Consider the following 288,358-nt stretch of genomic DNA (forward strand, 5'->3'; position numbering starts at 1 on the left):
ACTTAACCAATGCGCATCACAGTATCTTACTATATTTTATGATCTAAGTGATCCACATTTTAACAGCAAAGGGTTTAACGCAAACAAATAAACAAAAACAAAAAAAACATCCTGTGAATGTTTTTTCCCCAGTGCAAAGGGCTGTCTTGCGTAAAAATTACCATTCAAAGAGGGCACATAACTGCTGAACAGCAAACCAACATTAAGTGCAAGAACTAATTTTGTGCAAAAAAAAAATCAACTCACTCAAAATGTTCATATTATACTATGTTTGTGCTACATGTCATTAAATCCCCAAATTATTAGGCCTACTCACTTTGCAGGATAGGGCAGTTAAGTCTGCTTTGTTGAAGGAGCCCTAGTGAGTCTCTCCTGTCCTGCCGCTTGTCCAAGCCACCATATGTGTTTGCAACACTATTAACGGCAAAAAATATGTCCATTTTCGTAACTCCTCATGCATTTTAAACACTTAACGGTTCTTGTGAAAAATAAATAAAATGCTGTTTGCCTACTTTTTAATTGAGCTCTGCCCTCGGCAGCTTCAGTATACTTTGCGCATTTTAATTTGATTCCCAGCATGCATTGCGCCATGCAATGCTAAACGTTTGCCATAATAAGGATGTTAATGATTATTCTTTTTGTGTGTTTATGTTACTCGTAGTTCATTGAATGTGTGTTTCATTTAACTGTTGATTTACATATAGGTTTCACTTTGTTTTCATGGAACACTAACTGTGAGTTGTGTGCAATACAGTAAACTCCAGGACAGTTCTGTTGTATGCCAAACTTTACCTGGCATCTTGCCCGCTATATAACATGCCAGCATGCTCTTCCGGTTAATTATGCGTAACAGCATGCTTCTCTGAGTTAAAAGAGCCTCAGTTCGCTTTGTGCGACTCATCAGCGCCACAAAATCTTCTATGGCTGACAGCATCTTTGAAGCAAACCTGGTACATAGGCTTGCCATTAAATTTGTAGAACATATGTATTGCTTCCTTTCTTTTCTGTTGCCCATCAATGACATAGATAGATAGATAGATAGATAGATAGATAGATAGATAGATAGATAGATAGATAGATAGATAGATAGATAGATAGATAGATAGATAGATAGATAGATAGATAGATAACACATTATGTTGGTATGCACATTATCAGTTGCACAAAAGCTCAATACTAGGAAATATTAAAATAAAAAATATTAATATTCAGTTTGGATTGGCAGACGAAGAGGTGTTAAACCTAAACTCTTCCATCACAGTCTGGTTTGGTGCTGCTACAAAAAAGGACAAACTCCGACTGCAATGGACAATCAAAACTGCTGACAGGATTGTCGGTACCCCCCTACCCACCCTTGAGGACTTGCACGCTGCCAGAACTAAGACAAGAGCGTGCAAAATCATCTCGGACCCTCCACATCCCGGCCACAAGCTCTTCCAGCTCCTTCCCTCAGGTAGGCGCTACCGATCAATGCAAACTAGAACTAGCAGATATTCCAACAGCTTCTTCCCTCTTGCGATCAACTTCTTAAACACCTAACCTACAATTCCATTACAACATGCTGGCAATTTTTTGACTTGAGTTTGTTGTCACATTTCTGTGGGGCCAATTATATATGACTCGTGCACTCACTGTAGTAGTCTCGCCATGCTGCGCTATTTGCATATCTGTTGTTGACCAATACTGGCCACTCATGCCAGAGTAGCATCTGCTCCATTTGCACACTGATTGAGGAGTATCTGCAACATTTGCACAATCAACATTGTCCCAGATTATTGCGCTACTCGTCACTTTAAACTGCATACACTCCTTGAAGTCTCGGCGCCCTTTGCACAATAGTCATTGCACCGGACGATTGCAATATTAGTCATTTGAACTGCTCAAACTGCAAGAGGAATCTGCATCTTTTGCACAATTGTAAAAAAAAAAAATAATGTACCGACATTACCAGATAACTATTATCCCTTTATTGCTCATTGACTGTTTTTTGTCAATGTCTTTATGTCACAAAAGTGTTCTCTGTCATTTGACTGTCTGTTGTCGTACTAGAACGGCTCCAACTACCGGAGACAAATTCCTTGTGTGTTTTTTGGACATACTTGGCAAATAAAGATGATTCTGATTCTGATGTAATCTATGTTCAATTTTTAATAGTTCAGTGCAGAAATAAAACAAATATATATAGCACTGTAAGTCAGAGGTACATAATGTTTAATTATGAAAGTACATCATGCAAATCAGTTGTTGACATGCCATCTGGTTGCTTTATATGATTACACAGCAAACATGGTTTCTTTTCCTGAAATGCAATGCTTCTTTCTGTGAATTATGTGTTGTACATGTGGAGACCTTTGCTATTCCAATCTGCTTCCAGCAAACATTTCCTTCCTCAGCTGACAGCCTCGGGGTCTTATTCTTGGTATTTTCTGAAGGAGTATTCTTCTATTTAACCGGAAAGTAGGCCAAGAAGTTACATTAAAAAAAAGAAAAAAAAGAAAGAAAAAAGAAACACACTCAGATCCACCGCAGCACCAGCAGCAGCAGCACAGGCGTTTTTGTCCGGATCGTGTTGAAGCTTGATACGGACCACTGTTGTCATTGGAAGAAGTGCTGTTTTTGACCGGCCCCTCCTCCTCGTCGTCCTCCTCCCTGGCCGGGCCCCCCGGTCTCTAGAGCCGCCTCGCACACTTCAGTCCGGCCCGGGAGAGGAATGCGTGGGGATGCCGAGCGTCGCCGACTGTAGGACACCTACGAAACATCGACTATAGCACCGTAATGGACAGCCATGATCCGTATGTCCATTTAAGTAAGTACGCATTCTCGTATTCGACTTTTAAAGGCGTTTCAGCGAGCAAGAGGGAGACAGCTAGCGGGGGCAGTGCTGGAGGACTGTTCCCCGGCTACGGCGTCCTCTCTCTGGGATTTCACCACACGCAGCCTCGGTCCTATTGCCCCGGTGCTCCCCGCGTCGCGATTCTTTTTTTTTTTTTTTTTTTTGCGCTGTAAATAAAGTCAGGCTGGTCGTGGCGGTCAGGCAAGGTCAGAGGTTGGCATTTTAATTGCGCTTATGTAATTTATGGCTCCGCTAAAGCGTTTTGAGACTTAGACTTAGATGACTGCACGGAGCACAGAGAGGCGTCGCGTGAAAACAGACAGCAGGAACGGCCGAGGGGTTGTTGTCACAAACAAACTTGTGGCAGAAAGTGCCACCCGCCCCCTCCTCCCCACAACTTGGAGGGCATCCATCCCACGGACAGCGTGATGTCATTTTGCTAAGTAAAGCTTCCCTCCTGCTCTGACTCGACGACTTTGCCCTTGAACCAGCTGATGGCGCTCCCCCCCCCACCCCCCCCTTTGCCCTTTTATTCGTAGAATTGTTTATGTGACAGCTTTACAGCCCCGTGGAGTTGGGCAACACGTGGACCACAGTGAGCCAAAGGAGAGAGAGTGGTTTTGTGTGCTCACTACACTAAATTAATAAGTTGACTTAGACAATGTATATTTTTTGCTATCATCGTGATGTTTTCTTCTCTTGGTTCTTGTACTGCTGAATCAGAACGTGTGCTTTTGTGTGTGTGTTTGTGTGTGTGTGTGTGTGTGTGCAGGAGCATCTTATATATCTTATATCTTTTGCATGATTGTAGCTAAGTTAAATGCTAATAACTGATTTACTGCATTGTCTTGGCAAATGGATTTTTGGGTAAGAGACAATTGAGATATAATGTGCACACAAAATGCTAATTTGTGTGCACGAAATACTCATTTGTGACCACTTACTGTAATTATAAATTGTTGTCACAATATATACATTTGTGGTCACGAATGTCCACACTAAATAAATATTTTTGTAATGTGTGTAAAAAATATATAGTAAGAACATAATCAAATAGAATGAGAATAATTAAATTGTGTTTGTGTTCAAATTCTAATTCTGATTAGCCCACCAGTGGCAGTTTAGTGTTAGCATTAGCGGAGGCATTCTTGAGGCAAAGTTGCTTGGTAGTTTTAAATACAAAATGTGTAATTGTCTTTGTTTTATGTTACGTTTGACAGTAAACTTCAACTGGGTGTGACATTGAACAACTTAAAACCTCTTTTTTGAAGAACTCTTCATGTTGCTTAGTCTGAAGTGAGTTGAGTTCTCTGCCACCGTTCAGTTTCAGTCAAAGCAAAAAAATTGGCTGAATGCGGCTCTTATCTCGAAAAACGCAGAGGTCGGGTCACTTGTATCTCAAGGCACCACTATAATGTAATTTCTGCACACTTGGGTAAGCATTGAGCGCACCTTCTCTAAAACTGGTAAGGCAGAGCAGTAGTTCTCTAACTTTATACACTAAAAATACTTAACATAGCCCTCAAAGTACCACCATCATCCATCCATCCATCCATTTTCCATACTGGTTATCCTCACTAGGGTCACAGGTGGGCTGGAACCTATCACAGCTGACTGGGTGAGAGGCAGGGTACACCCTGGACTGGTCGCCAGCCAATCGCAGGATACATATAAACAAACAACCATTAACACTCACATTCACACCTACGGACAATTTAGAGTCTCCAATTAACCGACCATGCATGATTTTGGGATGTGGGAGGAAACACCTACGCAGGTAAGGGGAGAACATGCAAACTCCACATAGGTGAGGCCGGATTTGAACCCTCAGAACTGTGAGGCAGATGTGCTAACCAGTCGTCCACCGTGCCGCCATCATGTAGTCGCACTAGAACTGGTTTGCACAGCGTCTTTAAAATATGTTGAGCCATGGCACCCCAGAAGGCAGTCTCAATTCCTGCCATATACAGTATTTGCTGTTTTTCATGTGAATGTTTTATATTTATAGCCTGGAAGACATTTACTCAACACTGATGGTGGTACGTTGTACATTCAGCAGACTATCCTTATGAACTATTGTTTTGCAAGACTTTAACAGAGTGAAATGCTGTATAATTTATTTTATTGCACACGTTTTCTTGGCACAGGGCTTTTCGAGTCACATTTTTGTCCTCAGTCCATGTCCATGTGCTCTTTAGCTCTTGGGCCAAGGCACATATTACACTTAAAAAAAAAAACTCAAAGCACACCACCAAAGAAAACTTTCCCCAAAAGTATTAACAGTGTACTGAAATAATGATATTCTCATCTCAATTTACTCGCAAATGTAAGTTTATTTACGTACCTTCTGCCATCAAGTGGAAGATTATTAAATTGCTCTTCCTGTCACAATACGTTGTTGGCATAGATACAGGAGATACAATTAGGAGGATACACCGTTCTCTTTAGCTATAGTGCATCTTGTTTTATTGTTTAACTATGCAATGTTTTGCTGTCATCCAGTAGATACACCAATGAGCAATCCCCTGCTGCAGTGCCTTTTTGTCTCGGGAAGTAGAGAGAGTGTAACGAAAGATAATCGCGTGGCATTAAATAATAACACAAAATGGGTCTTTGAGCATAAAAAGCTTCATTATATATCACAGAAATCTCACCACCATCCAGAGGCTGATAATTGTTTCCATAACCAATGTGCCCCCCAGGGGTATGAAAAAGACATCTGGATGGGACAACATGTAAGGGAAGCTCAGGAGTGGTCGTTGATTGGATATGGAATATTTAGTGGTATCCCATATGGTCTGATTATTTTTAGTTTCAGAATTTCTGTCATCTTAAGGACAATAGCAGACGGTCAAATGCCATTGTCTGGATTTCAGTTGCACTTTCACCGTTCTTACGCGTTGTAGTAAATACAGTTGTACAATACGCTGAAAGTTCGGTTGTCCCAGGATGGTCTCCCTGCCAAGTTGGATTTTAGAAGCTTCTCCAGTCCGCAAACACACGGGTTTGATTCAATTCTTATTTTTCGCATGAGAATAATCTAAAATGAATGATCAGCAATCTGTAACAGCATCTTCCAAGCCCCCAGGTGGAATATTTCCCTTTTATGTAATTAAACAGAATATAATCCCTTAGAAAATATGTTTCTCGGATCTTCCACAATAAACAAATCATTCCTTACCGGGGCCATAAACAGGATTTATTTCTTGAATAGATGATTAAAATGATAAATTAATCTCAAATTTACCACAATGCGTGGTTTAGATGAAACAAAACCGTCTTGTGATCTGATTGCTTGGAGGTCCACTCATCTTTTCCCAGACATACTGTATGTTTCAGCAAACTTGATGCAGGCCCGCCCTAGGATTTGCAGTAGAATCAGATTTTTTTCTCTCTCAGCACTTTCATTTTTTTTCTCAAAATTTCCCATCCGCCGAAGTGATCCTGGACGAATACCCCCTGGCTGCCTTTGATGCTGAGAACTTATTTAAGAAGTCGTGACAGCGACGGCGAGTGAAAAGAGAGAACTATAAAAGAGGAAGAATCAAGGGCTAGGGTGTAGAAAGAAGTCGTCTGTTTGATGTGAACACCCGTGACTTTTGCCGGGGTTCACGCTCTGACTCAACACTTACAACCGGCCACACGTCCATACTGTATATAAAATCCGACTTGTAAACATTGCCAACATATAGCTCATTGTCTGGGGCCCGACCGCGACCATGCCGTCATGTGACTGCAAGAATGTGGTCGTTGCTGTGAGCCGGGAAGCCAGTGGAGCTTTAAAAACCTGCTTGCTGACTGCCTAGCCCTGCACACAGAGCTCCCCACCCACTCCCAAAGAGATAAATAAACCACACAGGTAGTGGGTGTGGCTCCTGGCAGGTTTACTCAAGGATTCTCGCTACTTGAGACCTAATGCATTAGCACACAATACATGCAGTAGTATGTAGAGTGTGTGTAGTTCTGTGTCAGTGGAAAAGGCTGCCTGACTGGATTGTGTGTGTGTGTGTGTGTGGGCGCATGTGCTTATTGTGGGAACAGAGTTAAGGGAAAGGAAGGGGGCACAGGGAGGTCATTCTCAGGGCTAATTGTCAGTAATTAGTCATTAGTGAAGAAGGTCAAACCCTTGATTTAATTCCAGATTTAATCAAGCAGAGGACCTTGGAAAGGCTGCAACGGTGTTTGTTTTTGAGGTGCATTAAGTCTTGTCTTCATTAATTGTGCAATAACTGCATGCAATCCACACAAACTCGCACTAGCACCATCCTTCTCAGTGTTATCTTGTTTTGAGTGCACTATTGACTGCCTCAGAGTTGTTTATGTATTTGAAAATATTTTTTTTCCCCATAGGAAATAAAGGAAGTATAAACATTTTCAGGTTCAAACTGTCCCCAGCACGGAACTCTTATTTACTCTACAGGCAGTGTTGTAACTCACATTTTAACATTCTTAACTGTCAGAAAAGTGGAGAAAATTAATTCACCACTTGAAAAAAAATAGCACACAGTATTCAATTATGAAGGTGTAATGCAAATTTAATTTTTCACGTCTTTTTTCCCCAATAACTGATACAGCAAAGCCAAAGAAAAAGACAAACACGTCCTAAATTAATCTGGCGTACCATGAATAAAAAAATGTTTTGGTGCAGGAATTTGTTCCAAACTGTACAGCCTCAGACCTTGTTGCTTGTTGGTATGTTGCAACATTTTCCATATGTCTTGACATAACTGAAAATTATCAAATACAGGGTGGCCCAAAAGTCACTATGCACTTCCCTTTTTCTATTTTGTTTCAGGTATCATTCGGACAGACGTGAAGCTATCAACATTTGACAGATAAGCATATTTAATGAGCCATTCTCAGTCTGAAGTCAGTACAGTTAAAGTTTTATCACGCACCGAAGCATCCACTGAATCGAGTTTTGTTGATGCTGAGTTCCAGTGCAGCCATCTGGATAGACTTTCTCTGGTTTTGCATGAATGCCTGCTCTATGAGTTCAGCGTTTTCATCAGTGGTGGTAGTAGCAGTCGTTTTGCTGCATGATTTTTCAAGAACAGATCCTGTTTTGAGGAACCGGCCATGGATAGCGTAAACCGGGTTACGCATTGGCGCAGTGTAACGACTACAAAGCTCAAACTGGCGCTGAACTGCATTCGGGGGCAGAAAAACGTCTTCTTTTGCAACGCTGCTCCAATGTCAATTGGCGAAGCATGGGCAAGGGAATGTCATGCTGACAAAAACTGTGAAATCTATGATATCAAATGCTAATGGACTCACGTTTGTTTGAACAATTAAAATGAAATTTTAAAAAAAAGTATATAGTGACTTTTGGGATAATCATAATAAAAACGTATATAGTGACCTTGTGAATAATATTAGAAATAACTGAGAGCAAATTAATTTCTTTCAAGGGTTTACCCACAAATCCCTTTTAAAACATTTGTTCAAAGTGTTCAGAGTATGCGCCAAATGTAGTGCTTGGGGTTAATTCACTGTGTTTTATGTGGGCCACGCCATTCTATTATAAAACAGAATGCATTTAAGGATTAATTTGACTTCCCCCGCTGGGATTTGTTAAATCTTGGAATGGTAGCATGCACGTCTCCTCCTTTTCTTGTCTTGCGTCGGGCAAATAGGGCCTCTTTTGCCAGGCTGCCGTCTGCGAGTGGATCTGATTACTGCTGATGGCCCTCATCCAAGCGCCGTATGGACATTTGATGCAGCCACACACAGGTGCACAGCACACAAGACAGTCTGTTGAGGTATGTGTGCTTTAAGTAGTGCACGTACAGGGCTTTGCTGCTAGCACCCCTCCGATGCTAATGTTTATTTATAAGGCTGGAAGGGCATCAGGTGAATTTTTGATATGATGGCAGGAGGCATTAAACAAGCAGCTGCACACGTCAGTCAAGGAGAGTTTGTATTCTCAGGTGATTAGAATTAATAAGTGTCTTGCAAACTTTACAAACTACTTTTTGCATCCAAAATTGAGCATCATTCATTCCATTTAAGCCAATTTAGAAATACAGTGTAGTGAACTGACTTGCGGGTTTTTCAAAATACAAGCCGTTGCTCAGCTGATTTTTTTTTTCTTTGACTTGCGAGCAAAATTTGAGATACGAGTGCTGTATGGTGGCAGTAAATCCAACTCACTTTACATCAAGTAGCAGTTTGGCAGATAGTGAAGAATTCTTCAAAAAAGAGGCTTCAAGTTGTTTATTGCGACCCCTAGTTAAAGTTTACTTTCAAACTAAACATAAAACAAAGAGAGTTCCACGTTGTGTATTTAAAACAACCACGTAACTTTTCCTAAAAGGCAGCTAGCTTAATGGTAACACGTAATAGCTTAATGCTAACACATAATGGGAAACACCATGGACAGGCTAACAAATAGCATTGGTGTCACGGTGTTATAGCCCTTTAAGAAACAGATATTTGAACACAAAAGGTGGGACAATGCATGTGGGGGAGGGACTGAAACGGATTAATGGCATTTTCGTTCATTTTCAATAGGGAAAATATGATTTGAGAAATCATTAAACTTGTATCTCAAGGCAGCACTGTATTTTTTGAAGTCCTGCTCTGTGTCCTTGGCCTCTTGTACCAAGGTTCAAATTAAATTTACATTCCACTCTTGGGTTTTGCGATTTATTTAAGTTCCCTTAGGCTTTAATGTGTATTGTTCACCATTGCCTTTAAGGTATATTTTGGGCACGTTTGCATCTGGCTTTTCGCTTTGCTGTCTGTTTACTTGACCATCGTCCAGCATTCTAACAAGACAATTCCTGACTTCCTGGAACGCTATGCATGAGAAAAGCTTGTGCCACAGCTAAGGACATATTAATAACCACAAGCACACGAGCAGGCGACCATCTTACAACTGGCCCATTTTTCTTCATGACATCAAAGAGAATTACAGATGCTTTGAGGGAGCTAGAACACTGAAGTGAAAATTCTTTAGCCTAGGGCTCTTCTTGTGACTTTCTTTTTTAACATCCTCAAGCCATTTGCCATACACTTCCAGCATGTAAAGAAGCCATAAGGCAGTGGTTCTCAAACGTATTACATCAAGTACCACATAAAAAAAAGTGCATCAATTAAAGTCTAAAAACAAGCAAATCTTAAAAATTACCAAACAAATTACAAATAAAACAAAAATTAATAACAAAAAAATTGCTAAATTACTGTAGCTACTCATAACAACTGAAAACATACACCTTACCTTTATGTGTTTTTCATTTGAGATGGAGCATTTTTGAATGCCATTAGCTTGTGGTTTTATGCTGACAAAAGACAATGCGCTCACCACAAATCGTACTTGAAGCTGTTGACATCAAACAATTCTCTTAAAGACCCTGTAATGTTAAATCAAAGCTTTGTTGCTAATTGATGAAAAAGCATGCAAAAACCGAGGACTATGTAGTATTGAATTGTGGAGATATAGCATTAAACTTTTTTTCACTATTTCAGTTTTCCCAATATTTTGGGCTATGGCTAAAACAGCGCCCAGTGATGCACTTGGGCCTCAGGCATGAACCCCCCCCGATCATAGCGGAACTTTTTGAGCGCCTTCGTCCGCATCAGCGGTTATCTGGAGCAACTGCGAGATTATTAGTTATTATTACTAGGCCCATTTCTACCTCACAGCGTGCAGTTAGCTAGCTAGCAATATCTACACCCTGAAATTGAGTCTTCATTGGATGCCACAATTTACAGAACAGTTTGGGGTTGCTATTTAAATTCCCAAGCAAGGAGGTTACACCGACGACGATCCTGCCAGCCGTTTTCTGGCCGAGAGGAGCCCCGGAAGCCTTTTAGCTCGTGGGCTAGCTGGTCATTTGCGCCTCTCGTTGCGGGGATTTCCATGCCGCCCGGTAGGATATATTCCAGCCACCGAAGGCTTTAATTTTCATGGCTCAAACATGTAGGAATGTGTAGGCATGAGAATGTCAATAGCTTGATTTTTTTTTCTCACAATTTTGAAGCCTCGGTTTGTATAGTTGGGGACTCTTTTAAACATCCAAATTTGGCAGGGTTGTTAACAACACTATTCTCTCTGATATGGGGTACTTAGATATACTTTATAGGGACTTGAAGTAAGGCTATAGATGGGGAATCAATTATTTCTCCAAATTTGTTAAGTCTTCATTAATGTCCCCTTGTTTACGTTCCTTCATGTTTCTGCTGCCCGTTTTTCTGACCAAGGTCTTTATCACACAAGAACTCGACCGCTGTGGACTTTACTTCTATTTACGTTTTTGTAGGGGTCAGACATTTTGCCACCATTTACAATGTAAACCCCAGAATATGCGTACCTCACTGAACCAAACATCACTGCTTGGTGGAAACGGCATATGAATATGTTTTTTTTCCCAGGTTTCCTTAACAACCTTTGGCTATGGAAACTGTCCTCGGTGCACTAACGTCTGATCCCTTTTAAGAAGCTGTAATTGGAAACTACCGGTTATACTGTAAGTGTGATCCCTCCCATCTCCACTCCTGACAGTTTTAATGCCCCCCATTTAATGCTACGCCAGACACCCTGTACTTTAACAGGTGTCCCTGCACAGTTTTAGACACAGTCTGAGGTATAGAGAGACATAAGTTGAGTGGGTGGCTGAAGAGCTGATTTGTGTCATCAGTTGGACAGCAAACAGTTCCTATGGGATTGATCACTTGGGAAGGATAATCTGGCTAATCTTGTAACCAGGGTTGATGGACTCCGCCTCTTTTTGCGCTCCACTGATACCCTCACTCCCCCTTCCGCCTCCTCCTCCTCCTTTTCACCATTCCTAAAAAGTAGCACGGATCCAGATTTTCCGCCTCAGAGTTTTCGTTTGTCAACGCACAGTCACTCAAGTACGACGCCGAGGACGGCGACTGGCGTCCTGCCAGTGCCACGCTCGCACCCGGAGGCATGTGGCAACCTGCGCCATCACCTGCAGCTGGAGGTGGCGCCGGGAGGGAGCTGGGTTATGGCCACTGTGAGTAGTTGAATTGGTGGATCCTTGTAGGAAATAATTAAGAGCAGATCAGGGTCAGTTGTGTGTTTTATTTATTTTTCTGCTCTGGGTTTTTCCCACGCATAGTTATACCAGCTAACGGATGCATTATGGTAATACCTCTAATCCCTGGACGCTCTTTATAAACTCATTTTCCCAGGGTACAAACTCTTGCAAATAATGTGAACTGCTTCTGTGCATTGGGTTTTCCATTGTGGATTAAACAGAAAACTAGAGGATGTTTCCTTTGATGGAGCACGGAACCATATTTGGTCATTTCAACATGATAATTGACAGTCGGGTCTCATGATTTTTACCGGCTAATCAGTGCGGGGGAAATTTTAAAATGCAAATGCTAATGAAATGCAAATTATAGTAATAATGAAAAACAAAAACATAGTTTTTAAATTGAAAAAAGAAATTAGATTAAAATGTGAAAAATAATAATATATTTGTAAAATTTGAATGACAATATATACAGTATATATTGCATATACAGTATATGTACAGATTTGTATTTTATTTTTTAATATTTCAAGGCCAAAGATTGAAGATGGAGGATGATATCAATAGGGAAATACAGCAGCTGCTGATTGATATTAGTAAATAAAAAATATATATTTGTAAAATTAAACTAAAAAATACTATGTATATGTTACACTTATACGTTCATTTATTTTTTTGTATTTCAAGGCAAAACGTTGTTTAATTAATTGCATTGGATTATACAGCATTTGCTCATTGATTTTACTTAAACCATAGATAACTCAGTCAGGCATGGTGAATAAGTGGTTTGCACATCTGCTTCACTGTTCTGAGGTTGGGGGATCAAATCCGGGCTCTGGCCTCCCCGTGTGCATGTTCTCCCCGTGCTTGCTTGGGTTTTTTTCCGTGTACTCTGGCTTCCTTCCAAAAACATAATTTCTGTTTATCCGTGAGTATGAATGTTTTTTATTTTTTGTTTTTTTGTTTTTTGTCATTATATGCCCTGTGATTAGCTGGTGACCAGTTAAGAGTTGGGGGTATTCCACGTCTCTCCAGCTCACCCGCGACCCTAGTCAGGACATCCGGCATAGAAAATAAATGGATGTCTCAGTCAAATGCTCACTTGTGTTCTCAACTGGGGGAAGCCTCCTTCCTAAAGGGACCCCCCCCCCCCCCCCCCCCTCTCCCGCACGTGTTGCCTCGTCCTTCACTATCTGTTTGTCTCTCAACACTCTTCTCTTCCTACTAACCCTCTCCATCCTGCTTTTCCTCGCTGTTCGCATCTGCTGTCCAGTCAGCCAGCATCCTTCCGTCAGCGCTTGTTCTGGTTTTGTTTTCCTCCTTCCTGTGTTTTAAAAGATGTGTTTAGAGGTGTTGACGTGAGCTCGCTTGCACACATACTGTACACGGCCAATTATCTGGCATCTGTGTTCGTCTATGCATTGTGCTCTTTTTTCTTAGTGTCCTTGAAAGAGCCATTGTGTTGATGTAAGTCATTGCTTTTCACATAGTACAGTATATATAAAAAGAAAATACTGTACTTACAAAAGCATTGGAGATATGTGCTTTACATTGTTAGCGACGATATGACCCCACTAATACCACCCATCCATCCATTTCTATACTCTTTATCCTCGTTTGGTTCACAGGTGAGCTAGAGCCTACCTATCCCAGCTGACTTTGGGCAAGAGCCAGGAAAGACCCTAGACTGGTTGCCAGCCAGTTGCAGGTCACATATAAACAAACAGTCAATCACAGCCACATTATTACCTATGGAAAATTTGGAATCGTCAATGAACCTATGTTTCTGGAATGTGGGAGGAAGCTGTAGTACCTGGAGAAAACCCACATAGGAAGGCCTGAGTAGAGATTCGATTCCTGCACCTTGGAACTGTGAGGCAGACATGTGAACCACTGGGACACCAAGCTGTCTTAAAGAACCATATGTGGTAATTTCAAAAATAAAAAATAAAATAAAAAATAAATAAAGAAATAAATACCATAGCTTCGGAACTTGTACATTGATTTGAATTTCCAGCCCGGAAACCTCTTGTTTTGTGTTCGTGCTTGTGTGTTATTAGTGTGTAGCGCATACTGTACATGTATTGACTTGGCTTCCTGAGCTTCTGCCCATTTCTCATTATCTGCTGTGAATTAGTTGTACAGCAGTGGCTTAAAAAAATAATTACACTTCACAATGGAAGAGCAAAAAAAGAAAAATAAGCTGTTATTTGTGGTTTGAAAGAAATACTGTCGCTGTCTGGCGGAAACCTATTATGTCCAAATATGGTTAATATGACATTTCTTTGTCTGTACCCACATTGTCTGTTATTTTTACCCATTGTTAACCAATTTAAAGTATTGGAAATAGCTGGAGAACAAATCGATTAAGTCTCTTAGACACTTGAACTGTCTGAGAAGTGTCACACACTCCCCATTTTCATCACTCTGCGGAAGCTGTGTACCATTATTCCGCCCAACTGCGACGATTGGGTAGATCAGTGGGTATCTTAGCGGATATCCACTAAAAGTAGAGCTGAACTATTACTACAGCATTAGAATAATATGACTAATTTGGCGAAATACTGTAGCTTTAAGTGCCAGTTAATTGGTTCTAACCCTGTTGAAATGAAAGTGCTAAGTAGGCTTTAAGTTTCACAGCAGCAAGCTGTCACAAGACGTGAATGAAACATCACATGCCAGTTTGCATGGTCTAATGTGGTTTGTGCCACAAGGATATAAGAAAGTACGGTCTGTGACAGAGCATTCTAGCTATTATTGTAAAATTGTGCATGTTGTTCCTACAATCTTAAAGGGTTTGCTGCCTAGAGGAAATGGCTGGGAGCCATTTCTAGCCATGACCTGCTCAGTGTATCTGAAGACTCGCCTTTATGATTTTAATATTAGCTGGCAAGCACATGCACATCATCTGTTCAAGAGACGCGTCATTAGCTTCCTCCAACAAATGACAATTTGACTCATTTCCAGTCTTGTACCACAATGTTATCACTGCGATTACAAGGAGTTGATGAGGTTCATGATTGTGATTGTATGGAGGAATTAATTTGTAATCTTCCCACAGGTTATTATATTTGTTCATTTAATTTTCAGCACCTTAGGCTTTATCTGTAGCAAGTTATTTTTAAATTGTACATGAGGAAGAAATTCAACATTTTCCTCTGAATGGGTGGTGTTGTAGTCACAAAGTCTTAGAGGTCAGGTCAGCCTGGGTGCGTGTGTTTGTTAATGTGTGCGTGTGTGTGTGTGTGTGTGTGTGTGTGTGTGTGCGTGCGTGTATGTTTGTCTCTCTGTATCATTATATTTGTTTGTACTGTGTTCTCCCAGTACATCACAGTTCACCTCTTGTGGATCCAGTGGATTGCAGATTTTTAAAAATATTCATATCGCGCAAAATTTTGAGTGTTTGCTGTAATTTTTTTCTAGTAAAATAAACACTTCTTAGCCTGAAAACAATAAAACAGTATAAAAAAAGAAACACACAAAATAAAAGAAAAAAAATCATTAAAACACAAAGTATTTCAAGGAATAAAATGTACATAGTGTACAGGACTACTGTGCATTACTGTATGTTTAAGAGTTTAAAGAAAGTAAGACAGTGTTTATAAGAGTATGCTAAAGGTTAACAGGAGTGTAGGGAAGATTAGCAGGAGTCTGGAGAGATTCATACAGATTTAAAATATGTATTCATAATTTTAAAAAAATGTGGACGCTACTTTTCACCTATTTTCACCTATTTCACCTGTTGCGGGCGTGGTCCAGAACCTAATCCAGGTGATAAACGAGGGATTACTGTACCTTCAATTACTTCCTAGCGTATATATGACAGTAAATCTTATTTCTGCATGTTTCATGACTGCACACATTCCCACATTTGGATTAAATGAACAGAAAGAGTCGTTTAAGCAATTTAAGATATGCTATAATGATGATGATATAATTTAAGATACACTTGTAAGGCCATTATTACAGTAATTAAGGATACATAGGCATATAGGTGGCATGGTGGGCAATATTTAGCACATCCACTTCACAGTTCTGAGGTCGAGGGTTTGAATCCAGGCTCAGACCTTCCAGGTCTAAAAAAAACAAAACATTAAAGTTAGGTTTATTGAAGACACTAAATTGTTCATATGTGTTAATAATGTGAGCGTGAATGGTTGTTTGTGACAGTTACACAAATATACACAAAAAAACTGAAATAGTCTTAAAAATCATCCCATGGCAAACCCTCACAGACTGGTCAGGAGATCAGTCTCGGAGTGAGTTGATTTGTGCTGTTTGTGTTTTAAACTTTTTATCAACCTTTATCTCGGCCCTGTTTCAGCCCTGGCCTCCACATCGATCCGCCACCTCGGTGTAAAAAGTTTCATTCTCGCGAGTCTGTCTATGAAGATTGAGAGGCCGTGTTTGGAACTTTGTGTATTCGGGGGACAGTGCTTATTTGTTGTTGTTGCATACGGTACTTGCGCTTCTACTGAATTTGTTCATTATTGCACTAAACAGAAATAGAAGGAAGGTTTGCTTTGGTAGAAAATAGAGCAGAGGTCGTTCATCTTCTTTTCAGGGAAAGTTTGTGTGTTCACTCGAGAGTTCACCACAGGGCAGAATTTTGGGGTCAAAGGAGTTCACTGGTGCAAGTTGTTTGTGTTATTGCAGCCGCATGGTTTGAGGAAAAACTATTTTCTTTTATAAAGTATATCAGAGAAATTAGAATCATTTCCAAAAGAATTATTCTATTGTGGCTTTTGAACATACTCAGAAAATGCATCAGTTGTGCACCCTCAGGGAAGATGTACCATACATTGTATTTGTGGTACAGGTCATTTATATATTTAACCTTTATTTATCCAGGTAAGGCAAATGAGAACAGATTCTCATTTCCAATGCCGACCTGGCAGCAGACAGCACACTAAAAGAAAGCAAATTCATTGAAAACAAATGGCACAGTGTCATATAGTTACTTAGTTACATTACATCGCATCATAGCACAAGGTAAATAAAAGGTGCAGTGATCATATTACATATTCCTCACTAACTTTTTAAGCAAACAAATAAGGTGAATTTTTGTGTTTGTCACAGACCGTTTCAATTATTTGGGGCAGAGAATTGAAAAGAAGGTCGACCAAAAGTAGTGCAGACTTTGGTAATGGAGAGGTTAATAAAACTGCTGGAAGGGAGAGTGCTGGTGGTGGTATGCATGGTGAGCAGGGGCTGAATATAGGGTGAGGTCTTGCAAAAAAGTGTTTCGTAGATACACATAGACCGGTGAATTTGTAGCGAGAAGAGAGAGCCAGTTAATTAAGTGATCTCATCGCTGCATTCATCTCACATTTTTAGAGTTCTTAATTACCTTTGATACATATCTTAAACACCGGCATAATCATCAGCTCGTTGACGTTAAGAATTCTGTTAGATAAGTAGACTAGATTGTTGATTCACGCCTTAAAGTTGTTGAAGATTCAGTGCTGTTGATTCAGTCGCAACTAGTCTATTGAATTGGTTAAGCTAGACCTCTTTTATGGCCCTCTCGTCTCTGTATGTTATTATTCTGCTCTATACACAACACTACCACAGACATTGGAGTTCGGAACATTGAAAGACAGATGTCTGCGTCCCCCAAAATACGATAAACAACAATTGATCAAGGAAATGCATTCAAACGTAATGGCTGAAGTTTTACGTAGGGATTTAATAAACTACATTTAGATATCCGTCCATCTGTCTTATAGCCTGTTTTTTCGATCTATCTAGACACAACAGGGGCTTCTCAATTGGTGATCGACCGTTCTTTGCCAGACTGAGAGATTATATGTGTGTGCTTGAAGGATCATGTTAGCTTTTGGGGGAAAAAAAGCAGATTCCGTGCAGGACATTGCCCCCGCCATCCATCAATCTGTCTTTCCCTCTCTTGCTGTCTGCCTCCATCCCCTGCTCCTCATCCTCCTCCTCCCACTACTCTTCGGCCTCCCACCTTCTTGACAGCTGGCCTGCTGAGCTGCACATACTTACCCGGGGATAAGAGGATTTAGTGGCACAATTGATCAGGCATCAACCTCATTTAGCAAAGAAATGAATGTTTATTGGGGCCGGTGGTTCTGCGCTCGTCTGCGTGGGTCAGGGATATCTTTGTATTTTCCTCTTTGATGTAGCGCAGGGCTCACGGTTAGGAGACTTAATCACATGTCCGCTCAAGGTAACGAGCTCTGCAGACTGTCTGCCTGATTACTTTAGAGGTTCGTTCTGCTCTCTGTCCTTTTGGTCAGTGACAAATATGCATACACGAGCCTGCAGTCGGGGTGTGCAAACACAGCCAGACACGCATAAAAAGAGTCACTCAGCCAACAGGTATTGAACAGATGGAATTTTAAGATCTGTCTTCGTAAGAGCTAATCTGGTATTTATTAGGGCATGTGTTGTTTTGGAGTCGATCTGTCGCCACCGTCCCCTTCGGTGCGCCCACTCCCACACTGTTCTCCGGAGAGGAGATATTATTAGTTAGTGGGCCGTGGGCTTATTGAATTACACCACAGTGGAACGCTCCATCTAGCTACTAGTGTAATTAACAGTGAGGGATTTAGAGGGTTTTTCAATTGGAGACGTTTCGTTAAACCTGTCGCTCACCACATCAGGTGTGTGCCTCTGCGGCTATTGTCAAATGTCACTTGGATTGGTTAAAAACAGTCATGTGACGGAAGTCTCTCTTTCAGACCAAAACAAATAGATCACTTCATTTTTTCATTTCTTCTTGACAAAAATACTCAAGTAAAAGTAAAAAGTATGTCACATTAAAGCTACTCTGACAAGTACAATTTACCCAAAAAGTACAATTTATCCAAAAAGTTAACTTAAGTAAATGTAGTGAATAAAATGTCGCTCATTACGACTCTGGCCCTGGCTAATAGGAAAGTAGTAATTGGTGTCAAGGAAGTATGCTGAAGTGATACATCTGGACTGAGAGACTAACAACTTGTGTATGTACACCCGCGCTTCCGGTGCATTTTTTATTTTTATTTTTTTAAATCTAATCATCCTCTAGACATTTTTTTAGAGTAATGTTATAAGATTAGTTTGAAACTAAATTAAAATGCTTGGGATTATTGGTAAATTTATGGTCTAAACTATTAATATAGGCAATTTTTTGTAACAATCTTTAAGGGGGGGGGGGGCATCAATTATCCATGATATTTTAATTATCCATGATATTTTGCTCTAAGCAGCAGAGCTCAGCCCCGAACCACCAGAAGACATGGGGGTTTATTTACCGTGTTCGTATTAAAATTTATGACAATGGTAAGTATATTCCAAAACACAATTGTGACTGTTACGGTGAAATAAACACTAAAGAAATGTGGCAAACTGGCCTAAATAAATAAGCCACGTAGCTAGTATTTTATCGTGTTATATTATTTCCACATTTTAAGCACATTTTTAGCGCAATCGGAATCGATTTTCCGAGTTCTCTTTCCCTTTAACGTTCAGTTGTTTTAAGTGTAAGTGCTATTCATTTGTATTGTTCAGTGAGTTGTACTTCCCCTGGTTGCAGGCGTTTTCGGGAATGATCCATGTTAGCGAGGCCTGCAAATAGGACCTCTTTTTTAACACAGTTCAGAAGTTTGGCAACGATTGACCTTTGGTTGGGTGTCCTTCACTGCTCTGGTCTGTTTGCTGTCAAATAGATGCTTGCGTCCTCACTGCTTGCACTGTATTGGTTTGGCCTGAGTCCACCAGACAAGAATCAATGGGAACAGATCTGGAACGGATGATTTCATAAGATGAGTGTATGTCCTCAATGTCTGATAATGATCTTTTGTGAGATGATGATTAGATGACGACTGTACAGTAAGATGCTTCTTTGTATAAAGGAGATGGAGTAGTGCCTTGAGCTGGTTCGTTTGAGGATATAATGTATATCTTTTAGCTCCTCTGGACGAAATTATGGTACTCTCACTGAACTTGAACTTTTGATGCCAAGCGGGTTCAACCACGGTTCGAATGGCCTGGTGTCAGTACTCCCTGAGACTTGTTTGAATCTTCTTTAGAAAATACTGGTAACCTCTGACCTTGAATAATGAAATCAGGTCTTTTCCCTGAAATGTCCTCACACATGTCCACCAATGATTTGATGTTTTGTGTTGTGTCACGTGTGCCTAGTTACAATGCACACAATTGGTCTGTGCATTTCCAGCATGCATATACATTTCAGAAGTAGCCCAGGTTAAATGACCTAATAATAGGTGTGGGTCCCTTATATAAAGGGGTCCAGGTCCAGATCTAAACCGGTATCTGCCTGTTTAGGACCTCTACTACGAAGAAACTTGAATCTGTCTTTTTCCCCGCTTTACTGATTCCCCATCACTTACCAAAGCTGCGCATTCAGTAATAGAAGACACTTTAAATCAATTACGATGATGGACTCATCTGTGGCTGGCGGTCGCTCTGCCTCCTCCTCAAGCCAAAAATTTGGGATTAGCCACTAACTGACATCACGCTCTAAAAATCATAACTAAAGTTGACCAGACGACAAGTCTGTAGAACTCCTAGAACTGTACAGTGGAGCATGAATAGCGAGAATCTGCATATAATTGACAGCCATTAGAAATACATTAGAATTTTTTATTTTTCTTTCTTTATTTTTTTTTTAAGACAAAAAAATATGGAATTAGCAGGAATAATCCACCTACAAGCATTTTCGGAATTGCCAACCCCCCACCCCAAAAAAGAACAAACTAATTGGGGAAAAAATGTGAAATAACAAAAATAAATATATAAATTCACAAATAAGTGAATGCGCGAATGCCGAACCGCGAATATACGGGGGTCTACCGTACATGCATCCACTTGGAGCTAAAGTTTTGAATGTCATTATGAAAACTGAACTGGCACGTTTCATCTCCACACAGCCCTCTCTCTTGTCACGGCGGCTCTAGGAGGACATCGATGCATGTGAGAGCGAGCGTGTTGCCAAATTGCTGGCTGAGCTCACGATAGCCCCATGCTATTTATCCGACTCAGCACTTCTAGAATAGACTACATCTTTACAAGGCCTGGCAAGAATTTGTGGTGCACATAAAGGAAAGTATCACAGCACAGAATGAAGACACAGGACAGGACACTGTCCATCCATTATATAGTCCTGTTGCATTAATGACTCTGCATTCCCGCTCTCATCGAATTACCTCCTGCTTTTTGTTGCATTGTTAAAACTTGTATCTCCATTAGAGGGATTCTGTTGTAGCCAGGCTTAGGGAGGCAAGTCCCGATACATATTTGCCTTCAGGGGATCACTTATGGCATACTTGGAGAATGTGGGAGCTGGTCAGTGAGGGGGTGGAGGCAGTAGTTTCTGTAGTAAACAGGAAGTTGCACAACATCTGTTCTTTAGCATACAGAGAAGGAGTGAATGGCCACTTGGATGATTTCATGCCTTTCTCTTTCACAATACTTTGACATATGCCATAAGCCAAATTAAGGAGGACAACCTTATCACTGATGGTTTACATTGTGTGATGTCTTAAGTGGCGAGGTGACCGCTCTGCATTACTACTAACCACCATGGGCTGGGACAGTGAAAGTGTGGAAGACGACATTTTCGAGGTGTCACACAGAAGTCAGCAGTCTTTTACGGAACTGATACATCATACGCATCATTCCGTGTGCATGATCAGAGTTTCTGTTGCAAATGATATGCCAAATATTGTTTACATCTTCATAAATTAGCAGGCTCTTGAAAACCTTTGCTCTTTTCGAATTATAGATGCCTTAATGCCTAATTTCTGAATTAATAAAGTGACTCGCCTGTTATTTTTAAAATATTTTCGTTGTTGTTTTTTTAGACCACAAACTAGTTGAGACTGAACCGACAACAACTGTTTAAATGACATAAACATTTAGTTTTCACCTTCTAATTTATAGTAATTTAAAATATATAGATTTTATTTAACCTTTATTTATCCAGTTAAGGCAATTGAGAACAAATTCTGATTTGCAATGCTGACCTGGGAGCAGACAGTGAGCGTAAAACAAAAGCAGAGTAAAAGAAAATACAAATACGTGTATATAGCCGTACTGTACAACAAACTACAATGTGATAGTTACATATTTACATGGTATAAGAGTTACATATTTACATGAGATAATCGTCACATATTTACATAACACATCATACCACATGGTGAACAAAAGGTTCATAACAGGCTAAAAAACAGGTGGAGCAATCATGTGCAGTATCCCTCACTAACCTTTTAAACGATGATCGAGATCGATCGGATCAATGAGATGATTATTGTATTTGTTGCAGAGTATTCATTTTTGACAGAATTCTTTTTTTTTTTTTTTTAAACAACCAATCCTTTATGGGGGGCTTGAGAACATTTTTAGGGGGGCTAACGCCCCCGCCTCACACACACGCAAATTGGCCCAACCATAAACAACCAAATAATTCTGGTGGGGGCTTAAAAGCATTTTCTTAAAGCATTTTTGCTTTTCACTGCAGGGCTCAGTCCCTATGCCTCACGATTAGTGCACTACTGTATCGTAAATTGATTTCTTTGGGTTTCATTACTCACTTAAGCACAGTAGCGACTACGCAAGTTTACCAAGTGTGCTTCAAATCACCTGTCAGAATAAAACAACTGTACTGTCATTTGACCAGGCTTGCATGCTGTCACACCCCCATGACATTTGTGTCACATGCTTCATCATTAGTAATATTTCACCCCGCTGCCACCCCCCCCCAAAAAAGTTTATTTATTTTAGTCACAGACATTAACCCGGAGATGTGGCACAAGACAACCTTTACGCACGACATTAATGCCGGGTGCTTACGTCGGCGGTCGCACGCACCCGTCGAACCCATGTGTCGGCATATGCTGCAACTGATGTTGGGGGCAAATGAGTGGCCTGACAGCTATGGAACGCGAAATTACACACAGTGCATCCCGTTACCCAGTTGACTGACAGATTTCTCAAGTAGGTCATCTATGCAAATGCCAGCCTGTCACTTCACATCACTGGATCCAAAGCAAGGTCAGCACTCTGACACCAAAATCAGGAAGGCCTCACTCTGTTTAGTGTTGATTAAAAATGTTGTTGAATGCAGTGTTTACGATCATTTTTGCTGTGACATAGCACAATGACAAACCCTCTGGGAATACTAGTAATTAATATACAGTATATGCACTATTACAATACTGTAGATGTCAAGTGAAAAAGGAACTATTATGGAGAAACTCTAAGAACCGAAGCAGACTATATAATAAGGTGCATAGCCTTGACTTTGATTCATATCTCTCTTTGCGGTGCAGTGCTGCTATTTTCTTAAGTTTAAAAGGGCTCTGAATAATTACAAGTAAATATTTTTCATGGTGGTAAAAAGGGAAATGTCTACCTGAGGGAGGCGTTTATTTGTCTTAAGGGGATGACTCACCCGGCTTCCATTGGGGGAGCAGCCAGAATTTTAGGATTTGTCTTTGTTATACTTTTATATTTATTATTTTCTTTCAATGAGTGGCACAGATTTCTATGACTTGTATTGCTATAGCTCATACAGTGGCGCCTTAAAACATGAGTTGAATTCTTTACATTATATTTAATTATGTTATCAGTACTATATATACATCCCTCCATCCATTTTCTGAGCCGCTTCTCCTCACTAGGGTTGCGGGTGTGCTGGAGCCTATCCCAGCTAACATCGGGCAGGAGGCAGGGTACACCCTGAAATGGTTTCCAGCCAATCGCAGGGTACATACAAACAAACAACCATTCGCACTCACATTCACACCTACGGGCAATTTAGAGTCTCCAATTAATGAATGTGTGCAATATTAGAGTGTTTTTTATTCCTTTTTTATTAAAACAAAACAAAACATTTGTGTGGTTTTTTTGGGAAGGTTGGAACTGATTAATGGTATTAGTATTCATTCCAGGAGGAAAAGATGATGTGGTACGAGTGTTAAGAGTTACGAAAGTGATCACAGAACAAATTAAAATCGTATCGTAAGGCACCAGTCTAGTTTTACAAGCGGAATGAGAATGTCATGTTAAATGCCTATCTATACATTTGTACCATTGAAATTATACTTATGCTCACTTTTGATTGCAGTGGTGTCAAAAACATTTCATCATCTTGAGATTTTATTCAGTTTATGGGATACTTTCTGTTCGATTTTTCATATTTGTTCTCCTTGCACAAGTTCACAATCTCTCACGTTTCTTCTGAATTAGCCATTTACTAGTGATATGTAATCCATTCACATATTCACGGCCATTCATGTTTTTTTTTTTTTTTTTTTTATTGCGCTTGACTTTGATTCACATTGTCTTTTTATACCACGCCATAATGAAACGCTCCTTCTTCTTTTAGACTCTTCTGGGCCAATGAGCACGGCCCATTCTCACCCCCACGCCCAGCCGATGGGCGGCATGGTGGGCCACCCCTCGGTCATCAGCAACTCCAGGCACTTGCCATCGCCCATGTCCACCATGGGCTCGCCTATGAACGGCCTGGCCTCCCCTTACTCCGTCATCACCTCGTCTCTGGGTTCGCCCGCCGTATCGCTGCCATCCACGCCCAACTTGAACTTCGGACCGCTCGGAAGTCCGCAGGTGAGGAAAAATCGCCTGTGATTAGATGCACGTGTTGTCTCAGGACATAGGATAGAATAGACTTTTATTTCATCGTTGCAGAAATATTGAAAAGTGGTTTAGCAGATCTCTGTCTCACCAAATATGAGTACAGGCATACCAATCTATAAACACCAGGAAAGTGGCATACACCAGTCAAAATAGCAAATCTATTTACAACAAGCTGCATGAAGTTGGCAATATGACAGACACCTGCTATTACATATTGTATCGCTCTTAGAATAGTGCTGGGATTTAATATGAATCACAGAATTATATCCATCCACCCATTGTCTATACCGCTTATCCTCACAAGGGTCGCAGGCGTGCTGGCTATCTTCGGGCAGGAGGCGGGGTACATCCTGAACTGGTCGCCAGCCAATCGCAGACAGAATTATATAAAATTACATTTGTGTTTATAGTATATGTATGACTATCATAGTGTATACTTGTTTATTTGTCTAAAAAGTTATTTTTTTAATATTCCCATTAGTGTTAAACATGTTAGCATTTGCTTTTGAATTCGGTAGTTCGAAGGTTGAATGTAAAAGCCATTGCCAATGTCTTGGACTTGCATACCTTGGCCTTCCTCAAGCTCGTTCTCACCGTTTTCTGACCTTTAAACTTGCCTTTTAGGTCGTCCCTGTGTCTGTTGTCATGTGAGCGGACTTATAGTGCAGTCTTAGTATGAGCCCTTTAATGAAGTACTGCATAAGAGAGAGAGAGAGAGAGAGTGGGGGGGCGCAGGAGAAAAGAGTAGCCTTTATGTTTGTGTATTTTCTTATGCTCTATTTACCTCTGTGTCTCCAGCCTTTGTGTCTTTCTATCGTCCAGTTTTGTAATGTTCATGCTCCATATTTGGTTCTTTTCAATGTCTTGCAGCACCGTCTTTTCAGTACATACAGTATATATCAGGTGTGTCAGAAAAGACCTAGGACTGTTGTCACAAAAGAGATAGAGTGGTGCCTTGAGATATGAGTGACCAGGCTTTAAGTTTTTAGAGAAACAAACTGTTGTTCGGACACTTTTTTGATGTTGTTGTTGTTGTTTTTTTTGCTTTGAGTAGCAAGCAAAAATTTAAGATACGAGTACTGTATGATGGCAGTGAACTCAATTCAGCTCACATCACAACAAGCAGCAGTTGGGCAAATAATGATTTTTCGTTTTAAAAAAGAGGCTTCAAGCTGTTTTTTGCCACTCCCAGTTGAAGGTTACTGTCAAACATAAAACAAATAGATTTACACATTGTATATTAAAAACAACCACGTACTGTAGCTTTACCTTAATAAAGTATGTTTAACTTTATGCTAACACACTGCAAAACACCATAGAGGGGCTAATGGCAAGCATTGGTGATGCGGTGTTATAAACCTTTAAGCAACAGTTTACTGAGTCACTTGTGAAACTCTTCTTCAAATGTGTCTGTCTTTATTATCCTGCCAGCAGGTGGACAAGGCACACACACCAGAAGGAGCAGCACAATGTCCATTGAATTGAAGCAAAAAATGTAACAAAAACTGATCAATTATTTACATTATATTTAATTATTCAATCGTAGAACGTTATTATAAAGTAAATAAAAAATTATAGTGATATTTTTTAATTCTAAATATTTTTTGGGGGGGGGGGTCTTGAATGGAGTAATGGCAATTCCATTCATTTCAATGGTGAAAGACCAGACTCCAGACTTCCTCTTTCATCTATAACCTCTTCATCCACAGAGCATTGATGTTTTTTATGTTTTATGATTTGTTTGTTTGTTTGTAATTGATTTTTGTGACAATGGCCTCTTGGGAAAGTAATTTCGGCCCTCTGTACGTTTCACATATATTGAGGACTGACAATAAAAGCTACCATACCATACCAATTGAGATACAAGCATCTGGCCCCCATTGAAAGGGAAAACTCAGTTTGTACTTGTAGTTATGGATTCAAGTAATCTTTTGTGACACCACTTCTAGAATTTTCTGACACACTTCGTATGTGAAAAAAATAATGGGAACATGCCCCAAGATTGCCCCGCCTTTTTCTGTCTGGCATATTGAACTACGACAGTGAGCTAATGGAGGATCAATGGAACTGTAGCCACAGAAAGTTGTTGAATGCCCCGCAGAAGCCAGCACCGCAGACATTACACTCTCCATACGTTCCGATGACTATATAGATCCATGCCTGAAGGGACACTCAGGGTTAATACCAAGTTATTAGGTCATTGTGTCATATGGAATACTGTACATCCTACTTTATTCTCCGGTCAACTGAAGTCCATGACCGCACACACCAAGTCCAGTATTGTTCCTAGTTCATTGTCGGGATGTTCAGCCCCCAGCTAGTGCACGTCTGATTATTACATTTTGACCAAATAAATAACAAATGTCAACTAATACCCAGCAGAGCCTCAGAACTGTAACGCAATCTGTTCCGGGAGATTGTTTGGACGCTCAATTTATTTAGTTTAAAACAAATAAATAAATAAAAAATGTTTTTGTAATAAATAATGGAAATGTGAACTAACTGGGGGTTGATAACATGATGGGTGACAGGAAGCTCGGGAGCATGCCGTGACAAAGCGAGAGATTGCGTGATTGCTAAAATTAGATAATACTGCGCTTCGATCAAACATGATGTCAACTTCAGCAGAACTACCAACTCTTAGACTGGAATATAAATTCATGAAAGAAACTACGTTGGACATTCAATCGAGATGCGTGACAACCTCATTTTCTCAGGCATTCCAGACAATGCTCCGGAAGACCTCGAGGTGCAGATTAAAAACTTGATGACGTCCGCGCTTAACATACAGCAAGATACAGTCGACAAGATCACTTTTCACAGTGTCCACCGATTGGGAGGCCCTCGTCCAGGAAACCGACCACGTCCCGTCATTGCAAAATTTGAACACTTTCAAAAAAAGTGTTTGTAAAATCCAAAGGTCGGGAGCTTAAAGGGACTTCGTTTGGAATGCACGACCAGTTCCCCGAGGAGATTAATGAGAGGCGTAGAGTTTTGTACCCGTAGATAAAGGGGTTCCGCGACAAAGGCAAACGAGCGTGGTTAGTTGTCGACAAGCTATATGTCGACGGCCAACTGTTTCGTGATGCCCACGTCACGCCCTGGCTCTTCTAGATAAGTACTATTTTTGATCTGTTGTCGTTATGAATTGTCAAAAATGTATTGTATTCTGTTTCATTCTTTCCACTTTTGCTTAGATAAACAAAAACGGAATCCCTCATGCCCCCAGCATGAATCATCACTCCTCTCTCTCTGCTTTCCTGCACTGCTTGCTTCCACACACACTAAACGCACAAGTCGCTAAAACTCTTTTTGCGTACCACAAACCACCACCACACAGCATATTATCCCCTTGTCACTGTTTGTTTCCTATGTTTAGTGTTTGCTCGTTACCCTTCTATGTACCCTGGCTTTGCAGTACTCAAATATAGCATCTCTATCACCCTCTCTAAATAACATTCATCAACACAATACCAAAAAATCTCCCGAAAACTGTCAAAAAAACCACAGCAAAGAATGCATCGTATCAAATCTATTTAAAATGATGATACACACACCCATTATATGTCACACTTAACATTCGTGTCTTGGAATGTCAATGGCATTCGATCACAGGCAAAGAGAATTAAGATTATGGATTATACCACTAAATTTAAAACAGACCTCCTCCTATTACAAGAAACGCACCCTACTAAATCCGAAGAAAAATGCCTCATTGACTCTAATTTCACTCAGGTTATCTCGGCCTTTTATAACTGTAGGACAAAGAGGAGTCTCAATACTAGTCCACAAAAGACTATCTTTTACAATAAATAGTACAGTAGCAGATCCAGAAGGCCGATATATAATTATACAGTCTACAATATGGGCCCGACCTGTGGGAGCGATGCCTCTTAATCACTCACTTAGCACACACGCACACCATTCACTGTATATATTTCTCACTAATCACATCTGGGCACATACACATATCAAAGGGTTCCTGGGGGACTGGTATGGGATCGGGAGAGTGTGGGTGCCGGATTGGGTTTCAGCACATCTGTGCTGTTTCTCGGTCCGTGCGCCCTGCCCCTCCGCCTTGCCTGCCCCCCTGGATTTTAAATGCATCACACACACTCCCCATGTTTTAATGCACCACATACACCTATCTCTGGGGGCGGTGGGTCGTGGTTGTGTGGGGTTTGGCTGTTAGGCAGTAGTGCCTGGCAGCCCTGCCCCCACCCCCTTGGCTCACTGACCTCTCCAGATTTTAATGCACCACACCACTCAGGCGGGCACTGATACACTGGGTAGGGCCAATGACTGCCAGTCGGGACCCTGGCACTTACTTGCATGGCTGTGCTCCCGAGGCCGGGCCCCGCAGGCTGGATGACTGCTTGGTGTTGCGGGTGACCTCTCATTGCCCGTGGCTGCTCCTTGGGTCCCCCCCTTATCATTCCCTTGTCGGGTGCCCCTATCCACCCTCCTTTCCAACTAACAAGGGACACTCTCCCGCCCTCGGTCTGGGCGGGGACTGGCTGCATCGCGGGCCCTGCGGGTTGGGGGGTGGGGTGGGGGTGGGGGGGTAGGTAGGGTGGTTGGCTGGGGGGGTGGCATTGGGTCCCTGCGGCCGGTTGTCGAGGCGCCTCGGTGGGGCCGGCGGACCGCCCTGGGTCCCTCGGTGTGGGACGTGTCCTGTCCGCCGGGCTGCTCTCTGGTGGACCCCTGGGCTTGTTCCCGCCCCTCGATTGATCGGGTGGGGTCCTCAGCTGCCGCGGTGCGGCCACAGCAATTACAGGACACTTCTGTCAGTCTTTGTGCATGTAAAACGGTGTCAATTCACTTGCATGTATCCGCAGGCACACAACCCTAGGACTCTTTCACAGGGCCTGGGGTCACGCACTTACTGCAACAAATAACTCATGAATATGCAAATCACTTTTGCTCTCGTCCTGTAGACTTTTATAATTCACATAATTAATGCCACCACACTTCAGTTGTACAGCCGAGTTCAAGACCCTTTTCCTGCATGCTTCTTCTCCTGTCCTTGTCCTGTTCTATCTTGTCCTGTCCTTGCCCTCACAGGGTGTAGCACTACAGCCCCATGCAACACTCGTATTAATGTTTCATTGTTGGAGTTTATGTAATGATTTACTTCTCTCATCCTGTTTTCAATTAGTGCTTTGTCTTTTGTCTTTGTTTCGCTCTCCCTTCTAGAAACTTTGTTCTGTTCGAATGATCAAGTCTGATTTTCAATAAACCTCAATTATAATACCACAGCGGAAGGTTGAAAACTCCACTGTGACACAGTAAAACTGTTCCGGCAAAAAAGGGATCCAGATTTTTCATTCTGCTTGACCTAACAGCCGACAGGACAAAAAAAAAAAAAAAAAAAAAGAAAAGAAAAATAAATAATGGAAATGGAATCAAGCTGGGCGGCACAGTGGACGACTGGTTAGCACATCTGCCTCACAGTTCTGAGGACCCGGGTTCAAATCCCAGCCCCGCCTGTGTGGAGTTTGTATGTTCTCCCCGTGCCTGCGTGAGTTTTCTCCAGGCACTCCGGTTTCCTCCCACATCCCAAAAACATGCATGGTAGGTTGATTGACAACTCTAAATTGCCCTTAGGTGTGAATGTGAGTGCGAATGGTTGTTTTTTTGTATGTGCCCTGCAATTGGCTGGCAACCAGTTTAGGGTGTACTCCGCCTCCTGCCCGATGATAGCTGGGATAGGCTCCGGCACGCCGTGACCCTAGTGAGGAGAAGCGGCTCAGAAAATGGATGGATGGATAGATAGTTGTCATGTAAGATTTAAGGACAAAATGCACCCTTTTTTTATTTTTATCATCATCATTTCCATTTTCTTCTTTGGATTATCATGCCTTGTATCCTTATAAGTGTATTAATTCTCAAAGAAGCTAAGGAAAAGGCACAGTTATCAAACAATGATTATGTACACTCGGCAGTCTGAAGCAGTAGTTAAAATTCAAGTACAGTATGCGGTAGTAATTATAAAATAAAAAGGTAATTTTAAAAACCAAAAAAAAAAAAAAAGCAAGTACAATTTAAATGTTGTTGTAAGAGGGACATTAGTGTAAAGATTTGCATAATGTGCAATATATTAAGTTAAGTGACCTTACTTCTCAGGAGTTGGCTCCTTCCAAATACCTGTAGGAGTTGCAGAGCTGTCTGGCTGTTGTCTCTGGAGGAGCGAAGTTGTCCTACGCAATAAGCTAAGACAAATTTATTGAATCTGAAATGACAAAATTACTCTGTTGGACAAAAATTACCTCTAACACAGTCATTGACATGCACAGCAATGCCGAATAGCCAGCTTTAAAGGTATATTATGCAAAATTTTGACTATTGAAAACAGCTCCCAGGTGTCTTATGAAGATGTCTGTCAATTTTCTATCAAAATACATTAGCATAGCATCCAATATATATATCCGTGTTTTAATCCTTTAAGTTATAGATATTTGAACACAAACGGTGGAGCAACACATGTAGAGAGATACTATAGCAATTCTCAGACATATATTCTTTATCCTCTGCAAAGAACGACTAAATTACTGCAGTTTTTTTAGGAGCTGTGACCATGTATGTCCGTATGCCTGTATTATACTGCTCCCAGGTGTGTTGTAGGAACAGCCAAATGTCCATTGTAAAGTAAAATATTATAGAGTGCTATTTTTCTTCTTTAAAAAAAATTGAAGCGGAAAGATGGTTTGAGATTCAAGTGTTTTGAGGTATGAGACACCACTGTAGCAAGAAATCTAGTATTGGAGACATCTGCAAATTGAATTTTTCACTCTTAGTTTATGAATCTAAGCAATTGGAAAAGTGCAGAAGCACATTTCACGCACATGCTGCTCTATGTTCTTCGTAGCTTGTATTGCATAAAGAATGTATGACGCATCAATAATCCAATAAAAGGCGTTTGTCTCCGTTAGAAGCATGTTTTTATGTCTGGAGCTGAATTAACATTTGAGCAGCAGTTTAGAGTTGTATTGTGTACACACGTGAAATTAATTATGAGTGAAATCTGTGGCTGAGTGCGCTGAAGAGCACTAGCTGGTAAAGGGGGCGGGGTGGATGCTCATTTAAGTACAAGTGTCTGCCTTGGGGGCATGTGCGGATGGCGACCATGCAGACGGAAAGCTGACAGGAAAGAATCCCACGCATGCTCGTCTCAGCCGGAAGGTCACCACCTAGAGGTCTGTGATGAGTCCACCATTAGGCAAGCGTCGGAGGAGAGTGCACATTGTAAATAAGTGATAGGAAAAGCCTGAGGTGACTGAGACGTGGGTCGGTTATGACACACCACATCAAATATAGACAGAGGGGCATTTGTCGGTCAGCGTTTCCAGCTGTGTTGCAGATGTTTGCACAAAAACATTGGAAAAAAAAATGCTGCTTGGCTCTTGTCAGCATAAGGGGATCAGAGGACCGAATTATGATAATGAAAACACCAAAAAAAACTGTATTGTTCCAACTTTATTCAAATTTCCCCCATGTGATAAAATACTGTGCAGTATGCAATAATAATAATAATAATAATAATAATAATAATAATGCATTACACCTACTCACTGCCTAACTATAAATAAACTATCAATTGTAGGGGATATTAATGAAAAATATCTAATTAATTAGCGGCTTTGTAATTATTTAAACTTGATTAATCGCATTTTTATAGTGTAAAAATATTTGCCCTACAAAGCAACTTGGGTTAATTTAAAAAGATTTTAGTCAACTACTGAATCAATAATTGACACAGACAGGAATATTGTTAACTCTGAAAAAATGCATTGAATTGCATTTCAACTTTTTTTTTAACTCACTTTAACTTTTTGTAATTAATTAATTGAGATTCATGTGTTAAGGTTACTCTCCTAATGAAGAGTTGCATAAAATAAAATGTCAAAATCACTGCTGTGTAAAGGATGAATTAAAAAATATCATATTGCAGTTGCATAATGTCTTTTCAATGGTGATGTGAAATTTTGCAACGATACTTTAAAGTGAGCTAATGTATGTGCAAAAGTCAAAGCTTTACTCAATAGCTGTCAAGAGACCTTCTCCAACCCTTCAAAATGCAATAATTCATGTTAGCGCCTCCTTCTGTCTGTGCTTAAGAACTACACATCCTGGCGACCATGTGACTGGCCTCATGTGCCTCTCCCAGACTTAGAAACATTTAGAAACCTGCATGACAAGCCTCAGCGAGAACAGTCAGCCCTCCCGCTGAGCAGGCATGTGACACACTTTCACAATAAAATTGTGGCTGTGCGGTTGGGTGGTGTTGGGGCGGGGGACACACAATGGTGAGCAGAGGACAAAATAAGTAAATAAGGGAAAAAAAAAACAGGAACATGTCACGAGACCACCTAACACCATTCACTCTTACTTCCCCTCCCCTTCCTGTCCTTCGCTAATTCACCTTAGCTGACTGGTCCCCTCGCCCTCAACTCTTGTTCGCTTCTCATTTGTGCTAGATGAACTCTATGAACAGTGTTAGCAGCTCTGAGGACATCAAGCCTCCGCCGGGCCTGCAGAACCTGGGGAGCATCAACTACCAGTGCCCGAGCCCGGGAGGGATGTCAAAGCACATCTGCGCCATCTGTGGAGACCGCTCCTCAGGTAACTCAAAGGGCAGACTCTCAACATAACAATTCCTTCAGCTAAAGATGACACGTATCCTTTCGTATGCGTGCAGGGAAACACTATGGCGTGTACAGCTGTGAGGGATGCAAAGGCTTCTTCAAGAGGACCGTGCGCAAAGATCTCACCTATACTTGTCGAGACAGCAAAGAGTGTCTGATCGACAAGCGCCAGCGCAACCGCTGCCAGTACTGTCGCTACCAGAAGTGCCTGGCCATGGGCATGAAGAGAGAAGGTACTTGGCACTGGGGTATATTTCTCATTCATATTTATTATCAACAACATACACTAAAAACTTGAGAGAACAGCATGTATTATATTTATTTTTAAAAAGTACCCAACGTTTAACAAATAAACAGAAAATAAAAATATTATATATATTTTTTATATCCTATATCATATAGATAAATAAATAATAAGTAATACAGTATTGTAATATAATTTCTATATTATATGCCTACACTCTGCAATATTAGGTACAGTGGATCTAAACATTCTACACACCCCTGCTCTATTGACAGGTTTTTGTGATCTAAAGAAAGAACCCAAGATAAAACCCACCAATTATGTGACCTATAACCTCCATCCATCCATTTTCTGAGCCGCTTCTCCTCACTAGGGTCGCAGGCGTGCTGGAGCCTATCCCAGCTGTCATCGGGCAGGAGGCGGGGTACACCCTGAACTGGTTGCCAGCCAATCACAGGGCACATAGAAACAAACAACCATTCGCACTCACGGTCATGCCTACGGGCAATTTAGAGTCTCCAATTAATGCATGTTTTCGGGATGTGGGAGGAAACCGGAGTGCCCGGAGAAAACCCACACAGGCACAGGGAGAACATGCAAACTCCACACAGGCGGGGACGGGGATTGAACCCCGCACCTCAGAACTGTGAGGCTGACGCTCTAACCAGTCGGCCACCGTGCCGCCGACCTATAACCTGTACAACCAAATTGGGAGAGAGGGGAAGTAAAAGTAAACAGCTTAGATAATGTACAAGTGTGTATACCTCTTATATACTGTAACTGGGATATGGCTGTGATCAGAATTAACCAATTACATTCAAACTCATGTTAAATGGAGTCAGCAGACACCTGCTACAATTTAAAGTGTGCCCAATTAACCTGAAAGTTTTTTGTGCTTATACTAGCTGCTATTTTGAATTGCTCATACTTCCCTCTCACCTGGACTAAGGCACCAGTTCCAGTTGAAGAACAGCATGAAGCTGCCAACTCCATGCTTCACTGTAGGTGTGGTGTTATTTTGGTGATGAGCAGTGTTGCGTTTGACATACCGTTTGGAATACTGGGCAAAAAGTTCGACCTTGGTTGGTCTCATTTTTACTGTATATCACCAAAAAAAAAGGCATTGCAAGAGGGGTGTGTAGACGTCTTATAGCCGTTGTGCACCCGCCCATTTCACATGCAGGTGCATCTCAATCGATTTGAATATGGTAGAAAAAGTTCATTTATTTCAATGACTTCAATTCAAAAAGTAAAACTTGTGCCATACAGATTCATTAAACACATGAAAATACTTTTCAGAAGGTCAAAGCCTTCCTAATTTCTATTTTAAAAAGTAATTTGATTCTTTCTGTTGTTTTATAGTACTTTTTAGGATGGTGAATTTAGTGTTAGCAGTAAGTTATAATCCTCAAAACTATATTAAGAAACTATGAAACACCTCTACTAACAGTCAATCAAACTTGGTCATTATTACATATATTTGTCAAGAATTGTTATATTTGATATCATGAGCTCCTGCAGGTCTACCATATAAAGTTACCACTGAGTGTACTGTGTAATGCATCTGTTGTGTAACACAAGTGATGACTGCAAAAATATGAGTTTGTGTGTGCCTGCATGTTGTAGCAGTACAGGAAGAGAGGCAGCGTGGGAAAGAGCGTGGGGAGAACGAGGTGGAGTCGACCAGCAGTTTCAATGAGGAGATGCCCGTGGACAAGATCCTGGACGCCGAGCTGGCGGTGGAGCCCAAAACGGAGACGTGCCCCGACGGCAGCCCCGGCAACTCAGTAAGGGTTCTTCGCAGTGAGCGACACATTAGCACCACATTGCCAGTCTACTGTAACGACCACGTCTCATTCGTGCCCCTTCAAATGTTATCATGTTGACCACTACAGTGAAACCCCGCCAATTTGAGCTTCGCTATTCAACCATTCACCGATAAACCTTTTTTTTTTTTTTTCCTGTGGAATTTATCGGCAGCAATTTTCTTTCTATAACACTCCAAGTTGCCACAAGATGGTGCCAAACCCCTGGCTAATAGGAAAGTAAGAAATTATGTTGAAGTGAGTGCATAAAGTAATCAACATTACACATGATAGCTAGCTAGTTAGCTAGTTCACGAGCTACCTATCTAGCTAGCTTGTTTGATAGATAGATAGATAGATAGATAGATAGATAGATAGATAGATAGATAGATAGATAGATAGATAGATAGATAGATAGATAGATAGATAGATAGATAGATAGATAGATAGATAGATAGTTTTCTTCAAATTTTAATGGTTATTGTCAGTTTAGAAAGAATCCTATTCACTCCAAGATGTTTGAGATAATTGAAGTCTATGACTACATTTTCCTGGTTAGTGATTGACCAGATTAATATTTTTTGATCTGCATTCCATTGATTGCCCATATCAAAGCAACATTATATTGATTTTGTATGTCCAGAGGAAGTTGGGGTCAAACAGTCCAATCGGTGCACCGGTTTCCTGGTCCAGTTTCTCTCGGTCTCAATTTACAAATGATCTCCTTTGAATTTGGAGGAATGATTGCTTCACGCTTGAGCAAGAACTCTTGTGATATTCCTATCAATGTGATCCAAGATACTTCGGGCTTGCCAAAAACTTGTTCACAAGTCTCGGGAGCATGTCACTGTTGTGCAAAGAACCCCAAAATAAGCCTTGCTGCACATATTTTCTGTTGTCTTGACTTTTGTTCTGGAATGCCAGCTCAACCTCCCTGTTTCTCTGCCTGTAGACCAACGACCCCGTCACCAACATCTGCCAGGCAGCAGACAAGCAGCTCTTCACTTTAGTGGAGTGGGCCAAGAGGATCCCCCACTTTTCAGAGCTCCCCCTTGATGACCAGGTCATCCTATTACGAGCAGGTAACCCCACCCTGGGTATATAAATATTTATTTAGATAATTAGTGCAAAATTGCATTGTTTTGTGTGAGACTAGAAAGGAGCCTGGTGGAAGTCAGTGGCGCTGAACATTGCCATGACATGGTGCACATTTACAGTTTACGTAACAAAAGCAGTGGCTTATAATCGTGTTGAAAACATTTAACCCTTTTGTCGAGATCACCCTGCTCCACCTGTATACCTCTACATGTGAAAAGGGTGTGAGAGGGCTAGAAATGCTGAGGGGCTTGCAGGGATGTCAGATTTATGTGACACGTCACAATCATATCAGAACATTTAATTGGCCCAAAGGTATGGAGGAGTTGTTGGTTAGTATGATTTTTTTTTTTTTTGGTGATTTGCTGGTCCACATGTGTAAGTGGTATGCGCTCCTTAAAATGAAATGACATAATATTGGAAATTATTTTGAGGACCCCGAAGTTATCGTCCAGTTTGAGGACCACTAATCTTTTGTATATTGCACTAAACACACACATCATAGCATTTTAACAGCCACAATGCCCATGGTGGTCATCGTTAGGCAGGCAGTCAATTAAAGTCTCTTAATATTCACTTGACATATTTACCATTTAAGCTAAATGGGGCAGTAAAACTAAAAATAACCCATAAGTCCCAGCAGTGCGTTTGCAAATGAGGCAGGAACGACCTCTGCTGGTAAGAGATTTGCCTGCATGAAGAAGTCCTTACATACTACAACCCCAATTCCAATGAAGTTGGGACGTTGTGTTAAACATAAATAAAAACAGAATACAATGATTTGCAAATCATGTTCAAAATATATTTAATGGAATACACTACAAAGACAAGATATTTAATGTTCAAACTGATAAACTTGATTGCTTTTAGCAAATAATCATTAACTTAGAATTTTATGGCTGCAACACGTTCCAAAAAAAGATACAGTTTGTCACTACATCTGTGAGTGCAACTTGAAACTCTAGTATCCAAAGCAAAATTAATTCATCAACAACACCCAGAAACACCGCCGGCTTCTCTGGGCCCGAGGTCATCTAAGATGGACTGATGCAAAGTGGAAAACTGTTCTGTGGTCCATTTCAAATTGTTTTTGGAAATTGTGGACATCGTGTCCTCCGGGCCAAAGAGGAAAAGAACCATCCAGACTGTTATGGATGCAAAGTTCAAAAGCCAGCATCTGTGATGTATGGGGCTGTGTTGGTGCCAATGGCATGGGTAACTTAGACATCTGTGAAGGCACCATTAATGCTGAAAGGTACATACAGGTTTTGGAGAAACATATGCTGCCATCCAAGGAACGTCTTTTTCATGGATGACCCTGCTTATTTCAGCAAGACAATGCCAAACCACATTCTGCACGTGTTACAACAGCGTGGCTTTGTAGTAAAAGAGTGCGGGTACTAGACTGGCCTGCCTGCAGTACAGACCTGTCTACCATTGAAAATGTGTGGCGCATTATGAAGCGTACAATACGACAACAGAGACCCCGGACTGTTGAACTGCTGAAGCTGTACATCAAGCAAGAATGGGAAAGAATTCCACCTTCAACAATTAGTGTCCTCAGTTCCCAAACGTTTATTGAATGTTGTTAAAAGAAAAGGCAATGTAACACAGTGGTAAACATGACCCTGTCCCAGCTTTTTTGGAATGTGTTGCAGCCATAAAACTCTAAGTTCATGATTATTTGCTAAAAAACTATCAAGTTTATCAGTTTGAACATTAAATATCTTGTCTTTGCAGTCTATTCAATTAAATATAGGTTGAACATGATTTGCAAATCATTGTATTCTGTTTTTAGTTATGTTTAACACAGCGTCCCAACTTCATTGGCATTGGGGTTGTAGTAATCTTACGAAAGTGCCGTTTTTTTGTTTTAGTTTTTGTTTTTTGCAAAAATACAAAATGTTTTGTTTTGTTTTTGAAAAAAAATAATCTTTTTTTTCGATAAAAAGTCAGTTTTAAAAGAGTAAAGTAATTTTTCAAGGAAAGAAGTAAAAATGTTTTGTTTGTTGCAAAGTCATTTTTCTTTATAGAAGTAATTGTATTTTTTAGTGATTGTTTTTCTCGAGGAAGTCATTATATAGCGAGTCTAACAAAGGCATATTTAGGCCACTCTGAAAAAAAAAATACCATGGGAATAAAGAGTAAAACAAAGCAATATTTTTACAAGAAAAGTTATATTTTTTCTGGAAAAATTTTGTTATATTACAACAAGTCATGTTTTTTCCCCAAAAATGTTGTAATATAACAGGAGAAAAAGTTTTAATTAAACTAAAATTTTTAATAGTAAAGTTTAAATTGAAACAAAAACCAAAAGACACAAGTTCGTCCCCATCTAGTTTTTCTTTTCAGCGTTCCCCAAACAAAGATATATCTGATTTCGTCCATGGAATTATGTCTTTTAGCTTTGTTCACTTTCTTCTTCTTCTTGCAGGTTGGAACGAGCTGCTCATTGCGTCCTTCTCTCATCGCTCGGTGACGGTGAAAGACGGAATCCTGCTGGCCACGGGCCTCCACGTGCACAGGAGCAGCGCACACAGCGCTGGAGTGGGCTCCATCTTTGACAGGTCGGAAGCAAAGAACAAAAATATATTGACCACTGAGGTTTGCACTCACACTCTCAGAGGAGGATAAGGGTTTCATTTTTAACCCGAAATACAGAATGTGACAATAAAAAATGTAGACTTGTGCCTTAACCAGGAATTTCAAATGGGTTTCTTTGCTTAATTTTTGTCCCACTTTCAGTTGATGAATTATTATGTATTTGATATCATTGCAGAGTCCTGACAGAGCTCGTCTCCAAAATGAAGGATATGCAGATGGATAAAACCGAGCTGGGCTGCTTGCGAGCCATTGTCCTCTTTAACCCAGGTCAGTGCTTCTTCATCCACTCACCTTATAACACCTCTATCTACTTCACGGTATGTATAATTATGGCTCCAGATAGCTCAGAAATTCGTCCATGTCGAGACCTTGCTCCGTTTTTTTGTATGCAACAGACAGATGTGTGACACGACGAGCAAACATGACTTGATGGTAATGAGCCACAAAAAAGATTTATTATTTTTTATGCATAGCAAACAAACTGTTACTATGTGACCCTAGTGGTCACATTTATTTTTTCTCTTTATTAATCTCACTTTTTTTCTACGGGTATGGTGGCCTTGAGGGGTCAAAAATGTTTCCGCCGTCACGGTATGTGTAATGTTAATTATTTTATGCAGTCTTCAGCAGAGGAGGCCAATATGTGGCTTGCAAGTGGCTCTTTGGCTCTGCCGAGGTCTTTCAAGAATCATGCAGAAGATGGCAGTATAGAACAGCCTTTATTTAAGGAATCGTGGTGTCATTTAATCAAAAAACATTTTTTAAAAACAGCAAGTCTGTTTATCCTCAAAACCTACAAAACTGTACTTAAATAAGCCTTCATAGACCATTCACTGAAACCATATTAATTTAAAATGTTATAATTTCATTCATAAAAATCATTATAGTAAGACTGAATTTTGTTATTAAAATTATAAAACTTTCCTATAATAAAATATATTTTGAATATTGTATTTTTGAATTTTAAATTGTTTGTAAACTGTAATTATTATTTTAAAAAGAATATTCTCAAAGAAACCGTATCCTTCATCTAGATTTGCCGTTTCAAAGTTACGTAGACAATGTTTTAACAGTAACATGCTAACATACACATAGTTTTAAGTTACATAGTTATAGTTATAATTTATGTAGTTAGGCATTTATTGGGCACTCCTTGAAATAAATAGAAATTGAGAATTTGACAATTTCATCCCAGAAACTCCCAAAGAGTTAAGAACTACTATGTCGTAAAACTAGATTTTGAAAGTTACGATAAAAAATTTATGTACTCCCTGATATAAATAGAAAACTAATCCCAGGTAATCTTTGTAGTAAGACATTTACGTATCTAAAATTCATAAAATTAAGTAATGAATACTTGTAATAGTACCATAATTTTATGATTTAAATGATACTTTATTTTATTTAAAACATTTATGTAAACTATTTTAATGTATGGTGCGGCACGTGGGCCGACTGGTTAGAGCGTCAGCCTCACAGTTCTGAGGACCGGGGTTCAATCCCTGGCCCCGCCTGTGTGGAGTTTGCATGTTCTCCCCGTGCCTGCGTGGATTTTCTCCGGGCACTCCGGTTTTCTCCCACATCCCAAAAACATGCATGGTAGGTTAATTGACAACTCTAAATTGCCCGTAGGTGTGAATGTGAGTGCGAATGGTTGTTTGTTTGTATGTGCCCTGCGATTGGCAGGCAACCAGTTCATGGTGAACCCCGCCTCCTGCCCGATGATAGCTGGGATAGGCTCCAGCACTCCGGCGACCCTTCTGAGGATAACCGGCTCAGAAAATGGATGGATGATTTAAAATTGTATCATTTAAAAATGTAGCCAAAGTGTTCCTTTAACATACCACAAGGTGGAGCCCCACACATTGAGACTCACTCTTCTGAAGATTTAAGAAAAAACCCAGAGGAGATATGCTGTTCAAATGTTTGTATTTATGTAGATAAGCTTTATATGTATAATAATAATACAAATGAAAAAAAAATGGAATCCGAGAAATATAATGTTTGAAACTCTCAAAGTCTCTAATGTCTCTGGCTGTTGCTGATGTTGTGTTTTCATGTGTCCGCCAATGTCTGTTTGATTCAGATGCGAAAGGCCTGTCCAACCCAACGGAGGTGGAGGCACTGAGAGAAAAGGTCTATGCATCACTGGAGTCCTACACCAAACACAAATACCCGGACCAGCCGGGCAGGTGGGAACCACTGTTTCAGATTTCCTGAATTACATTTTTCTTATATCAGCACATTTTCTAGTGACTTCATCAAACTTTGTAGAATTACTTGATAGTTATAAATAATTGTATATAAAGACCACATCTTAAACTTATTGACAGTCCAAAATTATTTAAAATAAGGTAGGTCAAATGTACATAGCAAGACAAGGAAAAGTAAAATGCACCTAGTATGGAGACATGGCGTAGCAACATGTGGCTCATTTGCCAACGTTATTTACGATCATTCTGTTCAAACCTAACGTGTGTCAATGCCAAATGCCATTGATTAGTGAATAGGATTTATGTACAATGTGTGAAGGTAGTTTGTTTGTGTTTAATAATGTTACTATGATGGCTCAGTGATCGTGTACATGCTCGATGCATGCAGTCTCTGTTTCAAGTGCTTTGTCGCCATCTTTTTTAATCTACAAACTGTGTATTTTTAGTAGCTGGTTTTTGCTATTCGCTGGCAGGGCTCGTTCTGCATCCCCGGAGAATAACAGGGTTTCACTGTATACATTTGCCTTACAGTATCATTATATGCGAAAACTTATTTATTATTTGAATCAACATCTTGTAAATTACTGGAAGAAAACTATATGTGCACATCTTTACCAAGCATTGCGAGTGAACTTCATGATAAAATATCGAAAGAAAGCAATTTTTTTAAAGGAATTCAAATATTTTAAATGTTTAAAAAATAAGTAAAATAAAAATAAATTAATTCATTGCAAATAAATTTTTAGATACATTGTATGTTGCATTAAAAAAAATTAAACCCCAAAAATCTTGAATAAATGGGCATTAACTGGCAATAATAATTTCTGAGCATGGTTTTCTCCCCAATAAAAAGTAAAAAGAAAAAGGAAAAAAATTGAAAAGAATTTTAAAAAATTATAAAATCTTCGAATAGGTGCCGAATCCCCGAAGTATACAGGGGTGACACAAATCTTTAGCAAGCATCAGGTGCCCATAATGGCGGCACGGTGTACGACTGGTTAGAGCGTCTGCCTCCCAGTTCTGAGGACCGGGGTTCAAATCCCGGCCCCGCCTGTGTGGAGTTTGCATGTTCTCCCCGTGCCTGCGTGGGTGAACCCCACCTCCTGCCTGAAGATAGCTGGGATAGGCTCCAGCGCTCCCATGATCCTTGTGTGGATAAGCGTCTCAGAAAATGGATGGATGGATGGATGGATGGGTGTCCATAATGAATTGTCTCAACGATCTTCTGTGTGTGCTGTTTTTGCTCAGGTTCGCCAAGCTGTTGCTCCGCCTGCCAGCGTTGCGCTCCATCGGCCTCAAGTGCTTGGAGCACCTTTTCTTTTTCAAGCTCATCGGGGACACGCCCATCGACACGTTTCTCATGGAGATGCTGGAGGCGCCGCATCAGATCACATGACCCCTGTCAAATACCCCCTCTTGTAAATAGCCCTTGTCAGCAACGTGGCGATGGTTTGGGAGGAGAAAAGGACACTGACATTGTAAAGTTGAATATTTTATAACAATTTAAAACAACAACAACATTGTAATTAAATCCGAAACGCTATTTCAAGGCTGCAGTGAGGACTGACTACAAGCGTCACAGTGAATTTCTTTGTAAATAGAACATTGCCGGTGTCTGTTTTGAAAGCAAACGCTGTGCATTTGAGAAGCAATCAGATTTTATTCATAGAGTAATTGTATAAAACAAAATTTCTTAAAACACATTTGAATATTCTTACAGAATAAAGTTATTAAGAAATACATGTGAAACTCTTTGTCTTTTTGTAATTGAATGTTCTCTATGTACAATTAATGTACAATTAATGCATTCCCCCCCCCCCCCCCCCCTCACTATTCCGACTTTCTCTACATGATGGGCACACATTCACGGCAGACAACGAGGCACTCTAAAGCGGCTACGCCAATGGACTATCTAAAGGCAAGATCATTTCCGGGGTGTAGGCATAGCTAGCGAGCTAACTGCACGTCGCAATTGCACTGGATAAGCACTGATACAAACGAAGGCACTCAAATTCTTACGTAATTGGGGAGGGGTATCTCAAGCATGATCCCTAGGTGGGTCACTGGGCCTTGTTTAAGCCACGCTCCAAAAAATCAGGAAACCTGAAATGGTGAAAAACAGTTGACCGCTGTACTGCCACAATTGAGTGTTACTATGCTATGATATGCTGCGATGAAATTACAAGTACTTCTCGGTAGTTTATATGATGCGTTTTAAGGGTAGTCTACCGAGCTATATTTACTCCATTACATTTACTTAAATAACTTTTGGGATAATTTGTACTTGTCAGATTACTTTTAATGCAACATACTTTTTACATATACGCATTTTTGTTAAGAAAAAAAATGCAACTTTGTTGCTGTTACACTGAGCTGCATTCAAGATGAGGGATGTTTTGTGGTGGCGTTGGTTAGGTGGGGGCAAAGCCAGAGTGTGTACGTGTGTGTGTGTGTGTGTGTGTGTGTGTGGCAAAAAGCGGTAACTGCACCTACACGTGGAGCAAGTCACTCTCTCTCTCTCTCTCTCTCTCTCTATTTATCTCTCTCGCTCTCTCGCTCTCTCTCGCTTGTCAGAATACTTGATAAAAAGTCCTAACAGTGTAGGGAGAAGTTGACAAGGAGAAGAAGAATCTCCAAGGAGGAGAAACTTTCAGGCCCTTGACTGTTAAACGCAACCACTTCCACACGCTTGGAGATGCTCTGAGAAGACCCTCACTACTTTTAGCAGCGTTTTTGCAAGCTCCTTTGAAGAAGGTACATCAGTTCCCATATTTAATAGCACTGAATTGTGTGATTGGTGAAAATGTTTACCTACAGATGGAGGTGGGAAGAAATTGGGTTAAATGTGTATTTAGTAGCAATTTGGTATATTTGATCAAATAGTTGTTGTTTTTTGCATGCATGTTTAATGATAAATGATATACAAATGAATAGAAATGTTTGATAAGATAAAATTTAAATACATACTGTATATGTAAAAGAAAAGTTATTTTTTCTTTATATATATATATATATATATATATATATATATATATATATATATATAATAAAATATGTAAAGAAAATTGTAGCCATTGTATGCTTTGTTTTATTTGTACATTAATATCTTTGTTAAAGTTTCTGTTTTTTGTCACTGTTACAAATAATGTTTATCAATAAATTAAATAAATTACATCAAATTAATACAAATAAATTTTTAGCATATTTTACGAGCCACAATGTAAAGTATAAACAGTACATAAAATAGAAATGTACTTTTTTTTAATTAATATTACTACCTGTCAAATATTTTACATTGATTCGACAAATGTTTTTGATTTGATGAAAATGTAATAAATAGAAATTAATGAGCAAAACTAAACATACATTAAATTATTGGAACTAAATGTAAATGCATGTTAGATAGTATATGATAAAAAGTCAACTAAAAATATGAAAACACTTATATTTAGCTTTGTAAGCCTATTTTCTTGAGATAAATTGACAATTTATTGCTCCAATTTGTTATAATGAGTGCCCCGCATTTATGCAGTTGTGTGTCATTTTATGGCAATATTGATTTTCGATTTGAAAAGTCTTAATTGTTCAATCTGCAGGCTGTGTCACGTGACGCCCACTGAGCTTGTACTGTAAGTGCGCGTGCACGTATATTGACTGCGCGTGTTGCAACTCGCAGACATGCAGCGCAGGCCGGTGTGCGCGGGCTGCCGCAGGCCGATCGCGGACAAGTTCTTGCTCCGGGTGGCGGACGGCCTCCGGCACGAGGCGTGTGCGCGCTGCTGGGCGTGCGGGGACGCGCTGCGGGACTCGTGCTTCGTGCGGGAGCAGCGACTCTACTGCAAACGGGACTATGCTGAGTGAGTGACCCAAACCCCCTTCCATTAACCAGTTTACCGAGTTTACTTACATGTAATAGAGACTCATAGCCAAAACATGAGGTATCACATCATGTGCGTGTCATGTAATTAATGTGATCGCTCCACTGCAGGGCATTTATTAATGATAACTGCAACCTTGCACAACAAAAATAAAACAAAGCAACTAGACGTACTATGATGCCTTGAGATATGAGTGACTCGGCTTCGAGATACAAGCCAGTGTTTTATGCTTTGACTTGGGAGCGCGATTTTGCAATAAAAACGCTGCATGGTGTTGGCGAACTCATTTCACAAGAGGCAGCAGTTTGGCAGAAAGGGAACAATTCTTCCCCCTCCCAAAAAAAGACGCTCCGAGCTGTTTATCGGCACTCCCATTTGAAGTTTACTATCAAACTAAATATACGTAAATCAAAGACAATTACACCTTGTGTATTGAAAACAACCAAATAGCTTAATGCTAACGCTAATTAGCATCTACGTTGTGGTGCTATAAGTGTTTCAGCAATGGACGTGCAGCAACACATGTAGACAGACAACAAAACAACACTCAGTCATATTTTCTTTATCCTCTGTGAAGAACGACTAATATTAGTGCCATACTGATGAGCCGAGAGGAGTTGGGACGTCATAAAACCGTATATCCGTCTGTCTGTCTTATACTGCCCCCAGGTGGCCAAGACGGGCACAACAGCAAGAGCAGCACAATGGACATTTAAATAATTGCAGCGGGAAAAAAACGTTCATTCTCTTTCGTTATTACATTACTGTATGTTTTTGTAAAGTACAACGTCATGGTTTGCCGTGTTTCCTCATTAAAAACAAATTGCAATAGAGAAGGACTAATATTACAGCATTTTCACTTAATCTAGCGGAAGAAGAAGCAGTACTGTTCTTGACTTTATTATACTCTACTGCCCCTGGTGGCCAAGGCGGGCACAACAGAAGGAGCGGCACAATTAATTGAATTGCAGCATTAAATCATGATGAACAAGCAGTTTAGTTCTTTTCATTGTATTCAATTACGTTAATAATTCATGTTTTTGAAAGTACAACATTATGAAGTTTTATTTTGTCTTTTTTAAAAACACAACCACAAAATCCCCAAAACATACGTGGTAGGTTGATTGAAGACTCAAAATTGCCCGTAGGTGTGAATGTGAGCGCGACTGTTTGTTTGTTTACATGTGCCCTGCGATTGGCTGGCGACCGGTTCAGGGTCTACCCCGCCTATCTGGGATAGGCCCCAGCAGCCCACGGCCCGAGTGAGGATAAGCGGTAAAGAAAATGGATGTATGGATGGATGTTTTGAGTTACTAGCGTGGTTATGTAACAGATTAAAGTCGTATCTCAAGGCAATAGTGGTATTGGACTGGATAAGTGTAATAGTGGTATTGGACTGGATAAGTGTTTGATAAGTGTTTCGGGTGGTATTTTCTTTTTATCTTATATCTTGTATCGGAACTCATTATTTATTATTATATGTACAGGTGACTGTAAGTACTCTATCGTAGCCAATCGTGTGTTCCTGCCTAATACCATTCAAGCTTCTTGGTACTTTTTGACTTGTATCTGTTTACATGTGCAAGTTTGCCGATGGCGATTTTTAAAATTTAATTTAATTTTATTTTTTTTTGCATGGAAAGTTGACTTCCAGGAAACTTGGCACAGTCGTCTCACTGAGAGAACAAGGTGACTGTGGGTGGGAGGTGTGATATACACACACACACACATACTTATACACGCACACACACACGCACACACACGCGCACACGAGCATGCAGGGGTGGAGCTTAAGTGACACATTGTCAAAATGTGTTAAAATCACGAGGGCCACTGGGCCGATAACTACAAGCTGGGGGCCAACATATGGTGAGGAGGTAACCTCTTTTGTGATTAAGGGTTATACAAATAAACTTGACTTGACTACTATAAAGAATGCAATGGCCTCGGTAGCCACTTATTCATGATAACCACTGCTATGCACAATAGAAATAAACAGAATGGCTAGAAATAATAATAATGTATTCATTTTGTCCCCTTAGGGTCACCATCTTTCAACGTTCTACACTGTAGTATCTGGGACTTAAAATGTGTGTGGCTTTCAAAGGCGGAGGCCTGGTCTGTTGAGTGACGTTGGATGAGCGTGTCGAGTTGGCTCAGGTTAGCGGCGGGCTATTGACTCGCTAACCTGTTAGCTTGTCTGCTTGTTGAGTGGCTGTGAGCCAGCGTCATTTTTTAAAAATTCGTTACCGTTTGTTCATAAAAGCGAGTGAAGGTGCTCTAACAGCTGGGTCTGCCCTTGCTCACTAATTCATTCTAACTAGCGGCGGTAGGCTATATTAAATTAGCTAATGACGTTTACTTTACCATAGATGTGCAGTTGTACAAGCCAGTGCTGCTGTGAAGTAGACATATTACACTTTGTCCTCTTTTCCAAAGTGTGAAATGATCCCGAACGTCAGATATTCTCTCTTTCACGCACTCTTTCTGACTGGCTTGTGCTTAATGCAGTGTAAATCCGTAGTAACATTAGTCCGCCTGAAAAAATGATCACCGCAAAATGGCGAAAAATCTGCGATATATAATTTCATACGTACGGTATAAAAAGCTGCGAAACGGTGAAACCGAAATAAAGGTCAACAGCGATAGCTCACCATTCACTTATGATAACCGCCACCTTACACAATAGAAATAAAACAGAATAACTTGTCCTTTATTTTTGCCCCCCCCCCCCCCCCCAAAAAAAAGGAGCAGGTTTTGTGAGGTGGCCATATGTCAGAAGCATCCCTTCAAAAGACACAATGGCGTGAACTTATTTTGGTGGACAGCGACCACCGCAAGCTCCTGGCATTCGAAGCGCCACGGCATCTGGAAAGCCGCTCTCGACGCGGACCCTGTGTGGCGCTATGGGACGACACTTATCCGACCGTGAAATATCTAACCTGACCAATTAGCAGGAGGCCTGGTGCCAGAGCTCCGCCTCTAAGAGTTCACACTCCAAATGTAACACACCCGCTTCGTACTAAGCCTCTGGCCCTCCCGCCTCACCCTCGTGTCCCGTGGCGTTCTTTAAGAAAGTGTTTCCCAACCTTTACTGAGCCAATGCACATATTGTACATTAGAAAAATCTTACGCCACACCGAGAATCAAAATCGTCACAAAAAGTATGCACAGTTGTACCTTGACTTACCAGTTCGATTCATTCCGATAACAGTCAAGGAACTCGATTTTGATGGACAGTAAAGCCTTGTCTATTGCAGGGGTTATGTTCCAGAAACCCCCTAATAAGTGAAATCCACAAAGTATCAATCAATTATTTATGATGTTATTGTGTACATCTATGATTCATATATGCAATCCAATGCCAATATGTGATACTTTATTGAGGTGCAGATATTTTATTTGTCAACTTGAGGTCCCCGTTCACACACTAGACACAAGCACATGCCTTTGTGCTCTGCTTCAGTGACGTGAACAAGAGCCCATGTGGACATGGTGTGAACGGGCGGTTTCCTGCAAAATCAAGCTAAACGTTGCTTTTTACTTGCATTTGTTCCTGCCGATTTAGTTATGAGTGTGTGCATTAGGCATTCGTCAGACTAAGGTTGGTATTTGTGACTTTATTTCATAAAACTCTGACTGTGGCTTATATTTTAAACAGTGACTTTCCGGTCATGTTCTTTGTATTCTCAAGCAATTTAGTGATTTACCAGATGTATGAGTCGAGAATACTCAGTAAGATGTCTTTTTCTGTGAAGAAAAATAGCCCATAAGTCTCCGTGTGAGTGTCTGGGCAAGAGTTGTGGCCTACAGCAGCTCCTGGCAAACGTTCTCATTTTGTATTTGCGTGTTTGGCTATGTCCCTTTGAATAAACTGATTAAAGTGACAATCAATCATAATTTACAGACCAATTCAGTGAAATTGGATTATTTCCCAGTAATGTGCCGTGGAACAGTGATTGGCTCAACCTGATCACTGTTTCATGGCATATTATACTTTTGTCTAAAATGTGGCTTTTTAAATGATGGACGTGTTTCATTGCAAGCGACTGTTGTATTTTAGCACACATCCGCTAAAACTGGGATTTAGTAGAGTATCATTCAAAAAGTTAAGACTTCTGTACAAAATTCGAATCGGGAACAGAACTTTGGCCAACATAGACTAAAATATTGATCCAATGAAAAACATCACACTTAATATGGCACGGTACTAAAGAACAACTTTGTAATTTTAATATCAAATTGACATCTGTATTATGTTGACCTTTTTATTCTATTTTTAGTCCAAATAAATTTCATTTCCATGCCTACATGCATCACATAAATGATGCAATATCCATAGTGATGTGCTTTTAATGCCGAAAATTAAACCTGCAAACCAACTGAGCAGCCTTAGAGGAAAAAAATATCGTTTACATTACAATACATTATTTCATAACATTAGATTAGTATTTATCGTTATACCTGTATGTGTCAAGAAAATATTTTTCCCTTCATTTATTTTTATTTTGAAAGTGAGCGAGTGTATAAAAAGCTTTATACTTGGAAAAAAAACATAAAAATGAAAATTAGGTTTCAGATAAAAATTGAAAATAATTTACAAAACATTCATGAATTTTTTGTAAAAATGTTATATTTTATACTTAAATACGCATTGTATTATGATTTATAAAATATATATATATATATAACATATAATATATATATATATATTTATTTATTTTTCGAAGTGACCAAATAATGAGCCTTATAGACTGCTGGAATTTATAATTATTAATTAAGGCTTTAGAAAGAGTTGATAAAGTTCTCATTGATGTTCCGGTACAAGGTCAACAGATTGAGTTTTTCCCCTCGCTCCACCGGACCTGGATGCCACGTCGGTCATATCGGTCACATGGCTGGCGGTGTCCTTGACCCTCGAGATCCATATCTGACACACGAGGGATCCCGCTTCACCTGATCCAGAAACTGGATCCGCCTCTGTGCGTGTCCACTAGACCGCACCAGGCTGGGCTCGTGTTTTTGGCATGGGGAACGTTACAGCTTGTGGTGAATGTTGTAGTGAGGTTTGACCCCACGTAACGCATACGTACGCACTTGGTCAGTGATTCCCAACCTTTATTGAGCTCATTACCAAAAGTTATTTTTGAAAGTCCTCTTTCAAGTAACTGTAAACAATTGCATGTTTGTGATCACGAGGCGGCTCGATATTTAGTACAAGTGTGAGAGCAGCTACCGTGTTAGTCGAAGGTCTTGGAAACTGCATTCCTTGCACTACTCGGTACAATTTACCCTCTTTTTTGTGTTTTGCTAGGAATAAACAACTTTAAAATCAATATCATCTACAAAGTAATAGGAAATACTTTTTCATTTGTATCTCAGCATTGATGTTGCGTTGTTGTGTCATAGAAACGTAGAAATATTCCAAATATGTCCTCGACTTCCCTCGGCCAACTTCACTGATTCACGCGTTCAGGAATGCACAACCGTGGCATGTCGGCCATATTAAACCGCATACCACCGAGGCCACGGGGCAGACGACCCACATGGGTCAAGCAGACCCCATCCGACCCCGAGTAGACTTTGCCGTTTCCCCCAGCAACCACACAGCAAGAGTCAGAGGAATGTAATAGGATGTGGACCTGTTGACAAGGATGTAGCAGCACCTTTACTTGTTAATCGTCAATATATGGACTCAGTGGCCTCGTCACCTCCACTGTCAGTGAAATGTTCATTGAACAATCAGATACCTTTAATATCGTGGTTGTTGTTTGCAGTAGTGTACAACTGCACTGCACTTAAATCAATATTAATCTATTGTAGTATCCAAAACAAGTTTTTACTTTATATGTATATACGGTATATTGTATGAATGGTTACAGGTTAATTGTAGCTTTTGTCACCTAGTGAAAAAGTATTTATTAGGTGAACAAAGACTAAAGAAATGATCATTTTCAGACCAATTAAGTGAAACTGGATCATTTCCAATGGTACAATGGTTGGTCATTACTTCACTACTGTGTGTTTTGCTACAGTTTAGCATTCCTTTACATAGGGTTATCATCTATCTGGTTAACATAATAATAGAAAAACTAAATGTTTTATATTTCATCTGTGGACAAGGTCAATCTGATTTTTGTTAGATGAAGACTTCTTTTTTAAGTTGAAGAAAAAAGGTAGAGAGGTCAAGTAGGTCAAATTTAAGAAACACAATTAGACAACTAAAGTATAAATACAGTATCCTAGTAGATAAATAATTTCCCTCAATATGCCAGCAAAGATTATGTATTCCAAACAGTCATGTATATGTATACTGTATGTATTTGTAAAAGTTATGCGCACATATTTAGTGTCACTTTCCAATACAAGTATACACCTATGGAGTATTTATAAGTGGTTTACATTAATCATATAAGTTATTATTATTATTATTAATTTTGTTTGATACCATGCTCTAAATCTTTTCTTACCCTACCAATCGTTACAATTATTAGCTATTTTGTACATCCATTATACACTACTGTTCACTAATTTTAAATGTTTTAAATGCAAACACGCCGTTATACACTACCATTCAAAAGTTTCGGGGACACTACAATTTTCTTATTTATTTTTATAAAGAAAAGTACTTTTTTTTTAACCACATTTAACAATGTCTAGACTTTTATTTCTGATTAATTTAACGTAATCTTCAATGGGGAAAAAAATGCTTTTCTTTCAAAAATAAGGACATTTCCAAGTGACCCCAAACTTTTGAATGGTTGTGTATTGTATGTCTTAAATACGATTTGTGAATACAGTTTAAATAAAATGTAAATAAAAGATAGAAATTAAAAAATACAAATGTGAAAAATAGTATTGTGTTTTTTTAAATCATTTCAAAAATGAATTACGTCAATACGTACAGTACAGGATACTCTGTAATTTAAGCTTTAAACGTAAGCAATATACAGTGAATTGTAAAGAGCTGTCACTTTCTCATGCCAGTGTGCCGAGTGGTCCGGTGACCCGCTAGTCAGGTCTGCAGTCCAGAATGATGACGCATCATCGGGCGTGACAGCCCCAAGATGGGTCGGTGCCAGCCGCTGGACAATAGTCCTGCTGCTTGAGGGTCGAGGGAGGGGGGGGGTCTTTCTTTGTTCCGCTCTGGCTGAGCAGACTTAAGGATAATTCCTCGGATAATTCCTAGGACCGGCGGCCCAGCCTCTCCCGCCGGGATATCTGATTCCCCCCCTCCGTCTGGAGCCACGGCCTGCCGTGAGCCTTTTCTGGACGCTCCCCGGGGGCTCGGCCGCGGGCACGGCAGCCGGAACCACGGCAACGGTGTCACGGTGCGGCTAAGCCCGCGCCGCTCCTGGTTGCCAGGCGCTAAGATGCGCACCCGCCATGCTGAGGGTATGCGTCTGAGCTGCTGGAGTGGGAGGATGAGGAGGAAGGGGGAGTCAAGTCAAGGAGAGGGTTAAGAGGCCTTGGGGCATTCAGAGTGACAGTCAAACGCAGTAACATTCCCTGGGAACCTTACCTAGCGTTATTATTTGCTGAAAAACTCACCTATTCACTGTTTTTGTGCTCAGGGCCAAACCATGTGTAGTAAAAACTCAAAGTAATAGTGGCGAAAACAACAAAATCCATACTTAATGGACAAAATCTGCAGAAAAGGGAGTGTCCGGCTGGAACGCCAAACGCCCACACGTAGCGAGCAAAGTCCGTTAGTTCTAGAATCGGTCGCTGCTTTTTGGTAGTAGCCTGGTAGTTCCGAGAATAGTCATGCGTAGTCTCTCCATTATGGTACAGTATTGTTGTTTGGCATCTTGTTGCTATGGCATCTAATCATGACAGAGGTGAGAAAAGTCAACGCATTAACCTTAGTATTGTTGACAAATCGGAACTTATTAAGAAGTTGAAGTCGAGCGTTACCATGGCCAGAGTATGTGAGGAATACGGGGGGTAGTGAACAGTAGTGAACAAACTGTAAGTGACATACATAGGAGTAAGATTAATGCCATTTCCATTCATTTCAATGGGAAAAGATGTTTTGAGTTATTTTAATGCAGCACTGTATAAAAAATATCGCTTTGTCACGTTTCTATCATATGTCTCGTTCCCTCTCACCAGGCTGTTTGCAGTGCGCTGCGGGGGCTGCGCCGCGGGCATCACTCCCACAGAGCTGGTGCTGCGTGCCGGGCCCGCCGTCTTCCACTTGCGCTGCTTCACCTGCAGCGTGTGCTCCGCCCCACTGAGGACCGGAGACCGCTGCGTGGTCAGGGAGGGCCGGCCACTGTGCGCCAGGGAGGACTACCACCAGCGTGTGGCCAGCCCGACTTCACCAGAGACAGGTGTGTTCCCCTAAATGCCAAAGAAATTAAAAAGTTGCATATTTTCAAGAAAAAAACTTACTATAATATAATTCATATCGTTTTCAGGGAAAAGAACTTGGATTGTTATGAAGTCTTCTTTTTCCAAGAAAAAAATGTAATCTGTGTGAGAACCGTGTTTATCTCTAAATGCCATAGGAATTAAAATGTCGCTTATTTTTGAGGAATAAATTGATAATGTTACAATAACAAATTAACATTTTTATATTAGAAGGAATTAAGTATTGTTTTGTTTTGTTTTCAAGAAAAAACATGTAATTATTAAAAGAATGAAGACATTTTTTTCAGCATAAAAAGTCTTAAAAGAAAAAAGTCATATTCACATAAAAAGGCAGAATCATAATATTTTTATATTGTTCAAGTCAAAGTGTATTGAGGAAGGTAAATCATATTTTTACTCTTATAATATTATGATTTTTATTTTGGAAAAAAATGTGTTTATTCTCTAAAAAAATAGGACTATATATATATATATATATATATATATATATATATATATATAGGGATATCAGATTTATGTGATCATATGAAAACTGAGATAGGGAGAAGTAATTGATGTATTATGGTTGTTCTATAGGTGTACCGGTCCCCATATGCAGGTATGCACTTTTTTTTTTTATTTTATTTTTTTTTTTGAATGATATGACAGAGTTTATTGCAAAACATTTTGCGGACATCCAATTCATGGCTAAGGGACCCCCGTTCTAAGAACCACTACAGTTTAGTGAGTACAGAAGCTCTGCAGCCATGTCCTTCCCAGATTCACGCTCTGTAGTCGTCATGGTAATGCAAAGTAGTACTCTGCGTTATGGAGGAAACTGTTTAAAAATATATATTTTAAACATAACCTAACACTTGACTGTCTCTCTCTTTGTTTAGGTAAAAGTGTCAATGCCGACGAAGATAACGAGGAGGAGGAAGAGGAGGACTCAGGGACTGTCACAAGTAGACGGATTAAATCGGATAAGCAGGAAAGTAAACGTCCCAAAAGACCTCGCACTATTTTGACCACCCAGCAAAGACGGATCTTCAAAGCCTCCTTTGAGGTTTCATCCAAGCCGTGTCGAAAGGTAAAGTTACTTCTTTTCTGTTTTTGGACACCTTATGAGGGTCAAGAGGCACTTTAAATTATGGCAGGTGTGTGCCGTCTCCTATTTAACATAAGTTTGAATGTGATTACTTCATTAGGAACACAGCGACATCCCCAGTTTAATTTAAGTTTTTAACATAGCTTTGCCATTAAGTCCGCCAGCTTAATGCTAGCACGTAATGGGAAACTCACATAACAATTTTGGTCTGGTTCTCTACTAGATAACTACTTATGGAAACAATTTAAATGGTTTGTTCAAATGTTGTTTTTTTAAAACAAATTTGGTATTCATTAGTACTCATTATTAAAAGGGAATAAAAATGCAATAATGGCACAGATTTTATCAAGAAACATGAAGTTGACGTATATGATTAGCTTTAGTGGACCACGTAAAATGACGTGGCGGACCAGGTCTGGCCCCCGGGCCTTGAGTTTGACACCCGTGAGTTAGCTGTTTCTGCTCATAATGTCAGCGCACTTTAAACATTTTGAAAAAATGATGGACTGTGTTGCCATATTTTTTTATTTTTTTTTGGGTGAATGTTGATTTAATAATGATGTAATGTTAACATGCGTGGATATCATTTTAATGGGACTGACGTCGACTCAAAAGATTTGTTCCTTTGAAAAAGTCGTTCTACCTCTCTGCCCAAAAAGAAATCCCCCCAAAAAAACAAACACAACACACAGTTGTTAGACACTGTATAACCTTGACTGGACCTCTGTTGTTTATATGTTTTTAAAATCTGCCCCTTTGTTTTTCCTGAATCTTAATCAAAGGTACGGGAGACTCTGGCAGCAGACACCGGCCTTACTGTCCGGGTCGTGCAGGTCTGGTTCCAGAACCAAAGAGCCAAGGTAACACACACACACACACACACACACACACGCACGCTCGTGCAGCATAAGAAAAACTCTTTCGGCACCGTGCCTGCGTGCCAGAGGTGAAATCAGCCTTTTTATCTCCTCATAGAGGAAACTGATGACATCTCAGCGCATGGTGACTCCACGTGAAACCTCATATTTCCTCACAAAGAGGACTCGTGTCGTTTCCTTCTAGCGTGCTGAAAGATGTCCTTCACCTAATAGTTCATTGTGGAATAAACACTCTCTTTTTATTTTATTTTTTTATTTTTTAGATGAAGAAACTGGCCAGGAGGCAACAGCAGCAGGAACAGGAGCAGCCGACTCAGGAGCAACAAGAACAGCAAGTGTGTCACAAAGGTATTACACTGCGGAGAATAAATTGCACTATAATGTAGTCTTTTCACTCTTTATCGCTCTTCTGTGGAATGTCGAAGATATAGTGTTGAAGAGTAACCAATTAAATGTAACAAGATTATGTAATTTAATCACAAAATTTCCATGATTACAATTTTAGTTACATTTGAAAAACTATTGCAAAATATCAGATTGTTTTTTTTTTCATATCACTTCCTCTTTCTAAGGCCGACAGTTGTGATTGGCTCTCTCTGGTCATGTGCCATCCTGCTAATATAGTTTCAAACATGACATATTTTTCCCAATATGATCTCGAAGCGCCACCTTGTGGTACAAAAAGGTTAGCGTAGACTCGTAGTTGCACTTTTAAACAAAAAAAGCATTGACTTTTGAAGAGTTTTATCATCTTAATTCGAGACTTATGGTTTTCCATATGTTTTATATGTAATGCAACAAACACGTTTTATTATGCATTTACATTTCATCATGTTTTGTTATTAGTTCATTATTTATGTAAAGAACAAACAAAATAATAATCTATGGTTCTAATCCACTTTTGAGGGGGGCAGCCAAGGTTCCTGTTAATGCATTCATTCAAAATTAAGAAAAATTATGAAAATGTGACCAAACGTAATTATATTAATTTGAGAACGTTATTGATATAGTTACACTAATTACATTTTCAAAGGAGTAAAATAATTTTCCCATCACTGTGTAGATACTCTACTTGTCTTGGAAATCAGCGGTTTATATTTCTTTCTTTCTTTCTTTCTTTCTTTCTTTCTTTCTTTCTTTCTTTCTTTCTTTCTTTCTTTCTTTCTTTCTTTCTTTCTTTCTTTCTGATACACAATGAAACCTAATAAAAAGAGAATGTAAATAAATCAACTGGTGTGAATACTCTCCATCCAAAAGTATTTGTCTGTTGACAGTGTGCTTTTAAGGGGCGTGGCCTAGTGAGCAAAATCAGGAGATCCTGTTGTGTGAGTTGTGGCCTACAGCAGCCCCATACAAGTGTTGTCATTTTGTATTTGTGTTTGACTGTTTTTTCCCGTTCAGTAAAACGGCTGAAAGTGCATTGATGATTGTGGCTCTCCTTGACTCGCAACACGCAGCAAAAAAATCTACCAATTGACAGCTCGTAACTCGAAAAACTGGTACGCTGGGGTAACAGTAAATCGAAGTTTAACTTTACAGTATTAAAAAACATATGCAGGGGTTTCAAACTAATTTTTGTTTGGGGCCACAGTCCTGTTATGGTTTACCTCAGAGGGCCATTATGACTGTGAAACCATATAATTTTTTAATTGCCTCACATAAAAACAACAAATTGATGGATAACTAGTTTTGAAATCAGAAGTCAAACATAATACTTGGTTCAAGTTACTGTAGAAAGGGGTTTGGTAGCAAAAATATTATCATTTATTTTTAATTTGTTAAATATGACAATTTGAAATCTCAGATTTTAGCAATAATCATAGAAGTTGATACACGATTTGCTTTCACGGGCCACTTAAAATGATGTGGCAGGCCGGATTTGGCCCCCTAGCTTTGAGTTTGACACCAGGGATTTAGAGCTTGATTAAAACGCAGTGAAAAGTCAATATGTTCTATAGATTTTATACCAACAGAATAATTGGCTTTGAAACATCATAACTCAGGCATCACTGTCAAATACATTTACAATGTCTTTAAAAATGTTGTGGGAAAGCAAAACTACTTTTAAAAAAAATATTGTTTTTGGGCTCACTCTATTGTGGATTTTGCCCTACTTTGTTTGGGTCTGGAACGTGTGAGCAAATGCCTTCCTTTTGTCATCCCCATTGGGCCACAGTGCCCCCCAATGGTGTGCCTACCTCTCAGCTGGAGCACCTGGGGTCTTCCTACTCGCACGTCCAGCAACAGCAGATGGGATTCACAACAGTGGAGCAGCAAGACTTTGACATGGACCCCTTCAGACAAGGCCTGACGCCCCCTCAGATGCCAGGGGATCACATGTACCCCTACGGTAAACACCACTACTTACTCAGTCAGTCGTGAAACGCTTCTTCATGTGTGTCTCGATGTCTGTATTATTTTTTCCCCCAAGTGGCCAAGGTGTGCACACAAGAAGGAGCAGCACAATGTACATTGAATTGAAGTAAAAAAAAACTGAATAATACATTTTATTTTATGATGACATGCCTATACGTTTTTATAAAGTACAATATTATAGAGTGCTATTTTTATTATTAAAAACACAATGCAAAGATTGTTTTGTTTTTGGGAGCGGGCTTCTGAAAGGGATTGAAGATTTTTTTTTATTTTAATGGGGAAAGATGATTTCAAATAGGAATGTTTTGAGGTACAAGCATGGTCACAGAATGAATTAAACTCATATATTAAGCCACCGCTGTATTGTATGTTATTTTTGGAATACACAGAAGAACATCAATATTTAATTGTTTTATAAAATAATTATTTTATTGATTAGTCTCGTTAGTGGCAAACGGGGAAATTTTATACAATACGCATATTTATTTTCCTGGAATTCAAAGTATTTTTGTACACATTGCAAAATGACTTCAACTTGAATTTAATTTAATGCGATTTCGTTTAATTTTGTATTGTATATATTTTTAGATCTTTTAATGATTTGTGTAACATGAGGGAAATTCTATCCTATTTATACCAAAATATCACCTTTTTATTATTTAATTTTGTATTTTATTTTTTTCATTATTTTGTATTCATTCATTTTAAAGTTTTTCTTTATATTTTACTGTTGCTTTATTTACATTAAATTTTTTTTTTTAAACTTGGTTGCATTTTAGATGTTATTGGGAAAATTCCACACACCGTAGGACATTGCAGAATGACTTCAATTGAATTGATTTCAAGTTCATTTTATTTAACAACTGATATTTGAATGAGTAATAACTTTGGAACACCTACACAAGTTCTTTCCAATACAAGAGCACTGCACGCTGTCAGAAAGGGGCTAATTTAATGTTTTAATGTGTGCGTAGTGTTAGTCAATATCAAAATAAAAATCAAAAAAACGTTTTGATTTGAAAAAAGTATTGTGCAGGTGTGCCTAATGATTGGACCAGTCTCATCAAATTCAAACAAAATTCAAATTTTCTTCAGGTTTGAAGGCCCTTTACGGCGATGTAGCAGACGCCGACTGCTTGTCACTGGGCGACACCTCCTCCCTCCTCACCCCCATCGACCGCCTCTACTCCATGCAGGACTCTTACTTCACCTCCTGAGAGAGGATCCTCATCACGGCCACTCTTTATTTATCCACGTGGACCGTGCACAATGGGTGGCAGAGGATAACCGGTTGCGCAAATGGATATACTGTGACACTCACACAATACTGCTGTTCATCTTGTAGCAAAATATGCTCACACTTATGTCTTTCATGCTTTGAAACACAGACTATTTTACTGTCTCTGGACTATGCTTGAACGCCACTTTACGAGATTACAACGGATGCGAATAACTGTTTGAATGTGTATTTATTCTTGTAGGGTGTGCTTATTTTGAATGGCTGAATCGACTATGACCAATAAAAAAAATTGGCTCTGAAATTGTTTGTCATTGTGTGTGAATGCTCAGAGATGAGCATTACAGTCAGACTCAGAAGCAGATTAAAGTGGAAGAGTGATTTACATGTTTTGGTGTTATGCAACCTTTATGATTATAATTCTGGATCATCCACTCGTATCGCAAACCAGTTAGCACAGCCTGGTTCACTGCTACTGTCTTTTCCCATCCCGTCCTACCCTGCGTCATTTAGCCTTGTCCGACCCTGTTCCTTCACAACCTGCCCCTGTCCTGTTTTGCCCATCTTATCCTCTTCCAATCTAGTGCTACTCTCCCAGTCTTTCCCACCCTGTCCCACCTCGTCCTCTTACACTGGCCTGCCCTGTGCCGCACCACAACCTTTCCCATACTACCTAGTCCTGTCCTGTGCCAACTCTCCTCACCCCATCCACTGTCCCGTCCTGTCTCAGCTAGGTCTATTGCGCCTTATCCTGTACTCTCGTGTGACATCCAACCATGCACCATCCCGTACCATCTAGTCCTGTCGTGCCCTGCCCTGTCTTTACCTGCCTTGTTCTGTCCTACCCTGTCCTGTCCTTTCCCATTTTGCCTCGCTTTGCCCTGTCCTGTCCACTTCTTGTCCCATGACATCCCTGCCTGCCCCACATTGTCCCGTTCTGTCCCACCATGTCCTATCTTGCCTTACCCTTTGCACTCCCACCCTGAGCTGCATTACCCTATACTGTCCTGTTCCTGTCCTGTGCAAGCCTGCCCTACCCCACCCTTTCCCATACCACCGAATCCTGTTCTATTCAATCCTGCTTTGCCCTGTCTGACCCCCACTTAGTACTGTCCGGTATTGTGCTGTGTCCTGACCCTTTCTTGTCCTGTCCTGTCCTGATGTCCTGTCCTATTGGCTACTCATCACATCCATTCCTCACAGGGTGTAGCATTGCCTTCCCAGTCCTCATATAGATAAAATCCAACTCCTATGTTATGTTTTCATATTCTGCTGTTATGGTGTCATTGTTTTTGGTTCATTTTCCCCCTCTCTCTCTGTCTGTCCCCACTCAAACATTGTTCTGTCTCAAAGAATTTCCATTAAATATCAATCATCATGATACGAAATACAACACAGTGAGTATACTACAAAAGCTTTCCCGTTGCACAGCAAAACTGTTTCGGTATAAAAATCCATAATACAGCATGACTAAGCTGCCAAGACAGATTAAAAAAGTATATTTTTTTTAATTATGGTGACAGTATGGCGGTAGAACAAATATTTCCTATGGGACAGTTTCCCACTATAACAATCATGGGGAATATACAGTATGCACATATACGATTTGCTATGATGCAACCGAGATGCAGATGAGGAGTTGCTGGTCCATCACAATTTCTCAGTCCGATCCATCTTGCTCCGGTTATCACGCTCGGCCATAACAGCTGTACGGGTCACTGGCAGGTAACCGTCACATCCACGCCGCCATCTTCAACACAAGGCATTTTCCAGGCACTTCGGTCAGCTGGAATGCACCGGTCCTGAGGAGAGGGGATTGAGGGTATGGCAGGAGTCGCGGCGAGGATACGAACGCTCCTCTACTTGCCCTCGACGTGAACCCTGTCCTGGAACCCGTCTCATGTTTCTCCCGCTATGAAACGAGACCTCGCCGTGCAGAGAGCGCAAGTCAATGGTCAGGAACAATCTAAGTGTCTGTCAGTGCACTGTGCTTCTGCCAAGGGAGCCAAACAAGTGTGCAGCAGAGTGTGCGGTGGGGCCCTTCTTTTGTGTCTGCCTGCACACCCGGTGTCTGCAACTCAAGTATAATGATGACTCTTTATCTTTTGAATTAGATCAGGCAGTTCTCTAACCTTATGGTCTAGGGACCCCTGAAAGGGGAAGCATTTTTTTCCAAGGACCACCTCAGAATGCAAACCACAATTAAATATAACTACAGTGGTACCTTGAGATAAGAGTTTAATTGGTTCTGTAACTGCACTCTAAAACCTAAATACTCTTATCTCAAATCATCTTTCCTATTTGAAATGAATGGAAATGCCATTACTCCTGAAAAAAAAATAATAAGAATAAGAATACCGTATATGCCCGTGAGTATCATCTCTCTATGTGTTGCTCCACTGTTTGTGTTCAAATATCCCTTGCTTAAAGTGTTATATGCCATGACAGCAATGCTATTCGTTAACCCGGTTATGCCGTTTTGAATTGTTTGTTAGCATTAAGCGAAGCGCACTTTCCCAAAGCCATGTGCTATGTGGTTTGGGTAAATACACGAGATGTAATTATCTTTGTTTTATGTTTAGTTTGACAATAAACTTCAACTGGGAGTGGTACTAAACTGCTTGAAGCCTCTTTTTTCTTTTGAAGAAGAAGAAGAACTGTTGAATCTCTGCCAAACTGCTACCGGTTGTGAATTGAGTTGAGTTGAATTCACTGCCATCGTACAGCACTCGCATCTTACATTTTAGCACACAAGTAAAAGCAAAAAAAAATGGCTGAATGACGGCACCTATCTCAAAAACACTCATAAATCAGATCACTCGAATCTCAAGGTGTCACTTTACTACTATATGTACCACTAAATGCCATAGAATGTAAAAAGTTGCCCATTTTCAAGAACAAAAATTGTATTGTTTCAACAAACTCACATATTTTGAGAAAAAATAATGTTGCGATGCTATGACAACAGTTGCTTCAAGAAAAAAGTAATCTTTCCAAGAACGAAGACATTTTGTTGGCATGAAAAATTGTAATCTTACGAGAATAAAGTTGTGAGATAGTGAGTTTAAAAAAATAAAACTTTATTCTAGTAAAATGATGCTTTTTATTCCAGAAAAAAAAGACACTTTAATTCTCTCTGAAAGAAAAAAACTTTCTCAAAAAATTGCACAGTCAGTGCTAAAAAAAAGGGACTTTATTCCTGTAATAATAAAGCTTTTGTGCTTAAAAAAGACTTTACATCATGAAATGTCAGATTTATTATTATTATTTACATTTAATTAGCCCAAAGCTAAGTCAGGGAGGAATAATTGATTTATTATCTTTCTTTTATTGGCGACACAGCATCTCTCCCCCATACACATAAATAGCGAAAATCTGCGAGTTATTGATGCCCAGTTATACAGTACCTGTATTTCCTAGAGATCCCACAAGAGGGTGACAAAGCAACTTTTTTTGATTAGACAAGGCTATGTCCTAACTAAATAAAGCTTCTCCCCTCAACATTTGCTTTGCACCAAGATGCCACCAGAAGGCGCCAAAACAATATTTCATATTGGACATGGCTTTTGCCTGAGCACACAAACAGCAAATTTGCGAGTTTTTTTTTTTTTTTTTTTTTCAAATACCAAAGTATAGGTTCCACAAAAGAAAATCCACAAATAATATTGAACTGCGAATATGCAGGGATTCACTGTGTGCCCTTTTAAAAATCCTACCACATAATGATTAATGTAAATTATATTGCGAACCCTCAAGCTACGGCTCGCGGACCCAAGGGGATCCCTCGACCTCACTTTGAGAACTAGATGACTGGAGAGGCGCCAAACTCAAAAATGAGGGAGGAGAGCCAAGGTGGTCACCTCCCTTCCTGTGTACACAGTTGGCACACACACACTCAGGCAGGCACGGTTGCCAGCAGCGATGGCGAGGGACTTAGGAACAACACTTGAGCCGCGATCATACGGTCACAGCGGGCGGTGATAACCTCATTATTATGCTCAAGGTAGCTGGACAGTTTCCTGTCAGCAGTCTGGTTATTTATTGCAGCGTCCGTGCCAAGAAGCAGGCCACACACACACACGCATACACAAATACACACACACACGCTTCTTCTGTCTTTTAAGTGCTATAATTGGCTTCATGCTGTTGTAGCGCCAACACAGATGAATACACTTTATTGAAGATCTGCTTTCAGCATTTGGTGGTATTTTCATGGGGAATTACTGGCATACATCATAGAGTGAACCCCCGCCTATTCGCAGTCCGCTCTTCACCAATTTTACCGATCTGCATTCTTTTCTGTAGAAGCTGTTCGCTGAAAAACTCACCTATTTGCGTTTTTTGTGCTCTTTTGTAAAACCCTAAAATGGTGCAAGACCTGGCTAATAGGAAAGTATTCATTGGTGTCAAGGAAGTATGTTGACACTTCTCAACTGAGAATAATGTTATATCTAAAGGAGGAGCTAAATTTTTTCCGAGTTGTTGCAGAGAATCTTCTCTTCTTCACTCTGCTACTTACAATCCTTTTTTTTGTTTGTTTGTTTTTGTTTATATCTAAGTGTTCTGGGATTATAGTTTGTGGTATATTTATGGTTTAAACTATTAATATAGGCAATTTTTAACCCAAATTCCAATGAAGTTGGGACGTTGTGTAAAACATAAATAAAAACTGAATACAATAAATTGCAAATCCTTGTCAACCTATATTCAATTAAATACACTACAAGGACAAGATATTTAATGGTCAATGTGATTAATATGATTAATATATTTTTTTGTTTTTGCAAATAAATTCTTATTTTGAATATGATGTTCCCAAAATGACCCGGGTTCAATCCCCGGCCCCGCCTGTGTGGAGTTTGCATGTTGGAGTTTGCATGTTCTCCCCGTGCCTGCGTGGGTTTTCTCCGGGCACTCCGGTTTTCCAACCGGTTCAGGGTGTACCCCGCCTCCTGCCCGATGACAGCTGGGATAGGCTCCAGCACGCCCGCGACCCTCGTGAGGAGAAGCGGCTCAGAAAATGGATGGATGGATGGATGGATGTTCCCAAAATGTTGGGCCAGGGGTAACAAATGACTAAGAAAGTTGAGAAAGGCTCCCGAAAAAAAAAAAGGTTGTAAAAATAGGACTACACTCTCAAAGAAATGTTCTTGAAAAAAATAGGACTTTTTATTCCTGTAATAATACATATTTTGTTCGAGGGGGAAAAAATACTTATTTACGTAGAGATGTCAGATTCATGTAATACAGTGTGTCATAATCATTTTTAATTGTCACAATCACTTTTAATTGTCCCAAAGCTAAGCTTGAGAGGAGTAATTAGTTTATTATGTAGGTATGAATTTTTATTATTTTTATTTTTTTTAAATGAAAATAGTTTCCAGCTGATTACTTTGTTGATCCTCAAGCTATGGCTTGCGGATCCTTCAGGGTCCCAGGACCCAAGTTTGAGAACACTGGTCCCCACTTAAACAAACAAACAAAAAAGACCTACAGAATGAGTGGGAAACGTTTTACAAGCTCTTATATTGGAGCTCATTAGATGGTGCAGATTGTCATAATTTTTCCAGGAAAATGTAAATAAATAAATCCTACAATAAACTGTACTTCTAATTCCAGCAGGCCCATGAAGCCCAAAACCTACCAGAAGAATTCTACAGTTCCATCGACTAGATGGGAAGGACCGCAGCAGAAAGTCATAGTAAGCGTTGTGTTATTGTCATTTGGCCTCAGCTACTGAATTTTGGAACGCTTGCCAGTAGAGGGCGTAAGTGTGCTTTCAATCGATCATGCTTTATGTAACCACCAGCTTCTGACCACATATTAATATCCATAATAACCACTTATAGAAATGTATGTATCAGGTAAGAAAATACCAGTTTTTCATGTAAGGTTGCTAATTTAATGCCAATTATGCCATTATGTTAGGCTCATATATGTATAAATCTGGCTCTGATGTTACCAGTCTTGAACATCACTGCACGTCCCAGACGCCAGAGTACACGGAGAAAACCCACCCAAGCATGGGGAGAACTTTCAAACTCCATACAGGAAGGATTGGGCCAAGATTTGAACACAGAACCTCTCGACTGTCAGGCAGACTTTCTAACAATTATGACCACAATGATCATGCTTCCCATGAAAGAAATGTATGATTCAATTCATGTTCCAAATACACATTCATGGTTCACTATTCACAAATTCGCCTGTTCATGTTTTTTTGGGAATACATTTTCCATAATATGCTAGAAAAACTCCCCTATTTTATTTTATGCTTATTTCTTTTTTTTAAAACGCCCTAAAATGCCACAAGATGGGACCAAAGGCCTGTCTGAAACGCGAAGTATGTGTTTAGCCTGGGTCGTTACGGGGAGTCTTTGCCTTAGCGTGCATTTTTTCTGTATCAAATCATCTGTAAGGCATTTATTTTAAAGGGTAAAGTTGCAAGATGAATTTGAAATGATAAACTGTTAGTTATAGGTATATTTATAGTTTAAACTATTCATGTAGACAATCCCAAACATTTTTAGCAGGGCCGTCGACTGTGTTTCTTTTTTTTTTGTTTGTTTGTTTGTTCCGTCCCTATCCCCCGCGAATAATGATGTTGCATTCGCTCACATTGTCACGCATGCCGATACACATCTTGCTGCTCTTCTGGCCCGAAACTGTGTGAGTCATGTGTACAGCCTGAACTTTCAGTGCTCTTCAACACTTGGGCATTCATGTGCATTTCCTGGCAGACAGGAAGTGTACGAATCCAGCAGAACAATTTGTTACTTTTGTGCCAATCATATCAAATTCTTCTCACTCAATGTCACTCCCCTGAGCCGCACATAAGCTTGCGCGCCCGGCAGTCTGGGCAAAGCATTATTATTAGAGTATTTTTGTAGGGTGTGTCTCTTGATTTCAGGTAGTCCTGGGGTAAGTATTTATTTTTATAATTATTATTGGTATTGCTAAATATGTATAGGTCTCGGAAAAGGTATATAAATATATGTACAATATACTAAACATAAAACAAAGAGAATTGCATGTTCTGTATTTAAAACAACCCTCAATGCTAACAAACAATGCAAAACACCAAAGACAGGCTAACAAATAGTATCGGCGTTGTAGTGTTATGACTGTCTAAGCAACAGATATTTGAACACAAATAGTTGAGCAACACATTTAAATGAACACTATAACAATACCCACAGGCATCCTTTATCCTCTGTGAAAAAAAAACTGCTACTGCGGTTCACAGAGGAGTTATGACCGTCTCCGCCATCTTCATGTGTCTGTATGTCTGTACTAGACTGTCCCCATGTGGCCAAGGTGCGCACACCAGAGGCAGCCACATAATCACAATGAATTAATCTACATTCCATTTAAGTATGTCATCACTAAGCTTTTTTTTTTGTTTTTTAAATAATGTATACTTTTATAGAGTGCTCTTTTAAACTTATATTTCAAGGGACTACTGTGCACGATTATTGCCGGTATATCCATTTGAAAAAAAAACAAGTGCTAACTAAAAATACTGTAGGTATATATGTATTTGAGTATGGGGAAAGGTAGGATATTAAATATGGTGTATTGGTACTGCAGTTGATAGTTTCTTTTTGCCATCACTGAAAAGGACTGCAGTCCTTGTGTTAATCAACAATGGAGAAAGTCCAAGAAAATTGTGTATTTACACAAGTTGGGAAAGTCTTTCGGAGTCATTTCGAAACAACTGCACATTCACAGAGTGGCTAATCACAACTGTAACATGTTGCTTTAAAGCACTTTCACTTCTGACAAACATAGCATTGTTTGTACAATATATGAGGTGTTGCTTTGAGTTACGGCGCTTACAAAGTCAAACGGAAACAGCAACAGGTCAAAGCGTGGTTTGTCCAGCACAGTCATAAATGTGTGTGAAATAAAGTGATAACAGTTGCGTGGCAGTCTGGACAGGATGTGACTGCACGCTGCCCGTCGAACAGGACGAAGTCACATCAAAGGTTTCACTGATAGGGGAAGACTGGTTGCCTGATACCATTCTGGTGGAAAATAACAATACTGTAGATGCGTAGCCTGATAACCACCCTCATCATTAATTGCGTGGAAATCCACCGTCACACCTTTTAAACTACTTGAGCCCAAAATACACATATATAATAGAATTCATTTTATAAGAAGAAGAAATATTATTCATATTTTGCAGATGTTATACTTTTATTATTGAATCAGTTTATATTCTGGTGTTTGGATTTATGAAGTAGGACATGAAAGACACACACACACACACACACACACACATGCACCCATGCACACACCATTATCCAACATATGATTGCAGTAGTGAGGAACTTTGCAGAAAATAGTAAAAGGTGTAAAAAAAAATTCTGCTGGCTTTGAATAAGAAGAAAGTAGCGCCAATTGGTGGACAAATGTAAAAAGTAAAACTTTCAGCAATTTGAAAAGGATCAATTGCACAGGGGGGGGAAAAATGCTAATAGATCGATTTGTGAATAACAAAAATGCAGAGAATCACTGTAGTCCAAATTGAAATCCTATCATCATTAGAGAATTTCTTGATTTTATGTTAAGATAAATGTGGGTTTTAAAAAAAAATGCATTTTCAATAGTGTTCAATGGGAAATGTTATTGTCGCTAGAAGCAAACGTGTTGGCTTTTGTGTTGGTGTTTCATTTTAGGCTAACGGAAAAATCAAAGATGATTACTGTAAAACATTTTACAGATGAATATCCATCCATTTATTTTTTTTAATGTATATATTTTTTGAACCGCTTATCTTTATTAAGGTCGCAGGTGAGCTGGATCCTAGCCAGGGCTGACTTTGGGCAGGAAACTGGGTACACCCTGGACTGGGGGCCAGCCAATTAAAACCTACTATATATTCTACTATATATTCAACAGAGCTAAAAGAGCGTGGAAAAAAAGCAACGGAAAAGCACACAATGTCCTCAGGAGTCCTAACATTTACTGCCTGCGCAGGATGAAACAGTGAGTGAACACTATCATGAGTCCAACTTCAATTAAGTAATACTGTACAAGCATATGACTAATTATAGACGCTTGACTATATAAACACAAGTTGATCTTCATTCCTTCAATTCACTGGACAGTATTGCCGCTTCCTCGGCCAACCTGTGCAGAAAAAAAACATTGAAAAAATTGCGTGCTTGTGTTTCCGCCCGACAGTGACGATAAAATTATTATTTTTTTTTTTCCAAAAATCAAGACTGACCTCACTTGAGCTGGCTTCTTTTCTGTCGGAACAAAGAGATTATGAAGCTCTGTAGTCATAACGTTCCATTGCGTCTCTACAGTATATGCATGGCAACACTTACTTTTCCTGCTCTTCATCCAGCTAATACACATGCAGCCGCTGCAGCAAAACGTGAAGGCGCCACAGCCCACTACAGCAACCAGGAATTTGTAGCCTGAGGAAATAAAGATAGTGGCCGTTACGCCAATAATAATATTAACGCACATTTGGAATAATAATAATATCGTAATGTGGAGATGCGGTAAATAAGACAAGAACCAGTCGTGTCACTTTACTCTCCACATAGTGTTTTCACATCAAACAGCCAACCACTCCCTTTGAAGCCAATAACTCTCTGCCCTTCCCTTGAAGATACAAGCCCCCCGGTGACTGTCTCCCTCTTTTGGGTCACCACAGTATCAACCATTTGCTTACTTGCACAAGCCGGCCTCGGGCCGCTCCAAACGGCCGTCGTCCCGCAGGTGACTTCTGCCGAGCCGATCCTCAGGAATCCAGGGTGACATGTGACCTGACACGTGGAGTTGAGCGTGTGGTTTCCTTCTGCGCAGCGGAGGTATCCGTTGGGGTGCAACAGAGGGGGGCATTCCACAGCTGGGGGCACGGGGGCAACTGAGGGGTACCGTTATATAGGAAAGGAAAACAAATGCTGATCGAAGTGTTTTAGAGGAAGAGGAGGAAACAGATGCTCGGCTAACGATTACCGTGTTATTTCAACAACATCGATTTGTGCATGGAGATGATATCATTTCAAAGAGGAAGGGGGAGCAAGATATCAATCCTATTTTTGAAGTCAGAGTCAATGGGAACGATCCAAATTGAACAGCTATCAGTTATTGAAACTGCACTGGAGATACTTCTCAATTCAATAGCATGAGAAAGACTGTCAAAACTTTTAACTCGTAGTTTATACTTAATAGCTATTGTAATGTTATGCACAGTTTGCATCAAATACAGGACAATAGAAATGGATTCAATTAAAATGTATTGCACATAAAGGCGTAATAAAAATGGCACTTAAATAAAAGCTAAAAGGAAACCATAAAAATTAAATGCAAAAGTTTTGTACTCAAAAGTTAAATACAACTAGAAACCACTAGAAAGCACCAACACACTGTACCTCAAGGGTACTAGTACCACACTTTGAGAATCACTGCTTTTGGGGTTAGGGAACTTCAGCACGTGAAAATTGAATAGGACTTTAAACAAAAAAGGAGTTACTTTTTTGTTCAGGTTCAAAAGTAGGGTTTTAAGACAGGGTTAGGGTTTCAATTTAGGGTTTAAAATAAGGGTTTCATATAAGGGTTTCAAGCCTGAATTAGGGTTTCAAACAAGGGTTAAAGTTTCTAGTTAGGGTTTTACAATAGGTTTAGGGTTCCAATTTAGAGTTTCAAACCCGGATTATAATTTCAGATAAAGAGTAGGGGTTTGAATTAGGGTTTTAAACCAAGGTTAGGATTTCTAGCCAACGTCAGGGTTTCAAGTTAGGGCTTCAGAAAAGACTCAAACTTGAGTTTCAAGCAAGGGTTAAGGTTTCAAATTAAGGTTCTGGTTTCAAGACATGATTATAGGACCAATAGTAACGTAGCGTTCTTACCTGTTTGAAAAGCGTCTCCCTCAAAGCCGGACTCGCACAGACAGGTGACGTTGTTGACGGCCTCCTGGCATCTTCCTCTTCCACATACGGTCGCATTACATTGAGCTGTCATGGAAACAACACAGTATCAGCAAACGCTCCCCTTCTACTTCTTCTTCCAGGCTCCATAAACTAACTATTGGCATTTAAATGAGGGGGTTCATAACCTTTCTGACCTCTGCGCCCCACTTTTCATGCACAAAATGATTCACTGAGGACTAGAGTGGGCTACCTCCATTCCAGGGATCACAATATACTGTACTTTACTGTCGCGTCACAAGCTTGGGCGCTGGCCCTATGGTTAAGAATCCCTGATTTAAATGACCTTGGTAGCACACTGGATATTTCTCGTATTGGCACTTCTCGTCGTTCCATTTCCCTCGGTTGGCTCGGGCGTTGACGTAGAGCTCCACGCAAACGGGCCAGCTCTCGTTGTTGTTGGGCTCGTTCTCCGCCCACGACTCCTCGCCGACCCACGTGCTGTTATTCCCGATCCAGATCCAGTTCCTGTCCTGGTGCGTTTTGGTGATCCCGAGCCAGTAGTACGGACTGTGGTTCTTGATAGGCAAGAACGAGACCAGCGCGGCGTTCTCGTCCTGGCTCTGGACGACCACCATGTCCGTGTAGTGCGTCTGGCACCACTCCCGGGCTTCGGACCAGGTCATGGTGACGTCGGAGTAGTGATACGTCCATCCAAAGCTGACCTCTGCCAGGGAGCCCCCTGATATGCATTTTGACAGCAAAAGAGTTACCATCATCTCATATTGTGATCATCGTATCTAGAAAAACATGAAAATTGGGTCACTCTTATTGTAACGATAACAAGCATTAGGGTTTCAAAACAATTTTTTAAGACAGGATTGAAGTTAGGGCTTGAGATCTGGGTTGGGTTTTCCAAGTTGAGTTTTAAGATAGGGTAATGGTTTCTTAGTTACGTTTTCAAAACATGATGAGGGCTTCAAATTAGGGTTTAGAGGTAGGGTTTGGGTTTCAATTTAATGTTTCAATTTAGGGTTTCAAACAAGCTTTTGGGTTCCATATTTGCAAAGAAATTTCAAGTTAGGATTTTAAAATCGCGTTTCAAACTAGTGTTAGAGTTTCAAGCTTGGCCTCGCGTTCCAAATAAGGGTTTTGAGTCAAGGGTAGGGTTCCAATATGAATTCTAATAGTTAGTGAATTAACCACTGATGAATTAGTTAAACACAGAATTACTGAATCTACATGTAAAATTGTTTATTTTATTTTATTATTTACAATGACTCGATTAACCAAATATTTAAAAAGATTTTTTTTTCCCCCCAGAAAGTTCAAATTAATAGATACAGTGAATTGATGAACCAATTTTAGGGGTGAAATGCTTAATTAATACGTCAAATATTACCGGACTCTTGATCATGTAAATTGTCTATGGGCCGGGTTAAAGAACAGGCCATATAACTGCTAACTAGCCTGCGATTGGCCGGTGACCAGTTCATGGTGTACCCCGCCGCTTGTCCAAAGTCAGCTGGGATCGGCTCCAACTAACCCGTGACCCTAATGAGGACAAGTGCTCCGCCATCAAATGGAACGTTACTATTTAAAGAGTAAGTTGTTCGTAGCGCTTTTTGCATTGGATCTCATTCAATTGTACGGTTGTAGCTAAGGAAGTGGCTGGCAAGTGTCATTTGGGTACCCACCAAGGAGCAGCACCAGTGTCCACTTCATTTTCAACAACCTACAAAGCAGAAACATGAACAACAATCATAACTCATCGTTGCTTAATGAGAGCGTGCTCCCTTACCTGCAATAGTCGCAGCTATACTGTATATACTGTATACAGGAACAAAATATTGGAACAAGTTGCTGTTATGCCAATGAAAACTACACAGCAGTAGTCTCGTCGAGCAATAGTCGAGTTGCGAGTTGTCGAGCTCTTATATGATCTCAGGACAATACCTGGATGTTTCCGCACGGAGCGAATCCATGTGATGATTGACTGTCACCAAATTAAAGTAAACTGATAAGAGGGTGGGAATGAGTCATAGCAGAAAAATGCTTTTTTTTTTTTTTTTTTTAAAGAATTAGAGCGCTGTATTCCTAAAAGGAAAATGAGACTTGTATTTATGTTGTGGCAATATTTTCTCTCTTAGTACAAACATTGGGAAGCACCAAAGAGTTGTCGTTTTATTTTTGCTATTTACATATTGAGCGGGCATGTGATCACAAGCGTACAATTGTTTAAAGTAACTTGGAACAGAGCGTCCAAAATCACCTTTGGTAATGAGCCACATGCTGCTTCACCAAGCAGCAACCACTTAGCCCAGTGGTTCTCAAACTTTTAACACAAAGTACCACCTCAAAGATTACTTAGTTCGCCAAGTACCACCATCATGGCCAACATTAAAGTACAGTAGTAAACGTGCTGTCTGGCCACACCCATTTTGTTTAGATGAAATCATTCAAATGCCATTAGCCCCCTGTTTCTTCTGGTGTCCCTCAGGGCTCTGTCGCTGGTCCCCTCCTCTTTATCACCTACATCCTACCCCTTGGCAATATTTTTCGTAAATTCAATTTACACTTTCACTGTTATGTGGATGACACCCAGCTTTTCTTTCCCCAAAACCCTCCACTGCACTCAAACTCTGAGAGGTTACAAAGCAGGTTATTGGATTTTCCGGAAAAATATTCCTCCACAGTTGTAAAAGTCCGTTTGACTTGCCATGCAATACCTCAGTGTACATCCTGAGCGAATGAGGTCAGTACCAAAGTATTTCAGTATTGTCACTTGTTTTTAAAGTTACGCTTTGAGTGTTATATTGTTTTTATGTTTTACATCAGTTAATTTCTTTTCTTAATATTGCAGTCAAGAATTAGAGTTGAAATGTTAGTGACATCATGGCCTGTGCGGCTAATAAAGGTTGAAGGATGGTCGGTAGCTACATAGGTTTGCAGATTAAGTACGGTGTCACCCTCAGTCGGATGTCATCTATTCTTCCTCCACAGTGCTAATGGAAGACAAATAAAAATGATGACATGCTCACATGAATTTCCCCCACCGTGAGGCTAATAATAATGCAATATCTAATCTGAAAACGACTTCCTCTGCTGCTGCCCAACTCTGACATGCCAGAGAGTTTGTGTGGTTCATATATAAGGTACTGTTGACTGTCCAATCGATTACTTTTCATCATTTGACAATAAGTAATAATTCAATTGACACATTATAGTACTCACTTGTACTGACAAGATGCTGACTCCATATGTTTTGTTCATATTTAGCTTTTATTATGCAATGCATTTAGTAAATACAGTACATACAACTTAGTGCCATGATATGGAAAAGAAAATAACTGTAAAAATTAATTAAAGCACGGTAATAGACAATATTTTGACAATGAACACAGATCAACAGGGTCTAAAAGAACATTTCAAATGCTACAATAAATAATATCACATATTACATAAATACACTAAATTACTCACAGCTTATTAAGGACATGGCAGTGCACTACGTTATGTAACATCACACTTCCTGCATGTTTCTAAAGGTGTCGAACAATGTGCTCAATACAAAACTCCCTTTGGGAGGAAATACATGTCAGCGACATTGACAGAAGCATCATATTTTTACTTTTTTATTTAATTTATTTATTTATTTTACTTCAGCTTGTCAGATGATTTCATGGTCGGTCTTGTTTATGTATCAAGGTGATGTACCACTCCTTATATGAGGCTGTCAATGCTGTTTTTGTAGACCTGAGGAGGATCTTCAATGTCAGAGTTGCTGGGGGGGGAAAGGCAAAAGACAACAGATAAGCTAAAATTAAAAAAGTCATTTTAAATATTTGTCATATTTTACATTCATTTTATTTTTAGAAATATCTCATGGAACACTACCCCAACATGTTTTATTATTTGTATTATTTGTGTTTTATTATTACCCCCCCCCCCCCCCCCAAAAAAAAGGAAATTGTAATTTTTGGACCAATTAAATAAAATTGGATAATCACTGCTGTATAGTGCATAAAGATGAATCTGATATGACGTCTTACCTGTTGAGCTCAAACTTGGTTGCCTTCCTTCTCATTCGCCTCAGGAGCCACATGACCAGAGACAGCGTAGACAAGGACACAGCGCCTCCTATCGTTGCACCAGCTGTAATGGCACTGAACTCAAACGTGGACTCTGCAGAAACAGTTCAAATAAACGTTAACGATTGGCTACCCTAACTAAACTATTAGAATATTTCCGCGCCGTCTGGTCCACTTTCATACCTGTGCACGTTGGAGGCACGACGTTCCACTCGCCTAAATGTGTGCACGCCATGCTGACTGCGCCTTGGAGCTCGTGGCCTTCATCGCAACTGAACGTGCAGACCGTATCGTGAGGATAAGGACTCCAGGATGGGAGAAGAGATGTTGTGCAGTTCATATGGCCTCTTTTGGGCACTTCGGGGGCGGAGCATGTAATTGCTGCAGATAAGGAGGTGAAGAAGAAGGTATTTAAGCATGGTAGTAGTAGCTGGTGCTACTCTAGTTGCAAAGTGTAAGTCATGGCATACTATTTCTAACAAAGCAGTACCGCTAAATGTGAGCTTACAAATTTGTTTGTTTTTTTGTAATGACGATTTCTAGTTTATCAAGTCATAAATAAATCTATATACTGTGTCCTCTCACCTTCGCAGCGCGGCATCATCTCGCTCCACCGCGCAGCCGACGTGCACGTCACAGTGCTCGGCCCCGCCATCCGATAGCCGAGGTCGCAGCTGAAAGTGCAGCTGCTCCCGTAGCTGAACCTGGCGTGTGGATCAGCTCCACAGCTGACTGTGCCATTGTCTAAGTGGAGGAGAGCAGGGCACTGGACGGCTGCGGAGAATTCAAAAAAAGAAGAGGAAATCAGCACTCTTGCATGCAGTAATGAAAGTTGGGTTGTTGTTTTTTTTCCATGTGAGGATTTTCCATTCACCTTGACATGTAGGAGGAAGTTGTGACCAGTTTTTGGTGGAGGTGCACCTCAAGGGTTCCGGCCTGCTGAGCTCGTATCCCTCCTCGCAGGAGTACTGACACAGGGAGTCAAAGGCCAAGTCGCCATACTTGCCAGCGCAGACGACGCTGCCCTTGTGAGGGAGGCTCAGCTCGCTTTTGTTGCACTGAACCACTGCCATGTAGCACATAAACACAATTAGTAATACTGTAATCGCCTGCAAAGATAATGTTCTAGGATGAGTTTCAATTATAATTAACAATTACAACACATTTTAGGGGAGCTGTCAATTACTTGTGAACAGCATTGCATGCTTGTAACAATAGTAGAACCTTACCATGCTCACACTTGTCTCCATAGAAGCCTTCAAAGCACTGGCACCTGTGGCTGTTTATGGTTTCCACACATTCTCCATGGACGCATGAGTCTTTTTGACAAGCAGCTGGGACAAGAAGAAGTACGTTACATGTTTGAACGTTCACCATTTCTGCACTTTTTTTTTTTTTTTTTGGTATTGCCATTCCTTCCGCTCACCTGTGTAGCACAAAGCTGTTTTCTTCTTCCTGCACCTCTCGTCGTTCCATTTCCCGGGCTGCGAATTCCTCTTAATGTACATCTCCACGCAGTCCTCGCTCTCGCCGAGGATCTTGCCGTTCATGCCGTTGTTGGGCTCCCCCTTAGCCCAGTTGGTGGCCTCGGCCGTGAGAGACTTGTTGGTGCCCACCCACGTCCAGGTGCCGTTGATTTTACGGATCCCGATCCAGTAGTAGGTGGCCTTTTTGGGCAGCCAGCTGTTGAGATGGCCGATCTCCTCCTGGTTTTGGATGGCCACCATGTCGGTGTAGTACTCCTGGCACCACGCTCGGGCGTGCGCCCAGTCCATGGTGTTGTTGGAGTAGAAGTAGGACCAACAATCGACTTGCATGGAAAAGACTGAGAATGGAGGCACACAACTATATATTAGAACAGTGTTTCCCCAAACTTTATTGAGCCAAGGCACATATTTTACATTCAAAACGTTTTTCAGAACAGTACCAAACAAAAAGGTTTAAAAAATATATACTTTATACTGACATAATTTCTCAATGTATTCATTTCGTCCCACCAAAGTCCACTAGTTTAATGCTAACATATAATACGAAACGTCATAGATGGGCCAATGGAAATTAACATCTAAGTTACAGTAATTATAAACCTTAAAACAACTGGCACTTTAACACACTGGGAACAGCAACACATACAAACAGAGCATACAACAATACTCAACCGCTTATATTCTCTTTGCTCTGTGGAAACAACTGACCAGAACAAGAGTTTAGTAGGGGACCTTCTCTACCTTTCTTGATCTTAATTACGCTGCATCTCAAATGTACTTGACAACAGGTAGATACACATTTTAATTGTACCTTCTGCAATCTGGTGGAAACGCATTTAATTATTCTGCCTGTCATGATACGTCACCGGCATTGATAGATGAACACAAATACAACATTTGTAGTCAATAAATAATCGTTTTCAGATAATTAAATGAAATTGGCATAATTGTGATTGAAAATCACCGAATTCGAACCCAACTGATAAATATAGAATAGGCAATGATAATGTAGTTTCGATTAGAGATTGCACATACTTGAGACGGTAAATGCCAAGCTGATCCACAAGCTGGACATCTTGGATGCACGGCTCTGAAGTAATCCACAGCAGAATTCCTAAAAACATAAAATAAAAGTCAAGGATGAAGTCAGTCAATATACCGCAGTCTACTATATTCTCATTGAAATGTCCACACTCACCATTTTACGTGATGGAGTCTTTCAGTCTTAAGTGTTAAGTCTTGTTGGTTCAATGAGTGTGTGAGATGATTGTGGCTTAAACCTGCGCGCCGCCTGCTTTTATAGCCCCTCGTCCGTGTGCTCCAGCTTTCCGGTAAGCAGGCGTTAGCCTTTTGGTGGAAATTCCCACCTCCTTCCAGCCACTACTGCCCGATCAACACCATATCCGAAAAAACAATTCCAAAGGGGGAGAAAAAAAAGTAAGTCTCATTGTCTTTGGCGGAAGCGCCTGTTGATACTATTATTTTGGTTATAATTATCAGAAATGTTTGATTGTTTTTTTGGCAGATTATTGCATTGCGTACTGTTTTCGTTTTAGAGAAAGCAGGCAATATTTTTAAAAAGGGGATATTATTTTAAACTGTTTTAAAATTCCTTGTGTGTTTTTGACATATTTGGCAAATCATTTTGATTCTGATCATAATAATGATAAAAATCTAACTATATCATAATAATATCTACATATGCAAATACATACAAATATATTTTATTCTGCGTATATATTTGGGAAACATATATGCTCCGCTTGATGAGAGGAACAAAATTTAAAAAATGAAAGGAATACAAAGTTATTTGGATATTATTCATGTATTGATACGTATTTTCCTTGTTGTACTGTCGTAAAATGTAAACATGTAATAAATGCTTGGCATACTGTACACCATAGCTTTCTCTCAATTTAAGCTTGTTTGTAAAACAATTTTGGCAAATCCTGCTAGTGTACAAATAGGGTATGGCTTGCTCATAACCATAAGTACAAAACAGAGAATCAATGCTGTGTTATCTTTGGAAGCGATACAAAACATGAATGTATAGAACACATTGCATAGCATATAGTCATCATGGTGATTTATTCCTGTAAGATGCACGGAAGGATGTAAGCGCTTCAAATGTCAGGGGAAATACACAGACTAGCACATTACCTCTTTAAGAAGAAAAAAGAAAAAAGAAAAGAGAAAAGTGACAACAGAGGAAAGGCAAAACAATGCAATGGCAGCCACTTAAAAGACTTGACTAGTATTTTAACGGGGATAGGGGAAATGTAGTGCGGGAGCCGAGGCGCCTGCTGGCTGACTGCGTGCCTTTCCAGAAGTGACAGTGCATTTCCTTCCTGGCTAACCTCAAACTTTGCATGTTGTTGACACCTCTTGACCTCCACCCCTGCCCCTGAAAAATAATACAGCAGCATTTTATTGGCCTCAGAGAGAAATTCACTTTTTTTTTACTTTGTTGGAACTTCCATGACAAATGATTTTTAGCCTTGTGCTGTTTGTTGTCGTCATATAAACTGGATGACCAAATATTGTAAATATGAGTTTAACTTGTTCTGTGACCATGCTTGTAACTGAAAATACACAAATAATCTTTTCCCTGTAAAATTAATGGAAATCCCCTTAATCCATTTCAGCCTACCCCCCCAAAAAATGTTTTTGTTTTTAATAAGAATAATTGCACTCTATAATATTGTAATTCATAAAAACATACAGTAATGACATAATTAAATAGAATGTAAATAATTAAACTGCTTCCCCACATTTTTTGTTGTTCTTTGCAGAGGATAAACACTATAGGCCGTGTGAGTATTGTTATATATTCAGTTTATATGTATTGCTTCGCCCTATGTGTTCAAATATCTGTTGCTTGAGCGGTTATAACAATGCAACGCCAATACTATTCGTTAGCCCGTCTATGCCGTTTCACAGCGTTTGATAGCATTAAGCTAATCGGACTTATCGAAAGCAAAACTATATGGTTGTTTGAAATACGCAACGGTGCAATTCTCTTTGTTTGATGTTTAGTTTGACAGTAAACTACAACAGTTGCAGTGTTATTTGAAGAGTTGTTTGTTCCCACCTGTCGAACTGATGCTTGTCGTGAAGTGAGTTGAGTTCACTGGCACCGTACAAGTGCTCGTATATTGAATTTTTGCTCAAAGTCAAAGCAAAACTAAACGAAACAAAAATGACCGAACGACGGCTCGTATCTCCAAAAACACTATTGTACAAATATTAATATAGTATAATTATACCACATCTATCTATCTATCTATCTATCTATCTATCTATCTATCTATCTATCTATCTATCGTGCGGTACTGTAGGCTACTGTACAGTATTGTAATATGGTGGCACTTCCACCTTGCGGCCAGTTGGGGTCACTAGTGTGAGCATTAAACTTGTTTTGCGGGGGAGGAAAGCGGCTCCTGTCTCTTTAAGACCGGAAGTAGATGTTGGACTCCTTATAAGGCGTTTGTATTTCCTGAGCACGCTCGTCTGTAGTCACAACGTCATAGAAATAAACAGTAAGAATGTCGGAGTCCCTGGCCGCAATCCCCGATGTGGAGATCGATCCAGAGGGAACCTTCAAGTACATTTTGGTCCGAGTGAAAGTGAAAGACGGCCATGTCAGCAAAGACATTGTCCGCGGTACAAAAAGTGCAGAGTATCACAGTAAGTCGACGGAAATATCACAGCTGCGCACCATTGCAGAGGTGTCCGACTCGTGCTGTAGGTCTACATTGGTTTTTACTGCACCGTATGCAAAATGCAAAACAAACTGCTTATCTTTTGTGTAAACAGTGACACGACCTAAAATGAAACTTTAACAGCTTTTCTTCTTAGGAAATAAACGATGCAGACGAGTGCAGTTTGACCAGTGTTAATCATGCTATTAAAACCACATTTGTTATTGTTTAGGAGAGTCTGTATGAAACCAGCTGCAAGTTTAAACATACGGCGGGTTAAACATGTTGTCTGCTAGTCATGTTCTGCGCTGATCGGAAAAGATGACCTTGATTAGTCCCACAACGGGGTAATGTGCAAAACTGTTCGCCCAACGTGGGGCTCGAACCCACGACCCTGAGATTAAGAGTCTCATGCTCTACCGACTGAGCTAGCCGGGCTTAGATGGTGATGGAAAACAACCACCTAAACGTGAGTGGTGGCTCAATTTACTGCCATTTCAAAATAAGCTATTAATGTCCAAATCCCTGGCAACAAACCTAGGAGTGAGTACACCCCTAGGTAAAAAATTGGGCCCAATGAGCTATTTTCCCTTCCAATTGTTTATGCATTTGGTTATTTTATGACCAGTTTTGAACAGCAGTCAAGGTGAAATTCTGGTAAGCTTTCAAGACTCCATAAAATGACATGGAGTTGGACACCTCTGCACTTGTGCAAATTATAGCGTGAACGAGCAAAGTGCACCCACTGGTGGAAATACATCAGCATTAGTATCCAGAGGGGGCTATTGCGAGCCGGTATCTTTTTACTCACACATGGCGTGCTATGAATTATTTGCAGATCATATTTTTGAGAAGGTTAAGCCAGCCGTGGAGGCCTTGGGGATGGAGTGTCAGTGCCTCGGTGGAGGGAAGATAGAACACAAGAGTCAAGAGAAAAAAATAAGGGTATTTGGAGAGTCCACTGTAAGCCATTTTTTTCAATCCAAATTAGACCAGAATTTCAATATTATGGATTAAATGTCACATTTATATGGTTGCGTTGCCGGAACACATTTGCATCTATTGCGATCTAATACAAGAGCTGTATCAAAATATACGCCTTTACAAATAGTCAATTTTCATACATTTCAGGTGACTCGCATGGCCAAACAGCACTCAGAATAATGCAATACAGGTATAAACTACAGTCTCATTTGAAGCTAAGCATTATGATCGCTGTAAAAGCATATTCCTGACGCAGCTGTTGTATTGGATTGCATTAGGATGTGAAGCTGTTCCTAACATTGTGGCTGGTAAGTGTACAGATAGTCTCGACACAGCTTCTTTTTGTGTTCTCAGGGTTTCGGTAAAGCAGACCATTCCGTGTCAGCGGACAAGTTGAAGAGCGTCTTCGGCGACTACGAGATCACCTGGAGTGACGACAAAAAATAAGCTAAATTCTTTACATTTGCGCTCATGAAAAAGCCAGGAGTCAAACTCTGTACTTGTTTATTTTATGTCATAAATGGATCAAATGCAATTGTAAGTCAGTGCAGGTTTTATTGTTTTTCAAGGGTTGGAGGGATGAGTAAGCCTTCCCCAAAAAATAGAATGACTCCTTCATACTTTTACTTTTAATTGACTGTAATCACAATCAGAGGCTGAGTGCCAAGCGTAAAGTCCATACAGGAAGGAGCGAGACATTTAGAATCACATCCTGTGATTCGGAGGAAACGTTTCAGTTTTTATTGAAAACCCTAAAGGGAAAGGGACGCTTTCTCTTATCGCGGTTAAATGTTTACATTTGTGAGCTGTGTGAGATTTAACTTAAAAGGTCTTGCTAGACTGCAGGCGCCAACAGAAAATACTGCCAAAATAAATCGAAGCCAGGAAAGTGGAACACTGTTTTCCAGAATGATGGAAAACAGTGCATTTAAGCACGCATAAAAATAGGCTGAGGAAAACATTGAATACTCTGTTTAATTAAAATATCAATTCTCAAAAATGTTTATTTTTCTTTGGTCAGGAGTGGTATGTGCAGTGACTGAATTCATCCTCAGAATTTTCTCTCAGAGCATCGTAATGAATGAGTCCACAAGCGTGTTGTGCTTTTTCTTTGTATTGTTTGGTTTTTGTTTATTTTATTTTACTGTGACGAGGTTTTCTACATTTTCCCGAAATGTGTTTGGTCGATTTTGGCATGGTCCAATGAAACAGAGGTTGAACTTTTTGACTATGATTCCACAAGATATTTTTGCCACAAACACAGCACAGAAAATCACCAAAAGAAGACCGGCATCATGTTTTGGGCCTGTTTTTTTTTTTTTTTAAACTGCGTCCTATAAGTCAAAGGTGAAGGAATTATGAAAAGTTCAAAATAGCAGTCGGTGTTAGGACAAAACTTTCATGCTTGTTCTAAAAAGCAAAAACAAAAATGTCAGTAAAAGCCTACTAGAACATCTGAACTTTATTTGGGGTTAATCATCGGCACTTTAAATGGTGGCTGGTGTGTCCTGACTCCCATTTCTCATGAGTTGGAATATGATTGGTCAATTCTGAAAAAAGCCACATCCTGGTTACAATAGAGTGTGCACACTTGTGCAACCCCATTATCTCAGTTGTTTCTTTTTATTTACCCTCTTGAAAATAATCATTTTTTTTTAATCAATTGAGTTGTACAGGTTATAGGTAACATCGAGGTGGAACATTTTGAAATGATTTATCTTGGTCTCATTTTTTTTATATCACAAAAAGCTGGCATTTGAACAAGGGTGTGTTGAACTTTTTATATCTATATTGTTTGCCATTTGATAGGGTCTAGCTCACCTGCTATAGAAAATAGATGAATATCAATGAATATACAGTATCGTTAACTTTCTTTGTGACAGTTCAGAATGTTAAAACGTTAATGTACTACTGGCGTCAGTTTGAGCCTGGAACAAATTAATTTGTTGGCAAAAGTGGCTAGTGAGTGTAATCCACTAAAGTAATACATTTTCTGAGTATAGGATCACCGCTACATCCTACTTCCTGGTGTTTTCCCACAATGAGTTGACAGAGTTCCCAAAGGTGCATGTTGGCGCTTCAGCACTGGAGCCATTTTTATCATCGCCTACATTGTTTTGCCGTGAATCTACCTTGAAGAGGAATTTGCGGCCTCCTCACCTTGAACAGAGGGCCCAACATAGCATGCTGGCAACACTGCCTATTAACCTGTGACCTTGAAAGAAGAAAAACAAAAGGCTGTCTTCCTTCCAGGTTGTATCCTTACACCGGAGCCAGTTTCCTGTGAACCGATAAACTTTCCGTTATCCTCAAACAGGCAGAAGCAGGGAAAGGACTTCGCCTGTAAAACTCGGCCCTCTTTTCTCGGAAAACGTATCTGCTCCGCTTTAGTGTCTGACAGGAGGAAATGTCATCCGGGCATGCCCATAACAGAAAATTGAGGTTTGCGCATTGTCAGAAACCTTATTCGGTTCCTTCAAATGGAAACCGGTGAGAATGAGGCAGTGATTTATCCCAGCCAATCAGTGAAGAAACATGACAGAAATTAAAAGGAAAAAAAACTGACTGCTAAAAATAATATTTTGTTTAACCTTTTAAAGGGGACATACTTTGCCAAAGCAACTTTTTCTTGTATTTGGGATGTAATATTGTCTCCATGGTGCCTTGGTAAACATGTGAAATATGAAATAAATTTGTTCACACATTCCTGAGTTCCAGACGTTTTTGTGCCAACAGGCCAGAAATCAGGTCATTCGAATTTCTCGAGCATACCTACGTCAGTAGCGAAGATCTCCGCCTTCCCTTTCTGCTCCTAAGCCAGCGCTGTCAGCATAACAAACACATGTGCTTTCACAAGTGGGTCTTCTACACGGAAGTAACCAATCAGAGAAAAGGGGGCAGTCTTAGCCAAATATGGGCAAAGCGGATACAAAACTGGGTCAAACAGAAGTAGCGATCAGAGGAGTCTTTTGTGGTCACTCATATAACAAAACCAAGGTGTGTTTTGAAATGAAATTGACACTTTTAGACTAAGTCCATGTTAGAGAGTCACTCAATTGAGGTCTAAATACCCAAAATCCATACGGGACCTTTAAATAAGGAAAAAATGCACTCAACAATAATGTACTGCATAAATACACATAGTAATGACATTTTCACACAGTAATAACACCTGCAAACAAAGAAAACGGACACAATAAAGGACTGTATCTTATGTATTGTCCTTACTTGTTCTTCTTCTTTGGAGTTTATTGATGGTAGGAAAAACAGCTTAAAGGTGCTTTATCGCCACCAACTGATATTGTCCTTCCATAACAAGGAAACAAATCCCTTTGCACAATGGTCATTGCACCGGACAATTGCTATATTAGTCATTCAAACGGCTCTAAGTGCTAGAGGACTCTGCATCATTTTGCACAATTGTCAAAAAAATAAAATAAAATAAATACATTTGTACCGGCATTACCAGATAACTAGCAACCCTTTATTGCAAAGTGTTCTCTGTCAATTGATTGTCTGTTGTCGTACTGGAGTGGCTCCAACTATCGGAGACAAATACCTTGAGTGTTTTTGGGACATATTTGGCAAAATAAAGATGATTCTGATTCTGATCATGGCCGGCTGCTGTTAAGCTTGCAGCCGTCATCTTGCGGCGAGGGTTCTGAAGCGCACTTGTATCTTAAAATTTTGCCCGTATCTCAATTGATCGGCCAAGGGATGGCACACATCTCAAAAACTTTTAAGTCAAGGTACACATATCTCAAAGCAGTACTGTACCTGTATTCTCATAGCCTAAGACGCCACAGCAGGGCAGGCAACCCAGGCGAGTTCCTAGTGTCCCGAGCTTAAACAAAAGATATCATGGTTATTTAAAACACTCAAGTGAAAATTGATCTGTCTTCTAAATTTGGCACACCTCAAAGAGTGTTGTTAACAACCCTGTCAATATTTTTACGATTAAAACAAATCACCTTGTGTGATAAAACGAGGCTTCAAAATCATGACAAAACACGTCGTCACAGATGTCACTGGAAAATGTCAAAAGGTGCTTGTGGATCTTATCATTTGGAGGCTCACTTTAAGTTTCCCAAAAGAGAAGTCAATTCCTTCCTTGGCCGACGGCAGCAGACACCTCCGGCGCTCTGCCGGGAAACACAGCGCTGTGAAGTTGTGATTACATTTAAATACATCTCTTGAGAAACAATAGCTTTCCCGCACACTGAGCCCATCAGCTCCCACACAGCAAACTCCACATGAAGCTTCCAAATTCCTCAACATGTTATTGTATGTCGTAGTGGGCCCGTGGACTATTACAATGTTTGATTTTTTCCCCCCCCCAATAGAAATATAGTGTGACTGTTGACCCGTTAAATTATGTGACCTAAAAATGTTTAATTTATTCAATTCCCTTTGCTATATGAAGGTTATTGATGTGTGTCTGAAGCTTCTTTTTTTTTTGACACACCTCATACTTTACAAATGTTGGATGGATATGAGAAAACACAATTCTAGGCAATTGTATGGACTAATGATCATTATACTAATCATTAAATTGCACACTGATTGAGGAGTATCTGTAACATTTGCACAACCAACATTGTCCCAGATGATCGCACTACTCGTCACTTTACACCGCATACACTCCTTGAAGTATCAGCGCCCTTTGCACAATGGTCATTGCACCGGACTATTGCAATATTAGTCATTCGAACTGCTCTAAGTGCTAGAGGACTCTGCATCGTTTTGCCCAATTGTTTTTTGTCAATGTCTTTATGTCTCCAAAGTGTTCTGTAAATTGACTGTCTGTTGTACTAGAGCGGCTCCAACTACCGGAGACAAATTCCTTGTGTGTTTTGGACATACTTGGCAAATAAAGATGATTCTGATTCTGATTATTAATTCAATTATAACTAATTGTAATATAATAATAATAATAATATGCCCAGAACCAGGTGAGTGATCAGAGTGAAGGCAAACAGTATTACTCATAGTATCTCTAACAGCTATTTGCTTTTAATCCGTTTTTTTTTTTTTTTTAGAGGAAACATCCAAGGCCCCTGTTGATGCATTTATTCAAAATTAAGAAAAGTAATCAAATGTCATTCGTTATATTTCGTTGAGAAAGTAATGGAAATCATTACACTACTATTACATTTTCAACAGGGTAACTTATAATTGCACCCAACAAGATTTCCAAAGTAAATAAAGACGATAAGAAAATAAACTGCGACCTGATCAAATTCCAGAGAAGGGGCGGGCGACGCGACGTCACATCCGTTTCGAACACTGCCGCGCGAGACATGAAAGTGGCTAACACGACTTGACAACTTTTACGTTTGGGAAAGGCATTAAACATGGAGTTGTCGACGCGAAGTGAATCCACTTCGCCGCATTAGTGACGCGACTCACGCTATACATGGAAGTGACGGCGGAAGTTCGCCAATAAAGCTGTAAGTAACTATAATAATGGTACCGATGCTATGCTAACATGCTACGTTAAAACAATTGGAAGTAGCGTTAGGAGCGTAACCACGTAATTCCCCATTGAATCTCTTCATTGAAAGTACAAATGTTTGTTGGGCGAACTTTACGAGCTGAGTCACTTTTAAAGTGACTCACATGTTGTTGACCGTGTTGTCGGACAGCTTGTGCAATCTGTTCAGGCAGACTGGCGTCATCATGTCCCAGACCAACACTTCTCTCCTGGACGAGGTGGTGCAGTGGAGCCAGGAAACCTGCCGCGAGGAGCTCAAGGCTGTCTTGCCCAAACTTACCATATCCCCCTTGATCCTCTCTTGTCATAAAAATTCACATTCACATTCGAAGATAGCAACCACATCCTTTATCTGACCACATGAGCATCATTGCCATTTAAACCTCTTTTACAAGAGCGATCCAAACAAGGCACCTTAAAGACAGTAAAAGCAGTGACACACGAAAAAGTTTGAAATGTTTTTTTCTGTGGAACCTAAGCTCAGCTGTTTGCTGAAAAACTTACCTAATCATGTGTTTTTGTGTTGTTTCTGCAATGCTTAAGAATCCACAATATGTCACCAAACCCTTGGCTAAAAGAAAAGTAGTAATTGGTGTCAGGGAAGTCTCTTTTTTTCTTTTTCTTTTTGAAGCGATACATCTCGTCAAATGTCGACTGATAGACTTAGAACTTTGTATGTCGGAGAGTTGCTAAATTTAACCAGGCTTGTTAGTGGAAATTACAGGGAGTCTTCACCATGTAGGCATGTGCACGTTATTGGTGGCACGAGACCTTTTTAAATCAGCATGAATGTGATGTAAATCGAGTCGATGTCGAGTAATTGCTCATGACATCAATGAAATGTTTTCATTACAGTACTATAATTGTAAAAAAAATGCACAGAATATACCTTAGAACACAAGTGCATTGACATAGGCTGCTTTAAGGCTTGGCCAATGTCATGTAATGGTATTTCCAGCCAACTGGCCAAACGGGGAAACCTGACCTCGTTCTGGCCCCACCACAGCAGCGAGTTCTGCATGATGGGAATTTGCGCAGTTTGCAAATAATCACTGACCTCTTTGGGTGCAGTGGAGTAATTCCCCACTCTCCTTACACTCAATAGTGCGGGCCAATAAATTTTGCAAAATCTTCCTCAAACCTGGCTTTTTTCCCCCTTTCGCGGTTCTCCCTCACTTACCAAACCTTCTGAAATAGAATATACTTTAAATGAATTAGGGTGAGGGACTAATTTCATTCAGTGCACTTGTCTATCGCTGCAAGCGGCTCTCCCGCCTCAAGCCCAAAACATATGATTAGCGACTGGATGATGTCGCGCGCTAAATGTCATTGAGGAGTCATAGTCGACTAGTCTGTGCAACCCCTAGTACTCGCGCACTTCCAATGCGTTTCATCAAAATGAAACCACCTGTGAGCAATTTATTACTAAGGCTTATGTTGTAAGATGAGATTCAAATGATATTAAAGCATTTTGGGATCATAGTTTGTGCTACATTTACAGTATTACTATAGACAATTGAACATTATTTAGGGGATGAGGGGAGTCAATTACTCATTATTTTACTGTTTTGACGTAGTCTTTCATACACCTACCAGAAAAAGTCAGATATTTGGGGGGACCTGACAAATGGCTTACTCATTCGTAATCAGTTTTGTGACTACTTCGAAGGGTCTATTGATGTGAGCCGATTCACATTTTAAAGCATCAATAGAGCACATGAGCAAATTAACACAAAGTTCATCATTACAGTACACCATTATGAAGTTTTACTGATTTTCGTTCAGAGTTGATGACTTGCGGTTTCTCTTCTGCGATTTTCTTTAACTGCACATACTCTTTACATCACAAGTCTGAGGGCTGGGATGACCATATACGTACGTACGTTCTATTTTTATCAATATTTAATTGTATTTGAGCAATTTTATCAATGTGGATTTTTTTTTTTTTCCTGCCAACTTTGCTACAGGTGTACTGAAGATAATCACAGACATGTTCCTCCCTCACGTTGCTCTTTCAGACCTGGAAAATGAATGCCTCTCCAAGATCTTACCAAAGGTAAGCGGCATACGTTTGTTGTCACTGTATAAAATATGTACTGTAAAGTTATAAATGTGGTTGCCTGTTCTTTACCATATCTCCAGGCGGTGACTATGTTTGACAGTATGATGAAAGAACTTTCGAACCAAGTTGGAGGCTTGTCCAGTCAAAACACAGAACTGTGTTCCCTACTGAGGAACATTTTGAAGGTAGATTTCTGCATCTTTTTTTAATAATATTTATTCAGTCACAGTGTTTATGCATTTGTAATAAAAAAAACAAACTATAAAAAGTCTATTTCGGTACTCCATATTGATATTGCTTCTTTTTTAGTCACTGATGCAGATAATTGATGCAATGTCTGCATGCGTGCGTCACGTCGGCACTTATGATGAGGTTCCGGATCTTGTGTCTATCCGCACCTTACCGACGTGCATCCTGAAGGTGCTGCGAGACACTTTTCAGCACTGTAAGGTTAGCATCTTCAATTGTACTACTTCACCTGAGCGGCAGCATACTGAAGCTCGCATGCAACAAAAGTTTTTGCTCGCTACACTAAGCAAAAAAACGTCAAACAAGCGGTGGATCATAGTTCAAAAGACTAAAGTTAAAAGTTAACTGACTTCAGTAGTTGTCACAGTAACGTAAAGCCATACTACTGTCAGTGGCACATTTGCATTAGACAGGATGTAACGAACAATTATGTTAATAATCCCAGTAATCTATCGATTACTTTTTCGATGAATCGGATTAAAAAAAATAAACATTTTTAAATTTCCGTCCGTTTAGTCAAAAACAGGACATTTCAAATTAACAGTGCAGAAAATTTACAAACATCAATTGATTATGGTTCAGTCAATGGTTTGGTCCATAACATCCATCAAGAAATAGGCAAACATTTTTATCATTGTTTTCTAAAGCAAAAGCTGATATTTTCAAATGTCTTATTTTTATTAAACACAAAGATGGCCGGTCTGCTTTCATGGAGGACTACAAAAATCTGAGAATATCTACTGTTGAGAGGCTGAAGTTCCAAGATTTTGGACAATTTTAAGTCACGCAAAGTTTCTAAACGATCGTCAAAATAGTTGTCGTTAAATTTGATCGTCGATTTCTTGTCGATAAATCGATGAAATTGCTGCTCCTGTACATTAGACCAATAGTCATTGTGTCCCCTAAAAGGAATAATATTGCATATTTCTTGGCGTATCGTCGACAGGAGAGTGAGGTGTTCTACTGTGGCCGTCTTTCCCTGGTGGCTGACCTGCTGCAGAGCCTCTTCAAGGAGGCCTATGCCCTCCACAAGGCCCTCTTGGAGCTGCTGGACAGGCTCTCCCTTGATGGCAGTTCTTCTGAAGAGGACGTCTCTGACGTTGTCATAGGTTGTAGCAACCTCCTCTGCACTATTCCCACCTATCTGTCTTATTTGCCTTTCAAATGAATGTAACTTGTTTTCCCCATAATCTGCCTCAGTAATTCATAGCCTCCTGGACATTTGCTCGGTCATCTCTAACCTGGACATGGCGCTGCATGCAAACACGTGGAAGTTCCTCATCAAGTCAGTGCCACACCCAGAAATACATAAATCACAAACAGAATTAACATTTGTAAATACAAAAAAGGGAATAAAAATATTAGAATATGCATATTACATATTTATTTTAGTATAAATATAGTAATTGTAAACGCCAAAATATAATTTAGAAATAACACGGTAATAATAAATTAAAAAAATAATACAAATAATAATAATAAAGTATTTGAGAATATACATTTTAATTAGTTTTTTAAATATTGTAATTGTAATTATGTAATACAATGTAAATTTTAAATATAACAAAACATATAAAATGAGTGCAAATAAGATCTTGATTAAATATACATTTTAAGTATTTTTTGTTGTAAATGATAAGACAAAACTATAATTTGACAGAAATGTTTACATAGAAAATAATTCATCAAGATAAAATACATTGTAGTGTTTTTATTTATAAATATAAACAGTAGAACATTTACATTTGCTGTAAACAAATTTAATTATTGTTGGATTATCTCACCCAACATTATAAAAAATAGACACAAAAGGAATGAAGACGCTGGTTTCTTTTTCTCATGAGGAGGGCACATTGGAGATTGTTCAGGTTACAGCCTCTCTACACGCTCTAAACAATCTCCCCCGTCGCTCCTACATTTATTTGAAAATAGGAGGGTTTTACAAGACATAATGTTGTAAGCACTAAGACGCAACACAAAACATGGGACCAGACCAACACCTGTCATGTCCTCGACCACATCCGATCAGGTCCTTGGTCAAGGCGCCCTTCCATCGGATGATGCTGAGTCATCTTCTTGAAGGCGAGACATCTTTCTTTCTAAAAATTGTCCATAATACTAATGCAAGCTAAGCAAATAAATGATAACTTCTAAAATATATTTAACAATTATGTAATAAAAATAACAATAAAAGCAGGAACATACTTTTTAGTGTAAATTGAAATAATGTTAAAATAAAATAACAGACACTAGTGTCATTTGAGGGCGGACTAGCTCAGGTAGTAGAGTGGTCGTCTCTCAACCCGAAGGTTGTGAGTTCAAACTTCGGCCCTTGTGACCATGTCTAAGTGTCCTTGAGCAAGATGCTGAATTCTCAGTTGCTCCTGATGCTGTGTCATCAGTAGGTGAACGAGAAAACTGTGACAGTGCTTTGAGTACCTTTAGGGTACAAAGTGCTTCAAAGCCCCTTTACTATTTGAAAAAAATAACTAATTTAAGCCGGGCATTAGAAATGCAATCTGGCATGTTCAAACCGCCATGCTCGGGCTACTTTTTAAATCTAAACTGGCTGCGTAGTGTCTTATTCTAAAGCTTCATTACCATGCTCAGGCAGAGTCTCAAGTACCAGTCGCTGGTGGAGGAGGATCTGCGTCATGGCGACATCAGCTCCAGCCTGTGTGACAACTTGTTGGCTTCCTTCCACAATGCCGTGGATCTGGCAGAGCAGATAAACCTCGCTGGTCTGCAGGTCTGTGGCTGCATGCTTGCACATCAGCACAACTGTATCCCACTTATAGAATAATGACCATCACTTCCTGTGGTAAACCCCTCGGTTGATGTATTTTGTATTGGATAAGATATTTTCAGGTCAAAGGTCTCAAGTAGCTCTATACCAGCTTTTTTGCCTTTGTGCACTTTTGACTGTTTTGCTAGGAGGCAACGCAGAGCCCAGAACACAAGCTGTTCCAGAAAACTGCAAAGATGTGTCGATTTTTTGCCAACACTTTGGTTCATTATGTAAAGGTCAGGAAAAACAGCATCTTTTATTGTAATCATCTTCAACTAGTTTTAAAATACAGTGCAACTTTTACACTCTAGCGCTTACACTTTTTAATAGGAATTCAAGGCTTTCTTAACAAGATCTTGCAGAAGCTTTCATCAAATGTACCTCCAGATTCTGAGGTACATGTGATCTGGTTTACATTATGACAACCATGTATTATTTGTCTTTAAATGTTTGTAGCAATGTGGAAATGTGTCACTGTCTTTCAGTAAATTCCCTCCCAGTTTGTTTGCGCCAGCGTTACCCCCGTCTCTTTCCGAGGATCTGAACGCGGCGGCCGTTGTTCCCATGGATGCGCTTCTTTTTCAGCTATTACCTCTCAGGCCTTTTGCTGAAGTTGTCCTGCAGGAGGACCTGCGTGAGTTTATTCTCCAAATTCACAAATTCAATTTGTGCTTTTTTTGTTTGTTTGTATGAGCAATGGACATGATGGGTTCTCTAAACCAGTGTTTCTCAACTGAGCCAAGGCAATCCATTTTTCATTAGAAATATCCCACAGGACATCACCAAACAAAAATGTCACAAAAAAATAAGACTCTAGAATTAGTTTACGCTCAGATTTACTCAGTGTGAAATCTGGCCCTGTTTAATTGAACACAAAGTTAGGAAGTCATGTCCTATTCTGTTAAATGAAGGGCAATAGGTGGGTACACAGGTTTATTAATTTCATTCCTTCATTCATTCATTTCATCTAATGGATAAGCATTTAATTGTTCTGTCATAGATAGATGAGCAAAGATATATTTGTAATTAATAAATCATTTTCGGACAAATTACATGTTATTGGATAATTTTTCCAAGGCACTCCTGATAATTTGCTTTGATACAGTTTCCAAAAGCATTTGTCTATTGTAGCCATTTTATTTTTCATTTGAAACACCCAACACCAAAATAGACATTTAAAAAAACCAATGTAAATTAATGAATATTTTTTTATTGCAAATATAGTACATTTTTAAAAAGTAAATTTACAGTGGTGTGAACTTAAACTTTAAACTTAAATTTTCATTTAAAAATTTCATTTTGTGTTGTCTTTGAGTAATATTTAAATTTGTTTGATTATGGGAAACATTTAAGTGTGACAATCAGGAAGCGGGCAAACAGTTTTTCACACCACTGTATTACAAATAAAATACACAATTTAAATATGTATTGTAAATACCAAGATTTTATTTAAATGCAAATATAATAATAAATTGAAATATAAAGGAAAAAATACATTTTAAAATACACTGACATTTTTATTATACATTTTTAAAGTGTGAGTAATACCCCAAAATTCATTTGAGTAATAGTTTTAAATATAAAATAATACATACTTTAAAATATATATACATTTTGATTATGATTGTATTCAAAATTTAAATATTTACATTATAAAATTCTAAAATATAGGTTGATAAATTATTATTATACATAATTCGAGCAGGAAATCAGAAGCGCATGCACCCTATTCATTGACTTAATCATGGTGTCCTGTGTCATGGATGCATTATGGTTATCTCCTGTCATGCCTTTTTAGGAGTAGTTTCTAGTTGTCTTGAATATTTTGGTTAACTAACTTAGCCAAAATGGTACAAATGTAACAAATTATAACCACAACAATAAAAATACAGTGCACCACAGCATATTTATAGTTTACATTTATGAACATTTTTGCTGTTATACACAGGGTTGAGTCCGCAGCATGAGCTTCCTCAGTGTCTTTTGCTGGCTAATGTGCTGGAGCAGTTGGCCTCCCAGCCTGAGGAGGTGCTGCAGCTTTGGCAATCTGGGAGTCAGTTTTCAGAGGAAACACCCAGGTAAAGTTGCTTCGTGCAGTTTATTTCTCTTTAACATAGGGCATAGCGGGCAGTTTTAAACTGGTGACGGGGCAATATGTTATATTACCTTTTGTAAAATGATGATTATTCAAGCTGTATATTGCACAGGGTGTTATGTTTAAAAAAATAAATAAAAAAAGTCTCATTAAACTATTAGAAGGACCTCTGTCTCCAGGCTTCCTCTCTACCGGGCAGTCCTCCGTAGCTTTCGGCGTTGTTATGCTGAGCGGAAGCTGCCGGTGTTGTTGCCGGGGGTGATGATCAAAGGACAGGCCCAAGGTCAGGTGTCTCTGCACCATCACGTGTGTGTGCACCTCTGCGCCAGCGTAGCTGTGCTTCCTCCACAATACTTCCCTGTTCTGGTGAGTTCTACACACAAATAACTCTACTGCTGTGAAATCTGGAGTTTATTTTATCCAGACTCTTAATCGCTTTTGGGCTCTCGCCCGTGTTTGCCGAGGGATTTCCTCTCATTCAATACAAGCGACACTTGCAATTTCATGTTTTAATGCTTTCGTTTCATTTCTTGATAACATTTTCTACTTCTGTTTTCACTCCAAAGCCAAAAAAAAAAAAAAAAAAGTTTTTTTTTTGAAAAAACATTGTTCTTTTTTTCTTTCTGGCAGGAGCTGTGCTTGGTGGAGGCCACGCTGCAGGCTGACACACAGACTGCACTGTTGGCGGCAGACGTGTGGTGCTTCACAGCGCGGTGAGGGAGACTTCTTGAGTTATAACCAGCAATACTCATTTAAGATTACATGTGAAGTGGTTCGAACGAAACCTCATAAGAGATCAGAGACAAAAATTATATTTGTTCTTTTTATTGTTAGCCTCATTGCATTATCGCCCAAGTCAGTTTCAATTTACTGTTACAATATCAATTTAAAAAAACAAAACAATGTGCAGTCAAAAGAGTGTTTTCTTTCTTGTTTTCCGAAAACATTCAAATATGACTTTGGCATGTATGCTATTAGGCAAATGATTTGTTACCATTCAGTCCCCATTACAAGAGTCCAGCTTAGCACCAACAATCATGTGACCACAGCAAATTTGTCCATAAAATTGGGCTTTTTTTCTTTTAGGTACAGTAATTTCTACATATTTGCGGTAAACTTTTCACAAATTCAAGGTTTCATGTTTTTTTCTGTGGAACCTCTCCCCAGCTACTTGCTCAAAAATGTACCTACGGTATTCACATTTTGTACTTTTTCTGAAATGCCACAACATGGCGCTAAAACCCTGTAAAATAGAAAATTGATGCCAAGAAAGTATGTTGAAGGGATGCGTCTCGACTGAGATACACATTTTGTACAGTATGTCTGGGAGGAGCTAAGTTTAGCCTGGGTTGTTGATGGAAGTTACGGAATGTCTTTATCGCATGTGCATGTATATAGGGGAATTTTTCAAAATCAAATAATCTGTAAACTTTGTTGTAAGATTAGCTTGAAATCATATTAAAGGATTTGGGGATCATAGTTTGTGGCATATTTACAGTTGAATTATTTTAATATAGCCTATTATAAACTTTATTAGGGGGGCTTCAATTGCGTGTTTTCTCTTTACCCTTTTCTCTTCCTTAGCTGCAGTAGTTTGTTTATATTGTTATTTATTTCTCTGCTTTTGTTAGGTACGGAACAGCAGAACTTTGTCTCCATCATGTCCTCCTCATCGCTCACTTGGTGAGTATTCTCTACGGCCCCCTCCCCCCTCCACCCAATGCAATTTGGGGGTTGTTCAAGAGTTCCTCAACAATCAGAGAAGCAAGCATCATTGCACACTTGTTTAAACCTTTGACACCTGAAAACATCATCTTGTTATAAACTTTATCATTTGTCGAGTAGCCTTACACTCTTGTGTAATGCTATGATGTCTGGAAAATCATATGGATGCTAAAATAACACTAAATCCATAATCTCTCGTTGGGATTATGGGTCAGCACGGGGTGGCACCCCGACCGAGGTGACAATTGATGCCGTTGAAACACCTTTTCCATAATCCGTCAAATTGAGGACACATCTCACACATTTCCATCCGATCTCGGCCTGGTGATTTGAACCCATGAGCGCCCTCCTCTCTATTTCTGCCTCCTCAGGTGAAAACCTGCTCGGCCGAGTGCTACCAGACGTACCACCTGGGCCTGCTGCTCAGACGCATGCTTTTCCTCATGACGCCCAGCCATCAGGTTAGCGGTATCCAATTGGGGTGGGACGGGACAGGTAACCTACAGTACGGTCCATACCTCTGTTTGTGGGGCAAAAACTGCATTTTCAATAGTGTGACTTACTTCAAGTGATTCTTTATTTAAACACAAGACACACTTTCAAATGGTAAAGTGCCTCTCACTCCTTGACTAATTGTATACACATGACAATAAAGTAGTATCAAATATGTACAATTAACCCTCGCTATTCACTGGGGATAGGGACCGGGGCCAGACCGCAAATAGCGAAAATCCTTGGATAAATGATGCCCATTAGAATTTAAATGGGGGGGATTTAAACCACCCAAATTCTTTAATAAGAAGGGATAAACTGAAAACAAGTGTTTTTGGGATTTGTTACCACTCCAAAAAGAAAAACACGGGAAATAAATTCTGCGAATAGGTGAAGCCATGGGTACCGAACCATCAGTATGCCGGGGTCTGCTGTTTAACAAATTAAAACTAACAAAATTGTTAACACAACACATTACTTGTGTAACAGTTGAATTAAGTGTATTTCGATTGGTCATGCCTGCACAGTGGGGTGCAAGTATGACAAATTGACCCACGCTTAATCCAACTGTTGCACTCAAATCGTGGGTTCTCTCAATAAAACTTTGCGAACAGGTTCATAAAATATTTCTGTGGACACTGAAAGCGTTTCCTCAGCAAAATGCATTCTCTGGTTTGCTTGCTTAACAATGTTGTCAGTGTTTTAACTTGATTTCAGATTGGAGTCAAACACTGTGCCCAAACACGTGATTGTACTGTTTGTACTTCTTCACAATGGATAGTGCTGGTTTTGGCGGCGACAGTGAATTATGAACTATGTCTGTGTACGTGATCATACCGTATCTAATATATTGTTTTTACCTAGATGGATTTACTGGCACGTTTCCCTCCATCCGAGGCTGAAAATCTCCCAATATGGCGTCACGTCCTCCTCAGAGCTCTTTCGAATGATGCCTCTCAACGCGTGGTGTCGGACGTCATCACCTTAGGTCAAACAGTTTTGACTGACTGGCAGAGTGGAGGCTACAAACTGGGCCAAGTGTGCAAAGTGGTGAGGACTCTAATATTTGACTCAAAGGAGGCACACGAAATGAGAGTCTAACATCTGGATACTACAACAGAAAACTCTTAGTCATTCCACAGTGATGTTGTACAATTATGGCAGTGATTTTCAACCCTTATTGGGCCAAGGCATATATTTTATAGTTGAAAAATCTCACGTCACACCTACAATGTAAAATGCTACAAAAAATGGATACACCTGCCAATTATGTACTTTTGCCATCTAATAGAAGAGCATTTATTTGTTCTGTCTGTCACTCTACATCGCTGGCATGGATAGATGAACATGGATCCACTATTTTTCGTAAATAATAATTTTCTGACCAATTAAGTGAATTTTGATAATTTCCCGCGGCACACCTGAAGAGTTCTCAAACCACACTGAATTATGGTACTCGTGTTGGTTTCCAGAATGCGGTGCTACAATGCCTCCTGGTGGCGGTTCAAGGGAAGTCACCTCTCGAAACACAGTGTGCATCATCTGCATCAAGGATAGTCACAGAACTGTGGCAGAGAATGGCACCACATCAGGTGAGACACACATACACTACTCACAAAATGTTATTGGCCTTTGCATGTCCAACTGTTCACCCCATTCATTTTAGAGAAGTTCGAAAGAAGTCTACGGTCTGTAAAGTTTAAAGTGCATTTTAGGTTTCATCCTGAAATTTCACCCGAAAACTCACCCGTAAACTATACAGTGGACACCCTCTTGTTGCCGGACAGTGAAAATCCATGGATAATAAATGCCCATTATAATCCCATTGAGAAAAAAATTCAATGAAAATTGAATAATTAATTGAAAATTTAATAAGCAGGGATGAAATGCCATTAAGCAATTTTAGGGTTGGTTCCCCCCCCCCCCCCAACAAATATGTGAATAGGTGAATCTGCAAGTATAGGTCGATCCACTGTATTTGGAACTATTTATATGTAGTGGATATGCAGCAGGGCGGCACGGTGGCCGACTGGTTAGAGCGTCAGCCTCACATTTCTGAGGACCCGGGTTCAATCCCCGGCCCTGCCTGTGTGGAGTTTGCATGTTCTCCCCGTGCCTGCGTGGGTTTTCTCCGGGCACTCCGGTTTCCTCCCACATCCCAAAAAACATGCATTAATTGGAGACTCTAAATTGCCCGTAGGTGTGCATGTGAGTGCGAATGGTTGTTTGTATGTGCCCTGCGATTGGCTGGCAACCAGTTCAGGGTGTACCCCGCCTCCTGCCCGATGACAGCTGGGATAGGCTCCAGCACGCCCGCGACCCTCGTGAGGAGAAGCGGCTCAGAAAATGGATGGATGGATGGATATGCAGCATGTGATTACATAACTTTTCTCTCTGTATTGCGCAGGTGCAGATCCATCATGTGCTGCACTCTACTCTGCAGCTCCTCTTGTCATTAACAGCAGTTTTAGTGAAAAACATGGAAATGCAAGTCATCATTCAGGTGTGTTTACTTTGAGCACATTGAGGCGATTGTCTGTGTTCCGTTGTTTGTGTGTGTGTGTCCCAGGCGCTGGTGTGTGTGGACGCTGTAATGTCTCAAAAGTGTGCAGATGAGCTGCTCCTGGCCGCTCTGGAGTTCCTTTCATCACTGGGGAAGGTCTTCATCCCTCCTGACAGCCAGGTACTGACGCCAACCAATCACAACACTGACACTGTGACAATAGCCAATTGAATCCCTGGATTTGACATGACCCAATCACAGCACTGATTTGACTCCAGGCAATTGAAACACTGAAGTGACACTAGTCGCTATACTAATCACTGCACTGGGTTTGACATGAGCCAATCACAACAATGGTTTTGATTTGACATGAACTTATTTGCAATGCTTAAATTTTACTCTAGCCAAACCTAGTGTTGTGATTGGCTCTTGTCAAACTCAGTGTAGCAATTGGCTAAAGTCAAATCCAGTGTTTGGTTAGTGTCTTGTGATTGGCTGGAGTCCCATCCAATATTGCAGTTGGCTAGTGCCAAATTCAGTTTACTGATTGGCTAGTATGCCAAGCAAAACACTAGATTTGGTTCTAGCCAATTGCTCCACTGGAATTGATCAATCTTAACACAGTAGGCAACCACCGCTCGATTTGACAGTAGCACTACACTGAATTTGGCTAGTATCGAATCAGTGCAGCGATTGGCTGGAGTCTAATCTAGTTTAGCGATTGGCTAGTGTGCCAAACCACTGTGCCGGATTTGATACTAGCCAATTGTTACACTGGACTTGACTCCACCTAACCGCTATACTGGATTTGACGCTAGTCAATCATAATACTGTGTTTGGCTATAGCCAGTCACAACCGATGACAACACTGCGTTTGACACTAGCCAATTGCTGCACTGGATTTGGCTTCAGCCAATCGTAGCACTGGATTAGACACCAGCCAATCAGAAAGTAATGTTAGTTGAAGTTGTCTTACTGAGTTCTACTTTTCTGTCGCCTCCAGAGTGATATTGTGCCCAGGCTGGGCAGCCTGTTTGGAACATTGTTAGCAGAAAGTTCCTCTTGGTTGCTCCATCAGCACGCTTTGGAGGCTTTTGCTCATTTTGCTGAGGTACAGCAAGAGGTCCATTAATACTAAAGCCCTGATGTTACGAGTCGCCCTATTTTAACATAACCAACATAACCTATTAACGTTGAAGGTGACGAACCACGAAGAAGTCATTTCCTACAGTTTGTGTGTGGAAGAAACCAAAAGCAAGGTGGTGAATTTTCTGAGCAAGGTAAGAAAATTCAACATTTGTCAGCGAATGTGTCAGATGGCTGGACGTGAACATTTCCGTGTTCTGTTATAGACAGTCAACACACCGGAAGGAGTCGAGGAGTCACGGCTAGAAAGAATTGAAGCAGAGAAAACTGTTTTAGAGCAACATTACCACAGGCTGGAGACCTCAAACCAGGTTTCCACGGAACTTTCTGCTCAATCTGTGACTCATTCAGAGGTTAGTAGCATGCTTGCTGTTATTAGATTAGAAATGTGATGGGTTTTACATTTTAGAAAAAAATAGTTTACCCTTAACAGATCCTAGGGACGTTTTGGGCCATTCAGTTTTTAGTTTTCGTTTGTCATTTTGGCTGTTGAAACTATCCATCCATCCATTTGCTGTACTGCTTTACCCCCACAAGGGTTCGCGGGCGTGCTGGGGCCTATCCCAGCTATTTTTGGGCGAGAGGCGGGGTACCCTCTGTACTGGTCGCCAGCCAATCGCAGGACACATATAAACAAACACCCATTTGCGCACACATTCACACCTAAGCGCAATTTAAAGTCTTCAGTCAACCCACCATGCGTTGTTTTGGGATGTGGGAGGAAACCCACGCAGGCACGGGGAGAACATGCAAACTCCACACGGGCGAGACCGGGATTTGAACGCCGGTTCTCAGAACTGGGAGGCAGATGTGCTAACCAGTCGGCCGCCCTGTTGAAACTAATCTATGATGATATACAATGAAATATGTGATATGCAATATAGCAGGGGGCTACTGTATATACATTTTTTACAGCCATATTTGAATGGGTGGCAATTTTTGTCAATATTTTTCTTTAAAATTAGGGATATTTGATAACACTTGTTTCCATACTGATCCCACTCGTACCATCCCACTCTTACAATTTCAATTAACACAATGACAGATAATTGTGAGCGCCTTTATTTCTGACGCACACGTTGATTCGTATTGTAGTGCCAACTACTGGCGAGGAGTACTTGTAATTTATTTCTGAAGTATAATTCTTACAAGAAATGAACATGGGAAGAAAGTGTATTGCATGGATTTTTATTTAAAATTAAATATGGGAGCCAGCATTAGCCACCAGTTTCTCACGCCGCCTGGGAACCGCATTAACTGATTTCACAAGGAACTCTCGTATTTGCCCATCAAGTTCTTCCAAAGTCGTTGGTTTGGTAGAATAGACTTGCTCCTTTAACCAACCCCGCAGAAAAAAGTCGCAGGGTGTTAAGTCAGGACTTCTGGCTGGCCACTTGTACACACAAATTTTTTGAAAAATATTAAAATTGCATATGAATAAATTATATGTTTTTTTTTTAAATGGGGAGTTACTTTTCAATCACCCTGTAGAAGAAAAAAACAATCTTTTTTTTTTTTTTTTTTTTTTTGTGTGCCTATAGTATGGGCGGCCTTTAAGAGTATCCGGTACCTTAAAATAAGGCCAGTATTGGTACTTGCGCATGCCTACTTAAAATTATGATAGAATGTTTTATTTTATTATAATTTTGTTTTAACCACTCCTTTTGTCACTCAGCCGCAAGCCAAACGAGCCCGGCAGGAGAGCGGTGCGGACGAGGAGTACAGCTGCTACATGCAGGCAGCCGAACGCGCACTTCGAGCCGTCCGTGCACTCGCTACAGCCAAAACCGACACACAGGAGCCACCGCCTGGCCCTCGTCCTCCTTCGTGGCTGGCGTCCAGACTACAAGAGCTGCAGGTGCTTCTGAGTGACCTAAGTTCAGCCGCATCCATCAACAAGCCCATGTGACCATATTTTGTACAGCAAGAACTATTTCTGTCTCATTTTTTTATTGTCTATCAGGCTTGACTGATATTGATTAAATATTTGAATGGAAGAAGAAGTAGTAGTAGTTCATTTGTAGTCACCAGACACTCGAGTTGTTGGGCGGAAACCTCGTATGTCTAAATATGGTCAATTTAATATTTTTTTCCACAAATCTTTACTATTGGTCTGTCCCCACGTCTTATCTCTCTCTATGCCTTATAACAAATTGAAAGTAGCTTGAAAACAAAACTTGAATTCGCTTCAACGATATAAGAAGGCTCATTTTAAGTGCATCACTCATGGCACTGAGACCTTTTGAAGAAATTTGAATTTCAAAGCAGGGTTAGGGTTTTAAACTATGGTTTCAACATTTGAAAGTTGGGTCTCAAGATGGTTTGGGTTTCAGATTAGGGTTTTAAAGTAGGGTTTCAAGATAGTGTTAGCATTTCAAAGTAGGGTTTCAAAATCAGGTTTGGGTTTCAGGACAGGGTTAGGGTTTCAAAACAGGGTTTGGGTTTCAAAGTAGGGTTTCAAAACGGTAAGGGTTCCAAAGTAGGGTTTCAAAATGGGGTTAGGGTTTTGAGACAGGGTTAGGGTTTCAGGACAGGGTTAGGGTTTCAAAACAGGGTTTGGGTTTCAAAGTAGGGTTTCCAAACAGGCTTTAGGTTTTAAACTAGCATTTCATGACTGTTAGGGTTTCAAAACGGGGATTGGGTTTCAAAGTAGGCTTTCAAAACAGGTTAAAGGTTTCAAAGTACAGTTTCAAAACAGGGTAAGGGTTTCAAAGTAGGATTTCAAAACAGGGTAAGGGTTTCAAAGTAAGGTTTCAAAGTAGGGTTTCAAAACAGGCTAAGGGTTTCAAAGTACAGTTTCAATACAGGTTTAGGGTTTCAAAGTAGGGTTTCAAAACTGGTTTTGGGTTTCCCAGTAGGGTTTCAAAATGGGGTTAGGGTTTCAAAGTAGGGTTTCAAAACTGGGTTTGGGTTTCCCAGTAGGGTTTCAAAATGGCATTAGGGTTTCAAAGTATGGTTTTAAAACGGGGTTAGGGTTTCAAAGTAGGGTTTCAAAACAGGGTAAGGGTTTCAAAGTCGGGTTTCAAAACAGGCTTAAGGTTTTAAAGTAGCATTTCACAACGGTTAGGGTTTCAAAACAGGGAAAGGGTTTTAAAGTAGGTTTTCCAAACAGGCTTAAGGTTTTAAAGTAGCATTTCATAACTGTTAGGGTTTCCAAGTAGGGTTTCAAAACAGGGCCAGGGTTTCAATGTAGGGTTTCAAAATGGGGATAGGGTTTCAAAGTAGGGTTTTAAAACGGGGTTAGGGTTTCAAAACAGGCTTAAGGTTTTAAAGTAGGGTTTCAAAACAGGACTTGGATTTCAAATTAGGGTTTCAAAACAAGGTTAGGGTTTCAAAACAGGGTTTGGGTTTCCAAGTAGGGTTTCAAAATGGGGGTAGGGTTTCAAAATAGGGATTTAAAACGGGGTTAGGGTTTCAAAACAGGTTTAGAATTTCAAAGTAGGGTTTCAAAACAGGCTTAAGATTTTAAAGTAGCATTTCACGTTTCAATGTAGGGTTTTAAAACGGGGTTAGAGTTTCAAAGTATGGTTTCAAAAAAGGCTTAAGGTTTTAAATTAGGGTTTCAAAACAGGACTTGGGTTTCAAATTAGGGTTTCAAAGTAGGGTTGGGGTTTTGAAGTAGTGTTTCAAAACAGGATCAGTGTTTCAAAGTAGGGTTTCAAGACAGGGTTAGGGTTTTAAAGTAGGGTTTCAAACAGGGTTAGGGTTTCAAAACAAGGTTTGGGTTTCCCAGTAGGGTTTCAAAACGGGGTTTGGGTTTCGAATTAGGGTTTAAAAACAGGGTAAGGGTTTCAAAGTAGGGTTTCCAAACAGGCTTATGGTTTTAAAGTAGCATTTCACGACGGTTAGGGTTTCGAAGTAGTGTTTCAAGACAGAACTAGGGTTTCAAAGTAGGGTTTCAAGACAGGACTAGGGTTTCAAAGTAGGGTTTGAAGACAGGACTAGGGTTTCAAAGTAGAGTTTCAAGACAGGGCAAGGGTTTCAAACTAGAGTTTCAAGACAGGGGTAGGGTTTCAAAGTAGGATTTCAAAACAGGGTAAGGGTTTCAAAGTAGGGTTTCAAAACAGGGTTTCAAAACGGGGATTGGGTTTAAAAGTAGGGTTTCAAAACAGGGTAAGGGTTTCAAAGTACTGTTTCAAAACAGGGTAAGGGTTTCAAAGTAGGGTTTCAAAATGGGGTTAGGGTTTCTAAGTAGGGTTTAAAAACAGGTAAGGGTTTCAAAGTAGAGTTTCCAAACAGGATTAAGGTTTTAAAGTAGCATTTCAAGACAGGGCTAGGGTTTCAAAGTAGGGTTTCAAGACAGGGCAAGGGTTTCAAAGTAGGGTTTCAAGACAGGGTTTCAAAACGGGGATAGGGTTTGAAAGTAGGGTTTTAAAACGGGGTTAGGGTTTCAAAACAGGGTAATGGTTTCAAAGTAGGGTTTCAAAACGGTTAGGGTTTCAAAAATGGGTTAGGGTTTCAAAACTGAGTTTGGGTTTCCCAGTAGGGTTTCAAAGTAGGGTTTTGAGACAGGGTTAGAGTTTCAAAGTAGGGTTTCAGGACAGGGTTAGGGTTTCAAAACAAGGTTTGGGTTTCAAATTAGTCTTTCAAAACAGGGTAAGGGTTTCAAAGTCGGGTTTCAAAACAGGCTTAAGGTTTTAAAGTAGCATTTCACGACGGTTAGGGTTTCGAAGTAGGGTTTCAAAACAGGGAAAGGCTTTTAAAGTAGGGTTTCAAGACGGTTTCAAAACGGGGATAGGGTTTCAAAGTAGGGTTTTAAAATGGGGTTAGGGTTTCAAAGTAGGGTTTCAAAATAGGCTTAAGGTTTTAAAGTAGGGTTTCAAAACAGGACTTGGGTTTCAAATTAGGGTTTCAGAACAGGGTTAGGGTTTCAAAGTAGGATTTCAAAACAGGGTAAGGGTTTCAAAGTAGGGTTTCAAAATGGGGATTGGGTTTCCAAGTAGGGTTTCAAAATGGGGATTGGGTTTCCAAGTAGGGTTTCAAAATGGGGGTACAGTTTCAAAATAGGGTTTTAAAACGGGGCTAGGGTTTCAAAACAGGGTTAGAATTTCAAAGAAGGGTTCAAAACAGGCTTAAGGTTTCAAAATAGCATTTCACGTTTCAAAGTAGGGTTTTAAAACGGGGTTAGGGTTTCAAAGTAGGGATTCAAAACAGGCTTAAGGTTTTAAGTTAGGGTTTCAAAACAGGGTTAGGGTTTTGAAGTAGGGTTTCCAGACAGGAACAGGGTTTCAAAGTAGGGTTTTAAGACAGGGGTAGGGTTTCAAAGTAGGATTTTAAAACAGGGTAAGGGTTTCAAAGTAGTGTTTCAAGATATGGTTTCAAAACGGAGATAGGGTTTCAAAGTAGGGTTTTAAAACAGGGTTAGGGTTTCAAAACAGGCTTATGGTTTTAAAGTAGGGTTTCAAAACAGGACTTGGGTTTCAAATTAGGGTTTCAAAACTGGGTTTGGGTTTGCCAGTATGGGTTCAAAATGGGGTTAGGGTTTCGAATTAGGGTTTAAAAACAGGCAAGGGTTTCAAAGTAGGGTTTCCAAACAGGCTTAACTGTTTTAAACTAGCATTTCATGACTGTTAGGGTTTCAAAACGGGGATTGGGTTTCAAAGTAGGGTTTCAAAACAGAGTAATGGTTTCAAAGTAGGGTTTCAAATTAGGGTTCCAAAACTGAGTTTGGGCTTCCCAGTAGGGTTTCAAAGTAGGGTTTTGAGACAGGGCTTAGGGTTTCAAAGTAGGGTTTCAGGACAGGGTTAGGGTTTCAAAACAAGGTTTGGGTTTCAAATTAGGCTTTCAAAACAGGGTAAGGGTTTCAAAGTAGGGTTTCCAAACAGGCGTAACGTTTTAAACTAGCATTTCACGACTGTTAGGGTTTCAAAACAGGGATTGGGTTTCAAAGTAGGGTTTCAAAACAGGGTAAGGGTTTCAAAGTACAGATTCAAAACAGGGTTAGGGTTTCAAAGTAGGGTTTCAAAACAGGCTACGTGTTTCAAAGCACAGTTTCAAAAAATGGTTAGTGTTTCAAAGTAGGGTTTCGAAACTGGATTTGTGTTTCCGAGTTGGGTTTTAAAACGGGTTAGGGTTTCAAAGTAGGGTATCAAAACAGGCTTAAGGTTTTAAACTAGCATTTCATGATGGTTAGGGTTTCGAAGGAAGGTTTCAAAACAGGGAAAAGGTTTTAAAGTAGGGTTTCCAAACAGGCTTTAGATTTTAAAGTAGCATTTCACGATTGTTGGGGTTTCCAAGTGCAGTTTCAAAACGGGGCCAGGGTTTCATTGTAGGGTTTCAAGACAGGGCTAGGGTTTCAAAGTAGGGTTTCAAAACGGAGATAGGGTTTCAAAACGGGGATAGGATTTCAAAGTAGGGTTTTAAAACGGGGTTAGGGTTTCAAAGTAGGATTTCAAAACAGGCTTAAGGTTTTAAAGTGGGGTTTCAAAACAGGACTTGGGTTTCAAATTAGGGTTTCAAAACAGGGTTAAAGTTTTAAAGTAGGGTTTCAAAACAGGGTTTGGGTTTCCAAGTAGGGTTTCAAAATGGGGGTATGGTTTCAAAATAGGGTTTTAAAACAGGATCAGGGTTTCAAAGTAGGGTTTCAAGACAGGGTTTGGGTTTCAAAACAGGGTTAGGGTTTTAAAGTAGGGTTTCAAAACAGCATTAGGGTTTGAAAGTAGGGTTTCAAAATGGGGTTTTGGTTTCTAATTAGGGTTTAAAAACAGGGTAAGGGTTTCAAAGTAGGGTTTCCAAACAGGCTTAAGGTTTTAAAGTAGCATTTCTCGACGGTTAGGGTTTCGAAGTAGGGTTTCAAGACAGGGCTACGGTTTCAAGGTAGGGTTTCAAGACCGGGCAAGGGTTTTATAGTAGGGTTTCAAGACAGGGTTTAAAAACGGGGATAGGGTTTCAAAGTAGGGTTTTAAAACAGGGTTAGGGTTTCAAAACTAGGTTTGGGTTTCCCAGTAGGGTTTCAAAACGGGGTTTGGGTTTCTAATTAGGGTTTAAAAACAGGGTAAGGGTTTCAAAGTAGGGTTTCCAAACAGGCTTAAGGTTTTAAAGTAGCATTTCTCGACGGTTAGGGTTTTGAAGTAGGGTTTCAAGACAGGGCTAGGGTTTCAAAGTACGGTTTCAAGACAGGGTTTAAAAACGGGGATAGGGTTTCAAAGTAGGGTTTTAAAACAGGGTAAGGGTTCAAAGTAGGGTTTCAAAACAGGGTAAGGGTTTCAAAGTACGGTTTCAAAACAGGTTTAAGGTTTCAATGTAGGGTTTGAAGACAGGGTTACAGTTTCAAAGTAGGGTTTCAAAACAGGGTTTGGGTTTCAAATTACGGTTTCAAAACGGTAACGGTTTCAAAACACTGATGGGTTTCAAAGTAGGGTTTCAAAATGGGGTTACGGTTTCAAAAAGTAGTGTTTCAAAACAGGGTTAGGGTTTCAAAGTAGGGTGTCACGAATGTTAGGGTTTCGAAGTAGTGTTTCAAAACAGGGTCAGGGTTTCAATGTATGGTTTCAAGTAGGGTTTAAAAGTAGGGTTTTAAGACAGGGTTTCAACATGGGGACAGGGTTTCAAAGTAGGGTTGTAAAACAGGGTTAGGGTTTCAAAGTAGGGTTTTGAAACAGGCTTAAGGTTTTAAAGTAGGGTTTCAAAACAGGACTTGGTTTTGAAAGTAGGATTTCAAAATGGAGTTTGGGTTTCAATGTAGGGTTTCCAAATAGGGTTTCAAAATGGGGTTAGGGTTTCAAAGTAGGTTTCTAAATACGGTTTGGGTTTCCTAGTTGGGTTTAAAAATTGGGTTAGGATTTCAAAACAGGATTTGGGTTTCCAAGTAGGGTTTTAAAATGGGGTTAGTGTTTCAAAGTAGGGTTTCAGGACAGGGTTAGGGTTTCAAATTACAGTTTCAAAATAGGGTAAGGTTTCAAAACAGGGTCAGGGTTTCAAAGTAGGATTTGAAGACCGGGTTACAGTTTCAAAGTCGCGTTTCTAAACTGGGTTTGGGCTTCCCAATAGGGTTTCAAAATTGGGTTAGGTTTTCAAGACAGGATTAGGTCTTCCAAGTAGGGTTTCAAGACAGGATTAGGGTTTCAGACAGGGTTAGGGTTCAAAGTAGGGTTTCAAAACAAGGTTTGGGTTTCAAATTAGGATTTCAAAACAGGGTAAGGGTTTCAAAACAGGGTTATTGTTTCAAAGTAGGGTTTCCAAACACGGTAAGGGTTTCAAAGTACAGTTTCAAAACAGGGGTAGGGTTTCAGTTTCAAAGTACGGTTTCAAAACAAGGTTTGGGTTTCAAATTAGGATTTCAAAACAGGGTAAGGGTTTCAAAACAGGGTAAGTGTTTCGAAGTAGGGTTTCCAAACACGGTAAGGGTTTCAAAGTACGGTTTTAAAACAGGGTTAGGGTTTCAAAGTAGGGTTTCAAAACAGGATTAGGGTTTCAAACAGGGTTAGAGTTTCAAAGTTGGGTTTCAAGACAGGGTTTGGGTTTCCAAGTAGGATTTCAAGACAGGGTTAGGGTTTCAAACTCGTGTTTCAAAACAAGGTTTGGGTTTTAAATTAGGGTTTCAAAACAGAGTAAGGGTTTAAAAGTAGGGTTTCAAGACAGGGTTTAAAAACGGGGATAGGGTTTCAAAGTAGGGTTTTAAAACAGGGTAAGGGTTCAAAGTAGGGTTTCAAAACAGGGTAAGGGTTTCAAAGTACGGTTTCAAAACAGGTTTAAGGTTTCAATGTAGGGTTTGAAGACAGGGTTACAGTTTCAAAGTAGGGTTTCAAAACAGGGTTTGGGTTTCAAATTACGGTTTCAAAACGGTAACGGTTTCAAAACACTGATGGGTTTCAAAGTAGGGTTTCAAAATGGGGTTACGGTTTCAAAAAGTAGTGTTTCAAAACAGGGTTAGGGTTTCAAAGTAGGGTGTCACGAATGTTAGGGTTTCGAAGTAGTGTTTCAAAACAGGGTCAGGGTTTCAATGTATGGTTTCAAGTAGGGTTTAAAAGTAGGGTTTTAAGACAGGGTTTCAACATGGGGACAGGGTTTCAAAGTAGGGTTGTAAAACAGGGTTAGGGTTTCAAAGTAGGGTTTTGAAACAGGCTTAAGGTTTTAAAGTAGGGTTTCAAAACAGGACTTGGTTTTGAAAGTAGGATTTCAAAATGGAGTTTGGGTTTCAATGTAGGGTTTCCAAACAGGGTTTCAAAATGGGGTTAGGGTTTCAAAGTAGGTTTCTAAATACGGTTTGGGTTTCCTAGTTGGGTTTAAAAATTGGGTTAGGATTTCAAAACAGGATTTGGGTTTCCAAGTAGGGTTTTAAAATGGGGTTAGTGTTTCAAAGTAGGGTTTCAGGACAGGGTTAGGGTTTCAAATTACAGTTTCAAAATAGGGTAAGGTTTCAAAACAGGGTCAGGGTTTCAAAGTAGGATTTGAAGACCGGGTTACAGTTTCAAAGTCGCGTTTCTAAACTGGGTTTGGGCTTCCCAATAGGGTTTCAAAATTGGGTTAGGTTTTCAAGACAGGATTAGGTCTTCCAAGTAGGGTTTCAAGACAGGATTAGGGTTTCAGACAGGGTTAGGGTTCAAAGTAGGGTTTCAAAACAAGGTTTGGGTTTCAAATTAGGATTTCAAAACAGGGTAAGGGTTTCAAAACAGGGTAATTATTTCAAAGTAGGGTTTCCAAACACGGTAAGGGTTTCAAAGTACAGTTTCAAAACAGGGGTAGGGTTTCAGTTTCAAAGTACGGTTTCAAAACAAGGTTTGGGTTTCAAATTAGGATTTCAAAACAGGGTAAGGGTTTCAAAACAGGGTAAGTGTTTCGAAGTAGGGTTTCCAAACACGGTAAGGGTTTCAAAGTACGGTTTTAAAACAGGGTTAGGGTTTCAAAGTAGGGTTTCAAAACAGGATTAGGGTTTCAAACAGGGTTAGAGTTTCAAAGTTGGGTTTCAAGACAGGGTTTGGGTTTCCAAGTAGGATTTCAAGACAGGGTTAGGGTTTCAAACTCGTGTTTCAAAACAAGGTTTGGGTTTTAAATTAGGGTTTCAAAACAGAGTAAGGGTTTAAAAGTAGGGTTTCAAAACAGGCTTATGGTTTTAAATTAGCAGTTGGGTTTCAAGACGGTTAGGGTTTTAAAACAGGGTTAGGGTTTCAAAAGGGTTAGCGTTTCAAAGTAGGATTTCTAAACAGGAATATAACAAATCAGAATGCTATGCATCTATTTAGTAAGGTCACAAATTATTATCAAGTCTACAGAGAAATTTGGAAATTAGGATTTGAAAAAAGTGGAATTTTAAAATCCCAAACGGGTAGGAACCCTGTACTATAGAGTGAAATATTGTTTAAATATTATATATATATATATATATATATATATATATAGCAATTGAAATATATTCCTGTATGTTTAATGAATTTGTACATTGTTTACTTTTTGATTGAACAACTGAAATAACTAATTATTCCAATTTATTGCGATGACTCTATTATTGAGTTTTTATAACTACTTTCATATGACCCCAAAATTAAAAAAAAGAATATTGACCAATTCATCGAACAGTTTAAAAAGGCCAAAAAGAGAAGGAAAATCAAGTTTCTGTACAGGTAACTCTTTATTTCACTAGCAACCCCTCCAAAAAGCCACTAATAAATTAATCTAATGCCCTTCACATTCATTCAAAGTGCAACAGGCCTTCTGGGCATCAAACCCTTTTACCCTTAGCAAAGTTGGCACATAACACCATTTTTTTTCACCTCGTATGTTCCGTCATCATCATTCTTGTCAGTTGGCAAGCAATTAAAAATGGCTTCATTTACATCCCCCACCTGCCTGATCAGCATTGATTCCTTCCAGCTGAATGAACAAGCAGGCAAGTCATTGTTCTTGAGTCAAAAAAATAATAATCTGAGTTGGTACATCATAAGTGTTTCTTTTTTGGGAGGGCAGGGAAGTGTGCCATCATTGGTTCCGGATAAATGTCATCCCCAGCCGTTGTCGTCCTCCCAGTTGAGGTCGTCCCCATCGTCCCAACCGTCTGCTTCAGCCTGTGAAACAGAAAGACACGTTTTCAGTGGTCGGGCCGATTTGTTTGTTTCTGTCCAATCGCGTTTCCTACAGCCTCTGTTTATATAATGTGTTAAATATGACATTTCTGTGTGTGCTTCATCCGGCCATCCATTATGATTATTTTTTTTAATAGCCTCATCAGGGTCGCGCAGCCAATTGCAGCGTACATGTAGACAAACAAGCATTCACATGCACAATTACACCTGGGGACAATATAGAGCCTTCACTTAACCTAACATGAATCTTTTTGGATTGTCGGAGGAAGCCGGAGCACATGGGGAGAACATTCTAACTCCACAAACACAGGAAGACTGGAATCCAGATTCAAAACTTGGACCTCTGGATTGTGGGGCAGAAACCACTACTTCACCATGTTCACCTTGTTATCCGTACATGGTTTTAATACCTAAAAGGAAGTCTTGTTTAATCCAAAAATCCTTAACAGATGATTTATGATCAGTGACTACCACTTTAATAGATGCCTAAATTAATCATCGGGTGCGTCGTGCTCTGAAAGAAATTTATGCCTCACCTAAATTTAACAATTCTTCCCTCTCGAGGGAAAAGTAACAGGCGGTTCAACGAATTAGATGTAATCTTTTACATACGATATGGACGGTATACATTATATGCTGAAATAATGCTAATCTTGTCTCAATTTACCCACAAATAAACAGTGTGAAATCTGGGCCTGTTTAGTTGAACATAAAGCTATTTTGGCAACAACTGGATCCACTGGTCAATTGGACCTTCTGCCATCTCATGGAAGAGCATTTGATATTGTTATGCCCGTCACTACACGTCGCTGGCATAGATGGATGAAGAAAGATACATTATTTGTAGCAAATAAATAATTTCCTTTCAAGATTAAATGGGGGGATAAAAAGGTAAAACCGGCTCATTTCCAGCAGCACAACGCATGACGTCTCACGGCTGAGTGGTTGGGAATCACCTGGTCTAACAAACACCGTGTTGTGCACTCACCTCAGTCACGCTGGCGGCAGCAAACTTGGCAGACAGCATTGTTGTCGTCGTGTCGACAGCAGAGTTGTTTGACGTCAGTCCCGCGTCGCCACCCGCGCTATTAAGTGTGAGCAGAGCCGGCGAGGACATCTTGATCTCCGGCACCATGTCCGCAAACAAATCCAGCTCTGGGTCTACTTCCTGTTGCTGCTGCTTCTTCTTTACCTTGATGGTGAACTCCTCCCCGAGATCTCCGAGCCCCCGCGGTTCTGCGTCCCAGCGGGCTTGGGGTCCATTGGCGGTCGATTGGCCGGTCGTGCCATTGAGATCAGTTTCAGGGGTTTGGAAAATCCCAGTCTTAGTGGCTCGGCGGTTTGTTTTCCAGCAGGCGTGGTGAATACAACTGCAGCTGCAGCTGCAGGGGAGGCATCGCTGGTGGCTTCAGTTTCCTCCTCAAAGTCATCCCAAGGCTCTTCTTCAGCTTCTCCTACAGCCTGGCACGTTCTGCTGGCCGGATCCGAGGCCTCGATGAGGATCCGGACCGGCTGGCTCTTTCGGTCCTCGCCGTCGTCTGGATCGCTCCAGTCGGGCCAGTCCTCCCCGCGGCCTTTGGGCGAGTGTGCTGCCTCTTCGGGGCTGGAAGTGTCCGTGTCACCGAGCTGACGGAAGCCATTTAAGGGCAGGGACGTCGGTTTACTGATGCCTGTAAAACAAAGACACCTGCCTGTTACACTTCAGAAAAACAGTATATTTCTTTACATTCTCTTTTATGTTTTTATACATTACAGTGTTATTTTTCATGATTATAAACAGCACGGCTGCAGCTAGCAAATATTTTTAGATTAGATTACAGATTATTTGACAGTTTAATCAGATAAAAATTCATTTTCCATTATTAAAACATTATTTCAGGATTGTAGAACTATTCTTGAATGTTCAGGTACTGCCTGTTTTGCTCCTTGTTTGTCGTCTCCATACTGTATTACTGTCACCTAGGTTACTGAATGTCTATGTACGAAGATGTGCAATGTACATGTGACCTGTGACGAAAACATTCGATAAGATCAGTTTTTTAAAAAATGTCCACAAAACGTTGCCACACCTGATGTCGGCTCCAGCCTGTAGTTTCTTGAACTCTCGCTTTTCCCCCAAAATCGCCTCGCATTGCCCTGAAGGAGGTCTTCCGGCGGTCTGGGGAACAAATTCAAAACCTTGGAAGGCTGCTCTATCTGAGGATAGGAGCCTCCAATGATGTGGACGGGTGACGCTACAATGAGAAAATAAACGGTCAGCTTCCAAACTGGAATCTTAAACTGGGTGCCCTTTGCAGTGTCGACCTACTTTCCGGCGTGGCCTCTGCCGACCTGGTGAACTTGGGAGTGGTGCGTTTAAAGACCTTGGTTCTCTCTCCTCCGACCACCACCTGAGCCCCTAGCAATGGCACCAACACGGCCAGACTCTGCAGCGTCATGGCAACCAGAGCGTCGTTGGTGTCTCTCATTCCAAGCAAAACCTACAGACGGAAAATGTTTGCGTTTGTCGCCATTTATCATGAAAAACTGGCAAGAGGAGTGATGACATTAATTATGTAACGTGGACTTTTTTGACTTTGTAGCTTACTTTGAATGGTCGTTTTGTTAAAACTATGCAAGAAGCCAGTTATCATGAAAGACAACATATATTCCATAAAATGGACCCCTGCTATTCGCGGGGGATAGGTCAGCGTATAGTGAAAAACAGTGTATAATTGACACCCATTAGAATCGCATTGAAAAAAAAAAAAAGAAAAAATAACTTGACGCCCATTAGAATTGCATTGAAAAAAAAAAAAAAAGAAAAAATAACTTGCTTCCCCCCCAAAAAAGAAAAGCAGAAAAAGAAAAAAAAAAAAGGAGTTTGGGGGTATCCACTGTGGATTCTTATTGTGTTATCTGTCCTCTCTTCTTCCAAAAGAAATCGACCTCATGAAAGTCACAGTGTACCTGAGGTAGGATCTGAATCTTCAGCTCCTCATGGGAGAAGAACTGAGCGTAGATGTGGATGTGCGTTAACAGCACCATCCGCACGTGTTCCTCGTTGACTTTGAAGAGCTTGAGCAGCTGTGGGATGACGTGCTTGCGGTAAAGGGCCACAGACAGCAGGCATTCATCGCCGCTACTGCAACCTGTCCCAGCAGACGAGAGGAGAGTAAATAATTTTGGTAAATGAATTCCTCATAGCGTCATGTCTTACCTTTCTTTGGCTTAAGGAGATGTGGCAAGAAGCTTTTGACGGCCGTCGGCTCGGCAAACACCAGGGAGTTGAGGAGTTTGGGGACGAGACGTGCAGCGGTCAGTTCCTCGGGGAGGCTCTGGACTCTGTCAAGAAGGAATCTGCACAAATGGGGAAAAAAAAAAAAAAACCAGATATATGTCCAAATAAACTTCAAATGACTATTAGGCCAGCATAGTCGACGGGTGGTTAACAAGTCTGCCTCACAAGTTTGGAGGTTCTCCGCCTTCCTCCTACCTGCCTAAAACATGCATGTTAACCGAAGACTGACTTGTCCATAGGTGCGAATGCTCGATTATTTATAGTTAAAGATTCAAACCTGGGATCTCACAGCTGTGAGGCAGACGTGCTAAGCACTAGCACATCGTGTTTCCCCCAAATGAATTTCAACCACGCAAAAAAAAATAAAAAATCTTTTGTGCCTCACTTGAAGAACTCATTTTTTTCTTCCTCCGTCTTGAGCGTGAGGCTGGTCAGAAAGTTCATCACTTCCAGAAAGTCGTTCCTGCGCAGAACAACAAGCGTGCTGCGTGTTTAAACAAATAGCAGCTCGGCAAGCGACAACAACGCGACCTCGAACGCACCTGAAAAAATCATGACTCAGCAGGGAGCTGAGGTAAGGCCGACGAGAGGGGTCAGAGTTCAGCGGGCCCGCCTGCAGCGTCTTTTTCAGACTGTCGGACAGCTCCTGCGACACTGCACAAAGAGGGATGAACGCGTTTATTGTGAAGACATATTTAGTTTATTAATGAGGTGTGCCGTCATTTTACTCACCGTAACCATTCAACAGAGGCAGGAGAGCCTCGAGCATGGAGCCAAAAGAGTAACAGTCTCGGGAGTGGGCGTGTTTATCTGGAAGCATTTTAAAGCCCTCTACCTGAAAACAACAAATATCTTTAGGACCCAAAAAAATATATAAAAGTCTTCTTCATTGTGATGACTGCGAAGGGGTGTGTTCGATATGCTGACCTGCTCCTCTGGAGGAACACAGCTGGCATCTCTCACGCTCTGAATGCTCACAAGAAACTGAGAAGAACATCACGCATCATACTTGACGTTAAAATTTGACGGCAACATGTTTATTTTCAAACACATATACACATACTGTACATACAATGCTTTTATTTCAAATCATCTGCCTCCATTGAAATAAATGGAAATCACAATTTGTTCCAGCTCCCCAATTTTTTAAACATTTTTCATAATAAAAAAAAGCCCTCTACAGTATTTATTATACTTAATAAAAACATTGTAATAACATCGGTAAAGAATTAAACAGTTTGTGCATCGTGATTTGCTACTCAAATGCTCATTGACATATTGCGCGTCCTGTCTTGGTCACCAGAGGGCAGTATAAGACAGAAATACATGATACATGAAGAAGAGCGTTCACAACTAAGTGACTCGGTAAACTGCAGTAATATTAGTAGTTTTTCACAGAAGCTAAAGAATACATGCCTGTAAGTAATGTTACTGTATATTGTCTGTCTTGTGTTGCTGCTCCGTTTCCTCAGTGTGAGGACTGTGTTAATTAAATTTACCCAGCTGAGACGTAACAATAAGACCAAAATCGGAACTGCTTGCTTAAAGACATATTTTCTGACAAAGGCAGTTCAAAAAGTAAAGTACAGTGGTACCTTGACTCAAAAGCGCACCCACTTAACGAGTCTGCAGAGTTATGAGCCGTCGCACGGTTTTGATTTTTTGCTTGTTATATGTCCGCTTCGAGGTGTGTCATCCTACCTCTGGAGTTGCTTCAGAGAACTTGCAGACTGTCTCCATCCCTCCTAATTTCCAATGTCCATCTTCACTGACAAATACAGACGAGATGCACACGTTGTTGTGGCTTGATTTACCCTGGCGGTTCAGGACGACAGGTAAGCAAACATCCAATGTATATATATATTTTTTCAATACTGTTTCTCTAGCGACAGCGGTAGCTGGCTCACTCTCTCGTGCAGAAAGACGATTGCCTGCAAGAGGTCGTAGATTCCCGCACAGATCTCTTCGGGGGACAGGCTGTCCAGCACCAACTCCAGAGGCTTGACGCGCTCCGTCACCAGGTGGACGCTGCCGTCCTGCACTGAGCAGGACAGGAAGCGCAACAGGCACGGGTGCCTCAGGGTCTTCAGGTGCTGTGGCAGATGTCAGTTTCATTGCATTAAGAACTGTAGACTTAGATGACTGAGTGACTTATTATAGGTTTATTATAAAACTGTTTGGACGTGTCTGTACTATTTCTTTTACTATTTGGATTTTGATGGAAAGGGACCTTAAAAAAAACTTCATGCCTGAGGAGCTGAGATTCCAGTGTTATCAGACTTGGCTGTTTAGCTTCAAGGTCAACGTCAAGTCTAGAAGTGTAGCAATAAAGCAGATTGAGTGGTTTTGCTGTGAAAGACATGAGCCAAGTACTGGAAGCCCCCTTAGCGCACACGTGTGCAGATGCGCATATTGAGACGGCTAGTTAAATACAATCTTAAATACAATCTTATCAGTACACACAGTGAGAACTTTAAGAAAAGCACAAGTTATCACACGTGAATGCTGTTCTCACATTTTAGCCAATGGCAGGTGTGAGGCTATATTAAATGTTATCAACACATGCAGTGGGAAACGCTAGCAAAGTACAAGGTCATACTTTGTATATAAGACCACGTTGGCTCACTGTATAGTCGCCTCTTCCGGGAGATGCTCGAAAATTAATTTGAATTTTTTAGAATACATTATTTGGGCTCAGAACCTCCTCGAGGTCCAGTTTCTGTCTCTTGTTGGACTTAATAATTCTCAAGAAAGATTTTAAGGACTTATCTAGATTTTTCTCAAAATAAAATTTTTTGGTTGATAATAAACATTACCGTAATTTCTCGTGTATAATGCCCACCCCTGTATAATACGCAAAGTTGAACTAAAAATTCTGGAAAACCCTTCTACCTATGTACAATGCATTTTTACAATGCATGATTTTGCTTCTACCCATATGATCAAAACGTAGTATTATGTTCATTTTGTATTTTTTTTGAACACGCAATACTTTCCATTTACTTGCCCTTATTTTAAAATTCACAGGCCGACTGTTATTTGATGTGTACAATTCTTTAAAGACAACATGAAGGACCAGGTGTAACATATTTTATTTAATTTTAATGGAATTCAAATTAAACTGAAAAAGCATTTCAGAAAAGCAATATCTTTAAACAAAACATAACCATAAAGCAATTAATGATGGTTGTATTTAAAAAAAACAAAAACAAAACAATATTTCACAAATTCTGCCTGGGTATGTAAACGTATGAGCACAACTGTACATATATGCAGTCATACGTACCCCTGGCATATTGGAATGAAAATGTAGGCTACACCGTTTTTATAACCTCTAGGTGGCAGTGGCATACAGGAATGAAAGTGTACAGCTTTTTCATAAACTCTAGATGGCAGCATACATTTAGAAAATGTAAAAGTTTGTTTTCATGTTCCCCTACACTTATGTATAATGCACACTATTGACTTTTGGCAATTTTTTGGGGAAAAAAAATTTGAATTATACAAGAGAAATTACGGTAATATTCAAAATCTTTGCAGTACACAGACACGAAGGGCCCCATGACAGGGTTTTCCTTGGGCCTCCAAAAGACTATATGCAATTCTGCGAATATGACCAAGTTAGTGATTCGGGCACTTTCCGCCTTGTGTACAAATTCAGGTTAGGTTACCGCCCTAGGAACAGAACTGCCTCGTAAACCAAGGACCCGCTGCACTGTGTTAATACCGTAACCGTGGGTTCAACAGCTGGAATGGGGTGGTGAACATTTTTTATTTTTTATTTTTTTAAATAAACATACCTTAGCCGCTTTATTGACCTTATCTTCATTGCCGCGCTTGTGAACAAACACGGAAGCAACCTTTCCGTCCTGGAGCACCGCCGAGAACATGGTGAGACCGAAGGGCAGGCTCAGGAGGGGTTCCTCCAGCGTGCAGCTGCGCACGGCGCTGCTCTCGGCGCCCATGGCCACTCACCTTCCACTGCACCACACCTGAGGGATTATTTTAATAATCAATTCATCTGTGAATAGGCAGCACGGTGGACGACTGGTTAGAGTGTCTGCCTCACAGTTCTGAGGACCGGGCTTCAATCCCCGGCCCCGCCTGTGTGGAATTTGCATGTGCTCCCCATGCCTGCGTGGGTTTTCTCCGGGCACTCCGGTTTCCTCCCACAACCCAAAAACATGCATGGTAGGTTCATTGAAGACTCTAAATTGCCCGTAGGCATGACTGTGAGTGCAAATGGTTGTTTGTTTCTATGTGCCCTGCGATTGGCTGGCAACCGGTTCAGGGTGTACCCCGCCTCCTGCCCGATGAGAGCTGGGATAGGCTCCAGCACGCCCGCGACCCTCGTGAGGAGAAGCGGCTCAGAAAATGGATGGATGGATGGATAATCTGCAAATAATGTTTTTTGATTAATCAAAGAATCCGTTTTTAAAAAAAACTTTCATTTTGAGCTCTTTATTAAAAAACAAGACATTATTTCAAAATTGACAGTTCAGTTAAATTAATTCCGATTCTGTTACTGGCTTGGCCCGTAACATCCATCAGAAAATCGGCAAACATGTTGCTCATTGTTTTCCAAAGTAAAAGCAGATGTTTGCAAATGTCTTGTTTTGATTTGACACAAAGATAATCAGTCTGCTTTCATGGAGGACTACAGAAATTGGAGAATATTTAATGTTAAGAGGATGAAATTCCCAGGATTTGGACAGATGTAAATTAAACTCGGTGCGAAACAATTAATCAATTATCAAAATAGTTGCCAATTAATTTGATAATCAGTTAGTTTTCGATTAATTGTTGGAACTCTACTAAATTTATTTGTTCTTTTTATTTTGGCAGAAAATCTGTTCCACAATGTAAACATTTAACAGATATTTAAAGCATTTGCTTTCACCAAATCCCTTGTTAACATAAACTGAACAATAGTTACATACTAACCCTATTTTCTATTTCTGATTTGTTTTTAAATACTGTATTTACAGTTTATACACTAATGCACAATGTAGAAACAGTTGTGTATATGTCATCATTCCATTTATGATTGTTCACATTCATGTGCATGGCCCTCTGAGCCAAATCCTAATTATGAAGTGGCCCGACGCCGAAAATGAATTTGACACCCCTGCCGTAGTGGATTGAAAACATTAAATTTAAATAACTAGATTTATTAAAAGTCACTGATGGTGTAGTGGTCTATTCGCCTGACTTCGGTGCAGGCACCACCATTTACCTGCTGGACTCCACTGGGAACGGGGAAGACGTTAGCCAAGCCTCGTTAGTTTCCTTGCTAGCTGGCCATTGCTCCGTCTCGCTCTGTAGCCCGGACCGCGTCCAAACCACCATACGGCGCTTTATAACACTTATTAATTCAAGCGAGTAGAATAAAAGGTCGAGTTGTTGTTTACAAAAACGAAAGCAAACGAATGAGGATCATCTCCACTATGCTAACTTGCTGTAAACACGGACACTTCCGGTATGGATGAACCCATCCCAGTAGGTTAATACATTCGTAACGTGTAGAAATTCCTATTTACGTCTAGTTGTTGGAGGTATTCCATATATAATGACAAGAAAAACTCTCACAATCAAAAAGACTTCCTAAAATATTTTTTCGCTGATAAAATAAATCGGGACGAAATAAGAACCACCCCTGTTTGCAGTGCTAATGGTCTTGACTACAGTGGTGCGAGGTAGTGACGCTTTGGCAATGTGACTTCTGCCATATTGTGGCCAAACAGTTTCTTAAAAGTTCTCCTTTTACTGAACTGATTAAAATATTATTAAAAGGAAAATATTTTATTTTATGCATGCACTGCAGGCTCTGGAATTATTCATGGTTGTTTTTTGCTTCAAGATGTTGATTCCAAGTGATAAAAGAACCTTTAAAGTGATATAATAAACTAATATAATATAAAATACCCCAAATATATTCGTAAATAAAACACTCTTTTTTTTTCAATTACGTTTTTAAATGTTAAAATATTTATCAAACATGAATGCAGCAAAGAAAGTCCTGTGATTCGAGATGACAATTTTGGTTGCGGCCTTTCTTGTGTGGTGTTTCTATATGGATCACACAGCAACATGGTGGTAAGGTTGACGTAAAAAGCATTATCCTTATAGCATTCTTGTACAAGTCATTTTTTGAAAGCACAAACTCAACAAACAAGAAGAGTCCAGTTGCCTTAAACCTTTGCAGATTACCACATCCATCCATCCATTTTCTGAGCCGCTTCTCCTCACTAGGGTCACGGGCGTGCTGGAGCCTATCCCAGCTGTCATCGGCCCAGATTACCACAGATGATGTGAATTACTGAGAATCTGCACAGACAAAGAAAAAAAATAAAAACAATTATTATTATTATTTTTTTTTTTAACTGATATTGTGACAGTAAGTTAAAACTGACTCAGGCAATTTTTCTATTAAACTGTCAAACTATTAAGTTAGGTCACTTTTTTTGTGTGATGGCTTTCACAATATGTGCATCTAAGAGATGAGTTTAAGTGGGGGAAAAAGAAATGTCTGAATTCAAAAATGTCAACAGAGGAAGTGAAGATATGACTTGTGGTCGGTTACTTTGGCAATAACGCAGTTGCAGGAAAACAACATTCATGCAGATTCATTCTGAGAGAAACATGGATGAGCTCGGTAAGGCAACTTTCTAATGTTATTTTCAGTGATTCTCAAATAACTCAGTTGACCCTGAGTTTAAAGCAAAACGATGTATACTCATGATTTAGAACATGTCTTATAGGCGATGTACATGCTACAGCGCATAAAAGTAGTTTCCCCCCACTCACTAATGTCAATGTTGTCTTTTTTACAATTGCTTGCAGTTTTCGAATGACTAACTTAATGGTGTACTTTCACAGCCTAATGAGATTCAATGGAAAAAAAAAAGATGGGTCCAAAATATGCATTAAAAAAGTTGATAATGCTCACATTTGATTGACATTCTCAGCGGTATTCAATAAACATGATTGTTTTCGTTGTTCTTTCTAATATGACATTACGTAATATTTAGCAAAATGAGTATGGCAAAAACATTTGCAAAAGCTGTCAGTATAATGCCGAGCAGTTCCACACCACTGACAACTGTATCGTACAATCATCATAACAAACATTGTTCGATTAATACCATCATTAATATCTGTACAGGTGCACCAAGCGTGAAATAAACAGGGTTACATAATTCCCACGAGATTCTTTTAGGAAATTTTACTTCTCTAAAAAGTTCTGACATCACTTCCTGAGGAAATGTTTGCACAAGGGAACCTCAAAAAGATGACAGAAACATCTCTTGCAATCCAAGATAGGCTTCACAGGAAACATAATCACACCAACCTGTTACACTGTTTACGCTGCAAAAAGTGCCATTGTTTTGGTGAAAGTGTAGACTATAGCGTTTAAATTAATCCTTGTGAGTGTCTGAACGTGCTGTATCGTGTTCCAGATTTGCTTTTGGAGGAGCTAGCCCTCAATCCGACTGCTTCAGAAGGCAGTCATGCAACCTCTGGAGAGGTAAACGTAAAGCAAGCACAATATCCCACTCACACTGAACACAGCTTTCTAATAATTCATTCATTTAATGATTAAAGATCGTGTAAAGTACATTTGTAAATTCACTCATTCATTCATTCATCCTCCGTTCCGCTCATCCTCATTAGGGTCGCGGGCGGGCTGTAGCCTATCCCAGCTATATCCGGGCGAGAGGCGGGGTATACCCTGAATTGGTCGCCAGCCAATCGCAGGGCAAATTTGTAGATTTGTTTCGAAATACATATTTACATTTTTAAAGATAGTAGCTAAAAATGTGCAAAGACTGAGAACTATGTAGTACTCAATTGTGATGATATGCACCTTCCCGTCGGATAGTCCGCTGGCCCTGGTGGCTTTAGAGCGCCTCGTTGTAGGCCGTGAGTGCACGCATTGTCAAGGGGCGAGGCGGAAGAGCTGTGACACTGGGGTAACTGATTAATGGCAGTACCTTAAATGGCAGCCCCTGCTAAAGAAAAACACATTTTAAAAACAGTTTTCGTTGCTGGTCTTGCTGGTGTCACCAGCATGCTGTTGTTGCCATGCTAGTAGCTGGTGACACCACCAAGACCAATACGAAAACACAACAAAAACAGCATATGCTGGTGAGCACCTTGCTAGTCTGCTGTTTTTTTTTTTTAGCAGGGTTAGAAGTGATATTTGATTGACAGTTGACAGTGGAGCAGGGCGTGGTTTCATCATATTCAGCGGACATGCCCACAGCATCTGAGAGAGGCGAGAACGATTTTTCATGATTATTGAAGCCTCATTTTATATATCAGGTGATTATCTTTTTTTTTTGAAATCATTCACATTTGTCAGGATTGTTAACAACACTCTTCTCCGTGGTGCCACATTTACAATTTACATTAATTTTCACTTTACAAAATGAATAACTACATTTGAATAAACACATTTTTAGAGAAAAAAATGGCTCGATTAATGCAACAAATATTACAGGACTCTTGATAATGTAAATGTTCGGGAGGCTTATGTACCCCGAGAGCCATACTTTGCTCATCCCTAAAAAAACATTGCTTCATCTCGACACTCTCTCAACCAACAAGTAAATAATTGCAGGACTGAATAGTGAAACATCCATCCATCCATCCATCCATTTTCTGAGCCGCTTCTCCTCACGAGGGTCGCGGGCGTGCTGGAGCCTAATCCCAGCTGTCATCGGGCTGGAGGCGGGGTACACCCTGAACTGGTTGCCAGCCAATCGCAGGGCACATACAAACAGACAACCATTCGCACTCACATGCACACCTACGGGCAATTTAGAGTCTCCAATTAACTGCATGCTTTTGGGATGTGGGAGGAAACCGGAGTGCCTGGAGAAAACCCACGCAGGCACGGGGAGAACATGCAAACTCCACACAGCCGGAGCCGGGGATTGAACCCGGGTCCTCAGAACTGTGAGGCTGACGCGCTAACCAGTCGGCCACCGTGCCGCCTGAAACATTATCGTTTAAAAGGAAAAACGGAATATTTTGTTGGTTTATTTTATTATTCCTTGTTTTTCTGCAGGTGTCAGCTGCAGCCAGCGCTGAGACTAAAAAGGGGTCTTACCTGGGAATTTTCAGGTGTGCACTCATCTAAATACAGACAAATATAACATCCACAGTTGAACACAATCCATTTGTTGACGCTGGTCTGGCTTGTTTGAACTTTATTTTTTTATTTATTTAATTTTTTTCTTTGCCCGTTGACATCAATCATATTTGAGCTCATCCATCATGAACCCTTTACCTGGGCAGGGATTTGTCAAGTAATATTCTTTATATAAATCAATTGTACAATGAACTTAGCCATGTAAAGACATTAAATACAACTAACAAAAACAAAAGTACGAGCATGACATTTTAGCTTGGCACAAACAACACTGCTCATCACCAAAAGAACCTTCAGTTATATTTCTTTTTTTTTGTATCACTCAAACCTGGCATTTGAACAGAGGTGTGTAGACTTTTTATATCAACTTTACTAGAGTATCTAATGTTTGTGGCTCTTATGATGTTTTAGTGAGTCACCCCCTCTCCAGGGAGCTTCCCAGGACTCACCCACCATAGAACTGGACTCAATTTTGCAAGATCTGATGAGCCTGGGATCAGAGGTGAGTCTTGTATTTTTTCACATCTACCTGACAGTCAAAGGTTCTGGGTTTGACCCTTAGCGCCGACCTTTCAGTGTGACTTGCAATCAGTCCAGGGTGTCCCCCTCCTCTCACCCAAAAGTCATCCTGAACAGTCTCCAGCTCACCTGATAAGCAGTTAATGAATGGACGGATGGCTGAACGTGTGAACTTTACCACTCTCATCAAAAGGGGGCAGCATTGTTCCAATAAGCACGCTAATGCGACACCATGTCGCCATCCCTCAGCTGACCTTTGAGCAAGCGCCTCATGTCCGTCCTCTTATGTCCTCACAGGATGCGGCGGCTTCACCGCTTTTACAGGAGCAGTCTGTTGAGAAGAGAACAAAAGATGGACATTGGGATTTAGATGCAAATGCTTCAGCAAGGAGCAAAGACACAGACAGCATTGATGATCTTCTCGGAGGACTGAGCACTGACTTGGAAAAGATCGGCGTCCACACTGCAGCCAAGGGCCACTGTGCCGCCTGTAACAAAGTTATTGTGGGGAAGGTACTAGAAGGCTGCACTAACCAACAACACGGAAGGCAACGTGTTGCTGTAGACTTGAATTTTCAAGTGGTTGCCAGGGAAATATCTTGGATCACCTCTCGCACACACTACTGATATGTTCTCACATCCAAAAATGTATGAGAGTATTTTAGTAGTGTACGTTTGTGAGTAATGTGTGTGAGCGCATTTCAGTAAAGTGTGAGAGTATTAAACCAAATCATTAGAGTAGTGTGTGTGAAAGCATTTCAGTAGTATGAGTGAGTGGAAAGATTTCCACGGTGTGTATGACAACGTTCTAGCAAGTGGAAAACAAAGTTTCAGTAGTGTGTGAGTGAAAAGACGCAGTTGGCTGAGAGTATTTCAGTAGTGTCTGAGCATGTTTCATTCGTGTCTGTGAGTGAAAAAATTCAGTAGTGCGTGTGATCGAGTTTCAGTTGTGTGTATTATAATGTCAATAGTGTGTGTGTGTGTGTGTGTGTGTGAGACATAATCCTGAAAGATGTCCTCGACAGAGCCTCATACGAACTGTTTCTGTGCCGTTTTGCTCAGATAATCACAGCAATGGGTGAAATGTGGCACCCGCAGCACTTTGTGTGTGCGGTGTGTAAGACGGAGCTGAGCACCACAGGCTACTTCGAGAGGGACGGACGTCCGTACTGCAGGAAAGACTACGAGCAGCTTTTCGCGCCGCGCTGCGCCTACTGCAAAGGGCCCATTGTGCAGGTGAAAGGTCATTCATTTGCAGTCATCTACATTAAACCAACAATGGGCACATATTGACCAAAAAAAAAAACTAAAATTCACTCCTATGGATAATTGAGTCTTCAGTGAACCTAACATGCATGTGGGAGGAAGCCTTGTACAAAGGAACATATGAAATATAGGACATCTATGCCATTACCATGACAACCCCAGATCACCAACAATAGTGCGGCGTAATGCAATGAACCCCATCCTATTCGCAGTTTGCTATTCACCAATTCATTGTTGAGCGCCAAAGCCCTGACTCATTAGAAAGTTGCTATTGGTGTCAAGGAAGTGCAGTACATTGAATTCATACATCTTGGCTGTCAGGGAGGGCCTGGGTTGTTTGTGCATGTTACGGAAAGTCTTAGTTTTGTAAGATGAGTTAGAAATGATAAAGTATTTCGTTATCACTGTTGAGTATATAGGCACTTCTTTAAAAAAAAAAAAATAATATATATATATATATATATATATATATTATACAGAGCTGTATGCAGTGCTTCTACAAACTTTGCTTCACTCTTGAAAAATCCGATTTCATTCATATTTATACACATTCTTTAGCATGACTTAGCATCTAACCATTACTTTCCCAATTGGCAAAGGTGTGTTTTGCCTTTGCTGATGCGGCCATTAACATGAGCAGAAAGCCAAGCGTCTCTTATTGCTGCTTTAAAAATCTTTATATATAAGTACCTACCATAGCTAAGACAACATAAGCAACGTTATATGTTATGTAAACAGCCTATTTTTTTCCATTCATTTGGGTGATCACGGGTGAGTTGGAGCCTATCCCAGCTTTCACACCTACAGACAATTTAGAGTCTCATGTAGTTTTATTCCACATTTAATACTGTACTTCTCACACTCAATAGAGTTATACAGCATACCAAAGTCAGTCATTGGGGATTAATGTCCAGTAAACTCTACAAAGTCCAACATAATACTGTAGAGTTGGTAATGGCGATATTATAAGTCATTTGTTGATATTTTGTGTGGCAGAACATCCTGACAGCTCTGGACCAGACATGGCATCCTGATCACTTCTTCTGCGCACACTGTGGAGACTTCTTTGGCGATGACGGTACCATGACGAAAGCTGTGCAAGCGGCCTTCTGAAAAAGCAGCCACTGAGGTCACTGCAAATGTGCGTTCAAAGGTTTCCTGGAGAAGGACGGGAAGCCTTATTGCTCCAGGGACTTCTACCGCCTCTTTGCTCCCAAGTGCGCAGGCTGCGGGGGGTCAGTGTTGGAGAACTACCTGACTGCAGCCAACGGCACGTGGCACCCGGAGTGCTTCGTCTGCGCGGTGAGCAAATGCTTATTAATACTTTGTTATTGTAATTTTTTACTGTAGATTTTTAACTACGTATCTGCACTTTCTACCACTTACTTTTTTCACTCTCAGCACATTCAAACACATTGAAATAAAAGAGGTAAATAGAGAGGGCTAACGGAAACCGCTGTTGAGAGCTTAATTGATTGAGAGCTTTGGGTTAGGCCCAAGAACAATTAGTGGTGAATGTGTGCTGTGCCTAAAAGCCACAAACATCTGGCGTGAAAAAAAAATAAATAAATCTCTGTTTAATCTGGGGAAAAAAACAAAAAACACATACAGGTAAGATGTATTATTATTATTATTATTTTTTAGCATAAAAGCCTTATTGCCCCTCCCCCCCTCATTGTGCCAAGTTATCAAAATAGGAATTGTATATTGACAGTAACAATTAAATGGCTCGTAAAGTATTTTTTTATTATTTTGTCACCAGATGGTAGTACCTTTTTACATTCTAAGCATGCAGCTGAATTTCACTCCTACTGTTTTCTGTAAGGGGGCCTTGCTACTGACATTATGTGTGTGTCGCTAGTACTACTAGATTTTTAGGGTTCAAATTGTATATTTCACCACAAGATGTGGCGCTACTGCTACTGTAGCTCAATTAAAAAGGAGCAGTGGAGTTTCAACTGTCAACTGTCAATCAAATATTTCCTACGACCTGGAAAGATATTTGGGCTACTTCGTCTAGTACCTTCCTTATGCCTAAACCTCCCAACATGTTTGATCTGTGAAAATATATTTGCTTAAAGCCTCCAGTGGCTGGAAAATATCCAACCGGGTCATCGCTGTGCTTTTCACTGCGACGATGAGGCGCTCTAATGTGGCCACACCAGCGCGAAGCCCCTAGCCACACATTGGTTGTCAAGTGAGACTTTTTAAAAATGTAATTCCCCTTTGCTCTGTCGTTTTTCCTCTGAGTGATGCGCACACACTCGCGGCCAACAACAAGGCGCTCTACAGTGACCACGGCATCAAACGATTTGAAGGGAAGATGTACTAACAAAACAACAACAAAAAACAGGAAAACTGAAATAGACATTTTAACGCTTTATCTCCGCATCTGTTCAGCAATTAGCTTCAAGCATGTATAATGTACTTAGAGACACATTTCTGAATTCACATACAGGATCTTTAAATAGTCCGTACTTTGTTTTACGTTTAATGAAATAAGGAGTTGAATCAGTATTTGTTTTTACACAGCTATCAGTTGTTCTACTTTAAGTACAGAGTATTAAGTCCTTTTGCCACCTCTGCCCTTCCAGGACTGTCTGAAGCCCTTCTCTGACAGTCACTTCATGGAGCTTGATGGCCGCCCGCTGTGCCAGACGCACTTCCACTCCCGTCAGGGAACTCTGTGCGGCGGCTGCCATCAACCCATCGTGGGCCGCTGCATCTCGGCTCTGGAGAGCAAGTTTCACCCGGAGCACTTTGTGTGTGCCTTCTGTCTGCAGCAGCTCAGCCAGGGAATCTTTAAGGAAGACAAAGGCAGACCATATTGCTCTGCATGCTTTAACAAACTCTTTGTGTGATGTGTAAAGGTGTAAAAACAGCAACATTAAGACTCGGGATTAATAAATGCTTTATCACTGAGGTTAGGATTTAATTGTACACCTAGGGGACAAAAATATTGGGCCACACCCTTTAACCCAAAGGAATCCTAGAGACATTTGAATGAATTCAAATAGCATGTAGGTCGAATTTGCCAGGGAATATTCAGTTTTTCATAAAACAAAATATCATCTTTGTGGCTACACACAAACCCGACATGTTAATTGAGATTAAAAAAAAAATGTTCCATTGAAAACCATTGATATTGGCAGTTTGCTGTCACACATTTATCTCAACACAAACCAATGCAGTCTTTAATGTTAAGATTTCAATTTGGTCTACTGCCCACTAGATGATGCTCCTTTTTTCCATTCAAAGCATGCAGCTTTATATTTCAAGCTATATTCCGTTACCAGCTGGTGTTACTTTTGTTTTGAAGTTGTTTCAATATTTTGTTTGTTAAGTGTGCCTTACTACTGAAATAATTAGCGTCACTACTGTACAACTGGCTTTTCCAAGGTTTTATACTTTGCCGCCAGATTGCGCTGCGTATTCCCATTCAAAGCATGCAGCAAAATTATTATTTTTACTTTATTGTTTTATCTAAACGTGCCTTGCTTTTGAAATACTAAATGTATGTTGCTACAACTACTGGATTTCAAAATATCGAAATAACCACTTTTCACATCCAAAGTTTCATACCTTCTACTCTTGTGGCGATCATGCACAAACCGTGTATGGACAACAACTACTCGTCCTAACTGGTCTTATCAAAATGCGTATTTTGAATTCATTAAGTCACTGTTTTTGTTCGACGCACACGCAGGAAGATATTCAACTGATGTAGCATATGTAGATTTTGCTCAGGAAGTCTTAAAAGCGCAAATGCCACATCTGTGCTGTCCATGGTCCGCAATAGCCAGTTTGCCGGCGATGCACTAACATATGTCGACACTGAACAAATTCCACTTCTTCAGCCCCCATCCCTCCTCCAAAATAAAAAAATTAATCCATGGATATGTGGTGCACAGTGCGTAAAAGTCACCCGAACGTCTTTGTTCTGGCATTGACATACGGACAAAGACAGTGTGCTGGGAGCACGACCGAGCAGCCGCATGCAAGCCTTACATCACCTAACACGTTGCCAAGCATCCAGTGGAGAGTTGAACTCTAGAATAGTGGAAACTTAGCTTGTGGAGTGACGAAGCATAGTCAATCTACAGTATATGTACAAGTCTGATGGACGTCTCTGAGTTGGTGAATCCCACGACGATGTTGGCTCTTTGTAAAGCTTGATAGATGACGGATAATACTTGTCGTTTCAAGGTAGGCCTTAATTCTAGAGAAGGGAAATCACTGGAAATAAACAAGCTGAGTAGAAATAATCCAAATAGTAAAAAAATAAAATAAAATACTGTGGATATGTTAAGCTCGGTAACACACACATTCTTTAATGAATGTGATTGCTCCTCTCGCTAGTTATTAATGATGCCCGCCAGCTTGCATAATATAAGTAAACAAAACAATTCAAAATAAACATAAAAACACTCATATGTCAAATAATCTTTTAATAATACAGTACTTTATAAAAATATGCAGTAATGATAATTAAATAGAGTGTAAAGAATGAAATAGCCCACCGTGCCGCCCGCAGTGTAATACAGAGATATGGATATACATAGAGAAGAGGTGACATCACACCTCATCATCAGTAATATTAGTTGTTCTGCGCAGATTATTCAAATATCTGTTGCTTAAAGGTGTTATAACACCACCAGAGAGATGCTACATGCAATGGTGTTTCCCATTATCTGTTAGCATTAGCATTAAGCTACCGGCCTGAAAGGCTCAATGGTGTGTTCGTTTTAAATACATATTGTGTATTTCTCTTGGTTTTATGTTTAGTGTCGTTTTGGAAGTGTTCATGTCCAACTTCAATATCAGCAAGGAGGATTTTTTTCCCCCATGCTCTCATTTTTAGGAGTGTGTTCACAGACATGTTTGAAATGGGTGTTAGACATGTTATTATTTGCTCTCCATTAAACTGCTTTAATGTCCATATATCTTGATAGCTTGCAATGGCGGAGGCTGGCGTAGGATCGCCACGCCAACCGGAGTTTCCTTTGACACCGATTTCCCCCAACACTGCACGCACTTCACCCTGCAGACGCCCTCTCCATCCTCCACACTGACTCCTTCATAGCAGCACGTGGAAGATTGAGGAGGGGACTTGAGTCAACAAATTCGTTTTTACTGTAGCTGTAGCGTCCAAACGTCACTGCAGCGCTCCAGCAACTCATTCCAGGTGACGACAGATGTTTAGACCGCAAATTGCTCTCGTATTTTATTTTATTTTTTGAGGAAAACTGTACCGCTGATGTACTTTGCGTGTTGATTGATATGATTCATTCATTCCGATATAATAACAAATAACATCGTCTTGCATTTCCTATTCAGATATTATTAATCGACATTATCTTTTGTTTGTGCCATTACAGACCATATTGCTAACTACAATATATTGCGGAAATCTGCAGTTTACAGTGATCTTATTTTTTTAAAATAGGTTTTTACTACTTTTACATTCAAATAACCACACATCTACTGACGCGCTGCAACAGAAAAACTGTGACCTTCCATCTGGTTCTGAGGCGCCATGTACACTGTACTCTACTGTTAATTGTTTTTTTTTTTTAAATTAAACCACCAAAACATGGCGTGATTGTCAAGGAAGAAGCAGCAATGAGCACCCCCATTCATTGATTGCACCCTTGCTTTTCGGCGACGGAGTCTCTTTACGCTTTGTTTTTTGGCCGCAGATACATCAGAAATTATAAATACAGTACAATGGTTCCTCACAATAATTATCAACAATGATAAGGTAGGAAACATCAGTATTTACATTTTCAAATGATCACTTCGACAACATTCCAATTGGAAGTCACAATGTCCCATAACTGGTGAGCAATTTTTTTTAGAACAGGTGCTACTATGCTTCTTAGAGTATGAAGTCCTTGGGGTCCACGTTGGTGGCCCCTGCCTTGGGCATTACTGCCATCCACACGGCACTTATCAGTACTCTACAGCATTTTCTGGACATTTTATGCTTGCAAATTTTTGTATGTGTTCAAATACAGTAACAATTTGTTTAAAAAAAAAGAAAGTGTGTTTTAATCGGATTAAATGTGTTTGAAGTGTGTGCGAGGGGTAAACCTGTAAAAATATGTTTTAAAAACATATCAGAATTGTGGGGCAGATGTGCTATCACTAGCCACTGCACTGCTAAATTATATCTTGCCAAATTAAATTACGACATAATACCAGGAACATATGTAACATTGAAACATTTTACTGAGTTATGAGAGTGTTGACATTTTTAATTTGTTTTGTTAATGTTTTTGTATTTAAAAAAAAAAAAAAATTTTTTTATTGCATCTTCAAATCTCCCGTTGTCATCAAACACAGCATTTAGGCCATTGGTCAACAAAGGTTTAAATACCTGTCCAGTTCTTTTCACACTGAGCCAAAAATGTTTATAAAGAAAGTAGGAAATAAAAAGAGACTGTTAAACTTCAGAAGTGCTAAGTAACATGGAGCCACGGTGCTCGCATAAAACGAAAAAAAACCCCTGCACTTTTATTAGTCTAACGTCACTTTAGAACAACCTTCTTATAAAATGAGCTAACAGTGCCTTTAAGTTGACTCTTTCATTGTTTCGCCTAAGTAATATAACGTAGTTGACCTTGCAGTGCAGAATCGTATCTTGAGTTGTCAGGTGCTTTGTCTTTTCTTTTTTTTTGGCCCTGTGAGATGCTTTCCTTCAGCTTTTCTCTGTTTTCTCAGTTTTGTGAGTGCTTGCAGAGGTGGGCATTCATGATGCAGTCACCGCTCTATTCTATAGTCTGTATACGTCACGTAAGCCTTTGCATCATGGAAGAAGTGCCAACGCTTTGTTAAGTAAAGTCCAACAATGTGGGTTTACTTCAAACCTCCAAATCATGATTATTGCTATACATTTGTGAATATGTACCAGGAGTACATGAAAACCGCCAAGCAATATAACAATAATAAAATTATCTTTTTTTTGACGATATGCCTAAATTAAATATAAAAAAACTAATGAATTGAAAATGCAAATAATTAGGAATTCATTTTAATGTGCAATTACAGAATTGCTCATGAGTTAAAAAGTCCCCTTCCATCAGAATCACTTTTGTTCTGCCGTTTTAAGCATAACATAGGTCAAGAGTCTTTGACATCGTTTAAGTTTGACATCTAAGCGGTTTGTCAATTGAAAGCAAAAGGGAATAAACAGAGTAAAGCCTTGCAAAATGGACAGATTTAAAATCGCCGACAGTGTGACGTAGTTTTGGCAATTCATATTCAAGTACCTGCTCACTTCATTCTTGGTACCACTCAACTCAGCTGAACAGTAACACGACATTTCTGGGTTTTTGAGTGGGCTAGTCTCAGCCGTAGAAATACAGTCTATAAGTATAACTGGAAATAGAAAGGAAGTCGCGAAGCTTAACAGCGTTCATGATTGTCACGACAACTTCCGTTCACACGAATGGCAGCGGATGACGAGCTCAAAATATCCCCTCTTTTTATTTTTGCCCACGTCCCCTCTCAGCTCATGTGGGCTAACAATTAAACCAATTGAAAATTTAAATAAATGTTCATGCGGACAAGCCTCCATACATGGATTTTTTTTTTAACTTCCATATTAAATATGTCATAGAAAAAAACTGTCCGGTTTATTAGAAAACACAACGATGAAGTAGAAAAATATGATAGGCAGAAAAGACGTCACGTAGAAAATACAACTTTTGTTCTCCAGCTAAATGGACAGGTAGAAGAGAGCTCGCTGACACGTAGTAAAAGGGAGCAAACATGAAATGTGAGCGTGGGTCTTTTTTAAAAGGGTGCTGAATAAAGGGCCGTGTGCGCGGATGGGATCAAGTGTAACTGAGGTGACATTTACAACAGTGAACCGGAGGAGGAAACGTTTTGGGTTGGGGTGCATTCATCCGTGAGATGCTTTAATGGGATGGGGCGGAGGGGGCATAATTGACACTGTGGGACACAGGGTAAGGAGGGCAAGGAGGTGTAGTTGCAACCTCTGAGTGAACCACTGAAATCCAATCCACTTACCCAAACTCCTGTAAAAAATCTGTGCTGCGGGTCTGGGTGGGGCAGCCCTCTGCGTCAGTGGTTGTCCGGCCCGATGGGCCCGACCTGCGGGAGCCATGCCTCTTAATCACTCACTTAGCGCACGCTCACACCACTCACTGTATATATTTTTCGCACAAATCACATCTGGGCACATATACATATCAAAGGGTTCCTGGGGGACTGGTATGGGGTCGGGAGGGAGTGGGTGTCGGACCGGGTTTCAGCACGTCTGTGCTGTTTCCCGGTCCGTGTGCCCTGCCCCTCCGCCCTGCCTGCCCCCCTGGATTTTAAATGCATCACATACACTCATCCCCACATTTTAATGCACCACATACACCCATCTCTGGGGGAGCTGTTAGGCAGCAGGGGGGGGGGGCGTCTGGCTCTCCTGGGGGTGGAGAGGTGGGTGGGTGGCGGGGCGTGTGGGGCGGTGGGCATTGGGTCCCTGCGGCCCCCACCAGGTGGGCTGTTGGCGCACACCCCTAGAACTCTTTCACTGGGTGTGGGGCCACTCACTTATTGCGACAAATAACTCATGGATATGCGAATTGCTTGTGTATCCCCTCACTCATACTCTCGTCCTATAGACTTTTATAATGTACATAGTCAATGCCATCCCACTTCAGTTGTAGAGCTGGGTTCACGCATGCTTCTTCTCCTGTCCTTGTCCTGTTCTATCTTGTCCTGTTCTTCCCTCACAGGGTGTAGCACTACAGCACAATACAGCGCTTTGTCTTTTGTTTTCGTTTCTATCTCCCCTCGAGAAACTTTGCTCTGTTTGACTCTGATTCTCAATAAACTTCAATTATAATACTAAGAAACCACAGCGGAAGCTTAAGAACTGCACTGTGCACTGAGTAAAACTGTTCCGGTATAAAAGGGATACAGATCTTCCATTCTGCTTGACTAACAGCCGAACAGGACAAAAAAATGTAAAGAAATAAATAAATAAAAAGGACGGTGGCCCGACCCACCCAAAAAGACCATGGTGGGCCACATCCGACTGGGCCCATCATACCCTGTAAAACAACAGTTTCCATCAATACTCAGCCCGCTACTGTCAAAGGGTGTCCAGTAAGAAACGCTCACTGAAATATCAATTTATCACTGTGATTGATAAACCAAACAGGAGAGGAATCTAAATCTAGAGTTTCTTCAGTATCCAAGAGCGCAAAATGTCAAATGTTTGCTCAGCCTTTCCAGTTTGAACTGCAGTGTGTAACCTTCGCATACTTTTCTCCAAAAGGACGTCAAAATGAAGAAGATCAGAGACGTGATGAAGTGCGAAATAAATCATTGGCATCTGTGCTGCTGGGCGAAGCCTTCAGCAAACCAGAAGTGTTTCCGTGTGAGTTCAAATGAGCGTGTTTAACCATATCTACTTTACACTGAGCACCTCTTAGCCATTGCATGCACGCATGCATACATGTACTCACTCACACACGCACACATATTACCTCCTCTAAATGTCTGCTGATCCTTAAAACAGTTTTTTTTTGCTTTTATGGGTTAAATGGAGTCAGCTCCTGAGGGCCAAAACTATGGGAGGTTCTTACGAAAATGACAAAACATTAACTGTAATCCCTTTCCGTCTGTCAGACTCATCTTGCCAACGGCCCCTTGCCAATGTTTCTTGTTGGAACTCTGTGCTCGACACACACTGACGGTTTTGTGCAAAACAAGTGGTGGGGCACCAACCACTTAGGAAAACGTCAGAACTCTCTTACTCTCTTGTTTTTTTTTTTCTTATTACCAGCTGCAATGGACTAAAGTAAAACAATAGAGGGTACAGCAACTCAGGGGCGGATTTAGTCATTTGGGGGCCTAGGTTTTTGATATTAATAGTTATCATTAACTTAAAAATGTAAATGTGAGAACATTTTCCTATTTCCTGAGATAGATAAAGTCCTTAAAATCCTTCTTGAGGATTATTATCTAAGAGGTAAATCATCTCAGTGCTTTTACTGTAACTGATGAGCATTAATCATCATTGAATATACTGTATAAGCCTAACAATTTTATTTTTGTCATTTGTAATTGTGTATCCTTAAATCTTACAGTGGTATTGGCCTGGGCATGCTTGGAACTTAATGTTGCCCACAAAGCAAACTGGTTTGTGTTTCATTGGAAAGGAAGAGACAGCGAGATGTTTTTTTTCTTTTCTTTTTCCTCTGTTGTCTGTCAGGATGATGGATGGCTTCATAACGCTGCGTTATTGTGTGCGTGTTTACATTACGGTGTTCCAGGGAAGCCTAAGATTGGTGGCACTGCATGTTCACTGAGAATGAAATCCCTCTTGGGAAGGTTCGAGATGGTTTTGAGTGTTAGTCTTTCCGGGTGTGTTGACTTAATCTACTTAATCTAATCGACTTGGATATTACAATTGAGGTCAAAGTTGTCTCCATTGTCACCATGTACATTTATTGATTCGGTAGATGGCTGTATTGCAGAAGCCTCTGAACCAGATCAAGCGTCAAGGCTGAGGTAGGGTTAAGGTTGTCAGACAACGACCTGAACAGTTTAAGGGCTGGTATAAGTCCAGTTGTAGATCGACTGCTATCCAAATCCACTGCCTGTGTGGCCGCCAGACTACACATCATTATGGGATTTGCTTGAAACAGTAATGGTTGCCTGTAATAACGCCCAAGAAAACTGATCTGCCTCTTGGTGTTTAAACAGTCTTGTGGTTTTCTCAAGGCTGGGAAGAAGAAGGCCTGCAAGGCAAGTCAAAGATCACTGCAAATCATTTGACAGATTACAGTCACGCCAGAAGAAGTTAGAAACGCTCTGCTCAAAACCTAAGAGGCAGACGTCAGGGGATAGGTGTTCAGTCTTTTTTTGTTCTGAAAAAAAAAAGTACCAATGTACCCCACTGGACTAATCATGAGCACCATTGAAACTATTTGTACCAGGGATGAAAAGGTTAAGGTGTGTTCTCTCAAGCTGCAAAAGTGTACAAACTTCAACCTTCATTGAAGTCCAGCTGTGTTTGATTATACTGATTGGACGTGATTAGGAAAGCCACACACCTGTCTATATAAGACCTTATAGCTCACAGTGCATGTCAGAGTGAATGAGAATCATGAGGTCAAAGGAACTGCCCGAAGAGCTCAGAGACAGAATTGTGGCAAGGCACAGATCTGACCAAGGTTGTAAAAAAAAATGTCTGCTGCACTTAAGGTTCCTAAGAGCACAATGGCCTCCATAATGTTGAAATGGGAGGCGTTTGGGACAACCAGAACCCTTCAGAGAACTGGCCATCCAGCCAAACTGAGCAATTGGGGGAGAAGAGCCTTGGTGAGAGAGGTAAAAAAAACAACAACCCAAAGAGCACTATGGCTGAGCTGGGAGAAAGTTCTAGAAAGTCAACCGTCACTGCAGCCCTCCACCAGTCGGGGCTTTATGGCAGAGTGGTCCGACGGAAGCCTTTCCTCAGTAGGAGACACATGAAGGCCCGCATGGAGTTTGCTAAAAAACACCGGAAGGACTCCAAGATGGTGAGAAATAAGATTCTCTGGTCTGATGAGACCAAGATAGAACAATTGGCCTTAATTCTAAGCGGCATGTGTGGCGAAAACCAGGCACTGCTCATCACCTGTCCAATACAGTCCCAACAATGAAGCATGGTGGTGGCAGCATCATGCTGTGGGAGTGTTTTTTAGCTGCAGGGACAGGGAGACTGGTTGCAATCGAAGGAAAGATAAATGCGGCCGAATACAGGGATATCCTGGACGAAAACCTTCTCCAGAGTGCTCAGGACCTCAGACTGGGCCGAAGGTTCACCTTCCAACAAGACAATGACCCTAAGCACACAGCTAAAATACCGAAGGAGTGGCTTCAGAACAACTCCGTGACTGTTCTGCCCAACCAGAGCTCTGACTTAAACCCAATTGAGCATCTCTGGAGAGAACTGAAAATGGCTGCCCTCCAACGTGCAAATCGCAAGGAGGAATGGCATATGATCCCCAAATCCAGGTGTGAAAAACAAATGGCTGTATTAGCTCAAAAGGGTGCTTCTACTAAATACTGAGCAAAGGGTCTGAATACTTATGGCTGTGTGATATTTCAGTTTTTCTTTTTTAATAAATCTCCAAAAATGTCAACAATTACGTTTTTTATGGGGTGCTGTGTGTACATTAATTAGGGGGGGAAATGAAAAATGATTTTACCAAATGGCTGCAATATAGAGTGAACATTTTAAGGGGGTCTGAATACTTTCCGTACCCACTGTGTGTGGTGGCACGGTGATCAACTGGTTAGCACATCCACCTCACAGTTCTGAGGACCAGGGTTCAATTCCCGGCCTCGCCTTTGTGGAGCTTGCATGCTCTCCCCGTGCCTGCGTGGGTCTTCTCCGGGCACTCCGGTTTCCTCCCACATCCCCAAAACATGTGTGGTAGGTTAATTGAAGACTCTAAACTGCCCGTAGGTGTGAATGTGAGTGCGAATGGCTGTTTGTCTATATGTGCCCTGCGATTGGCTGGCGACCAGTTTAGGGTGTACCCTGTGTCTCGCCCGAAAATAGCTGGGATAGGCTCCAGCACGCCTGCGACCCTAGTGAGAAAAAGCGGTACAGACTTCGGGCGAGAGGTGGGGTACAACCTGGTGCTGTGTAAGCCATACCAATAGGGCAATTAGCATAAGCAGTATATACAGAGTATATATTGTGTTTTACAACAATACTTAGCTACTGTATATTTAAATTTACACACATTTAGTTATTTGAAGTAAAGTCCCAATGGCCGATGATTGATGACGACGATTACACTTTTCTCCACAAGGCGGAGGAGCGTTTTTGGAATCCTGTAATTGTGGTTGTGTATAACATTTCTTTGGACTATTTCCATCAAACTTTCATTTTAAAAAAGGTGGTGTAATTAGCGTAAAGACCATAATGTCATAATGTCCACTTGTAATTGTGTTGTGTATTTAAAAAAGAAGAAACAAAAAACATACTCTGACCTAACTGGCGCTAAAGATAGGACATGGTGTCAAGGAAATCAATTGCCTAATTAATAAGGACAAACCAAAATAAATCCTCCAAAACCAGCACATTTTTACAACTTTGTTGTTTTAGCAAAATGTTCAATTTCCAAAATAATTAATGTCTTCTAAATATGCAACACAAGTTCTTCAAATCTTTTGTCACATCATTGTGTCATTTCCAGCCAGAAGATACACAACCAACAGACAAAAAAAGCACTTACAGTAAATTTGGCCAGGATAGGAATCGTTTTGGGCTTAACTGTATGTGTCTGTCTCGGTAGAGTAGCCAATAAAGCCAAACAAACAGGAACATTGGCATTATTCATTCATTTTTATCACTTTCCTCCATAATGTCTGTCTATGAAAATATTAAACCGTCAAGTCTCCATTAAAGGATTACAGCTCAAATTACTGACTGCGTGGCTCATTTATGCTCCCAATCCAAGTTGCTCGTGGACATGTTCAGTGATACATACAAAATAACATAAAATGCGAAACACATTTAAAAATAAGAGATTCTTCCCAGCATTGCTGGACTGAGGTTTTTATGTTGATGATGTTTGATATTTTAACACATCAAAAATGTGAAGGACAACAGAGGAGGAGAAAATTGAGATGTGAATTTCCCTGAATGACTGAGCATGCATGGGAATATCTGTCATTGATATTGTGTGGTGTGCTGTTAGTTTTTTGTTGTAAAAAAAAAAAAAAGGAAATGTAACATCTCAGGAGCAATGCCGTAGCACTTTGGTTAGAATGTCTGCCTCACAGATTCTGGGTTCGAATCTTGTTCAAGCTCACCCCAATGAGGACAATTGCTATAATTTATATAATTAAAAATAGTCCCAAGGCCACCGACCGTGACCGACTGGGTAGCACATCTGCCTCACAGGTCTGGGGACCGGGGTTCAAATCCCGTCCCCGTGCCTGCGTGGGTTTTCTCCGGGCACCTCCCACATCCCAAAAACATGCATGGTAGGTGGATTGAAGACTTTAAATTACCCGTAGGTGTGAATGTGAGTGCGAATGGTTGTTTGTTTCTATGTGCCTGCGATTGGCTGGCGACCGGTTCAGGGTGTGTCCGCCTCCCGCCCGAGGATGGGTATGATGGGCTCCAGCAGCCCGCGAACCTAGTGAGGATAAACTGCATTGAAAAATGGATGGCTGGATGCAAGATTTCAAAAATCCCTGTGTGTTCCAGACCTAACTTAACGCTAACAAAAAATTCAAAATGCCATAGACGAGCTAACAATTAGCATCAGTGTCGCTGTGTAATAACCCTCATAGCAATAGATATTTGAACACAAACGATGGTGCAACACCTGTGGAGATTAGGCACTGAACACAATACCCACATATTCTTTATCCTCTGTGAAGCGCGATTAATATTACTGCAGTTTACTGAGTGGGGGTGACGGTCTCCGTGTAGTCAAGTGTCATGTATATCCTTATGTCTGTATTAGACTGCCCCCAGTTCGCCAAGGTCCACATCAAAAGGAGCAGCACACTGTCGATTGAATTGAAACAAAAACGTTCTTTACATTTTATTTATGTCATTACTGTACTGTATGTTTTTATGAACTTTTGTTGTTATTTTTGCGAGGCTGAAACAGATAAATAGCATTTCCATTCATTTCAAAGTGCAAAAATTGTTTGAGATACAAGTGTTTTGTCACGGAACATATTGAACTTGTATCTCAAGGCATCACTGTAATTGCTGATCCTTGGGGCATTTTGGCTGAAGCTTCCCACAGACACCTGGGAGCTGCCTTAACTTGCAGAAAGAAAAATCGCATAATGAATGAGTCTGCGGGTTAGGCGGCGAGGGGAATCTGTGGTTTCCGAGCCTCCGAGGGACAAAATCCAAACACCGCCCCGTAAGAACAGTAGAGTCAGTATCCTATACGCTCAGATTACTTAGTAAATGTTACGCTGTCAACTTCGTTGGGGAGCACGCAATAGCAAAACAGAATCCAGTCATCTGTGGGTGGGTGCGGCGTGATGGGTGAGGGGTCTGCAGGGCTAGCTCCGAAAGGGACTTTCAATCACCACGGTGCGCCCTGGGCCCAAATACGGTGAAACGGGCCCAGTGCCAGCTCATAAATCAGCCGACTGAAGAGTTCTGAGCTCCTAAGAGTGAAATCTAGAATGTGACCCTCTTAGTGGTGGGTACAAATACAGTACCTCATTACTGTACTTAAGTAGATTTTTCGGGTAACTGTACTTTACTTGAGTATTTCTTTTTCTGGTGATTTACAGTGGTACTTCGATTTACAAGTGACCCGACTAATGAGTTTTTTTGTCTGGAGTTGAGAGCAAAAATTTGAGCTACAAGCGCTAGCTATGATGGCAGCGAACTTCGAAACAAGCGGCGGTGTGGCAGATTGTGAACAATTCTTAATGCTCAAAAGCCGTTTATTGCCACTCCCAGTTGAAGTTTGCTTACGAAAATAAAGAGAATTGCGCATTGTGTATTTAAACAAAGCATTTTAACTTAGTCTAATGAAATTCGACTTGCTTAGTGCTAACACAAAATGCAAAACGCCATATATGAGCTAACTAGCATTGATGTCGCGGTAATAAACCTTTAAACAACTCTTGAAATGCTTAACAAATAAAGTTAGATTGGATTATATGTGAACACAAGCAGTAGCAACTCACGCAAGACAGAGTATACAACAATACAGGCATTCGTAATCCTTTGTGAAAAACTCCTTATTGCAGATTAGTCACACGGTCTCGTGAGTTTTATCATTAAATCTCCGCGTCGAATGTCTGTATGAATTCTAATGCCCCCTGGTGGCCGAGGTGCATCAGCATCAGACTGAGCAGCACAATGTCCCATTGAATTATCACGATGCACAAACTGTTTAATTCTTTCCATTCATTCATTCGTTCATGACTGCGAAGCAGCGAAGAAAACTATTGTTACTTTCTCTTAAAAAGCTATTTGTGTTGCCATCATCTTGAATGAGGAATGACACACTTGCAGATTAAATGCCCATAAAGCAATGTAATCCAATCAAAAGTATATCCACTATATATGCATAAACCATATATTTCATATAAAAGCACAGTAGCCTGTTTGTGCATACAGTAAAGTGTACGTCTGCCGATGCAGTTTGTGTACGCGCGTGAGCGGCTCCCAGTTTATTAATGGCTTCCCTGGTGACGAATAAAAGCGGCCTCTTGGTTCTCCACCTGGCGCTCCGTCTGAACCACGTAATAATTCAACACTTGTACGAGGCCCCCGTGGTGACTGGAGAATGTCTGTGGCATTATTCTTATTGATGGTCGCGCTTCAGTCACGGATTCAAGTTCATATGGAGGTGCATTTTTGTTGTTGTTTTTTTTTGCACTCAAGGCAGAAGAAAAAGCTTTACTTATAGATATGCGGGGTTGTATTTGCATTTCAGAAGTTTATACGGTATGTTAATAATGCTCCACTGTTTATTTCTATTGTGCTTGATGGCTCTTATCATGAATAACTGGCAAAATGAGCCATCATAGTAAATACAGCTCAAGCATATTGTGCATGTGTGACCGAGAGAGTTGTGCACTTTTCGTTCTATGGATAATTTCGAGTCACTCTCTTTATTTTGACTATGTAAGGTGGAGGTTATCACATAGGCCCTGACATGTTTGGACATTTCTGAAAGCCTAACCCAAGCGAAGTAGGCGGTGACATCAGCAACACACACACACACACGCACACACACAAGGTAGAACCACACACAACGACTATAAACAGAGCTCGGGGCTAAAGCGTAAATAAACGTACATAAAGCTGGTGTATTTTCTTTTGTCAGTGTCTTCAAGTATAGATCACAGCCGAACACATGTTCGGGATCAGCTGAAGAAGCGGAAAATGACCTCACTCGACGTTTCCTATGAGAGTTCTGTGCGTGTATGCGTGTCCTTTATTGGAGAGCCCTCCAGTCATACAAGGAGTGCTGTTTAATTTTTTTTTTTTTCCTCTCCGGACCTCTCTGTGCGTTTGGTTTTACGGTGCCATAGAAGCCATGTTGCTGATTGTTGACGTGTTTCATCTGGGCGCGCGTCTGTCGATCTGTGTTCATGTCACTGCGCGCACGCGTGTGTGTGTGTGTGTGTGTGTGTGTGTGTTTGTAGCACGATCGAGCCAGACTGTTTCCTAACAGGCTGCGTGCCTGTTGACAGCCCTTCTGCTCCCTGTCAAGCACCAGAACAGCTCTATGTGTTGGTGAAGAGTAGATACAAGAGGGATGCTCGAGTGCTACGCATGGCTGTGTGTGTGTATGTGTGTGTTATTATCATAATCCACAGCCAGGTTATTATTAGGAGACGCGGCTTCAAAAGCTCCTCTGCCCTCTTCGTACACACCATCCATTATAGTCACTTGAAAGCACAATTTAAATCAATGCACTATGTTGGGCAAACCTAATCTCATACATCTCTCTCAATAATATGCAATTACACTTCTTCCTGTACATACAGTACATAATAAAAATTAATGACACACGCACACACAACACACACACACACACACACACACACACACAGACAAAGATTCAAAATATAAGGAAAAAGTAAGGCAAGTTAAATAGAGATGGAGAAGACATTCAAAACTGGCCACAATATTAGGTAGACTTGAGCAATTAGATCATTAAAGTGAATTCTGAGAATTGTTTCTGAATGCGGTGCAGATGTTTGCAGATAATTGCTGAAAGCGTGCAAAGACTGAGAACTATGAAGTACAGCATTGTGGAGGTAAACCATGAACTGCTTTATACCATTTCCGTTTTCTTGATTTTTTTTTTCTTCCAGTGTCGTGTGGCTAAAATGGTGCAGAGTTTTATTGCATATCATTTCTTGTCATCTGGCATGCGCCCCCCCCCCTCCCACATGCACCATAAAAGAATTTGAGCGGTTTTGCTAGCATCACTGGTTATGCGGTACAATTTCGAGTGACTTGTTATTATTACTAGGCTAATTTCTACCACTACAGCGTGCTGTCAGCTTGTTAGCTACGCCGTCACCGTGAAAATCCATCTTACCTGGATGCCACAATGCACAGAACAACTCTGTGCTGATATTTAAATTCCCACAGTGATGCCACGGGTGAGCATGCTGCACATACACGACCGGCCAAAAGGAGACCCGGAATCCTGTTAGCTCACGAGCTAGCCGGTGGCTAGCGGCACTTGTCGCGGCGTGGAACATCATCCTGCATGTTCTTTAAGTGGATATACCTGTATTTTCACTGCTCAAAGATGTAGCCATGTGCAGGCATAAGAAAGATACTAGAAAGAAAATAGCACTTTTAGCAAGCATAGCATTCTAAAGCTTCATATGATGCTTTTGGCAATTTAAAAAAAAAAAAATTCAAATGAGTCAGCGTTGTGAACAACACTCCTCTCTATTATGTGTCAAATTTAGAAGGCATTTTCAGCTGGGCTCAGGTACCCATCCATCGCAACTAGCGGGGGATTAAAAAAGTCTCAATCAAAACTGAGTATTGTTATCTTCGCAAAGGGAGATTTTTGTTTGGAGGCATCACTTGCATTGGGCCTCATTAGACTGCGCAGGTGTACCTAATGGTTATGAAAGCTTTTCAACTTTCTCCTGACAACTAACAATGTTACTCGACAGCGGATTACCGGCTGCTTCCTATCAATATCTTCAGACACGTGTGAGCTTTGATGCCCTGCAGTCAGCATACGTGTGCCATAAAAGCCCCCTCACTAAGATAATCTTCAAAAGAAGCATGATGCCCGTCTTCAAAAGAAGTCCAAATCCTGACTTTTACGTCTTATAAGAGGAGTTCATGTGGAAGTCACGCGTGTGATTCATACAACACATGCTGTTCATGCAACACCCCCCGCCACCAAAACGGCAAAAGGCCTCATTTGGCACCATCATGTGACTAAAATGAGATTTTTACTGTATACATGTTTACTATTTCCATGATATTATGTAATAAATGGCCTCTTTTGTTCAGCGCAAAGACTTGTGGCAAGGACAAGAGGGGAGAACATGATTATTCCTCCATATCTTAACCAGCCGAAAGGTAGATTTGCCGAACAGCAGGACGACTCTTCTTCACTCGCCTCCATCCATCCACTTTGCTTCTATTCAACGAGCCGAGCGAGAGACGAAATATGGTTATGGGATAATACAATTACTCACAATGGCCCGTGATCAGTGGGAGAGAGGATGCATCGCGGGGCGCCCTCGCCAGCCAGCTTTGATGTGCTGCAGTCCTGCATGAGGAGAGGCTGTAAGTGTGTGATGGGGGGGGGAAAAGAGAGGGGGGGGGGGGGGCACTATAATCACAATAGTTGATGTCTGAGGTCTGGTCAGGCTGTTGGGATAGTGCTTGTAATGGTATGTTTATACCCCATAGGAGAAAATATATCCTTTATCTCTAATTAGTATTGAAGCGCAGAAAACATTTTGAATCTTGGCCTCGATATAGAAATAACGTGCGCACAAAATGTGCCACCAAATACACATTTTGGGGCACATAATTGGTGAAGCATGCGCACAAAATACTAATTTGGAGCCACAAGGTAGCTGAAGCTTATTTTATATTCAGTACTTATGATTATTTTTTTTTTTAATCATTCAAAGTTGGGTTGTTAACAAGACTCTTAGCGGTGTCTCAAATTTAGAAGACATACTTATTTTCACTTTACGGGGACAGAGATTCATTGACATGAGGTCGACTGGCAAAATGGAAAAATATCGCGCCATATGTCCATAAATCAAAACAGTTCCCAGATTTGTTAATTGCCAAGCTTAAAAAAAAAATACAGCGAGGATTAAGAATTGCAGCACCTTCCCGAAACAGCTCTTCAGTTCAGAGCAGCCGCTTTCGAAGCCCGTCCTCTCTCTTGAGAATGAGCTCCTGCTAATCCCGCCCCCTCTACTGCGGGTTGTGCCGAGTAGTACGACTTTGCGTTATCATCGAGACTACTGAGCGAGAAACGCGGCTGTACAGCAAGTTCAAGGGTCACGGATACAACAGGATGCCACGGAATTGTTAGTTTGTCACTTTGTGGTGCAATGTTTGTTGCTGCGCAAACAAAGTTCAAAATGCGTTTTTCTGACCGCGATGGATATGCGAGTCACTACGACCATGTATCGTTGTACAGCGTGCTCATGTGCCGGTTATCAGAAACCAACACTCATAATGTTATAATAAACACTCATAATCTGTGCATCCAACAACAATGTAGCTCTGCTAAGCTTTTGGCTTCGACGTGATAGCCAGGGAACCAAATATGTGCACACAAGCAATTCAAATGTCACTTTTCCATAATATGGCCCCTTGAATTAGTTAACTCATTACTTTTATCAAGTATTACATATTGAAACCACAACAACTAATTCATGTGATTCTCTTCTGACTTCAGCCCCAAACTATGAGAAGAAAAACAACTATCATATGAGACACATTGCTTTCAAGAAACAACCCCCAGTGTGACCCCTGTCACTTTATCTTTTCCCTGTCCTGCCTTTTGTCATGTTGACCCCGGAATGATGAAGATTAGACGGACAGGCATCCTGTGCGCATGTTGACGTGCCCTGAGGGGCAAGACTGTGCAGGGATCGGCGGGGAACTAAATGTGAATCAGAGAAAGACACAGGAAATCAATTGGTGGACACAATTTTAACATGCAAGATATTTTTTTTATAGTCTCTCTAGAAGGTTAGCCAGACTTGCCTTCCACTTGCCTACCAGTCTCCAGCTGGCGGACACATTCACTCCCATACTGACACTGTCCTCCTCCTCCTCCTCTAGCGCATCCTAATTCCCTCTTTTCCCAAGCTATCTGGTAAGGGAAACCACAATAACATCTCACCGGAGACTCGGTCAATATTATTCTTTGACCTCTTCAAAGCGGGACAGAGGATATTGGAGCCCAAGCTGGAGACGGGTGGAGATAGAGTGCGAGAGTGTGTGTCTCATCTATGTGTGTGCGTGTGTGTGTGTGTTTTCCAGCTGAAGGAAGACAGAGAGGCTGTTCAATTTGGCTGTCCCGATCTCTCAAGCATGGATGCCTGAAGCTATGAACCCCTCCTTGGTATCCATCATGTCTATCGTTTCTTTGAAGCTCTGTCTTTGCACCTCGGGGTCAACCACATATCACCCTCAATCGGCAGAGCACGTGAGCCTGTGTTCTCCACTAGGGGGCCCCGTCCGTGTCTTAAACAACCCAGTGGTGCCTCATGTGGTGCGGTTAAGAGGGGAACAGAAGAAGCACCTCTTTCATTACACGCTCATAGACAAGTTATGGTTTCTGAGGCGGAGGCGGTGAGTTACAGCCGCATTTTTGAGGCACGATTTAGATTTAGACAGAGAGGCAGCCACGGAGCTACAAGGACAAGCAGACACTGGATCTTCACCGTTGGGGCCAACTTGAGTCCCTTTTCTGTCCATTTACGTTAAAATAGCTCCCATGAATTGGCATAATGGAAGCAGGATTCTGCTGAAGATCTTTAACAGCAAGAATAACCACCTTGGTGCCAATTTACACCCAACTCCTGCATGTCTAAATTATTACCACTTTAAGAGCTTCGCAAAGCAAAGATTCTTTGCCCAAACAAGACACAGAAAAGCTGGTTCACGTGTTCATTTTCAGTAAATTGGACTATTGTACCTGGGTTTTTACAGGTCTAAACAAAATGGCAATCCAAAAGCTGCAACTGCTCGAGTTCTTTCTGGTAGAAGGAAATTGGTCAAAAATCTCTACACTTGCTACCTGTGAGTCGAAGAATTGATTTTCAATTTTTTGATTTGCTGGTCTAAAAGCTCTGAATGGTCTTGGACCTAAATATATTCGAAAACCTTTGCGTTTGTGAGGATACTTCCAGATCCCTCGGGTTGTCGAGTGCAGCCTTATTGAGTGTTTCCAGAACTAGAACGCAGCGTTTTTTTGTTTTTTTTGAATGCTCCTCTAATGTCGAACATACGTCCTGATCACCTGGGATCTGCTTCAATTATACAGTTAAATCTAGCCTGAAAACTTGATTGTTAACTACTGCTTTTTCATAAATGGGCTATAGCAAAGCACGATGGATTTGTCTTGTGTAAGAATGGTGCTGCTATATTAATAAAATTGGCTTGCCTTAACATTTAGTCATTACTGACTGGAGAACTGGGAGAAATGTGAAAGAAGAAAAAAAAAAACATCCCTGTCACACAATGATAACAAAAATCCAGACGCCACCCTTTAGCTGGAGAGCTTTACGGAAAATGATTGTTGTTGCATAATCCGGCTCACTTACAAATGGCCATGAAAGCATAATCTCCTTGGTGGAGGTAATTACTCCTCTTGGGAAAATTCTGTTTACACTCGTTATTTTCAATGTCTCAAACTCATGAACTCTCCTGTATTCAGTTTATTTTTTATTTTTTTTTAAATGAGTCTAAAACTTCATCTTTTGGTTTGTAAATATTTGGCCTGCGATCCCTCCAACAGCCAGTCCTAACCTTCGAATCCTGGTCCTCAAATGTCAGTCTGACGCGTGCGATCTCGCCAGCTGGCACTCCCAAACCAAATATTGGACCACAATGGAAGTAATATTAGTAGTCGTAAGCAAGGCAAGGCCTCTCCCAACGTCGAAATTTTAGTACCGGTAAGTGTTTGGCCCATTGCGAATCTCAAATCTGCAAGGTCATCAGTGGCCATTCCCAAATGCCTGAATTCTGGCCCACAAATGCATATATAGTGGGTCTCCACCCTGCAATCTCGCTAACTTTTTCCTTGACTTGTAAATCCAGTCACCAAATTTGGGTTTCCAGCAGCGACCTCCAAATATCGGTTTGCAACTGAAAATCTCAGCGCTGCGATCACTTCAATTTAGTTCCTTTGGCTTTGGCGGAAAGTTCAGTTTTCTTCCCCCCAGCGAATAGGTTCCACAGAAATAAAAAAAATGATTGTGGTACGATGAACCGTGATACAGGGAGGGGAGACTAGATGAATTTGTGAATATTGAATCCCAAATATGCGAGGGATTACAGTACGCCCACTCACCTGTGACGACCTGTTCACCCCCAGCCAAGTCTTGACATTCTCATCTTCCTATTCTCCCTAGATTTGCGCTCTTAACTGGACCACCGATTTCCAATATTTAAAGTTTAAAGCGTACTTTGGTCGCTGGCTGGTGCGCAGCATGCCGTAAGGTCCTGGAGCCGATCCAGGGATCTCCTGCAGCCAGCAGCTTAGAAGCCCACATTCGAAGCGGCCAAGAATGCGCCAGAGCGCCTTCAAAGGAGCGAAGTGCGGTTAAAGCAGGTACACCCGACTCCACAGGTGCCCACATTAGAGCAGCCGCAACCGCTAACTGAAATCTCACACCTGTACCAGAACAAAAGCAGCAACAAGTGGACAAAGGATAACACACACACACACACACACACAAAGATGTGGTTTAAAGGCTGCAGAAGAACACGGTACGCTTTCAGAAACCTCTTGATAAATGGTGCCTATGCAGAGAAAGACATGAGAGTCAGGGCTCAGAGTTTTTTTTGTCCCCAGCGTAAGAATGTTAAAAGACAAGCCGATCAAAAGAACGCATGATAAGTGTGGCGGAGGGCTGCTCGGAGGGTCGAAGAAGACGCGAGGAGAACACGGCCGTGGACAAAGAAGCGCTTGTACCACGTCCATCAGCTCCCAGTCCGCCGGGAGGGGGTCCCGGGGGCCGCCGGTGTGAGGCCTCTCTGTGATAAATGTCCCCGATACTCGATTCTGTCACCGGGCCCTCGGGACAATGGCCGGGGGGTCAGAGCGCAGCAAACGGGCCACTTTCCCTCTCGCTGTTTATTTCAAATGAGTCTTGCCGGACTGGAAAGTAAACAAAACACTTCTCACTGTCTTTACTCAAGCCTGTCTTATTTGTGACCATTCATCATCCCCGTAAAGACTCGGCGCTGGCCGCCGCAGTCGCGCTCTCGTGCCGCCGGCGAGTCAAACACAAACGCACATGACAACATTTGATGTCTGGTTCATTTACATTTGGGGAATGCTTTGAAAAACACACCCTACCGGGCCTCCAATCAGATGGTTTCACCTTAAGGCAAAATAGCACAGCAAAGTCAAGGTGCATATAATAAGTCTACACACCCAGATGCCAGCCTTTTTTATTTTTTGGGTGGAAATAAGTAATTTCACAACTTTTTCCACCATTAATGTGGCCTATAACTTGTGCAACTCAGGGAAATTAAAAATAACTGAAATAATAATGCAGTTGCACAAATTTGCACACCCTCATAACTGGGATGCGCTGTGTTTAGCATTAACCAGTCTCATTCAAAGTCATGTTAAATCGAGTCAGCTGATCACCATTTAAAGTGCCTCTGTTTAACCTCAATTAAATTTCAGGTTTTCTATGGCTTTTCCTGATCTTTTTTTTTTTTTGCTTCCTAGCAGAAGCCTTCAAGTTTAGAGCTAATATTGACTTATTTCGAACTGTTCATAATTTCCTCCACCTTGTCTAAAGCCCCAGTTGCAGCTGACGAAAAACAGCCCCAAAATACCAACGTGCTTCGCTGTCGGTATGCTGCGCTTTTGCTAATGAGCAGTGTTGTGTTTGCACAAAACATACCGTTTGGAATTATGGCCCAAAAAGTTCACGCTTTCTTTCATCAGACCATAAAACATATTCCCAAGTGTTTGAGAGATTTAGTTTTGGTCCAATTAAACCAAGGTTGAACTTTTGGCCGTTGTCGCATCACAAAAACCTGGGATTTGAACAGGGGTGTGTAAACCTTGGATGTCCACAATAGAAGACACGTGCTACAATCATTGGCCACTTCGTACATAGTAGCAGAAAATATGAGATCAGAAAAAAAAAAAAAAAAAAAAAAATTTATAATAAAAAAAAATTTAAATCTCAGGAGTAAGCCAGGGACAAAAAAAATAAATACAATTTTTCCGCCTATTTTGTGATTTTTTTTTATTTGCTAAAAACTTGCATGTTTTTTTTTTTTTTTGCTCAAGTCACAGCCTTGTCCAATATGAACATTTTGCTTTGGTTCCATCTTCTGGAATCTTGGTGCCAGGGAACTCTGTTAAAGTGAGGGGAGGCGCTTCATTTAGTTCAGTCAATGCCTCTTTTTAGGAGGCAGGTGTCAATTACTCACAGATTTTGGCTATTCATGGCAGGTCTTGGTCCTTGTCAAACACGAAGAGCGGCGGAACACTATTAGCAGCAAATCTAATGAGATCTTATACAAAAATGCTGCCTTTACAACGATAACCACAATAGCACTCAGTTCAACGCAGACCTCCACCAAGGCCAAACAATTTTTAAAAAACGTGAAAATATATAATGTTTCACTCAACAACAACAAAAAGTCCTATACAGTAAAAATGCAGATTTTAAAATGACCTTTAATTCCGGGCAGCCTGAGGCACACCTGTGCAGTAATCATGCTGCCTAATCAGCATATATTGATATGCCAAATCTGTGAGGCGAATGGAGAATCCCAGCAAAGAAGTGCCCAATAACACAGATTTAGACAGACTTGTGAACAATATTTGAGAAAAACAGTGTAGCCTCCTTATAGAAAGAGTCAAATTCTTTAGTTCAGTTCATGAAAAGTGGGAGGGGAAAAAAAACCTGTTTCACAATATATTTGTGTTCAGTGCATTTCAGCTCAATTCATGGTTTGGTATTGTCCAGCCATCCATTTTCTGTACTGCTTTATTCTCACAAGGGTCGCGGGCGTGCCGCAGCCTATCCTAGCTACCTTCGGGCGAAAGGCAGGGTACACCCTGAACTGGTCGCCGGCCAATCGCAAGGCACATATAAACAAACAACCATTTGCACTCACATTCACACCTACGGGCAATTCAGAGTCTTCAGTCAACCTAGCATGCATGTTTGTGTGATGTGGGAGGAAAACTGAGTACCCGGAGAAAACCCACGCAGGCATGGGGAGAACATGCAAACTCCACACATAAAATTTATACACTTTCGATAAAGTCACAGTCCAATTTATTTTTCCCCCGGGAAATTTATTTTCACATTTTACAATAAAGTCACATTGAAGAGAAATTTGTTTAAAGGACATATATTTTCACATTAATTTGTAAATGTTATTTAATTGACAATAGCTTTTTATCAAAAAATATCAGCAGACTTGAATATAACTGATCAATTTGTAAATGTAAAGGCTGCATTCATGCTAACAGAAAGCTTTGTGTAAGGCTAAAAATACCTCATAACCCCCCCATGAACGGGCTAGAACCGCCACTGCTTGAAATTGGTCTTCAAATGCGTTCAGAGTTGACAGCAAACCTGTCATCCCCCGCTTAACCTGCGCCCACCCCACTTTCCCTCTTTTTAAAGAGGAGGCGGCGCAGGAGGAGGGGGGCACGCCACCTCCCACTCCTCCAGCACACGCAGAGACGCTCCAAACTTGTGGAGCGCACCGCGGAAACTTTTTAACAGTGGCTTTCCCCGCACCGACAGGAGAAGAGACGCTTTTGTGGCTCCGGGGAGGCAAAAGTGCCGCAAGTGGGATGGCGAGGAGGCGCGATGGTCACGCTGCCGCGCGGCTCATGTGAGACTTTCAAAGTCCACGCGGACAGAGCAGTGAAACCCGGATTATAGGGCAAGCCGCAGGTCCTCCCCGTCACCTGGACACCATGGTGGTGTGTGTGCAGGGGCTCGCCTGGGTGCTCCTGAGCGCACTCCTGCCGCCTGTGGCGCTCTGGGGCGCGCGGCCAGCCGGCAGACCGAGCCAGTGCGACGTGCCAAAGTTGGTGAGTGCGCGCCCTGCTTCCTTTGGAACGCACAACGCTATCATACGGTCACTTTAAAGACAAAGCAAGAGAGCGTTGATGCGATAATTATTGTGGCCCTGTGAAAACTTGGTTGAAACAGACAATTGCTGAATTTCATTAACAAATTGATGTGATAGCACCGTCATCATCCATCAGTTATACAGAAATAAATGTGATTGTAATATTATTCATCAAAATGCTTCAACTACTTTGAATAACAATAATAAAATAGTGTATCGCCTTGGCCTTATGGGCCTTGGTGGAGGTGTGAGTGTAACAAACAACACAAAATCAAGTTGTATTATTAGAGAAACTACAATCTTAATTTTGCCAGGAAGAAGTAAAATTATGAGGAAAAGCAAGAATTAAGTTGAACAATGGTGGGAAAAGGATTGAAAATATATACAAAATGAAAGTCACAATATTAAGAGAAGTAGGATAAAGGTGTATTATTGAGAGCAAAAATAGAAAACATTTGACAGGAATAAAGTCATATCACAAGGAATAAGTCGAATCAAGGAGCACTATACTGTATACAGTATTGTGAGATTTTTGTTTTGTTTTACACTTTACAAGAATAGTCATAATACAAGAAAATATATAATATATTCTATTGTAGGGAGATTTCCAATAATTTAACATAAGAATGAAATTAATTAAAATGTGACTATTCTCACACCTCAAACCTTTTTCTTGAAAAGAAATTCCACTATTTGCATATGATTTTCCCCTCACTATAATGACTATATTCTCAAACTTTACAACTTTAATACCTTTCGCAATTTTTTGTAATATGAAAAAAATATATATCTACACATTTAATAACAGGAAATACAAATTCCACACTCACTACTCCCCACTGCTACTGTACCACTTCTAATGTTGATAATAATAATGCATGTTTCTTGTATTTGTGAAGTAAATTGTCACAATCAGAACGTTTTGGGAAATCTCTGTAAGTTATTGCCCAAGAGAAATGGCGACCTCTTCAGTTTTCAAAAGCGGTTTATGTGACAAGTGCAAGTGGGGAACTTGACTTCATCTGAAACATGTTTACCGATCAACGCTAAGTGGCTTATTTAAAAAGATCTATTTAGCATATTCAGGCCAAATTTAGCATTTTCCACATTCTAAAAAAAAGAAAAAAAGGGGAGCAGAAAATGCGGGTGTAGTCTCCTTAATTCATTCAACTGCAGCTATGATTTAAAAAAAAAAAAAAAAAAAAAAAAAAAAAAAAAAAGGATGAGTCATTTCCACAAGTGGACACAATTCATCCAAGATCATGAGCTTCAGGAGATGGTGCTCCATAACTTCACATGACTTTAACGCACAACGCCGCACTCTGGTTTGTGTTAAGAGTAATTACCGCCATAAAAAAAAAAAAAAAAAAAAAAAGAGCCCAGCGCGTCAAGGCTCTGTGGAGAGGTCCAGCACATAAGCTCACCACTTTTCCATGTCTTAAAGTCTTCACTTCAGTGTGCACAATCTTCTCACTGCGTGACATGATGACTAATGGCATGAGATGCTGCACATACACTCCAAAAAAAAAAGACGACAAGAAAATGAAAATGCCTTCCACTTTGTCTGATACTGAAAATTTAATTAAAGTTCTATATCTGCATATGTGCCACAAGGAACGACGACGCTCTGGATTAAATAAAGCACTCTGGATTTATTTCGTCTGGGCAGGAACGGTGCCAGATATTGCAATATGTTCATCGCACTTAATTTCGATGATAAAAAGCAAGTCCCGCAAGACGAATAGCTTTTTTTTTGGTGGACGTTCCCCTCCCCCAACGACAAATGCGGCGTTGGCAGCGTGCTATAATTGGAGCCGAAAGAAACCTCAGTCAGATGTTTGAAGTCCACAATTTCAAAGAATAACTTTAAATCCCGGCAATGGGCTTGATCCCTCAAATGCCTGATTACACCGTGTCTCCTAAGCCAGAAGATTGTTTATAAAAGCCAAAAGTGGCGATCGTGCCAATAGCAAAGTCGCAGCACATGCACTTTCGCAGAGCACTTAACAAGAACCATATTCAGAAGGCAATATGGCTTTATGCTGCTTTAATTTGTTGTAACATAAGAGGTACACGTCACAAACAATGCAGTATGCTTGTCGGCAAAAGAGCCCCGCCCCCCAACCCCAACGGTGTCAGAAATGTCACAAACCAAAGGTCTCGCAGAGTCTTCCCAGTAAGGAACCGACTCCTTTCAGCTTTTTGGACTTTATGAGCTCCGCTCAGTATATTTGCACTGCGGCCTTCAAATGCTTCCCCAGACCCAAAGAGCCTTTGGCAAGCGAGCTATTCGGAGCTCGACAATAAACGGAGGTCTGTTTACAGCCAAGAGGGCCTCTCTATAAACGGCAACATGGCAGCACAGCCTGATGGGGCGTCATATCTACTTAGCATCCCCAAAATGAGATCTTGGTCTTATTTGAGGTGATGAGCATGCAACGCTGTAGTCATGGCAACACTGGATCTGAGCTTCAAGAGGCATGAGTACCAAAGGTCTTCATTTTCACTTGAATCTTTTAAACATTTATTGAATTGTTTGTTTTATCAGCGCTTTTGTCGATAACGGGCAAACGTTTGGAAACAAAAAACACTTTTCAGGAGAGAGTTGATTATTTGTCAGTATTGGAAACATTCATCAACCAACAGGCAGATCCTCAGCAGATTAGAAAGAACTGGCAAACAAACAGAAAGGACCAACAGAAGCTAATCGACACAAGATTAACAAAAAAAAAAGACAGAGGCACAGAAAACTACTTACAGTCGACTGAGAATGAGGAAAGGCAACCAGAAACACTACATTAAGCACAATGAAAATAAAAAAAATAAAAATACAATAACATTTAAAAAAAAAAAAAAAAAGGCAACAGTGGAAAGGCAACAGTCCGGCATTTGTCCCGTGCTTAAAAGCTAAGATGATAGCAATACGAGCCAGGTGTGCGCAAGAGGCTGCGCCCATCTATGACACCAATTGTAAAGAAAAAACAAAAGAGACCAGGCAGGATCGCAGACTCATGAAACCGTCCGGCAAGCAGCAAATTTTGTGAGCCGTCGCCTGCTCTGCTGTGGCCGAGCCAGCTGCACTCCCGTAACGAAGACGCCGTTGCGTGGCGCGTTAAGGAAAGAGACGTAAGCCATGGTCTGATAATGTATCTCTTCAGTTATCCTGTCAGGTTCTGGGTTTTTTTTAAATAAAAAAGAAACAGTCTTGTGTTTCTTTTTACTCACACTTTGTAATTAACACACACATCCATAGCCCGACTTGTACAGCCACAAAGGTTCGACATTTTTCTTCATCTCTTATCTACCATGCATGCAGCTTCTAAATAGTGCCCCCTAGTGTTCAGACTGAGACACCACATAACTGTATTGGCTTGTTTTACAGGCTACGTGAAGTGAAATCTGCAGTGAGACTGGGGAAAAAATGCAGTTTTGTTGTTAAATTGTCAGTAATGACAAATTGCTACATGTTATATTTCAATGGTATGCCATGTTCAAGAAAAACTTTTTTTTTTTTAACAATATATCCATCCATACTGCTCCTCCTAAATCTGAGATTCCACTTCCCTTTTCTTGAACAGTATATGATTAAAATAAAACATTTTCATCTCAATTGCAAAATCCAACAGCATTATCAAATATCGGAACTCGTTATGGGTGAGTACTCAAATGTAAGTAATTGTACTTGGATGGAAAAAAAGTAGTATGGGTGCATTTTCCATTCACATGCAACCCTAATGTAAACATGTCTGCCTATTCGAAATACAAACACCACAGCGGCTAAGGCCATGATGAAAACCAGGAAACCGCAGTGTTATATTTTCATTCACATTGCTTATTTTTCTGGTTCCTCTGCTTCTTTCACAGCAAAGCGACATGAACTCTTTCCTGTGGAAAGTCAAGCGCACGCCCCCGCTTCCGCCTTCCTACCTGTACGGCACCATCCACGTGCCTTACACCCGAGTGTGGGACTTCATCCCGGATGTCTCCAAGCGGGCTTTCCACAGCAGCCGCAATGTTTTCTTCGAGTTGGACCTGACTGACCCGCTCACCGTCTCCAAACTGACCAGCTGCCAGCTGCTTCCCCACGGGGAGAACCTCCAAAGCCTGCTACCTCGAGACTTATACCGCCGCCTCAAACGCCACCTGGACTACGTCAAGCACATGATGCCGTACTGGATGACGGCGGACCAGCGCGGCCGCGGCCTCTATGCCGACTACCTATTCAACGCCATAGCGGGAAACTGGGAGAGGAAGAGACCCGTGTGGGTGATGCTGATGGTCAACTCACTGACTGAGTGGGACGTGAGGTCCAGGGGGACGCCGGTGCTGGACTTGTTTTTGGCTCAGGAGGCCGAGAAGATGGGAAAAACAACGGGGGCGGTGGAAAGGGTGGAGGAGCAGTGTCACCCCCTCAATGGCCTCAACTTCTCTCAGGTAAAGAGAAGAGCTTTTTCTTTGTTTTTGTACCTCTGCCAAGGAAGTTATGTTTGGCTGTTGGTTTGCAACTTCATGTAAATAGATTCACCTATGCGGGGTATTGATTCCATTTTTGCACTGATTGAAATCCCTATTGTTTTTCTGGGCAAAGCTTGAAATAAGTTCGGAGCAGTGAACCCGAGCTATTTGCAGGGGACATGAACTAGGCCCCGCTGTGAATAGCCCCCCCCCCCCAAAAAAAAAACCAAGTGATAGCACAAACTTTGGCCCATAAACATTTTAATATAATTTCTAACTCACTATTACTTTGGTACTTTATTACACTTACATTATTACTCAATGTCACAATTAAAAATAAATGGCTATCAGATGATTTGACGCCACAAAAATTTACCGGAAGTGGAAATGTATATCGCGTTGGCAATCTGTGAAAGTACCAATTGTCTCAGCAATAACGAGATCTTTACTGTTTTTGGCTTGAGTTTTTAATAGCCACCAACAGCGAAGCCTCCCCAGGCACTATTTTCATCTGCGGCGGGGCTCAAATGCCAGCAGATTCGGATTTTCATGCAAGCTCAAGGCCTGCTGCTGTTTGCCAGTTTGTCAGATAACGAAAATAGGGCCCTCTGTAATTTCCGCTAACAACCCAGACTAAACTTAGCTCCTCTCTGAAATGCAAAAACCTTACAAGAGTCAACGTGCTTCAGTTCAACATACTTCTTTGACACCAGTTATTACTTTCCTATTAGCCAGGGCTTTGGCACTATCTTGTGGCATCTTAGAGCATTTCAAAAAAAGCACCAAAATGTAGATAAGAGTATTGTTTTGTTTTCAACAATAGCTGAAGATATGTTCCACAGAAATTTTTTTTTCAAAACATTCAACACTGTAGCTCCAAAACCTTTTCTCACTTAGAATAAAATATGTTAAAGTTAAATCTGTCTCAGATTCAAATTGTAAATTTGGCAACGATGTAAATGTAACATGACAAATTCCATTTACCATTGTCCTATGCATATACTGTGTCTCTCTCAGATCAGGTTGTAATTAGGCCTCTTGAAATAGCAGGTTTTCTCATACTAAAAAAACTAATTTTGTAATCTAGGTGAACATTTACATTTAAACCTCATGAACCCCAAAAATCACTTTCTAGAAGACGTGTTTCAGTTTTTAGCCCTCAAAGTCAGTTTCACTGAGCAATATGAAAGTTGGTAGTCATGTTTATTACAAGAAGTCTCACAAAAAGTCACAAGAACCTGCGCCTGAAAAGACAGGAAATCATCCACTTTAGTTTGAAGCGACCATTTTAGGGTCAATAAGACAATATCCAGTTGTCCTTCAAAGACAAACATCCTCGAGAAATGTTGTTGGATTTCCCCCAAATTCGAATGGATGCTAGACAGATAAGTGACACTAGATTGTGAAAGATTTGAATTTACGTGATTGTGTGTGGTCGGAGCATGGCAGCAACCTTTGTCTTAATAGCTAAAAGGAGGTAAATTGGCAACGACATACCAGGCCTTTCGGGGGCATGAGAAGATACATACAAGCCAAACACCATAAGGCACCAGAATCCAAAGGAGAAATTCAGCAGTGCGCCTGAATGCCTTTTCCAAAGAAATGTGAGAGAAGAAAACATTAGGAGGGGAAAAAAAGTGATTAAAACGTCTCTGTAGGTGACAGCTTTACGGTTATGGATCTCCCAGCGCCTGCGTCGACAAACACAGTGCACATAGAGGGTGTCAGGCTGACCGATGTAGGCAAAAAGAACAGATTGGACAAGGTGAGAAGAGCACAATGCTCTCTCTTCCATGAACGCAAACATGTTCTCTGGCTTTCGGTGGGACTTGTGATGAACGACCAAAAGATAACGGGAACTAACCCATCCCACCGCGAGCAAAACATCAATCTTTAATTAATCGTTTTGGGATGAACAAATTAAGGGTGGGTGCATCGGATTAAATAATGAGCGACGCTAATCCTAAACTATTCCACTCGTGGTGGGTCCCATAAAAATCAGCAATGAGACTTGACAGCACGAGGAAGACGCCGCGTTGTAATTTATGTTCTCCTTCGCTCTTTGATCTCCACGGAGGAGGAGAAATATCTCAGTCATGCAAGACTCCCTCAGCTCCGCCACATGTGCTTTGCATGCACGCCATGTCCACACAGACTCAACTCTCCATTTCGCGCACAACGGAATATGTAAAGGCCTGAGCATCCACGTGATAGGTCAAAGGGGACCCGGAGGCTAGTTTTAGGAACAAACTACCATCCCAGCATCTTCGCTTTCATCGGAACCTCCTAACGATGCTGTCAGTGACAATGTATGCGCGCCCCTTGCGTGCCAAGAAGCTTTGTGGCTCTCTAAATAAGCTCAGCAGTCCTCGTCAGCGTGGAGAAGGATGCTGTTGGAGGGCTTTGCAATTTGCACAGTTAGAAGATGGAATGCCCGAATTTAGTGCAGGAGTAAGACAAGCATCCTTTTATACACTGCACGGACAAAAATATTGGCACTCTGGCCAATATACCCACAAAAAGTGAAAATGGAAGAAAATATGTTGTTGTGAGTGCTTTTCATATCTCTAACAAAATTTTAAGGTTCGGGGTTTGAATCTCGGCTCTGCTTTTCCTGTGTGGCGTTTGCATATATAGGCCTTAGATGATAACAATTTTTGGTCCCGATCACCGACCGACTACTGAGTTTAATCATCGCCGATCCGATCTCAAGATGGAGCAATGTACCGTATCTAACCGCCATGTAGGCTCGTTGTTTATTTAGCCTGCTAGTCTTCTATTCATATCTATAGTTATAACGCTACATCAAACACGTAACCTGTGCGCTAAGGCTAATGAAATTGGCATCTTTAGCCTTAAGCTCATGTTAAAGTTTACAGCTACAAGCAAGTAGCGCGCCAACGTTGACAATTTAGCGGCTAACTAGCCAAATAGCTTACAGAGATGACTGTGCCTCCTTGTGAGAAATAGAATCAGCCACAGCGTGTTTCCTATTTACATGGTCGTCCATCACTGCCGTGCTGCCATTAAAGCAATTTCTGTCACGAAGGTTTTGCATCTTATCCCTCTTTACGACGGAACCTTCGGGCTTCGGTGTTAACAAGGATTAGCCATGATTCTGGTAGCCGTAGGTCTACCGGTTATATCACGGTTGACCCGGATTACCACTGCTGTGCATGTGTTTCAAGGACGGAAAGCATAAACACAAGTAGCTGTTGGACTCAAACATACACGACGGCGACAAGAAATGTCCCCACAGCAAACGAGATCGTGTCGGCTGTAATGTCTTAATTTGCTGTTCTGATGGGATCGGCGTATTAACACATTGCAGCGGATCACACAAATTTGCATGAAATTAAAAATATCGGCTGATCCGATCAACGAAAAGTCTAATATATATATATATATATATACATATGTATATATATATATATATATACACACATATATATGTGTGTGTGTGTGTGTGTGTATGTATATATATATATATATATATATACATATATATATATATATACACATATATGTGTGTGTGTGTGTGTGTGTGTGTGTATATATATATATATATATATATATATATATATATATATATATATATACACACACACACACACACACACACACACACACACACACACACACACACAGCATTATAAAGATTAATGTTCGACGAACGAATCTGGGGTCCGGTCTTCCTGTGTAGAGTTTTTTAGAATTTTCTTTCCAACCCGAGAGAACCTGACATTCAATCTCTTTTCTTCCACACCACTCCAAACACAAATTGTCGACGCCAATTTGAAAGCATACAGTTGTCTAAAATGTGTTGAGGAGTTAAGGTTTAGAAGAAACTAATGCATGTAGTCAAACCCTGATTGGTTAAATGACTGATTGACATGTCCCAAAAAAACTTTTGTCTAAACACTGTATCTGCCAGGTTTTTGCGATTACTGTACAGCTCCAACACAACAATGGTTTAATAACAGTTGAGGCAGGGTTGGAACTACAGTATAACCTTGGCTCTATGGGAACTGGGTAGAAATGAACATCCATCCATTTTCTGATCCGCTTCTCCTCACTAGGGTCGCGGGCATGCTGGAGCCTATCCCAGCTATCATCGGGCAGGAGGCGGGGTACACCCTGAACTGGTTGCCATCCAATCGCAGGGCACGTACAAACAAACAACCATTCACACTCACATTCACACCTACAGGCAATTTAGAGTTGTCAATTAACCTACCATGCATGTTTTTGGGATGTGGGAGGAAACCGGAGTGCCCGGAGAAAACCCACGCAGGCACGGGGAGAACATGCAAACTCCACACAGGCGGGGCCGGGGATTGAACCCCGGTCCTCAGAACTGTGGGGCAGACGCACTAACCAGTCGCGCACCGTGCCGCCATAAATGAACATGTAGGGGTCCAATAGTGTGTAATGTACTCCTTGTGTAAACTCCTATTTTTTGCCAAATGCTAAAATGTTTCAGTGCCATGGAACATTTTGTTGAAGATCCCTTAGCTTCCAAGCTTGTTTCCAAATATGTGTGCGCAAGCCCAGCTGACATGGAAACCATTATTGTCAATTATAACAATTTGTGATTAAATCTGAACACAATGGTTGATTGGCTCCCTAAGAGCGACGAGGTCAGAGAGATACGTAGCGGACAGACGTGACGGCGGTGGGTGGGAATCAGAGGGAAGTCAAGTGAGATGGAGACCGATTTAGCTTGTGTGGTCGCTGCTTGAGCTAATCTGAAACATGAGCCACGTTAAAAAGGGAAATCCGTCTTGGGAACACTTCCAAACGCTGCTGGCCAACATGCTATTTGTTCCCAATAAAAGCAGCTTAACATTTTCTGCGGCTGACTTTCGCAATGAACTCTTTAGAAACAAGCGAAGCGGTAATTCATCATCTGTAAGCACCTGGTCTCCGTACTGTTACTGCAGCCATGGTAGAGCCCTGTTTGTAGTGGCGATGGTGCTAATAGCGGCGAGTCGTCGGTGCATCAAAGCGGTCATTGTGCCGTAATGACAGCTCCGGTCTGCTCGGGACCTCTTCACAGGCCCTGGAGATCACAGCGAGGTGTGGCCGTCTCATCACGCAGGAGCGACTTCACAGAATGTGAAAACAATGGCCGGTCATGGCGCATGCTTCTTGTCTAGTTACGTTGACACTGAAGTAGCTTGACAATCGGGTTCCGCGGTCAGCTGTGAAGACTGTTGCTTAATGTGCGCGGCACTCGGTCTGGAGAATGCGAAGACTTGTTAAAGGGTGCGAGCTGCACAACCACAAAATTGTCTCTCTTCGAAGGCACATGGAGACCATATAAGTCAAAATGTAATAGCTTGAGATACGAGTGCCCTGACTTATGAGCAGTTTGGAAATGAAAATTCTGGAAATGTAGTTAGTTACAATTAAAAGTTACCCTGTGGGAAATGTCATCGTAGTGTTAAGTATTTCAATTCCTAGATTAAAGATGAATTAGATTAAGATTAAAACCATAGATCATGATTTTGAAATTAACCACATATTTGGTCTTTGCACAAAAAAAAATAAACTGATACAGTAACACAACATGATGAAATGTGAAATACATAAAAATGTGTTTGCATATATAGCTATATATAGCGCTTTATATGACAACTCAGTGAATATTCCACAAAACAGTCGAAATTATAAAGATGAAACGGTTCAAAAGTGTAACTATTAGTCTAACCTTTTCAAAATCGCAGACAAACTCACAGATTGAACCACAAAGTGGCGCTTCCAGGTCATATTTGAAAAAATATGTCATGTTTGAGACTCCGGCAGAATGGCACATGACCAGAGTGAGCCAATCACAAGTGTCGGCTTTAGGAGGAGGATGTGATATGCAAAAAATAAAAAATAAAAATAACAAATCTGAGCTTTTGCATCTATTTTTTAAATGTAACAAAAAATTTTAATCATGGAACTTTCCAAAAGCAACTGTCATTCATTTACACGTTTTCTCCCAGTAATGTAAAGAATTACAATTACAGACATTTTGTCATCAAATTACATAGGGCTACACAACGAATACAATTTTAAACATGATCGTGATTTTGGCTGCCATGATTAACTAACGGCATTTTTTTTTTTTTACATTTAAAATGCGGGCACTGCTAAGTATGAAAAGTGCTTCATTTGTAGCAGTGCCCACAACCTAGTCAGCCAGCCACCAGGGGGCGAACGTATGGTTAAGCCTTCATTGCGCTCCGGCACTGCGCTCCGGTCCCAACTTCCAAAGCTTAAAAACAAACTTTTCGGCTGACCTGCCTGCAATGACAAAAACCCTGAGAGTAAACCGGAACGGAAATCACTGTCGAGTTATTTACAGTTTGTGACCAATCACAACTGACCAATGGTCCAGCAGAACAATGGCGACGTAGAGTCTTTGACAATTCACTCTATTGACAAAGAGGATTTTCAAATGAAAAGTCGATGTTTACAGCTTAATGTTATTGCATTTCATGGATTCACTGTATTTGCTGGTTAGAGCATCCTCACGGTTCTGAGGTGCGGGGTTCAATCCCCGACCCCGCCTGTGTGGAGTTTGCATGTTCTCCCCGTGCCTGCGTGGGTTTTCTCCGGGCACTGCGGTTTCCTCCCACATCCCCAAAACATACATGAATTGAAGACTCTAAATTGCCTGTAGGTGTGACTGTGAGTGCGAATGGTTGTTTGTTTGTATGTGCCCTGCGATTGGCTGGCAACCAGTTCAGGGTGTACCCCGCCTCCTGCCCGATGATAGCTGGGACAGGCTCCAGCAAGCCCGTGACCCTAGTGAGGAGAAGCGGCTCAGAAAATTGATGGATGGATGGATGCTTCCATTAAGTTGCAATTCATGATTGCACTTTGTAATAGTACATTTATTCCGTTAGACCTTGGTCAAGTAGAATTTTTTCGGGTACATTTATTTTTATTATTGTCTATCATTTATTCTTATTTAAATATTCATGTTACATATTGTTTGTTGAAAAATAGTACAATAAAATAAAAAAAATTCCCTGATGAGGAATAATCGTGATTAATAATCGTGATTACAATATTATGATTATTATTTTGGCAATAATCGTGCAGCCCTAAAATTACGCAATTTTGTTACATGTAATTACTTACGTTGGGGAGTAAGTAATTACATGCTGCTTATGAGTTATTCAAGATATGAGCAGTTGTTCCGCCGACTGACTTGCAAGCAAAAATTTAAGATACAAGCATTGTATGGTGGCAGTGAACTCAACTCAGTTCACAACAAGCTGCAGTTCGGAAGATAGCGAACAGTTCTCCAAAAAGGAGGCTTCAAGCCGTTTAAAACCACTCCAAGTTAAAGGTTACTCTCAAACTAAACATTTACAACATATATTGTGTTATTGTCTAAAACCAAGGCCTCCACAGATAATGTTATTGCCATCACGGCCTATTGTTAAAAGACAGATATGCCACAAAACAGCTCAGGTATCTCCAGGCTGGCTCCAGTCTGTGGGCCTCCCAGCAAATAAACACCCTTATTTATTTTCCCTGGGTCACGTTGTAAGTTGAGGCCACCGGCCCGCGTCGGAGAAAAAAAAAAAAAAGGATCATATCGGTGGCGCCTGACTCCTGGGCAGAGGTTCAGGGGTCACGTGGGAGGTGGTATGGGAGTCAGAGGTGCAGCAGAGCGCTTAGGAGACTGGCAGTTTGCCGGGGTCAGTCTGGGCAGCGGAGCACGGAGGCCAATCTTTGAGGAAGGTTTGCACCAGTTTGGACTTGAAAGATGTGACTAATTGTTGTTGGTGGACATCCGACTATCATGGAGGAGATGACAGCAGGAGGGTGTCGTCCTGCTGGTAAGGTGGAGCTCATTTGACAGCTTCAAGCAGAGTGCCCACTTCCATCAGTGTACCTTGACCGGAGTTGACCGGACAACTCAAAGAGTTGTTCTCAGATGGGGTCTTTAAGCAGTAACTTGGGGTCCACAAAATAATTTACAATAAATTATGTCATATCTTTGCACTGCTTTTACTGAATACAGGTGAACACAGAGGGCTACCGTCTGTTGTCACAAGCTATGCATTGTTTTTATTGTTAATTTTACATTAATTTGGGCTTACAGTTAGAGTAAGCCCAAATTGATTCCTAGCATGGCCGAATTTTGGAGTTTAAGTGATTTATTTTAATGTTAAATATAGAGACTGGAAATAACACACATTTGCCCGTTTGATTGTTTTCTACAGTTTGAAAATTGTTGCTATCCCTGAGAATTTTGAGGGAAAAAAAATCTTTTCCACAACAGGGGGTAGGCAAATTATGGCCTGATCTATTTCTTAATACGGCCCACCATGCAATCACATTATCAATAGTCCTGCAATATTTGTTGCATTCGTTTATTTTTGTTTTCATTAAAATGAATGTAATTTTTTAATTTATTTTGTATTCATTAAAAATTGTTTAGTTGATTTATTGTAAATAATAAAACAACAAATATTAGTAAAATAATTTGGCACACAAACATTTATATTCATTGTATTCAATAATTGTCAATTGATTATAGTTAAATTAAATTAAAAAAACAATTAAAACTGTGGATGCTTTATTTTATTATTAAAATAAACCATTTTACTTTTGACTATGCCATCTGTTCAATTTAAAAATCAAACATTGCTTTTGAGGACTAAAGTCTGCACACCCCTGATCTAGAGTATTCTAATAGACTATACAGTTAGAATTTTGGATATGTGCATGTATTGAGAAACTGATTAAAAAAACAACAACAGCAAAACAACAACAACTTCTTACAGTCTTGTCATTTACACCTTAAGAAACCAACAACAAAAACACATTCACCCCAAATTTGGCCAGGGTATGAATCATTTTGAGTGTTACTTCATTTAAACCCTTTTCACACCCATGGGAAATTTCAGATAATATCTAATATGTTTTTGGAGTGTGGAAGGAAGGTGATCGCTAAGGTGTACCTAATGAAGCATCTGATGAGTCAGGGCTACAGAGAAGGATTCTGTGTTTGAACTTCTGCTGCTGCTTCTCCTCACTCAATCATTCTGCCTGACATGTCCTAAGGCTGCTGTTGTCCTGCCGCTCACTGCTCATCTGCACACAACGTACAAACACACAGACACACAGACACGCACACACGCACACACACACACACACACACACACACACACAGGAAAAAGGGGGATGGCGGAGCAGGAGATTTGCTTTAAAGTGTGCAGGCATACGCGTTTCCTCTCTTTAAGCAGGACATCTGAGGTTGTTTCACATACAAGCTGTAATTACCTGCGCAAATATGTGGAAAAACTGCAAGGCAGTGTGTATCAACCCCGATCATCTGCTCGTGTCGGCAGGCAGACGGCGGTCCCACTGTTGCACTAATGACTTAATTGGCCCCCTTAATTACCAAATAGCCCGCTACCATCCAGAAGCATTTAGACAATTACATGCTGGCCAGGAATCTGCAGGCTGGCTGTGAGACGGAGATGCGGAGAAAACAAGGGACGTAAGTGTACTGGGGATAAATCACAGTGTTTTTACATTAATTGAATTTTACATGAATGAAGGAAAACATGCGATAAAACAACAAAACACAGCGAAAGCCAGAAAACAGTCTGATTGCGGGCGGGAAAAATCAGTGAGGCGTCAAAGTCAAAAAGTATTTTTGTCGAAAGTTGAAAGAGCTAAATAGACCAATTAATACAAAAATCTGAAGAAAAAAGGTGTTTGTTCTAAAATCTGAGAAAAGCAGCAGAAAATCAGGCCAAAATCCAGATGTAAGGGGGCGTGGCAGGTCATGAAACTAGTTGCATACTAGGTGCAGTTTAACCAAATTCGAGAGTATAGTAATAAGTCTTAATTGGAGATTTAACTAGAGGGAGCTGCTGTAATTTCTGTGAATTTCAACACAAAGGTATTATTCTGTTGTATGAATGGCGGGCGTGGATACACAGGTTAATAGTACCTTCAGCCATCGAATGGAAGAGCATTTATTTGTTCTGCCTGTCATTATATGTCGCTGGCATGGAATAGAATAGAATAAAACAGAATAGAAAACAATAGAATAGAACCTTATTGTCACTGTCACAAGAACAATAAAAATCAGTTTGGCATCCATAATTTGCAGTGTTGAGGTAAAAAAAAAAAAAAGAAAAAAAAAAAAAAAAAAAAAGAAATAAGCACAATTATCCAAAGACAGCATTTACACAACAAACAGTTGTTCACATTTGGGAGAAGTGACCATATTACTGTATATGTAGTTATGCATATGGGTATGGCACAATTTTTCCAGATATTTGTTGGTGTGAATGGGAGAGCAGTCATATGCAAATAGGGAGTAAAGGAGGGGGCTGAAGACACACCCCTGAGGTGTTCCCGTGTTCAGGATGAGAGTGGAGGAGGTGTTGTTTCCCATTCTGACATTGTGGGTTCTGTTGCTGAGCAAGTCCAGTGTCCTGGTGCGCAGTGACTGGCCGATGCCCAGGTTGCTCAGCTTTGTAACCAATTTATGGGGTACAAGTATGAGCGTATGTGCAGAGCTGAAATCCACAAACAGGATCCTCGCATAGATGTTCGCAATATCCAGGTGTGTGAGGGCTGTGTGGAGTGCTGTGCTGATTGCATCTTCTGTTGAATTGTTTGCCCTGTGTGCAAACTGATGGGGATCGAGGTCATCAGGAAGAGCGTCCTTGTTGTGAGACAGGATAGTCTCTCCAGACATTTGGTGATTACGGGTGTTAGAGCAACTGGGCAATAGTCATTCGGGGAGCTCACTGTATTTTTTGGGTACTGGGACAATGGTGGTTGATTTGAGGCAGGTGGAGACTACAGACTCCAATAGCGAGAGGTTAAAGATGGCTGTTCACACTCAGGAGTATGGAGGTAAAAATACACAAACAAACAAAACAAACCTGCTAAAACTACTAACTTTGCTGCAACTTGAAGAGCGCCGGGTCGCTGCGACTGCTTGTGCCGCCATCTGGCCATAAAAAGAGGAACAAAGATATTTGTAAGGTGGAACCTCGATTTAACGGACTTAATAGAGGTGAGGCGTCGTCCGTTAAAGCCGTTTGTCCATGCATTTGAAGCACTTCTTTTCATGGCCTCAAAACATCCAGTAAAACAAAATTATTATTTTGTACTTTTTTTTCAGTGGTTTAAAAACAGCTCCAACAATATTATTGTAAATAAATATAAAAAAGCGTGAACAGGTTTTGAAGTTTATCGGAGCAAAATTTGCTGTGATTTTCTAATACTGCTGTGACTGTGCCCTTATCGCTGTTGCTCGGGAGGGGTGGGTCCAGTCTCGGAAACTAGTTTCTGCCCATTCAATTCAAAGTCAGTTCTTTCCGGGTCTGTTAAATCGAGGTTCCACTGTATTAAATACATTAATCATACTGGAACCAAAATAGTGAATCTGGATAATTTCTTTAAGTACAGTGTTTGGAAATCGGGGGCTTAGACTGCATTAATGTACCACCAAGTACATGCGCTCTCACAAGAATTTAGCAGATCATACGAAAAATGGGTTCTAACAACAATGTCGAGCGCTGCCCGACATTAACGCCATCCGTAATGGGCGCCCTGCGGCTTGGCCCACGCTTCACCACAGATGCCAGTACATTCACTCCCTGCCCGCCACATTCTGTTGGTCTCCCACATTTCTCACATTCTGTCAAGGCTTTCTACAGATAAAATGTGGACGCCGGACAGCTTTGGAGCCCTGGCACAGTCGAATTAAGCTCCTGTGCCAGGCCCGTCTCCAGGGGGCATATATTAGCTAATTTGTCGCCAGTTTAAAAATCTATTTGCCATCCCCCCATTGTCTCAAGGCCATCCAGTTCGGTCCACGGTGTCCTGAAACGGAGCCGTAAATGTAATGTAAATACCTAACCTGCAAAATCTTCTAATTAGATTTCCATTGAAAATATTCTACACTGAATTCTAACAAGAGCGGGCGCTTTGCTACAGTCAGCGCAAAGGCCATGAATTTCCCTGGGGATTAATAACAAAACTATCCACCATTGTACACTGCATTTCTGCTTTTCCCATCAAAGGTGACACATCAGCGGTGAGGGGTTGTTTAGGGATGGAAGACAGGTAGTTTTCCAGAAGGACTGCGTGAGGTTAATCTCAGGTTGTCTGGGCCACAGGCTGATTGATCACAGGCTGGAATGTGACTGAGTGATTTCCTCTGAGACCCACTTGGCCCCTCTGGAATGTTGTTGTCTTTTGGGATGTCACTGTTTTCTAACTTTAGTTCATCTTTAGTTTAAATAGATTAATGAGGTCCAAACCAAGGATAGCACCTTTGATGTGCGTGTGTATGCTTGAGTGTTTTTCTTACTATACAACAGACAGTACACCAGACCCACGGACCATGGAAATACTTAAAATAATGTCATAACAATATTTTCTGCTTGATTCCTGAAAGAAGAGGAGAGGTTGTACAGAGAAGATGCATGGAACGCACTATACAAGGTCTTCTCTTCTGGCTAACACGGCAGCTGCTGTTCGACAAAATTGAAACAATAAGCCAAATACATCTTAACTGGCGTTCAATAATTTAGGTTAATGAGTCACATGCTGCTTAACCAAGTCTTATGACAAATGCAGCGAACCCTCGCCTATTCACAGGTTCACCGATTTGCATGTTTTCTGTGAAACCTAGCTCAGCTATTTGCTGAACAACTCACCTATTTGTGTTTTTTTTTGTGCTCGTTCGGTAATCCCATAAAATGCCACAAGATGCCGCCAAAGCCCTCGCTAATAGGAAAGCAGTAACTGTTGTCGAGGAAGTATGTTGAAGTTATACACTTCTATGCCTTCGCTGCATTTGTATGTTTTTGCTCTGCTGCCCGGCTATTAAAAATATCAAGATAACTAATGTTGGATGTCTAGTGATTGCTTGACAATTGGTATTTTTGCGGGTTTTGAAGGCAACATACAGGTGCATTTTCTATAGATTAAAACATCTGTAAGCCATTTTTAAGCCTTTTTTTGTAAGCCTTTTTTTGTGAGATGTGTTTGAAATGAAAAAAATGTTTTGGGATCATAGTTATAATGTAGTTGATCATCGTTGTGTTATATTTACAATTGAAACTATTAATATAGGCAATTCTAAACATTTTGGGGGCATCAATAATCCGAATACATGTAGCAGGCCATTCTGGTAAATTTCTATTACAAATATCAAGACAAATAGCGTTCCTATTAAGTGACAATAACTATGACAAAATGTCAGTAAGAACCGGGGTTAAATGGTTTATTATGGCCAAAAAGTACAACACCTGAATTGGATTCATTCTTTTTCCATTATTTGAAATGAGGAAAAATAACCGCAAATCCAAAACAAATCACCCAACAATCAATTAGGAGTTCTGAGGGTCCATTGTAGTTCTCTGCAGGTCAGTTTATAACGTTTATCTCGGGGTTTTTAACACTGGACAGTGGCCTGCACATTCTCAAGAAAGTCTGTGTACGGCACAGGTGTGTGGAGGAACAAAAAAGATTTCCAGTGTGCCTAGGCATGCAACTTTCCATGTGGGACACTTGTTGGTCTCACATGAACTCAGCGTCCGGGGTCGTGCATACTAACACACCCCTGTCTCACTCTCACTCAGACACACACACACACTGACAAGCAGTCATAAATAGGTGCCAGCAGAGAGCTAGTGTATGTGTGTGTGTGCGCATGTGAGGCAGGATTGTCGAGGACTAAGTGGAATTAGCGGAGCCCTCTCACTGAACCTACTTCTAATGTGACCCATGCATCTCCTGTGCTCCCTTCGCCTTGCCCCCCCCCGTTATACACAAGCCAGTGGAGCGCTTCAGCAACGCCTTGCTCACCTCTCGACATCGTTTGGGCTCTCGTATACTGCGCCCTTCTTACATCGTGCCTTTTATTTTTAGCTAGCCAGTCACTTGGAGGAGTAGGTTGGTAATTAGAGGCGGTTCACGTATGAATTTAGTAAGATTTTGGACGAGAGCAATACATTTCTAGTCATTGAAATTATTGGGGGGTATGACTTGAAAAAGGCAAATAAAACCCTAAAGCTTCAAAATGATGGGGGAAAACTATTCCAAACATATTAGTAAATTAGTAAACATAAATAGAACCTCGACTGCAGAAGCGCTTTAACCAAGCTGACTAAATTCTCACTAGTGAGATTTTATTTTTCACAAAATGATGGTAAGACACAATATAAGTAATCCACAAAGGGCTCGTACGGGGCACCATTCAAGCCACGACCGCCAAAGGCCGGAGTACCCAGAGAAAACCCAAGACTCGAAACTGTCCCCGAGGGTAAATGCTTGTTTTTCCTATACTGTATTTGACCTGTGATTGGCTGACTACCAGTCCAGGTTGTACCCCGCCTCTCGCCCAAACTCAGCTGGGATCTCGCCAGAGTACTTGGAAAAAAAAATACTACGCAAGCAAGGGGAGAACATGCAAACTCCAAATACGAAGGCCTGAACTGAGATTCAAACCCAGAACTGCGAGGCAGCCGTGCAAACTACTATTCCACCTTTCCACCTCATGTTAAGAAAATAGACAATAGAGGAGCAAAGAAACAAGAAGGCAAGACAATATGAAGAGGAGGCAGTGAGCCCGAAGGTTCTGGTACCATTACACATCAGTTGATGTCCTACTGTGTTAGATGAAACCCCAGAGTGAGTACGCAATAGCGTAGGGGTGGGGGGCGGGGGGGGGGGGTTCTTCTTAAAACTCTGCGGGTCAGTTAGAATTCAAGGGAAACACTAAAAAAAAAATATCCAAACCAGAAGCCAGCTGTCTGTTCGGGACAGGCAGACTCACGTTACATCAGCCTTCATTAAAATCCGTCTGACCCCGCTGGTTAATGGACGTGTTTTATGACGCTTTTGCCCAGCGACCGTTCCAGGAGAGAAGGGTGAGGGTGAGAGGGAAGGTTCAGACGTCTACGTGTTCAGAACAGCACTTCAACCTCTGAAATTCCCAGGACTTTCTCTGAGCCTGATTGACTGAAGGGGGCGGTTGCCTCCCTCGTTAGCCTCCCTATGACCCCCCCCCCCCCCATCCCTTTGGATAAACTCATAGTAGCCCCCTGAATTTACCCTCCCAAGCAGCTCAATGTGCAGCGACACCACCCTGAGCCAATTAGTCTGCGCAGATGACATTTAATAGGATAGGCACGTGGGAGAACATATCCAGATATTTGGTGAAGGTAACAATATCAGGATCATGAACAAGAAGTTGAATCATTGAATATTGTTGAATTTTTCTCCATCTCACATTCAGGAGTAGAGAAAGCAAAGATAATTTAGGATACCCTACGTTTGACGTGTGACCTGGTCAATCCTTACCACGGGAGGAAAGGAATCACGAGAAGGCGGGAATACAAAGGGTAGCAGAATATCAGAGTGAGGAAAATCACATAGTACAGGTTGATGGTAGTGGTCTTAAGGGAGGGAAAGGAAAACAAAGCTGCAGGCAAAGATGAACAGGCCCTTACACGTCTGAATGGCGGAATCGACGTTAGAATACCGAATATGAAGAAAATCAGAGTGATACTGAAAAAGTCGAGTTATTGCATCCTCACATTTCACATTGTCACCTTACAAGACATTTGACCTGGGCTTGTGAAACTGAGTTATTATAGTTGAGCCTTTTAAGGTGAATCGTCAAATTTAGATGCAATGTAATGTTTAAAAAAAAAAAAAAAAAAAAAAAAAAAGAGTTCTCGCCACTTAGCACCACTCATCTGACTAGTATTGTTGTCTATGAAGGACTAGTGGAAATGGCTAAAATGACACGAACATTTTGGTTACATACTCAAATGAGTTTCAGGGTGGGACCAAGAACAAGATCTGACCTTGTGGAGATGGGTTATTACACTTTTCTGTTTCTTGTTGAGTCATCATATTCCGCTGCCACATACAACGACCAAAACATAAAAACCCTCTGTCTATCTACAATCTCTCTAGTATGTATGGTTCAAATTTTATACGAGTGATTTGGTACTAAACCTCAAGAACTCGTTCGTCTTTGAAGGACCTCTGGAAATGCCTGAAATTACCACAAAATTGCTGCTTTGAAGCAAAACAAGTCTCTTCAAGGCATCACATCACATACAAGACATTTGATCACAATCTAACCTTGTGGAATTGAGTTTTGTGTTTTCTGATGAGTCATCAAAACTATGCTATCAAGCTGCGCTCACATGCCATGATGAAAACTCACATTTTTCACCAAGCGTGGTTCCAATTTGGCAGCAATCAGACGAAATCTTTAGGACGTATTCATTTTTGAAGGACCGCTGGAAAATATCCTGAATAAGGGCGTGTTTTAAGGTGAGTCACCAAACATTACCACCCACATGCAATACCAAAAATTCAAATGTTTCGCCATTTATTGTTGTTTGTCTGCCTATATACTTGGTTTCCATTCGGTAGCATTTGGCAAATTCTCTAGTAGTACTTTGTTTTTGAAGGACCTCCAAAATGGCCAAAATAACCTTTACACAGCCACTTCAAACCAAAATGGCAGACTTCCTGTCTTTTCAGGCATGGGTTATTGAGACTTTTTCTGTGGGTCTATTCATGATAAACATGGTCACCAAATTTCAATGTTGATAAATGACACTGGATTGAGGGACTATATATTTTTCAATTCGGTGTCGTTAGTGAGAAAGTTTTTGGGAGTTACAGAACTCCTACCAACATCTGTTGAATTTTTGAGTGTGGGATATATCTCGAAATGTCAATTTATAGGACCTGACAAATAGAGTTGGGCGAGTACCGATACCAGGTATCGTATTGGGCTGATACCGGCCTCATTTCAAGGTATCAAGTGCTCGTGAAGGCTGCTGATACTTAAGGCAATACATTTTTTTTTTTTTTTTTTTTTTTTTTTTTAAATGACTGAGTAAGCCTTCCTCGCCAATAGTTGGTGCTCCACTGCAGCGGTTTGACACAGCAGAGAATCATCATGTATTGTATTTTCAAGAGGCACAAATTAGTTCATTGCGCACTGTTCTAAACATCGCATGTCAGTACACATCATGAACTGAGGACCGTGTATATGCAACCAAAGTGATATGACAGTGAGGTCCCACTGTTTTCTCTTTTTTCAGTTTTATTCAAGGTGTTCTTCGTCCCTTCTGAGCCCTCACATCACGCTCAATTTCACCTGTCACTCGGCAGTGTGGCTTTTCCAGCACTGGAACAGTTTAGACGTAATATCGCACACATGGCAGAGTTTACCGAGAGCAAATGAGACGAGGAATCAAACGTACTTAGTGAGTCGTCTCTGCTTTCCGGGAAGGATGGGCGAGAGGAAGAAGATGGGAAAGATGAGACAATGCACGACGAGACTCGGTGGGTGGCTCACCTCTCATCTTCCTTAATCTCGTGTCTTTTCCCGGTCGACCACCTCAGTGGCCCCAAACCTTTTAAGAAGCGGCAATTTTTCCACAGACCGGTTAAAAGAAAGTTATTCTTTCTTTTTGGCTCTTTACCAAATGATCCTCAACTCAGTACCGGTCTGCTAAGGGCAGGATGTGAATTTGGTACTTGTTTTTTGAGTGGGGATTTACTCGACTTGATCTATCGCTTGGGAACAGCACTATTCAAGTTGCAATTATAGACACTATCAATACGATACAAAAAACCCCCCAAAAAACACCGCAATATAACTGCATGCAGCTAGGAAAGCTTTAAAAAGGGTATCCTGGGCATTTCCAACCTAAATTATCTTGCAAACCCGATAAAAGAACAAAAATTATGAAAAATATTTTTAAAAAATAGACGGCATGGGACCTTTACGGGTTTTTCTTCGATGATAATGTTTTTATGATCGTGAGGCGCCATAATTGAAATCCTGATTACATTTTGATAAATCGCACAGCCCCAACCCACCGGCGCGGTCCGCAGACCAGGGGTTGAGAACCACTGCACCAGACGACCGACCGTGTGATTGGCCGTGGTTCGCGGCAGAGTTGTGCAAACATATTAGCAGGGAAACATGTCAGCGTGCGAGTGCGCCGCCAGATGAATGCGCGCGCTGTGCCGTTCACACACGTGGGATTGTCCGCTTCTGATGGGGCGGAAGGCAAATGAATGACGAGCAGGTGGAGGGGGAGTCCAGAATATGCGCTGTCTTCGAATATAGAAGTATATTAATACACAAATATTAATAGAGTAGAGTAAATCACGTCTCTGCGGTTCCGCGGTCTTCAGGCAGGGAAGAAATCACCGAGTGGAAGTTATGTGCAAAAGGCCTCTGACTGCACGATAAATGTGCTCTTGTGCGCTGTGGATATGACACTCAGCAGCCACTTTGTTAGGTACACCTGCGCGATGTAACACGATGCCGATTGGCAGCGGTGAGGCCCCGAATTCCTCTTTTGTATGAAGCGGCTTTTGTTAACGCTGCCAGTTGTGGCAATCATTTTACTTGATGTTCATTAGCGAGGGCCGAGTGGGTGGCTGCTCGTTGGTCTGTCGTCCACATGGAGTGGAATTTTATGGAGAGGTGTGTCAAACGTGCTGCCAACCTCCCGTATGAAAAATAGGAGCGCCACCTCAGGTCAGTCTAGACTATATTGACGCTATAAAAATAGGAAATTATATTCACTAATCTACTCGCAAAACAGTTTCTCAGCTAAATTGGCCTAGACACGGCTGTGAAGTTCCGACCTCAAAGCATTCCACTAAAAAAATGGCTGACGATCTTGTGAATAGCTCATTGTACTGTCGGCACTTACAAATGAGACGTAATTAATTTTCTTTGCATACACTTGAACTAATAACTTAATAGAGAGATGATATAGCTATATATCTACATAGATATATAGATTTTTCCATGCAAAAATACTTAGGTGTCAAACAGCAAAATCAAAACGCAGATAATCATAGATTGTATTTTGTTTCGGGCTGTATGTGTCCACAGGTGTAGTTTGCACTTAAATCACATTTGGTAACAGTTTCAATAGTACAACAGAGTACGGAAAAGAAATACAGCGGACCCCCGCTATTCACAGCGGATAGGGACCGGGCCGGACCACGAAAAGCGAAAAACCTTTTATAATTGCAGTGGGAAAATTTGTTTTTTTTTGAAACCCCAAAAAAGATAGTATAAGGGAGAATAAACCACCAATGAGAGTTTTATTGGGTTGGTTCCGCCCAAAAAAAGAAAACTAAAAGAAAATTGAAAAAAATTAAAAATCAAAATTTAAAACTGGGTCCCGAAGCGCGAGTATGCGGGGCTCCACTGTATATACTAAAACAATAAAGTCATAATATAGTAATATAGCTACAGGTAAATTTCCCATGCAAAACCTACTTGCAGTGGTAAATGGTAATATCTAATTAGTATAACCAATAATCCAGATACATTGAATAAGATTTATATCGTCTTTTAGGCTGAGTCCACACTGCACACATTTCCAAATTTTATGCTGCCAAATGAAAAAAAATAAAAATAAAAAATCCCCAAATCAGTCAGTTTTTCCCCACAAACGACTGGCCTGTAAAATGAGGTACATGTTTGTGAACGCTCTCAAAACTGTGAATTATTTGTCCTTAGAATAACAATGACAACGAAACCCAAGAAATTCAATAGGGCCTTTGTTTCAGGTGCTCGGAGCCTAAAAAAAGTGAATGCCGTCATACTGTAGTTGTGTGATGTCAGATTATTGCATCTCAATGAAGTCGGGAATATCAGTTTGCCCAGAGTCTGAACTGCGTTCCAATGCACTTTTCCTCAACATTGTCTGACTTCCCAGTTTAATGGAATGTGGGTGGGTGAGATCTTTGGCCCAGTGAGGATTCCTGGTGCACAGCTGAGTAGACCGAGAATCAGAGAGCAGCAGATCAATCTAACCATCATTCCGTAGAGTTTAACTTGGATGCGCGCACACGCTTATTGCTTCTTGATGCATATGTCAACTCACTGAGCCAGACCACCCGCGCTACGTTCGAGGCAGCGTCCCATTATGAAGCCGTATTTCATCCTCCGACTCGTCTCTCTACAGTATAAGCGACTTATTTCCAGTGGGTGTCGGGTTTAAGGTCAATGTATGTTTGTACAGGGATCCGCTGTAATGGACACAACATGGCTAACAAAGCACTGATTTGTAGTTCATAAGTAAAGTTCACTTTTTAGAGGTTCTTTTAGAGTATTAGGGCCACAGTGGAAAAAGAAAGAACTTACACCATGATGTTAAAGTCGTCCTCATATGAGAACAAAGTTGTGTATTTTTGAGAAAAAAGTTGTGTATTTTCAAGATGAAAAAAAGAGGAAATTTTGTAAATTAAAGTTGTAATATTACAATGAAGTCATTTTTTCAAATGGAAAGTTGTATATTTCGTAAAATGACATAACATACGTTTTAGAATAGTTGTATTCTGTATTTGAGGGAAAAAGCTGTTTACGTTTTATAAAAATAGAAGAAGAAAAAAAAGATTTTCTCCCAATACTAGGAAAATAAAGTTAATAAACAAAAGTTAGCAAAGAAAATGTTCAAGATAAAAAGTTTAATATTTTTAGATTGACATATAGTATTACAAGAATAGCGTTGTATATTTTCAAGAAAAATAGTTGTATATTTTAAGATAAAAAGTTGCATACCTTTGAGATCAAAGTCATAATCAGAGAATAAGGTTGTATATATTTTTTATGAAACAAGTTGTATATTTTCAACAAAGTTGTTAAAATCATGAGAATAATTTGATTGATGAACAATTTGAGAAACTGTTGTGTATTTGAGAATTTGTTTTAAAAAGTTGTAATATTACAAGAATAAAGTTGTATACAGTAATTTGAAAACAATTTTTAAATACAGTTGTATATTTGCCATTAAAGTCAGAATACGGCGAGAATAAAGTTGTGTATTCTATAGGATACAGTTTTTCACCACTGCTAAAACACATTTCTTGAAACCTGAACCCATTTTCTCGAAACCTTAAACACAAATTTAAAATTCAAACTACATTCACAAAACCCCAGCAAAACCAAACTATTGCCTCAAAACAGACCCCCCGAGTCAATCAAAATGAAAAATACCACTGAACAGTCACTACACACAACATGGAAAAAAAGAAAACAATGATTAAATTATAAAGCTCTCGAAATCATTTTTATTGCTCACAGTAGAAATGCTTTTTGCAAAACAAAAATGCTGTTTAGCACAAACAAGTATTAGGCCTAAAAGTATCGGTATAATTGAAAATTGAAACACCTTTTTGTGTAATATATACACTAATCACGCTGTAAATGTACATAACGAAAAAAACAATTACCTTTTGTGGTTTAGCAATTGAGGAATACTGTTATATCATCAGATTGTGAGAATTGAGTCATCTTTTACCTGCATAAGAATGAGTAATGTAGATTGAAGAGAATCTTGTCAAGTTACACTTGAGGTTTAAAAAAAATAAATAAATTACTCAGTATTCTCTCACATCAACATCAGATTATCATCAATATCAGGACTTGAAAATCATTTTGACCTGTTGATTGAAAGGAGTAGTAGGTGCTAATTGGGATGGGGATTTTGAAATGTCCTTGTTAAAATGGGATTTATCTTGAAACAAATCTTTTTCTCTTGAAAATATGACTATTCTTGTAGAATTACGACTTGAATCTTTGAGCTTTGTTTTTTTCCCCAGCGTGTCTATGACACTTAATATTTTATATACTGTAACAGCACTATTGTCTTGTCGTTGTGCTGCAATGTGGATCTGGAACAAATCACGGGTTCCCCAAAGAATTCTCCTCCCGTCCTTAGCTGATTGTCAAAGGTAATGGTTTCAACACGTCGGGAGACACAAGGCGCAGGCGAGTGTGCCGCTGTTGACAGGCAACCAGAAAAAATAAAACAAAACAAAAAAAACTCAGTCTTTGTGAAAGAGATTGCATAGGGAGCGAGAGTTGGAGTGGAAACAAGTGTTTGTCATCAACTTGCCAACACGTAGAAAGGATGGGGGGGCGGGAGGGGGGAGGAAGGTCACACAATTGCACTAAACTTCGGGGATGTCAGACTACTGCACATTGCCTTCCTTACCTTGTGAGAGCAAAGAATGAACTCAAATGGTGGAGCAACATAGGTAGACAGAAAATATAACAATACTCAGATGTTTATATTATTTTTCCTTTGCGAAGAGAGACTAATATTATTGTGGCTTACTTAGGAGTTTTGAGGTGCACCATGTACTGGATATCTGCATGTCTATTATACTGCCCTCAGGTGGCCAAGGTGCACACACCAGAAAGAGCAGCATATTGTTCATTAAACTGAAGAAAAATGGGGCAAAAACTGTCTAATTCTTGACATTCTATTTCATTAGATCATTGCTGTAGGTTTTTTATAAAGAACAATATTATAGAGTCCGATTTTCCTTATTTAAAAACGCTGAAACAGCCAAATTGCATTGCCATTCTTTTTGATGGGAAAGATGATTTGAGATATGAGTGTTTTATGTTACGAGCGGGGTCAGGGAACAAATTAAACTCGTATTTCAAGGCACCACTGGACTTTTGTCCAGTGCGGCAATTGCTTGATAATAATGTTTTGTGGTTTGAACGTTATATAGAGGTACGCTTATTTTTACAACTTGTATGTCACTTAAGAATGTCAAAAATGTTACTTTCAAAAGTTAATAAAGGTGGGAAAATTGTGACAGACTAAGTCGGATTAATTTTTTCCGTTATTGTCTGTGGGAAACAACTGGATGTTGACCAGGTGCGACTATTGTTGTTATGGTAATTTAAAACGGATGTCTTTTTGGTATTATTTTTGCCAGAAGAGGAGAGGTTGAATAGAGGAGATGCACGAAATGCATTATATAAGGTCTTCCGGCTCACACGGTAGCTGCTGTCTCAGACTTCTAGTTAACATTGAGCCACAAACACACGATTGCTTACAGTTACTTGGAACAGGGAGTACAACTTTGGGCAATGAGCCACATGTGGCTTCACCAAGTCTGTCACAAAGACAAATACATTATCTGATGACATTGTATCTTTCCATTTCACCTTATAACGACGTGGGAAAACCAGATGACTTGTATTAATGCATGCTAACAGCCAAGGATGGGATTGGAGGAGGGATGAGACACAGGAAAAAAACTCTCCCCTACTTCCGCATTTTTCTGTAGAACTTGTAAAAAAAAAAATATATATATACAGTGTTCCCTCGTTTTTCGCGGTTAATGGGGACCAGAACCCCCCGCGAAAGGGGAAAAACCGTGTGCTCTCATTGGTCGATGTCGCGCTGGGAACCAATCAGTGCAGGCATGTACAAAGCCTCTGAGTCCACTCATCTCTTTGTTTGGCATGCAGGGAAACCTTCTCTCGCGCGCATCAACATGAAACAACGTGTCTTTCCGCAATATGGCTGCCAATATGGCTGTATTTTTTTATTTCTATTATTTTTTCATAAATATTTTGGGAAAACCCGCGAAGCACTGAAGCCGCAAAACGTGAAGCGCGAACACTCTATATCCTGAAAAATTGCAAATTTCCAACAATAATAGAAAATTTGATTTTTGCGCATTCGTTGATAAGGTTACATTAGCGAAACTGCTTATATGCGATTCAAAATTTGAAAACCGCACTAGGAAGTGCTAGCATGTATGTTAACTGCTTCGCAACCCGTAAATATATCGTATACTACTTCCCTATTAACCATTTTATTACGTTTTGACTCAGTGCTACATACATAATATATCGCAAACGACTGTCTTTCATTGGGCTCCACCTATACCTTAGGTTGAGAAGCAAGCTGTTACCATCTGATCAGTTGATTTCCACCACTGCCAATAGCAATGGAGACCTCTCTTTGCATCATCATGAGAAGTCTCCGATATCCAACCCCACAAGGAGCCAATATGAGCTATTATGATTATATGCGGGGTTAAACTGTTAATACAGTAAACCCTTCTTTTCATGGAGGTTAGAAGGCTACATAGCGAATAGCGAAAAAAACGTGAGTCATTGACCTGTCCCCTAAAACGTGAATAATCTCCTCTATTAATAGTTTAAACCGTAAACATACCACAAACTATCATCCCAAAACACTTTAATGTCATTTTAAACCTTTACACTGAAAACGAAATGGCTCACAGATGATTTGATTTTGAAAAAATCCACAGAAGCACGCGTTTAGCCTTCGCAGGGCTGTAATAATACTCATTTTCTAGCATAACGAGACCGACGTCATTTGTTTTTAAATTTTAAGCTTGAGCTTTTTCATAGCCACTCAGCAGAACAAAAACACACCATCGCAAGGATTTTCCATAACTTCCATGCACAACCTAGGCTAATTAAACTAACTCCTCTTACAGTAGTTGAGATGTGTCACTTCAACATACTTTCTTGAGACCAATTAATACTTTTTTTATTAGCCAGAGCTCCGTAGCATCTGAGTGTGTTACAGAAAGAGCAAAAAAATAATATGAGATGTTCCACAGAAATAAACGTGACTTGGTGAATAGCCAATCGCGAATAGACAGCGGTTCACCGTAATAATATAGGCAATTTTTTTTTTAATGGGGGCGCTATTTGTGGCAAGCCTTGGTCCTCAACCCCCGCGAAGACCGTGGGTCGATTATAGTTGCTTTGTCCTTGTAGACCATGAAGGCACCACCAGCACCGTGGCGGCAAGACTTAAACACAACATTTTTTTTGACTCCATGTCCATTTTTCTCTGTGCCTTTTTATTTCCCCCCACAAAGCTGACACATAGGAAGACTCACTTATGTGGAAATCACAGCGGTAATTGCCTTCATTGCTCTCTCAACACCCCTAAGGAGTGTAGATTTATAGGCTGCTGAGAAATGAAGTCCAACGCAAGTTTGAAGTTAAGTATAAGATCAATGGCAAAAAATCTGACACATTTGCACTCTTCGTTTGTTATTGCTAGTGTTGGACTGACACTTCAAACGTTTGATGGGCCCCACAGTGAGATCTTTTCCATTTTTCCTACATCTTTTACATCTGGCGATAGATAGATCACATGGCTTCCATTTTTACTTTTCAAGCCATGTCCACACACTTGGCAGATTACGGGCAACTGTAAATGATACTGTCTTTACACAAGTGACTGTACACGGGCTAATAATAGATTTAGCAGCACGCTGACTTTGTGTGCGTTAGCATTTGGGAGTGTTCTGACACCCATATCGCTGATTATATTTGTGCTCTGTTGGCAAGGCACACCAAGTTTTGTCAAATCCATTGAAATCCATTCTGGAAAAAATACCTGAAGATTTGGGAGTAGTTTACCTGAACATAAAATCATTTCAGCCATGAAGAGAGACAGAATGCATTTAAGCATAAATGATCTTACTCCCAACCTGGCTGCTGTTTGCTTCCGAATGAAATGCTCTGACCCAAAGAAATGCTGAGCATCACCTCTGGAAACCGAGACAAGTGACAGCCCTGCAAATGGGCTGGAGACACACGGTCTCACTCATCTAGTCTTATGCTGACTAGCTGTCATGTTCTCAAATTAGTACATTTATGGGTGAAAAGCAATGCACAAATTGAGGGAAATTGGTGCTAAAATAAAGAAAACAAACTTATTACCTTAATCCAAAACAAGAGGCAGTGAGCACAGACACCAGCACGAACATTAGCGTCTATCTTTCTGGCACGAGCAAGGCGAGCTTCTATCAGTGACTGTCTGAAAGAGAAGAAATTTGTTCGTGACTCAAGAGAAACAGCAACAACTGTTGTTTAGGTTAGCGTATACATTAGGGCAATAGGGACAGAACCCTGCCGCGAGTAACTGACGCAACCCCACCAAAAAGGTTTACAATTACGTATATTAATAGTTTTAACTAGAAATATACCACAGACCCTGAACCAAAAACACTTTAATTTTAAACTCATTTTACAACATTACCCTTAAACATAAATCATAAACATAACAGTCTGTCAATTGAGATGCATCGTTTCCACAGTATAAGACAACAATAATACTAATACTACAACATAAAAAAATATGCAAATAACTTTCAGCAAATACCTGTGATAGGTTGCGTAGGAAAAAAAATGTAAGTAGATGAATTCGTGAATGGCGGACTGCGAATAAGCAGGAGTTCACGGTATACTTATTTTAGGGGTCTCAGAGGCAACAACCATAAAATGTATTGCGGAGAGTTAAAAAAAATTTGACTGCATGCATGTTCATCATCATAACAGGACCTCTGCATATCAACAGGAAAGGTTGTTGGCCATTTTGATTTCTTGCCCTTTTTCATGGACTTTGGCCATTTGCAAAATCATACTATAACCAACTCCCCTCCTAGGGATTTTAGCCACTTGCCCTATATTTAATTAACAATACCATGACATTTATTAGCCGGGTTTCAATGTGAATTTAAAAAAAAAATGTTTACATGGGAATTTTCTTTGTGGATAATCTATCTATCTACAATATCTTGCTAGCTAGCTAGTAATACAAGTTTAAGTTTCCAGAAATAGAACAAGTAGACTGCAATATGAATCTTCAAAAACTGGTTGTATGAACTTGAAGAAATATTGTGTTTGTTTTAAAGAGGTAGATGCCAAGGTAGGAAAACCAAAGTTTTCTTAGCGGCAGGAAAAATAAGCCCAAAAAGCGACGCTGGTCTCAAAAGGTTATTGGCGATTATGGACGCATCAATGGCTGTGGGTGAAATCATTATGATGGATGTCTGTTCGGGTTCGGCTCTTCTGCGGCCTCTCTGCCCACCCAGGAGGACAAGCCGCCAATGTGGCTCTTGTCCTTAAAAAGCAAATCTATTCCACTTTTTCCCCCTTGGAGAAAGACAAATAAATTTTGTTTTAATCAGCCGTGAGTTCTTCAGGGGCTCATCTGGAAGGAATGTAATTGATACTGAAGGTATCCTAATATTATTCATACGCAAATGCGCTCTCTGCGATGGAGTGGCTCCGATGAGGACGCGGTTGTTCCAAGTGGCACGAAATCCTTAACGTGAGTCACAAATCATCCAAGTTATTTCAGCAAATGACTACAATAACGAGAGGCCCTCGGCGTTCCCTTCCTGTCTGTCCTCTTTCCTCCCCACGTTGGCTCCCGCTGCTCTCTGGAAGTTCCTGATGCGGGGAAAAGGTTCTCCTCTGAAAAGAGATCCAAACCGCAGGTACAGGAACGCCAAGCCTAACAGGGTCTGACAGCTCCTCGCACTGAGGCGCTTATGTGCGTCTTTAAGGGCTGCACCAGCGGGCCAAATATCTGTTTGCATTGGTTATGAAAAAGGCAAACATCCCTGGAGGAGCTCATTAACTCACTTCTCCTTTTTGGGGGGTTTATTTGCTGGTTTTCCACACGTGTGCATGTAGGAATGCTTCCACACACAAAAAAAAAAAAAAAAAAAAAAACAGTTGGATGGTTATTCATAGTCAGAATTTGATAGGAAAGGATAAGTGACTTTCTTCTCCTTCTCCTCTATCTCATCCAGCTCCCTCGTGGCCACAACCAGCAGACTCTCTGCTGTGTGATGAGAAACAGATGGGGGGCAAAAGAGTGAGAGTCAGAAACAAAAGGGGACAGGAAGAGTAATAAAATGGACATAAGTCAAACGGAGGTGATGGGGTGAGCAGATAACGGCAAAACGAGGGGTCAGGCAGGATGTAAGCGAACGCGCAGATGCTAAAAGATGACGGTGACAATTAATGTGCGTCTGCCTGTGACGATACACGCTGACAACTTGTTGGCTGTTTTGGCAACAGCAAAAGGGTAAATCTAGAACCATGAGAGTTTGCCGATAGAAACCATCACAAGCTCAACACCGCAGTAGATAGCAGCGCATCGCATCTGTGTTCCACTGCACGGTAGCTACTCGGTCCGACACGTTTGTACTAAGGCTTTTTGATCTTCAAAATCATGTCCTACAGTGTCCCCCTCACTATATCAGTTCATCGTTCATGCTCCTGCTCGGTCATAGATTTTTTAGAATTTTTATTTGTTTTTATAATGGGTTACTACAGTATACAGCCAAGTCCAAATTAGGAGAAGAAGCTCTAAAAGAAGAGGCAAATAAACTTCAGTCGTAGTCATTGTTCCCACAGAGCAGAGAATATATGCCGGTGAATATCATTGCATGCGCTGTTTGTATGTCGTTGCTCCATGTGGGTTAAAGTAACAGTTGTTTGAAGGTTTATATTTTCAATAACCCATCCATCCATTTTCTGAGCCGCCTCTCCTCACTAGGGTCGCGGGCGTGCTGGAGCCTATCCCAGCTGTCATCGGGCAGGAGGCGGGGTACACCCTGAACCGGTTGCCAGCCAATCGCAGGGCACATACAAACAAACAACCATTCGCACTCACAGTCATGCCTACGGGCAATTTAGAGTCTCCAATTAATGCATGTTTTTGGGATGTGGGAGGAAACCGGAGTGCCCGGAGAAAACCCACGCAGGCACGGGGAGAACATGCAAACTCCACACAGGCGGGGCCGGGGATTGAACCCGGGTCCTCACAACTGTGAGGCTGACGCTCTAACCAGTCGGCCACCGTGCCGCCATTTTCAATAACATCTATGCTCATTTCAATTACTCTGTCTATGGTGTTTCACATTATACTGGATGTTAGCATTAAGCTAGCAGACTTTTTATGTGAATTTCCCTTGTGGGTGAATAAAGTACCTTCCGACCTACATACCTGTCTCCTTATATATATATATATATATATATATATATATATATATATATATATATATATATATATATATTTTTTTTTTTTTTTTAAAGGTAGACATTTAAGTTTATCATTACCTTATGCTGAATTCGGCTAGCCCATCTATTTAAAAGGGAGTTTGCAGTTTTGAAACAACTAGCAAGATTTGAATGTAGCCTCACTTCACTAATCCCTCCCGAGTCGCTGTACATGCAAAGCCACACCCCACACTAACATGCACGAGCACGATTCATGACCATTCATAATGGTATGTGATTATGAAAGTGGGTAGTTTTGATAATATAAAATAGTCACAGAGAACACACATCCACTTTCAACGAAATAGCAGCGCTAGCATTACTAAGCTAGCATTAGCACTGTAAACAAGCCAACGTTAGCCACAACCGCTCCCTTAGTGGCATGACTTCTTCGTAATAGTGTGACTCCAAAACTAAACTATTTCGTTTTTGAATGTGTTTAACCTGTGGTAGGGGTAAAACTATAAAAATAATGTATATGGACCCTATATAGCGGATTTTTACATATTGCGTGTCAATCTGGAACATATCCCACACGTGATGTACTAGGTACGATGTGTCGTAGCTCGTCAGCCGTGGTTCTAGGCAGGCTGCATCGACATAGTTATGTTAATGTAAACCACAGCCGCTCACTTCATGCATTTAGATAATTAGATGCTTGCATGGTTACTTCAGTCTGACAGCGTCAATTGCTTTCAACACAAAGGAGCATGGGACAGTGAGTCTCGAGTGTTGAACTTCACACTATGGTCACGGGTTGACTGACTAAAACCTGGGCTGGAAAAAAAAAAAGAAAAAAGGAAATTTGATTTGGCAAGATTTCTTGAAACAAGTAAACATAGCTAGCCTAAAGAGACACACTGATGTCTTACGCGTCTTTATCGAATTAGGATATTATCTTAAGATATCTTCCTCATAACCAGGAATAAAATCTCAATCACAAACTATAATACCTTATTAAGATTTTTAAGAGGGAGAAAAAAAATGTTAAACGGTGAAGTGAGAGTATTTAGTAGCTGTTTGTCCGCTCACTCTCATTTCATCCTGAGGCAGAGGATGGGAAGCAAGGAGCTCAGTGTTGACTCATCCACCGTTTTGGAGGGTTGCTATGGCCACTTTGGTGCAATGAACCAGGTGGGGGTGGGGGGGTTGATGTGGAGGATAAAGAGACGTGGGGGTGAAAGTAAAGATATATTTAGGAGAAACACAGTGGAGAGCGAGGGAGTGTTTTGTTTTGGTGGAGTAAACATTCTCGTTGGGCTTGTCCTTGCTTTTCTCCAAGTGGCACAATGCAAACATATTCAATCTTTGGTCTAGCATGTGTTTGCATGCGTTTCCATGTGTGTAAACTCCTTTGTAATCTTCGCGCCGCACCAGAGTGTGTGAGTCAGTCACAGCACAGTCATCCCCTTTACATTCTTTTGCAATAATCCCAAAGTGTGCAAGACATCTGTCAGCATGTGTGCACGTACATGCACCGCCCGTGAAACCACGGCCGCTCACCCGTAACCCATCGGAGAGCACATCAACACTCCCACTGCGGCGCTTCTTGATGTGGTTCCGTTTCTGTTCAGTAGACTTTGACAGTTTACAGCTACTCTTGGCGATGTTATAGTTTGCGTGTGTGGGTGTGAGATGTTAAGTGAGAGCTCTATGTGGCAAAGAACAGAAAAACAAAGGTCCAGAGTGATGATAAGTGGATCCCACCAATGAATGGTTCATCAGAATCAGAATCATCTTTATTGGCCAAGTATGTTAAAGCAAACAAGGAATTTGTCTCTGGTAAATGGAGTCACTCTACGACTACAGCAAAAAAGACACGATAACAAATTATAAATTTTGGACAAACACAAATGTACGCTAGAAAGTACATTCAGCAATCTCAAGTCTCCAATAGTGCCGTGATACTGATCAAATGTGCAAATGATGCAGAGTGGCGGATGAATACAGGATGAATGCAGTCACAACTACTACAGACAAGACGTGTGACATTTTAACTCTTGAAGTTTTACATTAAAAGCTTTAATGCTTTTTTTTTTTTTTTTTTTAGGCCGATTGGTATCTTGTGGGAATAGTCTGTTGAATGTTTTTTATGACATGCTGTTTTACATCCTTATTTATAAGTCATTTTCATAAGTTGTATAATTCTTGAAGTGATATTTTACACTGTAAAACCTGGGAGAATTTTGAAATATCTTTTCTTTACTAACATCTATGAATGGGTTTGAAACAATTGAATTTAGTTTTAAAAAAAACAATTGTACATTACAATCACCATTGTGCACAATAGAAATGAACAAACCTACAATAAACCGCACAAACAAAGCTCTAACTTTAAAGCTCTCAAATCAAACCAAAATATGCTTGTTCTTAAGACATTTCTTCTTACTGTTTTTTTTGGAAAGAGTATTTCACTTGAATCAAGCATTTTCCCCCCCTTAAATATCTTAAGTTATAACTTTTTTTTTTAGATTTTATTATTGGCTATGAGAAAGTTTAGTTTAAAATAAGAAATACCATAAATCTATTGGTGTAGGTAGTATAAATACACTAAGACATGGGCGGACGTTTTTGAGGCTAGCCGTGTTTACTCGTTTTAAGAAATCTTTCTTAAAGCTATTTCCTGTTCAGATGGCCGATAATTTAGCTTAAATCAAGAAATACATTTCTCATTTATTACTTGTTTTCATTGCTTGCATTGTAAGTATGTGTAGAAATGACTCTGTGACAACCATCCTAACACTAGTCCAATTTTACTTACCACACGATTCACACATAACTTGTGTTGTTCTCACACAAAATTTATCATCCGCAACTATGAGATTCCTCAGCATCGCTGTGGTCCCTCTGATGATTTGTGGACCTTTTAAAGGCCGCAGTGCTGTGATGTGCTGACGGGGAGACCACAAAACCCCCGAGTATAGCTGCCCAAGTCTGCCCTTTGAGCCCCTCTGGGCTGCACGCACTGGCACACATACAAGCGTACACACACACACGAACATATGTGCGAGTGCCCTCGTGTTTAAACAGGGCGTGCACACATTCAAAACGCTCTCTGCCACTGGTCAACCCCCTTGTTCAGAAGCCAGCGTTTAGCTGCGGTTCAGAACCAATGTTTGCCTAAGAAGACGGTCTGGGTGCTAAAACGATCAAAGACAACAATCACACAGTTGTAATCGTATTGTATTTCTTCAGAGCATGCATTTTCCTGGAAGGCTGCAGGGCTGCCATCTCTACACGTGTGTTTTTTGCGAGAGAAGAAAGAATGTCTGAAGGAGTCGGAAAAAAGGCAACAGTAAAAGTTAAAAGTTATTGCTGGCTGTCTGCTGAAATCTGTTTTATCTCATTCCAAGAGGGCAGCCTTTGTCAAGTCCTTAAGTCATGAAGTCGTACCTGGCAATACCTGCTTTTATCAAACATACTTGTGCAGATGTGTTTTGCGAGGTCAATATGTTGGTCTGCGGCAGTCACACACACCAAAGCAGACTTTAGGTGTTAAGTGGGCTTAAGCACGGTTCAAATAGAGTATGCCTTAACAGTAAGCAAGAGCCAGAACACAACAAATGGAATTTCATACGCTTTCACAGGGCTGGAATATTCCTTTCCCCAGACCAATCGAAAATCATTTAAACAGTTCAATTGGAATTGTCAGGCTGCGTTCTGTCTGCGGATGTTCTGTCATGACGTGAATGTGCGGTGACGTCATTTACGCACTGGAAAATATGGCTGCTTCCAAACACAGCTGGTCTGCATTGGAGAACTTGTTTTTAACTAACTTGTTTTTTATCAAGCTGTTACTTTAATAAAAGAGTAAAAACAATCGCAACTACCGTGCTAAATAGACGACTGATTTCCATCTTGATAAATGAAGTGACATTTACATAGATCTATGCATGTCCCACATCTGTAGAAGGGCTGGTCTGATTAAATGTCATAGCCCGAGTAAATACAAGATCGGAATAAATCACATCAGGGCGGAGCCAGTGGGTGCCAGTGGGGGGGACGTGGGGGGAGGTTGGTCAACCGTCCATGAAAAAAAAAAAAAAGAAAAATCTGGTCAAATTTCAATCAGCACCCAATCAGCCAGTAGTCCTGCAGCAATATTGGTAGAGTCGACTTGAATCACTAAATATACATTTTGAAAATGCTATTCATAGTTGCGAAGGCTTTTTTTTTTTTTTTTTTTAATAACCAGCATTGGTAGACAAAAAAAAAAAAAAAAGGATTTCCAAATAATCCATAAATTCAAGGTACTGTATGAATGACAAAATAAAAACAGACTTTTTATTTTATTTTATTTTTTTACTTTGTGTTTTGAAAACTGTCTTGTACGGACAATGTCGTCACAACAAACTGAAAATGTTGTAATAAGCTTGGCAAGCCGGTTGCAAATGTCACCTTGTAAAGAAACAGTATGTGAATGGGCAGCAATAGCTTGTACCGCCAGTGTTCTTATCTGTAAATTTGTCTGGAATTCCTTTTGTCAGGATGTACTTAAGTTTAAAAAAAAATGCATGTGCTTAACTTAAAAAAAAAAGAAAGAAAAATAAACACTTATGGATGCATCTGTTCTGTTTTCACAGATGACCATTTTCACATAAACAGCCAAAACACCAATTTCTAAAATTCCGTTTTCAGTGGAAAATGTATGAATGGTTGTGGGAAGCCAGACACTGTAACACAACCAAGAGCAGAACATGTAGCAGTCTTGTAATGGAACAAACATATTTATCTTCAAAACAGAGGAGAGAACTGCACTTGTTGCTTAGGTGTTCTTCTCGAACTATTGCTATCTATTGCTTAGAATGCTCAAAACACAAGCACACCCCCGTGTGAACTACACATACTTTCCATACTTTTATAAGCCTCTTATCACAGGATTCAACAAAAATGCAAAATTTATTGGGCTAAGAGTAGATATCCCACTAATGTTTAGTTTCTTGATAAATATGAAATCTCCAACATTCTCCAGCCCCATGCTTAGTGTCTATCCCGAAAAGAGTCACAAGGTCTTCAAGAGAGCTCTCTGCCTAAAGAGCTGACCGGATATATTAGATAGATATGTCAGACGTACAGTATGGACATCTGAAATGATGAACTCACTTTTGCCAGTCAAGGGCAGGAGAGTAAGGAGAAAGATCCCCTTTTTTTTTATTGAAACCATCACATGCCATTGACACCAGACACAGCATAGCAGTTAGAGACACACTGATGCAATAAAAGTTGAAGATGTACACATTCATACGCACTTTTCTAACAGTCAAAGATTTTAAAAACATTTATAATGAACACACTTGCCACAGTCTGTATCCCCTTTGGTTGAAAAGACACTACCAATGCTCCTTGCCGTGTTTGTTTTTCCGCAGGCGCGACACGATTGCATGAAATTGAACATTTCTGCGCTGATTTGCCGTGACACGGTGTGCTTGTGAGGGATTACGCTCGCGACAGAGTCAAATAAGGGCTGCGAAGGTCTTTCTGCTCCCCAGGTCATGATCTTTTTTTTACCATTGACATCAGTGTCACAATATGTGTGCAAACATCTGCAGAATCTACCAAGATAGCACTCATACGAAGGCTATACCACATTGAGAACTATGGTTTTGTAAGAACAGGAATTCTGCCATTCTACTAGTATGAGCAGGAGTAGTTTGTCTCAGTAAGTGGAAGCCTCGTGGTATCCTCACAAAAACCTTTGAGGCTTTGTCCTTTGCTCAAATGATCTTTAAATAATTTCCATTTTGGTCATTTGTAGTTGCAGAATAATAGCGTCTGCGTGCATGGAATCACAGATGCATGTTTTAGGACCGATACATGGACAACAACTGGAGTTGATCAGCCAGTGGACCACATAGTAACTGTATGTGGTTAGGTTTAAATGCTGTTTTGGGGGGTTCTAGAATCCACAATCCATGTGAAAGTGCGCTAACAAGAACAATGTATTCCTGGTGGGTGTCGAACATTTTTCTCTAAAAAGGGGATTTGACTTGAATCCGTTCCACACGACTCGCATGACGTGGTCCGCCTAACACTAGAAGGGCGTACGAGACGCAGGGATGTTCGCCACCGCCCTGACTTCAGTCACCTGGACCTCTCGCAGGTGATTAGGTGGCACTCTCACATTTCAGCCGCCCCTCTGAAGTGGACTTTGAAAGGGACAAATCATTCTTTTGGACTGATCGTGTCCAAAGCCGTAAGGCCAGGCAAAGCTGAGGGAGATAAGAGAGGGCGATGTTGGGATGTCTTAAACATATGCCAATGGTTCTCATCTGGTTTGGATAGTATCGCACACATTGTAGGAACCAATAAGATTTGTTTTTTGTTAAAGTGAAAAATGTGGTGTGTGAAATGTGTTGGGATTAGTGGAGGCCACGATGATCGTGATGGGCGACAAGCTTTAAGAAAGCGATAAAGTTACCGCGGCCTGATCTAGAAAGGATGCATAACTCCCACGTTGAGGCCCAGGGACAAAAGGTATTTAGGCTCCATTAAGCATTTAAAGGTAGTTTGTAGTTTTCAAAACAACAACAACAACAAAAAAACATTTTTTAGCCATACATGTTAAAACTGTGTGTATGAACTGAGAGTAGAATATTATTAAATTGATTGTTTGAAAAATCATCCCTGCCTCTAATTTTATTTTAATTATAATGTTATAACTTGGTACGGAGCGACAGGAACAGCCTATCAGAGACTGCGCAGATAGAAGGCATGACCGAACAGATGTCAATCATTTGTCTCAACACACAAGCAGGAACAAGCAGCACGTGTGGCATGCCAGCTTCACGGTACACCCACCAACAGACTTTTTTATTTGCCTGAATATTTTCCCTCCAGTTAGCAACAAAAGTTAAAAAGAATGAATTGGACAGATCCCAGCGTACATATAGACAAACAACCATTCACATTCACCCATTAGGACAATCTATTCTTCAATGAACCTAACATGCATGTTTTTGGAGTGTAAGAGGAAGCCCTTGCAAGCACTCAGGGAGGATGTAAACACCATTTCGAATCACAAACCTGATAACTGTGAGGCAGACAGCAAACAAATTGGACGGACGACGGCCCATATCTAAGAAAAACTTGACCACCGTACAACTTTGCTTGTGGTCACAAGGCAGCTCATGTTAAATATACATTAAGTGTGAAAGCAGTTGTCGTGGTAGTGTACTGCATTTCATGCATCTACAATCTCTCCTCTTTCTTGCAAGGAATAAATTCAAGATAATTCTTGGCGCTTCCCAGGTGTGTATTACAGTCATATGGGACAATTATATTACTGGAAGCCTAACAATTGCTCACATATGCACATATTAACCTACTGAATAATTCACAGTGGTTTTGAAAACACTTCAAGGTACTCGTTTACCCTCGTAACACCTCATAAACACTCAATCGTGAGATGTTTTTGATTCCCTCAGTGGCCATTTTGAAGAGGCCGAACAGAAATCGTTTTATAGACACCAGCGTCCGAAGTGCGAGCTTCACTTTTGACGTGTTATAAAAACATCAAGGAGTGTGGCAGCTCTGCGTTCACTTTTGGCATTGCAACAAGTTGTGTAAACAGACGGTAAAAACACAGTCGCTATATTATCACCATAATAAGGACATTAAATGTTCATTAAGAGGTTCAGGGGATTTTTTTAGGGGATGCCGTCGTGGTTTTTAGGAGGCTAGATTCACATGTGAGGAAGGCTGGAAACTTTTAGGTAAATTATGAAATGGAAATTATCAATAACTTATTATATAACTTATTATTATAAGTATACTAAGAGAATAAAAGGGATTTTGGTCAGTTAAGTGTCTCTAGATGATGTTTTCTCCATGGAGCCAATTTCTTAGTTTTCCTGCAATGTCCGCGCGTGCACACACACACGCACACACACACACACACTCACACACACACACACACACACACACACACACACACACACACACACACACACACACACACACACACACACGCGCTTCATTCCCAGCTCATACACAGTTCCATTACTCGCTCACTCGTCCCTTAAAAGGGCCGCACATAGCACAACTCAAGGGACTTTTTCCATTTTTCTTTTCCTTTTTACTATTCTAGCGAAATGTCACTTTATATTAAACTGTCCGTTTGATTTTGGCCAAGGATATTTGAGGGGTTCCACTGTTCTGGAATGCCGTTAAAAGTAAAACAAAAACAAATGTGTTTTCAAGTCAGTGAAACAGCTTGAGATGACATAAAAATCCTTTAAAAACTTGAATTTTGGCAACTTGAACGCATGAGTTAGAGCCTGATGAATATTGTCAGCTAAAAATGGAGCTTGAAATCATATTTGTTAAAAATGGCACGAAAATGTTTGTGTTATGTAGTAGCCTGATAGGGGGAAAAAAGCATTATTGGTTTCTTTTTTTGTTGATTGAGTTTACATATGTGTTTAATGTTCCAGGACTGGTGTCACAAAAGATATATTTCAAACTACACTGTGTTCCAAATTATTATGTGAATGATGATTTTTCTCCGATTTTTCCAAACAGTTGATACAAATCACAGTCTGCGTAATTTTCAAGTCATCAACCGTCAGTCTATAATTCAAAGGTTTTTGAACAAACCTCCCAATGATAACTATTTTGTTTTTAAAAAAAAGTTAAAATGTACTGTGCTGTTCCAAATTATCACACACAACAGTCTGAAGACACTTGGCAGGTTTTAAGAACTAAAAATAGTCCTTTTTTGAATTTCCAGCGTAAGGTCATACTTACTGAAATCAAAATCTATTTCAATCAAAAACATAAAAATCAAGTTACATTTTGACATAGGACCCCTTATTTGACAGCAGCTTCACAATTCTTCCATCCATCAAACTTGACTTTTTGGAGAGTTTCAGCTTGAATTTCTTGATGGTATATTGTCATGCTTTCAGTAAATATGACCACCTAAAGATGCAAATTCAATAAATGACTATTTTCAGTTCTTTAAAACCTGTCAAATGTCTTGAAGCGCTGTTGTGTGTAATAATTTGTAACAGTGTATTTGAAGCTTTTTATTTAAAAAAAAAAAAAAAAAAAAATGTTATTGTTGGGAGGTTTGTTCAATAACATATGAATTCTATTCGGACAGTTGTTGACTTGAATATTATGCCAACAGTCAATTGTATCAACTATTCAGGAAAATCTGAGAAAAATATCATTAGCATAATAATTTAAACAAAGTTTAAGTATTCTTCAACAAACAGACTTTTTGCTTGTCATTTGGTTCTCGGGGCCACCCAACATGCCTAAAATTCCATCGCTTCATGTTAATAAGGGGCAGTTGTGTCAGCTTACATTGATCCGTTTAAAAGTAAGACGTTTGCCACATCACCAGATGTCGGACCGAGTATCAAAAGAAAACAAAGATTAGCGAGATTTCGCACTGTATTTTTCACTTCTCTTTCCAGCACTGGACTTCCACTGCGAGGGACCGGCTGTGAGCTTTTTCTGTGAGAATCAAGTGAAACCTTATTATGTTGGGTGTTTTCTGGGGGTGGGGAGCAGGAAAGCCAGGATGACCGGCCCAGCGGCGGCCCTGCCAAGTCAAACACCAGGGTTTATTTGTAGACAAGTATACAGAGAGCTGGGGCAACACCCAACACCCCCCCCACTCACTCACTTTGATTAAATGGAGAAGCAGGAGTCCTAGGAGCACAGGGGCAACCAGCGCCAATGGGGGAGAAACAATTGCAAGGTGCATGTGGAGAGACAGGAAGGATGAGAGACAAGCCGAGACGGGCATATCTGCCCTCCCCTGCCCCGGAAGGGTGGAAGGAAGACGGAAGGGAAATAAAACGAGGCTTTTCTGTGGAAGCTGCGAGCAGCAGGCCTCCGCCTCTGGGATTGTCCCCGTGGTAATCCCTGGATTTCCTACTCTGAAACAGAAGGTCGAGTAGGCACAGCGGTAGAATGAAGCAAAAAAGGAGAATTTGTATTTACGCTGGGGTGCGTTGGCATTAACGGGGGATAAAGAAAGACGGACGCGGGTGATGACTCAACGCGAGGCCGACGCCAGATGGGATGAGTTGAAAGTGCAGCTTACCTTCAAACAAGCGACTCAAGTCCGCATTGCTGCAAGGCGCCAAGAGGCCGTAAAACGTCTTCTGGCGAGGTTCCGACGCAGGGAGGCGTTTAAATGCTGCCTTGAGAAGGCCCTGACAGGTTACATGGATCCCCGGAGAGTAGAAACCCAAGAACGTCACGAGGAGCCGCTGATAAAAGCGGATGAGAAAACGGCGGATCTATCGTGCGAGACTGTCCACATGACTTTGATGGGCTCTTGGGTGACACCATCGCTTCCTCTACTTAATGTATTCAAGGTGCATCTCTGACTATAACATCAGACAATAGCAGGATTTTAAACCTCCCTTGTCACTGCCAATTACACGTGCATGCATGAAGTCATATGAGATACTACAGCTTTGATGGTAACGGCCACAGGGGCGTTTTAGCGCGTACACACTGTAGGCAATCGGTGCTGTGCTTGGGCCGACACAAACTCCAGAAGTTTCGCAATAGGTGTGGGACTTGAATTATTTTAGTTAGAATTAAACAGTTTGCCCATCATGATGTCATACATTCATTGTGCGACTGCTTCTGGTGTGCTCAACATGGCCACCGGGAAGCAGTGTGAAACATACATACAAGTATATACTGTACATGAAAAGAAATGTTCACAACTGCTTAGTAAGCTTCAGTAATATTCGTCATTTTTTGAGGGTGTAAAGAATATAAGCCTGCGAGTATTGCTATATTGTCATTGTACATGTGCTAGTGCGCCATTTGCGTTCAAATATCCAACAGCTTGAAGCAAGCTCTTGGCCTCTTATTTTGAAATTGTTCACACTCTGTCAAACCTTTGCTTGTTGTAAAGCGCTCGCAACTCCAATTTTTGCTCGCAGCTCGAGAAAAAACAAATTGTCCGAGCGACGGCTCGTATTTTGAAAAACTCGGAAGTCTGCTCACTTGTAAATCGAGGTACTAATGTGTACTGAAATAAAGATAATGTTAATAGTAATTCTGTTGTATGAATGCCAACAGTTGGATACAGGGGTTAATTTTACCTTCTGCCATCTAGTAAGAGTGTTAAATCATTTTACCTGTCACTAGACGTGGCTGCCACGGACAGATGAACATAATTACATTATTTGTAGTAAAGAAATACTTTTCTGGATAATTTCCCACGATAACCTGATGATCATCTCTCACAGCACTGAGGATGGGACTCAGTGGCCTTAATGCTTTATTTTCTGCTTCGCCACTGTGATCATGATGGGAACGTGCTCTCACACAAGACGTTTTGGAGCTGCTGGGAACCCAGCACTGATCTCTCCTATTCTCGGGCTGCCCTGGATGTTATTTCAACTCCTTACCTAACTCTGGGCCCCGCAGGGTGCCGCGAACCCAATCCCCCCCTCGCCCTCTGTCCCCAGAGGGACGCAACGGTGCATGTCATGGGGGTCAGGGGTCCAGCGAAGCCTTTTCAAGCCGTGAAACTCAAGCGGCTCTCTGGGGAGGCAAGAGCGGCCGAGGGGAACGTACCACCCTGTTTTTCTTCAATCAGCGCCTGATTAAATGACGGCGAGATAAAGACGCAGAGAAACGACTCTCCTCGGGTTTGGAGGGTCACCACAGAGTCTGAATATATCCGTGATTATGATAACAATAATCACACTGCATCCTTGTGAATTTAGGGGCTCTTGCTTGAAATTAAGACCACATTTCGCTGTCACGTAGTCGCTTTGTTACAAAGACAAACGAGAAGATTGTGAGTGCTCTATTTCCATTTAAGAACATGATCAACAATAACAAAACCTGTTTTTTATTTATTTATTTATTCAAATGTATAACTTGAGCAATCCCTGCATATTCGCAGTCCCCAAATTCACGTATTCAAATTTTTTTTTTCACAGAGGAATCTTTCCCTTGGCATTTTCTTTGCTGTTTGTTTGGTCACTTCTTTTTTTTTCGTCACTTCTGTTTCTTGTCTCGTGCACTGATTGGCTAGCTAACAGCCAATCAGCGTGATCAACTGTCACCAACGGCTGACGCCGTTTTGCATATTGAATCTGGCCAAAACTGGTTAATTTGATACAATTTTTCTCAGGAACACTTGTTACTGTTGTCAAATAGTATCGGTATAATTTACCCTTTATTTTATAATTCATTTACTATCTAAAATAAGTAAATTTTTGATTATTTTAATGGATTATATTCACCACTTTCCAAAATCGTTTTTACACTGTATGTTGAAGTTATTACTGGTAAGTACATTTCAACTGAGAGACAACTTTGCATGTTTGGGAGAAAATCCATCCATCCATCCATTTTCTGAGCCGCTTCTCCTCACAAGGGTCGCGGGAGTGCTAGAGCCTCTCCCAGCTATCTTCGGGCAGGAGGCGGGGTACACCCTGAACTGGTTGCCAGCCAATCGCGGGGCACATATAAACAAACAACCATTCGCACTCACATTCACACCTACGGGCAATTTAGAGTCTTCAATCAACCTACAATGCATGTTTTTGGGATGTGGGAGGAAACCGGAGTGCCCGGAGAAAACCCACGCAGGCACGCGGAGAACATGCAAACTCCACACAAGCGGGGCGCCGGGGATTGAATCCCGGTCCTCAGAACTGTGAGGCAGACGCTTTAACCAGTCGATTACCGTGCCGCCGGGAGAAAATCCAATCATCTATAAACCATTTATTCTTTTAGGGTAATGTAAAATGAGTTTGAAATTAAGTTATAGTGTTTGATCATAGCTTTTGGTATTTTTACAGTTTAAACTATTACTATAGGCAGTTAAATACTTTTAGGAGGGGCCTCAATTACTCAGGTCTCACGAAAAGCGGGGATTTAGAGTATTCAGCAAATGGACAAACATCTGTGCAAAAGCAAGAAGAAAAGAGAGAAATAAATAAGGGGAAGGCATATGTTTGTTTTCTTGCACCTGATTTATAATAGCCTGCATGCGTGCAAAAACCACCGACCCAAACTCTCCACCACTTGGTAATCCTGGAGGATCATCGCTTCCATCTGCGCAGCACATGCTCCCCTCCTCAAAAACAAGCTTTTCATCCTATCGGACAATTCAGTCACATTTTACTCTCTCTTTGACTCAATTTAAATGCCCTTTCTTGAGGTTTCAATGAAAGCATAAAGGGGAGCAGACTCATGTGAATGTGTAAATGCAGTAATACGTAATGCTTTATACATTTTTATTTCTTCTTGTTGGACCTCATTTGTGGCCCGTAAAGTTCGCCACGCCCTCGCGCAAGCTGGCTAACATAATTCTGAGCCAACCACCAAATACTATATAAAGGTCAATCGCTGTGAATGCACGTAAACTTACTTTAACATGAATGATTTTTAACTGTTTGCTATCCAGAAATCTAATGAATTGTTGGACATCAGGTTAAAAAAAAATAATAATTAATGAGATCCTCAGTGTGCGCTCCACTGTCCAGATTAGTTCCTTGAAAGCTTTTATTTGATGACAAAAATCTAGGCTAGAAAAAAAAATAGACGCTCTATCAGAGGCTGAGATCACTGGCCACTTCATTAGGTACACCACAGACTGACAGAGATGTTTCGAATATTACAGCTACAGGGGTTGTATTTTTGTTTGTCTCAATTGTTCATTTTGAACATGAAAGCGAAACAATCAACAATACACAGTGTTCCATGTTTAAAAAGGAGCGAGAATAAGCCTGGATTTAAGAATTTAACCACTTCTCTAAGTTCTGTTCATTTAAGGTACATTCAGATTCGATCCCGCTTCCATGACAACAATGCTGTAATGAAAAATGAACATGATCATATTAAATAATATAAAGAGATATTTACATCATCATTATGAATTGGCATGGACAAAGGATCTAAACAATAACACATTCATCAGATAGACAAGTACCAAATAGTAAATGTAAATAAATAAAATACTATAATAACACCCTTGTGAACACCTGCCAACTATCACAACCAGGTTTCATCTGTGTATCACGTGAATATACGATTTTTATATTTAGTTTTAAATTGTTTTAAGTTTGGACGTTGTTTTAAGCCCTCAATTAAACTGTTAAGCTAAATTAGTAAGATACATGAGAATGTTTAATCAGAGTTCTACACCACTAATAAACCTGAATGTGTTAAGTAATTAATTATAGAAAACTGTTAAATGTGTTATGACTGAAGCACTTCAAACCTAAACTTGTTTCGGCGAGCATAGACACCGGTGCTTACGTTATTTTCTACTTGTAGTATGAGGAAGGCTTGTTTGGAAAGGTAACTTGTCGAAAAAGAAGTAATAGACAATAATATGTTGTGAGGCCAATGGATTTTTTTAATGTTGGATCACGAGAAAATCTTAAACTGTTACTGCCTATATTGCAACAGCGTTTGAGTTGACAAAAAGTCCTTTCAAAAGCTTGAATTTTATGGATATTGTGAACAGTGTCCATCAAAACTGAGCCTTTTTAGTAAGCTTGTAAAGGTTCTTCTGTATAAACTCCGTCACCATGGCATCAGCTGCAGTTTCGTTTTGTACCCCGGAGAAAGACAATATTGAACTTGTACAGCAATACTTTCATTCACCAAGATTTCTGTGTTTCTTCTGGCTGTCTGGTTTGTTCACAGAAGTGTTCTAAAGCATTGAGCAGGTGTTCTGACACTTTCATGTACTGACTCCAATCAAGGGTTTTTGTTGGGGGGGGGGGGGGGGGGGGGGATGGAAGTTCCAGTGGCAGTCAAGGATTTAAGAGAGTGGTCACTCATCTAGAGCGGCAAAATTAGCTTCTCTTGCAAATTTGTTGGAATTGGCCTCTTTGGGTTGTAGTTTTATGGACGATAGAAAGATAAACTGAAGTATGATACTATTATTGCCGAGCCAGAAGATCGAGGGCTGAGATATGATCTCAAAAGAAACACAGAAGGTAGTTATCGCTGCCAAAGAGGTTATATTTTTTGTTTCCGCTTGTGGTTTTGTTAAATAGCAGAATTACATATAAAGGACTTTTGGGTTTTCTGCGGAAAAAAAAAACAATGTAAAAAAAAATTGAGTGATGCATCTGGTTTTGCGCTAGCTGTTTTTTTGCTGTATGGATTATTTCTAGTCTGTTCATTCCTATGGTGCAAATTGGTAGATATCATAAATAACTGGCGAAAGGAGCCGTTGCGTGAATTCATCGTATTTCTATGGATGCATAACAGTAACGCATTACAGTGAACCCCTGCCCATTCGTGGTTTACTCGTCATGAATTCACCTCTTCATGCTTTTTTCTGTGGAACCCAACTTCAGCTCTTTGATGGAAAGCTCACCAATTCTTGTTTTTTGTGCTCTTTCAGTAACACTCTAAGATGGCTCAAGATGGCACCAAAGGCCTGGCTAACACAAAAGTAGTAATTAGGGTCAAGGAAGTATGTTGAAGTGTTCAATCTCAACGGACTTTGTGTCTTGGGGCGGAGCTAAGTTTAGCCTGGGTTGTTATGGAAGTGGAATGTACACTACAGATCTTTTTTTTCTTCTTTTTTTGAATTAAATAATCTGGAAGCCATTTATTTTTAAGGGGAATATTGTAACATGGTTTGAAATTACATTAAGGTGTTTTGATCATAGTTTTTTGTGTATTTTGAACCTCTAATAAAGGCTATTATATAATTTTTTTACCAGTTTACCGGTGGTCCCTCCCTAGAAAATGGACTTGGGGATTTACTGTATCTCTTTTTGAGAGCACATTATTTGATAATGCTTTTGCACTGGCCGCTCATTAAATTGTACAGCTGTACCTAATGACGTGTCCGGTGGGCATACAGTATGGTTGCGAAAGCAACATGTAATTGTGTAAATTACGGCTTCAGGGTAAATGAGTTGCGCAGCTGTATCAGACTGTAACTGCTATGCGAATCATCTACATTCCAAAAGTTGACTTTCTTGGACGGCTCTCGTCCTCCAAAGCCAACAGAGATTTGAAGTTATGACGAGATGAGTCATTTGGCGTAATCAAGTCAGTTTAGGTGCAATGTAGAAGTGTGTGAAAGGGCTTCACGTGGGCCTCCGGTTCCTGTAGGGGAGCGCTCAGCGGCGATCAACTGCCCCGGCCCACGTCAGGCCGATCACATGTGGCACGGCACTGCAGGGGTCGGTGCGAGGCGGGGGGACGGCTTCGATTTGACCCATCGAGCATAGTCGCTATGCTGAACGCCGGCTGCATGTAGTAAATTCTCTTTAAAGAGGGTTTACTTTTGCTATTAATGGCCGTTGTAGATTTACGGTGCCCCGGTGACAGAGAGAAAGGTTTTAAAGAACTCGCTCCAAACTTTCTCCTCCCTTCACCAGAAACACAGTGGTGTGCATTTGCGGTGGGGTTTTACCTGCAGCTGACCTCAAGGGAAAGTACCTTACAAATGACTAAAGACAGCCTCTTTTACACAGAGATTCCACAACACAGTCGAGCAAGCCACCATTTATTAATCAATTCAAAATATATATAAAAATCACCTTTTTGCATTTTTTTTTTTTTGTCTTGAGCCTTCAGCTATTTGCTGGGAAAACTCATCTGGGTATCTATCAATATGAAGTGCCTTTGGTGTCCATTGTCATTATTGGGAAACCGCCGCTTCAAGAAGCCCTCTGATATTTTCAGAGACATTATTACCAGCATTTTGTCTTTCTTTGATGGAGGCTGAAACAGTGGCTAGCTGCACAGTAAATATTTAAACTCATGTTTCACAATTTTCGTCATATTACGAGTGTAGGTTGGATGTCGTCAAACATAATGTGTCCACTCTGTCATAGTGAAATTTTAATTAACATAACCTAATGTTCAGAAAGGTTTAATCCATCTGTTGAACAGTTCGTAGTCTTCTTGCTAACTAAATCGTGTTCCTCAGTGAAGGTGCACATTATATGCTAACATTAGCCAAAATTATCAACCCTGTCATTGTCTACGCTGTCAGCAAGCTCACATATTTTGCTGTTTGAATGTAAATTGCCTGCTTGCAGTATTATTATTATTTTTAATGAAAAAACATATACATATGACTTGACCAATATGCATTTCTAACAGCATGCCATCTATTTAATACAATGACGATGAATATCTCGGCGTATTGTGCTCTTTCTGTAATGACTTAAAATGTGCAAGCTCTGGTTAATAGGAAAGTAATAATTGCTGTCAAGGAAGTATGTTGACGTTATACATCTCGACTGAGAGACTAAGACCTTTGTATGTCAAGGAGGAGCTAAGTTTTGATAGCGGAGGAGTCATCAGTCCAACAGTCTTGACTGTGTGTGTATATTTTTGCTCTGGTGAGTGCCCATTAAAAAGCTCAAGCTAACAAACAAAGTTGCTATTTTTACAAATTGCGATGGCAATATACATGTGTACTTAATGCAACACGTTGCAGCAAGCATGGACAGCAGAGCTAATGTTAGCTTCAAGCCTACGAGCAAGGCAGGCTCGTTTGTCTTGGAATCAGGCTGAAAGAGAAGGAAGTGACTGACGCGTTGTGTTAGGTTTGTTGTTATTACGTAAAAGTAAAATAAAGAGAAAATTTAATCAGCGGACGCAAAACCTAATCTCCTCATCTGTCTGTGTGTTTCTTCCCTCAGGTGCTGTTCGCCTTGAACCAGACGCTGCTGCAGCACGAGGGTGTCCGAGCGGGCAGTCTGCAGGGCTCCTACACCACCGAGGACCTCATCACGCACTACAACTGTGGGGACCTAAGCTCCATCATCTTTAACCGTGACAACTCACAGGTCTGCATGATCTACTAAGTCCTGTTATATCCCACGTTTTCATGGGCTATTCTGTATCCGACGATCGATAAAAATTGTTGTTATGGTTGTTTGCCGACATGACGACAGCGTTCTGGAACCTGAAAATCGTTTTAAACAGCACTGTCTAAACACTGAAAATTACCATCAAAGAGAGTTTAAAAGATGGCTCAGGATAAGACCTGGGTGGCCAAGCAGTTGGTCGTGTTTCTTTACAAGATAACATCACTGACTGCTGGTTTGACATCCATCCATCCATCCATTTTCTGAGCCGCTTATCTTCACAAGGGTCGCGGGCGTGCTGGAGCCTATCCCAGCTATCTTCGGGCAGGAGGCGGGGTACACCCTGAACTGGTTGCCAACCAATCGCAGGGCACACATAAACAAACAACCATTGACACTCACATTCACGTCTAAGGGCAATTTAGAGTCTTCAATTAACCTACCATGCATGTTTTTTGGGATGTGGGAGGAAACCGGAGTGCCCGGAGAAAACCCACGCAGGCACGGGGAGAACATGCAAACTCCACACAGGCAGGGCCGGGATTTGAACCCCGGTCCTCAGAACTGTGAGGTAGACGCTGTAACCAGTCATCCACCGTGCCCTGGTTTGACATGTGTCGTGGATATGAAAAGTCTACACACCCCTATTCAAATTTTCATTCATAGAAAATGGGTGGATGGATAGATTTTTTTTGTTTTTGATAAATCATTTCAGAACATTTTCCATTATTAATGTCACCTTTAACCTGTACCACGCAGTAAAAAAAAAAAAAAAAAGAAAGAAAACAAACAAACAAAAAAAGTCAAATAACAACTGAGATTATGTGGTTTGCCCAAGTGTGCACACCTTCATAACTGGGGATGTGGCTGTGTTCATAATTAACCAACCATTCCTGTTCAGTGGGGAATCAGCACACACCTGCCACAATTTAAAGTGCCCCTGATTAACCTCAAATAAAGTTCATATTCTGATCGTGTTTTCCTGACCATATATTACGTCAATTTTGTAGGTCTGTAGAAACCAACATCATTTTGAGAGTGTTGTCATTATGTCAAAAGCACAAAGAAAACATAGATTTTTAACAGGTCTGTCATGAAAATCAGACCCTTTATCAAACATTATTTTGTGTTAAGCCTGGAAGCCACACAAAGATAGTTTTGAGCCCAATTCCCCTCTTCCAACCATCAATTCCAATTCCCCTGTAGCTGCTTGCGACCGGATACAAGAGTTAGCGTGTCGACAGTTGGTAAAATAAATACAACAGACTCGCTACCAAGGGAGATAACTAGCTAACTAGCATGGCTAACATCAGTTCGATCCGCTCTGGCGTTGCTTCACAAAGCGGAGAAGAGCAGAGAAATAGCTTCAAGAAATAAGTATTTTTCTGTCGTAGGCTTTTACATTTATATTTGTATGTTTTTATTATGTATTGTTATGGAAAAATTCAATGGAAAAATATTATTATTTATCGAACTTCAAAATAATGCATTTTAGAGCTGTAATTGCAGTACTGTAATACTTTGGAACCGTGATATTTCTGCTCAGCTCACGGTTATAATACCGTCAAACCGGCCCATGCCTAGTTGTATCTAAAGCAATAGGCTTGCGTGTTAGCTTTTAGCATCAGTTAACTAGCTTTGTAACTGACATGAAATTTGTAAATTATGATGTTTGCGTGAATTTGTTTTCAATGCAAAAACAAAACTGTAAAACAAGAATAATACCTTCACTTGTTCATGGCCACCCACACGCAGTTTGTGAAAATGTTTCTGTTTTTTGTTTTTTTGTTTAAACACAAGCAGAAGCTAACCACACACAAAAACAACACGACCATTTTTCCCCCTACATGGCAACCAGGCTCTTTGCATATGCACCACGCATACCAATCTCCAATTCTAAATAAATGTGAATGTCAAAAGATTCCATCCAATCTTTGAAACATCTTTATGTCCCAAATAAACTGCAGTTTTAGTGGGGGATTGCCCAACTTGTATTGCCGTAACTGTGATATAATAAAGAAATAACTCAAGGGACATGGATCAGGAAATGCTTTGCTACAAAATTGTGTCCCCTTGATGATCAACAAAATACTGTAGCTTACAGCATTTTACAAGACAATGCTCTTATTTCAAAGAAAACAACAGTACTTTACAGCTTCTACAACCACACGCACAAAATGTTGTCACTAGATCTTGATGCTCTCCAAAACTCACTGTAAATCCAGTTTACCAGACACATTAAACCCAGCACACAATGTAACCTTAGCTTTACAAGTTATTCACACCAGGGACCCGCAAGAAAGTGTGAATGTCATGGAGGTGAAAAAATAATAAAAAAAAAAAAATAATCACAAATATTTTCTCTCTGGCCTCTCTCGTGTCACTTTCGTGCTTTCTGTCCATTTGTCTTTCTTACTCAGTCGGCTCCCAGGAGGTTATTTCAGCGCTCCTTTCACTGGAGTGGCCCACCGGTGGCCTCCTGCCCTTTAAATCAGAGCAATCGAGCCGTAATGAAATGACACGTAGTGGAGCTCTGCAGCACATGCTAGAGCCATCAGACGCCTGGGGCTCTGCGCATGTGTGTGTATGTACATGTGTGTGTGAGAGAGAGCAGAGTTAACACTCAGGACTGCAAGTGAGCGACTGATTGGACCCAGTTCGGGGACCTCCAACATAGCTACTCATGTTAAAAACAGGTCAGGTATGAATTGTGAAGTCGCTAGTATCCAGCACTCATATAACACTATCATTTCAACACATTGCCTGCACAAATTCATGTAGCAGCACCCTGAAAGGAGATGCAATGGGGCAATATTCTAAAGTACTATAGAGAAGTTGTTCAACCTCCTATTTGGAGAAAACTGCTCTCGGCTCATCAATTGCTGAATGTGTCTGTGAATGGGTGAATGTAGGGCTTTGTAAAGCGCTTTGAGCACTCTATGGTTGATAGAGCTATATAAATGCAGTCTATACCATTTAACATACTATTTCTACATCCTAGACGACACATCTCTGTACTACTGTCAGTGCTGTGCAACCTGTGTTTGTGCGTCCCCTCCAAGGGGCGAGTGAGAGAGTGCTGTGTATTAATTAAGTGTTGTTATATGTGAATTTGGTTGGTAAAGTTAAAGTTCTGTCGACCAAAATGTAAAATGAAAAAAAAACAGTATTTTACATAATATAAATATAAAATGTGTTTCAATAATTACTAAGCTGTGAAAAATGTGTTTGCTGTTTGGCAAATCCTTGAATCTCCAGAATCTTTTTTTCCCCCAGGAAATTAATGGAAACGTCATCTTGCTTGGGTTACCAACACTGAATCCTTAAAGTTGGTATGACCTTATATAGGTGTCAAATACCGTTACGCACCATCAGAAACACAATAATATGCACAATTTAATATGTGATAAAAATAATTAATTTATTACGCTGTCATTGATTGAATTGGTAGGATACATCGCTGGCCGTCCACATCACATTTTGCGCTCACGCCGATCATCCAACTGCACAAAAGGCCTTTAATACTTCAGAAAAGCAAACGACTGTGGTTACATCATCTTCCCCACTCGCATTTTCAAAAGGTCTTATAGCCATGAGTCATTTAATAAATAAAACGAGCTGACTAAGCAGTGTAATCGGCAGAAATAAATCTGCATACACGCTTACCTTTGTGGCTGACCAGTTCCTTCTGCACTGAAGTATTACAGCGATTTACTTTTAACAAAACAGGCTTGCTCAAATCATATTTTAATCAAACTAAACAATTTTTCCTTATTGTCTAAAAACATCTCCTGACTTTCAGTCTTGAGGCGACATAATGCCGCACGGCTCCCGCAGAGTGAGGGAAGATGCAGAGTTTCACATTTCGCAGACCGTTCAAATGTTTAAGAGAGTTAATATATTTGTTCTCAAGCTATTTTCAACACTATAAATTGGTTAATAATTTGTAAAAATAATGGACATTGTGGCAACAGACCAATAGTATCGATTTGTAAAATGTACCATTTTTAGTTTCTGCCTGACAACGAGGATATTCTTTTTGTTCTTCTCTTAACACGACTCATTGAGTCTCATCCTTCCTTTGGAACGTGTTCCATAAAAAAAGCCAAAAGAAGAAGCGAGACAGATGGCAGTTTACCGCTTGATACTTGCATCAGCCATGAAGCAACTGTCGGTTGTTTTCTGAATCTTACAATCTTAAGGGAGTTGAAAATCGAATGCTCCAGACTACAGCAGCCTATGTGAAACACAATACATTCGAGCTGTCAGTGAGCAAAGGGGGTTTAACAGATTTTCCCTACATGACAAAACAAAGAATATTTGTGTTTTACAAAGGTGTGATTCCTCAGTTGTTTGGATGGGTGGGGGTTGGGGGTGTGGTGGGGGCAATATACTTTAAGCGTGAAGTCAAGAAGGTGTCAGTTAAAAGATGGATGCGAGCGAGCAGGACTTGCTCACGCGTAGTTCAATAAATCTCTAAAGTGTCAAACTCAAACACATGAAACACATCTGCGCTCACCCCAAATGTCTGCCTCTCACCAGAAACTCGATAGTATTTCATTTGTCTTACTGAGGCATTGTGGGGATCTCTACACTGTACATGTCTCAGTGATTCACTGCTCTTAAATAAGCTAATAAAATGTCATGTTGTTGCCGGTGTTGACCGTGACCGCTCTGTGAAGTTTAACACCCGACAATCGCTGCCCACTCGCCTTTGTGTTGAAAGCAATTGTTGCTGTCGCAGACGCTGGCGTCGCCACGCATCCGATGATCTAAATGCGTGCAGCTGCAGAAGCGGGTAATACGAACGTGGCAATGTCAGTGAGTTCTGTCTGAAAGGCACATGCCAGATCCAACATTATGCCTCTGACAGACCAATTTGGTGGACATTTTTTGTTTTTTGTTATTATTTGTGGTAGTAGTAGCAGCATGTCAACGTTAAAAGCTAAGAAGAGATGGTGTGGTTGGATGCACAGATTAACATTATCCAAGAGCATAATCAGTGTTAGCTTCTGATATCGGCATGTAAACACACTACACTGTAAAAAATGATTTTGGAGAGTGGTAAATTACCATGGTACTCAAGGGGGCGTGTGCGTTTTGTTGTTGTTGGTGTAATAAATGAATGAGCTGTTGTCGGTGGGCAGTTTTCACGTGTGGCGCACACTTTCCGTCCACTGCGTTTTTGCCAGCTTCAATATGCAAAATAGCGTTGTCGCCTTTCCGCGACAACTGATCACTCTGATTGGCTGTTAGCTAGCGAATCAGCACAAAAAGCAAACAAACGAGAAAAAAAAAAAGGCAGTGTATGGTAAAACAAGGTTAGCTAAACGATCATTACTTAGATTTGTTCCTGCTTGTATTATGAGCGTGTCGGGCAAGGTTAGCAGGCTATATGTGCATTTTATTTCATAAAACCGTATCTGTTGATTGTATGGAAAACAATGAGTTATCGGCCATGCTCAATAAATCCTAATGGGAAAATGCAAAGGTTGTCTGTGTGGGCATCCCACTGGTTTACTTGTTGAGTCTTTCCCTAAGTCTTGACACTGCCAAAATAGGCAGCAGCAACAATGGCGACCGTGGAACAGTGTCTGCAAGAACAAACAAACAAATGGACCTAGATGACCAGATGATACGTTTAATTATGCTGCAAAATCGATCAAGAAGGCGGCAGTGCTATGTGGAACCAAGGGGAAGGCTGTGTACGTCATCACAGCATGTGACTAAAACGGACCAATCACGAGAGATTATCTTCGCGCAGCAACAATTTTTGCCGTGTGCGCATCGAGTGACGCAGAGGGGCCGCGCGGGCCAATGTGTCGGTCACGTGATTCAATGCGGGCGTTGTCGGCCGCGCGAGCGCTGGAGTATAAAGAAGCCTTAAGTGTGCTGTATATGCACGTGAGGAAGACTGTAATTTCCACAAACAACCCAGGCTTTAGCTCCCCCCCAATATATATATATATATATATATATATATATATATATATACATATATATACAAAGCTTATCTCCCAGTGTTACATCACGTTCAACATACTGTAGTTCCTTGACACCGACTTACTGCATGACTTTCCCATTTAGACAGGACTTGGACCGCGAATATGCGTGGGACTACTGTATTGTATGTCTCTGCCGTGCTTACATCAAATGCCTACTATGAATGCCTTCCCAATAAAGTATCCTTTTGCTCTTCCTTTTTTCCCCCCCTCACCCAGTTGCCCCACTTCATCAACAGTTCCCTGCCGGCTCATGAGCGCACCACAGCTCAACAGATCGACAGCTACTTTCGCCAGGAGCTCATCTACAAGCGGAACGAGCGCATGGCTCGCCGCGTGTCCGCCCTGCTGCAGAGGAATCCCAACCAGACCTATTTTTTCGCCTTTGGCGCAGGTGAGACAGTTAGCAGAGGAGGGGTGGGCACGCAATTTGCATATTAAAGCAACCCCAAGGAGACATTTTGGTTTGATTTAGTATGCAACGGAATAGCTCTGTGTTAATGTGTGTTTATAGTGAACAATTCACTCTGTTTGAAAGCATAACAAGCACAAAACGATGATAATAATAGCACACAATAGCTCCCAGACCTCTGGCATGGAAAACTGTGTTTATACATTTGTGCACACATACATAGACACACACAGCCATACACTCATAAGTCTTGATTACAGCTAGTACCCACCTCAGAAATGAAGAACCGAGCTGTTGGTTTCAATTAGCATTCCTAGCTAATGCTGCTAATGTTGTTGGTAATGTGAATTGTATGTGTGCACGGGTGTGTGTGTGTGTTTAAGACCCAAATACCACATTCACCAGCAATCAGTTTTAATGATGATTCTTACTCATGTTACACTCTTTGTCAAAAACAATGTAAAAACAATGTGATAATGTAAAAGAACAACATACAACATACCAAGTGTTTCCAATTACTTGTTACAAGGACTGCATGGTACCCCTTTTCAATGTGTTCTACATTTTTAACAGGGATGGACCAGCTATATTTTATTTAGGGCCTGGGCACGGGGGTGTAAAGGCCTTTTTGAAATTGTTTCGTACTGTATCATTATTATTCCTAGGCTAAATCAATCGGCAGTTTGAGGGCTTGTATTCAAATATTCAAAAACTCACATTTCCAGCCATGAAAATGTTTTGGCCCTGGCCAATGAAGCTAAGTTTTCACTTAGGGGGGGGGGGGGGGATTAAAAATCAAAAATCGAATAACGCGGCTAAATTGACTTCCAAAATAGTTCGACGCAGAATTACTGCCGCCAAGCTCCGCCAGTACCAAAAAAAAAAAAAGGTTCCGCCTGAAACCAGGCGCTGCAGGAACCAATGGACATTTATTGGAGACGGACGCAGCACTCCACAAAATATCTCTAGGATAATCGGTTCTAAAAAGCTTTGATTGTGACAGGCGTAGATCAGTTAGAACCTTTAAATTTGCATTGCGGAATCGACGATATGACGTGGAAATTTTTATAACACCCTTGTTATTATGTGTTAGCGTTAACCAAGCAGACTTCGAATAAGACAAAGTTATCCGGTCGTTTTAAATACGCGTAATATTCTTTTTTAAAAAAAATTATGGTAAATTTGACAGTCTTCAACTGTGAGCTGAATTAAAGGCTTTGAATTGAATTGAAGGCTTTTTTTAAAAATAAATTTTCACTATCTGCCAAACTGCTGATTGTCAAGTGAGTTGGTTGAGTTCACTACCACCATATGGTGTTTGGTCAAAGAAAAAGTTGTCTGAACAACTCAAAAATACTTAAAAACCACATCATGATGCTCACTCTATTTATAGGCAAAAGTGCTAATAAATGGTTTAAATGATTCACTCCCATGCTCAAATCATAAAGGTTCTTCTCGTCTCAACTTTTATTCGACTATTTAGGATATTGGCCTCTTTACAATCCAGTAAGTTTCCCCGCTGTGTCTGTAATGGCGCGTGAAGTTTTATCATCCACTCGGTGACATGAAAGGACCAAACAACAATCCAGGTTCACATTAGCCAGAGTAGCACAATGCAAGTTGCAAAATCGTGTCTGTCCGTACTTAACTGACTTTAATGCATCAACCGCAACACAACTTTGGGGTTTAGAAGGGAAATTAAAATTAAAAAAAAAAAAAAAAAAAAAAAGTGTTTTAAGTATTGAAGGTTTCACCAGACATGCTTCAGAATATAAACAGTCAGGGTACACTAAGGTTTCCTCATCTTTATGGTTACCTTGGCTAGTGTATCACTTCCAACATTGTGGGAACAGTTTTGGGGGAGACCGTTTTCTTGTCCCGCGAGACTGTGAACAAGTGCACATAGCAAAGTCCATAAAGGTGTGCAAGGGTGTAGAATACCTTTGGGATTAACTCTAACAGAAATTGCGACCCATCCAAAATCTTGTAAAAAGTCTTCACACACGAGAATACCTGCAAAAGGGTGGACCATCTACCCCCCCACACCCCTCACCCTCCCCAATTCCACTTCTTGTATACAGAATAGTCAGATGTCCCAATACTTTTATTCATTTAGAGTCCACATTGATTATTAAATTTAGTGAATTGCCTCAAATCCGTTTCATCTGAGCAAAAGTCCAGCATGGAAAAGTAAAACGAAAACAGGCTGCTCGGAAAGAAGAAAGAGTCTAGGCAGCGCTGAGGTCAAAAGCGTCTGCATTTGCAGCTGTTAAGATCCCATCCTGGAGTTTTTGCACCGTGTGATTAAACTATACGACGTGCGCATAAAGTAGCTCAGCCCGGAAATCCATCTTTGACCAGATTCGGTCTGCACACCTACACCTTCCTGACTGGAAGTGCCTTTGTGTGCAAAGTGAATGCATTTCAACTTGGGAAGGCTGATTTTCCCTCCCTCCAACTGGACAGATCTGCATACATTCTTAGATTCTTAATTCAAATGACAAAAGTGCAAAACAAAGAACAAGTGAAGAAGCATGAGAGACTTGTTCACTCAATGGATTTTGTTTTAGTGCAAATATTGTTGGATTGGACGGTGATTTTTATGACAAAATTAAATGTACATCTAATTAACAATTAAATACATTACATGTATTTAAAAAATAATAATGTAAATGTAATGTCACTCTTTGACTAGTCATTACTCATATTTTGCTTAGCGAGTAGCACGGAAGTGAAACAGAATTTATTGGAACTCTTTATTAGAACATATGACAAGAAAGGCAATCACGTGCTGATCATTGTCAAAGACATTTGTGCACCATGGCAAACTGTCACTACAAAAATTAACAAATTAAAAAAAAACTATATGATGTTATTTTCAGCTTTGATTTACTACTGTTTTAAAAATATTTATACACGGTGGGTGGTTATTCAGCTCAGGCGGCAACTATTTCAGTTTCCTGCCAAGCTCTCTGACATGATTTGTGTTGCTGTAATTTTTATAGATTCTTATGTTTTGCAAGTGAGTATGTCGTAATATTTGTAAGACCTGTCAGTTCATGTAAACAACATCACTGAAGTGGTACTTGTACTAAGTTGAAGATAAGATGCTTTTCCACCGCATAGTACCGGCTCACCTCGGTAGTACGCTTAACTACGAAAACTGTGCTGCATTGAATGCATCACTAAGAATGAGAGGCTAACAAACAACAACAACACATGGTAATAAGGCTCTCCTGTACAGTAAACATCCGTTCACAGGGGATAAGGACCCGTCGCAAAAAAAAAAAAAGACCACAATTTTTTTTTTTTTTTACAATTGCTTGTATTCATAGTTTAAGATGTAAATATACAAGAAACTATCCTTTAAAACCACTTTAATATTTTAAAGTCATCTTATAACAATAAACTTAAAAATAAATGTCTCAGCCCCTGACCCTAGTGAGGAGAAGCGGCTCAGAAAATGGATGGATGTATGGATAAATGTCTCAATGATTTGATTTTTTTATTTGTTTTAAACAATTCAACGAAAGCGCATGTGTCGCCTTCCCAACTTGTGGAAATATCAGTTTCCACAAGTTGGAAAAAAAAAAGCAAATACAGTGGCTCACTTCACAAAAAGCAGCGGTTTGGCAGGTTGTGAACAATTCATACAAACAAAACTCCCATTTAAAGTTGACAGTCAAACTAAACTACAACTTTCTACTACAAGAAAGAGAATTACACATGTATTTAAAACAACCACATAGCTCTGCCTGAGGAAAGTCCTGTTAGCTTAACGCTAGTAATTTGTAACAACGCAAAACGCTATAGACAAGCTAGAAGATAGCATCGTAACTTGTACGTTTCACGAAAACAATTAGACGTCAATTACCAGTATCTTTATTGAGCAAGTTCGCACCATACAATGGAAAAGGAATGACTAAGCAAGAAAATTATTTTTTTTCTGGCATTTCCTTGCCTATGCAATGGAATCTGAACGTCCCCTTACACAACCAGGTCCAAGCGGGAAAGACGCACACTTTCCAGCTTGACTTCCTGTCTTCTTCCTGACTCTCGCTCTCATGCAGTAGCACACAAAAGTTGTGTTTAAGAGTTACGTCGCACTAAGCAGCGTCTTGTTCTTTGTGGTGTGCAGCAGGTCCTCATTTGCCAGCTCTCAGCCTGCCGCCTTATTGAAAACATCCCGTGGAATTTCCTGACACAGCCGCAGCCGAGACGCCGCTTCACACGCTTGTACGTGTGTGCTGGCGAGGCGAGTCATGTGATCAGCGTGTATTGCCAGGAAGAGTTGGCGCGTTCCAACATACACATGTACTCTAGGTTTGTTTGTTTGAGCCACTTTAATTTCCCTTCCAAAGAGCTGATTTGTCGCCAAAGCTCTGCCATGCGCGCTTTCAGGGGCCAAAGAAGGGTCTATGTAAGTGTCATGTAGAAGAAGTTGCGCAAAAATGACTCAGTTCTATTTTTTTTTTTGTCCCGTTCGGCTGTTAGGTCAAGCAGAATGGAAAATCTGTATCCCATATATGCCGAAACAGTTTTACTGTGTCACAGTGGAGCTTTTAAGCTTCCGCTGTGGTATTATAATTTAGGTTTATTGAGAATCAGACTTGATCAGTCGAACAGAACAAAGTTTCTAGAAGGGCAAAAGAAACAAAGACAAAAGGCAAAGCACTAATTGTAAACAGGATGAGTGAAGTCAATAATTACATTATCTACAACAATGAAACGTTAAATATGAGTATTGCATGGGGCTGTAGTGCTACACCCTTTGAGGGAAGGATAGGACAAGATAGAACAGGACAAGGACAGGAGAAGAAGCATGCAGGACAAGGGTCGTGAACCTGAAGTGTGGTGGCATTAATTACGTGAATTATAAAAGTCTACAGGACGAGAGTATAAGTGAGAGGATACACACGCGATTTGCATATTCATGAGTTATTTGTTGCAGTAAGGGGTGTGTGCCTGCCGATACATGCAAGTGAATTGATACCGCTTTACATGCACAAAGACTGACAGAAGTGCGCTGTAATTGCTGTGGCCGCACCGCGGCGGGTGAGGACCCCACCCAAACAATCGAGAGGCGGGATCAGGCCCCGGGGTCCACCCGAGAGCAGCCCGGCGGACGGGACACGTCCCACGCTGAGGGACCCAGGGCGGTCCGACAACCGAACACCCCACGGGGGCCGCAGGGACCCAATGCCACCCCCCCCCCCCCAGCCAACCACCCGACTCCCACCCACCGCTGTGCTTTTAAAAAAAATATACTTTAATGACATAATTAAATAGAATTAAAAACAATACTTTTCGTCACACTGAATGGCCATTGTACTGTTCTGTCCCACCTGGGGGCAATAGAAGACAGACATACGGATATACCGTTCATTGAGTCGTCTCAGGTCCCCTCAGCTCATCAGTACGGCACCAATATTAGTTGTTCTTCGCAGAGGATAAAGAATATACAGTATGACTGGGAGTACAGTTGTGTTTTCTGTCTACATTTGATGCTGCACCTAGATGCTTTTTAGTGTTAGCATTAAGCTAGCGGAATGAAAGGCTAAGCTATGTAGTTGTTTTCAATACACAAGGTGTAATTCTCTGTTTTATGTTTAGTTAGGCGGTAAACTTCGACAGGGAATGGAAACAGCTTGAAGTCTCTTTTTTGAGGAATTGTTCACTATTTGCCAACGTCACGCTTTTTGTGATGTGACTTGAGTTCATTGCCACGACACAGCGCTTGTGTCTGAAGTCTGCGCTCAAGTCAAAGCCCCCCCCAAAAAAAAACTCATATCTCGAAAAACTCGGAACTCGAGTCAGTCGTATCTCAAGGCACGACTGTATACTCTATATTGATACTACAGTTGCATCCATTAAAGTACAAAATCCAAAACTTATTTTTCAGTAGTTCAATTCAAAAAGTGAAACTCATATATAATAGATTCACTAAACAGAGTGAAATACGATATCAAAAGCTAACAAAAATCCCAAATTCACCATTGCAAGGAATTGGAATATTACATAAGAATCAATCAAAAGGATTTTCTAATATAGAAATTAGGTAGGAATTGGCTGACTGAAAAGTATTGTCGTGTGTCTTGAATGAATCTGTAAGTTTCCTTTTTTGATCTGAATTATGGAAATAAATGAACTTTTGTACCATTCTCCAATATACTGAGATGCGCCTGTATACATTTCTACAGTAATGTTAGGCTTCCCACTGAAATGTCCTTCTATATGTGATATTTTTTGTACAAAAATATCATGGGAACAAGCTCTCATGCAGGCATGCACGTCACTTGTCTTTGTAGCGCTCCACCCGAGCGTGTTTGCCTTTCTCAGCCTTTACGTCTGTTTGTCTCTCTTTCTCCACTTTCATTCCATTTCCATGTCGCTCTGCCTCGGCTTTCGGGCTGTGTCCACATGTACCGGCTAAAATAAAAAGCCTTTACTCCAGGGCCAAAATAAATCTCAGTCGAGATTTAAAAAAAAAAAAAAAAAAAAAAAATCTGCCCACATGAGAACACATTTGCAGGCTGCCAAGAGAATGCCAGTGAAATAGTGGTGCTGTATAAGCTGACCTTAAAGTCGCTTTACATCCCCTTTTTATGCCTTGCTGAACTATATTGAGCGGGTGGTGCTGTCTCATGCAAATGAGTCACTGCTCGCTCCGACCTTTCTACTGTGGGGCCAAAGCCGAGTATGAATTCCGTTACCATGACGGCCAGGGGCTACGACTCGTGGAAGTGATATCCCAGAGTGTGAAGAGAAAAGCAAGCGCCCGATAAGACAGTCAAAACGTTGATTGTATTTTCACTCGTGGAAGCAGCCATCCATTCATTTTCTACAGCGCTCATTCTGTTTAGGTTTGCGGATGAGCTGATTTCGTGCGTAAAACAGACTACACCCTGTACTGGTCGCCAGTATATTTCAGGGAACCGCTAGCCACATTGACACTTGTCAATTAGTGGAGCCAATCCCAAATCCCAAGTCAACAACATCGCCAAATGCTGACGTATGTAAAATTCAGCACAGCTCATTAACGGACGCATTTCAAAAATAGGCAGAGCTCAAAAGATTTTTTTGATTTCACACTAGATGGGTGGGAAAGTACTCACTATTTTTACACAAGCATAAATGTCCATTTCCATAATATGGTCCCTTTGAAACGACTAAAAAACAGTTAAGTGTCAATGTTGAAAAATGAAAAAAAACAAAATAACCCAACTTGGCCAAAGAAAATTTTGGGGAAGTTTTCCAGAAATGTAGTGGAAATAGTCCTATTTTTTATACCTACTTGTCAAAGACAGAACTAGCGTGCAGACATGACATCAGCGTCTCCGTGTTGTCTTGTCTCAGCCACTTTTATAAGACTGATGACATCACAGACGGAACATTACGAAATCACGGACACACCTTCTTTGTATGCGAAGCTCATGAGTTCAATCATTGGCGACGTTCTTCCAACACTTTTTTGAACAAGATTAAGGTTTGGTCTTGAAGCCTGACTTGTGTTAATGCAAGTTTGTGTCATGATTTCAAAACACTTTTCTCCCGGATAATGTTTCATTAAAGTATCTTCCCCTCCCTTTGGCCAGCTCTCAAAACCAACAAGGGTAATTTGCGGTTTAATATTGTCATCGATTTCATGGCTATTAGTGTCTCATTTTCTACAACGCGAATGATTTCACAAATATTAAGATCAGGAGTTGAACATCTTCAACGTGTGTAAAAGGGGCAAAATCAGACCAAAAAAAAAAAAAATGAAGACATCAAAATATGGCTGATGGTGAAATACAGTACATTGAGTTTACCATAACTTTAACTGGACAGTAGTGCGCAGCTCGCCAGCTTGGCCCACCACAATGGATATTTCGATGTGAATGTAGAATGGCTTGTGCCGAAGTGGCGCTTTGTATTTGACCGTTTCATCGATGATATTTTATCATTGCATAACGCCCCAGAACCTGCTCTCTCAATGGTGCGCCTCATCTTTCTCTTTCTTTCTTTTCACCATATTCTTTGTCAAAAGTTACCTCTTTAATTAAAAGGAGGGAAGTTTCCTTCTTGAGCTCACAATGACCTGGCTCTATCCTTACTATACCCGGAAGGACAGCTGGCATTGGCTACAGCCACCCGCATTGGGGTAGAAAATGGATGGTTAGACTAAAATGCATGAGAATGTTTTGTATTTTGAAGGTTATTTTTAACACTATGGTTTCTGTAACATTTTATACTATAAAATGTCAGTGGAATTATTCATTATTTATCATTTTAAGAATTGTCAGCTAAGATTTACAGTATCTGCAAGCCCAATGCAGTCCTCAAAAGAGCCACATGTTGCTCGCAAGCCATTGGTTCCCAAACCCTGGTCTATGGTATAATCCGAGGATTCACCTCACTTATTGATATTAATGCAGCTCATTGGTTTGCTCACATATGCGCGTGATTAGCACTAAAGAGCATCATGTGTTAGCCTGGCCCGTCGTCTTAATGTTACATTCCGAAAATGCAATGTTCCGTGCCTTGCCTGCTTCAAGCTAAGTTGGCCTCAATTCCAACAGCACAAGAAAATATTCATAGGGAAGGTGCATACACGCACACACACCTGCACAATTATCTCTTCACCATCTTGGCAGGCTAGCAACAAACACACACACACACGTGCATCAATACAAAGCTGCCCTTAAAGAACAGAAATAAACTGTCATAGAAGAAGTTTTAATGACGGAACACGAGAATTGTTTGGAACATCCATGAATAATAAACCGCAACTTTAATTAGTGGGCAGAGGTGTGTGTGTGCGTGTGTTAGTTGAACTAAACAAACAGCTGCTCCTCATACTCTTGTCTCAGCAGGGAAATACTGCGGCTGAAGGAGGGAAAAAAAAAAAAAAAAAAAAAAAAAAAAAAAAAAAAGTGCAAACAAAAAGCAAACAACGGGGCGTGTTTTGTTTTCTTCTATTCCTGCGCTAAATGTTGTCAGCTTTCCTCTACTGGGAGATGATTACATTCAGCAGCAGCAATGGAGCATTTAGACGAGCCATATTATGCCATTTAAAAAAAAAAATAATGTTTAGAATTTAAAACATGTCTTACTAAAATGTTTCGGACTTTCTTGAAATATGATAAAGAATTACTGCATACTTAAGATCCACTTGGTCGCTCTGGTTGAAATCACTCGGGTCTTAGTGACGGCGGTTGAGTATCATGCAAATGCATAGTATGGCGTCCGTTACCATGACGGCCAGCGTTGGAGCTACGGTGAAGCGAAGGCTACTCAGTGTTGCCAACTTAGCAACTTGATAAACAGGTCTTTTTTTTTTTTTAAGCAAATTAGCAATTTGATAAACTAAATGGAATGTTTTTTTTTTTTCATTCTTAAAATGTAGTGCGAAATCTGCCCGACAGAAACGATTTGTAAAAAGCAATACAAAAAAAGTCACATTTCCATAATATGTCCCCTTTGAATTGCACTGAACCGTGCAGGCCTCTCCTATTGCTTTTCAGTCAAGCTTTTTCGAGCTTTGCAAGTGATCGGAACATAAAACAGAACTCGAATGTGAGCAGCCGTCACTCGCGAGTCCCTAAGCATAAGTGCAATAGAGACAGTCAGACAGACGTGGTCCTGCATTCATAGGAAGTGAAGTCATTATAGAGATGACGAATGAGTGTGGGAGCTGAAGAGAAGCCATCCAGATTGTCCGAGCTGGACTGAGAGGCGGAATTTACCGTTTTAATCTGGAGCACCGTATGTAGTTTGGCAGCGCTCCACAGAGCTTTGAGTGATTTATAAAGGCGGTCAAAAGGGTAACCGTTAGATGCACAGCAAGGTGCACGGGTGTCGGCCTTTATTGAAATCTTTGAGGCACGTGTACACACACACACACACACACACACACACACATCAATGGGCGATGCAGCGAAGGGGAAAAAATGAATGCGTGGAAGGAGGAACCAAAGCAGATGCTTCCATTTGAGGTCACCAACTGTTTTTTCACTCACCGCACGTTTCAGATGAATTGAAACATTCTGAAAGGCTTTCAGGATCATTGTGTTCTGATGCAAGATTAAAAACATGCCTCCAGGGATATGAGCGGGCCTTCGGGGAGTCTATGAAAAATAAGTAGACGTAGAAAAACGTTGACTACAACATTACACCTGCACAAGATCCAGTACAAGAGGTTTTTTTTTTTTTAATGAGACCTTTGTGATTGACACTGACAGAATATCATTGTTATAACTCTTAAATAGCATTAATGCCGAGATAAGACATGAAAGACAAACACTTTCTATTTACATATATGCCAACATTACATATCATGTTTAAGTGAAAGTATGCATTTTTTCCCCTACAACCCCTAGGTACAAGAGTTTAGAGAATGTGAAATAATTTTCCTTACCAAAAAATAAAAAAATAAATTTAAAAAAATAAAAAAAGTGCATTATGCCCTATACAGGAGTAATTACAGTACTGTATGTATATGGCTTGGGGACGGCGCGGTGGCCGTTCTGTCTCATGCTTACTTAAAACCTGGAAATGTATTTTTAGCAGGAGTGAACGCTTTTGTGCATTTTTTGGGGGGCTGTAACCTGTGACAGCGATTAAAATTTTGCTTGGCCACTCATGAAAACTGTTGCCAAACCACGCACACTGTGCAACAGTTCAGTCGAGTTCAGCCACGCTGCTCAGTGTGCGGCAGCCTTTACATAAACGGTCTTAAATCATTAAACTCACTTGTTTGCATTTAAACACAATAATAAATGTTAAGGAATGCAAGCAAATTGTAACAGCAAAGTAGACTGCTTGGGCTATTAGTAGCTGCATCGCAGAAACATGCTAACACTTTTGACAGCGGACAAGGCGCATTCAAGATTGAAAATCACAATCAACGAATTAAACCAAAGCCCACCAGATGGTGCTAAAGTAATACTTTTATTGCTTTGGCCTGAGCACCAAAATGACGACTAGACGAGATTTTCAGCGAATAACGGAAGATAGTTCCCCCAGAAAATCTGCGAATATGCGACTTTGCAACTGCAGAATATGCAGGGGTTCAATGTACATTTTTTTTAAATCACCCATAAAAGGTCATGTTAACCAAGCTTCAAACAATAGACAACAATGCAACAAGCTGATTCCAAATATCTGCGATTGGCTGGCAACCAGTTCAGGGTGCACCCCGCCTCCTGCCCGATGACAGCTGGGATGGGCTCCAGCACGCCCGCGACCCGAGTGAGGAGAAGCGGCTCAGAAAATGGATGGATGGATGGATGGATGGATGGATGGCTTCCAAATATGCACAATAAATTCAAGAAGAACTATGAAATGTTACATCCGACGAAACAGGTTTCTGGCTTGTGGAGAATGTCAAAAATGGTCAAAGAAAAATGACTCCCTTCGAGAAAATTCCATCAGATCTCGTCTCCACTCCCTGCCGAAACAGCCAATCACGGCTCAGTTGTGAAGTTGTCCTGCCAAGAGCAACACGCAGTGCCCTCTTCTTTGACTTGGTCAGAAACAGCGTCATGATAAATATGGCACAGGGGAGGAGGAGATGACTAAATGCAAGTGTGAAGCTTGGATATTTTTAAGGGGTTGTTAGCAGGCTGCAAAAAGGAGAGCTTTTTTATTATTGAGTGTGTGGATGAACAGAAGGCAGTGTGTTTGTAGAAGTGATGTCATGCAGTGTACTCGGATGCTCTGAATGATAAGACGCTTGTCAGCTAGGGGCTGGGGGCCCACATATTTGGTGTAAGAGTGGTGGAATCATGCAAGGGGGTGAAGAGGGTGATGGCCAGCGAGACAACAGGTCGAGTGTCAACAACAAGCATTGTTATGGAGCAGGTTTGCACTTGATCTGCCCCTGCTATATTCCGCCATGGAGCGCTAGAAAATGAAGTTGCCATCTTACTATGGAGGAAGAAACAGATTTACAAAAGAGCACTGAGCATACAGTACTGAGCATACACTATAATAATAAATAATAATAAAAATACTCAAGGGAAAACACCACAATTGTTGCTTATGACTTAAGAAAAGTTAGATTTTAGAAAAAGTGCTATTATTTTTAAAAAGTAAATCAATAATAAAGCTGTATTTGTTTTCAAGAAAAAAAAAGTGGTATATTTGAAAACAAAATAGCTGTAATTGTTGTCGTTAAATATTTTAATCTCACGAGAGTAAAGTGGCGTATTTTGGGGGGAAAAAAGGTGCATTTTTGAGAGAAAAATTTACATTTTCAGGAAAAGATGCTTTTGTTTTTTTGTTTAATTTAAGTCTTACCATGAGAATAATACTTCTACGTTAACAAAAGTACATTTTACGATAACATTTTTGTTTTTTTGTTTTTGTTTTTAAAAGAGTCAATCTTACATGAATGGAGTAGATTTTTTTAAAGAAAAAAAGTGGTACATTTGAGAAAAGTCGCAATACCAAGTGGCACAGCGTTTTTTTTTGTTTGTTTGATTGTTTGTTTGTTTTATAGCAGAAGTCATCATGTTACAAGAATTACGTTTTTTTTTTTTTTTTTTTTTTTTTGGTCAAAATGAATTCATAGCTCTTCATGTCTAGTTCCGTGCTTGGTTTAGTCCTGACTCTGCCTGGCTCGGCCTACTTTCAGGTCACTTCCTGGGGAACCACAGCGTGCTCGACATCCTTCGACACGACGGCTACATGATCGATCACGTCACGCCGGATGACCAGCAGCCTGTGACACTGTGAGTACGCAGTAGATTGTAACAAATTACCGATTTGGTCCTGCAAAGACTTGGTGATGGTAATTGAGTCTGGAAAACAGAATGTGCCTGGTGTCTTTCAACGTCGCAGTAAATGTATTGAAGTGCAGTGCAAACATTGTCCAAATTGCGTTTTAAAAACCAAACAAAGCCCAGGAATCCTTTGATACTTCATCAGCTCACTCCCTTCCTCCCCAACCGTCACCCCAGTGGCGCGCTGCCAGCCTTGCTTGTCTGTGCGCGGCAGTCAGTGGTACCGTGATCCAAACAAACGCGTGCACACACACGTGTATGCATGTGAAGACAGCAGAGTTGTGCCAAGAAGCATGGGAGACCCCCTGTGCCTGGTGTGTATATGTATGTGTGTGTGTGTTTTCACAACAAGGGGGACTGCTTACAGTTATTCTGTGGTTGAAACATTCAATCAGAAAAGTACAAGAGTGGCAAACAAGTTGTGCTTTTAGAGGAGACATTTTTTTCTTCACAATTCAAACTAGTTTTGTGTCTTAATAACATGACATTCTTTTCATCAAAATAACACAAAAATCAATACTTTTCCCTTTTGATTCTTAAGGCTCACTGAAATCAGCCTGTTTTGAGGGGGTGGTCCAGTCGCATAAAAATGAGCCACTGCCCACCATGCCCCCCTCCACTGCAGGGCCAATGCAGAGTATTGCTTACCATAACGACCGGGGACAGAGTTAGGGTGTTGCAATGAGGAAAAGGCATCAAGACAACACAACCATCGATTGTATTTTCACTCGGGGGACACCGTACTTCATCACTAAATTATGCTTGTCAAATAATACGGTTCAGTGACTCCTAAACACGGTTCCGCGGCACATTAGTGTGGGAGATCAATTATTCAATTTGTATTATTTCGACCAAAAAGTATTATTCATTTACCGCAAATAATGTATCTTTGTTCATCTATCCTGCCAGCGACAAGCTGAACAATGAAATGCTCTTCCACTAGATGGCAGAAGGTAAAATTAACCCACCTGTTGCCATTCATACAACAGAATATTGGACTCTTTTACTGTTTGGAGATCCCATTAACAATACACACATTTATGGTATGTGCAGTTTCAACATTCCCAACATTGCCACCATTTCCTTGATTTAAAACACACTGGTAAATCTAAAATCCATTTTAGTATACATGGGTCAAATCTGAACCAGAACAGCCACAGTGTACGCACACTTACATGTACATTACCTTTTTAAAATCTTTTTATATTTTTGTATTTTTAATGTAAGGAAAAGTCATCCAATTTCAAGGTGGAAAAAAAAAAATAAAAAAAAAATCACAGGGTATTTTTATTGCTGTCAAATGTTAAAACAGGTATAATTTGAACTAAAAGTAATGTAAAACATCCACAGGCATTCATCCAGTTGTGCTTTTACAAACGTCACTGCAAATTACACGCGTAAACAGAACTCCCCTCCATCCCATGTGTGCGGGTGTGGGCTGACAAGCGGGCTGTTGACTGCGGTCACGCTCGCACAACCACACAGCCAGCGTACGCACAACACAAGGTGGCATGACGAGGAAATGGGATTTTAATAAAGAAAAACAGAACCACCACAAAGATGGCCACAGGAGAGGTGTTTACGAGCCTTGTTATCCTGGACTTTGAGGGATTCTGTGACTGACAGGCTGAGCTGAGCGCCGCTGTCTTTCAGCTTGCGTGGAAGCCAGACCACAGACCTGGAGCTATCATCACCCCGAGCCAGCCATCAAAAATTCTGCATGGAGGCTTTTTAGAGGCCGTAAAAGGAGGAAAAACAGCTTGTTGAATACATTGCAACATTCTGAATGTGAGAAAAGGGTTGCAGGAAATCCCAACATGAGCATCACATAAGCTTGAGTGGCTTTTCAGGCACAATAGAAACAGCACGAGAAGACATGCCAGGATTTTACGTTGCACTCGATACGGAATTACTGTATCTTGACGTTCTCGGTCTGCTATTAAAGGAACACAATGTAGTTTGTTTTAGGGAGCATCACGTGCAAACCATATTGATGGAGGAAAAACATGGGGAGAGAAAATATGAGTAATGGCTGGAAGAGAGAATAGCATGGCAGATTATTAATTCTGGGTGGTCCACTTTGAGCCAGATTGAGTTGTGATGCAAAAGCAGAACCAAATGACTTTCAACTTCCTGTGATTTTGGCGAACCTCTAAAAAGGTTGAACACAACCTGTTCCGGGATGCTGGTCAATTATTAAAAAAATCCCCATAGGAAATACTGGAAGTAATTAAGTTTAATAGATCAAATGTTGCCATCATAAAGCCTTTTTCATTGTACTGACTATTTTAAATCAGGGATTCCAAACCACTGTGCCCTTATCCAAGTTTACTTAATTGGTAGGGAATATGTTAGTTATTTCCTTCATATAATGCATCTTTGTTAATCTATCTATGCCAGCGATGTATAGTGACAAGTAGAACAATAAATGTTCTTCCATTAGCTGTTACAATGTACACTTAACTAGTGTATCTACATCTTGCCATTCAGACAAGAAAATAATAATGGGTTCAACTTGAATTTAAACTTGGATAACATTTGAGCATTGTAACCTATCAAAAAGAGTGCAGAGGCGACCAGCGGATGAAGCCATGAAGGCACGGATTACTGTTTCAAAGTGCTGCTGTGTAAGAAAAGGCTTCACATTTTGTCAGCTGTCTCACGTGAAAAAAAAATTAGGCTTAACTATTTACTAACTTGGGTAATTGTCTAACAAAAATGAATGTTGTTCTTTACAGAAAATGTGAAAATAAGTGGAAAAAATTTTTCCTTAAGCCATGACGTATGTAAACACGTTCCTTAATAAATGTATTTAAATGTTCAACAGCATCAGAATATGAGCCGTCAAACTGCATGGCAAGTATTATTACAAATACACAACAAATTGATGGATAACTAGTTTTGAAATCAGAAGCTAATGAAAACAGTTCAACTATTTTAGATTTTAAAAGGGGGTCTGGTAACAAAAAATGCTTGCAATTTTCAAATGATGGTGTTTTCGCAAGTTTGAAACCAAACTGGGGAGGTGAAGCAAGGGAACCTCGGCAAAATATTGGCAGCTTGGAAGTGCATACCGCAAGTCAAATGTTTCCAACATGTCGATAAATCTCTGCTTTTGCAACGTAAAAATGGGCAAAAGTAGCCAAAGATAGGTATGCCAAGGTTGTGGCATCATGTTCAAAAAGACTTCATGCCGGCACTGCTGCCAAAGGTGTATCAACAAAATATTGGGCACTATGTTGTTGTTGTTTTTCAATAAATTACAATCTCTTCAAATCTTTAAAAAATCTAATCAAAATCAAATTACAATTAAATTAAAATGTACAAATACTTATTTAATTTTGTGTGCGAATTTTGAGGGGAAGAAAACTGTATCCATTTTGTAATAATGTCATAAAATAACAAAATGTGGAAAAAGCTATGAAAACGTTCTGGAAGCACAGTAGTTTTTCCTTAGAAACCATGCTGATTTGTCTACTTTAACAGAATAACAGACCGCGAGCCAACCGGCAGCATGAGCACGGCTCCTCCCACCAGTTGGCCCACCAGATCGGGCGAGACGGTGCTCAGTAGCCTGCCTGGCGTCGGCGAGGAGGAGGAGCTTCCCCACATCCTGCAGCCGGACAGCCTGAGTCAGCTGGAGGAGTTCGGAAGGCGCAAGCGTCCTCGAAAAGCTCACCGCGGCCACGGGAGGCCCCGCCTCTTCAGTGACCTCTGGGTTCGCTTCGGAGACGGGTGAGAATTGTACTACCGTCGTCGGTGATTCCCAACCGGTGTGCCGTGAAATCAGGCAATCATCAGATGGGCCCTGGGATTGTATCCAGTTTCACTTAATTGGTCTGAAAATTATTTTTTATTTTCTACAAATAAGATAGCTTTGTTCATCTATGCCGGTGACATATAGTGACTGACAGACCAATAAAATGTTCTTCCACTAGATGGCAGAAGGTACTATTAACCTGTGTATCCCCCTGCTGCCAGTCACATAACATAATAAAGTATTAGTTTAACTAAACAGGCCCAAATTTCACAGAGTAAATTTGTGAGTATACAGAGAAGAGGTCAGCATTCATTTAGTATATGTACTTTTTGTGCCATCTTTGCTTGGTGGTGTGCTGTGAGATTTTTATCATATAAAATATGTGCTTTGGGTCAATAAAGGTTGTGAAACTGCCAACAACGTGTAACAATAACTTGTAATTCATTAACATTGTAACATTCTCACTGTAATATTACTACAGCGTGACAGGAATAATTAATTGTTAGATGCATTGCGATTAATTCATCCTTTTTCTATAACGCTTGACCTCATAAGGTTTGCGAGTGAGCTGGAGACTATCCCAGCTGACTTTTGGACTTGAATATGTATTCATTGTGCTAGCAAGAGGAGCTAAGAGGAGGAGCTGTGTGTGACTTTTGAGTGTATGCTGTATTATTTTATTTTTTTTTGTGGTAAGATAAACACTTCCTAGCCTACAACATTAAAACTATAAAAAAAATTAAAGAAAATCTAATTAAAACACATTACAAGTAATAAAATAAACATAGTGAAACAGTAGTACTGTGCTTTACTGTATGTTTAACAGTTTAAAAGGTGTTTAAGAGTATAGAAGGTGTTTATATGAGTATAGTAGAGAATTTGCACATAGTAGCGGTTAACAGGATTGTGGGGAAAAGTGTGGTGGGTTCATATAGCTGCTTGTTCGCTACTTTGTGGATTTCACCTATTTCCGGGGTGGTCTGGAACCTAACCCAGGCGATCAACAACAGACTACTGTACAAGTAAAAGCTTGGTCTCAGAATGAATTAAACTCCCAAATCAAGGTATCACTGCACTTCATTGACACCTATTACTACTGTCTTATTAGCCAGGGCTTTGGGGCCATCTTTTGTTTGAATTTATGGGCGCTACAAAAACAGCACAAAAATAGCTGGGAATAGGTTCCGCTAAAGAAAAAAAAAAAAAAGAAAAAAAATTCAACGAGGTGAATTTGTGAATAGCGGACCATAAATAGGTGAGGGTTCATTATACAGTAAAAGTAAACCGAATAAGCCTTTTGTGCTCCTCGTCCTGCAGCACCTGCCTCGCCACCTAACGTGAGGATCATCAACGGTTACGTGACAGTGGAGTCCCCGCTCACCCACCCGGAGGACCACGCCATGGACAAACACCTGAGTCCGGCCTCTTTCGCATCACCCGGCCCCACCTCAGCGCAGCCGCCTTCGTCAGCCCGCGGCGCGCTATCGCTGACGTGCACTTTAGCCTGGCTGCTGTTGTACGTGCTGCTCACCTCCTGACCGCCACAGGGAACACTACCAGCAAAACAAAGATTAAAACTACCACAATGCAGGAATGTTGTGAGCGACGCTGCCGAGCCCTTCAAAAAGCTGCCAATGCCTTCACACGTGAGTCAGCCATGATGCTCACCATGAGTGGACTACAATGGTCCAAAGGCCTCTACACCACAGGGAAGAAACTAAATGGAGAACTGGAACTGTTTAGAGCTGGTGCTGATTTAATGGTCACAACATGCGACCATTAAATCAGTGGTTCTCAAAGTGGGGTCCGTGAGCCATAATTTCGTGGGCCGCCAAAGGATTTGCAATAACTTTTGTCTTATCGTTTAAAGACGTGTGTATGGGGGACCGCCGCGCCAATAAAACAAACATAATAAGACAGTTACTCCTCTCTACTTTAGCTTTGGATTTTGGATGGAATTAAATTAGGATTGTGACATATAAATCCGACACCCCTTCATGAATAGTGAAACAATAGGCGTATTTTTGAGAATGCAGTGGTGCCTTGAAGTAAAATTGACCCGACATCTGTGTTTTTCAAGATAAGAGTTCAGGTGACTTTTGTTGCTTTGACTTGCGAGCAAAAACTTGAGATACGTGCGCTGTAGGGTGGCAGTGACCTCTATTCACTTCACAAGAAGCAGCAGTTTGGCACATTGTGAACAATTCTTTCCAGAAGAGGCTTCAAGTGGTTTATTGTCGCTCCTTGTTGAAGTTTATTGTCAAGCTAAAAAGAAAACTGAGAATGACACATTGTTTATTTAAAACTACCACATAACTTCGCCTTAAAGTCCACTGGCTTTATGCGAACACATAACGGTAAACACCATAAACTGGCTAACAAATGGCATCAGTGTTGTGGTGTTGTGACCCTTGAAGCGACGGATATTTGAACACAAATGGTGGAGAAACGCATGTAGACAGGTTGGACCACGAATAGCGAAAATCTGTGATGCCCATTATAATTGCATTGAGAACAAAAACATTTTTTTTTTTTTTTTTTTTTTAACCAAAACAGTTCTTGAATTAGTGGTAATAAATCACCAATAAGCATTTTTAGGTTTGTTCCCCTCCCCCACAAAAAGGAAATAGTTCGACCTCCCTCCAAAAATAAAAAAAATAAAAATAAAAAATGAAGAAAAAATATGTTATCTGTTTATTTTTATTATTTGAAAAACAATCCACAAATAGGTGAATCCGTGGTTCGGAAACACGAGTATGCGAGCATGGTCAGTGAACGAATTCAACTCGTATCTCAAGGCACCACTGTATCGTCCTATCAGAGAATAAAGGCGGATTTTCCATAATAAAAGATTTTAAATCACGAGAAAACAGTAGGATTTTTCAAATTAGCATTACAAGTTTCGTACCTTCTAAAATTTATTTTGACTTCGTATCACATTAACACTATCTTGGAAAATAACAACTGCATTCTCATAAGATTACAAACTTTATCCTGAAAATCATGAATTTGTTATCGCAATGTTGCAAATTTTACTCAAAAATAGGCAACTTTTTAATTCATATGGCATTTAGAAGTACAATGTGGTAGTTATGTCTAGTTGATGGTAAGAATTATCAGGTGATCCCTGGGGGGGAATCTCTTAAAAAGGGAACCAAAAAGTTTGAAAACCCCTGCATTAAATAATACTAAATAGACATATTTGATTAACATTGATATTGAGAATACAACCTAATAACGACTATAACTCTGTGAGATAACACAGTCAAACAGTGCTGTGGTGGGGAGCACTTGGACTTCTTTGTGTAAATTGTGCATTTTGTCCATATATAAATATTGTATATTTATTATTGCTGAAAGAAAGAGTATATTTTCTTGCTTTTTAAAATACATAAGAAAATAAAGAGTCTTCGAAAGCTAATCATGTGACCTGAGTTTTCTTTCTAAGGTTATTTGGAAGGCAAAGGACTTTGGTTGTGTACTTTGGATGTACAACTTCTGATATATTTGAACATATTTACACAATCGATTTGTAGCATTTATGCTGCCAGAGATTTTAAAAACCCCATTTTAGTTGAATAAAGACATGACATCCTAGAAACATTTTGAAACAATCTTTACCAAAAAAAAAAAAAAAAAAAGCTCAATCCTTGTTGCTATGATGAATAAATACGCCATATTGACTTTTTACAAAATATGTTTTCACCCCACTGAATCTGCAGACTTTGACCCCACATTTATCTCAACTTCTCGGTTTCAATTTGGACTGCAGACTTTCCATTTTCCACCAGATGGCGCTACGTTTCCCCAATCAAGGCATGCAGCAAAATGTCCCACCTTTTATCATTTTCTGCACGTGCCCTGCCACTGAAATGATGACTCACAAGAGTTTTCCCTTAGGGGTCCACATTCTGCATTATAAACAAATTCAATCATAAAGGGTAGTAATTCATATTTGATGTAATTTCTTTTTTTTAGGCTTTAGGATTTGTCAGTGAGGATAAATAAGTGAGGAAATGCAAAGAACATTTTCAGGGTCAAACAAACGCACAAATCTAATTAGTGGTCACTAAAAAAAAGAAAAAGCAAAGTGAATACTTGACTTTTTTTATTTTTTATTTTTCCTGTTATGCATCTTAATAAGCACTTTATAGAACCGAATAACTGTGAAGCAGATTTAACACTAGTAAATAACCACATTTCTTCGACAATGTCAATAAATGTCTTCAACGTAAATTCAGCTTCAATATAGGAACAGACTGCCATCTGCTGGCTACAATGAGACACAAAAAAAAATCAACTGAACAGTTGCCGTTTGGAATGCAAACAAACGAATGAATACTTCAAATTGCTGGCATCAACACATACAATTAAAAGTATTTCAAAAATATATATATGCAGTCAAAACTATTCAGAACACAATTGCTCCATTCTTTTTGTCGATGTGAGGAGTCGCTTTCTCATCGCGATATGGACCATGCAGGTTACAGAGGCAGTAATTTGTATTTTCAACACCGAGGGGCGCTAGTGTCACACGACAACTTCAGCTACTTTGCAACCAAAAAGAGAGCTGCCAAGGTGCAAGTTACGGCGCCCATACATACAATGTTTCGACCTGAGGAGGAAGCGCAGTGGTTTATGAATACGTGCTCACGCACCACAAGATGCTATACGCTCAGTTACCGCCGGAGTTGTTGCTTTTTAAATGTTATAATAATAATAATAATAATATAGATAGATAGATAGATAGATAGATAGATAGATAGATAGATAGATAGATAGATAGATAGATAGATAGATAGATAGATAGATAGATAGATAGATAGATAGATAGATAGATAGATAGACACAGTCCCCTCCAAAAGTATTGGAACGTAAGTATTTATTTCATGGTATTTACATCTAGATGTGTTAAACAACTCAGAACAGAACACGTTTTGTTTGAAGCCACGCACTTTGCAAGTGAGCAAAAGTATTGGACCATGTGATTGATGGGTGTTTCTCGTTGCTCAGGTGTTGCCTTTTGGTTTGATTGCTTAAACATTAGCTAGTGCTTGTTTTTGGTTTTGAGTTTCACCTGTGAAAACTGCATTTGCTGTTAAGCAAACATGAAGACCAGAGAGTTGTCTATGGGTGAAAAGCAAACCATTTTGAAGCTGAGAGAAGAGGGACAATCCATCAGAGCTACTAGTCTTTCTGGATGTAACTCATGATGGAAGCAGCAGAATGAATTCTGAAGTCTACAATACCATTTTGTCTGGAAATTTACAGAAAAATGCATCCAAACTTATTGCAACAGGGCAATGGCCAGCACAACAAAGGACTTCATCGGGGTGGGGGGTGGAGTCTTAGACTGGCCAAGTCAATCATCAGACCTCAACTCAATAGAGCATGCATTTTAACATTTTCATTTAACCTCCTAATCAGGTGAAGAGGAGACTGAAGGGAGAAACCCCCAGAAAGAAACAATATCTGAGAGGCTGCAGTAAAGGCCTGGAAAAGCATTTTGAATGAAGAATGCAACAGTCTGGCAAAGCTAATGGGTCGCAGGCTTGATGCAGTTATTGCAAGTAAAGGTTATGCCACCAAATATGAAATGGTATTCACTTTAAGTTAATTTAACAATAGCTGTTCCAATACCTTTGCTCACTTGAAAAGTGGGTGGCTTCAAACAAAAGGTGCTCTGTCCCGAGTTGTTTAACACATCTCAATGTAAATACCATGAAATAAAAGCTGGAATTCTTAACTTTTGTCTCATATTCATCTTTTGATCTGAAACCCAAATGTCTTCAGTATACAACAAAAACAAAGGAGTTGACCTTGCCGTTCCAATACTTTTGGAGGGGACTGTATATATAATTTTAACAATAAATAAATAGCAGGACCAATGTAAGGTTTATGACACCATTCCCCTAAATAAACAGCATTCATAACTACCAAAATATTATAAAAGCTGATATTAAAATATTGTTAGCCATACATTTTCAAATGCACTGTCTAATGCACCGGTGTCAAATTGGTGGCCCGGGGGCCAGATCCGGCCCTACACATCGTTTTATGTGGCCCGCGAAAGCAAATCAAAATTGTGTTCTGGTGTAATACCATTGAGATATTTGCAAGCATTTTTTGGTTACCAATCCCCCTTTGAAAAGAAATGTAATCGTTGAAAAACATGTTTTTATAGGCTTCTCATTTCAAAACTGGTTATTCATCAATGTGTTGTGTATACTGTACGTAATAACAGTATATGAGGTAATCTTTCATTTATATGGGTTCACAGTCGTACCGGCCCTCCGAGGGAAGTCATAACTACGATGTGGCCCGTGACAAAAATGAGTTCGACAACCCTGGTTAAATGGGAAAAAAACAAAAAACATTTTAAAGCATTTGATTATGTTGTGTTATATTATTGACCTGCATTCCCGAAAAAAAAAGTCATTTTTGTCTTCTTAAATTTGGCTACAAAAAGGTGAATTCACTTTGAAACTGTCAAAAGAGGATGAAAATGAAAAAGTCCATATTACAACCCTTTGTAATGCTTGAAGCTCTCAGATGAAAAGGCGGTGGTGATCAAAAAAGTTAAATTAAAAAGGCATGGGACTGGAATTGCTTTTTGCATCGAGCCAAGATAATTCAGTTCATATGAAAACTATTGTAACAGCATATTATTACCAAAAAAATGATAATTATATAAACTATGAACTGTGGCTAATGTATACCGATACTGTATTATAGTTGCCTACAGGAATTCAACAGGCTGACCTCACATGGTGCAAAGTAATAGATCTACTGCAGTTTTCATTTGACTGAAAATACCGCTCAAAATTAATTTGATGGTGAGAGTAAGCACTGAGGAAAAAATAAATAATTGAATTCATCTGCACCTTGATCGACGAGGAAGGACGAGAAAGGCAGAATTTTTTTTCCGAACAAACAGCTTTTCCGCCCCTTAAGCCGAGACAGGCCAATATTTGCCTTCGCAACAATACCATTTTCCCTGGGCTTTGGAGGTGTCGTTTGAGCGGCCGGAGGCCTTGACAGGCTGCTCTCGAGCTTTGACCCTCACTCTGCTGGGGACGCGCCGCCTGCCGCATATAAATAAAAGATTACAGTGGAAAAATCAATTTCAGGGCAAACTCATTAGAAATGCCCCTCACCTTAAATGATTGTCATTTCCTTCCATTCAAGCTGCTAGGCCCGCCCCGCACCCCCCAAACCCCGTCTTCTTCATCTGCCCTCCCTGCTGGTAATTACTTGCACAAGTCGTTTTTCGCCCTTTGATTTGCAGCGTTTCGCAAATGAAGGTTAAGTTTGTTTAACCGTGTTGGATTTGCCAGTCATGTTAAAGCATATAATGTGGCAGGCCCCTGGCTTCTCCTCACACCTCCTCCTCTGTTGCATCTGTGAAGGTGGAGAGGAGGGGGAGGGTGGGCCTGCAGGGTCCAAGGTGAAGGCTTATTTGGAAGGAGCAGCACAGACATTGATTTCAACCCAAAGAGGACAAGGAAGTTGTTAGAAATCACCTCTGCTCAACGGATTCAATCTTTGCCCTGATTGGAGGATTATTCGTGCCTCTCGTCAAGGTCTTGCTCATCTAAATCACAGCGCGTGTACAATACAGTAAAACTTAAGCAAAAATAAATAAACAACAATTGATGTTCCCCCATTAAAATGTACCATATATATATATATATATATATATATATATATATATATATATATAAAAGTGGTGTCTTGAGATTTAATCAATGCTGCCATCTAATTCATTGTGCTGCTCCTTCAGGTGTGCCCACCTCAGCCACTGGGTGGCAGTGTAATACTACAGTATGCAGATAATAAAGACGCATAGTACTTTTTCCTCTCCTACTACTGCAAGTGACTCCGTAAGATTCTGTAATATTTGTAATTTTTTATAGAACATAAAAGATACATGCCTGTGAGTACTGTTGTATTATCTGTCTACATGTGTTGTATCACCATTTGTGTTCAAATATCCTTTGCTTCTATAGCAGCGACTAATGACGCAAACATTAGCATGTCAGTGGTGTTTTGCCTTTTTAGTTAGCTTTAAGCTAAGTGGACTTTCCTAAGACAAAGCTGTGGTTGTTTGAAATGTACACTTTGTATGGGGCGGGGGGGGGGGGGGGGGGGGGGGGGTCGCACATCCGCCATTCTGGTTAAGACTCTGTCACTGCGTATATCAATTCAATTTAACATATTGAAATTAATTGAAATTCCTTACGGCATCCCGCTCCCCCCCAAAAAACAGCACAATTTTGTTTTATTTTTTACAGAGTTTTAATAAAGAAAACTAGCATATTATTGTATAAAAACCTAAGAGAATGTAAAATAAACAGGATTATTTTTAAAAGTGTACTTACGGTTGCATCCGTGAATCGGATGAGGGGTGACCGAGCGAGTGACGTCAAGAGCTGGAGTCGTGTTGGCTGGTTACTTCAGTGTGAGGGACTGAGTGTGAGCTGTAGCCTACAGCAGCTACAGTATTTTTGTATCTGACTATTTGTCCTGTTTGAATAAATGGCTGAAATTGCATTGGCGACAGTGGCTGTCCTTGTCCACATGCATTAAATTGCTCCAGGTTTTTTTGCACTTCACCTGAAGCTGACTCGTGCCTCAAATTTTGTCTCGCCACTCAAAGCAAAAAAAAAAAAACTTGAACAAACGATATAGCCGTAACTCGAAAAACTCATAAGTTGGGTCACTCCTAAGTCAAGGTACCACTGTATTAATAATTGAAACCCTAAATATACAACAAACTATGATCCCAAAAGAGTTTACTATAATTTCAGATTCATCTTCCGGCACCTTAAAAAATGGCTTACAGATGGTTTGACTTAAGGCAGAACGCACTGGAAGTGTGCATGTGCATGAACATGCACATGGGATGAAGACTCTCCACTAAGAACCCAGGCTAAATTTATCTCCTCCCTGACAAACATGTTAGTCATTCAGTTGAGATGTATCACTTCGACATACTTCCTTGACACCAATTACTACTTTCTTATGGCTTTAGCGCCATTTTGCAGCATCTTAGAGCATTATATAAAGAGCACAAGTAGAGTTTTGCAGCAAATAGCGAGGGACAGAAAAAAACAACTGAATTTGTGAATAGCGAACCACAAATAGGCGGGGGATATTGTGCATACAATATAATTACCTAAACACAATGATATTCTTTGCAGCAAAAAAGGGACGGGTGCACAATAGTGAAAGGTCACATGAGCGTGGCCGTGTTTTCTCAATTCGCAAGGTTGATCGATTCCCCCCCAACCCCCCGCCCAAAAAAGTCCCAAGTCAAGGTGAACCTCTATCGATCCAAACGATGCCATTAAGAGCCTTTCAAACGTGTCGCACTCCAACTGTTGAGCTGCGCTGATCTCAGGAATAACACAACGGAGCCAAACAAGAGACAGTCTCCAACGTTCGCAACTGCACAATGTTCTCCTCCTTTTCTTCTTCTTGTTTATGACGTGTTGCTTTTTAATGTGCGATGTAATTACGAGGTAGAGTAAGCCGCCACGTATTACCCCACGTTTCCCCGAAAGAGCTTTCGGCTCTCCGCTTCAAGCCGAGCTTGGCCGTAAAAAGGCTTTGGGACAACAAAAGTGCGTTAGGAGACGAAGCAGATAGAGCCGCTCTCTGTCTCTCTTTAGATAATCCTGCTGATAGCGAGCGCAAGGCCACACTGTTTGGAGAGCGCTTCCAACTCAAAGCTTGGGTTTGTTTGTGCTGGATGAGACATTATTCCACTCCATTGTCCTGACACCCTTGAAGAGGTGCAGCTCGGAGAAATTGTGTTGTGCCCGGTGGCCTTGGGGAGTCTTAACTGTGGTTCAGGTGCATGCGTCAAAAGGCATAGAAATGCACTTGCAAAGAATAGGGTTGCCTCAACGTTTTCAGCTCATGAGCCAAATTGGAAATACCAGCGGTACTGTCATTACATATATAGTACAGCAAAAACAGACAATTTCTTACAACAAACACAAACCAAAAATCCATCTGGCAAGAATGGGAGTTTCTACACCGGCTCCCAGTCAGCTATAGAATAGACTTTAAAGTTCTGCTACTGGTCTATAAATCACTAAATGGTTTAAGTCTTGAATGCGTGAAAGAAATGCTCATGGAATATCAACCCAGGAGAGCTCTGAGATCTGCAGACTCAGGTCAGATAGGTGAGCACAAAGTCCAAAGCCAACATGGCGAAGCAACATTTAGCGGTTATGCTGCACACATGCAGGATAAGTTTGATCAATCCGCCGATACCAAGTCCAGATCGGATAGCTCGGCAATGCATCACGTGAAAAAATGAAAGTCACCCAAATTGCCTCAACTGTGTTAAAATTATTTTATTCAAATAAAGATATCCCAACATGATACTTTTTTTGGTACGGCTATACTGTAAGTCTATTGTAGCAGTGGTTAAGGCCAAGTAAACAAAATATTTTTATAGCATAGTAGTGGCACAGCAGAAAATAATGCAAAAAAATTACATTTAAATATCCCATCTTTAAATAAAATTAAAATCTAAAACAAATTTCGGAAATTTCCCATAGTGGAGTAACAAAAACCTTCACGCCACCACATGAATGTTACATTGTGTAATATAAAACCAATCTATTGTTGTTCCATTTGGCAGTGCCTATGTACCTCAGCATTATTCCGACATTTTAAGGCCTTTAAAAATTAGGAAAATAAAAAAGTCCAATCTTTTTTTTTTCTGAAAATTACGTAAACGGGCCCCGATCTCTGATCAGATTATAGGGACAGAATAACTTTAATCTTCTTTTTCTGTAACTGTGAAAAGGACAATGGGTATGGTTGGTAATTGAGCCTTTGCTCAAGAATTTTAGTAGGATTTCGTATAAAAAGCAATGTACTGTAACTGGTAATTACAATTCTCTGGATGTTTTTAGTGTAATGTATCTTTGAAAATATAATCCTTGTCATCTTTTAAATTATGACAACATAATTACAGTATATTACAGAGCCCCAGACACGACATAGGGAAGCAAAATTTAATTGTGGCAACATAGCTATAACATGCACAGAAAATGCTAATTTGGGGGTTTAATATCATCATTTATCATCATCCGTTCTCGTCAATAGCAACTTCAAAACCAAGCTTTTCAGAATGTCTAAGTCCTAAACGGTAATAATACTATCTCAAGAAAGTGTATTGAATTTGCCATAGTTAAGTATTTTGTGGCCACAAATCAGGATTTTCTGCTTATGTTATATTTATTATGTGGCTACAATGGATTTTTCCCCCCCAGTCTGGGGTCCTGTAATACATATATAGCGCTTTTATGGCGAAATTTGTAGCACAACATGTTCACCATGTTGGTGGAGTATGTTGCCGCAAGTATTATCATTCTTTGGAGGGCGGCGGGGGGGTCGTGTTGGGGGGTGGGAGGCGGTTCCATTGCCGTGGTCTGTGCATTTGTGTTGGAAAAATAGTCTTGAACAAAACACAGGGGTACTTTGATTTACGAGTGCAGAACTAAGTTCAAGTTACTTACTCTCTAATTTCTTTTCTTTGTGTTGCAAGTCAAAACGAGCTACAAGTGAGCTGCTCAAATGAAGTGTAAGTACTGTAATGCCTTGCATGTGAGAAAGGAGAGGTTGCCAATACACTTTCAGCCATTGTGTCACAGACACATTTTCAGTCATTAATTGAATGGGATCAAAAGCCAAACACACAAATACAAAATAAGAACACTGGCAACAAGCTGCAGTTGGCCAAAACTTACGCCCAGATGTTGAGATCCTAACACCACTCACTAGGTCACACCCCTTAAAGGCACACATTCAACACCTGCATACTACAGTACGTATAGTAATTGCACTTCATAAAACCAATTTACTTTTTAAAATTTGTTTTTATTATGTTGTCAGTTTTCATTCAATACAGTGCTATTTTAATTTTTTTAAACGACAAAAGACTGTGGTTTTTTTTTTGGGGGGGGGGGGTCTGGAACAGATCAATTGCATTTTAATTCATTTCAACAAAGACAATGCATTTAATAAGTGTGTAACTTGAGTAAGGAGCTATGTACTAACTTGGAGTAAACAAGATACGACTGTTTTGGAAAATTTACTACTAACATTTAATGAAAAATATATTTTATCTGTGTGCTGTTATCAACAAGGTGCAAAGCAGTGGCCCCATCCGAAAAAACCCTTGGCCCAGTTTGGCCACCCCACTAAAATCGGTTTAGAAGCGCTACTGATCCAGTCTCCTTGTACAAAACCGAAACTCAGCACTAACACTCCTTTTCACACTTGTTTGAATTGATATGGAAAAAAAAAAAATACATTTTGTACAAATTACATCAATGTAAAAATATATGTGAATGTGACTTGTGTATGCATGCAATATAATGTTTTCTATGATAAAAACAGAAGGGATAGTTGATGCACACAATGCATTACATGTTCGCTTTAGTGTTGCTGCACAGCGCAAACTAAAGTAATTGTGCTTTCACCAAGAAGTGCAAAGAAGCTACAAAGGAATCGGGACTAGTGCGTTCGAGTATATATTGCCACGCACACGAATGCTAGCGTGCGCATTAAAGGCGGGTGCTGAGAGTGTTGTGTTTCACAGTTTTTTGCCATGATATACTGCTTTATTATTCCGGACAAGGGGCACTTCACATGTGGAATGGGTTCTCTTTGATATCGACAGCAGCTTGAGGGAGAGAGTGCACTCAAACACAGGCACAGGCGAATTTATTCTGCGGTGGGGGGGAAACAGATAGTTGTGTACTTCCCTGGCAGCGGTTAGTGCCCATAGGCGACAAGCAGAGCGCTTTGATGCCACGGCGGTGACACTCCACGCGCTAATGAAATATGGTAATTACAGCCACATGAAAGCCCTCCTGGACGCAACTGGACAAAAAGGTATTAAAAAAAACAAAAAAACAACAACAACAAATATGACTTACCCACTGTGATTATTAGTCATTTTTATACACACATTCTATGCAGGTCATCTGATACAAAGCAGTGGGCCATTGGTTGACCCAGGAACACGTTCGTGGGGGTGCAAAGGTCCCCTGATTAGGAACCTCATTGTTCCATTGCAATAGAAAACCTGGTCTCAGTGGGAGAATGATTTGAAAAGACATCTCTGTCCCTCTAAGTTAGGGCAAAAGATGTCATTTAAGATTAACATAATGTAGACTGCCTGCATTTGGATCAAAATAGTAGATTCAAGACGAGACAAATTACATTTATGAGTCTGCAGTTTATTCCAGGAACCTATAAAGTGAGTATAAGTGATTAGGGACGATGGTACATGTGTTTGCAGCCATTTTAAAGTTTAAAAAAAAAGGCTGCTATTTGTGTTTTGAAGATGAGGAATCCAATCCTGAAATCAGATCGCACGGTTCTCGCGACACAATTGCGTAATAGCAACATGAAGTCAACAAAACCTAGAATCAAACATCCTCAAATCAGAATGCGGCCTGTTTCACGTGTGGATAAAATGAATCAGATTATCTGACAACGCAAGTGTCGCGTAAACACGCAGCTCGGATATACCTCGTAAATTCAAGCCTGACATCATAGAAATCTGTGATGTTCTGTATAGACACCCGCGTCTGCTCAAACAACACAAATAAACATAACCCGCTGAAGATCTGAACTCCAGCAAAAGCATGCACCATGAAATATAGTTTAAATATGGCGGCCAGTGGCCAGTAAAATCTGGCTACTCGCCGGAAAAAGTAATTGATGTCCCACTAAAATAGTGAATTGCGTATATTTATAGTTTAAACCATAAATATACCACACACTATGACCCCATAACATTTAAATATAATTTCAAACTCATCTTAAAACACTACAATTAAAAATAAGGGACTTACATTATTTCATTTAGGGAAAAAAAAAGTGTCTCTCTCTTTCAAAACCTGTAAAAACCAAATTTTTAAGCACGAATGAGAACTACGACATTTGTTAGCTTGAGCTTTTTAATAGCCACTCATCAGAGGAAAAACATGCACATATTGGAAAGACCCCATAAATTCCGCTAACAACCCGGACTAAACTTAACTCCTCCTTAACATACAACGATCTTAGAACAGTAGAGATGTATCCACAATCCAGTATCCTGTTTCCACATTCAAAAATGCCCCCAAGTGAATGATGATTAGTGCAAAAAATAAAAAAGTGTTAAACTGCACACATCTGTGGTAGAATGACATTTTGCTCTTCTATTTGACACATAGCTGAACGTAATTAGCTGAAGTAACACAATGCACTTAATGTCAAGAGGGAGACCGAGGAGAGGGTGTGTGTGTGTGGGGGGGGGGGGGGGCAATGTGTTTGACCATCAGTGTTTGCACTAGGCCAGACGGCAGAACACCCCCACCTGGCCCAGTCACACACACACACTTTCACCTCACTGACCAGTCCTCCCAAGAGATGGGGCGCTGGAGGTCAGGGAGAAGGTGGAGGTCAAATGGGCCCTGATAAGTCCTACTAATAGGACAGTGTGTGTCCAGCTAACTGAGGCTAAAAGCTATGTGAACAAACACAATATGTTGTTCTCACTCACACACACACACACACACCACTCATGAACGATGTATGCGTGCGTGTGCAGTCTTTAAGGTCAGAGCACAGGGTGAGAATGTTAAATGGCCTAGCTGGGGAGGAGTGTGGGTGGGACATCAAATATTTTCCAAGCCATCACTCTGAGCAAATCTCCTGGCTGAGATGTGCCGGAGGAGATGTGCAATGAGCAAGATTGGCTTCACGGTGGTGAAAGGATGGACACATCTTTCCGTAGCTGCACACCGAGCGACGCGACCGAACGCAATTTACCGATCCAGTTACGTTGCGCAGTCTGCGTAGTTCGCCAATTGTTATTAGTTGTGAACGTCTACTCAGCTGTTTATGGTTAATTAAAATGCCAGCTTATATCACATGATCTTGATCATGATCAACAAAGGTACAAAGGGTGTCATGATCCTGTGTTCTGATACTGTATTTTTCCAGGCTCTGGGCCTGCTGACATTCAGTATTTTTCCTTTGCCTGGCCTTGGTGGATGGGCGGAGCCTCCAGCCCATACCCGCTTGGCATCATGTTAAGGTTAGCTTCTTAAGCACCGAATAGATGGGCGCCAGTTGCCGGAATATTGTCGCCCATTGTCATTAGCCTGTTCGAACGAGTGTTTTTGCTTCCACGTTTCGCCTGGCACTTGTTTTCCCCCGTATTTCCGGTTTTCCTTAGTGCTAGTACGATCTTTTCTTGTGTAGATTAGACTTTTATCTTGTTCTGTTCAATTCTCTGGAGTTATGTAGTCCAGGAACTGCTACCTTAGTTTGTTTTATTTCTCCTTTGCTTTTAACACAGTGTTGGCTCTGCTTTGGGGTTCAAAGTTCTGGACACACGATCGGGTCGGACGGTGATCCAGGCTGCCGAACCAAGCCGTACCAATACAACCCCAACCTCGCAAGTAACTATTCTCTTTTTTTTGGGTCGAACCTAATCATCTCTTAGACTTCGTTAGAATTACTTGGGAAAGCTTGGAGTTTGGATTTGAAATACATCTTTTGTGATACCAGTCCTGGAACCTTTACGAGACGCCTCTTTTTTTTTAAAACTACTTAACTATACTTTATTTAAAATATAATATGTACCTGTGGCTAAAAAGCATAGTCTCATGGAGTCTTTCTGCCGCCAAAATGGATCATTCATTCATTCATTCAGTCATTGAATGAGGCTATCATTGCCAGAAGCCTCTCAGATACAGTATCTCTCGATGCATTCTGGAGACATTTGTAAAGGATGCCATCATGAAACCTGGTGAAAGGATTCCCCTTTATCGGCATGAAAACATTTGTCCACAGTCTCACCTTCTCGCTCTTTCCTTTCTTTGTTTCAATCTGTTTTTCCCTTGACAATCACACATTGTTGTTTGCAGTTTAATAAAATAACTTCAAAACGTTGTTTCCCGATAAGAGATGGTATTTTTGTTGCAGCGAGTTTGGGATGGGTAGGTGTGTGAGGGTCGGTTGGTGACTAATCTCTTTGCGATTGTACCATCCAGTCTAGTGTGCGGCTGCCTTTTGAGTCACTCCCACAGATAGACAGACAGCTTTGCCGTGTGCGAGCGCCATCGCGCAGACAGACAGACAAGTCGAACGTCTCGTTCCCATCCTGTGCAAGTGAACACTCCCAGTTCCTGTTATCGCTCTCCTTCAGGTGTATCCAGGTAACTCCAAGGCCAAGCTGCTCTTAAAACCGCGACAGTCAAGGTAACGGCTAATTGCGTAATGGTCCTCGTAAAATAACATGTTTGCCTACGACTAAGCTCCAACCCCACAACCCCCATAAGATGCCAAGTTTACGGGGCTGGAAGCAAAAGCTTATAGGATGATAGTTTTTACTTTAAACCTTTTTCACTGTCTTTTGTTGTGGGGGGGAATCGTCCATTTTCCACACATTTCCCAGTGTTTCGTCAAACTCAAAAGTATACAGAAGATGCTCTGTACAAAATTATAGCTTTGTAGCAAATTTTCAAATGCAAGAGAGGGCTGAAAAAGTTAAGAGGAAAAAATACATAAATAAATACTCAAATAGTATATTCAATATCAACATACATTACTCATGTACAACCCCAATTCCAATTAAGTTGGGACGTTGTGTTAAACAAAAACAGAATACAAAGCTTTGCAAATCATGTTCAACCTATATTTAATTGAATACATTACAAAGACAAGATATTTAATGTTCAAACTGATAAACTTTATTGTTTTAAGCAAATAATCCTTAACTTAGCATTTTATGGCTGCAACACGTTCCAAAAAAGCTGGGACAGGTGGCAAAAAAGACTGAGAAAGTTGAGGAATGCTCAACAAACACCTGTTTGGAACATCCCACAAGTGAACAAGCTAATTGTGAACAGGTGGGTGCCATGATTGGGTAGAAAAGGAGCTTCCCTGAATTGATCAGTCATTCACAAGCAAAGATGGGGAGAGGTTCACCTCTTTCTGAACAAGTGCGTTAGAAAATAGTCGAAAAGTTTAAGGACACTTTTCCTCAACGTACAATTGCAAGGAATTGAGGGATTTCATCATCTACGCCATCTAGTTCAAAAGCCAGCATCTGTGATGGAATGGGGCTGTGTTAGTGCCAATGGCATGGGTAACTTACACATCTGTGAAGGCACCTTTAATGCTGAAAGGTAGATACAGGTTTTGGAGAAACATATGCTGCCATCCAAGCAACGTCTTTTTCATGGACGCCCCTGCTTATTTCAGCAATCCCAAACCACATTCTGCACGTGTCACAACAGCGTGGCTTCGTAGTAAAAGAGTGTGGGTACTAGACTGGCCAGCCTGAAGTCCAAACCTGTCTCCCATTGAAAATGTGTGGCGCATTATGAAGCGTAAAATACGACAATGGAGACCCCGGACTGTTGAATAGCTGAAGCTGTACATCAAACAAGAATGGGAAAGAATTCCACCTACAAAGCTTCAACAATTAGTGTCCTCAGTTCCCAAACGTTTATTGAATGTTGTTACAAGAAAAGGTGATGTAACACAGTGGTAAACATGATTCTGTTCCAGCTTTTTTGGAACGTGTTGCAGTCATAAAATTCTAAGTTAATGATTATTTGCTCAAAACAATAAAATTTATCAGTTTGAACATTAAATATCTTGTCTTTGTAGTGTATTCAATTAAATATAGGTCAAACATTATTTGCAAATCATTGTATTCTGTTTTTATTTATGTTTAACACAACGTCCCAACTTCATTGGAATTGGGGTTGTATATACAGTGGAGTATATACTCATGAATTACTCATTCACATCTAGCAATATGTTTAAAAGAAAAAAAAAGTCAAGTTTGACAAGCTTGGTTTCTTAAATGCACACATTTCTTTTTTTGTCTTGGGTGGTAGCCTATCTTTCATCTTCCCCTTCACTTTTCTTACATTTAACACTTTTATCGCCCCTACGGTGTCCATATTTCTCAAACATTTATGACCCAACTCTGGCTCCCTCCCTCTTTTAATGTTTGATTCTTGTGATAAGAGACGACCGAAGGATGAGTCTGACGGCGACGGTTAATGTGGTCAAAGGGCAGAGGCTGACACATGGGGGGGGGAGTGATGATGGGCGACTTCGGCCAGACCGCGTTCAACCTTAAAAACGGTGAATTGTTGCTGCCAGCACGCATACACACAGTAAAAAAAATAAAATAATGCTCATATCACAACTGGCTTCCTTTTGAGTTATTATCCAGCAGCCCATCAAGATACGGATCAAGAGTTTGTATGCATCGACTGTCACATGTACTTACCCTCTGAACAGTGATAAGATAACAGTGAACTCCTGTTAATCGCAGGGGATACGTTCCACACCTACCCGCAATAGGTGAAATTCCACAATAGAGAAACCATTTTTTGTTTGTTTGTTTTAACCCTTGCACACTTTAAACACATACACTTAAACACACAAAAATAATTGAACAAGAAAAAATTCCAATAAAATGGATAGAAAATATCATGTCAGTGTATTTGCGTGTGCCTTTAAGAGGCGGGGTATGGGGGAGTGGCTTGTGAATGTCAGCAACTCTGTGTGTGAGTGTCTGTGTGTGGGCCGTTGCTGACAGCAGCTCCCGTGTTAGTGTGATTACTATGTTTTTTTTGTGTTTTATTGTTCTTCCAGTATTTAAAAAAAAAAAAAAAAAAAAAAAAAAAAAAACTGAAATGTGCATTGGTGATTGTGGCTCTCCTTTCCCACATGTGAGAGCATTCCAATTAAATGTAATGTAAAAACCTATATAAAAAAAAAAAAAAAAAAGATTGCTTAAAAAAACTTGATATAGCGACAACACTGACAAGCGTTCTCAATGCAATGGCCACATAACCCCGTCCTTCCCGAAGCATATCCTGGCATTTAATCGCCACCTGAATGGTCTGGCGCATAGCCTCACGACCAGAAGCCCCAACGCGGGACGCTTGAGGCTCATCATGGTGCTTAAAATCAAACTAAATTGTTCTATGTAAGAATGCGTGATGTTACCAGCAGCCAATCAGAGCCCAAGAGAATGAAAATCCTGCAAGGTTGCTTAAATGTTCATTATTTTGTATCTATAGTGACTTCTTACTACTTTTTAAACAATATGGATATGTTCTCAATACTGTACAGTGTGTACATTAATGTAAAAAGCTGTGAAAACACACACTAAAAACTACAAACTGAAGATTTCTATGACAGACTACGATATACCTGTAGTGGTGCAGTGGTTGGTGAACCGCCATATAGCAGAGAAACACTGAACTTCTGTGTACACGTTGGCCCACAAACACACAGCACAAGTACATGAATGGATGCGCTCTCTCGTGTCACACTCAGCCACAAACAAACAACCAACCAAACCCTCGCACGTATCCGGCAGCCACCCAAGCAGCAGCTAAACTCGCCTGGCTTCGCCCTCGCTTGTCCTCCATAACCCCATCTGATTCGGGCATTACAAATACATCGTATGCGGCCGCTGCTGATTGAAGTGATGAGCCGCCTGATGGAGGGTGCTGTAGCAAATAGCCCAATGGTTCTGTTTAGATAACACTGACCTTTCGCAAAAAGCTGCCACGTCTGCAGTGAGCTTTGGTGGCACATGCTGTCATCTCTGAGCGAACACACAACAAGGTTCTATATTATAGAAATAGAATAAGGCAATGTATATTACAGAAAGAAAAAAATAACATAAGAGTCATACCTGATAACTGTAACAGAAGTATTAAAATTATGGTAAGAAGTAAAACAATGCTCCCAAGACATTTTACTAATTCAGGTCCCACAACATATGTAATCTAAGCATATTATTGGCCAATAGGGTAATAGAACCACTCATAGAAAAAAAATAAAAAGACGAGGAACAGGCAGATGGTTGTCCCACTATCTACAATTCTTCCTTCGGAGAAAATTACTTGTATGCAGTGTTGGGAAGATTACTGTGGAAAACTAGTTGATTACAGTTGCAAGTTGCCCCGTTGAAAACATAATACTATTGATACTATTTTAATTACTTTTCAAAGTAATATTATTCATTACATTTGATTCATTTTCTTAATTTTGAATGAATGTATCAACAGGAGCCTTCGATGTTTCCTCCAAAAAAGTGGCTTAAAAGCATAGATCATTTTAGAATTAACCACCTTTGTTCTTTACGCAAATATTAAATTGATAACAAAACATGATCAAATGTAAATACATAATAAAAAATAGCATTGTGTACAGTATGCGGAAAACCACCATAAAACTCATTGTTGACCACACAAACGTGCACAATGTAGACAACATTGCTTCATATGACAACACAGATAAATGAATGTTCCATAAAAAGACAAAAATTATAAAGTCTGTTCTTTTATTTGTTTAAAAGTGTAACTATGAGTCCAACCTATTCAAAATTTCACAAATAGATTGCACCAAAAGATGGTGCTTTAAGGTCAAATTTGGAAAAATATGTCACGTTTGAGACTTCAGCAGAATGGTCCTTGACCAGAGAGAGCCAATCACAAGCGTCGGCATTAGAATGAGGAAGTGACATGGGGGGGGGTAATAAAATAAAAATCTGAGTTGTGGCTATTTTTCAAATGTAATAAAACATTTTAATAATGGAAATTTCCTAAAGCAACTGTAATTTAATTACACATTTTCTCCCAGTAATGTAAATGGATTACAATTAGATAAATGTTTTAATTAATTTACATAATCTCATTACATGTAATAGTTACTCCCCAATACTGCTTATACAGTGTTACCTCGACTTACAACTTTGTGTTTCATGACCAAGCATGTAACACATAATACTCACAATTGCTTTTTTATTTTTCATTTCAATAGCGTGGCAGAGTATCTTAAGTTCACTTGTAACTTAAATTCTGGCTGGTTCAATGCCAAGGAAATTTATGTTTTATCTTGTATTTTCCTTTCCATAAAATGGACAACAAAATAGAACTCTGACTTGACCTAATCAATAACCAAGCTTTCTATTTGTATTTTTAGTTTTGTTTTGGCATTTTTTTTTCTTTAAACGTTATTGTCATTCTGAAAGGAATAAAAAAGAATGTTGGTTAAAAATAAATCAATAAAAATTGAAGGCAAAGGAAGAATTCAGAAGCATTCAGTGAACAAAAGTGTTCGTCATCATCAGGATGAAATCTAAGGGGGGACAAGAGGCCGGAACCCCTGATCTGTATTCTGCCCCCGTGAGGTTACCAGGGTTACGAGTACAGTACGTCGCGGGGCGAGGAGGGCGGAGGGGAGGGGCATGGAGAGGGCACTCACCCTTTCCCTTAGAAATTGATATTCATGCTTTTGTGGAGCAGGGGTTACAATCGTCTTGATTTGGAGGGAACATTTCAAAGGCTCCGAGCCTCGCTGATGGCGATATACGAGTCCCCTGCCAGATCCTCAAAGGCCAACAGCAGACCAGAAAAAGACTGTTTTATTACACATTCTAAACAAACACCGTCTCATTTAGTAGAAAATTAAGCACTATGTTACACAAAGTAAAACTCATAACGTTCATCCTGTGTAAATGGAAGCACTAATTAGCCTCTACATACATACTGGCTTAAAAATATGCACAACGGAAAGGTGGAGAAAATCACTGTAGAGTCAAATTATTGAGAGAATCTTTTTTTTTTTTTCACTTTTCTGGCAAATATTAAAACTCAACTGGAACTTTGTGGTGTTTTGTATGTGAATCTCTATTTTTGCCTCGGCTTTTTGTATGCTAAAATGTACACAAACAAAAACACTTTGGACGAAAACAACAACAAAAATAGTGCCACTAAAACACATTGAAATGATATACAGTATACACGTATGAACATACAATATACATGAAAGTTTTTTTTTGGGGGGGGGGGGTTCAGGAATGTAGGTCAATAACTAATATGACATCATCAAGAAATAAATGTTTTAAAATGTATTTTCCATTAAACAGTGCATTTGAAAATGGATAACAGTAATGATGATATTTTAATATTAAAAATATCAACTTTTATACTGGCGGCACAGTGAATGACTGGTCAGAGCGTCTGCCTCACAGTTCTGAGGATCGGGGTTCAATCCCCGGCCCCGCCTGTGTGGAGTTTGCATAAATTAATTAATAAATTGCCCGTAGGTGTGAATGTGAGTGCGAATGGTTGTTTGTTCATGTGTGCCCTGCGATTGGCTGGCAACCAGTTCAGGGTGTACCCCGCCTCCTGCCCGATGATAGCTGGGATAGGCTCCAGCACTCCCGCCACCCTCGTGAGGATAAGCGGCTCAGTAAATGGATGGATGGAACTTCTATACTTTCTATTTACAAAAATAAATTTTAAAAAATTGGTAGTTACGAATGCTGTTGATTCAGGGCAAAAGTGTCATAAGCCAACTGCTCTATTTTTTTTAAATATTAAACTTTTTTATATTAAATATTAAACTCACACATACTGTACAAATATTCTATATCATCAATGTTGTATTTAAATATTAGTAATTGCGTTTTGTGCAAACTCCCACTAAATTCACATGAATAGCGTAATAAACAAAATAGTGCAATGCATATTTCACCCCGTCAGTCTATTCTTAATAATAACAACAACTAGGATTAACATCATTCAATAATTTAAAAATTATTTTAAAAAAAATGTTCATATCACAGGGATTGGGTGTAAACCTCCCATGTCTAAATTTGGTCAATTTCATATATTTTTTTCCACAAATCTATTACATTGCGGAGTCCCCAAGTGGGTCTGTTATTTACCAATCTAAAGTTTTGAAAATGGCCTGCTCCTCTGCCTCTCAATACATGTGCTTCTTTTTCTTTTCTTTGGGGGGGAGGGGGTCCCCTGAAAAGTGATGATTTTGGAAATAAGAGAATTCTGCCTGATATCAATATGGGGAATTTGCATCACAGTAATCTATTAACTAACACTAATCTATCACTGTGTGTTTTACAATTGCTCCAAAATATGCCTCAAATTTGTGATATGCGTCAAATATTAGTGCATGTGTCCTGGTTGTCGTCGTGAAAGAGTGGCCGTACCCATGGCCTTGGGATTTAGTACCCACTTTATGGTCCACAAAAACACACAAGTGTGCATTTGAAAATAATGGTCTTTGGTGTTATGCAACCTATTGCGCACACACGGGGCCCGCTTTAAAAGTTACAGGGGGCAATGCTATGGTTCATCTTTGATAGCTGAGGGCTGTAAAACAACACTGCGACTACCTTATGAGACAAGGTGTTTTACAAACACACCAGTAAAAAAAAAAAAAAAAAAAAGCTTTTGAAAGAGAATGAGCCATGGAGGGCATAAAGAAAAGAGTCCATCCCAACACACACAGCATTCCTCACTGCTAGCGGCCCTAAGATAATGTTGTTCTTTAATTAAACTATCTCTGCCGTGCAGCGTGAAGTAGTGGGGGAGACGGCAGAGACGTATGGTGAGTTTGGAGGAGTCCAGGCAATCAATTCTGCATGGATTGTAAAGGGGCGATATTAGCTCTGGTGATGGAGAGCATTTGGAAAAATGCATGCATTGACGCCACATATTGTGTGCGTGTGTGTGTGTGCATGTGTGTGTGTGTCTGTGTGTGTACACGTACTCTTTCCGGACTGATTGCCAATTAAAACAGGCTGAGTGGAGACTGAAACTGACTCTCGCGATCACAGTTCCGCATCAAGCGTCAAACCGGACAGAAGGAAGGAATGAGGTGAGCAGCTTCATCTTCCAACGAAAATAATATGATCTCATGCACATCTACAAATGCGGGGTAAAATATATTCTCACACCGTGCTTAAGCAGAAGATAACTATGTCCAAAAAATATATATAACAACACAAACACGCGAATTCAACCAATGTAGATTTTTAGGTTACTGTCAAACTAAACAAAGAGAATTACCAGGTGTGTATTTAAGGTAACCACATAGCCTCTACTACTTGAAGCTAACATACAATGAAAAACTCCATCAGCACACAGGCTAAGAATTAGCATCTATGTGGTGGTGTTGTTACCCTTTAAGCCACAGATATCTTGAACTGTACAACAATACGTAGACAGACAATGTTGCACATATTCTTTATCCTCTGAGAAGAAGGACTACCATTACTGCTTACTGAGAAGAGAAATCTGAGCGATTTTAACTCAAGGCATCACTGTATTATTATGCATTCCCTCACCACTGCAGAAATTTTGCACACATTTCAGAAATGACACATTGAAATATTTAAGTGTTTTTGTGTCCCACTGTCAATTTTACCCATTTGTAAAAAAAAAAAAACATCCTCCTCTTCCTGAAACTGCTTTGACCCGAGTGTCAATTTAAACTCTGAAATCCATTTTCAGGTTGCTTTAAGTCTGATTGCCTGACACACAGTGCAGCAGCAACCTGAGCTTTTACAGCCAGTCTGCACTTCCTCTCAGCTCAAGTGCTGGTGGGGCAGATCGACTACTGCTGAGAGTTGAGTGGAATAATTCAGCTATCGCAGTGCTGATCCGTGTCCTGCGGTTTTGTCCACCCGGCCCCCGGGCTGCTGCCGCGTGAACAGAAAGTTGGCTGGCGGTGCCGAGTCTGCCGACAATTTCGCTACTATTCATTCAGACAGGGGGTCGACCCACCGCCGCTGCTGATGTAGTTGACACACGACGGCTGTAATTCGGGCAGCGAGCCTCCTTGTACTTCCCGCTGCGGTCACTAGGAGGAGGTATGAATGAGGGCTGGCTCCAGTGGAATAAGGACCACACACTGAAATGACAGCGTGCTCAAGTTCTATGTCTGTACACTCACCAGATACTTCATTCGCTCAAATTAGAAGAGCTGCATCCAAATGTTTTTGGCTTACAAAAAAGAATGTTCTGGTATGATTGAGGGGTATTAATTTAACTGTTTGTTATTGTGGCTGAAGTTTGCGGTGATGTAGAATTGCACTGCATCATACGGAGATCTGTTTCTAATACAGTAGAGTGGTACCTCGACTTGCAAGTTTCAGTCATTTGTATATCAAATAAATGTTCTGTTTCTAACCCTGCAAAAACACCACACTTTTTACATATTAAACAAAATTAACACTATATTGTAAACTATAAATATATATATAATATATAGATATATAACTGGTTTTATGATATATATATATATGCTGACAAAGAGCAACCACATTTTGACTTTTAATCATGGCTAGATATTAGTTTTTGCAGTGCAGCTGATATCATTCGTTTCTTTCTATAGCAAAGTAATCAAGAGTAAATCAACAGCGCCTCTGCTGGTTGTAGCCGTTGGATGGATGGACGGCGTCTCGTTTAGGATTCAGGATTTCCATCAGGCCAGGCTGAGTGCGACTTCTCACCCATTGTCCTGCCGGTCATCTCATTTGCTGGAATGCAAATGCGGAGGTCTGTAGCTGGTACGCGGCGGCTAAGCCATTGATTGGAGATGAATACAGTGGCTACTCTCAGGCCCTTCACGGTTATTAGGACTAATAGAGGAACCTAAAATAGTGGAGGAGGAGGTACAGATCGGGACAAATAACTCTTAAAGCGGCTGTCCGCGGGCCTCTCGGAGTTTGGCTTGCGATTTGCATTCCTTTGTGTGACAACTTGTAATCCTCCCCCTCAGCATGCCAAGAAACACACAACAGATTTATTGTGCCGGTCAACAAATCGTTTCAGTCAGGGATTCTCAAACTTTTCGGGTCCAGGGACCCCTTACTTGGGAGCAATTTTTCCAAGGATGCCCCTCATAATCCTCACGCCAATTAAACGCAACTACTACGTGTACTCCTAAATGGCATAGAAATTATAAGTTGCCTACTCTGTAGAAAACAATACTATGATAAATTTATATTTTATTTTATTTTTATTTTTTAAAGTAGACCAATTATATATAAGTACTGACCACTCGTCAATACAGAGTACTGTACACATTTGATAAAGCCATACAAATTTTGATGAAAATGTTTTATTTTGGCGACTGGTTAGAGCGTCAGCCTCACAGTTCTGAGGAGCGGGGTTCAATCCCCGGCTCCGCCTGTGTGGAGTTTGCATGTTCTCCCCGTGCCTGCGTGGGTTTTCTCCGGGCACTCCAGTTTCCTCCCACATCCCAAAAACATGCATGAATTGGAGACTCTAAATTGCCCGTAAGTGTGACTGTGAGTGCGAATGGTTGTTTGTTTGTATGTGCCCTGCGATTGGGTGGCAACCAGTTCAGGGTACCCCGCCTCCTGCCCGATGACAGCTGGGATTTTATTTTCATAAACTATTTTTCAAATACTTTTTTTTTTTAATTCAACGTGGCATGAGTTATATATATATATATATATATATATATTTATATCTACAACTAAATATTGTTTGAAAACAAAAACAAGCAATCTTTGCCAAACTATCTGCCAAAGTGCACACTGCACGCTCAGGGAGGAAAGAATAGTATAGTACGTATATTGAAGTACTTTTTTGAGTACAGAGATACTGTATCGGTACCGTGCATCCCTATGGTTGTATTATAAGAACAGTCGTATTTTAATAAAAACTAAATCTTGTCGCGAGAGAGTAACATTTTCCCGTGATAGTCGTAATATGATATTCAAGTCAAACTCATTTTAACAAGCAAATTAAAAAAATGCCTTACTTTCATATTACACCTATTATTCTGGGGGAAATAATCTGACTATATTTTAAAAAAATATTTAAAAAAAGGCATACTTTTTTTTTTGTTCTTGAAAAATAAACTTTATTTCTGTAGTAATATGCCTTTTGTTCTTAGAATAAAAAATACAACTTTATTCAGGTGGGATTTCAGATTTGCAGTATGTGGGAGGAGTAATTGGTTTTATTGTAACAGCCCCATTTGTCGGTGAGGACTTCTTAAAATGATACACCATGCAAATTATTTGGTAGACCCCCAAGCTATTGGTTGCAGTTTGAGAAGCGCTTGGTTGAGATCATTCCAAACAACTTACTGGCAAATGGAGAGTACACAAACACCCCCTCCTCAACCACTGGAGGCTCATTTTGCCCACAAGCCTACTGGACCCTGGCGGAGCGGCAGGCCCATCTCGCGCAGCCCGGGAGTACAGAAAAGCATGATATCGAGTCCGTGCGGAGCCGAGCGGACATGCGGTTTTCACGCTGCGGGCCCACACAGGCTGCGAAACAGAGGCGCCGCACGGCTCTAAGTGCACGTTTGCGGAAGGCGCAAAGGGCCTACTTGCTGCGGTAGAATAACTGCAAATTAGCTACACAACCCACACCGCGCGTTTTGGAAACGTTTCAACACGCATCTAAGTGAAAAGAAGGCATGGAAGGGAAACTTGACATGGCTTTCTTGACGTCTTGAAATAGCTGCTCCTCATCTCTCCCCTCCTTTTATAGTTCCTGTTGGGATCATCTTTCTCTTTACGCGACAATTGCAGCTGAAGGCATGGCTGGCATGTTGAGCAAATCTTTGCGCTCGCTTCGCATTGTTTTTGCAAAACACGGCCAGAGCGTGACAGCTCAGGCCTGTTATTGTGTTTGATGGGTTGCAACCACATCCTCACGTGTCTGCTGGGGAAAAACGAGAACACTGGATTTCTTTTTTTTTTTTTTTTTTTTTTTTTTTGCTCGTCTGGGACAGGCGTGAACTGACTGACCGATCTTCAGCTTGTTTGTTGCGAGACTGAGGGTAAAGGGAAGTAGAGCGGAGAAGACAGAAATACTATATTGTCACGATAATTTACTCATGTTACCAATCTCAATGGTTGCAAGAATTGATAAAGACTAGAATACATCCACGTTTGTTTAAAAAGTATTTAAAAATACAAAAATGCAAATGAAAACTACGATTATCAAAACCATGGAAAAATACGATAGTCAGAATTCTGAGAATAATTTCAGAAGGGTCATATTACTAGCAAAATCATTTTATGAGAAGTCTAAAGGTCTGTAAAGACAAACAGCAGATGTTGGCTGAGACTGTTACGACTTCTCGCAAAAAATAGCAACTATTTTTAAGAAAAAGAACTGCACTCTCGTAATATGACTTAAAAAGCCGACTACTCTTGCAAAGTGAGTTACTACACCATGTTGTATGAAACAAGATTTATTACAGTTAATGGGTGTAGAATATCTGGTGGTCTATGTGCACCAGTGTTACACAGGCTCAGTCGAGTGGTAAGTGAAGAATCACTGAATGAAATGTTTCAACAGTAAGTAATGTTAGTTTTTTTTGTTTTTAGTTCAGTACAGTAAATTTGAATACAGCTCAGTTGTATTAAACTTATGTACAACAAACTTGCATTTAATCTTTTAGAACTGTTCATAAAGATTTATTAATGAACAATTTGTGTAATTTAAATTGTTCATTATTGAAGTACAGTCTTTTTCTTTTATTTAACTGTAGTGTTGCTGTCCAAAGTGTGTTAATGTTAGTGGATTACAATAATATTGACTATACTTTTTAGGAATAAAGTTTCGGCCTCATTTGTACAGATCACTTAGGCCTACTACACTACTGTATTTTAATGCTGGTCACAATGGTGCTACTTGGAAGTATGTTTTTTAAATATTTTTGGAGGTAGTAATAGGCGACCACAACCCATTATGCCACAGCTTTCCATAAATGAACAGGGTTAATACAGTAATTACCCAAATATTACCTGTAACAGTTATTACAGAAGTATGTAGGAGCTTTTTAACCCAAATGATGTTGGGAATTTCCCTTTGGAGTATTTTTATTGCTAAAATTTTCAGTTTTATAAAAACACTGAAATTGTGAAGCATATGAATATTTTGTAATGAAGATGTCAAATCATAGTAATTTGCTTGCATTCAGGAGCAGAAAAAAAAGTTTTCTTTGTTGAACGTTACGGTTGATTTATTTCTGACTTGTAGTCTGAAATTATTCCTGGTCAAAATGGTAAAACGACGAGCTCCTGAAAGTGAAAGAGTCCGCATTAAAGCCCTTCGTGATGCAGCATTTGGCATCTGTGAAAAATATTGATGGTCTGTAAAGTTTGTCAAGCTTATGTGTGCAGATGGGCTTTTATTGGTTTATTTTTATTTCAGCTAGGTTTTCATTAGAAACGCCACCTTCAGGAGCCACAAAGTATCGACCCGTGAAGAAATCATGAGACGAAATTTGAACGCCTTCATATTGAAAAACTATGGATATAAAGTGTAAAAACGGATAGAAATGCGATAATTTGCGGTACCATTATTTTCCCGGCACTATCACAGCGAGCATGCGAAGACAGAAGAAGAGCAGTGAAGTGGAAAGTCATTGAGCTGAATGAAAGTGAACTGGATTCACGGGAGTTGAACTGGGACTAACGGATAATGAAAGCGAGGCGAGGGGAGGGGAGGGCGAGAGCGGCCCATCTGCACGTCTCGGGCCCTCGCGGCAGGACTCAAACGCCGGGTCAGCTCACAGAGAGAAGCGGCGCTCCCTCCCTCGCCCACCAATCATCTTCCCACAAACACAACCGGCCCTTTGACTCGTTTGTTTGGACACACACATTCATGTCTAATTGTTGTTTTTCTTTTTCAGTCCGCCCCACAAGGCGCGCAGGCAGCACATATGGGGCCCTAAAACTGGGGCCGAAACCACACTAAACGACACCGGGTTTTGTTTTGTTTCCCCCCCGCCCCCCATCGCATGCAGAGGAGTAGGCGCGGGAAGTGTCCTCCTTGCTCTCATAGACATCAGTACGGCCATAATTATAATGAAGTGCGGTGTCCCTTTCAGCATCAAACACAACCTTTGTGTCGAAACAAGTCACGCAGCACTTGTGGGCGAATTAAAGACTTTTTTTTTTTTTAATGCTAAACTAATTGTCTGTGTTCTTTGTATGGACTCACAGTAATGTTTTATGTCTTAAAATAACAGATTAATGTGTTAAACTCAACGTGGAAAAACTATTTGTTATACAACCCCAATTCCAATGAAGTTGGGACGTTGTGTTAAACATAAAAACAGAATACAATGATTTCCAAATCATGTTCAACCTATATTTTATGGCTGCAACACATTCCAAAAAAGCTGGGAGAGGGACATGTTTACCACTGTGTTACATCACCTTTTCTTTTAACAACATTCAATAAACCTTTGGGAACTGAGGACACTAATTGTTGAAGCTTTGTAGGTGGAATTCTTTCCCATTCTTGCTTGATGTACAGCTTCAGCTGTGCAACATTCCAGGGTCTCCGTTGTTGTATTTTACGCTTCATAATGCGCCACCCCTTTTCAATGTGCAGGCAGGCCAGTCTAGTACTCGCACTCTTTTACTAAAAAGCCACGCTGTTGTAACACGTACAGAATGTGGTTTGGCATTGTCTTGCTGAAATAAGCAGGGGCGTTCATGAAAAAGACGTTGCTTGGATGGCAGCATATATTTCTCCAAAACCTGTATGTACCTTTCAGCATTAATCGTGCCTTCACAGATGTGTAAATTACCCATGCCATTGGCACTAACACAGCCCCATACCATCACAGATGCTGGCTTTTGAACTTTGCGTCCATAACAGTCCGGATGGTTCTTTTCCTCTTTGGCCCAGAGGACACGACGTCCACAATTTCTAAAAAGATGAGCTTGGGGCCCAGAGAAGCCGGCAGCATTTCTGGGTGTTGTTGATGGCTTTTGCTTTGCATAGTAGAGTTTTAAGTTGCACTTACGGCTGTAGCGCCGAACTGTATTTACTGACATTGGTTTTCTGAAGTGTTCCTGAGCCCATGTGGTAATATCCATTGATGTTGGTTTTTGATGCAGTGCCGCCTAAGGGATCGAAGGCCATGGGCATTCAATGTTGGTTTTCGGCCTTGCCGCTTACATGCAGTGATTTCTCCAGATTCTATGAACCTTTTGATAATATTATGGACCGTAGATGATTAAATTCCCAAATTTCCTTGCAATTGTACGTTGAGGAACATTGCCCTTAGACTATTTTCTCAATTACTTGTTCACAAAGAGGTGAACCTCGCTCCATCTTTGCTTGTGAATGACTGAGCAATTCAAGGAAGCTCCTTTTTATAGCCCAATCATGGCACCCACCTGTTCCCAATTAGCCTGTTCACTTGTGGGATGTTCCAAACGGGTGTTTGATGAGTATTCCTCAACTTTCTCAGTCTTTTTTGCCATCTGTCCCAGTCTTTTTGGAACATGTTGCAGCCATAAAATTCTAAATTAATGATTATTTGCTAAAAAGCTTTATCAGTTTGAACATTAAATATCTTTTCTTTGTAGTGTATTCAATTAAATATAGGTTGAACATGATTTGCAACTCATTGTATTCTGTTTTTATTTGTTTAACACAATGTCCAAACTTCATTGGAATTGGGGTTGTAATTATAGTAATTACCAAGGAGTCAGATTGCTTGAAAATGCTACATTTTTTTTTTTTTTGTAAACTAAATTCCACAGGCTCATTGACAAAATTAATCAGTCAAATACACAACAAATGAAAACCCTTGCGAGGAGCACAGAGAATGTTTTGAGGGGCTCATGGGATTTCAGGTCATTTCAAGAGGGAAAACTGATTGTCTACACGAGTACATCCAGTTACAAGCTTGGAATGAAGAAACCTCGCAAGCATGACTTCAATTTAACTGTTTTGCTCAACCGCCACAGTGGCTAGTGGTTTCCCAGAGTTACTAACCACTCAGCATTTTCACGAGTCACAATTTTGTTGTTTGATATTAGGGGTTACGCGCAACCAGCTTCCCCAATTGTTAAAACAGGTCGAAGCACTTCCTTCCGGTTAAAGGTGACTGGCTGAGCCCCGTGGCAGGAGACGACGACTAAATAGAGACCAGGACAAAGATTTTAAATATTAAACGTCTACACTGTTTATTCATCTTACAGTATACATGACTTTCAGCTTCAATACACTATAAAACCAGTTTATTTCTTTACATCCATTTTAGATGTTTTTTATATTTTAAAATACATTGCTATTTTTCTTTACCAAAATGTAACAAAAAATTTGGGGGTGGGCTAACGGCAGTACGACATTATATGCAATTGAGTTTTGGAATGAATAAAACTCACCAGTCAAGATACCACCGTACACAAATGCAATTAAATAAAGCAGTGAAGAAAATAATTATCCTGTGTAAATTTGGACCTTGTTTAGATCGTTCAAACACCATTCATTAGATAATTACTAATTGATGTTATATGAACACATCTCGCTTGATCAACTGGCAATAATAAATGATTCGCATATTTATGTGAAATAGACTCATGCATACATATGGGCTTTATCAACGATCTAAAAACCATAGGTGATTATTGGCCCTAAAAGTAGTAGTACTTTTTTCAAATTGCAAGCACATAAAAATAAATACAAACACTGAGCTGCATGCAAGACGGAATTGGCCCACTGGTATGAATTTATGGTGACAACCTCAACTCTCAGTTTGAGCATGTTAACAAAATAAAGGCAGCTTTAAGGGGAACACTCGGGCTGACGGAAAAAAAGCTTTCCCAGAGTACTTAAATAGTATTTTGGTTCCTCTTCCTTTTTGTGCCATGGATTTCGTACAAATGTATTAAAGCGAAATAAGTGTAAGCACTTGACAATTAGCAATGCAGTGTAAACATCAGATAGACGCTAAAACATCTTTTAAATGCATCTGCCTACAATTGTAACCTCATCGACACGCATCGAGCGAATGCATTGTGTGCACAGGTGGCCAGTTTGTCTTTTGAGACACTTCCGACAGATTCAGCACGCGACTCAATGCGTGAACGGTCGATATGCTGTCCCGAGCCTATTGAATAAATGCATTATTCAGTTATCTGGGAAGAATCCAATGCAGTGACGGGTAGATTAAGGAAAAAGGAAATTTGCTGCGGAGGGTAAAAAATTGGGAGACTTTCAGTGGTTGTCGTGCTAAAAGAGGATTGCTGTTGACTCATTTTGTAGCGGCACTTCACCTCGTTGTTCTCCGGGGTGACCTCCCCATCCCAAGCATCTTCTTCTTCTCATCCCCCTCCTCCTCCTCCTCTTCTTCTTGGGCCTTCGATCAAAGCTGGCCTTTCTGCCACAGCAGCCCATCAGGGGAGCTCCTCACCCTCACCTACAACAACACTGCATGCTGGGAGTCGCTCTCTGATGCGGAGCACACTGGGACACATGCAAGAAAGCACGCACACGCATTCACTCACTCACTCGCGTCTCTCTCTCACACACACACGCACACACTCTTGCTCTCTCTCAGTCACTCTCACACATGCACACACTCTGTCTCGCACATAAACACACAGCGAGATGTTCTTCCTCAAAAGGTGAATTACTAAGCGAGCGAGAAGGGAAGGGCGCCGAGCCTCCTTTAGCGTGCGCAAACAAAGCTCGCAGTGAGCGAGGCGGGCCAGGGAATGTTGTCCAGAGTACACAGCATGCTCGGACTGAGCAAACACATTATGCTTTGGGAGCTGCATTTTCCGCATACAAACAGACACCAGAACAAACAAGCGCCACAGCTTGCATGCATATGTACGAGCGCGCTCGCTCGCACCTGTAAGCTTTTATCTGAAGGTCTGCTGCCTGAGCTACTTCCTCCTCTGTTGTTGACCTCAAACACTCCTCTCATTTGGGTTGTGTCGCCCCAATTAGAGACCCGAGAAACACTTTGGTCTGCCCTCCAGAGACACTAGGCATTGAACGTTTTACAAGCCCTGATGCGCTACTAATCATGGCAGCAAATGTTTGTTGACTGCTTTTCTTTGTCTCGTTTAATAGAGGCTTGTTGGGTTCTCTTTCAAAAGTGCAGAGTTCTTCCTGAGGACTGGAAGTCATCCTGTCGAAACATCTGGTGATGACTCAGGCTGCAAAATCAGAAACACATCACATGCGATTCATTATCCTGAGGTTGGCCTGTACAGGGCAAATTGGATTTTGTATATTTTAAGGCTGTCCCATACATATACATGGGACCGGACTGTGATGACACATCAGGCCGATGAAAGTGTTTCCAGTGTTTGTGTCTGACTTCAAAGGGCGGATGGGTACCTCCACTGGAGATGTGACACAGGAAGCACTCTGGGCCAATCCTCTCCAACCTCACCTGCACCCCCAAAGCCCCTGGTTACATTTAAACCCTGCTTCCCTTTTTTGAACAACACCGGGTGTCAATTAACTCATTACATGTTGAAGAAGGCATTGAGTACTACCCAAGGGTTGCACTATGGATCCTGCCCCCCCACCATAAACAAGTGTCAAGAGCTATGGAAAGTGCAGTCTTCAATAACTCTTTAATACAAACTAAATATATGAAAAATACATTAATTCCACTAATGTTACAGTGTATTACTAAATTACAATATGCTGCATCTGATCAACATCAAACCGACAATTTCTTTGCAAAGGGCTTTTGATATGCACTTAGCCTGTTCTTGATCACCAGTTTAAAATCAAGTGAGAAATTAAACAACCAAATAAATCCATTATTGGCCTATTTGGCCTATAAATTTTGATGTCACAATTAGGGTAATTTACATAATAATCCCTTCTCTCTCAGTTTCTCCGCCAATTACTTGGCAGTGAGGCTCGGCGAAGATCCTTCCATTTTCAAGTGACAGCCAGACCACATCAATACCAGAATGTAAGCGGCGCTGCAGTGAATTTTGTTGGATGCGCAATGTTCGCTGCATGTGCCACATACACTGATCTGCACACTAACTGACCTGTATGAAGTGCTGCATCTATGAATGAAAATGCTTTATGGGCAGTCACTTTTTTTTACCCCCATAGTCTGGGCTCTGCTACCGACGAGTCACCCATTTTCATGAATTAGGACACAGTAGTTTCATGATTACATTATTAAATAATATTGCATAACATTTACTCAAGATACTAACAACTGTTTAATTTACAATAGGTTATAAATATTTCGATTTTCAAGTGTGACATGCATTGAATGAGTCAGCTGAAACGTATATTGTCCATGCAGCATCGTCCCTACTCATTTGCAAATTGAAGATTTGATGTCGAGTTTTGTCAAATTAAAAATGGAGCATATGTCAATGTACTAAGTAGAAATACTCAATTGGACCCCCCCAAAAAAATCCAGCGTGAGTTACAAAGTATTAGGTGTTGCAAAGTTAAATCGTTATTCTTTATGAAATACGAATGCAGTACTTCAGTATCTTCACATGGATAAAGTAAAAATATATTTTTTAAAAGTGTGTGTATGTGCGTTTGGAGATGCAAAAAGTCTACTTATCTTTCTGATCAGCGCTACTCTACACCCACCTGGCATGTAGTGTTGACCAAGGGATCCAATGATAGTTATTATTTAAACCAAGTTGGTTCGCGTCACACCTCACGTAGACAACTTTTTAACACGTCGAAACTCTATGCCAAATACAGAGTTCTCTCTGTGACGGATTTGTGTTTTTCCTCTTATGGACCCCTGTGGCTACAATAAACCATCGCTGGTCAAAGTTGAAGGGGGGGACGAGAGAGTCAAAGAGGTAGAAGACATCCATACTACTGCATGACCAAAAAGTGGTTTTGCGACCCTGCAATCATGTACAGTAGCTTAGGTGTGAGGTCATTTCATTTTTAGATTTATCTGTAATTTAAAACTCCAGTGTACATGACCCTAAATGCTTTCCTTATGGCAACACAGTAAACGTCAGCTATAGCAAAAAAAAAAAGCAACTGACATACCCAAAAATGTTGAAATAATAGCCTTTGGAAAAGTAGTTTTTCAAATGCACTGGAACTGCACGTGTGCAGTGTTTCCTTTACAAGCTGTAAAAATGCCTATTGTCAAGCAAAGATGAGACTCCCGTAGTTTATCATCCACTTTTTAATAGCCACTTAGCAGGAAAAAAACATACACATTGCGAAGACTCTCTGTAACAACCCAGACTAAACGACAAAAACTAAACTCCTTCTCAACATAAAAAAAATCTTGAGTAAAGTCAAGATCACGTCAACATACTTCCTTGCATTCTTAGTAACCTGGGCTTTGGCGACATCTTGTAGCATTTTAGGGTGTTACAGAACGAGCACAAAAAAAAGAGCATAGTTACGAATTGATGAATTAGTGAATAGCTAACCTCAATTAGGTGGGGGTTCACTGGAGTTTGCGGGCGCGAGAGACAGCTGTGAATAGCAAACAACCGTAATTGAAACTGCCTATATCAAGAGCGTAGATGGTAAATATTAGAGCTATGAACATGTTGGTGGTAGGTCAAATTCACTCAGGAATGTGCCAGAAAAAAACTAATGCCGAATCATAATTTCGACATTTTAATCAAAGAATTAGGGATGTCCCAATCCAACTTCTTCAGTTCCGATCCGATATAAATAGTGCAGCCTTGAGTTTCGGCCGATGCCGATGTCGGAACCATACATACTTTACTTATTTTGTAGGGTGGAGTGTTAGAAAAGGCTTGATCAAGTGATTTTACTGAAACAGAGAACAATCAGCAACAGTATGAGAAAAACATATCGCTACATTAAATAACTTGAAAAATGAAAATGTACCACACATGAATAAAACTAAATTATATTAGGAAATCCTGAAGAATAACTATTTTAAGCAAGTTTAGTTTTACAGTAAACTTCAACTGGAGTGTCAACAAACTACTTGCAGGCAACATTCACTCTTACTCCTTGCTCCTATGTTAGCACCTTAGCAACCAGTTGTTGTGATCACGTGGTATCTAGTTATGCAAGACTCATTCAACACGTGAAGGCAGATAATTGCCAAAGGCTAGTGGCTAACTAGCAGCTAGTAAAGCAGTAGTTCCCAGCCAGCGAGCGTGGATTTACACATTTTACGGCACTGAAATCGGAGCGAAACAGACAACGGCCACGATGCGGCAAAGAATCCTGGTTTTAGGAAGCCCATTTAAAATAAAAAGCATTTTGGTGAGAAGCGGCTGTCAAAAAGCGCCAGCCAAAATGTGCCAGAGAGGCATTATTAGGATTGATACTTTCCAGGCAGGACATCCCCTGCTCCAATATTACAGACTGCCTGCTGCATCCCAGTAGAACACGCCCTACTGCTTCCAAATAAAAAAAGAAGTATGTGACTTAAGTGTGGCGGCGTTAATATGTTTCCCACTAACCCTAACCTTATTAACTCATCCGAAACCACATTAAGCCCCAACCCTAGCCCTATAAAAAAAAAAAAAAAAAAAAAAGGGGTTTTATTTCGTTCAAATGTGACAGTAAATGTTTGGGATGGTCATCTCGTTATATCTGCGTAGCCTGCCCTTCCTGCGACGCCGCACGGAGTGTTCTGCCTGGAAACTATGTGGGAATCCTAATAAGTCAGTGACTCCATTCTCTGTTTTTGGTGTTGTGACAAAATCTGCGACCCAAAAAGAACTGCAACCAGGATGTAACCAGGGGTCTATAGATAGTTTGCAAATAATGAAATTTGATTTTTCTTTTGTTGGACAATGACATATTTATTTCAGAATAGTACAAGGAGTAACGATTCAAATATGATTCGCTTGTTGTTCATTCTGGTCAATGCAAATAGCAAATAGAGATTTCGACGAGTCAGAGCCATAGTAAATGTACCACAAACTACCCAAATCTCAAAGCAGTATGACTACTACAAGATGCAAAGGTCCTGTCAAATAGAAAAGTACGACTACGTTCCTATTAGACAAAACCAGCAAATTAACACTTTTTTCAGAGAATAATTGAGGTGAGGTTAAAAAAAAAAACGTGTGGGTGAATTCGTAAGTAGCAGGCCACAAATAGGTGGGGAAGCGTACTTTAATTGTCATCTGCTTTTCTCCTCTCTCACACCCATGTCAAAATGTAGTCTGTGACCTCCACGCAGCTGTGATCCAACTTCCCATCTCTCGAAGCTTACTGAGGATGTGAAAGGGTGAGCTTGGTCCCAACAGAATTAATGGATGCTTTTCCCCTGCACTTACAGTAAGATGACCGCCGAGCCCAGGCCCCCCGCCCCCTTCGCCCATGTGTTTACCCAGGCCTGCCGCAGACTCACTCTTCCTCAGGTTCACGTAAAGTTCCGGGGTTTTAAATGGCCGGGTGACGGCGGCGTCAAGAGATCACATCATCGCGACATGGCAGAGCGGCTGGCGAGAATAGAAGAGCGAGGAGTGTGTTGGCTGCAGATAAAATGACTCAGACTGTGGTAACTAAGTGATGTAATCCTTGCTGAGTGAGTCGCTATAGCGTGACTATGTAATTTATTCATCTTTTCAGCACGGAAGACCTGGCTATTGCACCGAGAGGAAGTGAAAATGGATGAAACTTGCTGTTGGAGTTGGCTCTAAACGCACAACAACTTCCTCTCGTCTTCTGGAAAGAGTTTCTTCGAAGAGTATGTCAGGATTTTTTTGTACATTCATCCAGGAGAGAAGCCCCTGATGGAATAGAGTCCACTGACGTTCATCCCTCCTGTATAAACACTGGCAGAGAATTCTAGAAATAAGGTTTTGCATATTAATTTGTTTCCTAACTATTGTGAAAAATCATTAATATGTTCAGTGTCTGAACATAATTATATTATTAAGATATAAAAACATTAAATGTAATTTGAGCAAATGTGTTATTTCAGAAGTGCGTATCAAACTGATAGCCCTTCGAATTAATCAGTACCAAGTAGCAGCTCTCAGTTTCAAAAAGGTTGGTGACCCCTGATATAGACAACTATGCACACTCTCACTTTCACCTATTGACAATTTAGAGGCTTCCATCAATTTAACATGCATGTTTTCGGAATGTGGGAGGAAGCCACAGTACCCGGCAAAAACCCACACAAGCACGAGGACGACAAGGATTTCTAAAATTTTCTCTCTCACTAGGCAAAAATTAATTACAGATATTGGCAATGTATATCCAGTTTAACTGTTAGATGTTAAAAAGGGCTTGCTTGCCATAGTAGTCATGATACATTAGGATCAGATAGATATTTTCACAATTCGACTGGAATACTTAATGGCAACTGTTATTATTCAAGTCTCAGTATTTACCTCCATATTCAGTCAAAAGTACAAATGAAAGTTGTATTGTCATTTTTAATATTTGGATTTTTTCTTCTTTTCATTGTTTTTGACAAACTGTGTCAACAATAGAGCCGATGTTATTTATTTTGTTATTGTCACATTTCTGTGGGGCCAATTATATATTACTTGTGCACTCACTGTAGTCGTCTCGCCACGCTGCGCTATTTGCATATATATCTGTTGTTGACCAATACTGGCCACTCATGCCAGAGTAGCATCTGCTCCATTTGCACACTGATTGAGGAGTATCTGCAACATTTGCACAATCAACATTGTCCCAGATTATTGCGCTACTCGTCACTATAAACTGCATACACTCCTTGAAGTCTCGGCGCCCTTGGCGCAATGGTCATTTCACCGGACTATTGCAATATTAGTCATTCGAACTGCTCTAAGTGCTAGAGGACTCTGCATCTTTTGCACAATTGTCAAAGAGAAAAAAAATTAATAAATGTACCGGCATTACCAGATAACTAGAAACCCTTTAGTGCTCAGTGACTGTTTTTTGTCAATGTCTTTAAGTCTCCAAAGTTCTCTGTCAATTGATTGTCTGTTGTCGTACTAGTTCGGCTCCAACTCCCGGGGACAAATTCCTTGTGTGTTTTTTGGACATAGTTGGCAAATAAAGATGATTCTGATTCTGATTTACTTTGTTTTAATAAACCGTGTGCTGAACACCTTGGATAATGACCAAAATGTTCTGAACTGACGATAAATTGCTACAAATTATTAGTTCCATTGCAAATAATCTATATTATCGTTACTATTCAATTCCCAACCCTAAGAGAAGGGTTTTAACGCCATGGCTTCCAAGGAATTAAAAATCGTTAAGAGGATGTGCCCCACCCCTTAACAGTTTTTAAAAAAAAAAAAAAGGGATCAAGACAAGGAGTGTAACACGAGACAACAACTGTGGCATGCCATCGTCATTCTCTCGCAATGTATACAAGTATACATTCATGCACGCCAATGGACAATCCGAGGAATGCTGCCAACTGCTGCTCACATGCCTTCAGTGGCGAGCGGAGGGAATCTAGGAAGCGCTACCACCAGGAATTCCACATATCCGAAGCAATCGCTCACTTTCCTCCAGGCGAAGGAATTCTAGCCGTTTCTGAAACATCTGAGACTCATTCGTCAACCAACGCAGCTTGCGCTCGCCGCACTCGAATAGAAAGGCGCCAGCTAAAACAAATGCTTCGCTTCTATGGGCAGGTCGCAGGTTAACACTTAAACCAGCAGCCCTTTTATAAAATATTAGCCTCCGTGATCTGACTCCACTCTCTCTGCGTCTCTTTATCTCCGGCCTCTCCTCGGCCGCTTGTTTCTTCTGGCAAGGAACGCGCCTGTCTGCATGCATCAACAAACACAAGAGGAGGAACCAGCAACTGTATTAACAGATGGCCAGAGTCAATAAAATACACACAAATCATGCATTGGACACATCTGTCGTACGCGGAGTCTTTGGCTAATCTTTCTGTGTGGCTCCGGTGCAGTGATGGAATCACAGCAGGATGGCGAGATTAGGGGACGGGGCCCATCGCCCAGGGGACACGGACCAGCTTTGTGATGGATCGTAGTGTGGGGGAAAAAGGCCAGAGGGGACATGTTTTAGTTCAATTGAGTCAGTAGTTCGTTTAAAAGAGGCCCAAATAAATCCACTGCGAAGCTGTCCCCTCGATTGATTGAGCATTCGTTTGAGTTTCATTTATATTTTTCTCAAGTGAAGGGTATAATAATTGATGAGAATACTGTGGAACTGAGTGTTGATTAATCATCTTGAAACTACAGAGGCAAAATGCAGTACTTGGATTTTCTCAACAAGTGTGTGGTCTAAAGCAGACTTTTACACCATGGACCAGTACAAACAAATTAATAACAATGAAACTCACCATTACGCTGAGTGTAGTAGTTGTAATTAGTGGAGAGCCAGTCCCATCTTAGGGTAATGGGAGATGATGATACACCAAATGTGTTACTTATTGTTCTGGTCGCCATCATTGCAAAGAAAATTCTGGTTCAACAAAATAGGATTTTGGGAAATGGAAGTAAGTTATTTAGTGCTTTTTTTTGCAGTTTTTTTCGGCTTTATTGCCTCATTTGAGTGCCAACCGCCACATATTATGCAGAACGGACTTTGTACGTGAGAATCGCTGATAAATCACTGATCACTGATAAACCTGTATTTTAAGTTAGGTTGCTGATATTTTCTCTTTAATGCGGATTTCTTTTTCTTGGAAGTTGTAGGTTCTTCTTTTGTCTCGTAATTTGGCCTTTTCGCCTTCCCAGAGAAGCTCTCCAAAGACTTTCAGTTTTTACAAATCTTTTGCTCGCCCTGCTTACTAGTGTATCACGTTACAAAGATGAGCGATTTGACAGGCGAAAGCTTTTCATTTTTGATTTTCAGACTCAAATTTCTTTCAGACTGATGAGCAATAAAATATGTTTTGCTCCGTCTGTCTGTGGCCAATGGACTGTTAATGGTCTATGGCGCGGTGGTTGGGGGCCAAAGGTCTAAAGAAGACCAGCATGATGTCATTCTTTATTTTCTTCATCGGCAATCAAGGAAATTTAATCAAATGCCCAACCCCAATGAGAATCAACCAACAGAAACATTCCGGACTTTTACAAGGGTGTTACTCGAAATCCAAACTAAAAGTCACAGCATGAACAGAAGCATTTAGTCTTCACAGTCTTCACTAAATATTTTGGGAAACAAACCCCAGTATGTGTGCACAACAGTGCTAGAGATAAAATTGTGAGGCATTAGTAAAATGCTGAGCTGGAGTAATACGCCGTTTCCATAAAGTAAAGGTAAATATTTGAGTAACCCGGGAGAGCTATGGAGCGGTGTGATTCACTTGAAATCCGCAGTGTCTAAATCATTTTAGGAAACCACACGTGCAGCAACAGAAGAATGAATGGTGGTGAGTTGGCTGAAGGATAAATGAATGTTGGGGAAGGGGTGAAAAAGAGCGGTAAAGTTCAAACAGATGTAATCAGATGAGCTGGATAAGCATTTGGGGCTCAGTTAATTCCCAACAAATTATCTAATCCAGATGTTGCACTCTCAGTGTAAACACGGTGTCCTGCAGAATCATAAAACAAATAAGCATGAAAAAGGTTTAAAGTTTCAAACGGGGCCTAACTTCGGACAGAGACCGTCCTACTTAAGGGGGGGGGGGGGATTAGGGAGAAGGGCGGGTGGTTCAGAAAAATCAACACTGCACTCTCCCCCTGTGCTGCTTTTTTGAAACAAGAAAATGTAAATATGGTAATATTTAGCACGTGTTTTAAAACAGATCATTTTCCTCAAGCAGGATGAATGAGAGAGAGAAGCAAAGGATGAAAAAAAAAAAAAAAAAAGTGGCCCACACATGAGAGGGCGTCCCCAGATTGTGTGTGTGCGTTACATTCGGGGTGACCTGGACAGGTTTCAACTTCCTCTGTTTGCTCACAAACCAACACCCGGTGAGTCTTAACAGGACAACATAAGCCTTCAGAAGAAGAAAACAGCACTGCCAAGGGCCACATTGTTCTGCAAACATTTGTCACGGAGGAGAACTCAGGAGGAAATTCGAGAGAGAGAGACAGAGAGACAGAGAGAGAGAGAGAAAGAGAGAAAGAGGGAGGAGAGAGAGAGAGAGAGAGAGAGAGAGGGGAGAAGCAATGGAAACATGCGAGACATATGGATGTGTTTAAGGACCACCAGGGTAGGGAAACTTGCGCATTTTCGTATAAACCCTGATAAACTCCAAATATGTAATTACACGGGGGTTTAGGGCTTGCCTGTTGCCGATTCATTCAGGAATTCCTGGTTATGTCTCTCGGAGTGTCGGGCCGCGAGGGGGCTCTTTAGCGTTCTCAAGTGTCGGCTCGGTTCGGCCATGGCTTTCCGTTTGCACTTCAGGCCCCCGAATCCCGTGCAGTGCAAGAGCGCCATTGTACCCCCGCCGGGCCGGCCCGCCTTTTTAACAAGGCGCTGTGTGAAAGAAGAAAGCGGTCAAAAGAAAAGCCCACGTTAAAAAAAAAATAATAATTTTTTTTAATAATTTAAAAAAGGGGGAAAGAGTGGAAGCCTTGTAAAATACCTGTAGCACATTTTAAACATTTCAGCACCGTCGTCGTATTTATAGCTCTTTCATTCCTTGTCACCGTGTTTGTAGCCAATTTGTTGCACTCCAATAAATAGACTGGACTATTTATCAGCAGAGCACATGGCAGCCATTTATGGCACCTAACAAGAGGCAGATGTGTTTTTGTATAGTTTCACATGCAGGTTTGACGCGCCAACAGGCCGAGACAAGCAGCGGCCATGTTCCAGCCGGGTGCTGACTTTAAATACAAACTGTAAACATTGGCTTTGATAAGAAAAGGAGTGTCCAAACTATGGCCTCCGGGGCAATTCGCAGTCTTTTTTTTTTTTTTTAAACAATAGACACGACCTACGTCTATGACTACTACAGTGGTGCCTTGAAATACAAGTACCTCAAGTCATCTTTTTTCGATTAAAATGAATGGAAATGCCATTAATTTGTTCCAGCCTCCCCAAAAACCCAGTTAAAACATATTAAACAAAAAGACCTTTATAATATCATTTATGAAAACATCCAGATGGAATGTAAAGAAGCTTTTGACACAATTTTTGCTACTGTTGAATGGACATTGTGCTACTCCTTCGTGTGTGTGTGTGTGTGTGTCTCTTGGCTACCCTGGGCCAGTAAAATACAGACATGGATATACATGGAGAGATCTCAGCTCCTCAGTAAGCTGTAGTAATATTAGTTTTAGTAATAATAATAATAATAATAATAATAATAATATTAGTTCAAAGCACTGAAGCCGCAAAACGTGATGCGCGAAGTGGCGAGGGAACACTATATGAATGTGATATTGTTATATCAGGTTTGTCTTTCCTCACCTGGATCTTCAGTGCCTTGCCATGTATATACTGTATTAAACAAGGTGTGCTGTGTGCGTGTGTATGTGCGGGTTTGCATGTAGTTGTGTTTTGCGTTTGAATGTGCGGATGGGAGGGGTGGGTGTACTTGTATACTTGTCATTTTTTGAGAGTTTTAATTTCTGTAAAGCACTAACCATTTTAATGTATGAGAATATAATATTTAAAAAAAATGTATATAAAAAAAAAAAGAAATGTATATAAAAATACAATTCATTTGATATGTGCTGCTCCACCATTTGAGTGCAATTATCCATTGCTTAAATGGCTATAAAACCACGACACCAATGCTATTCGTTAGTCCGTCTATAGCATTTACCATAATGTGTTAGCATTTGGCTAACAGACTTAAAGGCAAATTTGTTTTTTTAAATACACAACTTGGAAATTGTCTTTGTTTTATGTCTAGTGTGAAACAATAAACTTCCCCTGGGAGGGGCAATAAACAGCTTGAGCCTCTTTTTTGAAGAATTGTTCACTATCTGCCAAATTGTATTTTCATTCAGTGATTCTTTCGCAACCATAATCAGCAAATTAAATTTACAACATTTAAATTTGGTTAGCACATCTGCACCACAGTTCTGAGGACACAATTTCAAATCTGGCCTTGCCTGTGTGCAGTTTGCATGTTCTCCCTGTGCCGACGTGGGTTTTCTCCAGGTACTCCGGTTTCCTCCCACATCACAAAAACATGCATATGAAAGGTTAATTAAAGACTCTAAATTGTCCGTAGGTGTTAATGTGAGTGGTTGTTTGTTTATATGTGGCCTGCGATTGGTTGGCAACCAGTTAAGGGTGTACCCCGCCTCCCGCCCAGAATTAGCTGGGATAGGCTCCATTAAAACAAAATAAGATCAATCATTATTGAGGTTTTAAGCTATGCATAAAGCCAGTTTAAACTTTTTTTAATGTGAGCCTTTTCATGTCCAGTGCATTTTTTTAACTTTTTAAATACAGTAAAAAAAATTAAGTACAGCTTGGTTGTATTGAATTTGTATGTGAAATAATTTGCATTTAATGTTTAAGAACTGTTTGTTTTTACACATTTATTTATGCATGATTTTTTAACTTTTATGTGAATTTCAATTGCATCGTAATTTAAGTAGTGTCTTTATCTCCTGGCAGTTTCTTTTTTTAATAAAAACATACAATATATATAAAACAAATCTATACTTTCTGAACCTTTCGATGTCAAAGTGGCCCTTGCATTACTCGCTTTTTCTGTATGCGGACCTTGAAAGAGCAAGTCGCAAACAAGCCAAGTTTTCTCATCACATCTCTCTTTGATTCACACGCACCCTGCGTTCCTCCCTGTGCACCTTTTCCTACTTCCTGTGAGGCCTGTCTACGTGACGTCTAAACACAAACTGTGCCTCCAGTGTGCACATTCGCGTGTCTATTTACTGTGAGCGTTTGTTATGTGTGTCTGAGTGTTGCCAATTACCCCGGCTATAAATACAAGATCCCCATCCGTCACTGAGTTTCTGGGTGGCTGCAGCGCCACCATAATTGGTTGCAGATGGTCACCCATATCTTTTCCCTGGCTCGCTTGCTCTGTGCTGCAGCGCCATCGCAACGCCTGTGCGAGAGGAAGAAGCCACCGTAGAGTGCGAGGTGGAGAGATAGAGAGATTGAGAGATTGAAAGAGAGAGAGAGAGAGAGAGAGAGAGAGAGAAAAGGGGAGGGGGAGAGATGAGTGACAGGAGTGAATAAATACAGAGTGAGCAGAGGAATAAACAAGCGGACACTAAATGTTGCTTTTGTCCTAAAATTCCTCCCAAGTGTGGGAGTAGAGCAAAAAGGGAAAATTCATCTTCTGAACTTGATATGCGCTCTCAGTTTTGCCAACCACTGTTTCCTATCGGATGTAATTGATCACAATCAGATGAGGATCCGGATATGTGGGACAGCTGGGATATAAATGGGGGTTTGTTATTCACTGGGAAACTTTTAATTTATTTAATTAGGGATTGGGTGTAGAAAATAGCAGATGGGGATTTTTCTTTTAAAATAATGAAGAGCTTGCATTTGTTTTCAAATTAGTAAATAAGTAGCAAATAAAGCAATGATTAAAATACTGCAATAACTTGGACTGACTACAATAGGGACTGAGCCCTGCCGTGAATACACAAGTATATAAAAACAAACAAAATCTTTATAATTACCTAATTATTTGTTTGAACAGTAATTTTGATTCTAAAGCACCATCACCATGTTTGTGTACATGTGGCGGTTACTCTGTAACTTCGACTAACAACACAGGCTAAACTTGGCTCCCCGACATAAAAAGCTCGTCTCTCAGTCGAGAAGTTTCACGTCACACTTCTTTGCCACCAATCGCTGTACTATGTTCCTATTTCGACAGGACAGGACTTTGACATCTTGTGTCATTGTAAGGCATTTTAGAAAAACCCCAAAAAATAATAATAATAAATAAATATTTTAGTCAATAGCTGGAGTTGAGGTTCCATCGAGAGAAAAAAGATGTGACTATGTGGAGGAATACTGCAATTGTGTTGGGAATCATAAGTTTTGTTTTTTTGGGGGTTTTTTTTAACTCAGGTGATTGAATGAGGCATTTGTAAATGGCCATAATAAAATGAGCTAAATCAGTTTCTGCCCCAAGAGGGCACTTGATCAGTGGACATAATAAATTAGCAGACTGGACATATTGATTGGTGCAGCGGGGCCAGTGTGTGACCCTGGGACAGCTGGTAAGTAGCCTGGCCTCAAAAGAAGAATTCCAGGCAGTCTAAAGCCAGGAATTGTGCACTACAGAGCAGTAGAAAGAGAGCAAAATGTTTTCCCCCCATTAGTAATGTAACAACTGTCAACATATGGGGAGAAAATTTTTTACTATGTTCCTCCACAGAAAGAGCCTAAGAAAAATTCAAATTTCAATCAAAATATAAATTCTCCAAATGAGAATGTGCACGACTTCATTATCAGTCTCGAGGCCTTCTGTCCAAATTCAAATTCCCTCATGATTAAAAGATATATATATCTATATCAATTAATATATTATATATTGAATATATATTACCGTTAATAATATACAAATAAGAATTGTGCTTGTTTGGGTTTTCTCTGGGTACAGCTGCTTATATACGTATTTGTATTTTTATTAAAAATTTTATTTTTTATTTATTTATTTTCCTTTTAAACAATAATAATGATAACTGCATAAACAAAAGAAAAAAGCAGAACAGAAAACGTAGGGTTTTGGGGGGTATATATCAATTAATATATTTAATATATATTACCGTTAATAATATACAAATAAGAATTGTGCTTGTGTGGGTTTTCTCTGGGTACAGCTGCTTATATACGTATTTGTATTTGTATTAGAATTTTTATTTTTTATTTTATTTTTTTTCCTTTTAAACAATAATAATGATAACTGCATAAACAAAATAAAAAAGCAGAACAGAAAACGTAGGGTTTTGGGGGGGTTTTAATTCACAGGTTAAAATGTACTCCATCAATTTCATAGATATTTGCATTAGATTATATTGTAGCAATATATATTATAAATATAAATAATGCAAGAGCAGCAAAATGTATAATTTTAAAAAATAACAAAAAATTGATCATGCCCATTCCAAATATCTGTTTTTGTATTACACAGAGCACAGTGTCAATTTTGTGACCTGCTCTCATCAAGCAGACCTTTCTACTTAACTTGGAGGCAGCTCATCAGTTATTACAGATGTTCCTACCATGCCAGGAGCCTGCGGGCTCACAGGAATCCACCACTGCTGTAAATCTATTAAATCCCTCTCATTAGGGCACGAGCCTCGTTGCTGTGAGGCGGGAGAGCCGAGCTGCGGCACGTGCTGCCTCTGCTGGTTGTCAGCAGGGGCCTCGCGTGCTCATCACTGCAGCTCACCGCATCACTAATTGCCTCCATTTATTGGCAACCGCTAATTGCACAATTGTAGGATTAGTTCTGACTAATATGTAGCAATATGTCACAGGATCCTCATTCTCATCCATCCATGTTCTATAGTCCTTTTCCTCAATTGGGTTGTGGTTAAAATGGAGCCAATCCCAGCTGACTTGAGCGAGAGGCGTTGTACATCACGGTTTGGTCATCAGTCAAAATCGCAGGGCACAAACAACCAATCACAATCAGGATTATCATTCCATGACATGTCAAATCGGATTAGGATGAATAGAGTGGAACCACCAAAATTAACCCGTTTTGTTTTGTGACTTTCAAGTTGTTCTAATTTTAAAATAATTGTTTCAGTAGAATAAATTTCAGACTGAAATTGTCACCATTGTTAAATTCTTGGTTAACTCTACATTGAAATATGTAACATTTCAAAATTCCTAACTGTCATAGAACACAGAGAAGTTAAACACTCCACATTGCTACCTTGATTTAAGGGTAGGGATGGGAATCGAAAACCAGTTCTTTTTTAGAATGAATTCCCTGTAAAGCCGTTCCAAGGAGTCATTTGTTTACTTGCATGACGATTCTGCTTATTGAGTCCGCTCAGGAAAAAAAAAAAAAGAAAAGAAAACAAGAAGCAGCACTTTGACTCGGGCTCGGCTGCTGGTGAGGTCGCTTAAAGCGCCCCGTTCTCTGCCGTGTTTGAGCTCACGTCATGGCGAAAAGGGGAAGGGGGGGAAAAGAAAAAAAAACCAGTTTCAAACTAGTCATCATGGGGGCGTGGGAGGCATAAAATAATATCTTTGTTTTATATCTGAATGGGTTTTGGATCCAGTTGAATGCCGAAATGTAAATATTCCCAAAGTGCCATATATTGGGAAAATGATCCAGTGAAATGGATCTATGGTGGATTATCTTCTTCTTTTCCTTTCAGCTTGTCCCTTTAGGGGTTGCCACAGCGTGTCATCCTTTTCCATGTAAGCCTATCTCCTGCATCCGCCTCTCGAACACCAACTGCCCTCATGTCTTCCCTCACGACATCCATCAACTTTTCTTTGGTCTTCCTCTAGCTCTCTTGCCTGGCAGCTCCATCCTCATCATCCTTCTACCAATATACTCACTATTTCTCCTCTGGACGTGTCCAAACCATCGAAGTCTGCTCTCTCTAACTTTGTCTCCAAAACATCGAACCTTGGCTGTAACTCTGATGAGCTCATTTCTAATTTTATCCAACCTGGGCACTCTGAGAGCGAACCTAAACATCTTCATTTCCGCCACCTCCATCTCTGCTTCCTGTTGTCTCTTCAGTGCCAATGTCTCTAATCCGTACATCATGGCTGGCCTCACCACTGTTTTATCAACTTTGCCCTTCATCCCAGCAGAGACAGATCTTATTCTGTCACATAACACACCTGACACCTTCCTCCACCCGTTCCAACCTGCTTGGACCCGTTTCTTCACTTCCTGACGACACTCACCATTGCTCTGGACGGTTGAGCCCAAGTATTTAAAGTCCTCCACCCTTGCTATCTCTTCTCCCTGTAGCCTCACTCTTCCCCCACCACCCCTCTCATTCATGCACATTTTACTTCGGCTAATCTTCATTCCTCTCCTTTCCAGTGCATGCCCCCATCTTTCTAACGGTTCCTCCACCTGCTCCCTGCTTTCACTGCAGATCACAATGTCATCTGCAAACATCATGGTCCACGGGGATTCCAGTCTAACCTCATTCGTCAGCCTATCCATCACCACTGCAAACAGGAAGGGGCTCAGGGCTGATCCCTGATGCAGTCTCACCTCCACCTTAAATTCATCTGTCACACCAACAGCACACCTCACCACTGTTCTGCTGCCCTCGTACATGTCCTGTATTATTCTAACATACTTATCTGCCACTCCAGACTTCCGCATGCAGTACCACAGTTCCTCTCTGGGTACTCTGTCATAGGCTTTCTCTAGATCTACTAAGACACAATGTAGCTCCTTCTGACCTTCTTTGTACTTTTCCCTCAACATCCTCAAGGCAAATAATGCATCTGTGGTACTCTTTTTGCCGAAGAACCCGCTTTCCACGTCTTCTTCTTTTTCAACTTCAACCCACAGTAGCTGAATTTCCACCGGCGCCCTGCAGGTTGACGCCACCGGTGGCGGAAGTTGTTAACCCGGGCCACGACCGATCCGGTATGGAATTCTTTGGCTGAACGCTCATATTTGTTTGGCAAAGTTTTAAGATGGATGCCCTTCCTGACGCAACCCTGTCCATTTATCCGGGCTTGGGACTGGCCTACAGTTTGCACTGGCTTGTGCCCCCCATAGGGCTGCATTATCTATGGTGGATTATAAAAGCGCTAATACAGGAAAGGCAGGAATGGTGAAAATTAGAAACTCTCCCTTGACTCTCAGTGTTAATGTTTAATTTTATTGTATCAGTTGGGCTTAAACCCCTAAATATTTAAATTTCTGTGGACCAATAAGAGTGTAACTGGACAATTTCCAAAGGCACTTTGATATTTTGTAACACAAAAAACTGCATTAAGCTTTCTTTTACTTCGAAAAGTAAATTACCTAAGGATACGATCCGAATTTGAGTATATTCTGCTCAGAGTTGAAGATATTAAATAGTTAAAGCAGACACCATGTATTATTTAATTCCCTCACCCATGAATACTGATGAGAATCGATAAGGAATCTGATTGATAAACAGTGTCAATAATGGAATCTGAATAGCTAAATTCTTATCAATTCCAATCTCTATTTACAAGTCCACCAAGTTTTCCGAGCTACAAGCCACGTCAATTTCTTTTTCTTCAGCATATTTCTTCCTAATATTTTACTCAAACTCCAAATTGTTCGACTGATGTCGGCTCCACTGTAAACCAAAGCATAAAAGGGCTACAAAAACAATGAGCGACCATGTTAAAAGGATCTCTCAGAGTTCAGTCGGAATATACGGTGTCCAATTTGAAAGAGAAGCTGTGTTGAATATCAGCCACTCTGTTGAAACTTCCCCTCCGTGCAAACACTGTCAGTGTGTACCTGCGGATGCCAGAGCGCATGAAGTGAGAGGCACATGTCCGTCAAGTGGCTAACACATACACAGATAGATGAAATTCAAAATAAATACGGGCATTGCTCAGGTGAATACTGCAGCTATCCAAAGTGTGGGCCAAACAGGGCATGTCCAGGGGACCTATACGTCAAAGTATTTCTTTACATGCACTTTTTTTTCTTTTTTACATTATTATTCTATTGCCCTATTAAATAGTATCACACAGGCTTGTTTTTATGGTCGAGCTGGGGAGCAAGTGAAAGAGGAAGCTAAAATAACAGAGCCCATATTTTCTCCACCGCTACTTTATTGCAATTCAAAATATCCAACAGGATCTTTACTATGGATAGGAAAACTAAGTCAGTTGGGTGCACAGTGCGCCTGACATCCACTCCCCTTGCCAAAACTTGATTTACACATCAGTCCATAAATCAGCGTGACATTTTCTGCGGAATTCTGTTTTTCACGGTGTACTCGACACTGTCTCTCAACACGTGATACGTCAGCGTCGGGGCAGATTAAGACACTACAAAACTTTTGTTTTTTTTCACCTGTAGTTAACAACTGGATGACATGCATGAAGAGCACAGACGGGAGACAGTGGGAGTTCAACTGGTGGAGAGATCCACGGTGAGGGGAAAGTGCGAGGAGGAAGATGGGGAGGTGAAGGAGAGGACACATCAGGAGGACGGCCGAGAGGGGAGCGAAGGCCACGGGGTGGAGAGCGGGCTCTTGTGTAAATGGAGATGTACTAAACCTCTGCTAACCTGGATCACCCGTGATCAAATATTTATATATGCTATTGTGTGACGGCGCGCGCTGCCGAGTGGAGCTGTAATTTGTTTTTCTCCGTACTAAATTAATTCCCTCCCCGTCATCAGCGAGGTGAACCCGCGGTGATTACTGCCCCTTCTCCTGCCGTAACAAACACTCGAGACGTTTTAACGGTGCAAGACCAATTGCACTTCATCTGTGCCATACATTTCCATAGATTTTAAATAAAAAATAAAAAAAACCTGAAACACTCCAGAGAAACTGAATGCTGATGCCTCATTGCCTTGGGGACCATCAATCCTCTAGTCTATAATGCTCTTAGAATCTGGAGTTCATCTAAATGTTTCAGGGAAACTATGCCCTAAAAAGGGGCAATGCACAAAAATTACTTTTTAATAGTTATATAAAATTAGTTGGGTGTCTTAGCACCTAACTTAAACAACCAAGCAAAGCTTAATCGGGCTTTATTATTACCGTATTTTCACGACCATAAGGCGCACCGTATTAAAAGGCGCAGTCTCAGTTACGGGGTCTATTTCTGTATTTAACACATACATAAGGTGCACCGTATTATTGGGCGCAGGATTGGTAAAACATACGCTAGCTTAAAACATACGGTAGCATGCATGCGCGCTAAAACAATGTTTTTAAAAAGGCAGCGGGAGCAAAACTGAGTTCGGTTGTACTTTATTGACGTATTTAACAATGTACTCACGTTACTTTTTGATCAATCCTCATCCACAAATCCATCAAAGTCCTCATCTTCTGTATCCGAAATGAACAGCTGGGGAAGTTCTCCAACAAACACGTCAGGTTCCCTCTCGTAATGTCAGAGTTAGTCTCGTTGCCGGGGGGCTGTTCAGCAATGATGCCTGCTTTCGCGAAAGCTCGGACAACAGTCAAAGCAGATACCTTAGCCCAAGTATCCACAATCCATTCACATATGGTGGCGTAACTCGCCCGACGTTGCCTCCCTGTCTTAGTAAAGCTGTGTTCGCCATCTGTCATCCATGGCTCCCACGCCGCTCGCAACTACACTTTGAACGCCCTGTTTACACGGTTGTCCAGCGGTTCGTCAAGCCTCCCGGAATGATCGCAAGCCCCGAGTTATTGCACTCAGTCGAATGGTGACTTGAGACGCTTCTCCCGGCTTTGACTTGAGACGCTTCTCCCAGATTTTGTTTCAAAATCTGAATAAATCTGATATCTGAAGTTGGAATTTAAGCTCCGGCCTACTTTGTGTGGAGTTTGCATGTTCTCCGCATGCTTTCCTGTTTCTTCGCTCGATACGCCGTCCTCCTACCACATTCCAAAAATATGCATGTTCATGGAACCCTAAATTGTCAATAGGCGTGAATGTGAAAAGTTATTTGTATGCAGGATATGTACTCCAAGCAAGCCTCCTAGGGTAGGTGCTAGCTCACCCCTAAGGACAAGCGCTATACTGTCAATTGTTTACTCTTAGGAGAGATGAACAATATCGCATCAAGAGGATGTTTATGTGGCATTTATGTATACACGTATAACCTATCCTCTCATACATTGAATCGATGTACAAACAAGATCAGCAGAGAGAACACAGCAGAAATGTGAATCATATCTTATGATAAGCATATGTAAAACACAGTCAAAGGGGCACACGGTGTGAACAATATTTGGAGCCCGGCGCAGATTGACACTGATTGCCATGCTATTACAGGCAAATAGCATCACTTGGTTGCCAGTCGGCAGGGCATAATCAGTTGTGACTAAGAGCCATGGGGAGAGCGCTACAAAGGGAAGGCAAGGCGGTGGAGGTGCAGGCTCTTTGTCTCCGCCGCCTGCCATCTTCCTCATCTCTGAGTAGCATGGAGGGGCCAAGGGAACACAGAAAAAGATGGGAGCCACTCAAAGTTCAGGGCAGAGATGTCCCTTTCATCTATCTGGAGACAACGGGTTCTACATGTGATATTAGTACAAAGTACCAATCTTGGCTTCCCAGTGAATAGTGAAAAGGCAGAGACGACCTCAAAAGATGGTGGCAGAAGAAACGCCCCCATAATGACTTTAGTTTGTTACTTTTCCTTCTTTATGTTGTGTCGCAGCATCGTTGAGAAAACAAGTAAATGAATTATTAAAAATGTAACAGAAATGCTATATATCCTCAACCGATACTTGGGTACATCTGCACAATTTAAGGCAATTGAACATAAGATCTGTATCAAGAATGTTTACAAACATTAGTTCGATCTTCCGTGCCAGACGTAACGTATAAAGCAAGACTATAATAATAATGCATTCGTCCTTGATAAAATATGGCTGATGGATCATTTAATGGATTGTGGTTATGGTCCGGACTGATTTTGGTGGCTAACAAACTAACTTACTATATCTTAATGCTTGGGACCAAACTTTCGGGTCAGGTAACCGGACCAATTCAATATAAAAATGAAAATTTGTCCCGTAGCCCATTTTTAAATCTTATCATCGTATCTGTCCGAATGGACTGCCGGGTCACGGACCGATGTGGGCAGAATTATGTCAGCAAATGCACAGAGAACAGAATATTTCCTAATAAAACACAGATAACACTTTGTGTCGACCAATAATCGGTCCTTCCATAATGTAGAATCTTCAATAACTCTGACATGCAAGTTTTTGGAATGTGGTAGGAAGCGTGAGTACCCGGGGGAAACCCATGCACAGGAGAACATGCAGTACGGATGGAACTTTGATTCCAACCCAGAACCTCAGACCAGTGAGGCAGACATGTTAACCAATGGGCCAGTATTGCCCTAAACAAATACAATTAATAATTTTACAGTTTTGTCCAAGGTAACATTTTGTCACCTTTAGTGCAGTAAATCAGTTGTGGAGTTTCAAGAATAAATCTGTTTAGGGTGACGTTTCTCTCTCTTTCAGGAAAGGTCACAGTGTTTTCCTACGCTGCAAGTAGCTGTTCTGATAGAAGCCTGCTGCATGGAGTAATCAGAATGCCCACAGGCAGAGCATCAGTCAGAGCACCACACACTACATAGTCGCTGTCCCTTAACATTTCCAGTGTATTTCCTCAGCAGCAGCGGGCCAACACAGCAGGAAATTTGCCAGCGCTAAGCCCAATTTCCTCTCATAATGCAAGTAAGTGGAGGGCCAAAGTCATGAGCTGTTTTGATGGTGCTACATGTGCCAGAACGAAAATTGGAACTGAGGGTAATTTAGGCTTAACGGTAATTAACCCCAGCCGGCGCTGCTGGATTGTAAATGGAATAGTACCGTGAGGAACTGTTTCATTTGGTATACAGTTAAGACTATTTCAGATAGAAAAGGAATCTTTTGACTCATCCGAAATTTAATTGGTGAGCAGTGTGCTTGGTCTGGCTGGACCTAACGTTAAATCTAAAAAACTGCCTGCCAGCTATTCAAACATTGCGCTTATGTAAAAGTTTGGGTGTAACAGAAGCTCAAGGTTTAATGAACACACACAGGAATCCCTTTTGAAAAAACAAGACAAGTCTGTGAGGGGAAAAAAGGCTCGACGTCATCCTCTTTTCATGTCTGATTAAAATCATTTGGATCTGCAGTACAATCCAGACCCAATGGCCGCTTTCCATCTCTTTAAACTTTTAAATATAGTTATTCTGCGTATGTTCATAAGGAAACATTAGCCGCTGCTGTTGATAGGATTTGGCTGTTGTGAGAGAGTGGATAAAAGCCCTAATAGATTCATCATGACACTGAAACGGAAGCAAGCTGTCTGACATTAGATAAATAAATGATAGGCACGATTGTATTTTTTGTCTGCCTGCCTTCTTGTTTCCACCGAGCTGTTTAAATTCAGCTCGCCAGGATGAATTTACAGGATAAATCTCGGTCTGGCTTGTGTTTCCATCTGCGGAATGTGTAGAGTGGCCATAGCGGAAAGAGCATCACATCACGCAAATACAATAAAGGGGAAGATACACCGCAGTCAACAAAGAACAACAATGGAGGACACCCATTGTAAGGGTGTCAAAAAGTGGTAGGGTATGAATTGGTTACTTTCTGACCCCAACAACGTTTCCCTACAGTACGTCGACTGAGGATCCACTGGACACAGACATAGTTGACAGAGAGGTGTCAAAGCAGGGTTGAGTTGAAATTTTATGGATGGGCTGGAAGTAAATGTTTGATATTGTTTGGACTCCTTCAGAAATAAATGAAATGGATGGACCTTTCAATACAGTGGTAACTTGAGATAAGGATTTAATTCGTTCTGTGACCACACATGTAACTCTAAACATTCAAACATCCTCTTTTCCCATTGAAATGAATGTAAATGCCATTAATCTGTTCCAGCCTTCTTCCAAAGAACAGAAAATGGCATGTGTATTTTAATGGGGAAAACCAGCACTCCATAATATTTTACTTTATAAAAACATACAGAAATGACATAATTAAATAGAATTAAAAAGAAGTACACGTTTTTTGTCATGCTGCATCGATGGAATGGCCATTATGCTGCTCTTTCTGGTGTGCCCCTTTGGCCACCTCGTTATATAAAGACAGACAGATGGACATAGTGCTCACTGAGACATCAGAGGTCATCAGTACAGCACTAATATTAGTCGTTTTCCTCAGATGGTGTATATATGGTCATTATTTTGTATATCTACACGTGTCGCTCCACCATTTGTGTTCAGCAGTAATTGTCTACTGATGGGTCGCTATTTTGGGCAGATCGCGGACAGGTAGTAAAAAGATTTATAGCATAATTGAGACTGTTGATACGGTTACCGTTGCTTTGGTCTACAGCCTTCCTTTCCCAAAGAAGACGATTGATGTTGCACTTCCCTCAAAAAAAGAGATCAATGCCAAGATATAACATTTTATACATGTTCATCCTCAATTTCTTAATAAAGAGCTCTGAAAGGCACTTTTAAAATGTAAGCATGAGTAGTAATGTTTAAAAATGTTACGTCATATGTTTTCAAAGGCTATTTTTGAATAATACATGTCCTTTATTGTCCCTAACTTCTCTAATAGTGGTTCACGACTTAGCAACAATAATAAAAGACAACACTTGAGAACCAGTGGCTCAAAGGGTTACACCACTACAAAACAGATGCCATTTAGCGTTAGCATTAAGGTAGCGGACTGAAAGTATAAGCTGGCTATGTGGTTGTTTTAAATTCACACAGTGTAACTGTCTGTTTTATGTTTAGTTTGACGGAAAACTTCAACTGGGAGAGGCAATAAACAGCTTGAAGCCTCTTTTTTTGAAGATCTTTTCACTATTTGCCAAAGTGCTACTTCTTGTGAAGTGAGTTGAGTTCACTGCTCAAGCAAAAAATTAAAATAAAAAAAAATTGGCAAACGACAGCTCATATCTGAAAAAACAAATCACTCGCATCTCAAGGCACCACTGTACTTCCTCGTGCAAAATGTACACAATTTGAAATACTTAGCCTGCTTTGAAACCAAATATGTTCCAGTGAAGTCTCACCAGAACCTGTGGCACACATTTCATCTATTATCCATGATGGTTGACAGAGGAAAAGGAAGAATGAGATTCTGCAGACCTTGTCCTCCCTACCCTTCCATCACTGCGCTGCAGCTGCCCATCAAAAACTAATATCCTCAAATTTGACGCTGGTGTTGTCCTTTGAAATTAGAAAGAATCTGTGTCTAATGCAGTAAGCCATTCGTGGCTGCCATGAGCTCAAACCTCTTTTCCCTGATCATCTTCTCCTCCATCTACCCAGGAATTCTCAGAGACCAAGAGGGACACCGTGGATTAAAGATCTACAACCCCCATCTGTCCCCTTCTCCTTCTGTCATTGCACCCCAGCTACCCCCTCTCCCTTCCAAACTCCAGTCATTTTTAAATGCAGTAACACAATCTTGGGGAAATCTGATATAATCTTTTCTAAACAATAAAAGTCAGTCACCCACAGAAACATCTGCATGGTCAAATTTAAAACAAAGTGTCGGGGAGTCTGGTGTCCCCATAAAGACAGGAGCGAGCAACGAGAGAAGTGTGGTGGCGGGGGGGGGGGGGGGGGGGGGGGGTGGAGAACAGTGAAAGGAGTGAGAGCTGTATTTTTAGGAGGAATTTTTATTGCTTTCCACTTGGCCTTAACTTAAACCTCCACAGTCCTTGAAAACACTTGCAGCTTCAAGCAACAACACATCAACAATGGTGTCAGTCCTTATTTGGGACCATCCCCTTTTTAACTGCCTGCTGAAAACTGAGGCAGCCATATACATGGAAGCTTTAATGACTGACATCTTATCAGGAAGATTTGTCTGCGTCATGGTCACTGGTGGATAAAGTTTGTGTTTTTAGAAATGGCTTTTCAAATTAAACAAAATCATTTTCTGTTGTGAAACGTTTATTACTGCCCTGACAGGTGTCTTAGACAGCGACTGTCCCTTGACACAATTTTTTTAAAATGATTGTATCTCAAGCATATGTGCTGCATGAGTGAGTTGCTGACCGAGTTTAGCCTGATCGGAAGTTGGATGCCTCGGGACACTGCCCCCCACACCCAACCCACCATTCTGTACGCCACTGGTTGGGAATCACTGCTTTAATGTGTGCCTAATGAAATGGCCACAGACATGAACAGATGTTATCCAATGCTCACTCTACTGCAGATACAAAGTTAACAAAACTCAGAATGGACAAATAGTTATTCATCTCAAGGCCTCAAAATGTACCGGCATTACCAGATAACTAGTAACCCTTTACTGCTCAGTGACTGTTTTTTTGTCAATGTCTTTATGTCTCCAAAGTGTTCTCTGTCAATTGACTGTCTGTTGTCGTACTAGAGCGGCTCCACCTACCGGAGACAAATTCCTTGTGTGTTTTTGGACATACTTGGCAAATAAAGATGATTCTGATTCTGAAAAGCGAACGATACTCTACAGAAGGCATTTTTCCAAAAATGAGTATAGCTGAACAATCCAACGCTCTCCAGTCCAATTCTCATGGGTGTTAGGTTAGAATGCCACTGAAGTACATGTTGAACAGGAGGGCACAGTGCCTGCTCTGCTCTGCCCTGTCTGTTTGGAGCTGAGTGCTGGATTGGTTTAATTGATTTAATGGGGGACCATGGAGTCACAGCAGGAGATGGGTAACACTGGATGCTTTGGCAAAGTCAAGTGTGTTGCGCTACCTCAATTCCATCTTGGATGGCCTGTTTCAGTTAGGAGAAACATGCAAGAGTGGGGATATGCAACAGAAGAGACACGCGTAGAAAGAGCCATACAAATGAACGCACCGTGCCTGCTTGGAACAGCATGCTCCCTTTTAACGGTTTGACTAACACCCAGAGCGGCGTGATAAAACCTTTGCGAGATGTGTGCACATTTGTGTTCACACACAGCGGCTGCAGACTGTGCTAATGCCACACTGAATGGTGTGTCTAATTACTTGGCCTAGAGATAGCTTTTAGCTAAATCACCCCACCTTCTGAAGAGGCTGTATCAACAGTGACAAGGGCTTGCACAATTACATTAGCCCTCTAGCCATCCAGCAGGTCCAGCACTAACAATCAGTGTGATTTGCAGCCGCTTCATTAGTCATCCCTCTCTCCATGACAATGATGTTTGCCCTGCCAGAGGGACAGCGACAAGGGGATGATGGAGAGTCCGATATTGACAAAGAACAAGTGAGAGATTGCAAAAGAGAACGGCCTAGAAAGGGGATATTATGAGAAGAGAGAGAAATATAGAGGGAGGGAGTTGTCAGTAGAGGTTTTACGTATGCTAATGTTTGGCCTGCTAGTGTGTTGGATGCTGCAGAGAGCCAGGCAGCAAGTGGAGTGAGCTGGTGACTGTAATTGATTATGAAGAGGGGTCGGCTGCTCAACGAGCTCGTGCGTACAGACCCGCAAATCCTGAATATAATCCGCGACAAAAGTGCTGCAAACCAACTATTCACTTTTCATTCATGACAACCCACCACAGTGTGAGAGATAAATGCTTCATATAATGTCCAATAATGTTATACATGTTGCCGCTGTAGGGCAAACTATGGTCAATGTCATTTTTTTTTTTTTTTACAAATACTATTGATCTGTCCCCACGTCATCTGTTACTTTAACGCATTATTAACCAATTTAATTGCTGAAAATAGCTGGCGAAAAAAATCTCGACTCTCTTGGACATTTAAAATGTCTGAGAAGTGTCGGGAAACTCCTCCTCTTCCTCACTCCACGGGAGCTGTGCAACATTACGTCGGCTCAAGATTGAAAGTACGGGTGGCTCTTTAGAGAATAATGAGTGAAAATAGATTAGGTACGTTTGAGTAAGGCTGTTTTGTTGAAAATTGTTCTCTTATGCTTCAGTGCAGAAGAACTGGTTAGCCACGAAGGTAAGTGTTTCATTTTTTTTTCAGTTTCAGTTTCATTTCTGCGTATTACACTGCTTAGTCAGCACATTGTTTACATTTTTTTTTTTTGGTTTTCTTTGTTGCATCACTCATGGCTCTAAGACTGTTGGGAAAGCGTTTGGGAAGCTGTAACCACCCGAGATCTATGATATGTACAATCAATATTATGAATATTAACATACGTACTAAACACTTTGTATTATCAATATTTATACATCTATTCGCACTTATTCAAATATGACTGAAAAATGTGACTGATAAGCACATTTCATATTTTATTGTCCATAAGTTCAACTAAGTTTAAATTTGCAATAGAAGTATAATTCATATATATCCATATTACTACTTTCATGTACTGTACATACTGCATGTATTGTAATTCATCTTAATATAATTATCTGTCAATATACTTTCCACTTTGCACTAATTGGACAAATGTTACTGTAGCATAATTAGGCTATTACTGACAACATATAACACCAAAATTATTTTTCTTGCTTAGATTAAATTTCAAAACTTTGTCCTCAGTGCATTTTCTGACCACAAATTAGCAGTTTGTGCACATACTAAATTTATATTTATATAACACTAATGTCAATACCATTGTAAACCGTGGACCCCTGGTAGTTTGTGTAATATGTCGATGTTATGGCAATTTATGATATGTGTGTGTGTGTATATGTATATATATGTATATATATATATATATATATATATATATAGTCAGTTGGGTCCTGGGAGGAACCAAATTTCAAATGCCTGTCATGAACAGAAAAAGTTTGTGAAACTCTGTTTTATTCGATAGCATTCCACCTTTTCATTTTCCATTTTCTGGCTTTGAGGACATATGAGGCACATGCAAACACAAAAATCAAGTGAACAGTAGTCGCCAGGGAGTAACTTCACAGTCACTGAAAAAGCACGACTGATGGAGCAACAGGGAACCAGAGTTTGAGGATTCAGGGTCAGCAGGTGACCTTTTGAATTCCAAGCCACATCAAAACTACCAAGAGTTGTGGGTGAGCAGAGAGTTACAGGGAATGCCTCAATACCTCAGAGAGACACTAAACATCAGTAGGAAGTTTGCAAGGTGGTGGTGGTGGTGGGCCTGAGGGGACACTAGAAGGATCAGAGTGATGCCAAGTGGGGTTGGATCACTCGACAACAGCCTGTCCGACCCTATTAGCCTCCAATCACCCCCACCTTTAACTTCTGCAACCCCCCTTGCACCAGGAGTCCCACTGCAGAAGTGGTGGTGGAGGGCTGTGCATATGTTATGGATGCTCACCTCAATTGTATCACTGCTACACATTTCTGGTGTGTGGGAACTGCTAATTGAATTATGCTTTAAGGCCCAGATCAGCAATAAAATTTGTTTCCACAATGATGCACCGAGCTTTGGGAAAACTTTTTCCTGAAAGCTTACATCCTTCCGGGAATCATTGAGGGACAAAAACTTGAAGACATCTTTATTTGATGTCCACAAAGCTAACTGCATTATGGAACTGGCAGAAAGCCAAATAAAGCCAATAAAGTTTGTCAGTTTCAACATTAAACATCTTGTCTTTGTAGTGTATTCAATTAAATATAGGTCGAACATTTGCAAATCTTTGTATTCTGTTTTTATTTATGTTTAACACAACATCCCAACTTCATTGGATTTGGGGTTGTACGTTAACATCCCGTCAATCATTTTAAAATGAAAATTCATCTGATTTGTGTGGGTGGAATTGTGGTACAGTGGGCAATTTCAACCATATATTTTGGGATTGCTCAAAGATCTAATACATCTATGGAAATATGTACAAAAATTGACCTCTATCTTAATACAACTCTCTACATAAATTACCTGAGGACTTGATAGAAATAAAATGCAGCTACTTAAGAGTCATTCTACTGATGGAGCAAAGAAAGCGATTACACCATTTCTGTTGAAACCACATCCCCCCAACATAATGCAATGGAGAGACAGGTAAAGAAGGCATCTAACATGGACAAGAACCAATAAAAAGATATCGGCGCTTGAAACACTTTTTTGTATTATTGTTTTAAAGTTTACTTTAAGAGATGCCATTTTGTTAGTGTATTATTTTTCTTTAAATAAGTTCAAGTCTTTATTGTCATTGTAACAGGTAGAACAAAGGTTTATTCTCTCAGTGTTAACTGATACAGATTTGAAAGTATGATGGAACCTCGCATAATGCAGTGCAAATTTCGCATTGCATTGTGGGATGCCACCACATCCCACATTTCAGGTAAAAAAAAAAAACGAAGACGTACAAAGATCTGTAACAGGGAAACAACTGTTTATGCAGCATGAGAAAAAGCACAAAGTTCTCAACCTTCCTCTGCCATGCCAAGATTGTTCAGAACCCAAAAATAGTATGTACCCCTACGTAATTAAAAAAATAAATACAAATCTGTCACAAACTGAGTTCCGTTCAGTAACCGGGTCAGTAAACCGAGTTGTTCATAAACAGAGGTTCCACTGTACTTCCTATTGTGTGGAATATTTTGTATTTTTTTTTTTGGTTTACTTTTAAACTTTTAGAGGTTGGAGTCAGCATTAGGATGGGGTTAGCTGCAGCGAGGTCAAAGCAGGGTTGGGTGGGGCTAAGAGGAGTTAAAAGTGGAGCCCTTGGAGCCTCCTGGTGTTAAGGAGGTCCTCCCAGAGGTTCAAAACAATGGTGCTAGTCAACAACAGGAGCAGACCTGCCGCTGCTGTTCTCTCCATGTTGCTCTCTCTCTCTCTCTCTCTCTCTCTCTCTCAGTGCCTCTTCTTTGCAGCACAGACTTGTTGGGCCAATAGTAAGGTAGACGGGGTCAGTACAACATTTTATTCATAGTGGAGAAAGGAGAAGAGGTCCTGGGGTTGGGCAGCACTGGGGAAAGAAAAAAGCACCACAAACATCTTGTACTATACACAAGTACAAGCAAACATGTACACACACACACGCACGCACACACGCACACACACACACACACACACACACACACGATAGGGCAGCATCATTGTTGAGGGCTTTTTACCTGAATGATTGCCCTCAATTAGATCCATGCTCAGAGTGCTTGAGAACACATCAGATATACAGAGAGAAGAGGGCCGGGGGTCGAAGCAGGCAGAAAGAAATAAGGGAGGTGAGCTACTCCAGAAATCACTCCAGAGGTAATGGTGTTAATGAGCACATGTATACAAAATTGGCAGAAAATGTATACAGGAACTGTAAAGTGAATTAATTTGTTCCAGGCTCATATAGGCACCATTGTTAAACATTGTTCAGAAATTGTTTTAAGTAACGTGTCGACATTCCAAACTGTCAGGAGAAGTTAACCACAGCATCATAAAAAACAGCTATTTATTTACTCAAATTGAACTGAGCAGTAGGTCCTGTAACAGCAAGTTCCATTTTCCTTGTTGAACAAACAAAACAAAACAAAAGACAATCCATGGCAACATTATGGTTTAAACTAAGTTTTGGTTGACTTTTGAAACATGTTGCTCTACAAAATGTTGGTTACACCAAAATTGTACAACTTTTGTACAGTTCAACTTTAGAAGTTCAAATGTATTATTTGTGTGATTATGTACAGACGAGAGATATTTTGAATGTGAGCGGAGTGATTCTGAAAGTGCTGTACGAGGACTAATAATGTACAACATTCCATCCATCCATTTTCTACCGCTTATCCGAGT

General features: G+C 40.6%; 9 protein-coding genes and 1 non-coding gene across 17 annotated transcripts; 6 read left to right on the plus strand and 4 right to left on the minus strand.

Annotated features, from left to right (window-relative positions):
- Positions 1 to 2,556: 2,556 nt before the first annotated feature.
- Positions 2,557 to 42,776, plus strand: rxrgb (retinoid X receptor, gamma b). 5 transcript variants are annotated; one of them, XM_061683720.1, is made up of 10 exons: positions 2,557 to 2,806; positions 24,203 to 24,444; positions 32,952 to 33,096; positions 33,173 to 33,352; positions 34,990 to 35,150; positions 36,121 to 36,250; positions 38,698 to 38,830; positions 39,043 to 39,134; positions 40,954 to 41,059; positions 42,329 to 42,776. In XM_061683720.1, the coding sequence occupies exons 1-10, from the start codon at positions 2,776 to 2,778 to the stop codon at positions 42,474 to 42,476; spliced, it is 1,368 nt and encodes a 455-aa protein (XP_061539704.1). In that variant the 5' UTR covers positions 2,557 to 2,775; the 3' UTR covers positions 42,477 to 42,776. The 5 variants fall into 5 exon arrangements, with proteins under 5 accessions (XP_061539704.1, XP_061539705.1, XP_061539706.1 ...); XM_061683721.1 differs by lacking the exon at positions 2,557 to 2,806 and adding an exon at positions 8,549 to 8,566; XM_061683722.1 differs by lacking the exon at positions 2,557 to 2,806 and adding an exon at positions 11,281 to 11,304.
- An 899-nt stretch (positions 42,777 to 43,675) lies between these two features.
- Positions 43,676 to 59,181, plus strand: lmx1a (LIM homeobox transcription factor 1, alpha). The gene is made up of 8 exons (XM_061683723.1): positions 43,676 to 43,834; positions 44,757 to 44,937; positions 53,074 to 53,294; positions 54,213 to 54,403; positions 55,204 to 55,281; positions 55,563 to 55,647; positions 57,476 to 57,649; positions 58,771 to 59,181. The coding sequence occupies exons 2-8, from the start codon at positions 44,759 to 44,761 to the stop codon at positions 58,890 to 58,892; spliced, it is 1,050 nt and encodes a 349-aa protein (XP_061539707.1). The 5' UTR covers positions 43,676 to 43,834; positions 44,757 to 44,758; the 3' UTR covers positions 58,893 to 59,181.
- An 8,823-nt stretch (positions 59,182 to 68,004) lies between these two features.
- On the minus strand, positions 68,005 to 70,580 carry LOC133406531 (E-selectin-like). Its single transcript, XM_061684200.1, has 6 exons — positions 70,151 to 70,580; positions 69,787 to 69,891; positions 68,607 to 68,801; positions 68,254 to 68,346; positions 68,151 to 68,172; positions 68,005 to 68,050 (listed from the first exon to the last, which is right to left on the minus strand). The coding sequence occupies exons 1-6, from the start codon at positions 70,578 to 70,580 to the stop codon at positions 68,005 to 68,007; spliced, it is 891 nt and encodes a 296-aa protein (XP_061540184.1).
- Positions 70,581 to 73,078: 2,498 nt separating this feature from the next.
- Positions 73,079 to 76,648, minus strand: LOC133406308 (E-selectin-like). The gene is made up of 9 exons (XM_061683824.1): positions 76,581 to 76,648; positions 76,418 to 76,496; positions 75,322 to 75,720; positions 75,125 to 75,229; positions 74,770 to 74,961; positions 74,481 to 74,669; positions 74,079 to 74,276; positions 73,857 to 73,989; positions 73,079 to 73,588 (listed from the first exon to the last, which is right to left on the minus strand). Exons 1-9 carry the CDS (start codon positions 76,581 to 76,583, stop codon positions 73,528 to 73,530), a joined length of 1,359 nt encoding a protein of 452 aa, XP_061539808.1. The 5' UTR covers positions 76,584 to 76,648; the 3' UTR covers positions 73,079 to 73,527.
- A 2,235-nt stretch (positions 76,649 to 78,883) lies between these two features.
- Positions 78,884 to 80,602, plus strand: si:dkey-51e6.1. The gene is made up of 3 exons (XM_061683538.1): positions 78,884 to 79,069; positions 79,922 to 80,046; positions 80,422 to 80,602. Exons 1-3 carry the CDS (start codon positions 78,928 to 78,930, stop codon positions 80,512 to 80,514), a joined length of 360 nt encoding a protein of 119 aa, XP_061539522.1. The 5' UTR covers positions 78,884 to 78,927; the 3' UTR covers positions 80,515 to 80,602.
- trnak-cuu (transfer RNA lysine (anticodon CUU)) lies at positions 79,449 to 79,521 on the minus strand. Its single transcript has one exon. It is a non-coding gene; the product is annotated as a tRNA-Lys (tRNA).
- Positions 80,603 to 85,354: 4,752 nt separating the features above from the next.
- firrm (fignl1 interacting regulator of recombination and mitosis) lies at positions 85,355 to 100,607 on the plus strand. 3 transcript variants are annotated; one of them, XM_061684588.1, is made up of 25 exons: positions 85,355 to 85,517; positions 85,713 to 85,841; positions 87,396 to 87,436; positions 87,529 to 87,617; positions 87,704 to 87,808; positions 87,933 to 88,073; positions 88,819 to 88,981; positions 89,073 to 89,157; positions 90,483 to 90,621; positions 90,807 to 90,896; positions 90,991 to 91,055; positions 91,146 to 91,294; positions 92,609 to 92,738; positions 92,935 to 93,121; positions 93,386 to 93,468; positions 94,387 to 94,438; positions 94,852 to 94,941; positions 95,837 to 96,022; positions 96,445 to 96,564; positions 97,380 to 97,475; positions 97,542 to 97,655; positions 98,479 to 98,586; positions 98,675 to 98,755; positions 98,828 to 98,974; positions 100,297 to 100,607. In XM_061684588.1, exons 2-25 carry the CDS (start codon positions 85,747 to 85,749, stop codon positions 100,528 to 100,530), a joined length of 2,790 nt encoding a protein of 929 aa, XP_061540572.1. In that variant the 5' UTR covers positions 85,355 to 85,517; positions 85,713 to 85,746; the 3' UTR covers positions 100,531 to 100,607. The 3 variants fall into 3 exon arrangements, with proteins under 3 accessions (XP_061540572.1, XP_061540573.1, XP_061540574.1); XM_061684589.1 differs by having other exon boundaries at positions 85,731 to 85,841; XM_061684590.1 differs by having other exon boundaries at positions 85,735 to 85,841.
- Positions 100,608 to 109,169: 8,562 nt separating this feature from the next.
- Positions 109,170 to 118,392, minus strand: scyl3 (SCY1-like, kinase-like 3). Its single transcript, XM_061683453.1, is given in 15 exon segments — positions 109,170 to 109,621; positions 110,628 to 110,863; positions 110,866 to 111,309; positions 111,709 to 111,873; positions 111,948 to 112,119; positions 112,589 to 112,770; positions 112,839 to 112,978; positions 113,305 to 113,382; positions 113,462 to 113,573; positions 113,652 to 113,754; positions 113,847 to 113,903; positions 114,621 to 114,734; positions 114,827 to 115,012; positions 116,720 to 116,911; positions 118,156 to 118,392. Coding segments are annotated over 14 exon segments (2,220 nt in total). The 5' UTR covers positions 116,885 to 116,911; positions 118,156 to 118,392; the 3' UTR covers positions 109,170 to 109,555.
- Positions 118,393 to 119,484: 1,092 nt separating this feature from the next.
- Positions 119,485 to 128,798, plus strand: lpxn (leupaxin). Of its 2 annotated transcripts, XM_061684469.1 has the most exons (9): positions 119,497 to 119,574; positions 120,380 to 120,447; positions 121,993 to 122,048; positions 122,488 to 122,578; positions 122,893 to 123,108; positions 123,658 to 123,831; positions 124,858 to 124,939; positions 125,015 to 125,163; positions 126,456 to 128,798. In XM_061684469.1, the coding sequence occupies exons 1-9, from the start codon at positions 119,538 to 119,540 to the stop codon at positions 126,720 to 126,722; spliced, it is 1,140 nt and encodes a 379-aa protein (XP_061540453.1). In that variant the 5' UTR covers positions 119,497 to 119,537; the 3' UTR covers positions 126,723 to 128,798. The 2 variants fall into 2 exon arrangements, with proteins under 2 accessions (XP_061540454.1, XP_061540453.1); XM_061684470.1 differs by lacking the exon at positions 120,380 to 120,447 and having other exon boundaries at positions 119,485 to 119,574.
- Positions 128,799 to 147,466: 18,668 nt separating this feature from the next.
- On the plus strand, positions 147,467 to 226,140 carry trabd2b (TraB domain containing 2B). Its single transcript, XM_061684201.1, is given in 9 exon segments — positions 147,467 to 147,597; positions 150,179 to 150,411; positions 150,508 to 150,659; positions 154,565 to 155,134; positions 201,494 to 201,640; positions 207,883 to 208,057; positions 220,695 to 220,791; positions 224,329 to 224,594; positions 225,920 to 226,140. Coding segments are annotated over 9 exon segments (1,992 nt in total).
- Positions 226,141 to 288,358: the final 62,218 nt, after the last annotated feature.

The sequence above is a fragment of the Phycodurus eques genome, chromosome 8, assembly GCF_024500275.1.
Source record: "Phycodurus eques isolate BA_2022a chromosome 8, UOR_Pequ_1.1, whole genome shotgun sequence".
Taxonomy (NCBI): Eukaryota; Metazoa; Chordata; class Actinopteri; order Syngnathiformes; family Syngnathidae; genus Phycodurus; species Phycodurus eques.

Excerpts from the sequence above, each read along its gene's own strand:
- rxrgb (XM_061683718.1), top strand. The coding sequence starts at position 11,751 with ATGTGGCAACCTGCGCCATCACCTGCAGCTGGAGGTGGCGCCGGGAGG. Across the intron at positions 24,445-32,951 it reads GACCGCTCGGAAGTCCGCAG|ATGAACTCTATGAACAGTGT; the intron begins GTGAGGAAAAAT and ends CATTTGTGCTAG. Across the intron at positions 39,135-40,953 it reads CATTGTCCTCTTTAACCCAG|ATGCGAAAGGCCTGTCCAAC; the intron begins GTCAGTGCTTCT and ends TGTTTGATTCAG.
- lmx1a (XM_061683723.1), top strand. The coding sequence starts at position 44,759 with ATGCAGCGCAGGCCGGTGTGCGCGGGCTGCCGCAGGCCGATCGCGGAC. Across the intron at positions 54,404-55,203 it reads CATCCAAGCCGTGTCGAAAG|GTACGGGAGACTCTGGCAGC; the intron begins GTAAAGTTACTT and ends TCTTAATCAAAG. Across the intron at positions 57,650-58,770 it reads GGATCACATGTACCCCTACG|GTTTGAAGGCCCTTTACGGC; the intron begins GTAAACACCACT and ends AATTTTCTTCAG.
- LOC133406531 (XM_061684200.1), bottom strand. The coding sequence starts at position 70,580 with ATGGTAACTCTTTTGCTGTCAAAATGCATATCAGGGGGCTCCCTGGCA. Across the intron at positions 68,802-69,786 it reads GGGAGACGCTTTTCAAACAG|TTGCCCCCGTGCCCCCAGCT; the intron begins GTAAGAACGCTA and ends GGTACCCCTCAG. Across the intron at positions 68,347-68,606 it reads CCCGAGGCCGGCTTGTGCAA|GCTACAAATTCCTGGTTGCT; the intron begins GTAAGCAAATGG and ends TTATTTCCTCAG.
- LOC133406308 (XM_061683824.1), bottom strand. Across the intron at positions 75,230-75,321 it reads AACAGCTTTGTGCTACACAG|CTGCTTGTCAAAAAGACTCA; the intron begins GTGAGCGGAAGG and ends TTCTTGTCCCAG. Across the intron at positions 74,277-74,480 it reads GATGATGCCGCGCTGCGAAG|CAATTACATGCTCCGCCCCC; the intron begins GTGAGAGGACAC and ends CCTTATCTGCAG.
- si:dkey-51e6.1 (XM_061683538.1), top strand. The coding sequence starts at position 78,928 with ATGTCGGAGTCCCTGGCCGCAATCCCCGATGTGGAGATCGATCCAGAG. Across the intron at positions 79,070-79,921 it reads AAAAAGTGCAGAGTATCACA|ATCATATTTTTGAGAAGGTT; the intron begins GTAAGTCGACGG and ends AATTATTTGCAG. Across the intron at positions 80,047-80,421 it reads GGGTATTTGGAGAGTCCACT|GGTTTCGGTAAAGCAGACCA; the intron begins GTAAGCCATTTT and ends TTGTGTTCTCAG.
- firrm (XM_061684588.1), top strand. The coding sequence starts at position 85,747 with ATGTCCCAGACCAACACTTCTCTCCTGGACGAGGTGGTGCAGTGGAGC. Across the intron at positions 85,842-87,395 it reads GCTGTCTTGCCCAAACTTAC|CTCTTTACATCACAAGTCTG; the intron begins CATATCCCCCTT and ends TAACTGCACATA. Across the intron at positions 88,982-89,072 it reads CGTCTCTGACGTTGTCATAG|TAATTCATAGCCTCCTGGAC; the intron begins GTTGTAGCAACC and ends AATCTGCCTCAG.
- lpxn (XM_061684469.1), top strand. The coding sequence starts at position 119,538 with ATGCAGATTCATTCTGAGAGAAACATGGATGAGCTCG. Across the intron at positions 122,049-122,487 it reads TCTTACCTGGGAATTTTCAG|TGAGTCACCCCCTCTCCAGG; the intron begins GTGTGCACTCAT and ends ATGATGTTTTAG. Across the intron at positions 122,579-122,892 it reads TGATGAGCCTGGGATCAGAG|GATGCGGCGGCTTCACCGCT; the intron begins GTGAGTCTTGTA and ends ATGTCCTCACAG.